Source organism: Centroberyx affinis, unplaced genomic scaffold (assembly GCF_046629955.1).
Source record: "Centroberyx affinis isolate AG114_WGS23_722 - 3 ecotype Tasmania unplaced genomic scaffold, CSIRO-AGI_Caff_v1 ptg000076l_1, whole genome shotgun sequence".
NCBI lineage: Eukaryota > Metazoa > Chordata > Actinopteri > Beryciformes > Berycidae > Centroberyx > Centroberyx affinis.
The window spans coordinates 362,530-650,887 of record NW_027278785.1 but is presented as its reverse complement, the minus strand read 5'-3'; the positions used below and the strand labels follow the sequence as shown (position 1 = coordinate 650,887).

At 43.2% G+C, this 288,358-nt stretch overlaps 16 protein-coding genes across 24 annotated transcripts in view; 7 read left to right on the top strand and 9 right to left on the bottom strand.

The window, feature by feature from the left end:
- Positions 1–3,873: 3,873 nt before the first annotated feature.
- schip1 (schwannomin interacting protein 1) lies at positions 3,874–42,390 on the top strand. Of its 2 annotated transcripts, XM_071521100.1 has the most exons (8): positions 3,874–4,081; positions 7,256–8,038; positions 35,519–35,637; positions 37,144–37,261; positions 38,007–38,204; positions 40,253–40,376; positions 41,224–41,317; positions 41,490–42,390. In XM_071521100.1, exons 1-8 carry the CDS (start codon positions 4,073–4,075, stop codon positions 41,542–41,544), a joined length of 1,500 nt encoding a protein of 499 aa, XP_071377201.1. In that variant the 5' UTR covers positions 3,874–4,072; the 3' UTR covers positions 41,545–42,390. The 2 variants fall into 2 exon arrangements, with proteins under 2 accessions (XP_071377201.1, XP_071377209.1); XM_071521108.1 differs by lacking the exons at positions 3,874–4,081; positions 7,256–8,038 and adding an exon at positions 21,944–22,254.
- A 2,431-nt stretch (positions 42,391–44,821) lies between these two features.
- Positions 44,822–46,775, top strand: il12a (interleukin 12a). Its single transcript, XM_071520993.1, has 7 exons — positions 44,822–44,840; positions 45,050–45,204; positions 45,331–45,423; positions 45,676–45,717; positions 46,000–46,131; positions 46,305–46,346; positions 46,635–46,775. Exons 1-7 carry the CDS (start codon positions 44,822–44,824, stop codon positions 46,773–46,775), a joined length of 624 nt encoding a protein of 207 aa, XP_071377094.1.
- Positions 46,776–47,430: 655 nt separating this feature from the next.
- LOC139645546 (caspase recruitment domain-containing protein 8) lies at positions 47,431–61,067 on the bottom strand. The gene is made up of 17 exons (XM_071521294.1): positions 60,718–61,067; positions 57,517–57,548; positions 54,206–54,238; positions 53,903–53,965; positions 53,781–53,813; positions 53,606–53,641; positions 53,088–53,129; positions 52,924–52,973; positions 52,777–52,829; positions 52,421–52,647; positions 51,641–51,900; positions 50,254–50,379; positions 49,845–49,980; positions 49,665–49,712; positions 49,467–49,538; positions 48,998–49,288; positions 47,431–48,870 (listed from the first exon to the last, which is right to left on the bottom strand). Exons 1-17 carry the CDS (start codon positions 60,765–60,767, stop codon positions 48,842–48,844), a joined length of 1,581 nt encoding a protein of 526 aa, XP_071377395.1. The 5' UTR covers positions 60,768–61,067; the 3' UTR covers positions 47,431–48,841.
- A 19,867-nt stretch (positions 61,068–80,934) lies between these two features.
- On the bottom strand, positions 80,935–118,095 carry ift80 (intraflagellar transport 80 homolog (Chlamydomonas)). 2 transcript variants are annotated; one of them, XM_071521246.1, is made up of 20 exons: positions 117,886–118,095; positions 117,616–117,680; positions 117,088–117,309; positions 114,416–114,526; positions 114,158–114,226; positions 111,140–111,249; positions 109,515–109,604; positions 109,274–109,411; positions 92,078–92,257; positions 90,310–90,428; positions 89,876–89,950; positions 89,072–89,235; positions 88,918–88,982; positions 88,046–88,181; positions 87,523–87,670; positions 84,844–85,015; positions 82,735–82,824; positions 82,186–82,358; positions 81,844–81,967; positions 80,935–81,673 (listed from the first exon to the last, which is right to left on the bottom strand). In XM_071521246.1, exons 2-20 carry the CDS (start codon positions 117,650–117,652, stop codon positions 81,563–81,565), a joined length of 2,334 nt encoding a protein of 777 aa, XP_071377347.1. In that variant the 5' UTR covers positions 117,653–117,680; positions 117,886–118,095; the 3' UTR covers positions 80,935–81,562. The 2 variants fall into 2 exon arrangements, with proteins under 2 accessions (XP_071377347.1, XP_071377336.1); XM_071521235.1 differs by having other exon boundaries at positions 117,616–118,095.
- A 549-nt stretch (positions 118,096–118,644) lies between these two features.
- Positions 118,645–140,108, top strand: smc4 (structural maintenance of chromosomes 4). Of its 3 annotated transcripts, XM_071521120.1 has the most exons (24): positions 118,645–118,812; positions 120,304–120,461; positions 121,431–121,621; positions 122,219–122,410; positions 123,541–123,717; positions 125,967–126,131; positions 127,072–127,199; positions 127,473–127,613; positions 128,199–128,349; positions 130,461–130,625; positions 130,798–131,031; positions 131,977–132,162; positions 132,590–132,751; positions 133,162–133,387; positions 133,573–133,649; positions 133,772–133,924; positions 134,115–134,241; positions 134,539–134,728; positions 135,373–135,517; positions 135,765–135,938; positions 137,855–138,037; positions 138,603–138,835; positions 139,017–139,200; positions 139,779–140,108. In XM_071521120.1, exons 2-24 carry the CDS (start codon positions 120,314–120,316, stop codon positions 139,941–139,943), a joined length of 3,897 nt encoding a protein of 1,298 aa, XP_071377221.1. In that variant the 5' UTR covers positions 118,645–118,812; positions 120,304–120,313; the 3' UTR covers positions 139,944–140,108. The 3 variants fall into 3 exon arrangements, with proteins under 3 accessions (XP_071377221.1, XP_071377228.1, XP_071377237.1); XM_071521127.1 differs by lacking the exon at positions 118,645–118,812 and having other exon boundaries at positions 120,314–120,422; positions 121,422–121,621; XM_071521136.1 differs by lacking the exons at positions 118,645–118,812; positions 120,304–120,461 and adding an exon at positions 120,579–120,730.
- A 534-nt stretch (positions 140,109–140,642) lies between these two features.
- Positions 140,643–146,529, bottom strand: trim59 (tripartite motif containing 59). 2 transcript variants are annotated; one of them, XM_071521314.1, is made up of 5 exons: positions 146,483–146,529; positions 144,498–144,904; positions 144,110–144,331; positions 143,346–143,555; positions 140,643–143,251 (listed from the first exon to the last, which is right to left on the bottom strand). In XM_071521314.1, exons 2-5 carry the CDS (start codon positions 144,750–144,752, stop codon positions 142,637–142,639), a joined length of 1,302 nt encoding a protein of 433 aa, XP_071377415.1. In that variant the 5' UTR covers positions 144,753–144,904; positions 146,483–146,529; the 3' UTR covers positions 140,643–142,636. The 2 variants fall into 2 exon arrangements, with proteins under 2 accessions (XP_071377415.1, XP_071377425.1); XM_071521324.1 differs by lacking the exon at positions 146,483–146,529 and adding an exon at positions 145,011–145,106.
- Positions 146,530–147,305: 776 nt separating this feature from the next.
- kpna4 (karyopherin alpha 4 (importin alpha 3)) lies at positions 147,306–161,864 on the bottom strand. The gene is made up of 17 exons (XM_071521061.1): positions 161,678–161,864; positions 160,112–160,156; positions 159,783–159,877; positions 157,734–157,764; positions 157,461–157,513; positions 156,564–156,659; positions 156,129–156,214; positions 154,047–154,133; positions 153,793–153,962; positions 152,898–152,942; positions 152,557–152,688; positions 152,007–152,135; positions 151,180–151,284; positions 151,015–151,086; positions 150,269–150,431; positions 150,060–150,154; positions 147,306–149,629 (listed from the first exon to the last, which is right to left on the bottom strand). Exons 1-17 carry the CDS (start codon positions 161,744–161,746, stop codon positions 149,534–149,536), a joined length of 1,569 nt encoding a protein of 522 aa, XP_071377162.1. The 5' UTR covers positions 161,747–161,864; the 3' UTR covers positions 147,306–149,533.
- A 456-nt stretch (positions 161,865–162,320) lies between these two features.
- LOC139645394 (ADP-ribosylation factor-like protein 14) lies at positions 162,321–164,151 on the bottom strand. The gene is made up of 2 exons (XM_071521087.1): positions 163,660–164,151; positions 162,321–163,106 (listed from the first exon to the last, which is right to left on the bottom strand). Exons 1-2 carry the CDS (start codon positions 163,972–163,974, stop codon positions 162,801–162,803), a joined length of 621 nt encoding a protein of 206 aa, XP_071377188.1. The 5' UTR covers positions 163,975–164,151; the 3' UTR covers positions 162,321–162,800.
- An 829-nt stretch (positions 164,152–164,980) lies between these two features.
- On the bottom strand, positions 164,981–203,166 carry ppm1lb (protein phosphatase, Mg2+/Mn2+ dependent, 1Lb). Of its 2 annotated transcripts, none has more exons than XM_071521069.1 (4): positions 202,299–203,166; positions 176,660–176,876; positions 170,909–171,070; positions 164,981–167,543 (listed from the first exon to the last, which is right to left on the bottom strand). In XM_071521069.1, the coding sequence occupies exons 1-4, from the start codon at positions 202,695–202,697 to the stop codon at positions 167,203–167,205; spliced, it is 1,119 nt and encodes a 372-aa protein (XP_071377170.1). In that variant the 5' UTR covers positions 202,698–203,166; the 3' UTR covers positions 164,981–167,202. The 2 variants fall into 2 exon arrangements, with proteins under 2 accessions (XP_071377170.1, XP_071377176.1); XM_071521075.1 differs by having other exon boundaries at positions 202,368–203,166.
- A 2,587-nt stretch (positions 203,167–205,753) lies between these two features.
- On the top strand, positions 205,754–217,550 carry nmd3 (NMD3 ribosome export adaptor). The gene is made up of 16 exons (XM_071521282.1): positions 205,754–205,828; positions 206,393–206,480; positions 206,675–206,809; positions 207,005–207,101; positions 207,854–207,934; positions 208,608–208,736; positions 209,703–209,793; positions 210,999–211,077; positions 211,855–211,951; positions 213,107–213,224; positions 214,754–214,899; positions 215,275–215,387; positions 215,514–215,586; positions 215,826–215,932; positions 216,563–216,633; positions 216,908–217,550. Exons 2-16 carry the CDS (start codon positions 206,437–206,439, stop codon positions 217,039–217,041), a joined length of 1,515 nt encoding a protein of 504 aa, XP_071377383.1. The 5' UTR covers positions 205,754–205,828; positions 206,393–206,436; the 3' UTR covers positions 217,042–217,550.
- A 4,481-nt stretch (positions 217,551–222,031) lies between these two features.
- On the top strand, positions 222,032–226,036 carry sptssb (serine palmitoyltransferase, small subunit B). Its single transcript, XM_071521446.1, has 2 exons — positions 222,032–222,098; positions 224,067–226,036. Exon 2 carries the CDS (start codon positions 224,075–224,077, stop codon positions 224,315–224,317), a length of 243 nt encoding a protein of 80 aa, XP_071377547.1. The 5' UTR covers positions 222,032–222,098; positions 224,067–224,074; the 3' UTR covers positions 224,318–226,036.
- Positions 226,037–235,012: 8,976 nt separating this feature from the next.
- otol1b (otolin 1b) lies at positions 235,013–237,041 on the top strand. Its single transcript, XM_071521501.1, has 4 exons — positions 235,013–235,415; positions 235,516–235,605; positions 235,974–236,045; positions 236,143–237,041. Exons 1-4 carry the CDS (start codon positions 235,013–235,015, stop codon positions 237,039–237,041), a joined length of 1,464 nt encoding a protein of 487 aa, XP_071377602.1.
- Positions 237,042–237,911: 870 nt separating this feature from the next.
- LOC139645679 (high affinity immunoglobulin gamma Fc receptor I-like) lies at positions 237,912–240,597 on the bottom strand. 2 transcript variants are annotated; one of them, XM_071521468.1, is made up of 6 exons: positions 240,530–240,597; positions 240,373–240,408; positions 239,737–240,024; positions 239,198–239,470; positions 238,719–238,994; positions 237,912–238,504 (listed from the first exon to the last, which is right to left on the bottom strand). In XM_071521468.1, exons 1-6 carry the CDS (start codon positions 240,561–240,563, stop codon positions 238,185–238,187), a joined length of 1,227 nt encoding a protein of 408 aa, XP_071377569.1. In that variant the 5' UTR covers positions 240,564–240,597; the 3' UTR covers positions 237,912–238,184. The 2 variants fall into 2 exon arrangements, with proteins under 2 accessions (XP_071377569.1, XP_071377577.1); XM_071521476.1 differs by having other exon boundaries at positions 237,912–238,501.
- A 178-nt stretch (positions 240,598–240,775) lies between these two features.
- On the bottom strand, positions 240,776–248,677 carry rabgef1l (RAB guanine nucleotide exchange factor (GEF) 1, like). Its single transcript, XM_071521525.1, has 9 exons — positions 248,543–248,677; positions 247,527–247,729; positions 247,171–247,343; positions 246,106–246,284; positions 245,808–245,889; positions 245,530–245,662; positions 245,295–245,386; positions 244,927–245,183; positions 240,776–244,175 (listed from the first exon to the last, which is right to left on the bottom strand). The coding sequence occupies exons 2-9, from the start codon at positions 247,703–247,705 to the stop codon at positions 243,735–243,737; spliced, it is 1,536 nt and encodes a 511-aa protein (XP_071377626.1). The 5' UTR covers positions 247,706–247,729; positions 248,543–248,677; the 3' UTR covers positions 240,776–243,734.
- A 5,900-nt stretch (positions 248,678–254,577) lies between these two features.
- Positions 254,578–260,449, top strand: LOC139645729 (caspase a-like). The gene is made up of 8 exons (XM_071521536.1): positions 254,578–254,714; positions 255,584–255,871; positions 256,085–256,173; positions 256,557–256,727; positions 256,812–257,046; positions 257,298–257,474; positions 257,634–257,743; positions 257,953–260,449. Exons 1-8 carry the CDS (start codon positions 254,708–254,710, stop codon positions 258,055–258,057), a joined length of 1,182 nt encoding a protein of 393 aa, XP_071377637.1. The 5' UTR covers positions 254,578–254,707; the 3' UTR covers positions 258,058–260,449.
- Positions 260,450–262,033: 1,584 nt separating this feature from the next.
- Positions 262,034–288,358, bottom strand: part of stx1a (syntaxin 1A (brain)) — a 37,790-nt gene continuing 11,465 nt past the window's right edge. The window contains exons 3-9 of one of the 2 annotated variants that reach the window (XM_071521006.1): positions 279,339–279,413; positions 275,751–275,824; positions 275,374–275,482; positions 267,318–267,391; positions 267,049–267,183; positions 264,146–264,256; positions 262,034–262,111 (exon numbers count right to left, since the gene is read on the bottom strand). In XM_071521006.1, coding sequence (XP_071377107.1) covers positions 262,034–262,111; positions 264,146–264,256; positions 267,049–267,183; positions 267,318–267,391; positions 275,374–275,482; positions 275,751–275,824; positions 279,339–279,413 — 656 coding nt within the window. Of the gene's footprint in view, positions 262,112–263,427; positions 263,506–264,145; positions 264,257–267,048; positions 267,184–267,317; positions 267,392–275,373; positions 275,483–275,750; positions 275,825–279,338; positions 279,414–288,358 lie in introns of those variants that run through there. The other variant, XM_071521014.1, reaches the window with a different exon arrangement.

Here is a 288,358-nt window from a genome sequence, read left to right as displayed (position 1 = left end):
CTGGTCTTCAACATATCATGTAAACACAATTGCAAACACAAAGGCACACTGATATGCATAACAGCACACACATCCACACATCATGAATATATGTTCTCACACACAAACCCACATATATAAAGCACACACTCCTCTTTTCTTCCCTTCCTCTTTACTCACACAGTAGGCCTAATCTCAATGGAGTAAATCATCATTGTGTTTGTGAGGGAGATTGATGGCCAGCCTCAATGGTTTGGCCACCCATTCTATTTAGAATAGCAGGTCAGTCTGCCAGTTAAGGGTCAGACCTCTATTGTGGCCATCTGACATCTCTATTCATCATCAAACACAGTCTACATCCTGCCGCCATCGCTGTCTCAGGACATAGGCTGCTTTCATAAGGCTTTAAGGCAGCACTTTGTTTATGTTACAATAAAAATCTGAGAAAATTGTAAAGGTGCACATCTACAAGCGGTAAATGTAAATGTGTATATTTCCCAGTTAATGTGAGTTGAAAATGCTTTTCAAAGTAGAGTGAGGCTCTCTCACAGCCCTGTCACTGCGTTTTGTTGTACCATGTGGCCATATTACTCTCCGGGTTGGCTTCTATAGTAAACTGAGATCTGTAAAGCACGGGAGACTCATTCACGCAACACTACAACATCACAAGGTAAAGTTATCTAGCTTTTACAGCTTAAGTTTTGAAAGTCCTCTGCGGATAAAGATGAACAAGAGGGAGATCTTCACAGAGACACTTGAACTTTCTCTCTCAGACAAAAATGGAAACACTGTGACAGTCATTTACCATTTTTTCCACATTTACCATGACATATGGACCTCAATTTCTCAGAAAATAGCACACATGACTCTTCTCCGCCTCCGAGGCAGTAAATAGTAAGGAGTTTGATTTTCTGTGTAGAAGCAAGAGGGTCATCTAGGTGTTACAAGTGATTAAAGGGATAATTCAAAGTCTGGCGTATTTGGTCAAGTATATAAAGATTTCTTTCATGGCATCCAGGATTGGGTCTTCTTTATCAGAAGAAATATGACATGGAGAGAGACCTGCATGATCAGTCTGTTGTCTGGTCTCAAGAGGCCCCATGTCTCTCATAACCAAGCAGGACATCTCCCAACTGCTGGTCTGGCCTTGTACCACAGTCATGTTTCTGACGCTTCATTTTCTGTCGTCTGGTCCGGCTCGAGTCTTATTTCAAGGTAAGCTCTTTCTCTTTCCCCCGGTCCCCGAATAGAGAGAGAGACAGAGACAGAGGAACAGAGGAGAGAGGGAGAGAGAGAGAGAATCCTCCAAGGTCACTTTCTGTGTCTCTCCGTTAGAGTTGGTGAGTTCCTGACAAGGCAGAGACAGCTTCAATTTCTCACCGACTGTCAGGAGCTCCCTGTTTTTTAAACGCCTGTGAGACAGATATAAGCAGAGGAAGATGTTCCCTGACTTTTCTGTATTATCTGAGGGGCATTCTTTCCTCCTGCCTTATCTCTCTGTCAGTAATGGGCCTTCAGTGATTCCTGCCAGATAGTTTCTGCGGACGGACTGATAGGCAGGCAGATAGAGCAAAGCCTGCCCACATACTGTAGATCTACACTGGGCTGTTTTTCCACATGTTCCTGCCCCGAGGTGATTGGTAAATCCCATTGAATGGCAGTTTGACAGACACTGCGGCTCTGCTCCTTGGCACCGCAGGGCAGAGAGAAAAAAAAACAACAGGGAGGAGTGATTGATCCGAGCTGCCTTAAGTGGAGTTGTGAATGATGCTGAGCGGTGAACTTTCTTTGACCACCTCCCTAAATCAAAAGTACAGTAAAAGTCAGCTTCGTTTCATGGGTGTGAAGGAGACATCGATCAGAGGGCTTTGATGTGACATATCACGGACATCTTCATCTGTTGTTAGACAGCCGCTCTGACACTGAGCTTGTTGCTGCTTTTGTTGTTTTGTGAAACAACTCGGGGAGGGGAGGGATCCCACATCGAAACTGTATACAGTGGCTTTGACTCTAAAAGGAAATGGAAACATCAAAGGAAGCAAATTGTGTGTGTGCGTGCGTGTTTGTGTACGTGCACGTCTAACACATCTAGTGCAGCCTAAACCATATTGGCCTCCTGTTGACAAGTTAATGATAAGTTAATTGCCTGGTGTGCATATTAACTCGTAGTCCTCCCATTCTCTTCCAGATAAAACCCCCAGAAGTGCCTTATCCCCCTGGAGGGCATTCAGTTAACTATACAGTAGTTCACTCCACTCACTTCACTATGACCGATTAATGTTTGGGGAATTTGGGAGGAAAAGAACAGGGGAGGAGTGGAGGAGAAGATAGGGGAGTTGAAAGCAGTAGTGGGGACTGGAGTGGTAGGAAGAGGCTGGGCTCCTGCTGGCTCCTCTTTGGAGAGATCTCCACTAGTAGTGTCCCCTCTGTAGTGTAAGGAGAGGCTCAGTCAGGGGTCTTTGAAGTGCTTCTCTGTTATTACATGGATGGACTCCTTTGTGCTGTTATTATACATTCAGCGCGTCGTATCTGAAGACGGCTCCCATCCTTCAAACAACTACAAATCTAGGCTTCGCACGGCCGGCGGTACACAGCAGAAGTGGTGTGGAACCGCAGTGACTCACTGAGAGAGCAACATCACTGGAGAACGATGCGGCTCTTTTGTGTTTTCAAACGTTTGGCTTGCCACTCAGGAGACACCAATCCAATTCCTAATCGTAACACATGCCATACAAATGGTTTCGAGTGCATTTACTGCTGCCGGATTGATTTATCAATGACATTTAGCGTGATCTCCATGTCTGAATATGTAAATTTCCAGCTGCTACATGTAGAAATGGAATGCGACATGAAGATATCATGTCATGTTTGCGTTAACCCCTCTTCAGCTCTGACACTGCAGCTGCCATCTGCTTGTGTCTGTGTGTGAATGTGTGTGTGTGTGTGTGTGTGTGTGTGTGTGTGTGTGTGTGTGTGTGTGTGTGTATGCCTGCATGTTTGTGCGAGCAACACACAGTTAACTCATATAACTCATATGTCTACTTCAGTGTTTTCATCCAACAAGAGCAGACAGCATTCAAGGAAAAATAAAAATCAAATGACACTATGACTGTCATGGTGTCATGTGGTGCCATCAGACTGGAATAGGACAATAAAGATAGCCTTTACTTGAAATGTGTGAAGCCTTTACCTGAAATGTGTGAAGCCAAGTGACTTGAAATAATAAATATGACAACAGAAGGGCCCTTGAGATCCCCAAGGTTGATGTCGCTTCTTTATGTATTCACATAGTGACAGAAAGCAGCTCTGGAAATACTCAGAATTCAGAACACCAGAGGTATGTTAAATAATTCACCCAGATAGTTTCCTTTCTTTCTCTCTCTCGTTCTCTCAGCTCTGTCCCTCTCTCTCCATCTCTCTCCCCCTCTCTCTCTCTCTCTCTGCCATCCTTTGCAAGGTCAGTGGGTGCAGAAGGTTGGGCTTAGTGTATTTGTCGTCGTCACTTTCTCCTCTCCTCGGAGCTGCAGGCTGCGACAGAGAAAGCCGGTGTAAGAGCCTTCAGAAACCCGGTAGCAGCACGCTTGTTTTGTGCTCAGCTTTAAGGCATGTTTCTGTGTGTAATAGCCGAGTTTGAAGCGAGCCTGGTTGGGTGAGAGCTCTAAAAACGAACGCACGCCCACAGTATAAGGGGACGCACTTAACTCAGAGCCTATTTATTTCCCAGTCGACGTGGGAGCGAGTGAGCGCAGCCAGGCTCGGCTGAACTGTGGCTTGGCGTCTGTGCCGTGGAGGAGAGGAGCGGCGCTGACCTGCAACCGGGGATTTTAAATCATCCACATTGTTGTTGGGTTTTTTTATTTTGTTTAATCTGGACTCAGACTCCGGCTGGCTCCACTGTGGACAGACTACACACACAGAGCGATGACTGTACTGAATAATCCGCCGGCTCTCTGTAATTTCTCCGGGTAGCGGCGAATCCAGCCCCACCAGCCGCCCTTATAATAAAGCTGCTATAAAACACCCAACACCGTCACCGTTGTCTACAACTGGAATTTATACTTTACCATGTCTTGAGACGGGGGGAGCTACAAAGATGATGACAGTGAGTATATCGCTTTGTTTTAATGGCAGTGAATTTGCATAGGCTACTTTTAGCTCGTCTCCTGAGGGGCAGGTTTGATTCATAAAGGCGTGACTTTAATTTTGACGATGTAGCCGATAATAACGTATTGATGGGGTCAGTTTGGTCAGAGCTACAGCTGTGGTTATGGATGGTTGTCATCCGCCGTGTGATAGTGTGATATTGGGCGTTTCTGTCACCGCTGTTGCCGGGGGGATATCGGGTTTCTCCTGTGACTTTTTTGGGAACATTACATCATTTGAGTAGCCCTATGAATGACTCTGCACATCGAGGAAACACCATGCGCCGTATCTTTAGATGTATAAACTGAATGATGTGAATGAATGGTGTGTCATCTGAATAAAATGCCTCCCTAAACTAAGGGGGATGTGATGCCGGTTTACAGATGTAATAATGCAACTGTCATGCCAGCAAAAAAAATGCCACTTTGCGTGCACGGACGATGCATGCAAAGACTGGGCGTATGCGATGTCCCTTGCAAACGGACTAGCCTACAAAACGATCGGAGAGTTGTAAGGACAGTCTTTGACATGAATTAAACGCCTTCAAACACCCGGCTGGCTGCGGGGTGGGGATCTGTGCAGCTGTCAATTTGCATGTATTGTGTTGGCCAAATCCAGCCTGTATGGTCTGCCTGTGCTTTGGTTAATCCCACAGCGGATCAGCTTTACCGCTCCAGCCTGTCGGATCCCATCTTGCGGTGTCTCTCTCTCTCTCTCTCTCTCGCTCTCTCTCTCTCTCTCTCACTTTAAATGATTACATATTTTATCAGATGACCAACGGCATCATGCAATTGAAGTGATAATATTTGGAAACTACGCGTTATGTGGAGGCTACACGAAACCGGCTACCGCTTACTTCTATCAAAGGATCGCTGACCGAGATTTAAAACGCGATTGCCAAGGCTACTTGGTTTCCTACTTGCTGGGGCAGAGAGCCTGCTGGGAAAGGAAAACCCGCCCGGTTCATGCATCCAGTTTGTAATTTTTTTTTTATACCTAAAGAGTGGCCAAACCAAGATGACAAGCCGGTTTACAAATAACGGGGACTGGTGCCAGCGCGTTTGATGAGCACGTCGGTAAGGTTGGCAGAGCAACATTGTAGCAACCCGCTGTATTGGTAAATTGATACATGGTATGATAATACAGGCTTTTTAAATATCTCCTATACCAAGACTCCCATAGGCTTTACATACATCCATGACCTCAATTATATTGCTATACGAATTGCTGAATCTTGGGTCCAAGCTATTTCACAGCATTAGGCCATAGGTCATGTTATGTGCCCTCTGTATCCTCCTGTGACCAAACAGCATACACACAGGGGTTCCCAGACTTTTCATGTCAAGTACCCCAAAATAGATACATGTTAGAAGACTAACAGATTTTGTCCTTATAGGAACCCCATCTGAGGAGATTTTTTTTGTTGTTAGATATTATTTAGTACAGACTCATATAACTGCCTATGCTGTTGATGGGGAGGTAACAGTAAAACATATGAGCAAAATTGTTATCATTATACATTCTGTCATTGGGCTAAGTTCCAGTGAGTGAATTAACTGAAATGAAGCTATTCCTCACTGGAACCCTCTCAGGCATCGCCGGAGGTCCAAGGACCCCAATGACAAACACTATGTTAACAAGCCTGTTCTAATAACAGTTGTATCAATGTATTGACACCTTGCCAGCCACAACTTGTCTATTGAGCTGCCAGTGCTATCGCCGTCCCTTTACCACCAAGGCATAACTCTTCACCTATATTCTCCTGAACCCCGGCCCTGGCCTGTTAACGTTTGGTGGAGAAATGCAAGTTCCTGAGCACAGAGTGGCCCATATATCTCTGCACAGCATCAGCAAGTTGTACAGCGAGTCTCAAAGGAGTTGAGTCACATTGAATTACCCAACATAGATATATTTTGCTCTGTCCTTTGACGTCAACAACCAGTGTCTGCACAGGTGTGGTGTAGCAGTCAGAACTCAGGAGGGCTTGCTATAAGTGTGTAACACATTATTATTAGAATGACATTCATCACATTGTGATTGTGAATATAGCATAAGTGTCACCTACACAACTTCTGTAGCGTTGACATTGCTCACAAACAGTTGTATTGTTATTATAAGTCCTTGTGGTCTTAATCACTAATCAGCGATCTTCATTAGTATTTTCTTTTTTGGAACAACTCATAATGTGGGTCACGTAGGAATGTGTCGTTAATTTCTCTTTGCCCTAAGAGAAATTTGCTGCTCCTAGCTTTTCATTAACTTTTAAAAGTGATGTGAGGCACTATGTTAATGCGCTCCTGTGGAAAAAAAGACTGATAACTCTGGAAGCGAGGGCTCAGGTCAGGTGGAGATTTGTGGAGGGTTGTAAACAGCACAGACATTTTCATTAGCTGCAAACTAATCAGTCAGCCGGTGATTGGAGCTGTGCAGGAACAACACAGTCAAGGTTAGACAACAACTCGGGACTCATCCGTCCAAGTCGCAGCCAGGTCTGTTGTGTAGTGACATGTCGGTGTCAGTCACTCCCAGCCAAGACAACACCCTGTTTTGTACCTGTGGTGCGCTACACATGTGGCGGTGGGCGGTGGGATATTATTCTGACACATCCAAATACTCCGCCCTCACTGTGTATGTTAAGTGTTGCACAAGCCCACACACACACACACATTCACCAATACAGAGCAATGTAGAAGACAGGGAAAGGCATGAGATGATAAAGGGCTTGGGAGGAGAAGGAATGGAGATGATGGGTTCGCATGAGGTACCCAGACTGGGAGGCTTTGGAGGAGCACAAGTGGAATGAATTGGTATTGCAGAGGACTTAGAAAGAAGGCATGTCAGAGAGAGACTAAGACAATAGCAGCAAAAGCTGCACAGTAAGGAAGTTCCTGCGGGACAGGAAGTGCTTTGTGGTCGCTGGTCTCAAACCACAATACTGGTGTGAGTAATCAGTAGTCTGCACACTTCCCTAAATTCTCTTTTTGTCTCCTCTCTTCCCCCCTTCTCCTCTCTCCTTCCCTCTCTCTCTGTCCCACATATGTCTCTTTCAAACTCTTCTTTCCCTGTCTGTGTTCCTCTCTCCTGTCCTCTCCCTCCATCTGTCTCTCTCTTTCCCTCTGTCACTTTTCTGCAGGATTACCGGGAGGATGGCATGGACCTGGGGAGCGATGCATCCAGCCGCTCCAGCTCAGAGTCCAACTCCAACAAGGTTACACCTTGCTCCCCTTCTCTTGACCTGGCCACTTTGGAGTCCTACAAGTCCTCCCCCTCCCTAGACCTGGTCACCTTGGAGGACTACGAGGAGGACGAGGACTACCAAGAGTATAAGAAGAAGGTGATAGAGGAGTGGGAGAGTGAGTATGGCGAGGACTACACCTCTCCGCAGCTTCCTGGCCAGGAGGAAGGTGGAGGAGGAGGGGTGGTGGGGGTCGGGGGGCTCGGCGGAGGGTACCGGAAGACAGTGAACAGCCGCAGCCTCGCCGAAGAATTCCAGGATGTGAAGACCGTCCCGCCCCTCCCTGCCCCCGGCGGGCGCACCGCCACCTCGGCCGCAGCCGTCCCTGAGGAACTGAAACAGAACGGCAACCTGATCCTGCCCAGGAGCAGCCAGCTCCACTCCCCAGGAGCATCACAGGGCGGCACAGGGACTCCCAAGCCCAGCCGCCGCAGCTCCAGCCAGGGCAGGGGGAGCCGTGGCACTGGGGGTGGTGGTGGAGGTGGAGGAGGAGGCAGCGGAGGGACTGGGGGACGGATGGGGGGGTACAGAGAGGAGGAGTGTGTAGAGGAGGAGCCTCTGCCCACCATGGACTGGGCGGCCCTGGAGAGACACCTGGCTGGGCTGCAGTGCAAAGAGCAGGAGAACCAGAACCTCAACCAGAACCAGAACCACAGCATGGGCAAGACCAACTATACCTCAGTGAGTGTTCAAGGATATTATGTAGTGTTTCTGTATGGTCCTGTGGGTCTGTGAGTGTCTGAGTGCTTAAGCATTTTAGCTTTTCTGTTATGTGTGTCAGAGGTTATCTCACTTGTCTCTCAGTTACATTTTTCTGCCTTTTCCCATGTTTCGGTGGGGTTGCGTCATGCTCTAATCCGTGTCAGATGGACCCTGGAAATATGTGGGTAGGTTAGCTGGAGTAAGGCAGGGATTCAAGGATTAGTGGGCTAATGTAGCGCTAAGCTATGTGACCCAACTGTAAACCTGACCATCATGGAAGTCTGGGCTGCACAGCTGGAGGGAAGGGGAGGCTGCAGGGGGCGGCGCTGAAACAGGGATGCTTTGTTGTGGAGGAAGAGCCACTTCTCTGACTGCAGTGAGATGCAAAACGATACCAGTAGGGACCTTACTGATCCAAAGAATCACTGTAGGACCAACTGTGTAGGAGATCTGAAAACTGAGCTTAGTTTCTTTGAGGAGCGTAGGTATGTCTTTGTGTTAAAGTTAAAGATAGCCTCAGCACCACATTTGTTATTAAGTGATGACTGGGGACAGAAAAATGCCATAGCAAAGACCTGTTGCTGACCTTAGACATTTATCTGTAAAAACCATACCATACTAAAAAATCTGGCAACATTGTTTGTAGTGGGCATGTGGTGTTTCCACCAGGAGAGGGCAGTGTTGCATCGTCATTCATCCCAGAGCAGCAGGCCCTTTCGTGCCATGCTGGCAGCCCGGCACTGAGACTATGATTCACTTGTTTTCTCATGACATCATTCAGTCTAAGTGTTTATACCAGTCACTGTTTTATGGTTTATTGTTAGCCTGTGGGGTTCAAAAGGGTGTAACTATAGAAGTGTTTAGGGAGGAGCAGGAGAAAATTGTTAACTGCAACCACTATTTTATTACAGCAGCTAAGCTCTTATGGCACTGAGTGAAACTGAGTGAGGGGGAATGTGTGTTTGAAAGAGGGGAATTGGTGATGTCTCTTTTGGCATGCTAACGCCAAGACCTTTTCCTCAGTGCACACAGACAATGGCTGCTGCCAGTGCCATTGTGTGTGCGTGTGTGTGTGTGTGTGTGTGTGTGTGTGTGTGTGTGTGTGTGCGTGTGCGTGTGCGTGTGTGTGTGTCTTTGTCTGTCCTGGAGGCCCCCTCTATCTCCCTAAGGCATGTCTGGAATGCAGTGGGAGAGGTGGGGGATGAGAGGAAGGAAAGAGGGAGGAGGAGGAGAGGGCAGGAAGATGGTATCTTTGGGACCAAGCAGCACAGGGCCACATGGGTCATGTGTTTGTGTCAATATTCATTACCTGCTGTCCATTTGAAACGGGAAGGTCACCTCCTGGTATGCTGTAGTCTGGGGGAAGTCTGGTCTCTCTGTGTCTGTCTGTCCTCTCTCTCTCCCCTCCCTCCCTAGGCAGCGGTCTGTGATAAAATTGGCCTGGGTGGAGGAAAATCGGTTGAAAGAGATGGTGTTTTTCAGTGAGACGGGGCCTCAATCTCCACATGCAGTCACTATCTTCGTACGACACGCGTGCACACACACAAACACACAACCTCCACACGCAATCAACACAGACACTTCCTTGTTCACCCCTGACACCTCATATACACGTACGTGGCGGTAGACTATGCCTGGTATCCCAGATAGAGAGAGACAAGTCCGGATGGTGATAGCATACCACAGCTTCCGACTGTCCTTCCTATTACGAGGAAAAACCAGGCCGCAGAATTCGATGGTCCCGCGTAGATAAGAAATTGGAATTAGCCATGTAATCCCAGCTGAGCGGGGAGCAGAAGAGATACCAGAGAGAAGAAGACGGGAGGTTTGACACAAGCTCATATCCTGGACAATTCCACAGTTGCAATCATTGAAGCGCTGCTACTGCTACCTCTGTAGACAAATCCCCGTCATATGGGTCAGGTCTCATGCATTTCAACCGATAAATAATTGAACTTCTGATTCCTTCCTAATTTGACCTACTATACAGAATGTGTTGTCTATTCATCTCTAAGCCTCTCCATATGAGAGGAAAATGCCAGTATTGACCCTCTGCTTACCTGTTAATACAGCAGTGGTAGAATGAGAATTGAGCAACTGAGACACTTCCAGTCTCTTTCTGTGTGAGGGAGTGACTGCTCAATTTCTTAATTCTTCTATCTGCAGGCCCTAGCAGATACTCTGAAGGGAGGGGGACAGGGGCTTTTAAAATGTTGTTAAATATTTAGACATCCACTCAGGCGAGACCCACTAGCCAGACTGTGTGTGTGTGTGTTGGGGAGAGAGAGAGAGTGTGTGTGTGCCTGTGTGGAGGGGTCTATCAGTCTGGGATGTGGCTGGGGTCCTCTGAGAGAGAGATATTCATGCTTCAGTAGAGCTTCAAAAACATCTGTGCTTTCAGAAAGTCGGGACAGCGTAGCTCCCTGATGATATTCTGTACTGGCTGCTAACTGACTGGAGACTGAGCTGGCCAGCCACTAGCCAGCCACTGGCAGGTACACCACACACACACACACACACACACACACACACACACAGACACACACACACACAGTCAGCTAAAACAGTGACACACCAAACACACACATCTCACACCAGACAGGATACACACACACACACACACACACACACACACACACACAATCACTAAAGGTGAGACCTCTTCCTGCTTACCGGCCATCCTGTCAACATCTCCATGGCGACGGTCTCTTTGGCGCTGTCTGGTTTGGTTGTGGTGATTAATGTGCCGAGCAGGATGCAGTGGGGAAGAATAACAGTACAGGGTATCTGTGGGTCCCTGAAAAGTCTGAAAAATTCTTAAAATAAAATAAATTTAAGGCTTTAAAACATTTTAAAGCCTTAAATTTATTTTATTTTAAGAATTTTTCAAACACACTTACTAGAGATATTATTTTTTTCACTATGCAACAATTTTAATTAATGTAGAACAGGGTTAGTAGTACAATATGAAAAACTATTTAAGCTTAAACACAAATTAACTTCATGTCCCATAACAATTCATTTTCTGAGTCCTTTTCCTTAAACTTCCCATTTATATTTTTTTAAATTGTCCTTAAATTCAACTTTAGGTACCGTTACAAAGGTCTTAGAAAGTGTTACATTTGGCTTTCTGAATCCTATCTGACATGTCCGTAATTTGTAAAGTAAAAATTCCACCGCAAATTACCTACCATATTTCGCCAAACACGGAGGTCATGTGATAATATTAGTCCCGTGTGAATCGGCATCTCGGTGATTTGGGGTCGTATTTTTTTTCCAGGTTTTTTGTTTTCTCCGCGCCTTTTTTCTGCCTCTTTTCCGGTTGAGAATTATGGAGGCTGCGTTGGCAATTATAAATGAAAGTTTTGACAGCATTTTGGGTGCAAATTCAGGAGGCTCATCTCGCTACACAGCATGGAGACCCATTCTCCAGCACATCGGAATGAATTGTAAATAAATGGCAATATTAATGGCCAAATGGAAATCTGCCTATGTCCTCCATCAGCCATCCGAAAATAATAATTATAATGAAATGAATCTACTCTGAAGCAAATTTATCTTTCTTTATCTGTCCATTGTTCACACTAAATCTTCCATCGTTTCTCAAACAAACAGAAGCACATGGCTAATTATTATGCAGAATGACGTCATCGGACCTTCCCGGGTGCAAGGAGGAAGCTGGCTGTCGGACCTCGAGGTCGGATATTTACTCTAACAATCCCTCCCTGGTTGGAATTATGCAGCGTTCCATGCAGCAGTGATATTAAGATGGTAGATAGATTGGTAGATAGATTGTCGTTCAGGAAGCGGATGTTACACAGAACCTTGACATCATATCTGGGGGATAATGTCAGTAAATTCGAGTAAAATACAGACTTCACTTAAACAGACGTGGGGGGGTAATTTCTAAATCACATGAGGTCCCCAGATAATACTAGTCCCATGCAAATAGGGCTAAATACACACACAAAGCACACACACACACAGACACACACACACAGGTAGAGAGAGGGAGTGACAGGCTGAAACACAGAGACCCAAGCCCTGACCTGCAGAGCTGTTTTCTTTCAGGTGAACAATGAAAATTATCTTCTTGTTTGGAGACTAAAAGCTTCAGTTATCCAGCATGTTGTTTTATTACCAGCCCAGTTGAACCAGTCATATTGGGGCAGGTGTGTTTAGTTAGGGAGAAGTAGGGGCGTGGTTTCTGGCTTCTGTGATCTCAACGTCCGCCCGCAGGCTGTGGGTTTTCAGAGTTGGGAGAGGCAGGGTGGGGGGTGGGGTTTCAGGAGGATTCATCAGGATGAGGGGCATGGTGACCTGTTCCTAATTTGTTTCTAATGACCTCTGGAGGCGCGTGGCGGAGAGTGGCCCACAGGGAGCTCCAGTAAACTAGAGGGAACGCTCCTGCTAACCCTCCTTTCAGCTCCGCACCCCTGAAAGGTAAACAATAATATTATGCTTCCTAGCTGGCCTTGAGGTAGAAGAGGCAGCAAGGGGGTCGGCTCATATGTATTGCCATCCTCACGCAGTACCTATACTTTATGTAAAGTGCATACTGGAAAAGTATTAAATCCATGCCTGCAGGCTCCTTTTTTTTTTCAGTCTCACGGTGCACACACCCAGATGTACACACACAATTTATAAACACCCTGTGGGCAAACGCTGTGTGCTTGGTAGATATGCTGAGACCTGCAGCACCACTCCTCTTTTAGAAGTGTGGAGATGAGCTTTCTCTCTCTCACTCTCTCTCTCTCTCTCTTTCTCACACACACATGCATACCTACATATATACATATAGATAATATACACATAGGGATGCTGCTTATCATTCCAGACCATTTACTGCACAACTGTATATTTGCATATGAAACAACAAGGAATAGTTTCATGCCAGCTATAGCAGGTACACTCAAAATACCATCACACTGTTAGTTCAGGTAACGCAGGGACTGACTGATGCCTCATGACATCTGTGAAATCCAAACTATACTGTGCATTCAAATCTACAATGCAAACATTCAGCCAGTCACCCCTAAGCACTGAAACACCCCACCAACGCTTACATGTTCTCTGTATACATGAACAAACACAACCCACACACACATCCTGCATCTGTGCATGTTGCTTATGCAACAGTGATTGCCACTGTAGAAGTCCAACCACCTTGCATCTAAATAAATTAACACTGCAGGATAGTCCTCAAACATCATCATTTCAGATTTATTTATTTTTTTCATTGCAGCTTCAAAACCCATCAGAATCCATCTCAACAAATAAAGAATTGCATAACAGAGGAACCCCCTCAAAAGCAAAAATAGTCAATATTAATACTGGACGTAGTTAAAGGCAATAATTTTACACCCCTATTCATTTTCACATTAAACCGAAAGGGGGCAGGATCTGGAATCCCTAATTTTGGCTGAAAAATTATGTCACACTTGAGAGGACAATTTGCCAAAGAATTTCACTTGGGGTGTCCGTCTGCCTTGTAAAAAGTTAAGACAACTTCTAAATGTTTTATCTCTGTGTTATGAGCATAGATTTGACTATTTAGCGTTGTCCTTTGCCTATCAGCTGCTGTGGCAAGTAACAGGTGGATGAGCAGCACTTCCTAGGAGAGCATTGCTCAGGCTCACCATATAAACGATAAAAAAGGACAAGAGCCAAAGCAAAGTGTAGAAATGTGGAACACACTGCCCCAGATAAGCACTCAAGGGCTGTGGAAAATAAAAGGATGAGAAAGGAGCAGAGAAAGGTTAGAGAAAAGAGCGCGGGTAGAGAGAGGAAAGAGGATATAAGCCTTTCTCTCTCTCTCTCTCTCTCTCTCTCTCTCTCCTCTCTTTCTCTCTCTCTCTCTCCAGTCTGTGCTCTATGATTATGTGTGAGTTCAGCTGCTGAACTCTGCTCGCCACCCTCCACTAACAACCTAACTACTACCTTCGCACAGTACTTACCCGGTGCCACATAGATGGAGAGAGGGGGAGGGAGGAAATTGTAGGGTTTGAAAAGTCCGAGGAGTAGTTATTGTGCATATAAGTAGGCAAAACATTGAGAGTAAAATAGTCACACTAGAGCTAAGTCTGGAACGGGTGGAAGACAATGATTGCTAGAGTCAGAAAAAGAAGTTGCGGTGGAGGAGGAGGGAGTCGAGGGGTCAGGGTTACGGTTTGATGGAGTAGGGTGGAGAGCCAAGGAGGGAGGTTGGAAAAGTAGATAACAGTCAACGTATATATGGGCAGAAAGAGGGCCAGTATGGGAGGAGGGTAGGGCGGTAGAAGAAGGCTACAGAGAGGGGGGCAGGGCTTTAGCCAGGTGTGGAGAACTGGCTGAGGCTCGGGTGTCTGGTTCAGCCCCCTAGGCTCCACAACTGCGTGTGTGTGTGTGTGTGTGTTTGTGTGTGTGTGTGTGTGTGTGTGTGTGTGTGTGTGTGTGTGTGTGTGTGTGTGTGAGTACCAGCTGAAACACGCCCGGCCCTCTGCACACCGCAGCTCACGCGCTCTCCTTACACACTCTCAACAGCGCAGACCGTGCCGCCTCTGCTTCAAAGCCGGGCAGTTTTCTCTCCGCTGTTGGTCCACACACACACACATACACACACACATACACACACTTGCCTCACTACATCAAAGGATATCTTTTTCTTCTCATGGTCTTCTGACAGTCTGCCGGTGTCGGTGGATGTTTTTTTTCCCCCCGTTTCTGTTTTATCAGTGGAGTATTTTTTTTTTTATCTCAGCTTAACCTTGGATTCCTCACAGCAAGTTGGGCACTTAACTCAGGTAAAGGAGAATTTGACCTCTTGTAAAGTTTGCAAAAGTATGCTTTCTCTTTCTCAGACCTTTGTGCCACATGAGTAGGTTTTATTTCATTATGTGATTTGGCCGTAGTTAACCTGAAAAGAAACTCAAATGTAAGTTAAGACCCAAAGTAAGATGAAATGTTCAACGCAAACCTAAACCTGTAATTATACCTCGAGGCAGTACATTCCACTGCTGTGATATGCTGTCTGCGAGTGAGTGAGTGTGTATGCATCAGAAAAGTAAAATACGTAGAGAATAGAAAAGTAGAAAGTCAGCTGCATATGTCTGTCTGTGGACTTCATTTTCCTCAGGACTGTGTGCTATGTGGCCTCTTAACAAAGAGCAGGTGCTTGCTGGTGTGTGGAGGAGTCTGACCATGTGCTGGCTGCTACCTGCTAGCACTCTCTTTTCTCTCTTTCTGGCAAAGAAAGAATATCATCAGGAATACAGCGCACATGCATTTGAATCATATTTTAGATAAGCAAAGTTGTGTGCTTTACACCTGTTTTAAATGTTGTTCCGTTTGTGCTTGAGGTGCAGTGAAACTATTGGTAAGGCGTATGGTTGTTGTTGTTGTATGTATGTTCAATAGCTAAAGAGCCCAGTTCAATGCACTTCAGTGCATTTCAGCTGGGGTTGAACAAGTCAAATCAGTGTGACAGTGTTGTGTGGTCTGCAATAGCATGTTTTGTCTGGAGGGGGTACACACACACACACATTTATGCAATGTAGCTTGACCTGCTGGCAAGTACATATAAACATTCTGCTTGAAGACACACACGCTCTTGACCAGATGTTACACTGTACAATGGAACAAACTATAACCAGTAGAAACACAAATGCAGGGTCATCAAGTTTAAGTTAGAGTGGCTAGACAGGGGTGGTACAGGAACACACACTCAGAGCTGCTCTCAATTGGTGTTGAAGTGCAGTTTTATCAGTTCCTTGATAACCTCACCTCGCCTTTGCAGATAAACAAATACAAAAATACACCCGTGCATACAACCCTATTTGTACTGATGTCCAGTAATGACACTGGTAATGACACTGTAGATGTGGGTGAATTGACTCGGACCGACTACCTTCCCATCTGGCAACTTGAGGTGAGAGGTCACAGTGCATTCCATGTGCACCAGCCGTGACCCTGGGAGGCACACAGCGTCCTGTGTGAGTGATGATCCAGCGTGATGTCATCAAGGCAAGCCAGCTGCATTGTGGGGAAGATAGAGGCGCTGCTGTGATTGGAGATAAAACAGCAGTGTTTATGGTGGAAAGGAACAGCCTTCAGTTACACATTCCACCACTGTTTCTCAGGGTGATCACCCACACCCAGGGTGATCACACACACACACACACACACACACACACCCATCCACTGATTCATCCACCCTGAGTCACGGAGCTCTGAGAGAGCTGGGTACAGAGTCAAACTCCTGCAGATTACTTGCTGTAATACCTACCAGCAGTGTAATGTGTACTCTCTAGCATGTGTAATGTGCTGTCTGGCATGGCAAGTCTGCCAAGGCTGGTGCCAAGTCTCAGCCTCACTTTACTACACTTGCAGTCTCCACCTTGTTCCCCCTCTCTCTTCTCCTCCCATTCCCTCTTTCTTTCCTCCTTGCGTGCCCTCTCTTCCAGACACCCCCTGTCTCCCACTCCTGTTCCCACTCCTGTTCCCTGCTAATTGTCTTCTTCCTCAAGCTGTCAGGAAGCATTATAGCCCAATGTTCTCACACAGCCAAAATACAGCAGGAGACCATTTTCTCCCCTTCGCCTGGCTCCCCCTCTCCGCCCTAAGGAAACCATGAAAGGGGGGAGCAGACTGTGAGTGGCAGAGCGTGCTGTGGAGGAAATGGGGATTTATGTAGCTGTGAGGAGACGGCCTCTAATGTTATAGCTCCGTGTCAGTCCGCATATACTGCACAGTCACTGCAGAGCATAGCTGGCGCACACACACACACACACACACACACACACAGGCTAGCTTTATAACAAGAAGGGGATTGAAGGAGATGAAAAAACAAGGTTTATTGCAAGAGAGCAACAAAAAGAGAGAGGGAGAGCTAGAAGTAGAGAGAGAGAGGCTTTATGTTTTCCAAGCAGTGAAGGATTTTAAACTCCTATCCGTCACCTCTCCTGTCTCCTGTCGGATGAATAAAGGGTTGAGTCAGACACACACACAGTGGCCCATGTTTGTGTTGTGTGTGTGTCTGTGTGTACTTGTGTGCATGCGTGTGTGTTCATTTGGGTGGAGCTGCACAGGGCGGGTGAAATATTGTGCTTCTCTGTGCTCGATTACAGAGCATGTGTTTGGATGTGTGTGAGAGGGAGAGAGGTGGGTTGTGGACTGGGTCTGTTCATACCAGGCTAAAAATACAGGGCATGTTCAAAGCACATGTACAAACACACACACACGCACACAGAAACACTAACAAACTAAGTTTATTTTTTCTCCCTGTTTCTCACTCTCTCTCATCTAATCTGTTATTCTATCCACTGTGTATTTGTGGTTGTGTGTGTGTGAGAGAGAGAGAGAGAGAGAGAGGAAGGAAGAGAGAGAGACTTCGTGCCAGGTCATGCAGAGAGCTTCATCTGTTGCTGTAGAGGAGATCAGAGGAGAGAGCAGCCACTCTCATCTCCTCCCATACCCATAAAACCAAAATACCCATTAGATTAAAGTCAGCTCTCCACTGCATTCTCATTTAATATGATTTTCTTCTTGATTCCCCTTATTTTCCAGGGTCATCTAGACAACATGAACATACAAAAATTGTATCATGCCCTTTTCTGTCCTGTATGGTTTGATTTGATTTTGGCTCCAAAGTGATAGCAAATCTGGTCCTCATGAATCCCATTTGGCCAACCATGTAACCGTAGTCATCATCCAATGACTAAATCATCCTCAACTTGTTATTGATGATGACTCTCAACCCCTATTTCATAACGGATTGTGTCCTATCACTTGCATAATTGGTCGTCATTTAGTTATTTAAATTCATTATATTTCCGGTGTGACGCAATTTAAAAATGTGAAACAAGCACATATTAATATAGCCTGGTCACAGCATGCTCCATCTTTCTGCCACCAACAGTAGATATTCACTGCACACAGTCCTCATTAGAACAACCACTGGTGGCTGATCAAGAGTGAGCACATGCACAAACACACACACACACACACACACACACACACACACACACACACACACACATACACACACTCCTTGGCCTTCCACATCAGTTCCTCCCTGTCAGAGAGAGCTCATTACCGCCAGAATCTGGCCCTCACACTGAGCCAACCTGCTTTGCTATGCAGTGTTTTTACACTGGCACAAAATGTCAGCTCACTAAAAGCATCTGCGCTCCCCTTATCATGCTGAGAGAGAGAGAGAGGGAGAGAGGCAGAAAGAGAGAGGGAAGTGAAGGAGAAAGATGGAGAAAAGCGGTGAAAAGAAAGCAAATGTTGTTAGAGTGAAAGGCAAGAGAGAAATAAGTAGAGCGGGTGGGGGGGGGGGTGTAGATGGCAGGGAGGTTTAAAAGAGAGAGGGCAAGCTGTTTGTCAAAGAGAGGGAGGAAGCTTCACAGCGTGACTGAGTTGCATGTATTTTCCATTAGCTGTATGGAGTGTTATGGCGCATTATTTACCACCTATCACTTCAAGCTCTCTCTCCATCCCTCTGTTTGCAGTTGAACCAACAACTATGTAGCTCGCTCCGTGATCAGGGACTCATGATTAAGTATTCATTATTTCTGTTTGCATCTATAAATATATCCGCACAGCAGAGTTAAATGCACAGAGCGTCACATGAATGATGTTTTGATGTGCAGGATAAGAGGAGGATGAGAGGAGAGGAGCCGCTCCAGTACTCTTTGTACAATACATCACACCCACACAGCGAGAGTGATACACATCACAGCAATCTCTCCGACTCTGTACAGGCAGAAATTATATACTACTGTGTAAATACAGCATGAAAACTTGCATACAGCACATTCAAATACCTCTGCTTCTTCTCATATATAATTTGTTTTCCCAACATACTTTCACCCTCAAACAGTCACTATTTGCAGAAACATGGCCAGTATTATCTTCCCTTCGTTCAACTCTCAGATTTACACAACTCAGCTCAGAGGAAGATCTCATAATGTGACCAGAGTGTGGGAGTCTAGACTGTGGTCTGCCTGTCTGTCTGTCTGCCTGTCTTTCTTTCTGCCTGTCTGTCTGTCTGCCTGTTTGTCTCTCCAGTTGATAATCTTTGTCCTGAATCTAATCTGTGCTGATTTGGGCCGCTGATTCCTACCGTTAGATAATCACAGTGGCGAGGTTTTTGTTGTCTGTGTCTGATGTTTTTTTATGTGGAAGAACAAAGAACGTTTGAGATGAATCATTTTTTGGATGAAAGAAAGAATGTTTTCTCATAGAATGATTGCTATGCTAGGTGGCTGGTGCTGAAAGATATTGACCAAAAATCTAATTCAGATTATTTGACAGAATATTGCAATTGTGATTCATATCATCACAAATTGTACTTGTCATAGATTTTATAGAACTTTAAAATTGTTTAAAGAAAAGTGATTTTGTTAAAAAAAAAAGTAGATGTCAGTGTGCAGGATTTACTGAGTTTGAGTATGATGAAAGGTTTCCACCAATATTGTACTTGATTTATGGACTAAAGATTACCTACAGCACTAAAACACCTTGTTCAGAAATCCATTTTATTGTGATTTAGATTTTTTTAAATTATTAATTGTTTAGCTCTAGTTGGAGCACATAACATCATTTGAGCATCAGGGGTTACAACATGCTGTACACTGTGCTCTCTGGGTGTCAGATAGTGTTTTCTATTTTAGTGCAGACAAAGAAGTGCAGTCTCGGCGTCCACCTGTGCCATGAGTCAGATTGTAACCTTGACAACCGTGTGAAGGTCAGCGGGGAGTGGAAGTGTCTTCTAACTGACTGCTGCCATGGCGATGGAGGAGAGAAGGGGGTTGCTGGGGCTTCTCATATCAAAGCGTGGCGCACGGATTTTGTACATCAAAGTTTCTCTGCTCCTGTGTGTGTGTGTGTGTGTGTGTGTGTGTGTGTGTGTGTGTGTGTGTGCACTTGCCTGGGTTAATGCATGCATTAGAGGGAGAAAGTCAGTGATGCATTAGTATTCAATAAGCAAGAAGCATCAGACTTCAGGGTCTTTGAAGCTGTGAAAACCTTAATGCTGGGACCAGGAGGTGTGAACATCGACTAAATACTACAGCGTATTGGTTTCACTTTTGATCTGGTCAACTCATGAAGCCTACAGAACCACTGAGAGAAATCCAGTTTGACTCTACTGTATAGATAACACTATAGTTTATTTTCCTCCAAGATCCAACAGCCTCTATATCAAATTACTGTTCTCCATGTACATCCACATCCAAAGTGCTGGTCAACAGGCTGATTCAGATGTGGTTGAACAGTGCAGTCCAGCAAATGTCCGTAGGTAATTTATTCTCATATTTAGTCTTAAAAACTTATTTGTGAAAATGTGATAATTCTACTTGTTTCCAGTGCAGTTTCACTTTTTCTGGTATCAAGAAAATGACACGTGATTCAAGGAAATTGTTGCAATAAGTTGATTTACCTCATTGGCAGATTTTTTGTTTGTTAATAATAAGATTTTAAGACTCAATACTATATTAAATGACTTGGATATGGATATTTTTGCTGTGTAACTTCACCGTCCCCCCCCCCCCCCCCCCCCCCCCCCCCTTACTGCCTGTAAATTCAGTTTCCCTAGGTATCTCCCAAGGTAAGAAAAACAACTTTATCTGTATCGTAGGTCAATGCCATGCACATGTTATTAGATTCAAGGTTAGTGTCACGGAATAGGCACCGGTCCAGTCTGGCCCCACGGGCACGAAGCCGGAGGCCAGACCAAAGCCAGCCATGTGCAAACCTGAGCAGAGAGATCACAACAGTGAGCTCATCGATCCACTTCCAGGTCATTAAATCCAAGAGTGGGCTTATCGGGAAAAGCAGCGTCACCCAACGGAGATCAATAGCAGATAGAGAGATCTGACCAGAGAGGAGGGATGGGTTGAAAGGAGGTGTGTGGACCTCACCAGAAAGGACAAAAATAAAAGCTGAAACAGCTGCATGATTTAATTGTAACAGGATGTCACATTCTCCACATTCTTGTGCAAAGCTGTTCCAGAGCTGATAGTGCAGCAAAACAGAGACTTGTCTGAATGCAGTAGATGTTGGATAAAAACCAAACGAGCTATGGTCTGCAGACATGTCAGACGTTACGATGCATTAAGGATGTTTACATCTCTATGAGCTCAAAAATGACGGACAGATCAGGGAACAAAGACATAAAGAGGTGGGCGGATGGCAGGATGGAGGGAGGGATGGAGAGGTGGAAAGGGGAGAGATTATCCTGGTAGGGTGGCCCGCCTGTGGATTATAGACCGGCCATCTGCCACTATGGGATTATAATCCTACAGAGAGACAGGCACAGAAAGAGGGGAGCTGGACATGCCATGTAATGCCCACACATACTTTTACACAATGAGGCCAGTAATGCTTTGGATAAAAGAAATAATCAAATAAAATGTGGTTTTAAATGTAAAGACACAAAGCTCTACCTGTCTAGGCCACAGGCAAAAAAATGACAGCAAATGATCTTTTTATATTAAGTAAGAGTTACTGCAGAATGGAACAGTGTGACTAGGGATAGAGTTTGAAAAAGACGAGAGTCACTGCTCTGCCCTTTTCTCGTCCCCACTGTGTCTCTCTCTCTCTCTCTCTCTCTCTCTCTCTGGCATGACTCTACCTCAGTGCTCTTGCTCTGTGAAACAGCAGATTCCCCCCAACACACTGTCCTTTCTCCCTGTTGGCCAATTCTGCCTGCGCTCAGCCCACCAGCCCCTCCCCCTTTTCCATCGGAGCCAGACAGAGAGAGAGAGGCGGCCCGGGAATGTGCTCTCCCTTTCACTGGTTCCCCCCTCCCTCTCCCTCCCTCTCTCTCTCTCTCTCATTCTCACACCCCTCCTCCGGTCTCTCACTCCCCTCCCTCTCTCGGCTTTGGGGAAGAAGCAATCAGACCCTGCCCGATCTCTCTGACAAACAGACAAACCGAAAGACAAGCAGAAAAGAGAGAGATAGAAAGAGGAGGGTAAAGACAGAACTGACTGGCAAGGTAGAGAGAAGCGGCAGCAGTGTTGATCGATCGGGTCGGATCGAGGACTGGGCGGGATCTGGACCCCTCCTCTCCTCTCCTGTCCTCCCTGGGAATACCGCTGCAGGGTGGGAATCCTATCCCACTCCGTCTCTCTCTCCCGTTCCTCCAGCTGAGCCAGCTCCGCTCTAGGATGCTGTGAAGGATGGTCCACCAGGAAAACTGTTCTTACCAGGTAACACAGAGCTCCCAGGGCTAGATTACATGCACACACTGTGTACCAGTGTAATTGCCAATTTGAGTAAATATTGTGATATGGATTAATGGTGTAGTGGTTCCAAGCAGATGTTGATTTTGGCTTTAGCTTCACACGCTTCAGCGGATGTGTGTATCTTGTGTTTAATCCGTTCACTCACAATTTTCTTTATCATAAAGCTTTGAATGTCATATTGAAACTAGGGCATTGTTGCATGGTGCAAGACTTGTGTGTCATCGCTGACAGACCTGTGTAGGAGTATTGATGTGTCTTTTCTGATACGTGATTGTGTTGTGAATCTGATGGCTGGCCGGTTGCTAAGAGAGCACTTGACTCAGGGGAATAATGTCCTACCTCCTCCCCTCCACCGTCCCCTCGGCCCAGCCTCATCAATCCATGTCAAGGAGGGACGAGGTGTGTCTGTGTGCTTGGATGTAATTGTAAGTTTATGTTGTCATGATTGAACTGTGTGTGTGTGTGTTTGTTCTGTGCTGTGAGTATGTGTGTAATGAAACAGAATTTAAATGTAAATGTTAGCTGGGAGCGGTGTGCGTGTGTGTGTGTGTATGAGAGAGAGTGAGTGTGTGTTTCTGGTAGGACGTGACAGAAGTGTCCCAGTTTATTTAATGAGGAATGGGAGGAATGGAGCAGTTGTGATTAAAGGAGAGCAGTGCATCCCAGCTTCACATACGCTCTTCTCTAACCAGCACTGCTTGGGAGGAAAGTCTGCAATGCAGTGAAGATAGAGAGTGGGGAAGAGCAGAGAGGAAGATGAAAGGCAAAAGAGATGAGTTGAAGCTAGAGGAGGGAGGTTTTGAAGGGGAGAGATGGAGTGTTTTTGACAGACAGGGGGAGGCAGGTGTAGAACCAAGGGGTGATGTGTGTTGAGGATGCGGGAAAAGCTACAGAGCAAGTGATGAGAAAGAAAGAGAAAACACAGTATATGGTTCTAAGGAGATGGGTGGGCCTTGTGAGTGTAGTGTAGGTGGTTTATGACCATGCACCATGAAATTCAGAAGTCCAAATACTGTCCTCCAACCATGAGGGCATCCGTCCACTTGGGTTTTAATGGAAGAGTATAGTAGTCCTGCTGAAGGACTTCAGGTTGAATGCTAACACTTGCCATTGCTTACCCTACCAGCATTATCAGTGTTTATTAAAGCTGATCCCTTGTCAGTTCAGTATACATCCTTTTAATGCTTGAGATTAAGCCTGGTAAGGGGTAAGCAGCCCTCAGATCTCTGGTTAGGGATGTTTGCTATTGAAAATCAGCAAACAGACTCACATCATCTAACGTGACATATGTTATAATCTCACATGGGGTGTACATATTTCTGTGTGTGTGTGTGTGTGTGTGTGTGTGTGTGTGTGCATTTGAGTATATGTGGGTGAGGGAATAGTTGTGCCATGGGATAAAGATTTCCTGCCATGTTTACTGGTAGATGAAAGCTAGATGGAGCGATAAAAAGACGGCAGGATAGAGAGGATCAGCAGAAGAAGAACAGAGAAAAGCGAAGCCAAGGGGCGAGCGGAGAGACGGCAGATGAAAGACGGAGATGAAACAGTAACAGGAGAAATATAGACAACACAGGCAGGAGGGAGAGGTTAAAAGAGCTTTCTGAGGCAATGGGTTGAGATGATACATGACAACCAATAGGGAGAATGAAAAAGAAATATACATCAGTTACATCTAGAGAGAGTAAATAGAGGGGGATGTAGAAAAAAAGTTGAGTGAAAGGGGGGGGTGCAGTAATATACGGTGAGAAAGCGGGAACGCAAGGAACCTATAAGCAGATAGGGGAAAGAGAGATAGAGCGAATAAGAGAAAGAATGAGAGAGCGGTGAGCGGAACAGAGGGTTCAGGCTCTGATAACAGCGACTCTCTAGAGGCCCCTCAATTAGACTGGTAACCTGGCAACCGGCGGGCAGACAGCGCCCCTCACACACACACACACACACACACACACACACACACACACACAACACACTGAGGGATGGAAAGGGGGGAAAGAGATCAGGGGAAAGAATGGAGGAATAGAGGAGACACGATAGATGAGAGGGAAGGAATAAGAGGTTTAAAAGGGTAATGAAATAGACATGGGGCAAATGGATAAAGGGAAAAAGAGGGAGGTAGAGAGACGGGGTGGAGGAGGGGTAGGCAGTGTGTTGTCCCCATATCTCTCTACGTCTCCCGGGACAGTCTGTGTCTTGGGGCAGTCTCTGTTTTGATGTCAGTGTTGTTGTTTTCCTCTGCTTGAATTAAGGTGTGGCCTTCATCTCCCTCTCTTTGGGCTGTTGATGTGTAATGTTGCTGGAGGCCAGTTGGAAGAGGAGAGAAGAGAGAGAAGAGGGAAAGGAACGGAAACAGGGAAACAACAACCATCCTTCTCTGTTGTTCTTTTACCTAATAACCTCTGCCTCCACTCAGTGTCAAAAACCATTAGCCAATTAGGTCACAGGCTGACCCTGGGATAACCAATAAGGTGACCATTTGACCCACAGTCAACCAATAAGAGCCATCAATTTTGTCCCTGTTGGGAACTGTAGATAGATAATATAGGATAAGATAAGATTGCATCTTGGGAAAATTCGGGATAATAATACACACCTCCATAAAAAGGAGAAAAAAAATTGTCTGATCATTACATCAAATTAACAAGAAGTACCAGTCAGTCTACTACAGTAATCTCCCTCATTTTAATACCGCACGTAATTTCAAGGTAGTGAGCTTAAACCGTGCTGTTTTTCAATGTATTTCTTTAGACGCCCAGGTCTCAGTGTGTCATCCTGTTCCCAGATTCTCTTGTAAATCTATAAATCTGGTGTGTCTGTGTTGCTGTCGGCAGCAGCAGTACCAGCAGGGTGAAGGGTGATGGTGAGATTTATTTGCTTGGCCGTGCTGTGTCATCCTGGGCCTTAGGAATACTGTCAGCTTGCCAAGGCCCCGGGAGCTCTGATTGAATCATGTTGTATAGTATGTGTGTGTGTGTGTGTGTGTGTGAGAGAGAGAGAGAGAGAGAGAGAATATGTGTGCTTGTGTGTCTGCAAGTGAATGTATGTTATGCATATGTGTCTACAAGTGCATGCAATATTTCAAGCTGGAATGGCAGAGAGAGCTCCACTATTATGCCAGTGTAACAGTATCTGTGGTGTGGCCGGATGAATTATTAATAAGGAGTAGCAGTACAGTAGAGTAGCAGTCGAGTAGATACCACTATGTAGAGAGGAACATTTCCTGCATCAGATGGATAAAGAACAGCGTCTATTACCCACGCACACACACGCTCACACAGATAAAAGTATGTCATCACACATTTCTGTGTCACATAAGTATAATTTGCCAAAACTTCAGCCTCTCTCAAACATGGCCTCTATGATGCAACTCTGTGTGTGTGTGTGCATGTGTGTTGAGTTAGAGGACTTCCCAATGGGCCACCCCATGCTCCTTTCACAGCCCAATTTGTTTGGAACACAGAGCATTGCCATGGAGAAATTCTTGCCACGTTGCTATGGCAGCAGCCCCCGTTCTTTTCCTCCTCTTCCCAAAATAAGAACAGATCAGAGTCTTCAGTGTTCCTTTCATGTGTGTCAGTAACTGTGCTGTGGTGTGGTAATGTCACATACGCACATGCATGTGCACCACATGAATGTGCCCGTTTGCGCAAACACGCAAACACAAAGAGCCAAACTAATAAAAACAAGCACATACTCACAAATGTAGGTGCATTCATTTCAAACATATGCACACTCACTCATACACACACTGTGCCATTGGACTTGGATTCCAGGCTTACAGGAGGTGCCAGGAACCCTCTCTCCCACAGTCACCCTCTGTTCACTTGGAACAATAGGCCGTTCTCTCTCTCTCTCTCTCTCTCTCTCTCTCTCTCTCTCTCTCTCTCAGCTGACCCAACAGTTAAGCTACTGCCTACATCAGAGACATTAACCTGTGTGTATTGTGTGTGTGTGTGTGTGTGTGTGTGTGTGTGTGTGTGTGTGTGTGTGTGTGTGTGTGTGTGTGTGTGTGCCTACATCTGAAACATTCATTTGAAATTATCCTCCACAAAGAAGACTTTGCCCTTGAACTGTGATTAAAGCAATGGTTGTGTGCACATTTATATCGATGTGTGTGTGTGTGTTTATGGATTCCCCTTGCCTGCTCCTCTTCCAGTTACGATCCTTCCCAGGTTATAGCCCCCCCCCCAATCCCCTGTCCTGTTTGAATCAGCAGTGACTTCACCTCCAGTATGAAGTCAGCCTCAGTAATGAACCAGAGAACCAGAGGGGCCGACTCTGCCCCGCCCTTTAGCCCCAAACAGGCCTCTCTCTCTGGGTACGTACGACCCACACCAGGGGTTGTGTGTGCGGATGTTTGCGTGTTTAGATCTATTGATGTGAGTGTGTGTGTGTCTGTGTGTGTGTGATGCCTGTATTGTCCCCAGCAGCAGTCCAGTGTGGGTGGATTCAGGAGACAGCCAGATAATTCATTCTGCTCTACCCATAATCCTTAGGGATCAACACTGAATCAAACCCACTTCCTATTTTCGCATTCAGCTCCTCTGTGTGTTTGTGTGTGTGTGTGTGTGTGTGTGTGTGTGTAAGAGAGAGAGAGAGAGAGAGAGAGAGAGGCTTGCATGTTCAGATGTGCTTTGATGTTATCATGCAGTTGCATTATTCCACAAGTGTTTGCATCTCAAAGTTCTTCAAAGGGAGTTCACACTGTTTAATGCTGCCACGCTGAAGCTCATATTGTTAGTCTACTCTTCTCTCTCACTCTCTCTCAGCAGAGGAATAGATGAGTGTGACTCATCTATTCCTCATTCATCAATATCACTCTGTATTCTCTGCCCTCTCCTCTTTCTACCTTCATCTCTCTGGTACTCCATTTGTCCTTGGCTGGCTATTTTATTTCTTATCTGATATCCCTTTCTTCCCGTTATATCGCCGACTCTTGAGTATGATTCATCCTCTGAATCAGTCCACAGGTGAACGTATACTTCAAAGGGAGAAAAAACAAGACAAAACTGATGCTAAAGCTCAATTTACACCAGTTTAGAAGGCCAAGGAAAAAGACCTATGTATTTCTCTGAGGCTTACTAAGAGCACCATCTTTTCAGTTCAGTATGAATTTACTTCCACTAACAGGTCAAATTTCATTCATACTATGTTCCACCTCCACCCACACACACACACCTACACTACCACCATATTATAGACAACAATCAATATATATATATAATTGATACAGTAATGAAGTAGAAAAATACCACAACATTGATAATAAATAACTTTTGCAGTTGCTGTTATCAGAGCCTGAACCCTCTGTTCCGCTCACCGCTCTCTCATTCTTTCTCTTATTCGCTCTATCTCTCTTTCCCCTATAACTCAAGCAGAAATAAACTTTACATAGATATTCACTGCCAATTACTGCTTGTATAACTATATACATTAATATGCATATGTTCAAACCCATAGCACCATCCTGAAAATGTATGTGAACCCCTATTTTGGTGTATATGGTAATGGTTTTACAGTTCTGAGCTATGTCTACCATTTTCCTATATAAATGACCAGTTGATGGTGTGTGTGTGCGTGCGTGCGTGCGTGCGTGCGTGCGTGCGTGCGTGCGTGCGTGCGTGCGTGCGTGCGTGCGTGTGTGTGAGAAGCAATGTTACTCTGCAGCCATATGTGGATATCATTTTCTGTCTGGGCGGCTATGACAAATACATGAGTCATGGGTCGATAACGTCTCGCAAAGATGAGATCATTACACACCGTGGAGAGCTCAGATTGAAAATGTAACTTACTAATACAAGGCACATGAAATTTGTGTGTAGGTGGATATGTGTGTGTGAGCGAGTGTGTGTGTGTGTGTATGTTTGTGTGCCAGACTAACCATTGTGCTCTGTCAGGGTTTATTTAGCTGGCCAGGCCAGGGGGCTGCTGGCTGTGAAGTCCAGACAGGACACTATTTTTACCTTAGCAGGAAGGGAGCACACTACCCCCTCTGTTACATACAAACTCATACTTTCACATTCATTCTCCTTCAAATATGCAGGCTAATCTACACTTTCACGTCATTCTCTCTTTCACACACAATACACACATGAGAGAGATGCAAGCTGTTGTAGGTAAGAGGTTTGAGGACTTAGGAAGCTTCAAAAGGAAAATTTCAAGGAGGACCCATAGATGAGAGAGAGGGTGAAATAAAGATAGACAGCGAGCAATAGAGTCCAGGAGATATGCCAAGAGGCTCAGGAGACATTTAAACACACACACACACACACACACATGCGCCAGCACAACAGCACACACACACTCACAAGTACACTGGCCCACACACTATGACTGACCCATGGCTGAGGTGTCTCTTTCCAAACTGGTTGAGAGCAGCTGCTGTCCTCACGTCAGGGTGTGAAAACGGAAAAAACACCAGAGAAGCGCACGCTCTCTCTCTCTCCCCCTCTCTCTCTCTCTCTCTCACACTCTCTCTCTCTCTCTCGCTCTCCCTGGCTCTGAGAGGCCGCCCTGGCCAGAGGGTGGAAGGTAGGGAGGGTCTAAAGGGGCCTTACCTCCGACCATTGTGCTTTCACAGTCCTGCGGGAGAGGCAGAAAGTGTAGGAGAGAGACAGTGTTAGTCATAGCGCACTGCTGGGAGGCAGAGAGGCTAGAAAGAGAGACAGTGTCACAACATGTAGGAGAGAGAGAGGCGTAGACTTTATGTTATCGTCTCTGACCATGACTGGATGAGTTGGCTGTGAATCTGATGCGTACTGAATGGACTCCAACCTCAGGAGTCGGACTGGACTAACTCACTAACTGAGGAGTAGGGAGGAAAAGAGTAGGAAGAGAGGGAGGGAGGGAGGGAGGGAGGGATGAGGGAGGCGCTGGATAGCATGGACTGTGGTGGAATGGATGATGTCATCAGGCAAGCCTCCGGCCTCTACGTCACAGATGACTACAAAGAGGTAAAGGACAGTGTGTGTGTGTGTGTGTGTGTGTGTGTGTGTGTTTGTGTGTGTTTGTATGTGTGTGCTACCATGCTTGGAACCCCCGCTTGGCTTACGTATATTTAAAATGGAAAGATTGTGTAAGAAGTGAGAGGGAGGTGGAATATTTTAGGTGAAACATCACACTGCGTTTGCTTCGATGGTATGCTGTACTGATGAGTGTTCGCACACACACACACACACCCATTTACACTTAGTACTGCTCCATAGTGCATGCCCCTAATATGGCTTTATTTGGGTGTGTTTGTAGCTATGTGTCCCAACCTAGGGATCGTGACTGACGTAGTGCTTGGAGTGGGTATTAAAATGCTTAGATATTCGGGGCAATGACATAATGGGCAAGTGGGATTTTTCCATTCAGTCCAAACCACATCCCTCCTCTGAATATTTGCCCACAAATTCATAGTGAGGCATTCTCTCGTGCTTACACATGCATACAGCACAGGGAAACAGAGGGAAAGAAAGCTTGAATGTCACTCGGAGACCCATTGTCCTGTCCAAACCCACTTCATGCTCCTCACCTCTCCTCCCTCCCTTTGTCTTTCTCTCCCCCTCCGGTTTTCCCTTTTCCCACCATCACCCTCCCCCTCTTCTTTCTATCGCCGACCCCCCCACCCCACCCTACCCCACCCCAACCTACCCCACCCCAACCCGCCACCCCTTGCTGAGTCGGTCTCTCTCCAGGCTGAGTGACAGGAGCAGCCCTGCATTGACCTGTGGTTGAACTATATGAGGGGTCAGAGGTCAAGTCCCTTATCTGGGATGGAATGTAGCACTGCCTAGACAGCCAGGTCTCAGATAGCACACTGAGAGAAGAGGGCTGTCAAACACACACACACACACAATTTTAGCCTTCACAGACTTGACGTGAACTAGGTGCGTGTGTGTACACTGTAAGTTGATATACTAACACTATAGGCTACATTTATGGAAAAAAAGCCTACCAGGACATCCACCTGCATGAAAGAATGTAGACCGAAAAACTATTCAGCACAGTCAAAACATACACACACTCACACACATCCACACACAGAGAGAAGACACAGTGACCTTGTTTCTCTGTTAGTGAAGCTATGAGCTCAGCAGCAGTTCTCAGTCACGGCTGGAAAACACATCAGAGTGAAGCTGTCCTCTGTTTGGACTTCCAACACCACACACAGATGGCAGGTCAGCACACATGCATGCACACACACACACACACACACAAACACACTTATAGCCATACTTATAAACACCTCTCTGAACACTTTTGTGTAACAGTCTGAACCTTATTCAGCTGCACTACAATGCCATGCTTTTCAGTGAAAAACACTGAAATAGACACATACCGTGCGCTCACGAGACCCGGTGTGTGTGTGTGTGTGTGTGTGTCTGTGTGTGTGTGCGTGTGAACAGTAGGTTCTTGTCTCCAACCGGGGAGTGAGGTCTCCACTACCAACCCCTCCTGTCGGCCAGTGAAAAGCCTCCATTGTGCAGAATGAGGGAGAGCTGTGAGGGAGGAATGGAGGGAAACGGGAGAGAGGGGAAAGAAATATTGGTAGATGAAGGGGGCGATATTTTTGAAAGGACAGTCTACTCCCCTAAGCATATGCTTTCTTTATTTAGAGACAGTAGGAAGGCAAAAATGGAAGGGGGGGGGGTTAGCAGGCCCTAGCAGGATTCAGTCTCAGACCAGCAGGGATACATGTCTTATGTCTCACTATGCCATTTCTGGGTGCATAGAGCCAGCAATTTGAGGGAGAGAGAAGGAAGATGCCCTTTCAAAGCACAGATTATTAAATTCATCTCCCTTTTCAATTATAGATTTCCAGGGAAAATGTGAAGACTCAAAACAAGCACCCTGCCCTCCGTCCCCGTTGCTAAATCACCCTCTAGGCATGTGGATGAATGGGTGTAGTGCAGAGTAGAGGAGAGAAGAAAATGTCTTTATCAATGAGGGGTTTTCAGCTGCGGAAATTGCTTGGTGAATTTGAGGAAAAACACAAATTAGCCCAATTGTGTTTCTCCCAATCTAATTTGGACAGTGACAGCAATGGTGCTCAAGGCCAGGAAATGAAGGCGCTGGTTAGGACTGTCACTCACTCACTCACACACACACACACACACACACACACACGCAAAAAGCTCAAAGCGATCTGGGATGTGAAGAGCAGCCACAATGATGTAGAATGGTTTAAGGATTGTTTGTTTGGGGAGGAAGGAGACAGACAGACTCCCTGAGACCAATGTTTAATGACAGAGGCAGGGAGGTTTAAGAGAGGACTTAGAAAGTAGAAAAAGAGGATAAAGAACAAAACAATTAAAGAGATAGAGGGATAGAAGTGTATAGGTGATAAGAGAGATCTGTAGGAAAGGAAGAGAGGTAGCAGGGGATATTTACTGTCCATTCACAGCTCCAGCTCTATGTGGTGTATTCGACACCTCCTTGAGTGGTTTATGGGACTGCCATGATGAGATTTCTACTGTTTGTGCTTCAACCACACACAGCCCAAACACCTAATCACACACACACACACACACACACATAACACAAACATGCTGTATAACAGATAATGTTTATACAAGACAGGAAGTTGTCTTGACAGGCAGGTGTGAGATGTAGAGGTGTCTTGGTTGATACCTTGCTGATGATCCAAGGGCAGGTTTGTGATACTCCTGAAGCCAGAGTTTTGACTCGTAGCAGTTTAAGAGTTACTCTACTATGTTGTGTAGGAGTTGTGATTTCAGCTATGTAATTCGATCATGATGCACCGGTCAGGTTTTCTGGGGCCGATTCCAGCCGATCACCAATCTAATTGTCAATTGAAATGATGCATTTTACTCAGACTTTCTAACAATGGCAAACCATGTAAATGTGCACAGCAAGCATAAAAGATAAAATTCAAGTACTGTTTTTAACTGTTTTTAGCTGGCCTATCAATGTGTAAATCATAGGTTTTATCCAAACATAGTTATTATATGTTATTTTGTGCTTGATGACTGGGTGATTACCCGCCTATTGCCACTGGCAGCACATGAAAAGTTTTTCATTTCAAGTCATTGCGGCAGCATAGGCTCTGCCTTCTGTCCAATATATTAAACTGTTTCTAGTCTATGATTATAGGCTTTGACATTCAAAACACAACATCAGAAATTAACTGTCAATGCCAAATACATGGCATGCCTATGCTACTAACGTTCTGCTGAATGCTGCAAATTGGCTCATACGTTTTATGGTGTACATCCGGCCGCTTTCCTAATCCAGCAGTTTGATTTAGTTATTTATTTTGTGATTGAGCAGTTGAAACACCGCCCAAATCATGTTTATTTGGACGATATTACGCAAAGGTTGAAACAAGCCTTCCACAGTCAGCACACAACCCTCCGGAGAAAAAGTGTGTGTGGTCTCTTGTTAGGAAAGTGTTTTGTAACTGAGTAGTAAAGCTCAGTTAGGGATGTTGATGTGGATCATGGGTTACTCAGTATTCTAATGCAAAATCTCCTCTGGGCCTTTCTAAAGTTGAACTATTTCAAACCACCTGCACTTCAGGCTGCCCCCACCTTCTGTTTTACCGCCCTGACCACACATGAGGGGAACAAACAGTTAACAATGCCCAGTCAACCACCAGCCCCTTGCTGGTCAGACTGGGAGCAGCCACTCAGTGCAGTAACTTGACTGGCAGTGTGTCAGTTGTGTTGTGGTCAGGTTTGTATGAATGATGTGCATGCACATAAATGTGTATGAGCGGGCTGCGCTCCACAACACAGGCTGCTGTTGAGCCTGTGGAGCAATGAATTGGAACTCTCAAGTGTGTTCAACTTGACTCCCCAGGCTCTCTTGTCAAACACACACACACACTCACACACAAACACACACACACACACAATGGAGCAGTGCCAATCCCACCCCTCTACATGCCAGTGTGTGTGCTGGCAGTGCCAAGTGCGTCTTGCGGGCTCTTGTGTGGAGTGGGATTATGGTAATTTGTCCTTGGTGAAGGCACTCTCACCAAAGCCAGCACGCAATCGTCAGGAGAGACAGGCAGAGAGAGGAACGGAGGGAGCGAGGGAGTTGAGATGGAGAGAGAAAATGAGTGGGAGAGAGCTGAAGGTGTAATGAAGAGACTGGGGGAGGTAAGAATGGAATGAGCTGGAGAGAGGTAGGATGTGTGGAGAATGAGCGAGAGCTGAGGCAGACAGAGGGAGGTGGAGGTGGAAAGAGATGACTGGAATTGGGGATAATGAGAGAGAGAGAGAGCAAGGAAAAGGGTTGGTGAGGCTGAATCAGGTGAATAAAGAAAAGATGAGGATGTGAGGAAGGGAGGTAGATGAGAATGGGGGGGGGGGGGGGAGTACATGAAAAGACAGGGTTAAGTGGAAGAGAGCGATAACAGGAGGGAGAGGTCCAGAAAGGAAGGGATTGAGGTTACACTCCAGCTCAAGGCCATCAGCATCTCTTTCCCTCTCATCACCTTCTCTCCCAAGCTCTCGCTCTCTTTCTGAAAACCTCCTCCTCTCCCCCCTCTTTTCTAAACCTTTACTCTCCCCCTCTCCTTCAGTCTGAAAGGCCTGCCATTTTCTTTTCTGTGTGTGAGAGAAGGGGAGGAGCACTCCAGCATTAGGCTGGCTGACTGTGTGTGTGACAGACTGAAAGCCTATTGTGTTCTTCTCTCAGCGGGACAGAGAGAGGGTCAATATTTCCCCCAAACATCCTCTCAAAGACCCCCTATCCATGGAAAGGCTTTCCTAAGCCACAACGACTGAAGGCCTAGGCCTATAGAGAGCACACTACAAAAATATAGCCTTCCATGTTTGTGTGTGACAGTAGTACGTGTGAGAAGTGCTTCAGGACAAGAGAGCAATTTAACTCTTCTATCTTTTTGATGAGAGCAAATGTGTGTGTGTCTGTGTGTGTTTGCCAGATGTGTGTGTGGAGGCCTGTGTGACGCTCATTAGTTACGTGCACCTCAGTGGGATGTGTTTACCTGCTCTCGGCCCAGACGAGGCGTCCTGTGGGGATGAGTGTGTGTGAACGTGTGAAGCGCTGCCAAGGCTGGAGCAGCGCTGAGTTAGGAATTCTGGATTAGGGACAGGCCAAGTGAGTGCTACAGCACTGGAAAACTGGAATACTGGGATTCTTAAAGATTTAGACATGTATGAAACAGGTGTTAGAGGGTTTTTTCCCTTTGGATTTTGCCATAAATATACTACATGCTCATTCCTATAGGAGTAGGCTTACTCTGTGTGTGTGTGCGTGTGTGTGTGTGTGTGTGCGTGTGTTTGAGGTACTGGAGCTCTCTCTGGTTGTTCACAGTAGTAGAACAGTAGCACCACCTCCTGGTGAATGTTGGCATTGTCAACATGCTACTTCAATATTTCACACTCTTTCTTTTCAGTCCATGAGCTGACTCCACACTTTGTGTTCGCGCTCGTTAAGATGACACTGAACCTCTTACTGCAAATTAAGCCGCTGCTGCTGCTATTAATACACTTGTGCCCATTATTAGGAGCGCCAGAATATACCACAGTGGTGGAAAGGGTCCTTGAATGTCCTACTCAAGTAGAAGTGCTGTTACATTGCTGGTATTTGAAGTAGAAGTAAATGTACTGGTGAAACAATCTACTTAAGTGAAAGTAAAAAGTAGCTAATTTAAAATGTACTCAGAGTGACTGAGTTACTTTTTAGAAAAGAGAACACTGTTACATGTGATTTTTCCCATGCAATTCTAAAAGGCAGAGAGAGAGAAGGCAGAGAGAGTTCAAACTCGATTCTTTTTAATTAGAAAATTAAATTACAAAATAAAGTGCATAAACAAAATGCACTTTTTCTCGCTGTGAATGGCTCCACAATTGGCCAATTTACGATGACCCAGTGTCTGATGCTTATGGAGAGCTGAGAAAAATTTGTACTCTGTAATGGATATGATTTAAAAGTGGAGCTAAGTACAATACTTTAGTAAAAACATACATGAAAAGTAGAAAAGAAAATGAAAAGGATGTAAAAGTCAAAAAAGTACAAGTACGCAAAAAGGATACTCAATTACAGTAATGTGAGTAAATGTAATTAGTTACTTCAACCCTGTTATACTTACATATCTATCAAGTACAGAAGGCACTGAATCCATACCAGCTCGAGGGTTGTTGCTCTGCCCTGACCTCTGACCTCCCTCTGACGGGGACAAATTGCTCTTTCAGGAATCAAGTCCAAAAGATAATGGAAAGTGTAACCTTAACTTGTTTGTCTTCTGTTGCAGGCCCAAAAGAATGAGAGGGAGTCTATTAGGCAGAAGCTGGCCCTGGGCAGTTTCTTTGACGATGGGCCGGGCATCTATACCAGCTGCAGCAAGAGTGGCAAGCCAAGCCTGTCCTCACGGTAAGACCTGGCCTCCATTACATTACCACTTCCTTCCTAAACAAACGTGCGAGTGGCTACTGACAAACACACGGCTTTGATTTCCTTCTTGTAACTTCACCAGTTGTTGAAGAAGCAAGCAACACACAGTTCAGTTTGTGCTGTTGTTGCTGTTAAATCTGTGTTTACTGGGTTTCCTACATACAATGAAAGCAGTAATTAAAATTCAAAAGAACATGTATATTAGTTATACGCAAAAACTAAGATAAAAATGAAAGGGAGTAAAGCTCACAGCACTCTGTTTAGATCCATGTCTGCTGTAATGTTTACCTGTGAAGAATAACGTCACCTCAGAAAGTGATGGACAGAGAGGAAGAGAGAATGACAGGAAGGCAGAGAGGATTTGTGCAGGGTGGATGGGCAAGGCTTCATAATCAGCCCATGTGGGTCTCACTTCCCAAAAGGCACAGACACACACACACACACACACGCACATTACTGTACCTTACTGGAACTAGTTCTAAAAACACTCCAGTGCTCTTTGTATTCCTGTGATCTGAATCATGTGCATTTCTTAATGTTTTAGCAACAGGTTGATGACTGACTTGTGATGATAAATACCACATTGACCATTAAGGGGAAATTGTCAGATGACAAGTGCATGGTATACTTGTCGGGGGAGGCTAGTCATAAACCTATGATCCTACCTACCTATATGTTTGAGCTGCAATCCTCATGCTATGTCAGCTGCTTGTCGTCAAGAAAAGTTTGTGAACACTTTAGCAGCTCCCACGATCTGGATACAGGGCGCTGTTTGATGCTACCTCTCCTGAAAAAAAAACAATCGACCACTCAGGTCTGATTCAGTCAGGACTGATTGGATCTATGCTGTGTAATCGATCACCTCTGTTTGTAATTACTGCATTGAATAAGCAGAATATTGATCCACAGTGGGTTGGATCCACATCTAGCAGTATTCTGCTCCTCTGTGTCCCAAAACACCCCCCCTCCGTCCCAGGCAGATTGGATCAGACCTACCAGAGGCATCCTCCTGGATCGATCCATATTGAAGGCAAAAGGGGAGATGATTAGAAACACAAGCCCTCATTAAATCTATCCTAGGCCAGTGCTATGCTCTGGAGAAAGCTGGAGGTGGGGTCAGGACGCTGGATGTGTCTGAAGATTTTCCTTTTGCTTTGGCGTCTCTGTAACACATGGTATAGTAAACATATAGTACATACACACACACATACTATTTGCTGGGCACAGCACTCTATATGCATTATCAAGGCAAAGCACTCTGTTGAACTCTTCCCAGGTCATTTGTATTAGCAGCAGTGGTTGGCTCTGGTCCTAGTCAATTACTGCAGAAACAGCTAATGGTGAACTAACTTGACTCTATCCGCATTTATGCTAATACTAACTCTCTGTTTCCGTCTCTCTCTCTCTCTCTCTCTCTCTCTCTCTCTTTCTCTCTCTCTCCCTCTGTCTCTCTCCCTCTGTCTCTCTCTCTCTCTCTATTCCCAGGCTGCAGAGCGGGATGAACCTACAGATCTGTTTTGTCAATGACAGCGGCAGCGACAAGGACAGCGATGCAGACGACAGCAAGACAGAGACCAGTCTGGACACACCTCTGTCTCCCATGGTATACACATGACTGACACACACACGTGTTCACACACAAACTCACACACAGTGGCATTTTCTCCAAGAATGCAGGAAGGAAAGAAAGAGACCTTAAGCCTGGAAATGGTATACAGGATTCACAGAATATGAATGAGTCAAAGTGTAAATTAAGTTGAGTTAAATGAGAAATGTGTGTGAGATCAAGATTGTGATAGAGAGAGAACAAGAAAGAAAGCGAGAGAATGGGGGGAGATATTCATTATGATTCAGAGAGATAGCTGTCGGTTAGTGGGTGTATGAAACTCTTTGCTCACGTTTTCTGGCCCGTTAACCAATCCACTGGCAGCAAATGAGAGGTGAATTGGAATACGCTCGCTATGGCTACGGATGACTGGCCACATTAACCTCCTGTCAGCCCGAGACACATTTAACAGAAAGAGGGAGAGAGAGAGAGTTATCATCCCTTTACATGTTTATCCTTGCTCTCCTCGGGTCCCGGTCTATGTAGGATGACGCTCCAGTCAGTGTATAAAATCAACATGTGAAAATACCAAGACCACGTTGACATTAATCTTCTGACTTTGGTCTTTCTTATCCTTCCCTCCTTTACCTCTGCTTCCACCTCCCTTTATTAAACCCCTCTCTCCTCTTCTGTGTTTCTCCCTCATTTCCTGTGCTGCTCACTCTCTCCATCACATATCATCCCCCCCTCCCCCACCCCCCCTTGTCCTTTCTCCCTCCATCCCACCACCACCTCCCTGCAGTCCAAGCAGAGTTCGTCCTACTCGGACAGGGACACCACAGAGGAGGACTCGGAGTCTCTGGAGGACATGGACTTCCTGAGTCGACAGAAGAAGCTGCAGGCGGAGGCCAAGCTGGCGCTGGCTATGGCCAAGCCCATGGCCAAGATGCAGGTGGAGGTGGAGAAACAGAATCGCAAGAAGTCTCCAGTGGCCGACCTGGTCAGTACCAGAGCTCTACTGCTGCCTTTGCACTGTCAGATTGTTTAAATGGAAAATTTTAAATTGTTTAAATGGAAAAGAACAGGAGCAGACTATAAGATGACTTAGCAAGTCCTATGGATGTTGTGATGATGTCACAGGTGCCACTCCCTATCCTCCTCCCTCCCCTCTCTTCCTCTACGCCCATTAGGAGGAAGGAAGGCGGTGACGACCGTGTTCATCATTATTTCATCCATTTTTATCTGCCTCACTGCCTCTTCAACAGCATACACACACACACACAGCCTTACAGACTTAATACACAGACTTATACACACTATATCTCCACCTGGACTGGCAGGCAGAACCGTTTACTTATTCAGAGCAGAGAGGGGGAGGCTCGGCCAGGCCCATCTATAATTCATATGTTGGAAAGCATTGACTTAGGTGTTTAGGGATGTAGCAGTGCTCAGCAGTCAGAAGACATCACTATCACATCAGGACACAACACAAGGCCAAGATTAAGATTGCATTAAGACAAGGGCGGCCCAGACTGTCCATAACACCAGAGATCTATTAAACTGTATTCCTCCCTCAAACAATCATTCTACCATTACGGCATTGCCAGTTAGTTTAATTCAGTTGCAAGTAAATTGGACTGTCCTACCAGTTTGTCAAGGGCAAAGATTGGGAATTTGGCCAGCACACTAAGCCTGTTATATGCCTGCGAGTGTGTATGCTTTCCTAAGTCTGTACGAACAGAATCAATGAGGGAGATGTGTGTGTGTGTGTGTGTGTGTGTGAGATAGAAAGAGAGAGAGACAGAGAGAGAGAAGGTCAGAGAGAGAGAGATGTGGTGAGAGGGTGAGAAATGTGGAATCACATGAGCTACACACTCTTAATTCAGAGAGGAGTGTACTTCCTCATTCTAATCATATGTTGAGTCATTAACCAATACTGGCACTGAATGCCTGGAGGGTAGTTTGTGTTCTAACCAGGTCGATGGTATGATCAATCTGCCACAGAAACTCAAGGCAGTCAGCAGACCAGCCTGTTGAGTCAGGACTAACACCAACCTTAGCTCTCTCATCGCCCACGCACATTGCTTTGGTCATTTTGTCTCTCTGTGTCACACTCACCCGTCACTGTCTTCTGTGCCTGCTGAAACTGTGACACATGACAGAGTGGAATCTCTATAGCACAGTTGCCTCACTGCCAATGCGAAAGTGAAATAGTGGTGAGAAACTAAGCGAGAGAACCAGCCAGGCACCCACACACACACTCTTAACGCATACAGTGGCACACACACACACGTTTTCTCACCTACGGTTTGTCAAGACATGGGATGGAAGATGGAGGGAGCGAGAAAATGGGTGTTAGAAGGAAAGAGAAAGAATGAAGACTGGATGGATTTTCAAGGAGCGTGGGAGGGGTGGAGGAAGGAAAAAGTCTGGTAAACAAAGAGCACATTCTTTGTCATTGTGTGTGCCTGAAAAAGCCCACGATGCTTTGTGATTCTCTGTGATTCTCTGTGTTGCTTCACTCTGGGTTGACATCAGACCATAGAGCAACTGTTGGATGGAGAACGCGCACACACACACGGCAGAAGCAAGGGAGAAATACAAATTCAATTTGAAAAACATTGCAATGTATGTACAGGGATCACATAAACCGCAAACACACTAAACAAAGGCTAGAATATTAAAAGAAAAGTTAAAAGTGCTGCTTGGAATCATATTTGTTTGTGGCAAAGAAACTTTGCTTTTTCGGATAGATTCAAACTCTGGAACAATATGAGTTTGGTCCTTTGTGGCCAAAAATCTGGGGAACTCCATTACAGTATAATGTACACTGTTCACATGGTTCGGCTCGCGCCGGACCATGTGAACAGTGTACATTATACAGTGAATGCACACAGTGGGCACTCAGGCAAAGGAGTGGCAATACTGACCTCTGCTGGAGAGTTTAAACTTCACACTGTCACCAGGTTTGTCAATTGTTCATTGTATAAAACATCATGTCTATCGCTGTATGTTTAAGTACCTGTGTCTCTGTGTGTTTACTGGCAGCTTCCTCATATGCCTCACATCAGTGAGTGTCTAATGAAGAGAAGCCTGAAGCCCACAGACTTGAGAGACATGACCCTGGGACAGCTCCAGGTCATAGTCAACGACCTGCACTCCCAGATTGAGAGTGAGTTGAACACACACACACACGCACACACGCACACAGACATACACACACTTACACAGTCACTGACCTATACTTTCAGTCGCAGAAATGAGCAAGAGCCTAAATGGGGGAAAAACACTCACACATGCTAACCCCTACTCTTTGCAGTGGATGTGAAAGTACTTCTTTGTGTGAAAGTCTATTCATAGAACTATAACAGTTAACAGCTTCCCCAGAGCTTTTACTGTTACTGCTCTGCACAGATCATTGATCCTGGTACTGGGGGATGAACAATTTCACATCAGTGCTCCAAAATCCCCATGACTCCAGAATAACAACCTGCAAAACAGACTTTCCCTTCAAAATCTCACTAGCTGATGTTTCATATTCTCTGGCATAGCTAACGAATAGGACCAATAGTTGGAACTTGTGCCAATACACCACCACTGACAGTATTTTCTTCCTACATGTGTGATGTGAAAACAAGCACATCAATGCTGTGTTGTCCTATTGATAAAAATGTTTTTTTTTAATGGCAGCATATCATACTTTTATAACAATCCTCAAACTAAGAGTGTGAGATTTGGTCATTTTAAGCTATCAAATATTGGGCTTTCACGTTTTATTGACTTAAAGTAATGTCCATCAGTGGGGGTCACAATAGAATACATGTTATGGCCGACCATGGTCATCAAGACATCTAGAGTATTAACATACTGTATTTATGATGTTGAAAAACTACTTATAGACACCTTCCCTCATGGTCTTTCTCTAATTTCCAATTCTTTCCAAGCTCAAACATAGTGTTAACCTCTCTCTAGCCTGACATTGTTCTCATATCATTCCCTCACTGTCCTCTGTCCTCCAGGTCTGAATGAGGAGCTAGTACAGCTGCTGCTGATCCGGGATGAACTACACATGGAGCAAGACGCCATGCTGGTTGACATAGAAGACCTCACCAGGTAAGGAAGGACTTACTCTCTGTCTCTCTGCCTCGGACGTTATTCTTTCCCTCATCTGGTATACTGTACTTTTTCCCAGATATTTTCCACATGAAATAAAGAGCCCCGCTGTAAAGAACAGCTGTACGTCTCTCACACCAGTCTCACCGGCTGTTCTCTCTCTCTTCCTCAGGCATGCTGAGAGCCAGCAGAAACATATGGCCGCCGAGAAGACCCCATCCAAATGAGATGCTCTGCCCCGCACCGCTCCACCCAGCCCACCCTGCCCAAGCCAAACTAAGCCCCTGCTCCACCCTTGTCCAAACCAGACTCCCCCCTCCACCTCTCCACCCAAATCCTGCCCGCTTGTCCCATGTTTTTTGCTCCTTGCTGCGTCCCCCTGTCCCCTTGTCTACCCTCCTGTCCAACCTACTGATTCCAGTGGTGGCAGCAGCACAGAAGAAGGCCACCCCCCCCCCCCCACCACCACCACCCCTTTTCATTTGCTTCTGTGGTTTATCCCAGTGCTAAGGACGGAGGAGCACTTCCTGCTTCCTGGGAGAAGAGGAAACTGATTGTGTGTTGTCATGGATACTGTCCCCAGCTTCCTGTGCAGTGATCGGCCTTGCTTCGCTACTGTTTCTTTTTAACTTTCTACATTCGCCACTAAATTATAACTGTCAAATGCAAAAATTGTGGGAAAAAATAAAATAATAGTGAAAAATTTAGTAGAAAGTCAGTCATGAGAAAAAAAGAAACATTGTATAAAAAAACTATGAAAAACTAACTTCTTCAGACCATTTTAAGTTGGACGGTAATTTTCAAGTATTTCAAAGTCAACCTCTTTTTATTCTGCACAAATGGTAGTTTTCAACTGAGAAATGTTTATTTGAAGGTGCTAAAAGAGTGTAAAGGAAACATGCCTGCCTTGTAGTGGAGTCGTAGCTTTTGGTAATACGTTCACTCTAATTGCTCTTCAACATTTTGTGAATGTTGATTTTCTGACACGAGTCATTTTAAATGAATAAGTGTGTTAATATCGTTTTCATCCTATTGTATTCAGAAACTTTATTTGAGGGAAGAAATGTTTATGTACAGATATGTAAAATAAAGAATAAACTTTGTTTCATATATCGTTTGGTTTGTTGTGCAGTTTGTTCAGTCTGTACGGTTGGTATTGGTGCAGAGAGACTACGTATGAATACAAGTGTGCCCACAGAGACAAGGTTAGCCTTTCAAATGAACTTCCTTTTTCTGATGAACTGATGACCTGATGATTCTCTAACCAAACTCACTAAACTAACTCAAAATATGAAACATTATTGTGTATGACTCACCTCTCTTTCACTCCTTGCCTCATCCCCTCTCATCGAGGTTGGCAGAGCAGCGCAAGAAAGACTTTAATGCTGTAATGGGAACTTCACATTAATTAGGGCACCCCCTTTCAAATGAGCATTAGAAACTCCTTTTAATGTGAAAAGTGACAACATGGGGCCTCCCCCTTCACTAATGAGTAAGTACCATCATAGGTAAATGTATAATGAATGGTCACTTGGTGATTGTGCTTTGTAATAGCTCTACATGGACAGAAATGATAATGTTGATTCTGTATGACTGAAAGGTTTTGTGATGAATGAATGATGTTGTTTTTCAAGAAATATACAATAGGCAAACTAGAAGAAGTCTCTCTGGGCGGGTCAGTTATCAGAACAGTTATTTACGGACTGATTGTGTGTTTCGCACTTTGGCCGCTCTGTGGTGAAGCCAGGACAGGAAACTCCTCTCAACCGCTTGCTCACCGCTGCAGTATCAGGTGGTGCACTTCCTTTCAAAAGGGAGCTGAGCACAACAAAGGGAATGTATGTTTTTTTCCCCCCTGAAAACAGAGACTGGAAGGTGTAGGGAGAGAGTGAATCCATGCTGTACGCTTTGATTTAATTTGCAAATCCTACATAGTTCATGCATGAACACATGCCTGCATTACATGACATAGCCTAATTCTCCTGGCATGGGATTGTGCTGGGAAACATTTGATCACTAACGCAGGTTGTTCACCTCAACCAAGAAAACGGACCAAAGTGTGTCCACAGACAGTCAAGCGGTTAAGTCCTCGCCTCTGGAAGCACTTGTGTACCCCTACTGTCCTGGGATCTTTCCTGCATCTGCCTCACTGTCTAAATAAAAGAAAAAATATACCAACAATGAGCAGACTACCCGCTTTTCTTTTAAAAAGGAACAAAAGTGCATGTTGTGTCCCAATTCAAACAATGTCAACATTGTTGAGGCTTCTGTCATTCTGGCACAGTTCTACCAATACATTAATTCCTAAAACTGACCAAGGATCCTGTTATGCAAATTTGTAAGCAAGATAGGTAATATTTGAGTATGATGGTGTTGGTTCTCATAGATGCTCTTTCAAAGCAAAGACCATTATCAAGTAGTATTACATGTCAAGACCCCTCCCCTCCCTGTGTTGGGGTATCCTGTATGGTCACTACAACTACACAGGAATTTTGGAAATTTGAAACGAAAAATCACCTTAACATTCCTATAGGGACTTGGTGTGTGTGTGTGTGTGTGTGTGTGTGTGTGTGTGTGTGTGTGTGTGTGTGTGTGCGTGTGTGTGTGTGTGGTGCTCAATAGTAAGATTACAGTGACCTTAACGTACTTCATGGATTTTTTTTTATCTCCTATGGCAATTGTTCTCAAAGTGGCGTCTGCAGTAAAATGTAGTAAAATGAGGTAGGCCTATAGTTTGATTTCACTATAATCCAGTTCACTAGAAATTGTCCCAATTAGACAATGTGTAAGAATGACTATTCTAATTATAGGTTTCACTCTCACCATTACTCTCTCCTCACATAGGCTACTGTATTGTAGACATTACGTTTGAGGTCTAACTGTATCACTGTGATAGGATATTCCCACAATATTCCATTTGGACTTTTGCTATGACATTTGTATAGTACCTTTCTAAAATTCAATGTTTTTTTCTTTAGGGCAAAGGCAGAAGAAAAGGAGGAAATCTAAACGCTTGGTATACAACCCTGTGCAACTAGACAAATAATGATCTATTCATTCCCTACAGTACTGCGTTAAGGATTATGGGAATGGGGATAATACCGCCATTTTTACGACTGAAAACTGAAACTGGTATTGAGCAAATGCAATTCAAAACAATAAAAGCATGCAAAACCGCAGCTTATCTGAAACCGTTTCGCCATTACATCACATTCTAAGTTCACTTCTTTCTTTCCCGTAGACTATAGTTGCTTTCTCTCAAGATATGAAACAAACATAATGACTTCCTTTTTTCACTTAGACGGCCAAGGTAGGACGAGGAAATTACGTATCTGTGACGTTTTGGTTTCCTTTTCACTCACAGTGTTGATGGACGCTCCTGTAGCTCCCGAGGGAATCCCCTACTGGACGAGCAGCGCCTATAAATAACATCAGATAAGAAGGCAGCATCATACTGCTACGGATTTACCGGGCTCAGTCAGAGATCTCTATCTAATCAGAAAGATGGCAAACTTTAATTTGTGTAAGTCAATACCGGGCCGAATGACACAAATTACTATCCTAGAGATTAGATAGCCTACCACAGCTTTTCTCATCAATATTGCAAGATTATCTGATGATTTCTGGCTATTCGTTCAAATAACCAGAAATACAATATTGTGTTTTATCATGCTGGTTTTGGATGTTGGATACCCATAATGTGTTGATTGTTATTATTCTCCTGCCGTGCAGACTTCACCAGCTGTGCGCTGCTGCTCGCTGTGTGCTGGCGCGCATCCACAGGCATCCCGGTGCCCACTCCGCTCAGCCTGAGCGCGGAGAAGTGCGCGCTCTGCTCGACGCTGTCCAAGGCGCTGCTGCAAAACATCACACAGCTCCTGAACAATGTGAGTACAATTTCCATGCAACACGCTGATGTGGAGTTAGTACACTGGATTCATTCTCTCTCTCTCACACAATACAAACACATTTTATTTTTTCTAAACAATTCTTACTCTTATTTTGTATTGCAGGAGGAACTGTTTCATGGCGTCAGGTGTCCTGATCAAACTGTGGTGAATAATAAAGCTGAGACGGCGCTGACCTGCGCACCCATTCTGACACAGGTTATTAATGTATTCTTGATTCAAAGTATGAATGATCAAATTATATTAAAAAGTGATTTTATATCAGAAAAGGTTTGATTTTATCAAAATCCCAGGGTTAGGTTTCCCTAAAGTGTCTTGGAGGCAAATTCATCTTTGATCTGTCCACTTGAAATGGAACAAGATGTTAGTGCAACGATGCTTTAGGAGACCTGACTAGACCAATAAAATAAGTTGGTCTACAAATTCCTTACCTACTTTTTTACCTTCTAGATTTCAAGTTGCACTGCACAAAATATTTCACCCTTCAGTGAGGTAAGCTTTTGTTAAAATGTCCTTTGTAAATGCTTTTTAGGCGTATCAGACATATATATGAAATATAGATTATATCATAGATTAGGCAACCATCCATCCATATCTATTTTATTGAATTAAATAAAGCTTTACTTAAGATTTATTGTTGATTTACTGTTGATTTAACTAAAACATTTTACACTACATACCCATTCATTCACTCACTGTGTTGGCAATTGGTAAAGTTGTTTTTTTAATGCAGACAGATGATTGACAGCACATTTCTCTTGTTTGTCCCCACAGAGTAAATGTCTGGAAAAAATCATGAAGGACCTGGCATACTATGCTGCTGTTATTCAGTCCTACCAACTAATAACTGCAACAGAAGCAGCACTACTTGACCCAACACTGGAAATTATACAGAGACTGCTGGAGGTATGTTTGTGTGTGTGTGTGTGTGTGTGTGTGTGTGTGTGTGTGTGTGTGGGAGGAGTGAAAAATACACAGAGAGAAACAGAGACAGAATCAAAGACAGAAACAGTGAGAGAGAATCTCCTGGGAAATAACATTTTCAAGTTGCCTCACTAAATCTTCCTTGGTTTACACAGAAGTGCTTCCTGATGCCAGCTGGAGAGCGAGAGTCTTCAGAGGTATTTTTATTTATATTATTTCTATTCCTTCTTTTTGTTTGTTCCCTATTTACTCCTTACCACTGAGTTTTAAGTTAAACTAGAAAAGTGAGATCAAAATCAAAATAAGTGCAATTATCTAATAAAGAAATCCTTGTAATTTGGCGATATTGCTTGCCAGTAGTATCTGCTGATCAGAGCCTTGTCTGTGTCCTCCCAGACACACAGGCTCACTCGGGGTAGCATGCTTCTGAAGCTGCCAGTTCATCCATCTAAATCCATGTTGTGTCTCTCCCTGTTGTCCTCTAGGAGAACGTCTCCCAGATGTGGGGAAACGAATCCTATAACAACAGGCTGGAAATGTGTAAGGTGATGAAGGGCTTCCATATCCGGACTATCACCATCAACAGAGCGATGGGCTACATCTCCTCAGGAGACCACAGGCAGTAAGCAGCTAACATCATCATCATCATCATCATCATCATCACCACCACCATCATCATCAACATAATCATCACCACCATCATCATTATCTGAATGTCTTTAATCATCACAACTAAACAAGCTATCACTTTCCTAGTCATTCACTACCATGATTTACAACTGTTAACCAAGTAGTGCTCTGCACTGGACATGCAGCATGAGTATGCTGCTTGTATGGTTAGTGCTCAGGCATAAGCTAGCTGGTTAGATCCCAGCGTATTGGCTCTGAGAGCTGAATGACACTTATGTTAATGTTAAGATCATCAGTAGGGGCCATGTTGCCCAATATAAATACTTATGTATGAATGTATTCCAATATTTTGGGAAAATGTATCTATTTATTTGGTGTTTGAGATATATTTATTCTATTTATTTATTTGATGGCCTATGATGTTATTTATTATTGAGTATTTATAATAAAGTATTTATTGCTATCTTGTGTTGAAGTGGAAGTGATTCTCAATGAATAGCAATGAGAATGCAAATGGAAACTGATAATTCCTATGTAACTGAGATAAAATGAGATTAACTACAGATAACATGGAATTAAAATGTACTCTGGTGACTGCAAGAAATGAAGGAAAAAAAAAAACATGCAGGAAATCTTTCTTTAAAAAGGGATATTTTATTCAGTCAAGATTTGCATCTTTACCATTATACCCAGAGTCCTTGGAGGGACCCAAACCTGATAATATATCAAACAAGTGCAACGAGGAAAGATTGGAATGTTTATGGTAAATTGTTTAGGGAAAAATCATCTTCTCTGAATGTAAACATTATTGCATTTAAGTTTTCTATTCTCATGGATGATCCTAAACCTCTCAACATTTCAGATCACTTATTGTCATTTCTCCTAGAAAAAAAAACCTTTCTCTGTGAAAATCAAAAGTTGAACTACACTACCATTTAAATGACAGGCATGTTCATTTTTCAAGACTTCGGTTCTTCAAAGTGTAACAGCTATAAAACAAATTACTCCTGAAAGAAATGTAAATGTTGCCAGCTACTTGCTGCCCCTGAAACAGATAGAATATTTAAATTCAGTCCTGAATTAAAATGTGCATGATTCTTTTTTTTTCTTTTTTGAACAGTGCATACTTTTTTGGACAATTAGTCTTAGTCAGTCTTAGTTCACAAACACAAGATGCTTCCCAATCTTAGGAGGGCAGGAATGGATTCATAATTCAAGCTAAACAAAGTAAACATATCAAGCTCTTCTGAGATAACTCCAACCAGTTTTACAGGTTCAGTGTTGTCAAATAAACCATATAAACAAACAACATACTGTATATACTGTACATTATAAAAGAAATCATAGGTTTAAAAAAGTAGTAAAAAAAAATGTACACAGTAGAAAACAAACGTATGTACAAATGTACAAAAGACATGTACAGACATGTAAGATCCAAAATATCCAATCCATTATGCTTTGGTCAATCATGCAAGTAAGTGGTAATGCCTAATTCTTTACAAAAAGTACCACTTGCATAACAGGTCAAAGTGAAACAAGATACAAAACATAGTTGGCATTTTTCCCCATGTACGTATGCAGTCTTAACACTGCAGCACTTACTGTACATTTACCTCTAGAACTGGCTACATAATTAGCTACCAAATATCCCAATGACCTCTACATGTTGGTCATTCCTGCTCCTGATAATGCCTAGTGTCCCTTTCTAGGTACAGAGAGGTACCTCTTAGGGTACAGCTTGCTGATCCTGCATTCATTACAGGACCAAAGGACCACTTCTGAACGTAATATGAAAAATGCCCATTCAAGGTTAAGACAGTGGACCTTTTTCTGAAATGCAGGGTTGCTAAAACCCATCAATCAATAGAACGCCCAGAAAATATTCAAATGAGAAACATTAAGGAGAAGATGGGGCCTCATGGGGCCTGCCCATGTCCAGACTCATCAGGAAACATTTCACAAGCAGAGATTCAGTGATTGAGGACCAGTGGTCAACCTGCCATGCTGTGTTTCTGTTTTTCTTCTTGATGATTGAGCAACAGACATCCAGGTCATACCCATCTCATTTAGCCGATCTGTTGTCCATCATGTCTGGGAACAGAGACAACAGGGACAAGAAACAATTACTTGTTTGAGCCACAATGTGTGTGTTTATGGGGGTTTATCATTATCATGTATTAGACTGTGTTTATATCAGTGTATATCTGCAATGTGTCACCTTTCAGTGTCTGATGGACCTCGTTTGGCAGGTCTTCCAGATCCTCCAGACTCTTCCACAGGTGGGACACAGTGGCCTCCCCTGGCTGTCTTCTGCTCTTCCACTCCACCAGCATCTTCAGCTTCTGCATGGTCACGTCCTTCTCTGCTGCCTGGATGTCCTCCAGCTCCCTGGAGCTCAGGTCTAGATAGATGGCCACCTGCTTCCACTCCCTCCCCAGCCGCTTGGCCACCAGCAAGAGCTGCTTCTCTGAGATGTCCTGGACCTGGGACAGGACTGCTTTCACTCCGTCTGGAAAAGACACACAAAACACACAGGTAGTTTATTTCACTTCTCCAATTTCTTGACAGAGACATACATCTGGACGTAGAGCCAAGTTTAGCTGTGTTTAGCTGTTTTCTGTTTAACTTGATTGGAACGAAACAAAGGTGTAATCAAAAGTCGTAATAATAAAGAAGTGAAAGGTCACCTGACTCGTCCTGCCATCGAGGTCTTTTATTGGCCAGTTCTTCCTCTGATGCACTGCTGCTCCTCTTTCTGCCTATGAGAGAGATGGAAGTGTCTGTCAATCAAGCTGTAGCACTACAATGCTGAAAAGCCTGCTGTGATGTGAAAAACAAAACTGAGTTCAAACTTAGGGATACTACAAGAAAATCATTAAGCTTACTGTCTGTCCTTTTCCTTGGCTTTTCTACTGTGTTGTCCACACAGTCACCTGAGAGGAGGCAAAACATAGGCATCATCACACTGTAGTACTCCTCCAATTACACACGTGCACATAAGCTCAAATACAAAAAAAAAAAACACCTGGACAAACAGGAATGTAGGACACTGTGCACATAGGTACCTTCTCTAATGGTGGCAGACCATACAGTCTGGTCTGAGTCAGTCTCTATGAGAGACAATTTGAAGGGAGGAGGCTGCTCAAAGAATGCTTCAAAGTAGCCTTTCAGCTTGGTCACTGCAAGGGTAAATGGCAAGTCCTGCACAGAGACATATACATAAATATAATATCAATTTAATTGTGTAATGCACACATAACAAATGCAAACTACATATTAATTCCTTTGCATGCGGCAATCACAACAAAAAGGCCTATGTTGTGATTGCTGCATGCAAAGGAATTAACATGCAAACTACATATTAATTCCTTTGCATGTGGCAATCACAACATAGGCCTTTTTGTTGCAGAATACATAAAGTTGCAATATACACGTTAATGGTTAATACACACATGCATGCACACAAGCACACACCTCAGGGTTGATCTCTCCTTCTGGCTCGCTCATGAGACGGTAACGCCTCTCATCCAGCTTACAGGTGGGTGGCTTCTCTATCTTCATGTAACGCCTCTTAGAGCTGCGCACCTCCTTGCCGATATCCTAACACACACAAGGTCAGGTCACGGTGAAGCAGCAAAAGAGAGGCAGACAGAGGACGTGAGAGTTGAGTCAGTTCCTTGTTCCTTCCGATGAGCGGGTTGAAAGGTTATTAATACCCAATACGAACAATTTTTTCCATGATCAGAGGGGGAAGACCGAAAGCATCGGAGCTCCTCATTGGTCAGTTTAGCGGGTGCTGGTCAGAGCAACGTATACACTCTGCCCATTCTACTGACCACCAACACCACGACTAATAGACAGATTACAACACTCACCAGATGGAAAAACACACAACACTGAGTTTTAGGAAGTGATCTATGACCGTATCGTTTTTGTGGTTTACTATCGATGTAGTATTATATTCAGAAACACATTCTCACGCAAACACAAACACACTTCCTGAGTGACTTTTACTCTACCGCGTGACGGGAAGACGGGGCTTTATTACCACACAACAAGCGCGTTAGGTCAGGCAAAACACAAATCATGCCGTCAGCTGATTGGCTATGATATGTCTTCATAAATCTGACAGCTCACAGCCACACACTGCTGATCATTCATACCACTGCTGCTGTTGACCCAAGTTGATGCAAAAACTCCCTCCACCACCCCAACCTCCTCCTGCTATTGTCTGTACACAGGACACTTGTGCAAGCTATCTCTGAATTAGGTCTGGTTTTGTGTTGGTTTTCATATTATTGAATGATATAGGCCTATGTCTACTATGCCTTGGGGGGTTTATTGTGCTCCCTGCAGAATCTCTTGCATGCTGCTTGCATTCATCTGATTAGAATCCTCAAGAGCAGAGACTTTTCCACCAAATACAACAGTATCACCATTTGTTGCTATAAATGGTCCAGTCTCTTTTGACATAAGTCTGACTGAACTTATAGTAATACACACACCAATGGCATCAGTTATACTTGCCATTGTTTTCTCCTCCATTCAGGGCACAGTTTAAATATGCAATAAGTATGATTTTTACTGTCCCATGGCACAAAAATACCATACCATAATACATCTGCAGGGTTTTGATAGGGATGTAGATCTGAGCTTACTGGCTATCAAAACTCAATTTGACAAAGCAGTATTATTATTATTATTATCATTATTATTATTATACTTTACGTTGTGATATACAGTATATTAGGTCTTCACTTCTGTTGGACCTCTGTTGAAAATGTAATCTTTTTATATCAGTTACAGGCTACTGAAAGCTGTGCCAGGGACCTGCTGACCCCCCACCCTCCCCCTCCCTCACCTTGATGTCAGAGGAGTTGTTGGTGGCCAGATAGATGCGGAAGCTGTAGTTGTTGTTGGTGGTGTCGATGCCCAGCTCCTTGTAGACCAGCACCACCCCATGGTGCTCCACAGACTGGCTGGTCTGGACGATGGGACCAACTGGGGACAAGGACGATACATTCCACTTCACATGGCTGCCTGAGTGGTCCACCGTTGGCTCAATGACTGGACGGTTGTCCTTAATGTGCAGGACACTGAATGTCATCTCATTTTCTGGGTCTGTGTGAAGACATGCAGGCGGGAGAAGGGAAGGTTTGATGTTTGGTGTGGAACAGCTTTAAACTGTGTATCCAATTTGAAAAAAATGTTACTTGATTATTCAGTCAATACTTCAAAAACCAGAGCTGATTCTACTTGTTAAAGATAACTTGTGAGCCTTAAGATGACTAATAACTTTATCATAAATACATAAATGTGCTTTACTTTTGATGCCAGTGATAATTTTTCAAGTGTACTTGAATGTGTACGTAAAAACGCAAATATGTCTGTATTTTGGAATGAAAGTCTTGAATTCATGACAATTTTGTGGGTAAATTTGGATGATAAGGTGGGTAAAGATAACAGCCTCCCAGTCTGACAACTTTGTTGGAAATGCCTGGCATTCATAGCACTGCACTGTATGAGCCAGGAAGTGACTGCAGGAGGCCGCCATCTTAATTTACCTTTTCCATTGTCATACAACTGTGAAAATACAGCTTTCTGCTCCACCATCCAACCCAGAGCGAGTCTACGTTCTCACCAGCCAGACACAGGGAGTGGGGGAACTGAATGGACTTCAGGACCGACGCATCCTTGTTGACCGTGTCCACGTTGAAGATGGGTCCAGCAAACTTCCAGGAATCCCGGAGGAACATGCCGAACTTGGACCAGGACAGGACGGAGTAACGTACCAGAACCTGCTCTGATACTTCAAACACCAGGCCTGTGACCGAACACTCATATGTCCCCTCTCCTTCCAGCTGTACCCTAACACACACACACACACACACACACACACACACAATCAATGATACATAAAGAGTCCGTATGAATGAGACCAGACCAGATCAATGGGCAGATGGAGAGCGGCTGCAGAGACAAGTTGTCGATACTCACTGTAAGCGTCCCTTTGAGATCCTCCTGGGGGTAACCTGCTCGTTGCCATGGCTCTGTCAGACAAACCAACACCGCCTCTCATTTAGAATCTGTTAGAAGAATATCTGGTTCGGGCAAATCCAAGATATCTGGTTTGCTCAAACTCACCTGTTGGATGGCTTTGCATTTTTCACAGCATAATTTGAAGTGCATCTCATCTGTCAGGACGCATGTAACAAGAAATAGGTTGTTAGTTACAAGAAAACTGACTGCAGGTCATGCTGTAACCTCAGTTAAGACTTGTTTGTTAATCTTTGGATAACAGATAGTACCTTTCCCATTAAAAACCTCTGCTTCAGGTCCAGGCGTTGGCTCTGGATGGTAAAACAAGAGAAGTCCATCATTATCATATGAAAGGGGCTGAAATCCTGCGTAAAGCCCCTGGCAGACCGAGCAATTTTGTCCGGCTTTGGTTCTGATTTTACCATCCTGGACAAAGTTTTCACATCAGATTCTAAGCTCCAAAAAAGCTCTGGTAGTGTCAGAAATGTTGTGGCATAATCATGCACTGTGGATGGTGTTATAACATGGTTATGTATTCCACTTAGTGACCAAGAAGAACATGTATGACAACAAGCTGACGCAGGAGTCCAGATGTAAACAACAAAAACATGTCGATTTTGAAAAAAAAAGGCCAGTCTTAAAGTCTGGCAACGCTGATATCAAGATTTGTACTTGATTCGTTTTGCACAAGCTGACATGCAATAAATGCAAAAGACTTGAGGGAGTCAAGATGAGGCATTCAGAGTTTGTTCAGACATGATTTTGTTTCATGCTTTGTTTCTCTCACCATTATTAGAATCCACAGCATCAAGTTCCTCAACGTCTGCAAAGAACATTAAGGAGATAAAGTGAAACCTTTTCTAACACTGTGCGCTCTTTATCTCACAATATCCCTGCATTTCCAGGCGCACACAGAGACTCAGAGCTCAACTATGAATTGATTACGGGATGTTAGTTCCTACCTCCCTCTCCTCCATTCTTCTCAGTGCAGCCTTCTGTGGAAAGACAAAAGAAGAGGGGAGGGTTAGGAACAGAGACATGGAGGTATGCAGTGTGGAAGAGCGGCATAATAGGTCTGTCTCACCAGAATCCTCGTCCTCCTCTTCGTCGTCCTCTTCCTCTGAGCTCTCCTCTGTGCCCGCGTTCTCTGTTAGATAAATCCATATGAGAGGGATGCATGAGAGATTTGAAAACTTTCTGCTGAATTTGAATGTTAGAAGAGAAGGGATTCGGGTGTAGTGCGCTGGATACAAAATTTAATTTGCATATAAGTTGAACATAAGAAATGAAATGTCAGAAGAAGTGAGCTTTTCAGCAGATGTCTTAACATGTGTCTTAAGTTTGCGAACGAGTTATCAGGAATGACCAACTGATTTATTACACCCACCTGAGCCACTACTGTCACTTTCAGTCAGATTACCTGTAACAACACAAGGTTAACCAATTAGTAATTGTGTTGAGGTTAATGCTGAGGGGTCTGTAGCGACTGATAATAACTAGAAACACTGCTGGATAGTGTAATAACTTGCCAAAATGTAATAAAATGTCCCTCTAAATCGGTCATAAACGTGATAAAACCTGTTGCAAAATCTTTGTCGCCTTTGCCATGCATGCACTAAATAACTCCCCCCTCTATAGATTTACTGTTGGAAATGTGTGGAAATGTCTGTATGTTTATTTTATGTTTGTATTTCTGGGGTCTCTGTATATATGGAATATTGTCTTATATTGTATATTGTCTTAAATGTACATGTATTCGTTGCACATGACTGTGGAGACAATTTCCTCTTGAGGACAATAAACTACGTACCTAATATACTACTACTACTATTACTTCAAAAGGGTGTAACATGTTTATGACTAATGATGTAATCATATTGACTAACGTGAGTTATTGCAGTTGTCTTATTCTTACAACTTATTACATTATTAGTCAGTATTATTTTTATATCAGTTAAAATGTTACACCCATTATGAGGTAATATTTGCCAGTTATATGATGACATTTTCTGGAAATTTGTGACTTTAAAAGGTTGAATTACACTTTCAACCGATTAAGAGGGACATTTACATTACATTTTTACAGTTATCACATATGTGGCAGTTACTGCCTTATCAGTTTCCACAGGGGCAACTCTCAACTTTAGTTCCTCTTTCCATCTTTTCCCTTTATCCCCTAAAAACCACAGCCGATAAAGGACAGGCCCTCTGCAGTAAACAGAACCACACAGCACACAAAAACCTGTAAACGTTGTATTTATCATCATTCACTCATTGCAACCGAACATATTACTGGATGGTGATGAAGGGAGAGTAACATGCACATAGGAAATATTTATGCTGCGCTTTTTTACTTTCGGACTAACCAAGTTCTATTTGCGAGCAGAGAAAACCTCAAGTGAAACTACATAGAAATGCCCTTTCAACTCATCTGTCCATTATACTTTTCACTCACCCTATTTACTTCAACTTTTCCTTTCCATATCTGAACTTACCTATACTGCACTGTCCTTTAAAAAGGTACAGCCCCAGCGACAAAAAGTCCAACTCTTTACCTTCTGTTTCTGAGAATGTGTATCCAGTATATGAAATTAGCGTACTGTGTTTGTGCACATTTAGTAAAAAAAATATGCTTCTTCATATTAGTCATCAAAAACACCCTCAGCACCTCAGCTTTTACATTTACCTCCCTCATTCCTTTGCATCTGAACTGAGGCACCCTGTAAAGAAGCCTCTGATAAGCGCCATGCATTAACAGTCTATATAGATGGATCCAGGGGAGCCGCTATCCCTTTCTGCCCGGCAGCAGTGAGCGTCCGTGGACCAGGCCATCTGGCAGAGTGCCTGGCTGGCTAATGGATGGAGCCCATCCTCTCTGGGCCACAGAGTTTTATCTCAGACTAACAAGCAGACACTGCCATCTCTGCTCCACTCACAGTACCTCCCTCATCAATCTCTCTCCTCCACTTCTCTCCATCTGTCTGCTTCACCTCTCTCCCCATTCTCTCTCCCCCATTCCTCTCCCCTTGTCCTCATATGCCTCCTACGGCCTATCTCTCTCCCTGCTGCTGCCTCATCTAAGCCAGCAGGCATCCCTCTCCACTCCAGCACAGCCTCTTCCCTTAATCAGACTGACAAACAAGGTGGAGAACTAACACACACACACACACACACACAGACACACACACACACACACAGACACAGACACAGACACACAGACACACACACACACTCTACAGCTTCAATGCTTTAAATCTTTTCACAGGTGTTGCCTGCCATCTGCTGGTCTAAAAAAAAAAAACAGCAAAAAAACTGCATAACTCTTGCCCTTTAAGGCAAATGATAAGAAAAGTAGAGGCTCAGAACGGTAAAGAGAGACAAAGAGAGAGAGAGCGGAAAGGAGAGGAAGGAGGGAAATAATAAAAAAGAAGGAAAACGAAAGTGACGAATAATAGTTGGGGATGCACACATTAGAGAAAACGAATATCGAAAGGCCAGAAATGTAGGGGTATATTTTGACTCCAACCTGACCTTTGAGGAGCAGGTGAAGAGGGTAACGCAGTCCTGTTTCGTTCAACTGAGGAATATATCCAAAATCAAACCATTCTTATCTTCTACTGACCTAGAGAAGGTCATTCATGCTTTCATCTTCACCCGACTTGACTACTGCAACTCCCTCTACTCCTCCCTCAGTCAAAAGTCCCTCTCACGCCTCCGGCTCCTACAGAATGCAGCTGCCAGGGTTTTTTTTCCCTCCACTAGATGCCTGTCTTTTTTTTAGAATTGATTTCAAGATTGTTCTGATCACTTTTAAAACTTGCCTAGGCCTGGAAAATCTGTTAACCCCATATGAGCCAGGGCTCAGCCTGAGATGGTCAGGCTGTTAATTAGTCTTGACCAGTGATTCTCAACCTTTTTCATATCAAACACATTTGGGCCACGGACCCCCATTTGATAAGATTTTGTCTCTCAAACTCAAATCTGAGAATATTTGTATTGTTAGACATGATTTTGTCCAGAATTCTATGACTATCTGTATTGTAGACAGCGAGATAACAGTGAACCTATGATCAAAATAGTCTTCTTCTATATTCTCTAATTCTCTAAGTTTAACAATTCAACAATTTGCTGGGGACCCCCTGGAACTCTCTCAAGGACCCCTGGTGGTCCCCGGACCCCACGTTGAGAACCACTGGTCTAGACTGGAAACTAAAGGTGACCGGGCATTTGCCATTAGAGCTCCTACACTGTGGAACAGCCTGCCAGAGGAAATTAGGCTTGCAAAGTCTGTGTCTTCTTTCAAATCACTTCTCAAGACACACTTTCACAGACTGGCCTTTATGTAACTGTTTTATCCTGTTTTTAAATCTTGTGTTTTTGCCCTGTGCTTTCGATTATTGTCTATCTTTTGAGCTACTGTCTGTCTTCTGTATTACTGTCTGTCTGTCTTTGAGTTGTTTCTCTTGTTTTCTGTAAAGCACTTTGTAAACTCTGTTTTTAGAAAGGCGCTATACAAATAAAGTTTATTATTATTAATATTAAGGTGCTGGAGGAGTCATCATTGTAATCATTGTGTAAAAACACTGGCAACATTTTAGCAACATGTAGCCCTACTTCTGCTCTGTGAGAAAGTGAAAAGAGAGCGAGCAACAGAGAGTGAAAGGGGAGGGAGGGAGAGAGAAATGGGTTTGTGTTTACCTTTTCTGTCAGGAGCAGGGATATCTCCATCTCTGTGGGGTAGAAAAGATAACATTGAAATAACTTTTAATTATATGGGTTTCACCATGAAATCGGGCAAGACCTTGAGGGGATAAGAGGACCGCTTTTGGAACAAGTTAAGAGGGAAGAAGGCGTGGGGCTTGTCAAATTGTGCAGCTGTACCATCTGTATCAATGGTAGTACACCACTTCCGCTTTCGCAAAGGAGTGCACACACACACACACACACACACACACACACAGTTTAGAGAAGCACAAAAACAGGAAGCGTGTGCATGCTGCCAACATCTCACATTCTTATATTTCTAACACCAACCCATCCTGCAGTGAGGAAGCCTCACCTTCCCTCCAACCTCCAGTCTGACCCACTTTCAGGCTGCTGTGTGATGGATGGGAAGCCGGCCATGGAAAGGTACTGGGTGGATACTCTTGCCATTAAACAAAACTCCTGACATTCATAGGGGGACTGCTGTATCAATGCCCTTCCTGCTGATCTACTTCCTTAACTGTCACTGCGCATCGATTTCAGTGCCCTCCAGCATCAGTAATAACTGCATTACAATTATAATGCAATTGTATACCAGCCAAAAGTTTGGACACCCAATTGAATGTACTAGGTTTTTCACTATCTTAAAGCCATTTTGATCTAAAGGCTTATGCTTAAATGCTTGAAATTTGTTTTTTAGACAAATATAAATAGTGAAGTTGATGCCTATGTATGAATTTCTTTCCGAAGCGTTTGCCTTTCCATCAAGGAAAAGGGCAGCTACTTTAAAGAATCTAAAATATAAGATAGTTTTGATTTGTTTAACACTTTTTTGTGTTATTTCATAGTTTTGATGTCTTTACTATCATTCTAAAATGTGGAAAATAGCAAAAATAAAGAAAATTGCATGTGTCCAAACTTTTTACTGGTAGTGTATATATGTTTGAAGTAATTCAGCGTGATTATTTAGCTCTCTGAATCTGTTGGTGTGTGGAAATGAGGATCGTAAACAAACAATGAACAAAATCCAAGTGCAAATGTGCCATCCACATGTTGCATCTGAGCAGAGGGCTGGTGCAACCTGTTGACACAGCCTGAGCTCCAACAAGTGGCAACAGGTCTGAGGTCTGCCCAGAGCCAGAGGGAATAGAGTGTGCCGTCACACAGCCAACCGCACAAGAAGAACAGGTTCACCACCAAGCATGCGTGGAAAAGTAGGTCACGTCTCTCCCTGTGTCTGTGGGCTTTTCCTCTTTCACTCTCTCAGTCGTAAAAATACAAAGAGCTGGGTGATCAAAAAGCAAAGTTGTGCGTGTGGAGATAAGGAATATTACGACTGATCAAATATTACCCGAATATTTGGCCTCTGTTAATCATGATAAGCCAGAGCGCTTTCCTATTGTTTTCAAACATCTGCACCGGAAATACTGTTTATACTCTTCAAGGTCATGTCACTCTCAGCTCGGCCAGACAGACATAATCACAACAAAGCTGTGGCTTATTAGTTGCCGTGGTAATCGTTATCTTTAAGCAAACTTTGTCTCCCATCCTTGAGTCCATCCCTCAAATGTTTTCTGACGTGCCGTGCGGTGAACACACTCTCTGCATGAGTTCTCACGCTCTCTCGGTCTCGACCTCTCTCTCTCTCTCTCTCTCTCTCTCTCTGTTTGGTTCTCACTTCCTGCTACAAAACACGGCTCTCAGCTCGTCTCTGGTTGAAAGATAAAAGCCACAACATTTATGTTTCCAACAACTTTGCATAAACACAGTGAACAGAGAAAACATGTGAGTGCAGATAAATTATTGTCAGTTGGAAAGCACAGTCTTTAGTTTAAAACAAGACTGTATTACAGTGCAAAAAAAAAAAAAAACGAACCTTTGATACTTTCACTCATTAATACTATGACAATAGATTGTAAAAAAGACTATGACTCACTGCTTTCATTGGTGTTTATAGTGATAGTGATAGTCATAGACTGCCTTTATTAAAGATATGTTTCCGTAAGCTGTTGGTGCTCTACTACTCTGTTAACCAAACACAGTCTTTTCATCAAACGTAAATACACAGACACAGTTCAGCACACAGTGCCACTATGGACACGGTACATTTAATTCTAATTTCACTGTGTATCATTGCAGGATGTAGTATCATGGCATAATACCCCGTGTGTTTTGTTCATTTGGGGACTTTTCCCAGCCCTCATCACTTGGTGAATGACATCCAGGCAACAACAAAGCAGCATTCCCAAAGGACACTGAGTCACCAACATCACCTCCCCTGCCCGGTCTGCCTGCCTGTGGTTCACAGCACAGCAGATAGGCCTAATTAATATTGTATAACTAACTATTCAGAAGGACCTGAAAAACAGCTACCTTTTGTGTGCAGATTTCAGCTCAATCTATATGAATACTGTAGATTGTATTGTGGCTAGACACTGATAAATAATTGCATGTGTCATGGCTTCATATCATCATCATCCCTAACGAAAAACTGAAATATAGGAAGTTATAGTGGGTCTGTTGTTTATAGTGACCTGATTGTACTTGGTCAACTTTCTCTCCTGTGGTATCATCTATAGGGACTGATAGTGTGTCTGTGGTACTCAATGGTGAGCTTATAGGTAATTTCTTGATCCTTTTATCCATTTATTCCCATTGGGACTTTTGCTGTGATATTTCTATTTTATCCTTCAGGAATTTATTATAGGTTTACTGTAGTCCTTTATCGTGAGTGATTAGCTTTGTCATTATCAAACGGGTAGCCTACTTACTTGTAATACAGTCTCCAAATAGACAATAATAGATAGTAGTGACACAGTGAGTCATCACTATGCAACAACACAGCAGCGTGCAGCGGAAAGAAGCCCCAATGAGCAACAAAGAGATAATGGCGCCCTTCTTCCTTCCACTTTAGATCTGTGTTCAATTAAAGATAATTGCACCGAGGGAGCAATTATTTCTATTATAGGCTTGTTTGTTTTCCTCAACATGCAAAACCAGATTAACGCTTAGCCGATGGTGACAGAGATACCACATCCTGTGTTGAGGAAAAAGCCATTTTAGCGTTGCATCCAGAGCGGGCAATTATGTGTTGTCCACACTATAAAGGCAAATATATCTGTATAAACCTAGAAATTAAACACATGCTCAACGTGCCTGTATTTCTCATAGTAATTGCACAAAGCTTATATTTACCCTTCCTCCAGATGACAAGCTGCTCCACAGCTCGCCATCTCCACCACCATCCTCTCGTCGGTCACACACTCCGCTGTACTTTCTGTTTCTCCACCGTGAAGCTACGGACTGCAGATGCACCTGGTGAGAGGTTATTTGAGCCTAGCATCGGCTTTCGGCGTCTCCTTTGTCCACGGACACTTAAAAGCACTAAGTAAATACTGCCGCAGTGAGTCCTCGTGGTTTAATAACTTGGACCCACTTGGCCATTCGGGCTAAGCATCCCTTCTTCAGCACAATAAAACGCTTTAGTTTAACAGAAAAACATTACATAGCTTCCAAACCCCCCAAAAAATAGTCAACAACCGCTTTTGCAGTCTAAATGTGGTGTTACTGTTTACCATCAGAAATCCTACACTTGTGTGGGTGCATAAAAAATCGCAGATCTTACAATCATTCTTCCCAATAATGAGCCTATTGCTTGCAAAGGAGAACTGTAAAGATCAGCGTTAGTGCGCAGTTGCGGCGCAATGCATAAAAGCGACCCAACGAGCCCTGGTGGTGGGCGGGGATGCATCATCCCGCCTTTAGTGCGTAAGGTCACATTGATAATTCACATCAGGGGTTTCCATACGTCTTAACACCAGGGAGTCCCGGTTTGATATATACGTCAGGCTGGGGAGCCGCACTGAGTGGGTGTTTGTTGGCAAACATTATATAAGGCAGAAATGCATGTCTGGCCTGTGGCTGGTGGATTGATAAAAGTGGAGAGAGTGAAACCTATTATCAGAATACACATTTTCATACATTCTGTCATTATGTCTGTCATCCCGAAATGAAACTATTCCATCTTTTGCTGGGCACTCCCTGTAACTCTGTCAAGGACCCCTGGGGGGCCCCGGACCCTACTTTAGGAACCTTTTCTACTGCTTGGCTTCACACACACACACCCAAAGATTTCTCCTAAAAGATAATTATTCCAATGGAGTAAAATGTAAATAGGAAGAGAATGGTGTATGATAGTATTATGCAATAGTAAACTCCTACTATCACATATGTAATACTATCATGCAAGCTTTGTACATAGGCCAAATACATCGTCTGTATTAATTGGAGAGAAAATTTTAAATTGCACATTTTCTCTAAATACACACAGAAACAGTGCAGCCACAATCCCACAGTGCAACTAGGTCACTTTGAGCGGGAAAACGTGCACATCAGATTACAAGGCTGCACTACAGCCAAGACACCAGCAGATGTCACATTAGACAACAGAAAGAAGTAGAGAAGTAGACTACCATGCCTCACTAGATTTCTCTTCTTGCACCGGAAGACACACAAACACTTCTCCACCTCTCAAACACGAATTGTGTTATTTGACATAATGAAGACAGATCAGAATATCAAAATACCACATGGTGAATAGTGAAATGTGTAAGGAACCAGCCAATATCCATCTTTCTTTTTAACAATTGCATAAGCTCGCTCAGAGAGAAGAGAGAGCAAGAGAAGGAAGGAGAGCTCTCTGTGAGTGTGTGTGATGTCCAGAGGGACAAATGAGTGAAGGATCAAGGGCTTTCCTATTGATCTTCCACTCATTGATCCTTTTCCTTTTTCCTCTCTCCATCCATCCGTCTCTCGTGGAAATATATGTTGTAGTTTGCTAGGTTATAGAGTTTGCAATATAGTACGTAGGATGTGTGTCTGTGTGTGTGTGTGTGTGTGTGTGTGTGTGTGTGTGTGTGTGTGTGTGTGTGTGGAGGGGGGAGGGTGAGAGAGATGCAGAAGACTTCAGAGAAATGATCCAAGTCTCAGAGTCTAAAGGGAGAGATCAGCTCCTCGGAACAGGGAGAGACGACACAACATCAGGCTGAGAGGCAAGACTGATACCCCAGGAAATGAGAGGAGATAAACTGAGAGGAGTGGACGAGAGGAAAAGAGAGACGAGGACATGGCTGGATGGGAAAGGTCAGGAGGAGAAGAGACGGAGGGGAGGAGAGGAGGAGAGGAAATCAGAGAAAAGAATAGAAGAAAGAAAGGGGGAGAAAGGGGGGAAGGAAGGAGGGGAGGACAAAGGCCTTTCGCTTGTGCTTTCATGCTGTAGCTGCACTTAGTACAATATGGAATCATGTGATATCTTGATTGTATTGTAACCCTCAAAAGGTCGGACAAAAAGCAGGTCTCAGATTTTTTTTTAAAAAAGGGTCTTTACAAAGGTCTTCCTCAAAAGCAACTACTAATATCATCTTGGCCTGGGCTGTGGCCCAAACAGCCTTCCTTTGTGTGTGTGTATGGCGGTGTAGAGTATGACAGGGCTTTTTTAGAGATGGACCAACCTGTTTGGAAACGGTGATGTCACCTGCCCTAGAGGGTTAATATGAGCCCTCATTGTACAGAGTCATTATCCATCTCACACACACACACACACACACACACACACATACACACACACACACACACATGCACGCACGCACACACATACACACTCACAATCACACATAAGGATACAGATCCTCATGCAGGAAACGCACACACAGCACACATCCATGTTCACACACAGGCATTCTCTTTATAACATACACACATGCAAGCATTTGTGCACCTATATGCACGCACACACACACACACACACACACACATGCAGATGCATAAAAGGTATCCTCTTACTCTGGAGATGAGGAACGCCATATCCTTTCAATTTCAATGGGCCATTTTGCCATCCAGGCTGAGTTATCGCTGGAACGATCCATAGTAACAAAAGAGCCTTGCCTGTTGCAGCCTTGCATAAAGAAGCCAGATAGAGGTGAACAGGGACAAAGAGCAACACCTTTACATAGAGAAAATGGGAGAGGGTCTGGAGATGGTCCAGCCATGGAAGACTTTAGAGGCAACCTCATTCAATCACTTACAATGGTATAATGTATAATGCATGGGCCTAAGACTTACCGGTTCTCTAAGATTCTTTACTGTGCAATCAATAGGATGACCCCTCTATATGAAAGTATAAAAGCCTGGAATACAGCAGAGCAGTGTTGTAATACTCAGACAGACCCAGGGCTTGGAATCAACAATACGTAACTTTATTTGGACTTAATAGCAGATTACTTCTTGGACTTGGCTTCAAACGTTGATGACTTGTGACTGAACTTGTGACTTCACCCCCGTTCCCTATGATTTCATTACCATTATCTGCACAGGGGCTATATTCACTTGTTTTAGTTCTTTATTTTAATTATTATTTATACATTTTGTTGTTTTTCTACTGTTCACCTCTGTGTTGAGTTTTGATGTTGTTTTCTGTTGTCATGTATTTTTCTTTTCCTTTTGGGTTGAGATGTTTTTATGAGCCCCTTGGGGTTTCTTCGCCTCGCCCACACAGTTTGTATTTCTTTTGTTCTTCGTTCTTTTCCAGTGCGTTATATGTGCAAATAAACTAAAGCTAAACCTAAAAATATGCCAAACAAGCTGTTTTTGCACAACAGTAACAATAGAGTTTGCTCTGGTACCTGGAAATCTTTGACAGAATGACACTCTATGCTGTATTTTCAACCCTTGGCCTAAAGCGGGAAATGAGATTAAAAAAAAAAAAAAAAAAAAAAAAAAGCAAATTAAAGGGCCTTGCAGTGTAGCATTACAGATAAGTACAATAGAGGAAATGAAACAATGAGTGAAGAGAACTAGTATCTTCCTTTAAAACACACACAGTTTAAGTCTTACAGTATATCACAGTGGTTAAATCTTTTATGTGCAGAGATGCTTGCATGGGTTCTTTGTGGAAGACACCAGAGTGAGTCCCAAGATCATCTTTAAGTTACATTTCATGTCAACTTTGTGTTTATCAAGCTGACTTGTCTGTTCCTGGAGTCACTGGTATGTGGATCTGACACCTACACAGATTTAACCAAAGAGGCATCTGGACTCTGGCAGTGTTCCCCCTCCCACCAGAAGGGACTGGCTTTAATTGATGTGCATTTTCACATATTAACAGATTTCCTGTCTCTTGACATCCATAAAACTGGATGGAGGGATGGAAGAAGGAAGAAACAGAGGGATGGAGGCCATAATTTAGGCAAGAGGGGGGGAAAAAGAGAGGCTTGTGTCAGCGCGGTCTCCGGGGAACTTGGATGCGAGTTCATGAGTTTGCCCCTCTCCCTCTCTTCCTGCTTCAAAGTACACATTCGTTTACACCCTCCTGTCTCTTACACAAGCTCCCCACTTATTGTTCTATATTATACTGTGAGTAAGCCTGTCAGCGTTTCTGTATAATGTGTGTTGTGTCATGACCTCCCTCTCTCTCTCACTGTTGCTGATTCCTTATTTCTGAGCCCTCGGGGAACTCTGTGCATTCACACGGGCCACAGAGGGATGAGTCCGGGGACGCGACGTGGGCGTTTAGTAGGAGAGACACGACTGAAGGCCGCAGTCTAGTCACCTTTGGAGGCACAGACCCCCCCCCCTCCGTGAGTGAGTCAGTGCAGTAGTGCGGAGGCAGGGGGTCAAAAATCCCCCTGCCCTCCGCCTCCAGTCTCAAAACACGTGGGAACGGGAAAACTTTATCCTATATTTAACCTCCAGGTGTCTGTGTGGTGTCCATGTGTGTGTGTGAGTCTACCCCAGGAACTGAGTCATCTGCAGCTGGATGTTGGTAGACGGGTTATCTTATAGGGGTAAACGAGGGTGTCTCTGTCCTTGGGGTTGGTTGGGGGCTTTCAGCGCTCCAGGAAAAGCTGTGTCTGCCCCCCCGACTCATCCCCCTCTGATGAGAATTTTCCCTATTAAATCTGTCTGAGATTGCGTGTGTGTATGTGTGTGTGTGTGTGTGTGTGTGTGTGTTAACTCGAAATGCAGAGTATAAAAGATGGTGAAAAAGACAGGACTTGGGAGGATAAAAAGTATACTATTGGATTAGACCTGGAGATGCACAATTAACTGCAACAAAATGTAACAAGGTGACTGGAGAAGTGAAATTTTGTCCTATCATTGTGTAATAACACTAAGAACAACACTGTGTGCCTCTGATCCTTCTGTTCTGTCAAATAGATATCACAAAGTTTAAACCAACAGAAAAACAGCATCCTCTTTGGTAAGAATAGAATCTCCTTTCTTTAATAGTTGATTTCTTGCTATGTGGGGGAACTGCGTCGCATTTGCAAATAGGCACTAGATTATTACTGAGCCACAAATTGTGAGAATACAATGTTTGTCCATTGTGAATTTTATGACATGAAAAATGCTGCATTACTGTATTGATCTCAGATGCCAAATGTGAACGAGAGAAAATGTACCTCACTATGTAATTTTATTATTGTTTTTTTAATTTATATCCCTCATTGTTGTTTGTCTAGTTGTAGGTACATGCTGTGGAGTTTGAAAATTCTATAAAAATATAAATCATAAAAAAATACTTGATTTCTTATACAGAGAGTAACATCAGCAGGCTCAGTATTACAGTGATCATTTCTGGGGCAATATAGAGGGACAGTATTCCCAACAGCCATCAAAGAAAGACGCAGTGATTAGTGTAACAGGCCAGGTATGGAAGGGAGGGAACACTGGCTGGGTGGCGGGTGTTTCAACCCGGACCTAATTGAATGGGGGACCAAATTAGCCAAATTGCTGACAGCTGGGTCTAATTAGGGGGGAGTTGGTACTGTGGGGCTGGCCTGTCTCCTGTTTTAAGAACAGTTGCGGAGAGGCTAGAGACCTGTCGGGAGGAAGACACTGACACAGATCCGGGTTGGGAAGGGACCGAACGACAACGACTTCGACGAGGCGGTAGGAGAGACGGAGTCGTGGAGTGGAGCAGCCGGCGTTGACGGCGTACTCTAGCCAGCCCCGACCACACCGCCTGGAGCGTCGAAGAGCCACGTCGGGATCGAGGGAGGGAAGCCACAAGACTGGTCATATCTGAGGGGAGGCCTTGTTGGATTTGTAGAGGGGTGAAGTCACGACTCACCCCTCTTTCAGACAAGTACCCTCACATCTCTGAACGTTATTGTCCCCTCAGCATGTAGCCGATGGGCTGGACGGCCTAACAGACAGACTCTTTTAACATTGTACCTTTAAAACCTTCGGATTTTAGTTAGGCTATTGGTGTTATGTATGTATCTTGGCCCAAATCCAGTCGACACCCTAATTACCTAGGCATCTGAGTGTCCACCATTGTAGGCGGCGATCCAGACTGTAAATTGCGTGCCGTGTGGCGTGTATGATTTGAACTAATTCTAAATACCCAAGAGGTTCCTAATCAGGTGTGGGGTTGTAGTGGAGCACTGGAGTTTGTTGTGTATCCTTGGTTTGCTACTAACGACAGACTGATCGACTCCCGACCTAGCTGCGGGCTGAATTTGATGTTTCCAAACTCCACCCAGAAGGCCTGGTGTGAGGGATGTCTCCCGCATGGTGAAGTCTCCCTTGTTCCTAGTTTCTCCGGAGGGACTCGAGCCTACAGCGTTGGGCCTCAAGGAGTGGACAGACCCTACTAAGGAGGAGGGACGGCTTACCTGCTGATGGATTCTGGGCTGGGGTTTTTAAATATCTTTTTTTAATTGTAATAAAGTACTGTGAGCATCCTAACTCCTGTGTCGTGTTGGATGGTTCAGGTTGGCTCCCCACTAGTATAGCAGATATATTGTAGGAACTACCGTTCGGCCACAGGCTACATTTGGCGTTGTCGGCAGGATTTTTAATACTTGGGTTGAGCCTCCTTAACCGTCCGATATGCTGGGAGAAGGGTTGCAGGGCGTAGGGCAACCAGTGATGATGATGCCTTTTGTTATGGGGGCCCCATGGGTCCCAAAATTTAGTGGGGTTCAGTCAAGTGTTAATTTAGGAGAGTGGAAATCTCAGATTATGTCGATGCTAAGTATGCAGGGCCTTAGTTACTATATAAACTATGTACTATGTAAACTATATGGTGATACAACCCCGGCAGCAGTGTTACGATCTAAACTGTTTAATTCTAGACAACAACCCAACCAGCCAATTAGGTAATTTTCCCTCCAGATGCGTGAACTATTCCTTAGGCTTAAACGGAAAGATGACACAGGCCTAGAGGAGAGTGACATACTGCTTAGAGATCAGTTTATCATGGGTCTACGAGATGGCCCAATCAGGCAAGCCTTAAAACAACAGGTGAGGAAAGACCCCCGCCTTTCCTTCAGCTATGTCCAAGATGAGGCTTTAGCATTAGAATCAGAAACAAATGACCACTGGGGGCAGGCTACATGCCAGGCTGTTAACACAGGAACTCCACCTCCGTCATGTTCTACAGCAGATTGGAAACACGAGCTGCGTAGGGAGTTGATGAAGGAGGTGGAGGATCAGGTGACTAAAATGACCAGAACTCTTTTAGAGGAGCTACGACAAGGAACAACCTCCCCTAGAAGGGATAACTTCCATGGCAGACAGAGATCTTATTCCGATAGCAGGAGACCAAACCCACGACAGAAACCTTTGTTGCAGGCATCCAAACTAAGGTGGGATTCCGAGGGAAGACCGATATGTGTTTCCTGTAATGAAGTCGGCCATATTGGTCACCACTGCCCATTGAAGCAGACCACCCAGCAGGATTTTTAAGCTGCCCGGCCGCTACGGGTCAAGTAGCTGGGACCCCCCCCCCAAGTGACCCCCAAATCCCTGTACGATCAGCATTGGTAGGGGAGTGCCCAGTAGTAAAAGTAAACGTGGACAATATTGAGATTGAATGCTTGGCAGACACTGGTTCTCAAGTCACCATGTTTAGTGAAAGCCTGTGTAAAGAACTGTTTTGCAGTAAGCCAGTTGGAAGTAAAGAAGATAGTCCATGGCTATCCCTAAGGGGGGCTAATGGCTTGGCTATCCCCTACATCGGGTATATAGTTGCTGATTTCCAAGTGGGGGGGCTCGAGGTACCTGCTCGGGGGGTTGTAGTAGTAAAAGATGGGTGCTTGAAGACTAACAGGGCCCTCGTAGGGATGAATGTTCTCTCAGCCCTATCGAAAGAACTGTCTTATCGAAATGCTTCCCCCTCAGACTCTCCAGTGCACCCTTTGGGCAAAGAATGGGACGCTATACTTGCAGATTGCCAACGGATTCAAGCAGCCGACTCCAAACGTGACTGGGCGGGGACTGCCCGGGTTGCCTGCCGCTATGCTGTAACTGTGCCCGCAGAGAGTGAGGCCCTGGTGTGGGCTAAAGTGTCTCAATCTGCAGCAAGACAAGACGACACCGTGCTGGTGGAGCCGCAAGGAGACCTAGGGGTCGAGGTGGCGAGGGTGCTAGCCAGAATGCAGCGAGGCTGCATACCGGTAAGAGTGCGGAACATGAACCCTCACCCAGTAACTTTATACCAGTGGCAGAAGTTGGCCACGGTTACCTCCATAAGGATGTGGCCCTGATGATAAGGATGTGGCCCTGATGGAGGTGAGCCCTGGAGTGATTGAAGTAAATGTTGTACAAACAGGGCTGGGCTCAGGTCCTCCAGGGGAGGAGTTGTCCAAACATGTGTCTTTGCAGGGAGACGACTTGACTGAAGACCAGCAGAAGCAGCTCCAACAACTCCTGGGCAAGTAGCAACACTTATTCTCTGCTCATGATGAAGACTATGGGTGTACTGAGGCCGTGAAACACCAGATCCCTACAGGAACAGCTGCCCCCATTCGAGACCGACATCGACCAGTCCCCCCAAGCCTCTATCAGGAAATCAGAGGCCTACTTAAAGGTATGTTGGAGGCTGGAGTGATTCAGGAATGTTGTAGTCCGTGGGCAGCCCCTATTGTTCTAGTCCAGAAGAAGGGTTCCGGGGCTTGGTGGTTTTGTGTGGACTATAGAAAGTTGAACAGTGTCACCACCAAGGATGCCTTCCCCCTCCCATGTATTGAGGACTCCCTGACAAGCCTGACCCAAGCTCAGTGATACTCCACTTTAGACCTTGCTAGTGGATACTGGCAGGTCAAAGTGGATGATCAAGATCGAGCAAAAACGGCGTTTACCACCCCTAGACTTATGCAGAGGTGTATGGGAAACCAGTTGGCAGATTCAGCTTTGGTTTACCTCGATGATGTAATACTGTATTCTGTAAACTTTGAATCTCACTTACAGCACTTAGAAACTGCTTTCCAGTCCCTGCACCAGTATGGCCTAAAGCTTCACCCTGAGAAATGCCACCTTTTTCAGCGAGAGGTGAAATTCCTTGGCCACATCGTCAGCGGTAAGGGGGTGTCTCCAGACCCAGGAAAAGTGGCAGCCGTCCAGGATTGGGAGGCTCCAACCACCCTGAGGCAAGTAAAGGCTTTCCTGGGGTTCGTAGGAGAAGATTTATTAAAGATTTTTCCAAGGTGGCCAGACCTTTAAACGAACTGCTGAAAGGCACAGGCCGGTCACGAGGGCGTGGCTCGCCCCCTGTCGCCTGGTCCCTTCAGTGTGAAACAGCATTCCAACAGCTGAAACAGGAACTGCTCCAAGCACCTATTTTAGCATATGCAGATTTCTCACAACCTTTTGTGGTCTACTGTGATGCAAGTAATGCTGGCCTAGGGGCTATCTTATCCCAGCGGCAGAAAGATGGCATGGAACGAGTGATAGCCTATGCTAGCCGGAGCCTGAACCCTGCAGAGCGAAATGACGCCAATTATAGCTCCTTCAAATTAGCTATGAAGTGGGCCATAGTTGAGAAGTTTAAAGACTATTTGTGGGGGGCAAAAATTACAGTGATCACAGATAACAATCCACTGGTACACCTGAACACGGCCAAACTGGGTGCAGTGGGACAGCGGTAGGTGGCCCAATTAGCCAATTTCGACATCGAAATCAAACACAGACCAGGCCGAAATCATACTAATGCTGATGTTCTGTCCAGGCTCCCTTCATGTTCTGTTTCCCCGGACACCAAGATGGACACACTGCAGGTGGACAGCTGTGTGGTTACAATTGTAGAGGCCCCAGGGACAATTGACATGGCAGTGCCAGCAGCGTGGGGGTGGAATCCTTCCAGGTGGCAGAGACTACAAATGGAAGACGCCACCCTGTAGACGGTAAAAGGATACCTGGTGGGCAGAGGGCTTCCTAGGGCTCCAGAAAGGAATAAACAGACTAGCCAGGTACCGAAGCTGCTTAGCCAGTGGCCCCGCCTACAGTTGAAAGATGGTGTCATTTGTCGGGAAATGATTGACCCTGTAACCCATGAGACTGTGTTGCAGATTGTCGTCCCACAGCATCACAGACACGCCCTTTGGGAGACATATCATGCTCAAACAGGACATCAAGGTTTGGAAAAGTCATTGTCACTGTTGCGCAGGAACTTCTATTGGCCTGGGATGGCAATCGAAGTCCAGTCCATGCTCCAAACCTGCCCTTGTTGTAATATGCACAAGTCTAAGCCAGATCGTCGAGCCCCCCTCGTTTCCATTCTGCCCAATGCCCCCCTTGAAATCTTGGCTATAGACTTCTTGACATTAAGTAGGCCTACAGACCGTTACCAAAACATCCTTGTAATGACAGATTTGTTCACCAAATTTGCCTGGGCCGTCCCTACCCCTGACCAAACTGCACTGACAACAGCCCGCTCTTTGGAATACAGTTATACAGCCATTTGGCTGCCCAGAAACCTTACATTCGGATCAAGGCCCCTCGTTCGAATCAAAGCTTATTCAGGAACTGTGCCAAGTGTATGGGTGTCGTAAGAGTCACACAACTCCCTACCACCCTATGGGAAATGGGACATGTGAGAGGTGGAACTCGACCCTTCTAAATCTGTTGGGGACCCTAGAGGTAGAGCAACAAGATAGATGGGTAGAATACCTCCCAACCCTGGTGCATGCCTATAATAATAGTGTCCATAGCACCACCGGCTATGCCCCTACTTATCTCATGTTTGGGAGACATACACGTCTCCCTGTAGATATGATTATGGAAGTGACAAACCCTAGCCAACCTACGACGTCATCAGAGTGGGTCACCAAACACTACGAGCAGATGTCCTATGCGTATGGTAAGGCTCGTGGGAATATGGGTAAAGCAGCAGCCAGGAATAAACACCGGTATGACAGGACAGCCCGTGACATACCACTATTACCAGGGGAGAGGGTCCTTGTGTGGGACAATAGGAGGCAAGCCAAAGGGAAGCTCAGCGATCGCTGGGAGGAGCAGCCGTACGTGGTGGTGGGACGCCTTAGACCCAGTCTACCTGTCTACAAACTATTGTTGGATGGTTCGGGTTGGCTCCCCACTAGTATAGCAGATATATTGTAGGAACTACCGTTCGGCCACGGGCTACATTAGTATGCATTCAAATCTGTCCTGGCAACATGATGCTCCCATGTGAATAGAAACCAACAACGCTGAGTCAAATCACTGAGTGCTTTTGCCCATCAGAGTAGTCTAAATGTTACCCAGCATATCATGGCCTAAGATCATCAGCTAAGGGCAAACTTATACTCACTCCCTGTTATTCACTGTACTGTCAAAACATCCCAGCTCAGCACAAAACCTCCCAACTCATCAGGCTTATTGAGAGGACTGGGAGGGATTCCCTTGAGATAGAAAAGTGATTTTACCCTTCTCTCTTCTGCAAGGATTTTTTGGCCTCTCAGAGCGGGTTTTAGTCTTTCTCCTCAAAGGAAGTCTGGATCCTGATTCATGTCCAGGCCAAGAAATACACAACGCTGGGAGAACAAGCCACATAAAGGTAACAGGCGCACACTTTCTTTCAAACACATTTGCTCGTGACCACATCCACCAACACTCATCCAGTTTAGTTCTGTGGATAAGCACATACAAAGTACATACTATGCACTTGCAATGTTGTGAATTCAAGTCCATCCCATGACCGGTATGTCACATGTCATCCCCTCTTTTTTCCAGTCCCTCTCCACTACATACTGTCCAGTAAAGCAAAAATGGGGGGGGGGGGAAATGCTTTAAACTTCACAAACACACCCACACAAATGCACTAAAACATAAATATAGTTGCCCCATACATAAAAGTATGTGTACCCCCACTCCACACACACACACAATCCCATACACTTAGAAGATCTCTGAGCCAGCAGAGCGATAAGATTAGGGGAAGTACGTGGGTGTGAAATAGCTGTGGTGTGGGACTTTCTGGATTCACACAATCTACCCTGACTGCAGGTCCTGCTTTTTATTAGAGTCCAAGCTGATGGGAATACACAGACGCTGATGACACCCACGCACATATCCTGCAATTCTGGGCTTAATACTGCACAGATACAGTACTTACACACACAGAGAAAATACATTAAACAAGCCAGCATGAGGCTCATTCTATGTGCTGTGCAGACATTCACACAGGCACACACCCACACCCATACTTATACATGCTTAAACATAAAGAGATATTTTACAAATGTCTTCACAGACACACACTGGGACACTATATATTCAATTCATGACACTATAGCACCTCTTGAAAAATCTGATCCAAGATCCCTTCCCCTTTTCCACAGAAAGTCTGAATTTACAGAGGATTTAGCTGGTCCCAGGTCAGTAACCCTGAGCTTGTGACTTCTGCTCTGGTGCAAACAAAGAGAAACCCAGAGCCATCAGTGGATCCATTAACAAAGCCCAGGGCCTGACAAGGCTTTCTTTGTTTCATAATTAATGCAAACGTGATAACCGTGACATTGAACATTGGGCGGTCCGTACATCAACGTCTCTGACACATGGATATGAACGCTGCCATTCATCATTACGCGGGGCTAATGGACCCCATAAGGCTGAATTATTAAGCACAACACAAGAGGCCCTTGTGCTAGATTAATGGAAGCATACGGAGCAGTATGTTTATTACAGTGATATAGTCAGCGTGTTATTGCTTTAATTGTTAGCCAGACAGGAGGCTACAACTTTATGTTTTCATTCCAGCTAATGCATCAAGAGCACAGCCCTCTCTGTGTAACTGGTGTTAACAGATTTGTTGTGCTGGTCAACCTTGATTCTCTCTGTAGCCGTATCGCCTCTTTACTGGTTCACTTGCATCTCAACTCTCTCTCTCGTTCTACATCTGTCTATCAGCCCGCCTCGATCTCCATCAAGGACTCACAAATCTCATAATCTCTATTAGATCATGGAAACTCCACTTTCAGTAAATATACTAGTACGCAGTATTAGAAGAAAAAAAAAGCAGAACACTTGTCCTTTTCTATTTCCTGCGGGATGTAGTTGGTCTCCAATTAGTGTGATGTGTTTGCTGAAAGCTCCTTCTAGATGGAGGGAGAAAAAGAAAGAGAGGGAGGGAGAGAGATAAAAAGAGAATTTATTCAATCAATCTTGCTCACCCAAGACCAGCACTTTGTGGTGGATTTCAGGGAAAGAGGGGAAAAAGGAGGCAGGAAGTGGTGGGATGGCACAGACTTGAGGAGGAGACACAGTCCGAGAGAAAAGACAAACAAGAGAAACAGAGGAAAGGAAGGGAATATATTTTAATAAGTTGTTTCTGGATTCCTGTGATCAGTGAAAAACACAAAGACTTCAAAAATGATACATTCATGCATGATTGCGTGTAATCTAAAGAGGAATCAAGTAAATCATGCTGATTGGTTAAAATACACTGTTTTCATAAGTACTCTATTTCCAGTCATGTCTTAGATTTGGACTACAAGGCCAAGAGTTCTCCAGCTTTTTCTATGCTGCGGAGATAGTATTTTTCTAGTGTGGAGACTCTGTAGAAAGCTGTGATCATTAATCATAGTCATACATCAGTCAATAACATAGCCTATTCTAGTAGAATAACTAGAAATACTGGGAAATCCCTCGAAATAATGGACTCTAAGGGTCTCTGGACCCACTTTCAGAACCACTGTCCCAGGCTATTGATTGTGTGTTTGTTTATTTGGTTAAAGCAGTATGCCCTGCGATCACATTTCCCTAATAGAGGCAGATTACAGGCAGAAATATGATGCTGCATAAATTAGGCTGCATGATGCTACCCTTCTACTGAATTTCACATCATAATGCTCCGGTAATTGGATTTGGTACATTGTGCATTAGGCCTTGTTTAGGAAAGGAACGAATACAGACTGGCTATTAGTGACAAAGAGTAACGTGAAAACAGAGGAGGGAAAAATGTTCCGTGTTTAAAGGGATTCTCCACATGATTTACATCATGAAGACTTGACAACAGATTGTCTAGGCTATATCTCATCACCAAGATCCTCTTTATTTAAGATAAAGTAGCAGGCTGCAGTGCCTTCTATTCTATCATAAATATCATAAATCCTATTCACTGGGGAAGAGAGAGCCATAATCCTTTCAGATCCAATAAGGACATAAGGCTTGGGAAGTGACCTTAGCCAACCTATACATGGTAGATAATGATTTATGCAGTCATTGATTCACTACAATGCAACAAATTACACAGACTGATTTACTTCATTCATTCATTCATATACAGTATTTCCATAACAGCTTACAGAGCCGTCTGTCATTCTTGGAGGCTATCCAATGGGACATCTTTAGAGTAAATTAACACATTGGGCGCAGAGACTATCATTTAAGATGGAGATTAAGTTTTATGGTTATGTTCTTCAATGCTGCAGACACATGGTTCTCCGGGGTGATGCTGCACTAATGTGAATCTAGACACTCTTCTAATGGGGGGCCATTACAACCCACATTGCAAGAACTATTCATTTTTTATGAGAGGGGTAGATCTGTTGGCGCCTTATATCGGGGCCATCACCCTTACGAGTTGCATCTGGTGCTGTTACCATGCAAGGTTCACTGAGGCTACATGTTTTAAGGATAGTTCAGTCCTGTGAGGCAGTGGTTCCCAAAGCAGGGTCTGGGGACCTCTGGGGGTCCTTGAGAGGGTTCCAGGGCCCCCCGAAGTGAGGACTAGTTTATTTTCACTGTTATTTCACAGCCAAGACGTTTGTGACATTTGATTGCACAAGGATGACCACAGGTTTCACTCTCTCTACTGTGGTTATCACCCCATCTATAGCATAGACATGTATATAATTCTCTACTACATCATATGAAAATCTTTTCAGATGGGGTACCATGTGGGAAAGTCTTATTAGATGGGGGTCTGCAGTCTAAAGTGTATTTGTTTAGTTGGTGCTTGATATGAAAAAAGTTTGGGAACCTCTGCAGGACAGTTCAGGTAAGGTCAGTGTCAACCAATAATCACCAATTTGAGGGTTGCACTGGGCAATGGGCATACTAGGGAAATGAAAAAAAATATCTTCTTGTAATAATGATGTAAGATTATTCATGATGGACAGCGTGCGAGGGGGCTTCTCCTCCACTCGCACAGCAGACAGGTCGTCCTCAGTGAGCAGCCCGGCGGGGGGGCACCTGCTGTCCCGCTCCGCGCTGCAGTGCCTGGGAGAGCGGAGGAGAGCACAGGATTAGTGCACAGCTGGAAAAAGGCAGACCTGTAACACCTGAACGGACTTTATCATTACAACAATAGGGTTGCACGCACGGAGGACGCATACACACACACAAACACGCACACATACACACACACGCACAGTACCATCCATCCCCGTAGATCCAGAGATGATGCCCCGTCTACCGGGCGGCGGCAGGAGGACGTGCACGACCACTGGCACCTTTTTGTCGGCATGTCTGATCTCCGCCTGTCAAGCTCTCCGGAGCTGCGGGGAGGTCCAGTGCAGCGACGGCCAGCAGTGCTGCCCGCCCGTCGTCACCGGCAACGGCAGCGCCAGCTCCACGGTGCGCTGCTGCAAGCTCCCCATTCACATATTCTTCGACAACGTTGGCTGGGTGACGCGAAAGCTGTCGGGCATCCTGATCCTGTTGCTGCTCTTTGCCATGGGCTACTTCATCCAGCGGATCATCTGCCCGCGGCCCCGCCGGCACCCGCACCACGACCGACCCGAGGAGCCCTCCCTCTTTCACGGGAACACATCCGCGTCCCAGGACTCCCTGCTGGACCGGTACCCCGAGTACAGCCTCGGGGACTTCGCCTCTCCGAGCCTGCCAGCCTACGACGAGGTGAAATATTTGCCCACGTATGAGGAGAGCATGCAGGAGATGCACAGAGACCGGTCGGATGATAACTTGCTGTCGGAAAACGAGAGGAGCGGTCCCGGCAGAGCGAGGGCAGCGGGACCGAGACCCGCAGAGCAGAGACGGGATGTCCTGGAGGTGTCAGGACAGCAAGACAGCCCAAGGACATCTCGGAACTCTGTCTGACGGAACATAAAAAATTGGCACAGCTACAGAGACAATAGGCTATTCTTATTTTAATATCAGCAGGGTAATTATCTTGCAGAGTATAAACTCAAGTGCAATTATAATGCTGAATGTTTAGAATAAAGGAGGAGACTGAGAAAATGTGCGTGTTTTGTAAGATTAGAGGGGATTATTCGCCTTTTGTATGCAAATGACCGCTTGGGTTGAATAAAGGAGATAATAAAGTAAGAGAAGGCTGCTGAAATTGACGCTCTTTGTGTCTGAGACAGCTAATTTGGCTCCGGTACAATCGCATTATGTTTTACTTCAGCGCCTCAATTTTAAGTGGCACCGTGAGACAGTTTCCCTTCTCCCAATTGCTCATGTCCTTTTCTTAGTCTTGATGCTAAATCTCGGGACAGGGATAGTCTGCCGGGCCTGAAAGACCCTTTATTCTTTTAAAAAATTCTATTCTATATCGAATTTGCATCCAATCATAGAGGAAAATTGTTTACCTACATTGTTTTTCTCTGTAGCCTTTAATGTGAACTGGAAAAGCAACTATTTAATAGTCTCAGGGATGTTGGGGTGAATACAAATTTCAGTATTTTCCGTGGCACATATTTTTATCGGCAAGTTTGATCAGTAAATTAATTTACCCAATATAGGTTATGAGCATGAAAGCAATATTCCCTCTCTCTCTCTTTCTCTGTCTCTCTCACACACACATACACACACACTCTTCCCTGAGAGCTGAAAGATGAGCGTGTTTTAATCAGTGACCTGAGCCATGTCTGATAGGCCTATACTCCAAAAGCTGAGGCCTCACCAAGGAAATACCACTTTTAAAATGCTCTTAAAATCCTAGGGGCCTTTCTGCCTGAGGCCACATATATCAGTGTCTCCCAGGCTCCGGATTCAAGAAGACAAGGGCAGAGATTACAGCTGGCATACTGATATGGTGTAAGCTGCCAAGAAACAAAGTTGTATTCTGATGATCGAAAGCATGTCAGACAAGATCACAACCGCCGCCCCGAGCCGCATTAATGCTCCACAGCACAGACCAGACAAAAAAAAAGACAAGGGGACAACTGACAGGAAACAAGGATGAGACAGACATAGCAGGCTCAGACAGTGGGCTCACAGTAGACAGTAATTTCTTTGGCATTCTGGCAGACTAGAAGCCTGGAGATGCAGACTGAGAAACAGACACATACACCAGTGAATATCTGGATCTATTGTATTAGTAATGTTTCTAATCAGTGTTTACCTGTTCCTTCTTGATGTCTATTTCTGACTAATGTGGCTAGGAAGGAGACAAGTAGCAGCTTTTTCACTGCTAAGTGCCAAAAACCAAATTGACCCCTATACACACTTAATTGCAATAGGCTTAGTGGCTTGTTTACCTGGACTGACGCTAATGGCATTAATTGTCATTGTCTATTAAATGTCTCACAATGCTACAATATGGAAAAGGCTCAATTCGGTATTAGGCACCCCTTTACTTTGACGTTAATTGGGTGTGTGGTAAACAGTCACACTTGCCACATCCTCTCTCCAGCCCAGACCCGCAGAAGAAATGTTACCGTATCATTACTCCCAGGCCAACTGAGAAGCAGACAAGTCCATTACAGGGAGAATATCTATCCAGCAGAACAAACAAATCTATCTACCCAGGGCAAGCAAATAGACTCATTTATTTACCTGATTCTGAATGGGACAGTGCATTCTTTGGAAATGTCCTGCTTTAATCACCTATCCTTTCTTCGCTGATTCTGCTATAATCCATAATGTCTGTACAGGTCTAAACTAATTACCCCCCCCCCCCCTCCTCACCCCCACCCCGCACCCCAGGCCCACCCCGCACCCCAGGCCCACCACATCAGATGAACTAAACTGATTTATCTGAAGAGCTTCAAAGTGGTCATCAGCCATTAGAGAAAACAATGGACTCTCGTTATGGCATTGGATTACCAGGCAGAGTAAGTGTAAGTGAGTAACCATCACTTTGTCAACTACTTTGCTATTAAACAAAGAGCAAAGAGAGCTACATTAACCCACATGGAGAACTTCTGATATTGAAGTAGCTGTATCCACAAAACTGCATACGACCTTACAAAGGGTGACCTAGAGTTTTTCTACTGCTACAAACAGCGAAAGTCTGTCTGAGTGTGATTGTAGTGGCTTGTGTAATCCAATACTGCGAGGCCATGATGGCAGAGTCAATACTGAACACCACTGATGGCTTTCCTTTCGAGAGGGGAAATTTGTGGGTGGGTGGAGTTTGCACTTAAAAGCATTAAATTCTATGCTTAAAACCCACTGATGGGTATATGGGTTGGAGCATATGACACCAAGATGCATCACATATTGCCCGTGTTTGAGTGCTGTCCAAACCATAAGAGGTGTGAATGTTGGGTTCCTCTCCCTCTCTTTCTCTCTCTCTCTCTGTCCTTGCAGTTCACCGAGGACTCCCAGCTCCTCTGTCTAAGCTGGAAGAGTGAGTTTGGGCGCCGAGGGCATAACCAGTCTTCTAGAGTTCCCAGCATTAAACTTTAATCAGATGGTGTAAAGCTGGGACATTCGAGGCTTGCAGGAGTCCCTGGTAGGGTATAGGGCAGCGATGTAGTTGTTTCCCCCTTTTCCTCAAATGCACACAAATCCAAACATACACGTGCACAAAGACACATACAGGAAAACACACATACACACAGACAAAAGCACAAGCGCACACACTGATAAACACAGAGACAAAGCACACACACACACACACAAAATGGATTTGGTGTAAGCAACATTAGAATTTGTGCCAATAGTGCGGTTAGTCTATTGCTTACTGGACCAAACAGAAGATAAACTAAGGTCAAATCAATGAGCATTATCCTCCTCATAAATTCCACATTATGTCCAGGAAGTGTATTTTTGGGAGAGCTGCATCAATGCAATATATGAGAACTTGCTGGTCTTTTAATATGGATCTACAGCATTATGCTTTAATAAGTGTATCTATTGGGTATCTTCAGGGTATATGCAGCAGTTTTATTGAATACTTTAACAGTCCATTCATTATCCAACTGTCACCACTGAAAGTCTGAAGTCCCACAACTGATAGCCTAAACACGACTTTTCTATTCTCAGCTTATGACTGAGCTCATAACATCTACTGTTGCTATAAGAATTATTTTCCATCCATTACTCCTCCGCAGGAATCTATAAATATATACCATTACCAATATGATAAAAATCCCAATTACTTTGATGAATTGGGTACAAAATGTGTATTACAATATACAGTATGTATAATATATATAGTGTACAGTCAAAGGGGAAGTGCATACACATTTCATGCACATATCTGTTTCAATGTGAATGTGCAGCCTCTCTCCAGTGGTAATGCATGTGAAACCTGACTCCTCACTGATAAATCTCCTCTTGGATGAATGATGAAGGGGGCACTTTCAGAAGACTATGGTTTATCACACAGTTAGTGAAGAGGCTGAGAAAGAAAGGGGGGGAAATAAAGTTGGGGAGAGAGTCAGAGAGAGAGAGAAAGAGAGAGAGGGAGAGAGAGAATGAACCCATTGATAGATTTTCCTACATCCATTCCGTTCTCTGATGTTTTAGCATCTGTGGCCACTCACAGTTTCAGGGATTAGGCCGATCAGTTTCTACCATATCTGTCCACATCTCTGTGATATGGTCTAGCAGTTGTTCCTGGACAGTCCCGAGACAGATCTTCTCTCTCGTTTGTCCCTCCTGGGCCACTAGAGGAGATGGATAGGCTATAATGGTCCACTGATGTACTGGCCTTCTGCCAACCAGGGGGTGGAGCTGCATGGCAAGCAGTTGGTTTCACACCTCAGCAGAAAAGGAAATACAGGAATAACTCACAGAGAAGCACATAGATATACTGGACGCTCAACCACACAAGCGTGCACAAATACCTTCTATGATCTATGTATCAAACTGACAAAGCAACACACACACATACAGTATAACCGAGCAACAGGAAGGTGCAACAGGAATACCAAAAAGACAGAACGCATAAAGACTAAGGAGATTTGGTTGAATATATATTTACATCTGTTTTATTCATTATAGCGTTTACAGAGAGCAAGGCTTTGGAGTTATACATTGTAAAAATATCTATCCGTACAAAAACAATGCAAACACCTAATTACAAAAGACGAAAAGATGCAAAGATATATATCATGTTCAGTACATGAAACTGACCATGCTGAGCTAATTTTGACCAAATGGCAAAAGAGAATGAACAGCTTTGAACTATGAGACACACTGAATGGTCTGAATGAGAAGCTGATATGACAGAGAGGCCATAACGGTGTTGTCTCAGAGAAATATGGACATTCTTATTGAACTTCCATGAGTCAAATCAGTCTGCGCACACAGTAACAGAATGGCATAAATAATGTTGATGTGCAACTGTGCTATATACATGTGCCATACACAAGACTGTAGTGTAAAACTGCGTAAGACTGTCATACTCCTAATGCCCTTCTAACCTTCATATGTCCAACTTTCCCATTTCTTAATGTATTTTAATGCTTGAACCTAATGGTGGACATTGTCCCTCATATACAGAAAATGTTTCATTACCCTGAGACTGAGCCAAACCACTAAATATCCACCAAATGTCAAAAACACATGGGAATCAATTTCTGCAAAGCTGTCGTTTTAGAGAAGGGTCTCCCGAACATCAGCGTCGTGAGGCCAGGCTGCTCCTGACAGAGGCATTAGCGGCCTTCTCTCTCTCCTTAGACAGCTCCATCTCTATCTTCGCCTGGATTTTCTCCCAATCCACCTCAACCTGAGAGAGAGAGATAGAGAGAGAAAGAGAGAGAGGGATGAGAAGAGATAGGCCAGGGCACTCTTACCTTGATCAGCGTGGGATTAAGTGAGCAAACCAACTGAACTAGTCACACTACACTACACTAAACTCAGATAATACAGTGCAGCAGACAGGTTGCCCTCGCTTACCCCTTCAGCGTACTGCAGGAATCTCTTGTTGGTCTCCTTCCTGCCAAATTTCTGGAGGAACTTCTCTCTGTAGGCCAGCACAGTGTCCACATGGGTCTTGTGTTTCACAGCCAGCTCCAGCGCCCTGGAGACAGTCGACAAGATACTGACTAACACACAATCACATTTTTGGACACACATCCCACCCTGTATGGACAAACATGCCTCACCATAACCCTCGCCCAAACCTTAACCACACGCTAATTTTACACCTAATCCTAAAAAAGGCATCCTCCCCCGGCACTCATATTGTCCTGCTCCTTCCAGCTGTACCATAAAACACACACACACACAGAGTTGTACCTCTCCCAGTTGGAGAGGTCGATGTTGACTTGTATGGCCTGGTAGATGAGGCCAGCCTGTAACAGAGTGGCCTCAGCCTCCTGGGCCTGACCACTAAACAGCAGCATGTGGGCCACAGACGACTCCTTAGATGGCTGCTCCTTTATAAAGTTGATATACTGCACCCTAGGAACCTGGGAGGAGGGAGGGACAGGACAAAGAGAGACGGAGAGAGAGAGAGAGATAGAGGAAGAGGAAAAGCAAGATAAATTGTTGTACAGGAGAGAAACGGTGACAGCGAGAGTCATTGTAATGGCTCCCTTTGACCCAATTTGCTTACAGGGATCATTGAAGTTTAATCTAATTTAACCTAATGTGTCTGTTCACAGGATTTTGAACAGCTGCCTAAACGAGTTCACTGGCTGATACTCTTACCTCTCCATTCCCAGAACATGTGAATAAGGCTACCTGTCTCTATTTTACATCTAGGGCAAAGATCTGAAATTGAATCATTTATCCTATGGAGTCTTTCTGGTGTAAAAAATATTCTGTGGATAATGTTACTCTTACCTCTCCAATGGCAGTATAGGCCACCTCCGCTGTGGTCAACTCCTTGTTGGCCATTGCCATGCCAGCGAGACACGCCCACAGAGACTGGTCCTATGGAGATGGGGAGCAGGAGCAATGAGCAGCTTTAAAGGACAATACAATGTCTCGCCATCCAGCACATTTACCGTAAAACTATTTTATGAAACTGTTGCCCAATTTTTATTAATTTTTTCTTCTTTTCATACATATAACTATTTTCCTGTATATTTATTCCTTTACATTTATTCATTCTCTATTCCTTGCCTTTATGCCTTTTGTAAAGCACTTTGTAAACTCTGAGAAGCATGTGAAAATGTGAATATAAGAGTCTAAAGCTGTTATCAGCAAGACTTCCAATATTATCTGAACATAATTTGTATTTATCAATTTCTTAAATCCTTTATTCAAAAAGGCAAGTCAGCTAAAAATAAATTCTTAAATGGTGACAGCCTCTAATAGGCGAGGGATTAAGGATAGAGGATAGCATGAGGGGAATGGCAGATTCAGTAGCGGCTCCAAATGTGTCACTTGCTATCAAAGGGACGGGGTACTGAGAGGTGTGTGTGCACTATTAAAAGGGACAGGGTGGTCATTACGATGGCGTCTCTAAAGTGACAGGGTCCCCATTACCAGTCTGCTCACATCCAGCATACAGGCCTCATTACAATCACACTGCAGGGCATTCACATGCACACACACAAACTCACACACACACACACACACACACACACACACTCTCACGCACACACAGACACGCACACACAGACACGCACAAAAACAAACATAAACACAGACATTTGTTGTACACAACATCTATGAATGTAAACACATACGTCACCACTTTATTCTGTGCAGCTGCATTCATTAGGAGGAGCCTAAACCACCAGTTGACCAACAGTTGAGCTAACCCCACACTGGAGTCACCGCTCTGTAATCCCCCCTCTAATCACCGTCCATCACTAAGACAAACAGCTCTAATCAGAAACCACTCTGGGCAACAAGCAACAATAACACTGTCATCCTCTGCCTGAGGTCAGAGTGATCCAAAAAATAGATCATGAATCAGAATTTTAGGCTAAATCTTCCTTTGGTTCAAATGTGTATGTACTGCAGCTTATTGGTGTTGCATTATCTGTAGATGTGCACCTATGCTTGACTGTGATTGTGTGTGTGTATTATAATTTTATAAATAGATATATAATATTATATATAGCAACCCCCCTCAGGTGAGGGCTTACTGACAACAACTACAATGATTCTGGGAAAAGCCACAGTGCCACCAAACTCTTACCAGAAGTAGAGGGAGAAGGGGGAAGGGGAGGAGGGGGAGCTCTTAAAACTCTGACTCTCTCTCTTTCTTTCAGTCCCTTCATCCCTCCATTCCCACCCTCCTCTCTCTACTAGCCATCCATCTCTCCAGGGTTGTGGTTATTGCATCATTGCCCATGCAAAGACACACTATAGAGGCTCTCGTTGCATTCTGTGTGTGTGTAGTGTATACACATGTGTGCACTGGGGTGTGTATTTATGAGTGAGGTCTAGGGGGGCTAAATCCGGTAAATGGTGTCACCAGGCTAATTGAGGGCTAATTAAAGCCTGCTGGTCTGGTCCCATAAACCTCTCCACTACCTTCTCTCTTCAGACTCTGTCTCTCTCTCTCTCTCTCTCTCTCATACACGCGCATGCACACACACACACACACACACACACACACACACACACACGCACGCACGCGCGCACGCACACACACCACAGGAGCCTGGACAGCGTCAAAGTCCTACACTGCAGGTTACGTCACACTATCTTGAGGTCAACTATATAAATAAAAATGTCAAATAGACTAAATTCAATAATTGATGCTAATAAATAATGCACACTGGCGTATTCAGGCATTTTGTGTGCCTATAACATGCAGCGACCCACTTCAAATGAGCGTACACACACTCAGAGGAAACACAAGAATGATCTCAGAGGTACAGCTGAGTTCAAATTGATAAATTATTTCTTGCGTGGGAGAATGAATGAACATTTGTTTCAAGATCAGATGAAACATGTATGTTACGTGTTAATCGACATACACTGGTATCTCACCTTGGCGAAGCGGCAGAGACGCAGTGCATCCTCCCAGCGTGCGGAGGTGCTGTATTCGTGGAGCAGGGCTGGGTAGGGAGACACGTTGCTGTAGATCAGTGAACCGTCTCCTTGGCGCACTGTCACCTTGGTGCCCACGTAGCTCAGAATGTGGGGCGCACGGCTGAACTCACTTTGGAGGGGAGACACATGTACACACACACACACACACACACACACACACAAGAGAGTGAGGACAAAGTCACACATACACACAGAATTTAATGTGTAATTTTTCTAAAACATTTTCACTTCATAGTTTTCCATGAACTCATCAACTCATGAACAGTTAGTTGCCAGTTTGGCTGCCCTGAGTGTCCGTACTATCAGGATGGGAAATTATCACCGACCAACAGCCAACTGTAAACTCTGGATGTGGCTAGTAAGCTTGTCTACTTTTCCAAACATTTTGGTAGGCAACCAACCATTTGGAGGTTCTTTTCTATTTTGAAAATCCAGCTGGGTAAGAAGGGGAAGTGGTTGGTGAATTTGGGGTTTTATCAGCCAGGATACAAAGAAGGTTCATTCATTTCCCTGCTTGCATTGTATCTTATGTCAGTTGCTTTCATTCTGAACACCTAGTCTAAAAATAATGCTTCTAATCAATATAAAAACCATGGTGATGTGGACGCTGACATCATTTTTTTTCTATGTCCATAGTTGTAATTTCCAAGAAATAAGCTTGCCTGTTTGCAATTATTGATAGCGAGAGTCTGAAAAAAGTTTTAATGCTGGTGGTAAATCCCTAGTGCAGTTGAGGCAGGAGACTGACTGTTCAATAACCTACATAGGGTAATGCAAAATGTTATAACAAAGTGAAATTGATTTTAACACATGTTAACATTTATGTAGAAGATGATGGATTGCTCTAATAAAGAACACAACAATCAATTCATTGACTGTGTAATTTCTGCCAGTATGTACAGTATATGTATGTGTGCTATGCATGTCAGTAACATGTGTGCTATGCATGTCATACACAGGCTAATTTGTGGTGGCCCACCGATATATTCCCTGAATTGATAAAACATATTGAAAGTACTGCTTTGCACCTTATGTGTGTTCCAACCTGCCCTCCACTACAAATATCTTAAGAACCTATGAGAAACACTTCTATGTACATGTTTCAAATGGATGCTTTTGTATGCATGTGCACATTTTAATAAAAACATGTGCGCAAAGTATAGTCTTTGTATTTGCAGCTTATTGGTTGCTTTCACTTGCGGTTTGGTGTCCCCAATGTATATAAACCACATGATAAGATAAGATGAAACTTTAATGATCCCCATAGAGAAACTGGACCATTGTAGCAGCAAATAGTAATAGGATACAGCAAAGAGAAAAGAAAGAAAAGAAAGAAAAAAGCAAATCGGGATTGTGTAAACATCAAAACAACAAAACTTGAACATGTTAAGTAGAAATGTATACATGAATGCATATATCATGAATGTATGAAAAAAGTATGGAGTACGGCACAGAAAGGGCGTGCAAAGCTGCAGTAGTAGCAGCAGAAAAAAGTATATGTACAATATGAGAATCTACCGAATCCACACAGTGAAATATGTGTAGTATGAAATAAGTGAAAAAATATAAGAGATTTCTATAAGCAATATATTATAAGTAATAGGAATATGAGAATATGAAGAAAAACAATTACTGAATACAGTATTTGCAAAAATGTGCTCGTCTTCACATCAACAGGTCTACAGAGGGTCATCCATATGCACTGAAAAGTGTCTTGGCATGTAGAACTATACACCTTATCAAATACATTCACTGTACAGATCTAGTTACATGTACAGAACGCACAAATTTAGAAATGTACTTTTCTAGCTGTCTAGCTTATCAAAAACTCCAGATGCAAGTACCATATGTACAAAAATGTGACAATGTGCCATGCACATGTGCATTTATGTCTGTTCTCATTATCACTATCATAATCTGAACATATTTGTGGCTGAAAGTCGCATACTTACAGAAAAAGTATCCAGAGACTTGTACTCATATGGACTCATACGCAGAGAATATACAGACAAATGTACAGATCAGAAACTGTGTAACCAAATGTTGTATAGATTAGTTGAGAGCAAAGGAATGCGACGGTAGTCCAAGATGGTTTGTATAGACAGTGCAGGCACTCTGCCTCAGAACCCCCTGAGTTGGCTGAGGCCGTTTGGGCAGGAAGCGTTGCACAGTATGATGGCTGTTGGCACAAAGAGCACCTAAAGCACTCTCTGTTACTTCGGGGGAATGAGCCGGAGGGTGAAGGTGCTTCATAGCACAAAATGCTTACGTGGCTGTATCAAATGCTCACAATACAGGGCGCAAAAAAGCTGCTGCTAAATGGCTATAAGCAAACAGTTTGGAAAAAGCACCTCACATCACCTCCCCACTGAATCACTCTAATTGCTCTCAAAAAATGCCTTCTATCTCACTCCTTAGCACTTATTCTATTTCTTTTCCTAATACTTCTCTCTTCCATGATTGTTGCACTCCTTACTACTGGTTGCTTGCAATTTTGGTGGGCTTGATATCAAAGCTTATTCCAGTGTTGTACTTGTAAGTCACTCTGGTTAAGAGCATCAGCTGAATGCCTAAAATGCCATGTAAAGGTGAGAGCAAAGGACAGTGTGTGTCTACCTGCCATCCTTCATGTACAGTGTCTTGGGCAGCAGTTCCTTGTCAGTGAAGACAGCACTGGGGTAGTACCACACTGTGAATTGGTTGTCTTGGATACCACACAGGATGTTAGCAGTGTCATTCCATGCCATAGTGTGAACCATGGTGCCTACAGGTCAGAACAGACATACAACACACATAAGAATGTCGGCTACACTCGTTAAAAAGAGCTCACTGCGTTAATGCTGTGTTTGTAACATATATAGTGACATATTGTCCCTAACTACACTCACAGATGTGCTGAAAATGACACCTCCTTTTTTTGATTTTCCATTATTGACTTTCTAGCATACTTTATTACACTAGCCAAATATGTGGGAGTCTAAATTTCCCTTTGAATGAATAGGTTTGCATGAAGGTAACAGGCATTCAAATGAATGAATTATAAGATTAATTGCAGTGACACCAATGTCTTAAAAGAGTATAAAAACAAAAGAAAGTCACTGCTCGTCTTGCCAAGCGAACTCCCTCCTCCCTTTCTCACCAATCTTGCAGATTTTGTGTTCTCGTCCAAGACGGCGTACAGAGGTCAAGTAGAGGTCACGGTTCTTGTCTATCAGGGCGATCTTCCTTTCATTGGACGGACCGCACTGGTCCAGAGCGATCTCCACCACCTCCAGCTACATATGAACAAACACACCCAAGCACACGCACACACACACAAGCACAAAGGTGAAAGGGAGCAGAGGAGTGAATGATGGAAGGGAGACAAAAGATCACGAAAAGAAAGGAAAGGGTGTGAGGGGTTAGTGCTGTGACCCAACAGCCTTTTTGCCAAAAGAGAATGTGTGTGTGTGTGTGTGTGTGTGTGTGAGTGAGTATGTTGTGTGTGTGTGTGATGTGTGTGTGTGTGTGTGTGAGTACGTTGTGTGTGTGTGTGAGTACGTTGTGTGTGTGTGTTTGTTGGCCGGAGCCAGCTGGCTCCAGTGCAGTGTCTTGGAGCTGTGGAGTACTGGCAGACAAAGCCATGCTGACAAACAGTAACTGCTGAGCCTGGCTACCTCCACTTCTTCTTTTCCTCGTCCTCCTTCTCTTCTAATTCATTCCTTCTTTTTGTCTCTTTCACTCTTAGTTTTACTCCAAAACCCTTCCCCCATTCTCTTCCTGTCTCTTTATTTTCTCTCCCCCTTCTGGATATGTGTTAGTTTCTTTTTTAGCACAGACACATCCATTCTGAAAAGACTGAGAGACACGCAGTTCTTCACAGACTGGAAAGAAAGAGAGAGAGGGGGAGAGAGAGGGGGTGGAGGAGAAAGAGAGAGAGAGAGACAGAGAGAGAGGGGGTGGAGGAGAAAGAGAGAGAGAGAGAGAGAGAGAAAAAGAGAGAGAGAGCAGCAAGAGAAAACGATTACCCACCTTGTGAGTCAAGGGCTTCCCGTCGCCAAGGGCTTTCCCCGTAAGGGCGTCAAACAAAAAGACGACTGGTGAGGAGAGAGGAAAAGAGAACATAGTAAAAGGCTCATTCCGTGCTATTTATCCCATTATGACCGAAAAAGTTGAGCAGACAGACCCTTCTCATCGCTCTTGTCTCGAATGGCAATGGTGTCATTGCTAAGGGAGACAGCCTGGGCGTTGAGGATGTCGGCTCTCATCCCAGGGAACTTGGGGGAGGAGATCAGTCGACCCTCATAGGAGAACATATACAACCCCGCTCCGTCCACCAGCAGAAACTGTCTGGGAGAGGAAGAGGGAGAGGAGGCGAGGAGAGGTGAGAGGTGGCCAGATGAAGCGGGTGAGAGACAGGAGTGTGTGTGTATGTGTGTGTATACGTATGATTGTATATGTGGGTGGGTGGGGCAGCGTGGAGAGGGGAGCGAGGAGAGAGAAAGGGACAGATGAAATGCCAAGGAGTAAAGGAATGAAGAGAGCAAAAGAGTTAATCAACTGACACGAGTAGGTAATTTGAACATGTAATGTGCATTAACGCAGCGTTGACTTACTCGGTAAGCCTCAACTGTGATTACAGAATGGCCAGTAATCTATTTAGCTTGACGCTGATTGTCAGGGACACTGCACTGGAGTATTGCACAAGACCTACTCCATATCAAGCTAATTTCCCCCTGTGGTTACACTCTCAGCCTTACTGTATGACAGGGTTGGCTAAGCTGGAACACGCTCCTTGTGTGTGTGTTTGTGTGTGTTTGTGTGTGTGTGTGTGTGTGTGTGTGTGTGTGCGTGTGTGTCTGGCTTGCTGCTTGATGAGTGGTCAGTGTGGAGTAATGAAGCATTAGAGAGGCTGATAGATGATCCAACAGCCTGTTCTCCCTCTGCACATAGCCTTTCACTGCACTGCTACTGGAATGGAGAGACTCACTTCTCTGCCTGCAGGATGAGGCTGACCGTTCCCTCCTTCAGATCAAAGATGAGAGGCGTATTCCAGTTCCTAGAGCTGTCACATACAGACACAAATGAACAACACAAACACACATCAAAATTATTGAGACCGCAAACATCTTACACAAAAAGTGTTACATCACATTAAAGTGCTGCGGAGAAAATGGCACACAAAAAAGGCCAAGAATAGACTGAAAGAAAGTTAAAACAAAAGTTAAAAAAAACATGAAGGAAATGCCATTAGGAGGGAAAGGAGAGGAGATAAATCCACAGATAGAGCGGAAAGACTGCAGTGATAGACAGGAACAGATACACACAGGACTGACACAAAGAAAGAGCATCATAGTGATACGATGACAGCGAGGGGAATGGAGGAGAGGAGCGAGGGAAGGGAGGAGGAAGTGGGCTACTGACTTGTAGACGTAGCACTGCAAAGAGGTGGTGACCACCAGGTGACCGTGGGCCAGAGAGGCCTTGATGACCCGATCCCTGAACTCCAACACATCCACTGCGTCGTTCACCACGTTCCTCACCTGAGAAAAAGGGAAACAAGGGGAAGGGAGAGGGACAGATGGGTGCAAGTGAATGGAGTCCTAAAAAGTAACTGAACAGGCGTAAACTTTATACGGTTGAACAAACACTTTACTTTTAAACACACAAACAAAGGGCAGACACTGGCTTCACTAACAGAGGGCTGAACACAGTCACGTACACAGGAGAGAGTATTTATTCTTAATATACACAGGAAACGGTCTACAGTATGCATACGTAGGGCAACTGTGGACAGAGAAAGCTGTTTTCACTGTTTAGAGTGTGTGTGTATGTGTGTGTGTGTACTGGTTGGTACTTCTTTTTTTCACCTGCATAGATAAATACTTCCCCTCCAGCTCTGCCTGTGAATGAATGAAAGGGCCTTTTCCAGCACCAGGTGAAAGGTGGGGTTATTTTTACAGCTTTACAAATCTTCCTCCTCTGCCCCCTCCAGCAAGCCAAATTTACACGCAACGCAACCAGGAATAAAAAACATTTGACCGCAAGGTGGTAAATTTAGCCGGCTGATTCACAAACCATTGGCAGATGTGCACTTTTAAAAAGGACTGCGAGGAGGAGAGGGGGAGGAGAGAAAAAGAAAAAAAAAAGCCTGCGAGGCTGAAAATAAATGGCTGACGACCCAAGTTTGTTTGGTTTACACAAACTGCACTATGGCAAATGTGTGTACATGTGCGTTTGTGCACATGCGTGTGTGTGACCTTGTTTCTGTAGGGGTGTGTGTGTGTATCACTGTGTCTCTCAGAAAGTATATGTGTGTGTGTATATGTACATGTGGGTGTGTTGACCGCGTGTAAACGCTACCTTGTGGTTAGCGTGAGTTTAAACAGTAGAGTGGTGGAGCGAGGGAGGCAGCTAGACAGGCTGGTCATTGTCACTGCAGGGCTGCCTGGCACACTGGGAGGGTCCCACTATAATGTATGGCCGTAAGTAGCCAGGGCCTGGGAACCGTCTGCCTCTCTGCACAGCCTGTTCACTTCACCTCTCCACTGTCTGCCTATAGCATCACAACACTTATTCCCACTCGCTACGCTGGATGATCAACTGAGCCAGGCCCTGGGAATGTTTGCCTGGTCAAGATCAAGCATTTTTGTAAGAGAGACACTGCGTATTTCAGTAGCCTTTGTTTGAAAAAGTGTAAGCACACATGTAACATGTAAAGCAGTATTTCTTAAAATACTCATCAAAACAGATCACAGGCCTGTTGCTATCACATCCACACATAACAGAATTCTATTTTTTGAGGTGACATTTTTTTAGAAGCCCCATAGGAAATTTTTCTCTCACCTGCACAAACTTTAAATTTGTTTCTCTTCTTTCCGTGTTTCTGTCATTGCATTTTATCACTGTGCCTTTATCACTTCAGTTACATGTGTTATCACTCTGCAAATACTACTTAACTGTTACAATTAATAAACGAGTCCCAGGACAAGACTGAATCTTCTCTCCTTGGATCTCTGACTGAAAAACGTTGAACCCCTGTCCAGTATTATGATCCCAGTGTACCCATATGTAAAGTTAAAAAGGAGAAGGGGAAAATGTCTATTATAGGTGGCTCTGTTTTGCGTGCCACTACACTGTAAACACGTCCACATATGAATACGCCTGTGTGTGTGTGTGTGTCGCTCCATACCTGCATGGTCCTCCTCTTGGTAAGGGTGATCACAAAGCTCTTCCACTCCCAGTGCTGCTCCACCACATGGGCAAAGACGACATGCCCATTGCCGCAGGCCCCAGCCAGCTGGGTGCCGTCTGCAGACCAGGCCAAGCTGAACACGCTGCCTGTGTTGGGCTTCTCCAATGCATAGGACCACTGGTGAGAGAGAGAGAGAGAGAGACAGGGGGGAGAACAATATGGTTAATGGCTATGGACATTTATCTACAATCATAAACAATTACCTGGGGGGCGATTGGGGACATAGAAACAATGAGAAGTTGCAAGGAGAGAAGTGGTGAGAGTGAAGAGACTCAGTCATGTATGAGTGAGTGTGTGTGTATGTGTGTGTGTGTGCATGTAATGTAAACTATGCTAGAGAGACAGGGGCCCAGTCAGTCAGTCAGTGAGCTGTGATGAACTGTGAGACACTGAAGGAGCACTGGGCCCTGCCAAGTCCAGCACTCGCGCTCGTAAACATACGCTCTGCTATCCTCATCTATTACATCCAGGGAAGAAGGGAGGAGGAGGAGTGGGGGGGGGGGGGGTACAGGGAGGAGGAGGGTTTACATATGAGCCCCCAAACTTGAGCCAAAAACTGATTACCAAGACCTCTCCTTTTCTTTTTATGAGAAAAGGTTTAGGAGAGGTAGAGAATGAGAGGGAGGGGGGAGAAAGATAGAGAGGCAAAGAGAGAAAAACAGGCACAAAGAAAGAGAGAGAAGAGTTTTTCTCCCTGTGCACTGTGCTGCGTCAGCCAGGCTCCACGCTGTAAATGAGACTCAGTGACGGCCAAAGAAACAGCTGAGAGGCACGCAGTTCTTCACAGCATCTATGACAAAAACACCTCTCCCGTCTTTCTTCTCTCCATCTGCCCCCTTACAGCGTTGCCCTCTTGTCTCACCCAAGCAATCCTCCATTTCTCCCCCAGCTATCCCTTTTCTCTATCTAATCCCTTCTCTTTGTTCTCTTTCCAGTCAATTTTCCTTTCCCCCCCATTGTCCTTCTCTGCTCCCGTCCCCCAAGTCTTGTGCAGAGTATCACAACACAAAGGCTATTCTGTTGTTGAACTTCTGCTTTTTCAAATCCACCCTGTCAAAGAACACATGATTGAGCTGAGATAGTCTGGGTCTAACAGCAGTTGAGGCTTTTTCGAATTGTTGTCTTCCAGGGTGACGGTGTGTGTGTTTGTATGTGTGTTAGAGGCCTGATCACTTGTAAGATTCACACCACAGTTGGCTACACTAGATCAGAGGCACACAGGCTTTATATCCCATAGACTCACTACTTTTCTTTACTTTCTAGTACCCCCACCCTATCCGTCTGCGCCCGACCTCTCATCTCTTTCTCCCTCACCCAAAGCTCATCTTGTTCCCTGCTGTGCACATCAGGCATTCCAGCATGGCCAGTGCTGATTTTTTTTCTTGTAGCCCCTTCCACAACCATCACCACCAGCCTCCCACCGCCCTCCCTGACCTCCCCATCGCCTCGGGTGCAGGTGGCTGGCAGAGCTGAGCTGGGCCAGAGGCTTGTCAGCTGTGATTTGCCACACAAATGCACACACACACACACACACACATACACACACACTGAAACTGCTTATGAAGGGAGAAAAGTGCTAATGTTAGCCTAGCGCTGCCTCCTTGCCTGCTATAGAGAGACAAGTGTGGTGCAGCAGGCCAAGTGCTGCGGTGAAGCTCAGAGAAAAGGCCTCAGTGTGTCCGCTGCCTCAAACACATGCTGCTGCGGGATGTGAGGTGTGGCGTTATTTCCTCTCTGCTGCCTTTGACAGGGCTAGAGGCAACAGTCGGCAGGCTACAGGTTACAGGCCCACTGCTTTGATCTCTCTCTCTCCCTGTCTGTCTGGCTGTCTCTCTCTCTCTCTCTCTCTCACACACACACACCTCTCAGCTGGTGTTGGTCAGCACCCTCCCCACAGTTAATACCATATCAGGACCCAAAATAGTTGCAGGTGAAAAAAATGGGCCCTGTAAAACCAATGTGGACAAGAGATAGCTTGTTAAACTTATATCAAAGGTGGCATTTTCTTTCATTTAATTTCTCTTCCCTCCCATTTCCCTTCCTTTACCTCCAGCCCTCCTCACTCATAAATACTGTGACAGAAATTAGCCTAGGTCTTATATATATGTAAATATATATCTATATATATCTCTATCTATCTATCTATCTATCTATCTATCTATCTATCTATATATCTATATATATATATATATATATATATATATATATATATATATATATATATATGTATGTACACACAGACATACCCCTTCCAAACATGAGCGGGGATGTGCCGTGCTGTGTGGCTGTGCTTAGACAAGCTCCACCACCAAGCCCAGCCTGCACCAGCGTTTACAATAATAAGAGAGCCCATCTATTCTTCAGCTAACATCTTGGGACAGCCCGCTCTGTGTTAGAGCACCCCAGGGGGAGAGGAGGGAGGGATGGAAGAGAGAGGGATAGATGGATGGGGGGGTCAGAGATGTAGCTGAATGTATACACCAGACTGTAATGAAGCAGGACATATGATATCGGCCCAAGGAGCACTTTTGGATTTGTGCTTACCTAATGCTTTTAACACATTGGGCCATTTGACTCCTTCTACAGCCAGCCAACAAGTGAGATTATGTGTGTGTGTGTGTGTGTGTGTGTGTGTGTGTGTGGGTGGGTGGGCGTGTTCATGTGTGTATATGTATATGTACTGTATAAGTCTGTGTGTGTGTATTTCTCTGTGTGTGTAAGAGATAGACAAAGCATGAGCAAGTTAGAGAAAGTGTAAAAAAGTGTGAGAATGGGCGAAAATAAGATAACACATCAGGCTGATTTAACTGTGTGTACACAGGGGGAAATAAATGTGAGCTCACATATCCCTCTTATGAGTGTGCAATGGCTATCTTGAAGGTGTGCGCATGTGTGTGTAAAAGAGGTGAAAATCCTCTGGCTTGTCAGAGTTGTCAGGCAGTGACTGAATATGGGACACTGGGGGGAGTCCTATAGCTCTCCTGAGGAGGACAGACTGGGCCAGGAGAGGCCAGGAGAGGAGAAACCTGGGACACAAAACCTTTTCCAGAGCAGCATTCAGCCAAAAGACATCTCTGTATCGCTCTCTCTCTCCCCCTCGCAGGAGCACTCTCCTCGCTCTACCTGTCTTTCATTTCTCCTTTCTCTCCCTACAGGTGTGGGATTTAGATGTTCTAACAGCGGGCTGCCCAACAAGAAATTGGCCCAGTGTGAGGCTGCCTCAGAAAGCTCTTCACTAAAAAAGATGGAATATACAAATTTAAGACTGACTGGAAGGCCGTGTGCAGCGTGAACTAAAGCAACGCTGGTAGGAAAGAGGTGGAGGGGGTAAGGACTGATGAGGGGAGGATATGAGAGAGATGGAGGAGACAGAAAGGGATTAGAGGAGACAGAGGAAGGGGAGGGGGGCAGGGGGAGGTGAATCAGACAGTGGCAGTAGATTTGCTGACTGGTTTTATTGATGCCAAAAGGGATGAACCTGGCCCTGCTCCAAACACTGGGAACTCTACTGGAGAAGGCTGGAGGGAGACTCAAAATTAGTGCAAAAAAAAGGAGCGGAAGAGAGAGAGAGTAGGGGGGTGACAGGATCAGTGCAGAGGCCGATGAAGATGGGGGGGGGGGGCACTGTGGAAGTGGGGTCTGGCCCTTCGTCTGGCTGGAGCCCACTCTCTCTGGTCACTGAACCCTGTCTGTCCATAATGGGCAGCTTTGTGGCCAGAGGGAAGGTGACAGACATGACGTGTAGTTCTCAGCTGAGCTGAGCTGTGGGGGAGAGAGGGGGAGACCCCTCAAACTCACAATGAGCTCATACACACAGACCAAGCATACACAGCAGCAATGCACGGCTGTGCATGCACGCATGGGTACACACCGAAACACAGACAGAAACACACACATGCCCCACACACACACACTCACACACACACACTCGTGTCAAGGACGTGGCAGAAGACCAAGGCTGGGAGTCTAACACTTGTGATGATCACTCCAAGCACCAAGCAAAACACCCACACATGCATCCTGTGTGTGTTGACATGTGTGTGTTAACGTGACTCAGACACACAGACGTTAGCTGCACATAGGTGGCAAACCCTGGAGTGTTGAATTGGAGAAATGGCCGTGTGGGACGCTGCATTACTACACAACATAATTTGTCAGTGTTGCTCTTCCACCCTTCCCCCTGTTTGGCTGGGGTTTTTATTGTCTGGATCTTTCTTTGTTTCAAGTTTAGACTTAAGCGATGTTCCACAGACCCTGGCTTGCAGCACGCAACTGTAACCGTAGGCACATACAGACATAGTGACTCTTCTGCACACAATGGCACACACGCAAACAGACACATATGCACACACACTCACACACCACAGCCAGTGAAATCTACTAACTTAGAGCCTCTTTAGAACCTCTTTAGGGAGCGTACTTGCCCTTTCCCTCCTCCCTTCCTCCTCCTCACTCTTTCTGCGTTTCTCGACACATGTTTGCCATTAAGACTGGCAGGTGTTGTGGGCCTGCCGCTTCTCTCTATTGTTGCCCTGCAGCCGCAGCCAGCATGGAGAGGCCTGCAAAAAGTTAGCTCAAAGGCAAGTAAGCTCTTACTCTGAGGACCCCCAAAATCCTAACCCGAACTTATAACTGAAAGCGCACTCTCCCTCATACGCTGTACCTGCTCCTCGTTGTATAGGTATAACCAACTGTGTTTCATTTCTTCTATTCTCTCATTCTTTCTTTTTAATATCTCCCCCACAGTTAACTCTAACTATCAAACACCCTCATTTAAACTTGCCCTGGAGAGAGTTATACACAAAGACTTGCCTGGCATATGAAACACTGATTGAAACAACACGCGCGCTACGAGAAAAAGCTGCCACGGACACAAAGAGCTATAGGCAAAAGGGGGAGGAGACGCAGACGGACCGTGGGGCGAGCAGGAAAAGTGTTAGAAAGAAAGACGGAGGAGAAAATGAGAGAGTGTGACTGTGCCAGTGTATGTAAATAATAGATTTGTTTCCCCCTTCCCCCTCTCCGTATCTTCCCTACCTGAAGCAGTGCTGCAGTCTGCATGACCCGGGCTGAGGGGAGTGGGGGAGTGGGTGGAGCTCGGGCCAGGGAAAGGGTTAATGACACATGTTTTGGCTAATGGCTCCCAGTGGAGCTATCTGCTGATTCAGCCCCATTACTTCAGAGGCATTAAATATGTCTGCCCTGACCGCTCTCCGCTCTCTCCAGCCCTGATGCAAGTCAACAACATGCTAATCAGCAGGGTGGCATGGGACTTCCAGACTCCCTACTCCTCTTTGCTCCTCTCAGTCCCCTTCGTCTCCTGTCACTTCTCACCTCTCTCTCTCTCTGTCTCTCTCAGTGCCACTGAATATCTTTTCTCAAGGAAAGACAGAGTGGGTAGAAGGTGGTAAAAAAGTGCAACCATGTGTGACTGTGTAATAAACTGTGTATGACTGTATGGAGATTCTCTTAATTGTAACTTAAAACACACTGTCAGTGGAGCTGGTTCAGAGTTTTGAGAATTAGCAACTGAACCTTGCATTGTGCAGGAACTTATTCATGTCAATATAAGCTACAAATCTATAGGGCAAAATTACAGGTGAGACATAGGTAGCCTGGTAAACAATGGGCTAGCATTGAGGTAGCTGATCGGCCACTAACTGAGAGACGTTACTCTAAATGGCAGATTGGAGATCAGTTTCTATTGTCTATTTGGAACGGAGCAATGAGTTTCATAGCATTCAAGCCATTACTTACTTATTCTACCATCCATCATTGTAGAATGATCTAGTTTGTTTATTCACATATCAGTTATTAAACAAATTAAATTATTTCTGCTAATACTGCTGCTAAAACCAAAAGCTGCCTGGAAAAAACATCTACAAAATCTGACAAACTGGAAAAAAATATGAAACATACAGTGCTGTATTAATAAATCAATACTGGTCAATGTCCTTATTAAATGATCAACAATTATCGGTTGCAAAAATCCCAGAGCATTGGTACACTTTGGATCATTGGGCCAGATTAGATCTGAATCCTACAGTATACTGTAAGCTTTGCACACTGGGTAAAGAAGGGCTATGTTAATCTGTTAGTTTAGCACTGTGCTAACATTAGAGGCTGTGGGAGCCAACCTAGCCCAGGGTTAACAGTCCTGCATAAATCTGAGTGGCTAAGCTGGCAGGCTCTCTGCTAAGCCAGCTGGCTTCAGTTAGCCTGTATGCCTCTGTGCAGGACAGGACCTGGCAGTGCAGGTACAGAGTGTAAATCCCAACACGTAATAAACACAACACAGATGCCTGGGTGTAATGTATACTAGACATACGCGTGCAAGTATCTAGCCATAAACAGATAGAGAGAGTGCATGTATGAGAATGCAGACACAAATCTATAGTCTAAGACAAAGCTCATTCCCCAACCAATTCTGCAAGATGAAGGAGTGTAGGAGAGTGAAACTAAAAACAAAGTGATTTGTTGGGGGGGAGGAGGTGGAGGATTTGGATGAGGGCTCATCAATCTCTCAGCAGATTAGGAGGCCTTGTAAATGTCAGCCTGCAGTGACCCCTCTATGGGGGCTGGGGCTTGCTGTTAGGATAAGGACGGGCTGGGCCTGTGTCCAGGAATGGTCAGGCCTATGTGTGGGAATTGTTTTGGCTGGGAACAGGCTCCTAAGCTGGACTGGTATGATCCAAATCACCACACCTTCTGTAGAGCTGAAACCATACTGTTTGCCATGCTACCTGAATGTACATAGTGATTGAATGCTGAATGGTTATTTGTAGAGTGACATGTACAGTCTACTGTCTATCATCTATGACCTGCAATGTCCCTTTGCTCTGTATTTGAAGTCCTGTATCATGTGACAGTTAATACTGTGTACCTATGTATGTTGTTAGTATGTCTCAGTCCCAATGCCACCAAGATTGTATTCTTCATTTTCAGACACACGCAGAGGGTACAAGTCCAAAAACAGTATCTGACGCTAAATCATTTTTCAAGGGGGATTGGTGAGGTAAAATGTGAAGCCGCTGTTTGGGAGGAAAATGAAGAGCATCTAATGTGCTGTGCTTTATAATAAAGCCTAACCCACTGCATTAAATTACACACTATCAAACAGAACAAGGACTCAGGCCCATAAAAGAGCTGCTTTCAAATGTCCCATGGCACCGCATAGTCTGAGCTTCCTTAATCACACTGAGATTCACACACACACACACATCACCAGGGAAGTGCTGACCAACTTGACACAAAGTTCCGGTCCAAACGCAACTACTACCCAGGAAATAGGCTGTCACCTGAGATGTAGCCTATAAACTCACCCTTTACCCTTTGATGTATTACCTCAGGTAAGTTGATAAAGAAGGAAACAAGCGTAAAGTATACTAGAGTAAAACAGTTAGCCATTACCACAAGTACTCTCTTACATATTGCTCTATTTTCTCTCTGTCTCTGTTTTAGCTTTGTCCTCAAACTGAGGTTTGCAAAGGAGCTGTGTGTGTGTGTGTGTGTGTGTGTGTGTGTGTGCATGTGTATGTGTGTGTATGTATATACACACATCAGGGAGTATAGCCTCTATTACAGCATGCAAGATGAGCCTGGAGTGAAACCTTATTTCCTCGTAGCACTACGCCCTTATGGCCCATGACATATCACATTGTACATTTCAGATTGTTAAAATAAAGTACCCAATACAAGTGAACTCGTCCGCATACAGACACAGTTTCTTCCCTACATGCTGCACAATAAACCATTCTCATTCCCTGTCTCTGCAATAACACACAATAGCTATAGCTATAAGCTTGTTTCTAAACATAGGCCGGTGAAAGGAGCTCTGCAAATCTCTGCATTGCAATACCCAGTTGGCTGGGCTAGATAGATACAGAGCCTGGGCCTGGGGCGAGTGTAGAGTGGCACAAGTTAGAGCTTTGACAGGGAGTAGGGAAATGGAGAGAGAGGGAGGGAGAGAGAGAGAGAGAGAGAGAGAGAGAGAGAGAGAGAGAGAGAGAGAGAGAGAGAGAGAGAGAGAGAGAGAGAGAGAGAGAGAGAGAGAGAGAGAGAGAGAGAGAGAGAGAGAGAGAGAGAAGAGGGCGCAGGAGATAGCAAAAGTGCGCGAGAGCGAACGAGAGAGAGAGAGAGAGAGAGAGGGAGAGAGAGAGAGAGAGAGAGAAAGAGAGTGCGAGAGAAGTAATGATCTACACATGGTTTCATGCTGGAGCCTCAACACAGTAACCATAGACACATGCTGGGGCCTCCTGGGACTCATCAGCAGGACACAGCTGTGAGCTGGCCAGCAGAATTCTATTAGCACCAACCATGCACACATGCGCGCTTGCAAACACACACACACACACACACACAAAATCACTAAGAATTTGGGTATTTGGCTAGGCCTATGCTGTGGCATGCTACACAGGGCACAATACATAAGACCCATTGGACTACAATGGGTCTAGAACACCACTGACAGTAGGTCTAGAACATACCAGACCACTTGACCAGGGACGGCAGATTTAGTTCATCCAAAAGCCTATACATAGGTTGAGGGGGCTGGAAAATTTGGCCATTAAGCCTCCACAATCCTCTGTCTCTAATCTCAGCCCTGGTCCTTACTGTGTGGATTTTGCATGTTCTCCCTGTGTCCACTCCAAAGACATAAAAGTAAATTGGAGACTCTGTGTGAATATGAGTACGAGTGGTCAGTCTAAGTGTTCGCCCTGTGATGGACTGGCTACCTGTCCAGGGTGTTTCCCTGCCTTCCGCCCAATGCATGTTGGGATAGGCTCCAGCCTGACCTGACCCTTAATAGGCACAAGCGGCATGGAGAATGAATGAATCATCTATGGGATTCCACAGTACAGAGGCACACAGTTTATTTTGGACAGCACTGCGGAGCACCCTACTAAACTGTTCTCCGATGGCTTAATGTAATATCTGTTGATAACAGCTGGTTGGATGTCTGAACTTAACAGGTTACTGTAGGTCTAAGCTCCAGCCCAACACCTTGGCTTTCCTTCTATAATGTGAACTATATAGGCACATGAATACAGGTTTCATAGAGCCTAAGCAAACACAGGTATACACATAGCAATGCACACACATTAACATGGACACACACACATGTGATGACAGGCCCATTACTTCTCTGTGTATACAAATTATGCCAAATGGGGGAATCAGTCAATAAATTAGTCATTGTCAAAATGAAGCACTACTCTGATCCACATGGAAGCCAACAGAACAGGGGAGGAACCCTGGGGAGCAGCCAAACATTAACCCTTTCAAATCATCCGTTTCTGGACGTCCATAGCCTCCAGGCCTTAATGAACTTTGGGTTGGCAGTGAAGCTCGTCACCACAAGCTGAGCTGTGATACGCCATTAACACACATGCTCTGCTTTTGTGTATTCAGAAGCTTTGTGTGCATGTGTGTGGTGGTGTTTCATTGTATTTAAATTAGCTAATGCCTATTGAGCTCCCAGTCACCTCCCTGTAAACAGACCTCACCTCCTCTGACCTCCTCCTCAACCAGCTTTCTGTCCCGCTGAAGCCTTTTTGCTTGCTCCCTGCCTTCCTCACTCAGTATCACCCGCACTCCTTACACCATCTCCTCCCTCCTCCCTCTCTCTCTCTCTCTCTCTCTCTCCCTCTCTCTCTGTGAGTGTGACATGTTTGTCTAGTGAGTGGAGGTAGTGATTTAGTGCTGCGGGGAGTGATGACTCTGCCAGAGGGGCTGACAGGGCACTGTCTCACTATCATACACTCACTCCAGCCATGGGGGGAGGGAGGGGTGGAGAAGTAAAAAAAAGAGGCAGAGGGACTCGAGTGGAGAGAGAGAGACTTGAGGGAAACAGAAACCACCGTCTTTTATGGAGAGACCAAACCTCCCAGCCTCACTCCCTGGGCCAACTTTACAGGATATATTGGACAGTTCCACACTACACTTCTCTGCCGTCACCCGACCCCCCCCCCCCACCCCACCCCCTCTCTCTTTTCTCAGCTCTTTTTCATGCTCCCCTCCTTTTTGGTTTCCAACAAGGCAAGCCTTTAGCCGAACTCTGGAGAGGTGTAAAAGTAATACCATGTCAACAAGTGCCTCTTACTCTAACCCACTTTACGCACACAGGCACAGGCGCACACACACACACACACACACACACACACACGTGTATGCACTCACACGCGCATGCACTATAAAAGTGGGGTCAATCATCTGCAAGAAGGACCTTAGCATACACTGTTCCACAGACCGTGCCAGAATAAGTCCAGAAAATAAAGAAAACCAAAACCTGGTCAGCACGAAGGGCCTACAATACAAAGGAGACACCGTTATCATCACATTCTAGTAGGGAACCTTCTGAACTCTTTGGGATGATAGATGAAGCTTGGTGTGTGGATGTGTGTGTACAGCATCCTACACCGTTTCACACTGTTCACACACTGTGGGCTTGGCCTCAACCCGCCTGCCAGCCTCACTGACACGTGTTAAAAGGAGTAAGTAAAAATTGTTCATATGAAAACAAGAGGGAGAAGGTGTGGAAGAAGAGAACTTTGATGGGTGAGAGTGCCCTTTTCAGAACTTACACTCTCTTACTACCACTGCAGCTCACACCGTACAGAGGGTGCAGGCTTACTAAAGGCAGGCAATAGTTTGTAACAGTAAGAGAACAACAGAAAGTAAGGAGGAGAGCAGAGAGCAAGAAATAGCAAGCAAAAGCGCACATCTAGTAGGGCAGGGAGGGGTATAGTGAAAGAGAGAGAGAGAGACAGAGAGACTGCGAGAGAGCGAAAGAGAGAGAGAGAGAGAGAGAGAGAGAGAGAGAGAGAGAGAGAGAGAGAGAGAGAGAGAGACAGAGAGAGAGAGAGAGAGAGAGAGAGAGAGGGAGAGAGGAGTAGCCCTGCCCAGTTGCCTGGGGAGAAAACTGCTCTGCTGCTGACTCAGGACTCTCTTTGTTTGACAATGCTCCCTCACTCTTGCTCTCTCTCTCTCTCTCTCCTCACACACACACTCTTTCCCAAACTTACTTTCTCCATTTTCAGTCACTTAGTCACTATCTATTTCTCATGCGCACATGGTCTTTCTCTCATTAAACTTATGCCGATTCTTTCACTCTCTGACTTACTCTTCGTCATTCTCCCCTCTCTCCTGTGTAAACCCCTCCACATCTGCTGTTTTTCCACCCCCCATCCTCTCTCTCTCTCTCTCTCACTCTCCCACTCCTGCAGCCTTTTCCCTTCCTTTGCAGTGACATTTTTCTCCATCTGCGCCGTACTGTACTAACCGTCCCCTTCTCATGTGATGAAAACAGATAAAGGCGTGCAGCCTAATAAATCTACAATGGTTTCTCTGGCCTTTTCACGCTCCACTAACAGTGGTTCAGGATCAGGACCAGAACTCTCGGACGTTTTATTCCCTTCCAGCAGCGGTAGTTTCCAGATGTTGGCCGGCCAGGGGTTGGCAGCTAACTGCCAGCCCAGGCCTGGGTATAGGCTCCTTAAAGGTAAAGGGGGGAAAAAAAGATAGACTCTTTGGGAAGACAGGAGGAGGCCTGAACTTAGTCTGTTAGGGAGGGAGACGTTGGCATGGCACAGAAGACCAGACACTACTGCTAAGAAAGGAAGAAAGGAAGAAGATTGACCACTGGTAGGCTAATGGACAGTCAGGAGCGATAGTCGCTCCATAAGAGTCAATACTGGTTAGCAGCTATAAGGACAGCAGACAAAGATCCTATAGAGACGGAGCCTGCAAAGGAAGGAGGGAGGGAAGGAGACAGAAAGAGACAGAGAGAGAGAGAGAGAGAGAGAGAGAGAGAGAGAGAGAGAGAGAGAGAGAGAGAGAGAGAGAGAGAGAGAGAGAGAGAGAGAGAGAGAGAGAGAGAGAGAGAGAGAGAGAGAGAGAGAGAGATGGTGATTCCAGCTGGACATGATCCCATTCCCAGAGGAGCGATGCTGAGCAAGGCTCACAAAGACCCTGAGGGAAGCCCCCCCCCCCCCCCCTCCCACAGAAGAGGGAGGTAGGCAGGAGCCAAGTTCAACCTGGAGGGAGGGAGGAAGGAGAGGGAACCAAACTCACCCTGAAGGGAAGAAGCAGAAGTGTGTGTGTGTGTGTGTTGGGGGGGGGGGCACTGATAAGAAGGAGGTAGACCAACACACCCTGACACAGGGAGGAGGGGGCATGTACACCCAAAAGAAGAAAAAGGGAGAGGGACTAATCCTCAACAAGGGAGAAAGCATAAATCCCCCCCCTCAAGAGGGAAAGGGTGCGCACAGACAGAGAGGTAATTAGGAGGAAACTGATGAAGATCAATCACCCACTCAAATACAGCATGGCTGTTAGACCAGAGTACTGGCACAAAGTACTCTAGATGGATGGGACAGATAAGGGGGGAGGCAGCATTTTTCATTCGCCAACATCAGATTCCAGAGTCACAAACCAACACAGTGGAGCTAGGAGAAAATCACAGTCGGAGATGATAAATCATCGATTGCAATGATTGAGGGCCGTTTTGGCTGTTTTGTGAAATAACAGGCAGATTCCACCAGTAGATACCAGTGGTTTTACACGTATTCACAAACCATACTCTTCAGAACAGCACTGCCATTATGAGCTATCAATTTGACAGAGGATTTATGACGACTCATCTCCCAATACTCTGAGAGGGTGACAGATGTTAGCAGAGAAGAGGAATCAGAATTTCCAGTTCCACTGTGGAGGGAAAACTGCACGCACGTACACTCTTACGAGGGAGAAATTTTTGTCTTCATGTCATTACTTATGACAGGGCTGTTTGAGCTGAGGTAAAGTAAATGGGTAAATAGCAGCCTGAGGCTAACATGTAAACATCTGACCATCCTAACAAGGCTGTGGATAAGTATAGCCTTCTACAGAGGAGAGGAGTGGAGAGCAGAGGATGGGAGAGGAGAGGAGCTTTACATTGGTTTATAGCTCGCAGAGTGGAGGGAAGCTGGACTGGGCCAGGGCTAAGCTCAGCCACGTCTTCAGTCAGACCTCAGCCAAAGCAGACCAGGAGAGGCGGGGGAAGCGTCATCATTGAGTTCAATTAGGACTGGGTCTGTCCTGAATGAGCATCAAACCAGGCAGAAGGGTGGAGAAGTGATTAAGGACTATGTCCTTGAACCAGAAAGCCAAGTTTAAGCCCTCATGACACCAAGCATCCGCCCTGCTGAAGTGTCCTTGAGCAAGACACTGAATAGCTATCAGCTCCAGGGGCGCTGCTCTGTAGCTGACCCGACACTAAGCGAAAAGAGAAGTTCCTCTTCGTGGAGTACCACAAACAGAATTGATTAATGTTGTTCAAAGAAAATCTGTGGAACTTATGTTACATTATAGTGATGGGATTTCTCATGCAACCTGAGAAAATGTGAAAAAAAGTCTTAAGATTCACTGTAATGGAATCAAAAACAGCAACACTAAACTGCTGTTACATTTTATGCATGTGAGCACGGATGTACAGTGGGGAGAGAAAAAACAAGCGCATGGGAGAGAAGGGGGAGAAAAGGGGGGAAGAGGGGAAAAAGGGGAGGAGAAAAAGCAAGAGAGCGCTAGCCTGGCACAATGAGTCCCACTTGTTAGCCAGTGACACAGTGTCAGGGATCGTGACAGGGTCCAGACGCTAGACACCAGCTGCAGCGCCTCGTAAATAGACTGCTGTCTCGCAGGCACATTTGCACGGCCATGCTCACACACACACACACACACACACACACACACAGGCATGTGGGCACATGCATACTCTAAGGCAGGCACAGATACAGACACTGACTTATTGTGTCTCCCAAATCTTGTAAAAGGGACAGTGAACCTCTTTGTGTCTTGTATCCTACTATAGCTCCTGTATAGGGAAAAAGTGCCTCCCACACACACCAACTCCAAACTGACCAAATAATTAAACATATATTAATACTAATAATAGCATAATAATCTAATAATAATTAAATGTTGATACATGAGGCGAATAGGAAAAACTAAATGGGTGGACTTGCTGGCCCTGCAAGAGTAGTCCCTAACACTTCTGTGTGTGTACTTGCTTATAAACTTTTGCCTCTATCTAAACTCTGTGTGTGTGTGTGTGTGTGTGTGTGCGTGTGTGTCACACATGCGTTCCCCCTCCCTCCATGGTGATAATGAGGGGGGCAATGCACTACATCTGTCCTGTGGTGTGTGGAGGGAGAAAAGGAGGAGAGGAGGGGAAAAGAAAGGAGGAGGAGGAGGAGACAGTTGAGAGTTTAGGGGGAGAGGAGAGCCGAGCTGGACGGGAGGTGAAGGGGTTAAATGCGCGGGACTGATCCTGCTGAGCCAGCAGCAGTACGTTAAAGTGCAAGGTTTCATTGTAGCAGATACAGAATGAAACTCCTTCCCATTAGTCACGCTAGTAACTGCAAAGACTCTTCGCACTGCTTAACCCTTACTGCACCGCAATCACACCACAGCACCAACACAGGCAGGACATTGTAATTGGTTATTGGCCTCTGTCTGTGTGTGTGTGTGTGTGTGTGTGTGTGTGTGTGTGTGTGTGTGTGTATGTGTGTGTGTGTGTGCGCACAAATGCACAGTGATATTACAGCAATTACAATACAGTGAGTGAGCATATGTTTGCAAATACTACTTTCTCCAATCTTGTGTGAGAGGAGAGAATTCACACATAGAAAGAGAGTTAGATGGAGTGACCTTTGAGAGGGATTTTCTTTCTCTCCACTCCCTTTGTTTCTCTTTTTTCCCCTCCTCTTCTTGAGCAAGCCTCCCACGCCACGCTACAGTATACACTGTCTCTGAGGGCTTAGGGAGGAGAAGGCAAACATACCCTTCCCCCAGTTAGAGCAGGGCAGCACATCATCATCATCATCATCACCACCATCATCACGCCGCCTTAACCACACCACACCACAGCAAAGCAAGTGGTGCAATGACGAACAATGGAACAAACCAACCACGTAAACAAACCCATAACAGAGGGACTTAAGGTGATTCAGGTCATTACAAAAAATAAAGGAGAAAGTTGGATTCAATTATGTCTGCTTTTTGTTTGTGTTTACACCGAGAAAATGGATAAAAGCTGGCTTCATTTGACCGACTCCATTAGTTCACAACTTGTTCTACAATATGGCAATTTTTCAGGCCAAAAGCTACTGTAATCCCTGGTTCGGAAAAACAAAAAGTAAAAATAAATACAAAGGAAAAGTGACCTTCCCTGTACCCCTTTGGACAGTCATACTTTATACATTTATATTAATCCCCCCCCCCGCACACACAGACACCTTACCCTTCTGCAGTAGACATCTGTGTTGGCTCAGTCCTCTCTCCAGCCCATTTGTTTTAGTGCTCCAGAAAAAAAACGCCATTTGATCCTAATTAGATCAAAATGGAGCATGAAATGCCTGGTGATCAGTACAGAAGAGCCCAGCCCTGGCTGTTTGTTTTCATTACAACAGGTTTGATAGAGCAATACACTGACATCTCCACGTAAACTCAACAAGAGCCTTTAACGTCCCATCAGGGCAGAGCAGGGACCCAGCAATATTGTTTCTGGCCAAACGTTCAGCAATAATAAAACAACAATTACCATCCATCATTCTCTCATTTCCCCTCTCATTACAACTCCAGTTACCATCAGCACTAGGTAATAAGAACATGTGGCATGTGGCCTAATGTGGTTTACAGAGACATCTAGAGCAACGTATAGAAGGTCCACGGTCTGTAGTGAACTATACAATATAAACCATACTGCACTGGAATAGTTTACAGTGTACTACAAATATGTTCCTGGCAAATTGCCTTGGCCGACTGTAAAGCGTAGATGTTATATTGGTAGATGAGAATACACAAATAAAAACACACAAAATAGAAACTCATGCTTTGTGGAAAGCACATGGACTCCCAAACTCTATTATGTAGCTGCTGCAAAGCTGTTCAGCGACCATTGCTTAAAATAGAATTCACACTGCTTCTCCAAACTGTCACTTCAGCAGCTAAGAGGAATTCCATAATTATTTTATTTTTACCACGTGATAGTTTTGCGCTTCCATCCACAACACATTCGTATTGATTGGAGGCTCTAGGCCCAAGCAGTGGCAGGTAGTGGCTTGTACCCATTTCACATTGGACTAGTGATGTGGGAAATACACGGGTCGGCCATCAGTGTGAAAGGCTCGACCCTGGTCTATTGACCCTGGAAAATGACACCGATTAAGATCAGGGTTGAGAACCGGTCAAACTCTGCTTCACTTGGTGTGGAAGTACTTAAGCTGTGTCAATCCGTGGCTGCAGTGCCATGTCGTTCGCCATGTTGAACTCAGAATGTAAACACACTTGCTTTTGATGATGTTATAAGGCGACAGTCTGTAAGATATTCCAGTGTATGAGGCTTGAAGTAAATTACCTGTGACACAGGGTAAACCTGGATCAGCATACTTTAATATTCACGGGTTGTGTGTGTGAAAGGGGTATTAGACTGAGGGCTGCTATCTGTGATGATACTTTTCTCAGTAGAAGAGCGGCATTTGGCAGGTGATTGATAAGCTGTTGCTTAATCAATCATATTCTTCCTTTGCTGTTGTGCAACAACTGACCAAACGTTCACCTACCTAGAGCTGGCTCATGCCAGTTTGACTTTTATCATACTGCCTGGTGTTCGAGCGCACACTGCATTTCCCTTTTGCAGAGCTTTTAGGGCTCCGCGTGGCCTAAAGAGAACATATAGTAATTCCCCTAAGCACTGCTCACTGCAAAAAGGATTATGCACAAACAAACCAATGACCCAACAAACTCGCAGAGCCTAGAGGTACTCTTCCCAAGAACCTAAAAACTCAACATTTTATCTCCCAATTATTTTCATTTCAAAGTTTGCAAAATCTTTCAGACTCAGACTCTTCTTTGATCACAACATCCTGTTGTTGTATGCTGTAGTGTTTAGCAGGGAAGGAAGCGCTTCCCCTTCTCAACTGTGAATTGTCAAGGAAATTTTGGAGTTTCAGCAGAAGCTAATTGCTGAAAGCACCTTGTGGTGACAGAATCTTTTAATTAACATTCTGTTGTGAGGGATTACTGTGAGGCTTTAACGGGAGAAAACAACTGAAAAATGCGGGTGCTGACGGGGGTTAAAAGGGCTTTCCTTACCCCAGTCTTGTCACAGAGGCGTAGGGTGTTGAAGGAGCCCATGGCAAACAGCTCTCCGTCCGGAGCCCAGGACAAAGAGGTGACTGGGTAGTCGTGAGACGCCGAGGAGTAAAGCAGACGCCCATAGCTGTCCCACACCTGGGGAGGGAGGTCAGGGGAGAGACAGAAAGGTACAAAAATAAAATAATTCAACACACCTCAACAGGTCCAGAAGTAGGCATATACTCAAACACTGACTCACCTTGTATTTACAGTCTTCTCCACCTGACAGTATGAGGTCATTGACGGAATTCCAGTCCACCTTCAAAATGACCCCATCATGAGCCTTCCACTGGAGAGAGAGAGAGAGAGAGAGCGACAGAGAGAGAGAGATGAGAGATGATGCTTATGCCAATGCTACTGTATATAGTCCATACATAACTTCTCTCCTTTGTCGTGACCACTGTCTTGATCACAGAAGTGGCAGAGAGCTATAATGAATTCCTCCAAGTATTTTATTAGAAGACCACAACAGAGAGAAACTGTCACGATGAGCAAAAAAGACTCCAGATGGAATGGGAGAGCTATACGATGTGCCTGTAATTTAAGCCTGGCATTTATTAAACATTGCTACGCATTCATCAATTGTTTAATATTAACCTTAACAGAGAGAGAGTGAACTCTCTCCATTATTAGTGCTGGTGTTTTAATGGGAATCTGTCTTTGGGTCGTGAGAGGTAAAAAAAAAAAAAGGGTGTGTCCGACTCCTGTCCCTATGGCGACCTCACAAGGCCACGCCCTGGATGCTGGTTCCAATTAGTCCGAGCCATTAGACGACTACATTAACACAGAGCAGAGAGCCTGTCACCAGCCTTAGCTTAGCTACGCTCCTATCTTGTTCCCACTCTCTCTACATGCCTACACTCCTCTATTTTTTGTACCCTTCTTGCTCCCTCCCTGGGCCCAAGGGAAATGTGTGTGTGTGTGTGTGTGTGTGTGTGTGTGTGTCGGGGGTTGCGGAGGTTGTAGTGGGGGGCTCCTCTTCACGAAGCTGTTTCTCAGGGAGAGGTGATGGAGTTGGAGTGTGTGTGTGTGTGTGTGTGTCGTGGGTTGCAGAGGTCACAGAGGTTGTAGTGGGGGCTCCTCCTCACGAAGCTGTTTCTCAGGGAGAGGTGATGGAGTTGGAGTGCATGTGTGTGTGTGTGTGTGTGTGTGTGTGTGTGTGTGTGTGTGTGTGTGCAAGTGTGGTAATAGCTGCGAGGGAGCAAGGGGGTGAGAAGGCGCACATTAAACCCTCCAGTGTTTATTCAAGGTCCCAGGCGCTATTCAGCTCCAAGAAGAACAATAAACAAATGTATACATGAACAAGAAAAATACTAACTGGTGTGCAAGGTCTTCAGTCCCGCACCCTTTCTTAATGCGGAAGCACTCACACACATACGGATCTATTGAGCAGTTTTTCCTTTAATTTAGCCTCTATGTAGCAATGCAGGTTGATGAAGAGCAAGTTTTAATTTACAATGAAGATCTGGCAAGAGGCAATAGGCCTTGAGAGGCCCTGTGGATAGAGCAAATTACAAGCAAAATGAACACACAAGATAAAAAGATAATGAAAGGAGAACACACAGACAACAGAAAACAGTTCATTGGAGAATTAATGGAATAGATGAAAAAAACTGAAAAAAGGGGCTTGGGGAAGCACAAGACAACTGCAAATACAAATGGAGAGGGGACTTCAGGATAGCGGATTTTTGTATTTGTGACAGACACCAGCAAGTACAACTTACCTTGTTTGTCAAAGTCATATCTCAAAACTATGCCTTTTTTTTATCTCTCAAAACAGACAACCACCAAAACACACACACAAACACACACACACTACTGTACCTGTATGACTTTAGCGCTGGGCTGCAGGGGTTTGATGATCAGCTGTCTACCTGATGTGTAGAGGATTCTGTCTGAGTCTGGGCCCCAGGCCACAGAATACACAGGAGACCCTGGAAGACACACACACACACGTACACGTACACACACACACACACGCACACACACAAAGCCAATTATTCTCAATCTAAGATCAACTGGTAGGCTTTAGCAGATCATTTAATTAAATTAGTATATAGTGGTTTGACTCTGGTTTGAGGCCATACTAATCAGAGAAATGTGAATTAATTGTGCGTGTGTGTGTGTGAATTTCTCCCTCTCTGCCACATACACACAGAGAGTTGGTGTGAACAATGGCTTGAGGATACAGCAGCACTAATTTCTCCTCTCAGAAAGTGTCATGTTCCCTTAGAGAACTCACCTCATTCAGCCTATGGAATGGCACTTAGCTTGCAGGCATCCAGCAAACTACCAGCTGAGCAAACCTGCCTAAACTCTATGGGCTAAAGTGTGTGTGTGTGTGTGTGTGTACGTGCGGTAGAGAGAATGTGTGTGTGTGTGTGTGTGTGTGTTGGGTTGAGGGTATGCGTGTGGAGGGGAGGGGGCCTGACATTTAACCCCACTCCAGGTGCATGTGGTTTCTCACAAATGCCAAGAGGTCACATGATCTAAAGCTGACAAAGGCAATGAGAGGGGTTGAGACAAGTTCCTCTCTCCTCCCTCTCACTCACTTCCAACCTCTGCTAAGTTCGCTCTCTCTCTCTTTCTCTCTCTCTCAAAATGGGGCATGGTATTCAAGAACACGACGGCGGCCCGCAGCCATACCTGTGACTCTTCCTGTTGTGTGTGTGCGTGTGTGTATATGCATGTACTTGAGGGCTCTGAAGATAAGCAACACCTGCACTGATCTGAGTCCCATGTGGGGATGATGTGTCCACGCCTGCTCTGTGGCACCGGTACAGTCTCCAGGTGTTCTACAAATGTGTAGGTCTGTTCAGCAGCCCACCACCCAGCAGCTCATTCTCCAAACAGCCAGCTGAGGGAAAATGTTCCTACGTACTGTTGCCGAATTGCTCTTTCCCCTGCCAGGTTTTCCACAGCACCAGTCATTCAGCAGGGGTGTGCCATCTATTTCCCAAGAAGCCAACTTTCACCCCCCTCCCCCATCTTTTTTTTCTGTCCCACTACTGAGAAGAAACATTTACAGCACAATGAATCAATTAATAAGTAAGCCATCTGTAATGCAACTGCTGGACAGAGAAATGTATCATTAGGAGTCTTTTTTTATGGCTTTTAATAAAACTCCACTCCTATAAACCTTTGAAACTTTATGGCGCTTTTAATAAAAAAAATGGAACTGGAGCGGTGACTCTACTTTTGGTTGTATTGAGCAGCATTACATCCTAATAGGCCCAACACACACACACACAGCCAAGGGGAGAGAAAACATTTCCTCCCTCATTGTCATTTTAAATTATCTGGCTTGACTAAAAAGGCAGCCTAAACACAAAGCCGAATCTTTCAGAGTCAGACACACGTACATGTGTGGCACACACTCATGCATGCAACAATCACACACACACTTTCATAAAGAAAACATTATATTATTACAAATGCTGAATGAAAGTCAAAAGAATGAAATCGAACAAAATGTGAGCTGGAAGACCTTATTATGCCTATACTTTTGTTGTTCCAAGTTGCATGCCATCTGGGACCTTGTGTAACAGCAGAGTTACACAGCCCATCTCCAGGGTGGTTATTCTGAGCTTGGCCTCAACCAGGAGCCCAGTGAGGAGGGAAACTTGTGTGTCATGGCACCGTAGGGCTCCCTGAATACACATGAATAAGATTGTAGTCCAGCATGCCTAGTCCTTTTGCCTCTCATCAGGTCTCTAGCTCTTGCTATTTTTCTCACCCCACTCTCTCATTCTGTCCTTTTTATCCAAAGAGGTGCTCTTTCAGCCGGAGGGGCCAAAAATGAAAAATGGTGTGCATGTGTGTGTGAGAGAAAGGGAGAGGGAGGGAGAGAGTGAGAGAGAGAGAGAGAGAGAGAGACAGAGAGAGAGAGAGAGAGAGAGAAAGAGGGAGAGAGGGATAGAGATAGAGAGTGAGAGAAAGAGAGAAAGAAAGAGAGAGAAAAAGAGAGGGGGGGGGAGAGAGAGAGAGAGAGAAAGAGAGAGAGAGAGAGAGAGACTGTAATTGGTGGCTGTGTGTTGCCTTGTGTTTACTAAATGTGTGCCTGCTGGTTGGTCAGAGACTGGCTTCACGTGGCTGCAGCCGGCTTCATGGTTGTGACCTGTTAAAAACTGTCCCCTTCTAAAACTCAGATCAGCTCCTTCTCACACTGTAAATCAAAGCATATGTGAGATCAATATTCATATTTAGAGGGTGACATGGGTAATAAACTTTGTGGCCACTTTGCAGACAGATGTAGGCCTGTTTGTGTGTGTGTGTGCACCTGCAAGTGCATACTTACTAAACCTAATATGTCACTGCTAATCATACAAGTATTAATAATGCAATACTTAATTGATCCTTGCAAGCAATTTCATTTTACGCTTGCCCCCTTGCAGCCCTGGAGCTGTCTTGCTTAAGGACACTTCAGTAGGTCGGATGTCTGTCGACATGGGGACTTGAACCCGGTTCCCGTAGTTGAGGAGTCATCTCCCCAGTCACTACGCCACACTGCCACGCCAAATTACTTATGACACTTGAGCTGAAGATAAGCACGAGTGTACACGAGCACACACCCGCATCTATTACCTCGACCACATATCTAGCACATCAACTGCTGCTCTACTGTATGCAACACCAGCAGCCATTATTGTGTTAATCACACTAGAGGGCAGTGGTTGAGTGCGGAACAAATGAGTAAGCTCTACTTTGTTAATAAATGCTTGGTTTAGTGATCATATATAATTATGGACAGCGGTCCAGAACGTTTGAAAGGAAATAGACACGTATTTAGATTAAATTGAGCCAAGGAGTGAAAGCTACGTTCTTAACAGTCTCTAGCCTTACCTTGGTGGGCTAGTGTTGAGCGCAGCATACCACTTTTGGACCAGATCTTGATCTGCCCATCCTCTCCGGCTAAAAAAGTAAAGCACAAAATGGACTTCAGGTCATAAAGCAATAAATACACATGTCTAATCCACAAAATTCTAAAATTAAATTCAACGTTATGTATAGATTAACATAGAGTAAATGAAGTAGTAAATGAGTAGATGAAGATATACAGAGACTGTGTGTGTGTGTGTGTGTGTGTCCTGTCATCTTTACCTGTGATCAGAGCAGTCCCATCATAGTTCCATCTCCCAGCCAGAACAGCTCCTTTGTGCGCCTCCACACTCTTCTCAATGCGCCCCGTCTTGGAGGCCAGGTGGAACTTCCCTGAACAGCCACAAAAGAAAGCTCGCTATAAGGCAAGCCCATGGTCTAGGCCTAGGTTGCGGTAGTGGGGTGGGGCAGGGTAAGAGTTACGGTCTATCATTGAAGAACAGCAGTGTCTGTTGTAATTCACCAGGTACTAAGTGGATGCCGACTGATATACTGGCAACAGAGACCACACGTTTATTCAGGTCCATAGGTGAAGCAGAGAGGCCAAATATAGACAAAAGGTTTCTACAACATGCAATCCAAAACACTAGTAAGGAGAAAAGTTGTGCTAAAGCTTGAAAAATATCAGAATCTGACACTATAAATAAATGTAAAAGGTTAATAATTATTAATCCCCTAAGGTACAATTACAAAGCCATATTTTCTTCTCCTAGCTAAATTACAAACGTCTTCTAACACAAAGCGGAAGAGTGAAAGCAAACGGCCTTCTGTTGCTTGAATTAAAGCAATTTCCTATCTGCTAGACACGAAGAGCGATCAGGCATGGAGACAGTTATTGAAGACACTAGCCAACCATATACTTTGTGGCAGTGCGTATTAAAAAAATCAAAATGCTCTATGTAATTTCTGGTTGCCTAAAACTTCAAATCAGCATGCTGCTGCTCTTTCCCATTTCTATATTTGGACGTCTCAACAAAAATGAATGTCACCGATCCAGGAAAGCAGGTAGTGAGTACAACAACTATGTCTGGCTGTATTAAAGGACACTTTAGAATGAAAATAGGCTTTTAAAAACATAATTTCTATCACATATGCAGCCATTAAAGACCATAGTAAAACTATCTCCAATGTAAGCAAGCATGTGTTTGTACTTAATCTACCAATCACTCATCTATTGCTTTTGTGTGCTGATTTGTTTGTTTGCTTATTTGCAGGTGTTTGCTTATCAAATTCATATATGCATATTTATGAGTATTTATTTTTTAATTCTATTTAAAGTAATTTAATTTATATTATTATATATAATTTTCTTGTCAATACATCGCTGTAAAATTAGTTGTGATGACACATTCTAAAGCAATCAACAAAAAGAGAGACAGAGAGACGGACTGCTGTTACGAACAGTAGCCCCAATGATATGCTTTATGTCTAGTTTGAACATTTGTAGTTTCATTCCACACAAACTCCCCTCCAGTGGACTGGCAAATTACGTACCATAAGCAGCAGGGGAAATAATTGAATACACCTACACATACATACACCTAAAGCAGCTTAATTAATTAGAGAAAGATAATTTGTATTATTGCATCCAGTTGTTCAATATTTACTTTTGGGAGCAGAGGCAGAAAATAGGACTGAACAGCGTTACACCAAATCTTCTTTTTCACTCTATGTTTCTAATAATAATTAAAAAAAAAAAAAACAGTCAAACTGCATATGTGCTATATGTCTGTCAATACAAGGAACCAAACACAGATTTAATATGCTGGCCCAGAGAAGGGAAGGCCCACTAATCAAGTGAGGTTAGGGAAAGCCACAAAGTTACTATAGATTCCTCCCACCCAATATAACTATACTTCTGTGGTTGATTGCTTTCTGTTTAATGATCTGATATATTTGTAAAAATGTTAAACAACTGGCACAGAAACCAGAAAAACAATTTCCAGTGGATATTGATATCAATAGGAATATTTTTGTGCAATTGCCCTGGTATTGTCTCTCAACAAGAGAAAACAATAATGAATTTTGTAACTACGGCAGAAATAAGGGCGTTTCTGATATTTGTATAACTATAACAAGGCATGAACCAGTAGAAAGTTGCAAAAGTGAATGGTAACAGAGTTTTCACTACTCCCTGGTCTGCCAGGGAAAATTGCTGCTTCAGTTTGTGGGTGTGTTTATGCAACCCTACACTGCCATTAGTGTTGTGACCACACGTCGCCTGCCATCACAGTACATCCACATTCTGTGTGTATATATCTGATATAGGACCAAAAGCCACTACAGGTCATACAGACACACTTTACACAGACTGTGCTACCAAGTGTAATACCACTGTAATAAACTAAGGCAAAACTGAAATCCACTTTTTCTGATTTGATAGCAGATAACACTTAATGAAAGCTAGAGCAGAGACTGAATCATTCTGCACTGTGATGCACGAGTCCTTTTCCTCAAGGTGTTGGGCACCATGAAAATCAACATTATTTATCTCAAGAAGATAGAAGAGATCCTTTTCAGAACAAGATCATTTGAAACAAAGTAAAATTAAAATCTCCTTAGTTGTTGACTCATTCTGCTTATGATCAAGTAAAACAGCGTCCTCCTAATCGTTATCAATACCAGACTGAGGTTCCCAGAATCTGATGGCCTTAAGCAGTTCTTATGTTTTGCTAACATATAGTATTTTCTCCCCTCTATCAACAAAGTGTGTTATTAAACAAATTTGATCTCCTTGTCTAAATATGACTGAATAACAATCATTGATCCTTGTCTTGTAGCTGTTCACTGAGTGAACAAGTTGTGAAACAAAACTATGAACTACTGTAGCCATGAGTGACCACAGAAACCAAGCCCTGCAGCCCACTGGCCAGTTGGTGATTTTGTAGACTTGCCATCAGTGCTGGTGAGGACAAAGATCTCAGCCTGGGTCTGCTTCTTGCCACCCACGGTTTTGGGGAACCAGTGTAGGTCGATGGGGTAGATGTCCTCTTGCAGTTTGACAACCAGACTGGTCTCACTGGTCAGCAGGTTCCACTTGAGGATCTGGTGGTCCTCACTGCATGAGTACAACTCATCTGCTGTGGTCCAGCCCACACAGCTCACAAGTTCCTTATGTGGTCTAGTGTTAAGGAAAACATGGATAAAGGTGACTATATCCCTGGTTATGTGTGTGTGGGTTGTCGCAGTGTCTTCTGCAATGAACATAATATAGTCATTTGAAACATGGATGAACTGATTCCAGTTTATTTATATCTTATCTTATCTTATTTGATGTAGTAAAGGTCAAGCCTAACAATAAAAACTAACCAATCAATACTACTACTACAACAAATAATAATAAAGATTGTGCTACCTACATATTACATATTTGAGCAGTAAAGCTCACAACTAAGGACATAAAGAGAGCATAAAAAGGATATGTTTTGGTTCCTTTAGCAGCGATGTTTTCAATCTCATGGTGGGTGGTTGTTGCTGTTGACGATCCCTGGATGAACATGAAAATAGTCACCTAGTGACAATAACTCTAAGACTGAAGTTCCTTTTGTCAAACGAACATCGCTTAGATAGACAAAAGATAACGATATAGAAGAGTACAAGCATGAAAATGTGAAATGCAGCTCGCAGACTCAGTGGCTGTTGGCATGTTCTGGCTGTTGTGGTGAAATAAGCGTCTGTCGTTGCTACGGTACCTGGCACTCTCTGTTGCTAACGTGTGAGTCCTCAGTTGTCCCCAAGACACACTTGTTGTACTCTGAAGGCTAACGTTAACTTGCTTTTCTGGATAAAACGGACATCGCTCTATCGGTGAAGACTTCAATGCACGGCAACCAGCAGTGCGTGGATGGTTTTTGCTCCATCGAAACAGTGAAAACAGCAAACAGCAAACCTACCCATCAGCCATTTATTGCTAACATTATCTGAGCTAACATTAGCTAACGACAGGAGGGAGCTGTCTTGCTACCTTAGTTGTCGCGAGAGTTGTAGGTCCCACTTCCTTGGCAACGGATATTTTAAATTATTAACAAGTACACATACATCTACGTAACGTTACGTAAGTTATATGTATTGAATGGAACTCATTAAAATCAATACAAAATAACGTTAATCGTTAATCCATTCAGCAATATTTTTTCATGACATGAAACTACTTGTGGGCGGGCCTTAGTTCTACTGTAACTAGGCAACCGTTTGAATACGTAGAAACAACATTCTACTTTGAATATGACAATTATCATCAATATCATTTAACAACTTGACGGAGAAGTATATTTGTAGCTGGATTTTGTCGTAATGTTATTTTGATCGTTGGATTTTATTTTGTATGAAGCGAGACAGATTTGGCATCGTCCCCTTTTTTGAATTTCGTCTTTTTTTCCTCTTGCCCTTTGAACGTTCCATGGTGCCTTGCGTCAGTTTGTAACGAATTTGGTTCGACAGCACAGTTTAGGCGCCATTTACAAGTGAGGATTTTCAAGTCGGGGAACTACTCGAAATGACACGGGGTTGAATTTTGTGGACTTTATTCATCAACGTTTGGATAAACGAAGACTTTATAACAAATCTCGATATAGTGAAGAAATAAAGACTCATCATCGACTGTGCGCTTACTGCGAAAGGTAAATGGAATCATTTTAGCGGACAGTAAGCGTTGGGTTCCGTCTATTTGCTGATAGTCATAGTTCGAAACCAGGATTAACGATAGCTAAATTGAGTTTTAACATTACAGTAGAAAACACATCGTTACTAACTTTACAAACATTTCAACAGAGTGATCGTCAGTTATTTTCTTATATCACACTACACTACACTGTAGCTAAACTACAACACAGCACTTGAAAGCAGAACGTAACTTTTGCCAATTTTCAATAAAAGCTAACGTTAACGTTGCAGCTGGTCACTAAACGTTTAGCTCTTTTAGCTGCCGTGTGCCGTCTGATAATGTTAACGTTACACTTGAATGAAATTAAATGAACTGATATACATTTGGTTAGTTTGGCAAATGTTAGGTTAGCCGTCCAGTTAAAATTCTGATTATGTAAATTGTATCATTACCAATGTTGGGTTACAGTTTCACAACGCAGATACGTTGACTGGCTGGCTAGCTAGCTAGCCATTACGTTACCCCTAGCCTTGCTGCCTTATCTAATGTTGGATACGTACAACAGCTAGCTGGTGACAGTCGATGTAACGTTAGCTAACTACTCCCCGCGAACGGAACCTAGTAACGTAACGCGTCTAAGATAACGTAACTTGTTAACTTACCCGGTTACCAAGCTAGCGTCAATAAGTTACTTGTTTGTCTAACGTAGCGCTGGGCAAATCTACTATTTATTGTAACGTTACAATCGCTACTTGAGTTGGCTTTCTGGTTAGCGAGTTGGGCTCAGAATTAGCCCCGTCTACACCCCGGTCCCCCAACACACATACAAACACACAAGTTGAGAGGAATAAAGTTAGCTGTCAGATTTAGACCTCGCTAAGGCTAACATTATGTCTTTACCACTGGCTTGGCAGCCTGACTAGCTGTGTCTATTCAACACTGGCCATCTAGGCTAGGATAGAACTTCAGCACGGGGAAATATTTTATTTGCATGTTAACTGAAATAGTTTGCCACCTGACGTTACGTTAACCTTATTTTCTCGTTTTTGCTAAAACACCAAGGGCTACCAACCTACCAGCTTTGTGGACTGCAATAGCAAATGCCTCCTTCAAACGCAGCAGGGTACTAAACCGAGTTCGTTATAGAAGTCCATTAATTTTTACCATTATTTGGATTGGAGAAAGTAAATGTTTTACAATCATCGCGTAGATTGGCTACTTCATCATAGCATTTCATCTATCAGACTGAGAACCATTCTTTGATAACTGACTTCGTTCGGGTCATCAATACCTACAATCACGTTGTAACTTTACCTATTATTGTAACCAGTAGCTTATGATGGGGGAGAAAATACGTAAATTGGATGAACGGTAGTGAGATCTGACCAGGGCAATGATTAAAACTTGGCAACAGGGTAGCTCCGTGTGACCGTCTAAAGTGGAGTTGCAAGATTGACAGGCGCAAAAACCACTCATGGATATTCCTTTTTACCAATGACCCCTTCAGACTTCAAATCATGCCATCTAAAACTGCAAAGAGCTCAACTGCCTCCGCCAAGCCAAGAGGGAAAGGGTCGCAGCCTCGGGATGACTCCGAAGACGAGCTGGATGTACCCCCTAAAGAAACCAACTCCAATGGCCAAGAGGAGGCACCGCCGACAACTGGCAAGTAACAAAGGGTGTTTTGGTGTCTGTGAATCTAAATAAGTTGTGTTCACTCAATGGCGATGCGTGTCGTTGATGGAAAGGCTGTATTGGTTTGGGCCAATTGGCACAGCTCGGATAGTTTTTTCTTCCTGAATTCACAACACGTAGTTAGATTGCCTAATATTTTTTTCAAGAGAGCCAGTCATCAATAAATGTCTCTTATGATTTTTGAGATGATTATGATGGCGTCGAGTGTGTTTATGTCCCGGACCTTCTCAACGAACAAGGTAATTTATTTCGGATAATGAAGTGTTTTATGTAGTAGATCAAAAGGGTATTTGACCTCATTTTTTCTGACTTGGAATGAAATAATTTGTCAGCGGAGCTTAATGTGTACATAGGCATTAATTGATGTTTAGCTTCTTTAGAATATGTACTAATGTTTCACTGGGTGTATAGCTGCAAGAAAATTATTTACAAACATCGGCCACATAGCTTGTTTATGCCTACGTGAGCACAATAGATTTCAGTCGTTGTGTCTTGGTGTGATGGCAGCATAACCGGTTATACATTATACTTAATTATCACAAAGCAATAATTGGAGTTGGTGCGTTTTACGTATACGTTGAACATGACTGAAATGCTGAAGTCGATGATCGTAATTTACCGTGTAGTTATTTATCATCGACGGAATGAATGTAGCGCATCTACCCAATGTATCAACGCTCCTCGTGAAGAGCGTTTGTATAATGATATGGGCTCGTTCGAAAACGGCCAAGATCTTTCTTTTTTGTCTGGCTCTTGTTTAAAGAACAAAGAAATAATGCCTGTCAACTTTGTCGGCAGTCGTTGTTCCTCTACCGTGTCCAACTCACTGCCTGTGTTTTGTTTGTTTGTTTTTGCTCCTCCACCCCTCCCCCATACACCACTGTCCCCACCTGAAACGAATCGCACCGAGGAATAAAAGTTATACTTTTTGTGCCACAGATCCGTCTCACGGGGAGGGTGCCGAGGCGGTTGATAATCGAAGTTTGGAGGAGATTCTCGGTAGCATCCCTCCACCCCCGCCCCCAGCAATGACCAATGAACCGGGCGCTCCTCGCTTGATGATAACACATTTAGTTAATCGGAACTTTAAATCTTACGCAGGCGAGCAGATTCTGGGGCCTTTCCACAAGGTACGACAAAACATGGTTACATATATAAGCCCTGCTTGGGAAATCTTCTGTTGATGTGTTTCATTCAGTTTACTGAATTACCCTTATTTGTAGTATTTATAATTTCTGTTTTTTTTTTGTTTTTTTTTGCTTTCATTTTATGCCAGTGTAAACATGTTGCCCTATGTAGTAGTAGACACATTTATAAAATAGCACAATTATTTGTGTCTCTACACATTAACATTTAATGGCTTTTTTTCCCCCTTTTTTTTTCTCCCCAAAGTGAAAAAGTCACACTCCTCCATTTTGATTTAGTGTGTGTGTATCTCACTAGGGGTGGTGATCTAGTCATATACTGACATTTTCCTTCAAGTTTTACTTTCTTTAATCCTTTCCTTCCTAATTTTTTTTTAAAGTTTTCCTCATTGCTTTGCAAATACAGGTGCATGAAAATATAGCCTTAACTACACCCATTCACTCAGTAGACATTCACCATCACTATCTTACTGTGCTAGAGTTTTCCTTTATAGCTTTTGGTATTGTGACATGTATTTGTATGTGGATTCAGTGTATTTTATATTATTGAAAATGTTTTCCCTCTTACACCTTCCTCTCCAGCGCTTCTCCTGCATCATTGGTCCAAATGGGAGTGGGAAGTCCAATGTCATAGATTCGATGCTCTTTGTATTTGGATACAGAGCCCAAAAGATCAGATCGAAAAAGCTCTGTGTGCTGATTCACAGCTCTGATAAACACAAAGATGTGCAAAGCTGCACTGTGGAGGTGCATTTTCAAAAGATTATTGATAAGGTATATCTCTCTTTCTCACACACCACACACACACACACACACACACACACACACACACACACACACACACACACACACTCACTCATACACTCACTCACTCACTTTGGCCTCACCCAAAGTAATCAATATACAACTCAAATTGAAAAGACTGATTATAAGTATTTTCAAGTGTTCAAATATTTTTTGTTATATATATATATATATATATATATTCATTTATTTATTTTTCCTCTACATTCACAAGTTAATGTAGCTGCACTTGTTGATATTATGACACTAATGACTAAAACACAGACTCAGAACAGCCATGAAAGTCAAAACTAACACCCACATATGCCATAGTCAATTCACAATGTTGCTAGAATTAATGCCCTATTTTTTAACAATTTTTGAATGGGCCCTTGACTCACTAGGGTCTACTTTTTTGTTTGTATTGTAAAACGTTAGTCATATGGGTGTTTGTATTAAGAGTTTAAATTAGCCTTTTCCATTAGAACATAAAATACTATGTAAACTGACTATAGATTAAAGCATTACAGTTAAACACGTTTTTATATTTGATCTGCCACAGGGGGTGTGACTAAGGTGATTGTCTACATCAGTGTAGAAGCCATGCTGTTTTACCCATAATTTCAGGGTATATAAAAAATCAAGTTGTTGTTGTAACTGATGCATAGGCCTGTGAACTAAGCCTGCACTACAACATGTCAATTTTCAAATTTAAAAGAATGTTTTGAAGAATTGGTGTACACATCTTAAATTGTGAGGCCTTTCCTTAGAAATTGTAATAGCCACATAACCCCTATTTTGGCATTGCATATACAGTCTGAGTTTATCCAAACGTGTTTCCTTTATTTTGTAAATGTAACAATAAAATACACTCAAACAGTGATATGCTACATCTACATGTCAGTGTAACTGGCCTAGATCTGTTGTGTACTTTTTAATCAAGACCTCAGTCAGTTGTTGTTCTTAATGTGGGATGTTTTTCTTATGTCATATGATCCCTCTCATTGGATTTGTCAATATTACGAGTGTAGGCATTTGATGTGTGGAGCTGCTAGTTTGTCCTGGACTGTTCTGATCTAAGCTGCTCTGTGTGTCTTCTGCCCCTCCCCCCTCTGAGCCAGGAAGGAGATGACTACGAAGTCATCCCCAACAGCAAGTTCTATGTTTCCAGGACTGCCAATAAAGACAACTCCTCAGTCTACCATATCAATGGCAAGAAAGCCACGTTCAAAGATGTGGGGGCTCTACTCCGAAGCCATGGCATTGACTTGGACCACAACAGATTTCTGATCTTACAGGTAATTGTTATATTTTCATTTAATTTCCTCCTCCACTTTTGACTTTGCTTTTTTATCCCTGCTGTGACCATCCCATTCTGTCAAAGCTTTCCTGCTCAGCGTTCTCTGCCCATTTCCCAGCCCTCTTTGAATCAAATGTTTCATGGCTACCTCAAAGCCATGCCTGTCTGTGGGAGTAACCTGTTGCACTGGAATTGGAAAGGAGAGGATGTGCCCTCTGCCAGCCCTTAGACTGCTATAGCAGCGCATCATGGTTTGAAACAATGTGGAAAAGGTGCGAACCATTATTTGCTGCTTTAGAATTTTAAGGAAAAAAAACATTTTTACCCATACACGGACCTGGATGTAGTTGAACAGCTAACTTAGATTTTGCAGTGGGGTGCTTGGTGGTAGGTTTGACCCACCAGTGGGGACAGGTTGGACCTCCTTTCCTCTCCCATGTACCTGCCACGCTTTAGCAGCACGTAAATATTGGCGTGTGAGAATAGACCCCAACCCCAATATTAGCAGTGCTGCTTCAGTGTGGCCGGATCAAACACCCTCCATTATCATGGCTTTAATATTGTTTTACCGTTTCATTTGTTTTTTTCTCCACTTTGAATGTAATGCAATTCTGTATATTTCTTCATTTTATTTATTGTTAGAATTTTTTTTTTTATTCCCTTCTAAATTTAGCATTCTGTTAGATTGAGTTTCAACCAGTTCCCTGGTTACACTGTTACCCTTTTTGATTGTATTAGGCTACCTGTGTGACCTACCCATTATTACTTATTAACTTAAGGCTTATGGGATGATGACTCATCTCAGAGTAGAACCAAATGGCTGATCAAATCTTTGTTGTCCCAAAAAGAGGTTTGTTTTTATTTATTTATTTTTAATAGTATGTGGTGTAGTTAGATGAATACTCAGTTTCTGCCCTGCATTGTGGTTTTGTGGTTGGTCGGTTGATTACATGTGTCCTGCTTGACTTTTTGTGTGTGTGCATGTCCATTCTTACTGTCCTTGGATGTTAGGAGATTTTGAGCTCTGTCTGTGACATGGCTGCAATGACTATGGCAAGAGGCTTTAGCTTGTTCTCCAAGGTCACTTTTCCAGGCCTCTGGCTAAGGGGAAGCTGTCTATTTTGTGCACTGGTCAGAGCAGAGGATGACGTGGGATTTTTTTCCCCCTCTCCTGTACTGGCTTCTCCTTTCTCTCGTAAATAAAAGTAATATGTAGGCTACCCTTTTCTAGACAGAGATGGGACATGGGTGAAGATTTTTACCTTTGCCTGTGCATATGTGGATTTTATGTATTTTAAACTTGACATTTATTATCGTGTAGCAATTTTGTCATTCCCTGCTGATCTATGTCTTAAAAAATAAATTTGAACACCTATTTAAACAAATATTAGCTTTAGAGAGTTGTCCCTAAATTGTGGTCCTGCTATGTATATGTACAATATCAGGGAAGTAACCTGAGATGTGGCTACAAGGAGTCAAAATTTGCATGCTACTGAATGTTTTTGTTTTTCATTCACCCGTTTATTATTTTTATTTATTTTTCTTAATTATTTTTCTTATTATTTTTAACTCATATTCCATAGAAAAAGTTATCTGATTGTGAGTTCAGTCATGGGTAGTGAATGTTGGTGGGGATTGGTAAGAAGAGGGTGCAGTTTTAACAGATGCAATTAATCTGGGTTGAGTTGATATGTGGTTATCACAACATGAATGTTTTTGTTAAGTTTGTTCTTAGGCATATTAAACTTATGTCGCATACTATAATTTCTCATTTGTTTGCCAGATTGAAAAACATGTATTCATATATTGAAGGATGAGGAGTTCTGAAGTATTTTAGTTTAACACCCTCTGTTATTTATGCATTTATTTGTCTGTTTATTTGGCCAATTATTATCCTGCCTTCCTCTGAGTGGTAAATCCACTGTGTACTCAAAGGGCCCTTAATTTTGGTGTGGTGTACAATGACTGCATGGACATCTATTGAGTTGTGTGTGGTAGAGCAGCATTATTGCAAGAGTGTGAGGGACTACTCAATTGACCACATCTCTTAAGTGGGAGTTTTGTTTACATGGTTTTTAATTTAATTAATTTGTTTTTAGAAATTATAAATTGTATGATTTTTTTAATTTTAATTAGACTTTTTAGTGCCATGGCTTCTGTGAATGTTTACACGTGTGTGTGTGTGTGTGTGTGTGTGTGTGTGTCTGTCTGTGTCTGTGTCTCTGTGTTGTTCTGTCCTCCACCCAGGGTGAGGTGGAGCAGATAGCCATGATGAAGCCAAAGGGTCAGACAGAGCATGATGAGGGCATGCTGGAGTACCTGGAGGACATTATCGGCTCCTGCCGCCTCAAGGAGCCCATTCAGACCCTGGGCCGCCGCGTTGAGCTTCTCAACGAGCAGAGGGGAGAGAAGGTGATAGACACACTTTAAATAACCTGTCATGCTCTCTGTGTTGATAACTTGACCAACTACTCTGCCTTTATCCTGTTTCTATCACTTGATGTACTGCCTTACTTGTCTACACTAGAAGTTCGGGTTTGAGAAGGCTTTTGTGTGTGTGTGTGTGTGTGTGTGTGTGTGTTTGGATACTTCAGTATTTAGATTCAGGGGTTTTGATGCATGTATGTAGGATGTAAGATAATACAACTTGATAGAGTTGTTAGTGTGAAATCTACGAGGTAAGTGGTGACTTGGCTGGACCAGCTGCCCCTGACATGACACCTGGCTCTCCATACAAACCAGTGAAAAATCTCCATCCTGCACAGTTTGTGCACACGCACACCACCAAAGATGGCTGTATGCTGACAAATTATCATGATCATCTGTTACTTTACAAAAAAAATTTGAGCAATCGCATTGCAGTCAGCAATTTGTACTACACAAATAAGAACAGGATGCTTGAGTGATATTTTTAGAACCGAATGTATTTGATTATAGCTTTTATCACAAATGTTTATGTTGTGGCATCAGCATGAAGGAGAGGTTAGACTGATGTTTTAACGGCTTTTTTGCTTTTATATTTATATTTTTTATTTTATTTTTATTTTTTTTTACAAGTGGGTTGTAGAGGAAGTTGTTGGTCAGCAGGAACAGATGTTTGATTTGCGAGAGATGTGATGTTTTGCTTGTTTGGTCTGCTCAACCAAATCTTATTTGTCCTTTTGCCGCAAATCTTGTGGATGGCATGCTAACATTTTAGGGAGATGGATAGGAATTTGTCAGTTCCGTCTCAATTACATAAAAGTTTTGTTCTAAACATGCCACTTTTGTGTATAATTTAGTATTCTTAAAAAGTATATTTCAAGCTTGATGTCACTAGAGATTAACTATTAAGTTATTTTCACTGTCCCAGCTGAACCGAGTGAAGCTAGTGGAAAAGGAGAAGAACGCTTTGGAGGGAGAAAAGAACAATGCTGTGGAGTTCCTCACCCTGGAGAATGACATCTTCAAACACAAGAGCCAGCTATGCCAGTATTACGTGTGAGTATACCAAAACCCTCACACTCTTCTGCAACCAGCAAATTAAATGACAATCAATCTATTTCATTAAGTTCCTGTTTGGAATCAACAATGGCATTTGTTACTGTTGGCCTCCCGCAACCATCAGTTGAATTAATGTATATTAGTGTATTTTCAAACATTCAGAGGCAACATCATCCATTTCTGATGGCTGACCCCATAGCTCTTTCTTTTACATATAAAAATGTTACGTTTTATGTCTCATTTGTTTTTGCTGTGTCTCTTTGCCATTAGTCATGATCTGCAAAAGCGTGTGGTGGATAAAGAGGAGGAGAAGCAGAGGATCTTGGAGGACACTAAGGAACTCACAGAGAAAAATGCGAAGATCACTGAGGAGATGGAGAAAATGAACCAAGAGCTTAAAAATGTGGAGAAGTAGGGTCATTTTTTAAATTATTTTAATTGTGTGGTTGTTGTTAGGGCCTCTCTAGCCCTGATAACAAAAATGTTGTTATCAGAGCTAATTCTATTTCTGGTCTGGAAAAGTATAGAAAATGAATTAGATAATTTCCAAGTCTTAAAGTTTGGGAATTGCACAAAATCTGCAATTAGTATGGGGAAAAAATATTGTTTTTCAGTCCCAATAAATATGACTACAAATTTCATGTTGTTGTAGACCCACTATCGTTTCATACTGTATATTGATATCTATTGTTGTAAAGAATAGTCTGTCTGTTATAAGCATACATCATATTTAAAACTGACCAAAATCTCAACAAAAATTATAGAATCTTGAAATGTGTAGTAACCCTGTAGTGAAGACTATGAGAACTTCTCAATGTCTCAATTGCCACTTTTGTGGCAAAAAGTAAAACAGAAAAGCCTATGTGTTTTTTTGTTTTTGTTTATATTTTTACATATAGTTTTTTTCCCTTCTGATTTGCATAGTTTATCTGATATCAGTCTTTCATGGTTGACTTTGAGCGAGTATAGCCAATATATGTGCTGTTCTTCCACCAGGAAACAGAACAAGCTGACCAAGTACATTGAGGCCCAGAAGGAGAAGTTCACCCAGCTGGACCTGCAGGACGTGGAAGTGCGTGAGAAGCTCAAACACTCTAAGAGCAAGACCAAGAAACTGCAGAAGCAGCTGGAGAAGGACAAAGAGAAGGTGTGTTAGCTGTTAAATTGGTGCGTGCCACAATTACGCATGGTTCAATGATTTAAACTGACATAATATTTCTGTTTGCCATTCTGCAGTAGCTGTGATTGTTTCACCCTTAGACAATATATCATTTTGGAAATTCTCGTAGTGTGCAAGGCTTAGGTCTTAGAAAGATACTTCTAATCTGTAAGTCAAGAGAACATAATTGTGGCTAGTTTTTATATAATTTACAGGACATACCCATAAACAAATACAATGTTGCACTGTGAGTCAATACAAGCTAGCACCAGAGGTATGACACTTCAGTTTTATTCTGTTTATTTTGTCTCCTGGCCAAAAAAGAAACATGGGCACTAGAAATACAATTTCCCTTGCTTATAGAAACACAAGGTCTGTTGTTCTGAGGCCTAGAGCAAAGGCATTTCTCCAAGCTTAACAGAATCCTGTATATTTGTAATTGGTGTATTGCATAATTAAACAAATACATTTTTACTTCCATCAGTGTCTCATATTTAGTTTGCAATCAGATTTATTAGCATCACTTGCCGGTCCATTTTGGACCTTCTGAGTCAGTTTGTCTGGTTTTGACAGTTGCTGCGGTACGTACTTTACAGACCCATGTTTTACAGTTGTAAGCATATGAAATGCACTGATTTTACCATAAATGATCAGTATGCTTTATTTTTAACATACAATCAGATTACATGTTGATGTAGTTTAGCCACCATCCGCACTTAAACATTTTCCTATGGTTCACTTTGCCTATGTTGTTTGCTTCTAATTTCAGTGTTATGGGAATTATTTTCCTTCATAATCATGATTCCCACAGTCATGAAACACCTGGAAGTCATGGAATTTGAAAATGTTTTCCAGACCTGGAAAAATTTGGTGATTTGAGACACATCCAAAAAGTTTTGGATATGTCATAGAAATTTGTTCATAATTTTTCCAACTAATCAACTGTTCAAAGTGAACCATGGCTGCTGGTAGAGTTCCCTTTTTGAAGGAATAATAACCCAAATAACAAATTATTTGATTACATAAGTCCCATATGACTTGGTACATTCAAATTGGCTGTCATACATTTGATACATACATTTGTCATACATGTGAACATAGCCACTGACGAATATTGATCTTGGAAATTGTGCCCTATCTCATGGAAAAGTCATGGAATTTGAATTTGAATTTTTTTATTCTTTTTTTTATTCTTATTCTTTGTTAATTTAGGTTATTCACAGGGAGCTAATAAAAACAGTATAAAAATTTAGACATCACATTTCATGGCCAGAAGGGCCATTTCCCTTGCTGGCCACTAGGGGGCTGTGAAGTAACAGGCAAGTTGGAGCAAGTTGATTGTTTGTGTGACTAGCTGCCCATCAATAGCGCTCTCGCTCTGTTTCACTATTATTCATGCTCTTTCTCTCTTAGTCTAAAGTTTCTCTATCTTGTGCGCTCACACACAAACGTAGAATTAAGAGTTGCCTCTTAACTGTAGGTATATCTTCCCATCTCCCTCTCTCCCTGCTCTAAAACCCTAGCTGTTCTGGCCACAGTGGCTGTGCTTTGGCAATGTGTTGGTTAGAGGGGGAGCTGGGCAGAGGCCAGTGCAGTGTTCTGCTGTGTGGTAGTCAACTATGGCCTGGCTTGTGTAACACTCCCAGCAGCCGCATTCACTTTTCACCCGCAGTTAACCCTACAAAACATAGGCTATATACACACACCACTCCTTCTCTTGTCTCAGCCGTGCCAAGCGGCAGACTGTTGTGCCAGTCTTAACCAGGGCTTTCTCAGTCCTGAATGTGTGTTTATAGTTGATTACAGTTGTGTGTTTTGGCCTACTTTTAAAAGTCTAGCACAGTTTGCTTGTAACTGACAAAAAGCTTATTCAATCCATTTATTTCCCCCCCTTTTTTTTCATTGCAATCTTTAACTACTCCATCTTGTCATCCACTAATTTAAGAGGTAGCGAGCTATTATGCTGTGATTTGTAGGAGTGTATTAAAGAGTTATGTCCTCAAGTTGAACCTAGACAGGTGTGGTCGCCGTTGCTTAGAATCCAGACTTGGACACATCTAATCTTTTTTGTACCTCCTCCTGTCTGTCTCGCCTTTCAGCTGGAGGAGGTGCGCAATGTGCCAGCCAACAGTGAAAAGGCCATCTCTGAGGCAACAGCTCGCAAGGAAGAGCTGGAGAAGCAGAAAGTGAAAGAGGAGGAGAAACTTAAGGAAGTGATGGAGAGTCTGAAGGAAGAGACCAGTGGCTTGCAACAGGACAAAGAGGTATGTGTATATCTGGATGTTTGCTGGTTTCATGCTTTGTTTAACCTTGCATGATAAACACTTGGCACCACTTCTGTGAAATACCCATTTCATTTATCATCCTCCTATCTCTCATCAACGCTCCCTCAACCCTCCTTCTCCTCTTCTTGTTCCCCCCCATGTGTTCCTCCAGACCAAAGAGAAGGAGCTGATGGAGCTGAGTAAGGCAGTGAATGAGACTCGCTCGCGAATGGACCTGGCTCAGTCAGAGTTGGACATCTACCTAAGTCGCCACAATACAGCTCTGACTCAGCTCAACACAGCCAAGCAGACACTTCAGACAACTTCTGACACCCTGCGGGAGCGCCGTACCGCCATCAAAGACCTGCAAGTCAAGATACCACATTGTGAACAGGAGCTCAAGAAGGTAAAGCTGGAAGTCAGCTTTATGTTTAGGCGGCATTCACATAGGGCGAGTGGCATCCGTCAAATTCAGAGTATCCATTAAAACCACCTAGGTTGTGTTGTGTGCGTCTGTGGAGCTACATGCACCTTTGGTAATCGTTTTGGCATATAGGCTATTTTGTCTGTGTACAGATTTTAGATCAACACAGTGGAAATACACTGTAGAGTCAGATTTGCACCATATTGTCGTAGAAGTATATATATATGTAAATATATATATATAAATATATATTTACTTACATATATAAATATATATGTAAAATATATATATGTATGTGTGTGTGTATACATACTTGTTGATTAGTACATGTGGTGTAAATTTTAAAAGCAGGACTCATTGTGGGATGATGAACATCTTTTGAAGTATTGCATTCCAAATGAACGTGGGGTCTGCTATTGAATTATCACAAAAATAAATAAGATTAGATGTTTAGTAAATATTTAGGAGAGAGATAGATGGATAGGTCCTATGCTTGTCCAAAGATTGTCCAACAATCACAAGTCACAACACTGACTGAATAATCCTAAACATATCAACGTGACTGCTCTGATGTGTGAGAGAGTGTGTAGAGAGTTAAGATGGACGATATAAAGTCAATCACCGCAGTGCAAAAATACTATACCATCACCAAGGCCCACTATAGCTATATGACCACCAGTGTTGTTTCTACAAAGACAACATTAAAATAGATGAGGCTTGGATGTTGTTGCTTCGGCTGTTGGAGCACAAGGTAAGGCCAGCCTGTATGTGCATTTTCAGGGAGGCTGCTGGACTGCATAGAAATGTGCCTCTGGTCTGAACAGCCCAGCTGTGACTCATGCACGTAAATCCCGCTACGTGTCCGTTCCGTGTCCCATCTGAACCAGGCCTCAGCCTCTCCTATTGCTCCTCCCCTTTTCTCTCCAGGATGAGGCAGAGCTGGAGCAGCTGATGCAGTTGGATAATGAGACCAGGGAAGTGGTGAGGGACATGAGGCAGAAGGTGGAGGAAGCGAAGAGCTCCCTGTCCTCCAACCGCAGCCGAGGCAAGGTCCTGGATGCCCTCATGCATCAGAAGAAGAGTGGCAAAATCCCTGGCATCCTCGGAAGACTGGTGAGAACACTGTTGTGATATACTAATAAATAGGCTTACTCAGCCATAGTATTTCCTTTATAATTTGTTTAGCCATGGTGCCCCCCCACACACATGCAGCTGGAAAATTGACCCTACAGTTAAAGAAATGTAAAAGCAATCAAAATTCATGATTTGGCCTTATTGCTCAGCCTGTCCCCCCCCCAAAACAACAATTCAATTACAAGTACAGCACAGTTTGTCCTTATATCAAGATTTAAAAAATGGTCCCAGGAGCAACTTGGGTCTCAGAACCAAAATTATTATAATTATTAGACATCATCTCCCACATTGTCTAAACATTATACAGGAAACACTGCTCAGCAATATGCCTAATCTGTTATGTGGCTCAGTGTTCAGATTTATTTTACATACTGTTTTCACTTTTTCATTAATTTTATATTTCCAGGGGGACCTGGGAGCCATAGATGAGAAGTATGATGTAGCTATCTCCTCCAGTTGTGGTGCTCTGGACAACATTCTGGTGGATACCATTGACACGGCTCAGAAATGTGTCACCTTCCTCAAAGCACAGAACATCGGGGTTGCTACCTTTATTGGTCTTGACAAGGTAAACATCATTAGACTTGGGAGATAATGTGGTTCAATCAAGAGAGTCTAAACTACTGTGCATTTAGAGAGTGATATCCTGTTCAGAAGTAATGGTTTTGTCTTTTAAAGGTCAGATTGGTTTAGATTTTCTGTGAAATATCCTCAATCCATACTGCAGGCTACACTCTATGTAGCAGAAATTGAGCCAGAACATTGTCTTGACAGACACCTGAAGAGCGTAATAAATTACTTCAGCACTTACACAAATCTTTATAGTTTGCGGCTGGGGTTTCTGGAACACACAGTTTCTTGAACATAGACTCATAGACTTTTTTAATGTTGAGCTACTCATGTTTCCTCTGATGTAATGAAAACATTTCCTCATCTTCCTCTTCTTCATCTTCCTTCTCATTTTCTTACCACACTCAGATGAAGGTGTGGGAGAAGAACATGGCTCCCATTCCCACTCCAGAGAACAGCCCTCGTCTGTTTGACATGGTGCGAGTGAAAGATGAGAGCGTGCGGCCAGCTTTCTACTTTGCCCTGAGGGACACCCTGGTGGCCCAGGACATGGAGCAGGCCACCCGGCTGGCCTTCCAGAAGGACAAGCGCCGGAGAGTGGTCACCCTGCAGGGACAGATCATCGAGATGGCCGGTGGGTAGACTACTCAACATTAACTCACCTGGCTGTTATGTTTTCTCTTAGCTCTTATAGTTATGACTCATTCAGTGAAGTTATCCTATTTTTCTGTTCATATGACATGGTCTGATTACATTTTTTATTTTATTTATTTATTTATCTTTTTTATATGCCCCCATGGTCCTGTGTGTCCCTCATAGGCACCATGACCGGAGGAGGAAGAATAATGAAAGGCAGGATGGGCTCCTCCATTGGCACTGAGGTCTCCCAGGTGGAGGTGAGTGCTGAGTGTGCACGCACACACACACCAGGTCTCTGGTATCAGATAATCACCATCACCATTATTATTTACAGCACATTATGATTTTCATTGTTTGTGCTTTCATATGTTTTCTGTAGCTTGACCGTATGGAGAGCAATTTGACCGAGAAGGTGTTGAAGCTACAGGGCTGCCAGGAGAGAAAGCTGCAGCTGGAGGAGAACGTCCAGCGCCTCCGATCGCAGCTCCGAGACATGAAGAACACTCTGGAAAAATACACCAACAGCATGACTGTACGACATACACACAGGACTTCTTTTCATTCAGTGTTTCTCTCTCACTCATTTGGGTGCATTTATAGGCATGTCTACCAAGCCAGCAATATTATGTGACAATATTAATTCAGTGTAACTTGCAATCTGTAGTTGCCATCTTATCATGTCTGTATGGCTGACTATTTTTCCCTCTCCGTCCTTCCTTCAGAGTCTAGCTGAGCAGGAGGCTCACCTGAAACCCCAGATCAAGGGGCTTGAGGCCAATGTGCTGGCTGCTGCCCCAGACAAGGCCAAACAGAAACAGATGGAGAAGAGCCTGGGGGCCTTCAAGAATGGTAGGGTCGTCTGAACACCCAGAACACTCAACCCCTTGTAAACTACGTACGGTACATGTTATTAAAACATAATTAAACAAACTAGCTCATAGCAATATCGGTTGGTAGTAATATTAATAGGCACCTAGTACTGGGTCAAATCATTGCAGTTTGCCATCTGTCAGTACAAAAATATGTATTGACTAGTGGATACTGAATATATAGCGACAAACATGGAATATTCAACACTAGTATTATCATTCTGTGTCTGCATTCCTTTATTTTCTACTTCATGATTCTACCCCCCTCCTCTCCCAGACTATGAGGCAGCGTCTAGTAAGGCAGGGAAGGTGGAAGCTGAGGTGAAAAGACTCCACAACCTGATTGTCGACATCAACAGCCACAAGCTGAAGGCTCAGCAGGACAAGCTAGACAAGGTCAACAAGGAGCTAGATGACTGCTCCTCCGCCATCACCAAGGCCCAGGTGGCCATAAAGACTGCTGGACGGTGAGGGATTGAACATGTTGGTTGCATCCACATATGTTCACACACTGATACTTGTATGCATTCATTCACAGGTCCAAAATTAACACGCCAACAGCCAGTGAAATTATCTTTGACAGATAAATCAGTAAGGGTCAACCACCACTCTGGCCAGTAACTTTTGGAGACATTTCTCCACAGTCTACACAAAGTGGTATCTAAACTTCTGTTTCACCGCTGCCTGGATGGATAATCAGTGTAACATTATTTGAGAATTAATATCAAATTGTGAAACTATCTTCACTTTAACTGTGTTTGTGTGTGTGTACCTTGTGATTCTATACACAAAATGGAATTGAAAACAGGTTGGGTGACACATTTTTATAAAAAAAAAATGTTAATTTTGTCCACTAAAAATAATTGGACACTGTTTAGGTTTCTGGAGGTGTTGTGATTCCAGTTAAACAAAATAATACCTATAATGGGAGATACACACTTGATAACCATACTCTCACCTACCCCTCATTCCTCTAATATCCACCATGGTTTGCATGTTAAAGGACTTGCAGTTCTGTATGGCAAGCCTCAACTTGGCGACATGATCTTTTCACTGCACACACACCATATCCAGGCTTATTCCTTAATGTCTATTCATCTCCCGTTTTCAGCAACCTGAAGAAGTGTGAGGACAGCATGAATCGTGTGCAGAGTGAGCTGGAGGAGAATGAGAAGTCCATGGCTGACCTAACGGAACAGCTGAAGAAACTGGAAGATGAGGCTGGTGATATCATGAAGGCCTGTCAGGAGGCTGAGGTCAGCACTCAGTTCACTTTACCTTTTACCAAAGTGTTTTCAATTATTTCAATGGTTTATGCTGTCTTGCATTCCAATGGCTTTCATGGTGTTTATATCATTAAATATGGACAACTATGCTCTTGATTTTGATATTTACATTTTTGTCGCTGTGTGGGACCACCACATCTAAATGAATGTGAAGGAAACACTGAAGTAGACTAAGTGTGAGAATCTTTGAGTAGCACCATGTCCTCCTGTCCCCTAGGCGGCGCTGCCTGAGGTGCAGGAGCAGTACCAGGGGGTGGTGAACGAGATAAAGGGCCTGCAGCAGCAGGAGCACACACTGCAGGAGGAGTCCCTTGGCGTACGCCTCCGCATTGAGCAGATAGAGACCACCATCACTGAACACAACAACAAGATCAAACACTGGCAGAAAGAGGTGGGTGGGGAGGAGTGTGTGTATGTGTTTTCACTCAGAAGTTATTGAATTTAAGTATGCTACCCTTACCATGTGGAGAAGTTCAGGTATCTGGTGGTCAATCTCATAATCCTTGTTACCCTCACCAGTTAGGTGTATCGGCTGCAGTAATGCTGGTGTAATATCAGAACATAGTGGTAAAGAGAAGGCTGAGCCTCAAAGCTCACAATTTTACCAGTCGATATTTGTTCTTACCGTCACCTATGGCCATGAAATCTGGGTAGTGACCGAAAGAAAGACACTGTGGAGACAAGCTGCCAAAAGGAGGTTTGAAGGAGGAGGAGTGAGCAGCTCAGCAATCTGGGAGGACCTCTGTGTCAAGCTGCTGCTCCTCCACATAGAGGTGAGAGTTGGGGTGGGTTGGGCAGCTGGTACGGATGCCCCCTGGGCGCCTCCCCTTGGAGGTGTACTGGGCACAACAGAGACCCCGGAGCCGATCCAGGACACGCTGGAAGGAATACAGTCTGGTCTGGTAAACATTAACTACTTCCCTTTAGCTAAAAACAAGAAGGCCTTTTCCAAGACTTGTCTGCAGTATCATCAAGAAATGATCTAGAGCTGCTTCATTGACACTGAATGGAAAACCAAATTTATGGATGAGGGCACAGAAACCTGTAGTACCTGGTGCTGTGGCCCAATTATTTTGTCACAAATAACTGTGATTAACAATTTAATTGTCTTTGTCTTTATGGGTGAGTAATAAACTGAGCACATAAAATTACAAATAAATAGGTCACAATATTAAAAAATTAACAGCGTGCTGATAGGTGAAGCCGTACGTTGTTTTGCAAGGAGATCCATTTTGCTCACTGTGCTACATTGCAGTGATGACATCAGACCAAGGATAAAGAGCATCAGTAAAACAGAACACCATTTGTATGCCTCCGTGCCGCCGACAGCTGTAGCCGGAGGCATTATGTTTTCGGGTTGTCCGTCCGTCCGTCCGATTCTTGTGAACGCGATATCTCAGGAACGCTTTGAGGGAATTTCTTCAAATTTGGCACAAACGTCCACTTGGACTCAAGGATAAACTGATTCGATTTTGGTGGTCAAAGGTCAAGGTCACTGTGACCTCACAAGACGTTTTTGGCCATAACTCATACGCTAATTATGACAAAATTTCACACAAATGTCTAATAGGATAAAATGATGAAGTGATGACATTTTATATCCAAAAGGTCAACTTCACTATGACGTCATAATATTTTGCTTACCACTGTAGCTGAGAAAACGATCTTGGGTCATTCTACAAAAACGGTGGAAGTGCTGTCACTTTTGCAGACACCAAAATCCTTTAAGTTGACCTAATAATCACATTAATTATATATGTTCAATAAATAAAGACTATCCTTGCAATGATAAAACAAAGTTTATTGGCGAAGGCATACAACTGCGAGGCGGTTATTTCTAGTTATAATTGTTTTATTTCACTCCTGTTGAGGTTTCATTATTATCTTTCTTTTGTTTTTGGCTCTGCTTTTGTTCGGCTTTGTTCTACTTGGTTTGACTTAACGGCTTTGAATTGTTTTTTGTTTTATTTTTCTGTCCTGTGCTTTTGCCTGATTTTATTACCTCTGTTTTACTTTCTTGTCTCTATAAAGCACTTTGTAACTTTGATTTGAAAAATGCTATATAAAAAAAGTTAGTTGTTTGATGTTGGTTGAAGTTGGTTCTCTTATGTCTAACTTTGGGAGAGACTTTATTTTTCATACTGAACTGTTCAAGATTTGTTTGTTGTTGTTTTTTTTGTATTTTATTTATTCAGACAGTTGGAAAGTAGAGACAGCAGATAAACTTCTGGTGGGATTGGATCCTCAGCCAGCAGGCGGAGTGCTCCTTGGACCATTATTCATTATCCTTGTCCCTGTGTTCCTCAGGCCACCAAACTGTCCCTTCATGCCTATGACAACAAGCCAGCCGAGGAGCTTCCTGTGCTTACTCCTGCTGACCTTGAGGAAATCGCAGATCCCAATGTCATCACCAAGAAGATCTCCCTGCTGGAGGCCCGCTGTGCTCAGATGAAGCCTAACCTGGGGGCCATCGCTGAGTACAAGAAGAAGGTATGCAAAATATGCACAGGTATTAGTCATCCTAATACCTGTAGAAGGGATTCCCAAACTCCATTATAGGATCCTCCACTGGAGGTATTATTTTACAGGAGACCCACCAAATGTTGGGTTGGATTTGAAAACTTAGTCTTGTATATCAAATATTGAGCAAATTAGGCCATTTTGCTGAAGGACGTTATCACAATATTAGTCAGTGTTCCTTCAGCTATTGGTGTCACTGGTCATTTTAGCGCAGTAGCTGATGCCCCAAAAACCAGCTTGCCCAAATCAGCCCCCATATGTCTGGAATCCCTTGAGTATGGGAAAATACTGTTTCTCAAGTCCTGATAAACATGACTACACGTTTGTATGTAGTTGTAGACCCCATCATTTCACATGTTGTGCTATTTGTTGTGAAGACAAATCTTCACCTATAGTGCTGGGAACTGAAGTCTGGAAGCTGATGATATAATGATACACTACTGACTAAAATCTTCAGATTTTGCAAATACAGAATACATTCAACAGGGGCATTTAAGCGATGATTTCAGCATCTCCCTCTCTCTCTTTCCCACAGGAGGAGCTGTACCTGCAGCGTGTGGCTCAGCTGGATGAGATCACCACAGAGAGGGACAACTTCAAACGTGGCTACGAGGACCTGCGCAAACAGCGCCTCAACGAGTTCATGACTGGATTCAACATCATCACCAACAAGCTGAAGGAAAACTACCAGATGCTCACGCTTGGGGGTGATGCGGAGCTGGAGCTTGTGGACAGTTTAGACCCATTCTCTGAGGGCATCATGTTCAGGTGAGAGACGAGCAAGAACCAACATCAAAGGTCAAAGAGCATCGACACATGTCCTGTTGATTAATGTGGACTCTCGTCTTATTATTTCCTGTATGTTGCTCCGGTCTTTGTTGCCATGTTATCAGTATGTTTGAGCATTGGATATCTGTCGCTCACTCTCTTTCTTCCACTTTCTATCTAGTGTGCGCCCTCCTAAGAAGAGCTGGAAGAAGATCTTTAACCTCTCGGGGGGAGAGAAGACCCTCAGCTCCTTGGCCCTGGTGTTTGCTCTGCACCACTTCAAGCCCACACCGCTCTACTTCATGGATGAGATAGATGCTGCTTTGGACTTCAAGAATGTCTCCATCGTGGCCTGTTACATTTATGTGAGTATTTACATCTGTATATTGGTGATGAGACTCAGTGGATCAGAGGGCTTTGATGCTGCATTTAAGTGTTTGAGGTCATGGATTCAAGCCCCATTTGTTTTAAGTTCAGAGTGTATTTTGGGCAGCAGAGTGGTGTAGCAGATAGGGAAACCACCCTTCAACCTAACAACCCAGGTTCAAGTCCCTGGGGTTCTATGATTTAGTGATTCAGCAGAAAGTAATTAAATAAGAAAATGGCTATAACCTTCTTAAGCTATAACCAGCTATAACCTTTTTAAGAACTGTGGCGAGCCCAGTATCCCTCTGTGTTGTGTAACACAGGATTGACGAAGGAGCTATTAAGGGAAATCACCTGTTTTTGGTTGCTGGGGTCAAAACGAGTACTAAGGCTTTTACTGCTGGCATTCACTCTGCCCATTATGTTTATAGCCTTGTGGATGAAGGCTCACTTGATCCCTTCAGTTTAAAATTTGACAGCGCCTTTTGCAGCAGTAATATGCCACATGATACTCACTTGAGAATAAAATCTCTTCAGCTAAATCATTTTCTTTTTCTCCCACCACTTTTCTGTGCAGGAGCAAACCAAGAACGCTCAGTTCATTATCATCTCCCTGAGGAACAACATGTTTGAGATCGCTGATCGTCTCATTGGCATCTACAAAACGCACAACACCACCAAGAGCGTGGGAATCAACCCTAAGACCATTGTGTTCAAGGAGCATGATGCAGTCAGTGCTTAAACCTATAGAGAACTTCTGTTACACTCATAATTTTCTTTTTACTATCCCTTTCATAGACCATGTAAATAAATGTATGTCTTTTAGATCTTTCGTTTTAATTTTGTCTTCTTCTGCCATGAAATGCTGCTATTCTTTTACTGTCACCATCAATAAAAATTTTCTTAATCTGCTGATCTTTTCTTAGTCTCAGATACTCTCATAACCACTCAGATGTAAATAAGCATAATATAATTTAAATCTGTTCTGAAACCATTTTGGCCAAGTGGTATTCAAGGGTTGTCCTCCACATTTTAGGTCAAATTCTAAACTAATCCGATATCTGTTAAAAAGGTACAACAAACTGATTCCCCGAAACACTGCACATCAGCTTTACTGAATACCAGGAAATGTCTAAATAAATAAAAATCCCAGTGTGATCATACAAGAGGAATAGCAAATGCATTAAGAATTGCTTGTGGCAAATTATGTACACTGCCAATGTTCTGTGAGAGATCGTGGGGGAACTTGGACCCCATACATTTCACACTTCGGAGACAATTGTAGCAAGCACCAGTTAACTAATGAGCCCACTGCAACACTTTCTGAGAACAGTGTGTACGGGAGCTTACTGCACTGCCTCCTCACAACTAATTACTTGTACCCGTGGTACCCCATCTTGCGCTGGCAAGTTGCTCTCCAAAAGTGGCTGTTACACATTGTCCCCACCGTGAATGATAGAAAATATAATAATCCATTAGACTACGTTTATTGTTAGACATTTTTAAAAATACAAAGAAATAAACACTGTAGAAAACGTTTTAAACGGCTACAACAGATCTAGGTAATAGAACATTTCTGTCAAAGGTTTTCAGTCTGCAACTGGTCCTGACAAATTCACTCTTGACAGGCAGTCTTTGATGCACTGCACAAGCACATAAGACCCTATAATGCATCCTACAAATGTACTATTCAACATGTAGGGAGGCGGGGTGGCATACTGAGTAGGGAGGATGTCCATCAGCCAGAGTGCCCAGATTCAAGCCCCAATTTGCAAGTATCTGCCCTGCTGACGTGTCCTTGAACAAGACACTAAATTAATTATTACACTTGTAGGATGCAGAATAACAATGTTGAGTAGACCTTTCCTAAAGGCCATACAGTCTAGCTAAACAATGATTTGGTTTTTGGAGTCACCAAAGTGTTTTCGTAACAAACCCCATATCAGTGCACCATTTGGGAAAATACACAAACTGTCTTAAGCAAGACATATTGGCCCTGGTGGAATTACCAGTCATCTATGATAAAGCTATTAAGTGAAGGTGAGGTAAGGCTTGGCATGATGGTTAAAGGCACAATATGAGAGTTTCTCACTGCCATGTACCAATGCAACATGATCTCTGGAGGCTTTTGGACAGGTACACCATGTGTCTGGTTCCATTCTAGGACTGTATGTCTGCATGTTGCATAAGCAAGTACATCAGGTTCTGTATTCCACATGTCTCAAACTCATTGTCAATACAATATAACAGTTCGCATGTAAAGAGATACACATACATGTAGCTGTCTTGATGTCCTGTGCTCCTTGACAAAACAACAGGAAAGCTATGCAAACATCCCATTGCATGATGTGAGAGATCTTCATTTAGATGGACTTAAAATTCTAATCTTCAATTCCATATTTTTGCCAAACCTCCATCCCTTGACTAGATTTTGATTGGTGTTTCATATGCCGATAGTGGTTGGGCAGTATGACTACACTCCAAAGCTGAACAATATACTTCACAACAACACAAAAAAATATGTGAAAAGACTGGGTCTACAGCTACATAGAATATGTACTCAAATGTGTATCGGGACTAAACAACAGATTTTTTTGTTCCATGTTCCTCTAGATTTTCTGTGAAATTCACAAACTTGGAAATTAGCAAATGTTCCATACTTTCCCAGACCTGCATAGGACCCCTGAAAGCATATGAAGTGAGGCTTAAGGGAAAAATGCACCCTCAGATACTCTTACACCGTTAAGTATCATCAATCTGTGATGTTCAATGCATTCCAGGAGGTATTTTGTGATGAAGTGTTGTAATTTACATTTTTGTTGTATCCACTTTCCCTAAACCTCCCTCATCTACTTCTGCTTCAGTTCGTGATTTCCTACGTTTCTGAGAATGACTTCCGACAATCCCCAGAGAACGTGCCTGAACTCAGCTGGGTTATATGTTTAGGTGGAGAGGCCAATAGTAAAAACGGTAGGATAAGCACAAGAGAGCGAGAGTTTCCAGTTGAGAAACAGCGTGCATTGCAACACGTCTTGTGGCTGCAATGCATTATGGTCTGTTGAGGCTGCTATTGATGGAGAAATCATTATCTATTCCTCTTCTGCAATGATTTTGTCCTTGAATGTCGGTGCAAAATTGTGAGTCTATAGCCCTTGTTCTTTGATACTGAGGGACTGACACGAAAACCTGACGTTCACCACTGATGTTTTAGCTTGTTGAATATTTTTCTCTAATTGTCTACATTTGGCTACATCCACAGGAATAAGAAAAATGCAAAATGGACCAGGGAATGCAGGGTACGTCACCAAAAGCTGTGCTAAAGTGTTTCAGGGTGGATTTTTCCCTTTAACAGATACCAACAGGAATAGGAAAGTGAGGCTTTCTCAACCTGTAAATAACGGCTGAGCGTCTCAGATGGATCTGATTTGGTCTCTTTCAGAAGGAGCTGTAGGTTTTGAAGAAGGCAGCCAGCTGCTGGTAGGCATTTTCTCCCAGTGTGGAAAGGAAAGAGCTCCATCTCTCCACAGTCTCGCCCATCGCCGCGTACGCCGACCCCGCCGTCTCGTAAACAGACGCGGTCAGTTCGCTGCTCAGGCCGTGGACCATCTGGCTGAACTGAGAGAGCAGGGAGAAGCCCAGGGACGCCCCCCCGACGGGGTTTACCCACAGGGCCGCCGCCAGCAGCAGCAGCCCCAGCAGCACCATGGTGGGAGTGGGCTGGAGCTCGCCCCACAGGTCCTGCACCCAGCTGTTGGACGGACCCCGTCCGGCCTCAGTCCCCAAACTGGCCTCCTGACCGCCACACTTGGCACAGCAGCACACCTTGGGTATGGGCGCTTCCTCCAGGCTGCCGATGGTCATGGCGGGCCAGTGCTGCTGGAGGTACTCCGCCGCCCGGGGGGTGATGGAGAGGGCTACGACCGAGGGCAGAGGGGCTTTAATAAAGGCCTCCACCCGCTCTCTGAACAAGTGCAAGTTCTCCAGGAAGACCAGCGGCGAGTCCTCCTCCTCTACAGACGAACCCAAAGACACCAGGTCCAGCTGTTCTTCCTGAAGGGCAACGGAACAGTTATCAGTACTGTGGTTTAAATCAACTTCAACCGCAATATAAACCAGTTACGATCACCTTAACCCTGAGACACACCTGCAGCTCCTTCACCCTGCGGATGAGCGGGTCGTAGGCGCAGGACACCTCTGCACTGGTGGTGTCCAGGGCCTCCAGGTAGGCCTCTCTCTTCTGGGCCAGCAGCTCCTCCAGCGTCTGGAAAAACTGATCGACGGCCAGCCGGTCCTTCCTCACCAGGCCCTCGCAGCGAGCCTTCTCCTGCTCCAGCTGCTCCCCCAGCTCACACACCTGGCAGAGGGAGAGAACAGCAAGGACAGGCAGCAAAATGAAGCAGAATGAACGCTAGTACTAAAATGGAAGACTTTTTTTGCAATATGCATTTACACTACCAGTCAAAAGTTATGAAATAACACAAATGGAATTATGCAGTGACCGAAAAAGTGTTAAACAAATCCAAACTATCTTATATTTTAGATTCTTTCAAGTAGCCGCCCTTTGCCTTGATGGAAAGGCAAAGGCTTTGGAAAAAAATTCATACAGAGGCATCAACGTCACTATTTACATTTGTCTAAAAAATACATTTCAAGCATTTATGCATAAGTCTTTATATCAAAATGGCTTTAATGTAGGCTAATGAAAAACATAGTACATTCAATCAGGTGTGTCCAAACTTTTGACCGGTATAGTGTAAATTATTTAATCTCTTGTTAAACACAGCTTTCAATAGATTAATGACAACGGCAGAAAACAACAAACCAAATGGGCTTTTTGAGAATATGTTTCGAGTGGATTTGCCCCAAATAAAAAAAATAAAAAAATCATCCATACTGAGGATTGCCCACCTGCGCCCATCTCTGGTCAGAGAGTCTGGCCAGCAGCAGCGCCGGCGTCTGTTTTTCCCTGATGAAGGCGGCCTGCAGGTCGTCTATGGGGTGGCCCTGGTGCTGCCCAACAGTCAGACACAGCCCGCAGATCAGCTGCCGGTCCTGGACGCAGTACACGTTCAGCGGCTGCCTGTGGTGCTCCGGACAAGAAGGGGGCCGCGGCTGGCTGTCCCTTTGGTACTGAGGCAGCAGATGGGCAGGCAAACATGTTAACATAAGCACAAACCGAACCAGCAGAACAGTACTAGCAAATGTGAGGTTTCCAAGACGAGTTGGAGCACGCCGAGGAAGTCACACAGGATAAATATTTCAATTAGGAACAAATTAGGAGTAGTTTCTTTCCTACTTTCTCAATGATGGCCCGCAGAGACACGTTGGTGGGCAGGGCGTCGACGCCGGTCGGGGGCAGCTCCACCACGCTGCGACAGTTTGGGCATTTCAGCGGCAGTCGCAGCGGGCGCCAGATGGAGTAGTTGGCAGAAACCTGGAGCACGTTGTCCAGGCAGGTCTTACAGAAGGTGTGCGAGCACGGCAGGACCCGCGGGTCCGAGAACAGGGAGTAGCACACCGAGCACGTCAGGTCCTCCTCTAGGTTATCCATGGTGGAAGAGCGGAGGCCAGGCTCGGGACTGGCGGCTTACAGTGCCCAGAGAGGGGACGATCTGGCGGGACAGCTGGGCGGGTGAGAAGCTACGTGTTGCGCCCGCTCCGACTGTCGGCAAGCCGGCAGCAAAACCCACCGCCTTGCTGCAACTGTGAAGGTGAAGTTTAATTAGGCTACTGAAAACATTTTTGAGGAATAGTCGAGTTAAAGAATATGTTACACATTAAAATGATTCACTAAACATGGGTGGAGTACCTTCGTGGCAATGTGCAAAATCCATTTTCATCATCATACAGTCCATCTGAAGAAGTGCACGCAGAGCCGCAGTGGACTCTCACTTTACTGCTACAAGTTATTTCAGTGATCAGCTGTTTTCTATCCCTCTGTACCAACTGATTTGCTGGAGGGCAAAACAATTGTCACCCCAGTGTGATCCTGGATTATGAGACAGGTCAGCGCTCCAGACTGTGACTCAATCAATATTTGTCATTACACAAGTGTTATGTAATGAGTGCTCCCCTCATTGCCATTGTTAGGAGGATTAGCTGTGAGTGGTTGCCTAACTCAAGTAACCAATCTAACTGCATATGTGAGGAGAGCAGACTGTACTGAAAAACAAAGGAACAGCCAAAAACCGGTAAGCTCCTATTACAGGATCTCAGCTATATCGCTGTTGTGAGTGTATGGGCCCTCTCCTCTAGTTACAGGCAGCTCCACAGCCACAATAGGAGGCCTTATGCCAGCCCCCACCCACGTCCCCACACACAGACACACACACTTTGTTGACAGGACAGGCTGTTCAACTGTGCAACCGTCCCAGAACCTGATCCGACTGTAGCTCCAAACTGTAACCGCACTGGCGCCCAGATTCAAACAGGTAACAGGTCTCGTGATGCAGGTTAATTTAACACGTCAATTAAGCATGTGGGTTAGTTTCATGCAGTGGTAAATAAAGATGGGTAAACTATGACCTCCTGTCGGTGGTCATAAAGCAAACAAAAGCCAATAATACAAATCAATATTTTCAGAAAAGCATTATGACTTGCATCAGTTGGATACTCATCACTATGAATTTTCAACATAAAGATTTATTTCAGCCTAATAAAGGTGTGTAAACTATTCTGTAAATAAAAAGGTGGGTAAACTTGACTTAGGTGGATGTGCCTCCACTACATCCCTGATTTTGTTATAACAACAACAATAACAGCGGAACGACAGCTGCACCATCCGACATTGTCCCACTGTTGTCCATGTTGTGACTGACTGACTGCTCTCTGGACAATGAACACAGGAGACAGCAGCGTCTACTCTTTTCACTGGATGACACGGACAAAACATTCAATTTGTGCAAAATAATTTAGGCGACAGTTCAAATACACAAATGGAGCACATAGATAATCAATAATTAGATGTTGTTTTCCTAAAAGGGTGGGGAATTATACCAACTAGCAGCCCCCAACGCAGGTCCATTACGGCTGTGGCGGCTACTTTCTCAGCCACTTTATCGGGTAAAGAAGCATCTTCTGTGGCTTATTTGAGTCAATTTGGATGCTAAAAACACTACTAAAGATGACATCCAGCCACTAGCTAGAGAGGGCGGAAAAAAAAGTTTCACTGGCCTGGCTTATACAAGCAACATCTGAAGAAAAACTACTGATATGGGTCTTCCTGACTCACAAGGTCAAAAAAGATGTTTATGTGTAAGTGATCTTTAGTTCAAAACTCACCGTCTGCTCGGAGTTCGCAACGTCTGTTCAGGCAGATCTTTCATTTCCTACTCCTCTCGTGCTGCCTTCAAATACTCTCAGTAAGCTCGTACTTCGTAGCGCAGAAAGCGTAAATGTCGACCTGTTGCGCATTCAAAGTGCCTTTGGTCGAAAATAACTAAATTGGGCCCTGGAACAAAAGTTATGACGATGTTTTTTTTTTTTTAGAAACCAAGCCGGAGCGACAGAAAGGAAAAATGTGAATCATCAAGCATGTGATTGATAATTAAATTAATTACACTGCTTGTGTTCCACCTTTTGCTCCTGGAGACACTACTCTTAAACCTCACATCTCGGTAACTCGTATATGATAAAAGTTCCACTTTCCTATATTGACTCCTTTAACTCATTCATTTACACTCCAGTCTTGATTCCGATATTTCCGACAGCATTTGAAGGCAGCATTTGTATTGCGCGCAGTGCGCATGTGGATAGGCGACCTATTCGGCCAATCAGGTTCAGTATTTGCTCGATTTGAATACAAGTTTGCCTCGAGTGAATAACTACAGGAAATTGGACACGAATCAAAACAAAACCTCTCCCTTGAGAGATGAACGTTTGTCTGTAACGGAAAGTTAAAAAAAAAAAAAATGAAATAAATAAGCCGCACGTCGCTGCATCAAAGCGTAATTACAGCACTTCTGTTTCATTCAATTAGTTCTCAAGTTTGTCTTCAAAGGTCTAATGTTGTGATAGCTGTTGCAGGACAACCAGAATGTCTGCCTGGATAAGGGGAATCATTGGGATCAATCAATACACAACAGACCACACATACACAATCCTCTCGATTTGGGTTTCACTATTTATTTTCTCCAAGACAACCTATCTTGTAGCCTATCTCCCAACAGGTTGAGCAAACCACCTTTTTTCTTCCACTTCATAATTTTAGATTTGAAACCACATCTTTGCTAACAAGGAATGCTGCAAAAAATACCCCTATGTTCAACAGAAGGTTATGACCACAAAGTGTAATCCATTACTACAGTGTTTTGAAGTTAACACAAATAAAATGGGAGAGGGTAAGCTCGGACACCTAACTGGTATAAGAGGGAAGGGGAGTGGGGGACTAAGGACTTGCAAGGTACTAAAGGTACAGCAAACTTGTTCATGGGTTTATCTTTTTTTTTTTCTTTTTTTTTTTTAAAGGAGAAACCAGGAAGGACAACTCCAGTCTGACATGTGGGGCAACCTTTACCTTGAGAAAAGGGGGTTAGCAGAGATACATAAGCAGATTCATTACTGCTGCTCCTGAAAAAAAACAAAACATTATTTTCTCAAGTATCCCTAAAATCCCGGATTACTCTAAAAATAAAACAAAGATTGTGGTTGAATGATGCATATTATAGAGGCTGTTGGCAGGTCAAACCTATGAAACCAACCAACACACCTTCAGAAAGACTTCAGGCCTCACTTTGCAGTGCATGTGCAAAACTGTTCTGATTTTTCTGCAAATCGGAAACTAGTAAGGGGGTAAGGGAAGGGGAACATGTAACATTTAAACAGCACAGTTTTACTTAAAAATGAAAATTACACTGTATCCACAGCCTAAGGAAACTAAAATACCCTAAAAAATAACTGTGCTATAGTTTAGTACATGCAAAGGTTATGATTCACAAACCTACGTGAAATGGCCATTGTTCTCATTTCCCCTTGTGATAAGTCAAAGCTATGGCAACAATACTGCAAAGCAGTGATTTTGCTGTAATTGAAGGAAAAATAATGAAATCTCGCTAGGGGAACATTGAAGTCATTTGGTTGATAATAATCATGGTGTCAGAATTTCACAGCATCAAGCCCATGTCTGGTGCGTAGGTTAGGGTTCTGGTGTGAGGGTGGAATATGATCCTCGTCAATCACCTTTACACAAGCAATGAAACTAAAAGCTGAAAATAAAAAATATAATTAAAGGAACACACTGGAGGCAAAAAGAAAAGCCCAAAAGCCACCAAATGCATCTTAATACAATGCACTGCTGCTCCACACCTGCCAATAGCATTGTCCAGTGTCAATTAATACTAACTTAACAATAAATCAAAACAAAAAATAATCCTTGTGATGACGATGACTTTTTTTTTTTTTTTCATATCCAAAGTTCTTCCTTTCAGGGATTTGAGGATCTGCCTCTCGTTCAAAGGCAGAATTTCTTTCCTGCCAATGCGTTTCTCGATTTTGTTTCTCTTCAGTTGTTGTATTTGTATCTTTTTTTTCCGCTCTGCATGCGTTCTCACCCAGTCTCGCACACTCCCAGTCACGCACGCAGCCAAGCACACACCACTCATCCGTCCATTCTCTCGCACATGCGACACGCGCAGCCGGACTCCTGGCCCCGCCCACCAGGGGGAGAGGGAGGTGCCCCATTGGGGCCTCTTGTTGGAGGAGATGAACGTGGCTCCTCAGCACTGAGTCCAGACATTCATACACAATGGGTCCATTCACACACATGTCTGATAGCGTGGCCGATTGGGGGAGGGGCACATTGAGGGTGGCGCCCTCTATGGTCGGAGGACCGCAGAATTGTGATATGGTTCATCTCAGTTCGTAATTACAGTTATTGTTGATTTCTGTTGTATTTTGTTGTCGTGATACTTCAAGATCTCTTGATTTTTGTGGATGTCCTTGGTTCTCCCCGGGCAGACATCGAGTTTTTTTTGTTGTCATTTGAAGTAGTTTTCAGTTTTTAGTAGACAGCTCCAATAACACGGAAGTTATGTCGGCATGTCTCTCAACGCATTCGATGTAGATGTTTTGCTTTTTTGCAACATGTAGCCACTCATTCTCACTCGCACCCACTCGCCATCTCAAACTTCATTTGGGCTGGTTCCCCTGGAATGCCAAATGAAATCCACACATTTTTCTCTCAGATAAGATGCAGCCATGGATCCCACGAGCCAAGCACAATGGATCTAATTTCTCTCACACTCTCGCTCTCTCTCTCGCTCTTTCTCTCCTAATTTTTTATGTTGAACAGAGTGCTGCATCGTGAACAAAACTCCAGAATACCCCAGATGCGTTCTAGAACTGGAATCCCTCGGCTGGCACGTTGGTGGAGTTAAAGCCGTAAGTTCCACCCTGGATGGCCTCCGGGACCAGGCTGGTGTCTTCATCAATCTGCACGACAGACAAGGCAGCACAATGTTAGGCAAGATACAGCAGACATTACAACAGCCACTTTGGTATCTTTGCACTAATATAAGCCCACATCAAGTAGCTAAACTGTATTGGGCCATTAACAGGCAAAAATACAGTATTGATATTGAAGAATTTTCCCAATATGGAAACCTAATATCAAAAGCCACATGTCAGTAATCAAAGTAAATTGATAAAGCGATATGAAAAAAAAAAAATAGACTTTATCTTTTATATTTTTGTCCAATAACCCCAATGTGATATTTTTTTTAATGTAATGTATCATATTGGTACTTGTTACAAGCAAAAACGTAAACATTTCAAAACAGAATCTGTATCAGCCCAGTAAAAATGTTTTCAAGTTTCTCAAAAGCCATTAAATAGCTAAAGTTTGTCTTAAATGGTAACTTACATCATCAGATGAGAAGAACTGATCAATAATTTCATATGCCAGTTTGTAGATGTCTTCATTTTCATGATTCTGCAGCTGCTCCACCTTCTCCAAACCTGAGGAACAAAAACAACATTTAGTATGTGCACCATCCAGGTGCCACATAAATACCAAATGATGACCATAGGTTTTATCATGTTCTTATCTTATGGTATGCAAGTGAAACTCACCCCCACACTCCTCAATGAGGTTAGCAATGGTTTCAGCCTCATCATCGGCCATCTTCAGGATGTTGCTGAGGCCGTCCAGGACTACCTGCACGACCTGGGCATCCTTCACTGTCAGCAGGTTGCAGAATGGTGGGATCACCTGCTTCTCAATCAGATGTGCCACCTAGCAGAAGCATAGAGAATACAGCAGAGATCAATAATCTACCATGTTAATGAAGGACTATAGCGTTCCTACATTTTCCATTTCAAAATGTAAGTTTTCCTGGATCTCATTTTCTTGGCTCCATTTGAAGATTTTGGTCAGCATTCAATATGATATATGCCAATAGAGGTTTGGCAATACAACTGTCAAATAAACCACATCACTCTATAATTGAAGATTATTTATCACCACAGCAAATATGAGAAGACTGTGGTTCTACAAACTACATAAGATGTGAAATAATGTGTATCATGCCTGAACAATAATGTCATAACCTTTCTCTACTCTTTGTGCAATTTCCATATTTCATAACTTGGAAATTATCAACTTCCTTCAACTGCATAAGAGCCCTGTATCTATCTATGTTGCAGCATATAAAGAATAAATTGTGTTAAGTACAGGAAGGACCAGGCGAAAGTGGGTTAAAAAGTTGAAAGTAGAAGCACATGAGGTTGAGGAGGATATGGGAGAGTAGGGGTGTTACAGGAAGGATGGGGAAGGAAAGAAAAGAGGACAGGGAGAGAGTTGTGAGGCAGATTCTTACCTGGTCTTTCCTTCCACTTATTGTCAGGTTGCTGATGGCCCAGGCTGCTTCCTTCTGAGTGCCAAAGTCGCCCTGGGAATACATGCATTCAAAGTTAGTGTTCCACATTTCCCACGGTATTTATACACTCTCTCTACAAAACTTAAAAAGGGGGGAGACACGCACCTTGTCGAGCAGGTGGATGATCATGGGCACTAGCTTGGCATCAATGACAGCCTGCACCTGCTGCTGGTTGCCTGCTGTGATGTTGGACAGGAACCACACTGCCTCCTACAGGACAGAAAGGACAAATACAGGAGTCAGTAACACAGCTTTCAAGAGAAGGGATGGGCAGTCATGTGCCGTGGAGGGACAACCAACAACTACACCAGATTTCACTGATGAGCACACCTTCAGTCAGAGCTGGAATAAAAACCTGTGCACTTTCGGCCCTCCGTGGCACATGATTGGCTGGCCTTGTTCTAGAGAGACAAAGTACTTGGGACTGGTGTGTTTATGTGCCTGAGCTGGATCAGAATCCAGGGGTCTAGCTCTGAGAGTCTGGACCCCTGGTCGAGACAGGGCGCTGTGGGCGGGGCAGGGACGACTTTGAGGCTCTAATCACTGGCCAGGTCACAAAGGGAGGGGCGGGCCTCTTGTTTTAAGTGACCTGCCTCAGATGCACTCCGATATCAGCAGAGACCAGCGGTCTTCAGCGCCCTCTGGCCACCGTCCAGTGGTATCACACATTCAGTCACATGCACACAGACTACCCTCCTCCCCACCATCTGTCCCGCTAACTGCAACTATCGCCAGCCGCTGAAGTCTTCTTTGTCTTCATCATCAGGATTCTCCATGTTGTGAATTCCTACTATTAGCTGTCTGTCCCATCTACAACCATTTACACAGCATTCACACTAGCACCAAGTCTCTGATTTCATCACTTCCAGATAGCACATGCCGCAAATTAAGACCGAGAGACTGTGACTGTGTGTGAAGACAGGATGTGTTACCTTGTTGATTTTCTCCTTGGGGTGTGTGAGGAGGGAAGGGAAGTGGCTGAGGGCGTCACAGTTGAGCACCACCTGGGTCTGTTCATCTGTACCAGTCACTATGTTGCCCACTGCCCTCAGAGCAGCAGTCTGGACAGGGAGGGAAAGGGCAGAATCGTTATACATAAGCACATACCTTTAGCTAAGCAGGTTTCAGAAGTTGCCCTACCCGTCTGTGAAGCCATGTTTCATTCTTAGAGTGCACCCCCATCCCCAACCAATGTTATGATGTGATATGAATAAACTTTCATACAAAGCCAACCTCCTGTCTGTTGTTGGCAGGTTGTTTTGATTGATTTTATGCATTATAATCACAGAGTATGGTGTTGGTTGACTATTTTATAATGGCTGTGTAAAAGAATTTCTACATGTATTATAAACTATAAAAATGAACGTATGAGATTAATGAAATTTGTGCTTTCGTGAAAACCAAATTAAGTTTCTTTTACTTGATCATAAGCATGATGAATCTCCTCTCTACACCGTTTCCTCTCCCTCCTTCACTCCGTACCTGAACTTTGACCTCCTGGTGACTGAGCAGGGGCACCAGGTGAGGGACAATGCCAGAGTCGATGACCATTTGGATCTGCTCGTTTCCAGCGTCCGTCAGGTAGGACAGAGCCCACACTGTGTCCACCAAGATCTGGAGGCAGCAAACAAAGGCCAAAGAATGAATATTTCGTTTCTGCAAAATCTCACTGAACAAATACATCTGAAGCAATGCTATACTAGAGGTGATTTGGTGGGAATATAAAGCACTACTAACAGATACAAAGTAAATATGTGCCTTACTGTATAACCAAAACATCAAAGCCTACTTGAGCAAATCACCAAAAAAAGCTGTGTACTCACACTGACATCAGTGTGGTGGATCAGCACACAGAGAGCTGGCAGGATCTGAGAAAGGAGGATGTGGGAAAGCAATGGAGGGAATCAGTAAGTGGATAAAACGACAATAAAAACACCAACAGGATTCCTACATCTCCCATAAAGGGCTAATCATAGCTTAGACAGCAGGATGGTGCAGCGCTCTGCAATACCTACTACACCTTCAACAATCCTGATCATCAGCGCACTAAATCTGCCCTCATTTTCCCAGCTTAGGTAGACCCCTGATGGGGCAGTAATCCTCTCTGCTGCCCAAACACCAAACGCTAAAAACACATCCCCCCCTCTTACATTTCGGGATAATGAGAGGCACCGAGGCAGAGAGCATTCACTGACGTACAGACAGGCACTCAGAGGAGGCTAGCATACACAGCAGATGAAATTTCTCGTTTCTCACAGTGATATTTTACTCTGGCGTCAGATTTTTTATCAAATCCTGGTTACCTGTAATAATATCACTTGAATACTCTCCTTTTGCATTCATTAGTCATGAAATTGTACTTCTAAAACATGTGAATATGTAGACTGTACAAAATAATAGAATTGTTGGTGTTCTTTGCTATATTTGATATATATTTTTTCCTGTTTGCAGTTATTAATGGAGGATAAAGCTGGTGAATACACATCCCTGACACAGCTAATGCAAGGGTTAACTGTTCATGGAGTCGTGTCGCATTGAGTACGCTGCAAAATTTCTATTACCCAAAAGTAAAATGTTGCCTCTCAAATTTGCAAATACAGACATGAACTTGACAATTCAAAAACATATCTATCTTACTCTTACCCAGCATTCTAGCATGCACACATACTGCTCTCTTATCTCTCTCACACACACACACAGACATAAACACTCTCCTACCTCTTGGATCGTCTCCATGGGTGGCGGGGGGTCCTTGTGGCGGCAGAGATTGACCATAACCCAGGTGACATTGCGGAGGAAGGTGATGGGGATGGAGGGGCTGATGAAGGAGAGCAGGGGCTTGACCACGCCCAGGCTGATCACATAGTCTCTGCACTGAGGGCCATCGCCTGGAGAGAACACACAGAGCGATGACGATGTGGGACTGAAAGAGAATTTATTTATTTCATTTCATTTTATTTATTTATTCTCACCTATGATGTTGCCCAGGGCCCAGACCGCCTGTTCACACACATTCTGATGAGGAGAGTGAAGCAGCCTCAGGAACAGCGGCACAGCATCTATAAGAAGAAGAGTGTTAAATATAAATGAGAAGTATAAGAAGTGTAAACAGATATGTAGGGACATAAAGCCAGAGATACTTCCAAACTCTGCTTGTAAAGTGTCTGTTAGGGCTGCACAATTAATCATAGATAATCATGTATAGTGATTTTATGTTGCCACGATTAATAATCGTGCAGTTCAGTGATGTTGAAGTGTTTGTTATGTTTTCAATCCCCCTGAAAGTGCTGATGTGGTCAAGCTCTTCAATTATGCATGACCAATCAAAACCTTTGAATGCGCAACATGCACCTATGTGACCAAATGAAATTTAAGATGGAGATGCAGACAGCTCTGGTGAAGAAAGAGAGAAACCCTACCTAGACTATCTTTGGAAAAATGTAGCATCAAGCAAATTGGAAAAGAATGGACTGGCCCAACATTGGAGAAGAAAATCCTTCTCCCAAGTCTGAATGTGAAAAAGTTTTAGTTCCTGAAAGTAGCCTTTTATTTATTTTATTAAGTAAAATACAGTGGCACAGTGAATTTTGTAAATAAGGACCACAATACGAGTAAGACAGTAAGGGCGTTTTCACACCTGATAGCTCGCTTCCTTGGTTCGCACCTGATGCGAGAATGATACATTGTTTTGTTTTTCAGCTGGTTCGGTTCGCTTTCACAAAGTCAAAAATTAAATGGTCCAGATAGGGTTGCCAACCCCCCCGGATTAGCCAGCAGACTCCGGTAATTAGCCTCAGTCTCCCGGGATGGAAACAATAAATTCCCAGAGATTTTTTGACAGCTGAAATTATAAGAATGTGTGTGTTGGGTATGTGGTACGTTGGGTGCGTCGTGTGCGTCCACTGCGTCGGATGAAGGTTATTTTCATGACTTTTTGCTGGGCTGTGCTTTTTATATATTTACTGTGTTGGTTTTCTTGGTTGTAGGTTACGTATTTAGCAACTGGCAATGTGTGATGACAGTTAACGGGACATGCACGTTGCACATTTGTCATTGCATAATGATGAGAGGGACACATAGTTTTTGGCATTTGGCATCGCGTAATGGTGACAGCATATGGCACACATGTCAGGAATGACGTAAAGTGCAAATTTCCATAGTAGATAGTAGAACTGATTGATGTTGTGTGTCATTATATGGCAATAACAATGGGGCATCATATTATTATTATTATCTTTATTATTTGTTATTTATTTTGATATTATTATTTTGTTTTTTTGTTGTCTAGAGGAAGACGCTGCAATCAGACAATCTTTTCACAGAAGAAGGCTGGCTCTGATGAGATCCTACCACGACTTGTTGGCATTTGACATACTGGACGAGTGAGGTAAATTGGTCCATTCCAAACTATAGAGCGGACGATTGCAATCATGCAAAAATCCCAAAAAGTTGATCCATGCAAATGCTAGTTTCACCAGTCACCAAAATAGGATGTGACGTTGTTTTTAACCAATAAAATTCAGATTAAATGGTTCGCTTCCTGAGATTGGTTCGAATGGTGTTCTCACCAGAAATGAACCGCTCCACAGTTCACTTGGAAGCGGCCTGAGACCAGCTCTTCGAGGTGGACCAGAGAGCGCTTAATTGGTCCGCACCAGGGTTCGATTAGGTTGTTCACACCACCCCAAACGATCCGAACCAAGGGGGTAAACGCTCCGGGGTTCGATTCAAACGGACTAAACAAGGCTGGTGTGAAAGCACACTATGAGTCAAACCAACACTTTCTAGCTGCTGCTACTTTGAGAAATACTGTACTAAAAAAGTGAAAATATATGTTAAGGTGCAAAGTGCAATAAAAAATTATCATTTTTGCCATAATCGTGCAGCCTAGTGTCTGTGTTACTGACAAATTGCCTTTTGTCATTCTTGTATGCAAACATTAAGCATAAAACTTTCTTTAGGATTCTGACAGTTTGCTGCAATTCCACTATTACAGAATGAACTGGTAATGTTGCAGTATTCACAGTTGTGTGTTGTGGTACATTGGCACTTACTAGACTGGACCACAGCTTGGGTCTGCTCTGAGGTACCCGACGCTATGTTGGTCAGAGCCCAGGCTGCCTCAAACTGAAGAGATGGGCTGGAGAGAGGCGAGAGTGGAGAGACGGATGAAGGCAGCAGAGGCGATAATAGAAGTGATTGTGATTGGGTGAAATACAGTAAAAGAGGATGCTGATGAGTCATATATGTTCTGCCATTCCTGGAAGGTGAAAACTGGAACACATTTGCATAACTGTGCAACACCCTTCAAATGTAGGCTGGGCTAAGCCCTGCTAGCACATTTGCATAACTTTGAAGTATAAGCAAACTCAACATCATATGATGAGGGAAAGGACTAACTTCTATGCTGCTATAATCATTCTCCATGAAGAGGCACAATACACTGCTGTGTTCACACATGCAGATACACACAGCGACAGCCTTCTTACTTGTCATCTCTGTCCAGGCAGTGGACCAGGATGGGAAGGATCCCAGACTTGATCAGGTCATCGATGGGAGGGTTACGGTCACTAGATAACAACTTCCTACAAGAACAAACAGGAAACAAAAAGACCATTACTCACACAGTCACTCTCACATAGCTTCATCGACACATACCAACACAGAGGTTACAATTACACACACAGAAACAGTTGAGGAATTTGAAGTGTCACATCACTGCTGCTGTTATTACACAACAATCTGAGTGACTGCGCCGACAGGAGACATTACCGTGCTTCTGAGCCAAATACCAATTCTATTACACAACATCACCTGCAGGAATGACGGCACCTGCCACAGAAATGGGCCTGTGTCCAGACACAGCTCCTGAGTTGCATTCAGTGATTTCAGAATTTATTAAAACTCCAATATAAATAAAACATATTATATTGTATGCCTTAAGCAAAAATCTTGGTACCTGTACAAGTAATTACATACATTACTTTGTGTTGTACTTGACCTGACCCAACTATAGGAGGCCTGCGCTCTTAAGCTGCAATGTCATTTACAATATTCTGTAATCAAAAGGGGCTGACTGAGTGTAAATTGTGGCTGCCCAACTGAGTGGAAAAACACATTCATTTGTTGAAACTACAATATCGACAACTGCAGTATGCCACAATTTTTAATCAGAGCAGTTTTAGCAGACAGTCTCCTAGACAAAGCATTCTGGTGTAGAGAAGCAGAATCTTTGGCTTCCAAATCCATTTGTGCACCAGATGTGAACCTTCATTGCATTCAACACTCAGTAAACAAAACTTCAACATGAAGAACTGTCAATATCATGTAGTCCTAGTGTAAATTGACATGGCCAGCAGTTGGAGCCCAAGTGTGAGAGTTCCTACCTGGCAGCCTGAACAGCACTCAGCTGGACACCCTGGTTATCACTGGTGGCATTCTACAAATCAGCACAACACACAGTCAGTGAAATCATACATAACATTTACAAAAGTTATAGCTCAGCCTACTTCCTATTTATATCACATTATGGTGTGCTGAGGATACCATGGGATTATCTTGGAAGAAAAGTGTTAAATTCTCATACATAATCAAGGCAATTAATATAACCTGATATACACTGCACTGATGATGGGGAAAAAATCAAATATCCAACTTACTTGTACTATTGCTTCAAGAGAGGTGTTTTTGCTGAAACAGAGGAATTTGGAAATTGATCAGACTAGAAACATTCTTTGTCAAAAACACGTGTAAACTTTAATGTCTAGAGTTAAAAGAAAGAACAAAACTAAACTCTCGACCACTGATTAGGCAAAAACAAACATTGTTCAAAACAGCATTGCCCATCAGACTATCCAGGCTGGATGTCTGTCCCAAACTTGATACACTTGGCAGCACAACCAAGTTCTGTACTGCCTGGCAGTACCAAACGAGGGTGAGCAGACATCTGTCAACCTCTTGCCTGTCGTAACAGAACTCCCATCCCCCAAATTGCTTTTGTATGTGAAGACGACAGAGCAGAGAAGAAATCTCACCAAAGCACAAGTGAGAGCGGATAGAGGAGGCTAGGGATTGAGAAATGCCATCAGGAGGAAGTAGTGACTTACAGTCCCAGACTGAGAATTGACCTGGTGTTGTGGCCCAACTGGATGGGCAGGGCAGCATTCAAAATAATGACAATAATGTCAAGTTCACTTAAGCAGGGCAGATGCTTGACAATAAAGGGGACTGAACACAGGTCCTCCGATTGACTCACTATGCCACCCTGCTGCCCCTGTTAGACTGGGGGGTTGATGGGTGTTGCCTTTGCATGTGGTAGCTAGCAGTTGCAGGGGATCACCTTTGCACCCATGAGTAAAGTTGGTGATGAACTTGCAACAAAGTCAAATTTGCCCAAAATAGAAACAGTCAAACAAATTTGTGTATATTTGCTGCAGCTTTACATTGTTTATTTGCTCTCCATGCCTGTGGAGACACATGAAGATTAAAGAGGTAACCGTAACCTAGGGAAAATAGGAACTAGCGGTGACAAAAACTCAGACAACAACAACAGCTGTGATGAAGGAATGAAAAAGGCAGCTGAGGGAATATGAGGATTTAGGAGCCATTTGATCTGTCAGAAAGGTGCAGATATCCTCTAACAAGCTCAGCAAGCCTGGCCGCAAAAACAACTCAATTTGAAAGAGTTGACCGTGAGGTGGGCATTGAACTAGAAAGGGAAATGGAGACACTTGTCCACAAGGCAATATAACTCAATCGTGATATTTTAGACCAACTGAAGACACACAGTGGGGGTGGTTTGCATTTAGCTTGCCGGTAATACAACAACAAAATCAGCACAAAGCCTGATATTTTTGGCCAATCACTTATGGCTAGTGCTACATTTATATTAAAAAAATACAATGGCCAATTTGAGGGATATTTTCAAAGCAGATGTCGACATTACAAATGATTTGTTGTCCATTGTTAATTTTATCTAATTACTGGTATCAGAACCTAAGCTCCAGTATTAATTATACCCTAATTGAATCATCTCTGGTGCCCACTTGATACCCCAATGACACACAACCCTGTCTTCTAAAATCTAAGAAAGGTTTCCAAGTAAGTGCACGCCACAGACATTACATGATTAGCAACAGCAAAACAGGAAGCTCCATTAGAAATGAATGGGAATATTGTGTCCAAAAAGCCATGAAAACCTTAAAAAAAAAAAATCAAAAAACATCCCTGATAAGGGATACTTACACTGGAGGCACTGTATTGGTAATTGCTCAATCAATAAACAACCAAATTGTTGTAGATATACTGAAAAAATATGGGTCTCTTACTGAAGGAAAAATAAGCCACCAACCACCACACATAAAAACAAACTGCATGTTTGTTCACACTGTTACCCCACCCCACTGGCATTGGGCAAGGACAGCTAAGGAGGCAGCATCACAGGGACAATGTGTCAGCACGTCTAAAATCTCTTGAGTGTTTAACCAATGACACAGTCCTAATGTACAAAACCACTTGTACAAACAGTCACTACAGAACCTATTTTTTATGTCAAGTTGTCAGTCCCACTGCTTCAATAGGGCCTTACAGGAGCCTTCTCACAACGCAAAAACCTAAACATACTGTATGTTGACTGTAAGTTTCTAGCGGAAAGTGACAACAAAAACAGAGACAATTTCTGAGCAAAAGCTGCAAGTGTGAAGCAGAACCATACCGATCTGAAATCTCCATCAGCATCAGAGTCCTCACAGATGTCCTCATGGGGTACATTTCTCCTCTTCAAAAGGTGCTCATCTCTTTTGTTCTGTGGTAGATGGAACAGAAAAGGACACTTTATCCACATTTCCACTCATTAGTCATCATAGCGAGGAGAAATTAGCATTAACAGTGCATGTATTTCATTGATAAAAGAAATGCTTAAAGAATAAAAAAGAAAGCAGTATAAACCAGAGTTGAATTTAGTGGTAACGGTCACAGCAGGCTGAAAGTCATTGGGTATTTGTAGTTGGTAGCACCATATGATGCAAACTTTGATTACCTTGCGGAGTTCCACCACGACCTCGGTCCTCTGTCTTCTCATAGTCTGTGGGCGAGATGGCACATTAATATTGTAGAGACTGGAAGTTTAATCAAACCTGTCTACTCCAGACAGAGTCAGAGTGGCTATAACAGTAAAATGGTGTCCAGTCTGATGTCAGGATCCAGTTTGTGCTACTGGAGCTGTTCAGAAATTCCCATCCAGTCTCACTCATACCTCAGGCCTGAAGTCAACAGCCCACTCACTGCTAATGACAGCACCAAAACAAACTTGACAAGTGTCCTACCCAAAATGCCTCAGTTTAAATACTTTACATGCCATAACAAGACAGCTATCCCCTTATATTCTATGATATACAGCTATCCCCTGTATTATATGATATACTTCTTTAAAAAAATATATACTTGACTGGCACAGTAAGAAAAAAAGACATTCAACGGGTTAAAGGCAAATGTGTGCCTTTAAGGAAAATTGTTTTAATTTAGATGCACAGAGAGAATGGATGTGTGTGGGTTATGTACTGTATGTCTTCATCTTTGACAGACTTGACAGACCACCATGGCGGTGTTAACGTACGTTATCCGTTAGCCGATTACCTACTAAGCTACAGCAAAAAACTAGCTGTTACTTGTCAACCCGAATGTATTGAGAACATCCTGACATCCACGCCATGCAGCTACCTCGCTAGAGAACCAGCCTGAAAACACACATCTCTAGCTAACATGAGTGAAACAGCAGAGGCATGCTGAGTTGACTGTAATCGTGTTGTAACTTATGTATCTAACGTTAGCTAGTGTGGAAGTTAATCTATCAGCCATATGATCCTGTTCACGGTGAAACGTTGGTTCCTTGCACGGGTAGTAAACCGAGGGGTACGATTAAATAAAGCCCATTGGTTAAAAAAAAATACAGGTAGTTGGCTAGCTAACAAGCTAGCTGGTTTCCGCCATTGTTTTTGGTGATAAAGACGGGGGATGGGTGGAACTGCAAGCACCAGCACCAAGCCCTAACCAGCAAGCTTAACGCTAGCTAGCTAGCGAGCAAGCAAGCTAGCGTTAGCCAGCCATCCAATCAAAATAACGTTAATCTGCCGCGGCATTAGCTTGGCAAGTAAGCAAAAATATGTTACACAACTCGAAAGTCAAGTTTATGTACTTTCAGACGTACATTAAACGTTTTCACTAACATACAGTCAGCTAAAGGCCGAACCGGGGTGATATGCTTGAGTTAACGTCAGCTAGCTACCATGTCCCCCATGGGCCCGACTAGCAGCAAGCTAACATGGCACATACAGCGGAGGCGTTGAAAGCTAGCTAGCTTATCTGATTAGTTTTATAACGAAGGCCTTCTCATGCATTATCAAACCCATAAAATTCAAGGGTAATACTCTAGCTAAGGCCCTCGATCTAAAATTCACGATGTGATAAGGCCCTGGCTTGGGCTGGGTGCAAAGTTCCCGATGGTGGAAATTAGAAACGACGTCACAGGGAAGCCAGAAGGCGAAGCGGCTACTGAACGGCGCATAGGAAAAGAGGAGATCCTCGACACGAATCTGGATACTTTTACCTCCAAATCACGACCCTTGTTCTTGAAATTCTTCAGCCGCTGGTTGTCCAGTTTCTCGTTGTCAGCCATGTCAGCAATTTTGGCGACGTTCAATACCTTTTTACTGATGAATTTAGCTAATGAGCTACCCTTTTCTAGTTCCCTTTTCACAGCCCTTTCGTTAGCGGACTATTTTTTGCTGGTCTGTCCGCGGTGCATACTGGGAATGCCGGTGGTGGAAGGGCAGCCTCGCTCTGGCGTAGAGGAAGGGTGGGGAATTCCCCTTTTCTCTCATTGGTTTCTGTACTGTTACATTTAACCATCCATCTGTAGGGCGCGCCATACAACAACGCAGAGGACCATATTTGATTATCATATTCAATATAATTAACGTTCATCTATTTTTTTCTTTACCCCCCCAAACTCAGAACCGCATGATATCCGAACAGTTTTAAAGTCTCTCACTCTCTAGACTTCATTAAAACTGTTTCGGTTCAGACATCTGCAAGTGGAAAAGTGACATAGATGTGAAATGAACGGTAGTCATTTATGTCTTGTTGAAGAAAGTCTTTAAATTTTTATTTTGTTACATGACAATTACATTTATGCATTGCCATTCTAGACAAACACATTAATACATATAAATAGGCTAGAACATGTATGAAAAAGTAAGTAGCAGATAATACACAACCTGGAAATTGCATTTCATCAAGCCACATAAACTAGAGCGAACAATGTTTTTTTTAAGATGTCAGTTTTCCACATTTTGACTATAACATTCAACTGCCCTCTAACACTGTTTTACTAGCTGCTCATGGCAGCTTTCTGAAACACCTGCTGTTTTCTCATTTGCTCAAAACTATCCTGATAATCCAAGATTATACACACCATCCTCAGTTATCACCATGGCCAAGGCACATTTTGTCTCAACCAGGATACAGTAGAGATGCTTTCCACCACAGAGATGTAACACTGTGTTAATGTCATCTGTTTTATTGCTGCCTCCTCTCATCTGGACCACAGAGATGCCACAGCCAGGCCATTTGCTGATGAGTTATACAGGTAGGCTAGAAAGACTCCCACACATGGTATGAATCTATCTTAGAAAGAGATTTTCATCCAACCCATTACGAATCAATACATGTTAACCACAGTGCAAGACTGGTTTCATAGCCATAATAGGGAAGCCCTTGGACTGCAGCTTTTCCTTGATATCCTCTTGAGTCTGTTTCAGTGAAGTCTTCAGCAGATAGACAATCCTCCTGAAACCCTCCTCTAGTCCCATGCCTGTGGAGGCTGAACATGGCTGGACAAACCAGGGCCTGTCCCCACACACTCTTCTCAAGTCCAGTCTCAGGCAGAGCTCTGCTGGGTCCAGAGCTCCAGGCAGGTCCTGTTTGTTGGCTAGGACCACGAGAGGAACTCCTCTGAGACTCCGGTACCTCAGGATCTGCTGGGTGGAGGAAACACAGTAGGACAACTCAAGTCGTCAAGTATACAACTATGGGAAATTCCTAATAGCACATCTTAAACCTGAACATCTTCTTAAATACGATCCAAGGCTCCACTCGAACGTTCATAAAGGTCTGGCAACCATTTCTATCCTATTTTGAGCTTGATTCTCCCACTGTTAATACAATATAATCAATAGCTTCAACCTTTCTCACTTCCTTTTTTTTCCCTGTTAGGGAAATGAGCACAGGTGCTTTTGTATGGATGGGTATAGGTGTTGTTTGTGTGAGTGAGTGCACTTTCTAATGTCTAATATGTCTAATGTCTAATAATCTAATTGCTCTATGGGATGGTTACTTGTGTTTAATCGTTGTAACAGCCATAAAACTTGTTGTAACATCCATAAAACTAAAAAGCCATAAAAGGTCCTGTAATCAGGCCTTTATTGCTTAATATGTTTGTTTTTCTAGACGCTTTTCCATTGCAAATACAAAGTTTATTTGCTAAATATCTTATCAAGAATCAAGTTCAAATGTTCTAGATGACTTTACCTGATGGAGCTCCTTGCGCGCCTCGTCCAGCCGCCTCAGGTCCCAGCTGTCCACCACAAACACCAGTCCAGCGGTGTCAGCGTAGTGGTGCCTCCAGTGGGGCCTCATCTTCTTCTGGCCGCCCACATCCCACACCGTCAGCCCTGGGCCGCTGTGCTGCGTCTCCAGCATCTCCACATTGAAGCCCACCGTTGGCATGGTAACCACGCTCTCGTTGTACTTCAGTTTGTAGAGCAGGGTGGTCTTCCCTGATCCGTCCAGGCCCAGCATCAGCACTTGTGCTTGCTTGTGGGGCTTAGAACCATGAACACCCATGTCTTAAAATACTGATTCTGTTGTCTGAAGAAGTGCCACTTGTGTCTTTATCTAAAGAAGTATATCTTCTTCTTGTTGTATAACTGTGTAAACTAAGCTCTTTGATCCAGTGGCTGCAGCTGTATCATCTGTCTCTGTGCTCTGGGAAGTCTGTGCGCTCAGTGAGTCTTTGCTCTGTGTGTCTGGTCTCTTATGGAAACTGGAAGCTATTCAGAATGCCTTTATGTTACACAGAGGCAGAGAGACCCCTCCCCCGTGTTGTGATGGGATACTTCCCGTCATTAGTTGGCTTTCAGTCAGGCTTTTTATATCCATCTAGTGATGGTGCAAGTTAGAGGAGCATTGAGTTCTCTGGTTACCACAGCACAGTTAATGGAGTCATGTCACACCTGCCCTAGACCGTCACACACACCAGGAACCAGGAAGCCCAAGTTTGGTAGAAGGTGGGGGGTTGTGTTTCTTCCTGGCAGCCTGTCAGCTAGCAATGACATCAAGGGGCAATTTTAGGTCATGGTCAATCTCCCTGGCTGGTGTGCATACATTAGTTTTATCTTTAGACTCACAACATGCTAGAGCTCAGTCACAACTAATGCTCCAGGGACGTAGGCTGAGGACGCAGCTTCCAGGAACCTCTAGGCAAAAATAGTTTTGGGGGATTTGTTAGTCATCTCAAATAGATATACATAGAAACATCTTTTGACTTATTGTGATAGACTGCAGCATAGTATTTAAACATGGTTGTTAAAATCCAGTATGCAGTTAAGATAAGCATGAGAGTAGTGTACTACAGCTACACAGATCCACAGATTGCTGTGAGGAACATCTTCTAATCACCCAGCAGGTGGCACAGACAGACTACAAAAAAGGTTTTCAAAAGATAGGTATCAATCTATAATCTCTCATGAGGATGTTTAATATCTCTAACAATTTCTTGCTCTTCCTTCTCTCTTCAAACAAGGAAAATGGAACATGACAAAGGAAATTATATGATCATTTACCATTTTAATGTTACCTTTTTGATTTACATTTTAAAATTCAAATTTTTTTATTTATTTTTTTTACAATTTATTAAAGTCAACAAAACCAAGTACAAACGCCACATAAACATTCTGTAACATACACTATTCAGGAAGAATGTACAACTGAAAAAGCACATACAAACGATTTTATCTGGCAAACACCTCTGATGATAAACAATCCAGGGACAGGCGCATTGCTTTATTCATTGCTGGATAAACAGTGAAGGGGTGATACTACCATGAGGACAGTATGTACATTCATCTTACAATGTCATGTCTCTCGGAGACATCCTTTTAAAGATGCTAGTCTATTGTGAGTTATCAAGGTATGACATCAAAGTCGTGCGATGTGCATGGCATGTTCAACTGCATTACATTAAGAACCAACAAGTTAGTTTTGGCAGCAGACTTCATAACAGGAAATGAACAGTTTTACAAAAATAAGGCAACAATTACATATTTCATTCAAAGGCTTCTCATTACATTTTGAGTGACAGTTCAGAGAAATAGAAATTCAACTGTACATATACGATGTGTATGTACCAAGCTGTAGGACATTTCTGTTCATTACATTGATAAGACAGTATGTTCTCAGTTCATTCCATCAATATGGACTGTAGCAAATGATATTGTAATCACAGCAGGAAAATGTAATAACTCGTCAAAATGTTATAAAATGTCCCTCTAAATGGGTTGAAAATGCACTAAAACCTGTTAATGTGACAAATTCCCAGATAATGGAATGACATAACTGCCGATTATTACTTCATAATAATATCAACTAATAGTATTGTAGCTTGAGTTATGACATAACTGCCGATCATTACTTTATAATAATATCAACTAATAGTGTTGTAGCTGGAGTTATTACTTTCTTATTCTTGTTCTTGTTGTTACATTATTACTCAATACTATTATTACATCATCAGATAAAATGTTACACCCCTTATGAAGAAATAATCACCAGTTAATATCATAATGTGAATACAGAATGTTATTACATTATGTGGGAATTAACATTAACAGGTTTTATTACATTTTTGATGGACACTTGGATGGACATTTTATTACATTTTGACAAGTTATTACATTATCTGGCAGTTATTACATCATCAGTTGCTACATGGATCCTGATGTTAGAGCTGAACAGAATAACAGAACAGAAACACACTACAGAGACAATCTCAGCTTTACAAAGACAATGTCTTGTCAACAATCAAAACAGACATGAGAATTTATCAGCAGAGAAGCAATCAGAAATCTTTTCAAGGGAATTTATAAGACTGTCAACAACAAAAGAAATAAAAATGGGGCAACTGAAATTAAAATATTGCATTCACTCTCAGATCAAGATTGCCCAGGGTCAGCAAATGTGATATGACAATGTAACTGCTTCTTTTGCTGTACAATTAGAACGATGGTATTTGGACAAGCATAGGCATAATATCATTTGTGTTGTTCATGTATAAAGGGAATAAATTCATAATGATGATTTGCACCGTTGATGTGTTTGATCCAAGGAAAAAAATAACCTCCCAACATACTAAACTATTGTAGTTTTCAGTGCAGTCATTTGGTAGAAGTCAATAGAAGTCTTAGAAGATGTGGAAACCTAGAGTTAGCAAACTCGAAAAATAAACTAAAGTTAGTGGTCACATAGATATTGAGTGAAAGACAACATTTGAAATAATAATATGGTAGTAAAACTCCATGCTGTCTTGTATTCTTAAATTTTCATTTGTCACGATTGGCTAGAGAATGAATTGGTTGTAATTTGAAACTTGTGTGCAAGAGCAACACACAAAGACTCATCTCAGTCTTACTCACACACTCACTGACTCACTCACTCACTGACTCACTCACACATACAAATGTGTGCACACCCCACATTTGCACAAAGCTAAATCTGATTTGTTTATTTGCATAACAGTGACCCAGCTCACACTACGGTGTCTGAAAGATATGGCCAAGCTGAAATGAATAGACATGTTCTTACAAATGTCACTTTCACAACAGTAAAAGTGAGAGAGAGAGGGGGGGGGGGGTGTGTGTGTGCTGAATGGCTAATTTCTGTAAATATCTTTGATAGAAATAGTTCTCACTCCAAAAGTTGCGGGTTCTGTGTTTTATTTTTTCATCTTAAGCCTATCTTACACATACATATATTCAAACATAGTATAGATATGTGGCAGACCAGTGACGGGCGGGTCTACTGCTCGCTGGCCTTGCCTTTAAACTTGACCACCATGACAGTGATGTTGTCAGGGCAACCGCGGTAGAAGGATTGGAGGACGATGCTCTTGGCGCCGAAATGGGGCTCGTCCAGCCGCTCCTTGATGAAGCGGACCGCCTCCTCGTTGCTGAAGGCGTCCCACAGGCCGTCCGATGCCAGGATCATGAACTCCGGCTGCAGCTTGTCCAGGTCAAAGGACATGATGTCGGGATCAGGGATGACCACGTTGAGGTTCTTCAGGGGGTAATCGCCCAGAGAACGGGACATGGCCAGGATGCCCTGAACACGCCAGGAGCCATTGAAACTGATGAAGCCACCTGGAGAGACAGATAGACAAAGCCAGAGAGGGGAATGGTGAGAAAAATATGTGTGTGTGTGTGTGTGTGTGTGTGTGTGTGTTAGTGGAAGACAAAAATAGAGGGCACAATGAGGATAGGACAAAGTCAAGAATAGAGAAGAGGATAGCACAAAGGTGAGAGGAAGAGAAGAGAAACAGATGTTTTTATGTTACTGCCATTAGAGAACAGAGATGAAAGATATTTTTGTTCCCCTGAACCAGCTAGCAGCAGGTCTATTCATCTGCATCAACTATGAGACTATTGATTCACATGAAAGAACAAAAAATACTATGGATCAGTGCCACCAATGTGTTTTCACTCGCCCAATGCCGGTCTGGCTCGGGGAATGAATTGTTTATATTGGATACAGTTCAATTCATGTCACATCCTGCAAGTACAGCTGTGTGTCCTCTGTAATTGCTAGAGCAGATTACGGGCAGGGAGTTTCACTGGAAGTGTCTGTATTGGACGCAGACTTCCATACAAGGCCAAGACACTTTCCTAGGAACCAGGCTCAGCGTGAAGGGAAGATTTCAGCGTTACACATTCAGTTACTCGGGTGAAGCTCGTTGCTATGGGATCATTGTTAGGCAAATGTTATATACACCCAGCAATAAGAAACAAGAGCCACTATGATATATTAAACATAACCAGTTATACTAATAAGGTCATTAATTAAGCTGATTCATGCAGCAAATATTCATATGCCAAAATACTTGTCTACATTGGTGGTATTGATATGGCCAACAATGAAATAATGAAGTGATAAGTCCTCCCAACTGTCAGTGGCAAACAGATAAAGATCAAGGGAATGGATCCCTTGGGTGCCAATATGTCTGATGTGTAGATCCAAAATTCTTCTCTTTTAAGGAGGAAAGCGTTTGTATCCCCCCCTCTGTGAGGGAGTTTTACTTGTTCTATACCCAGTTATTTGAGAGAGGCCTCACTGTGTTGCATTAGGCTGAAGTGAGCAGCTACTGGACTTTCGTAATCACAATTCCTGATTGCACGTCCTGTGTTCTCCGAAATCCTTGTTTTCAACAATCTGCCGAGGCCACATGGGCATTTCATCATATAAATCACATTAATAGTTTTGCAGGAAATTACTCATTTTGTTTTGTTTGTTTTGCCAGTGAGTGGGTGGGTGGGTTAAGTTTTAGTTTTGAATGTGAAGTTACATAGTTTACATAATTTTCAGAGTCAGCTGAGCTCAGAAAGGATTGATCGGGACAGGTGGAGGCAAATCTGCCCTTATCAACTTTTTGATGGTTAGGGGGTGTTTTAAAAATAACACACAGAGGTTTATCCATGGGTGCGTTGCGAGCAAGGTGCATGGCAATTATATGCAAATATTTTCTTATGATGGAAACTACATTGTTCCCCAGTGATGAATATTGGATAGTGCAAGTGACCCTGTTGTCCAAGGTTTTGGTCCTAGTTTAATTGAGACACGATTAGAAGCCTTGGTTCTCCACATCGACTACTTTTATTTTGAAATCATCATCTGAGCTACAAACAGGGTTCAACTGGATCAACTGAGAAATAGGTAGGGTTTTTTCAAGGGTGTGGGATGATATGATTGATCATGAAGTATAGAATTTCTGTCCGTGCTTTTGCAAAACAGGCTTGTTTGAAGCCCATCACTGTCACATGAACGTCCAAAAGTTCATTCTGTGCGAGTCAAAGCCATATTGAATTTCAGTTGACCATTCTTAATTTGTCCTCTGTTGATGTCCATGTGAAGAAACATTAATACATGGACAAGGTGTGTGTGTGTGTGTGATGTCCTGCTCCAAAAGTCCAACATAATGCGAGGCAAAGCTGGGTCACATTTCAGATTCCATGCTCGCACTGGAAACCTGAAGATGAAAGTCATTACCAAAAAGGAAGTAATTAGTTGTCAGAGCAATCTCAATGAGGTCTAAAATGCTGCGAGTGCTTGGAAAACACTGAAAGAAGTGGTCAACAAATGCAGAGATATTTTCACTCAATGAACCAATGGCAGCTACAATAGATCTGCGATGGTGGATGTCTTTTATTGAAGACTCCATTTAATATTTCTTACACCCTGTAGAATATACTGAGGTGCCTCCATTTGATTTTCTTGTGGCTCTATGATGGTCTTACCTGATGTTTATCATGAGTATTTCTATAGATTATTTAATAGTTAATTCTTGGTATATGTATATAAAGGATTTTTTTTAAACATATTTTCTACAGTGTTTAGGCTATACGTTATTAATTCAGATGTCGATTGTTCTGTCACATTTTGTATGAAATTTTTAATATTTTTTTTTAACTATTCACACAAGCTGGTCATGCAATACTGTAATGGGCATGATGGGTATTTAAGATGGTGTTTATGTATGTTTTGGTTTGAGTTTACAGCTCGAAACATCACTTCATCGGTGCATAGACGGCATTGAAGGGAGCCTATATTATTTGCTCTTGTTGATTTAATCCTTAAAAGGGACGTGAGTGCCCCCATGATACCATGGCATTAATATGAACTCTGTATCTTAAAGAATTAAGGAGATATAGTAGTTTCAAGAAAATCAGTTTATCCTCAGTAATATGCAAATTTATGCTCCAAAGGCGCTCCAAAATCTGTTCAGATCATCTACTCTATAGGGGGAACCTTTGGTGTGAGTATGAAGTGAGTATGAATGTGAGTTCCTATCATGTACTGTTCATGAGTTATGTTCACAAGAATGTCTCTACACAGAGACAGACACACAGATGCCACCATAACAACATAATGTCCTGCACCATGTACCATGGTAGCAGCACATAAACACGAGTTTCAATCAGTATGCTAGTAGTATAGACATGTAGGTGGCACTAAGTAATTAAAACCAATGGCAGAAAAGGTCAGTATCTGTGATCCCATAGTTGTGAGCCTGTTACACAAACAAGTAGACAACAATTCAGTGTGATCAAAAACTGAAGGGTTTTTCAGTACCCAAATGGACCATTAGATGGAGATGATGGGCTATCCTGACTACTGACCATACTGACTAATCTGGCAAACAGCCGTCAATCTCTTCAACACAACGGAGAATATGCAGATAGGGTAGGAGGTAAATTTTGCCTATAAATACATCTTAAATACTTTGTACTGTCTGAGTGCAATTGACAACTCAATCTGCTACTAAAGTAGCATGTTATCAATTACTGGATTATGCTGTTAAAGTAAAGGATGTTGGTTAGCTTTGATGATAACAAGACAATTTATTTGATGTTCTCATGACAATAATCTGAGTTTGGAAGCATCTCAAGTTTTAACTAAAGCCTGCTTCAGCTGCTCAGAATCAGATGAGAACTGGAAGGCAACTGATGCTCACCAGCCTTCTTGATCCTCTTGCGTTCTTTGAGCTGGTAAGGTTTGTGGTCATGTGATAGAGGAATGGCGTTGCCATCTTTATCACAAAGAACTCCACGTGAGTCTCCAACATTGGCCACTGTCAGCTCCTTATCAGACAGCAGGGCCACCAGACATGTAGTACCTGAAACAGAAAGGGCGGACAGGAAAGAGGGATAAAGAGAGATGGAGAGGGGGAGGATGGGAGAGAAAGCAGGGAAGAGAGAATCTAAGACATATCCTCATAACAACCTTAATCCAAAACCAAAACAATACTACGTGAGAGGATAAAACTCACCCCTGTATATGTGCATTTACTCACACTTACAGACTCCTCCAACACACACAGACTTGCACACTGCCCTCCTTGCACTAATACGGCACAATCTAAACACATGCAGCTGCAAACAATGCACAACCCTTTGAAACAGTACTTCAGTAAGTTGTCTTCCTTCTACCACTCTCTGAAATGCTTTCATTTCGTCTCCTTCCTTTCTTTGTTTAGCTTCCCAGCCAGGCAGAACAGAGTCTGGACTGAGATTCTGAGGTCTATTGTGTGAGATCCAAAGCCTGTAGAGAGAGTACAGATCTGCCTGTTTGGCCATCTGCTCACACAGAGCGAAGACAAAACTGGAGAGAGGGGAACAGAGGAGAGAAAAGATGAGAAAGTAGGGGGTCCTACCGTACTGGACCACCCTGAGAGAGAGAAAGACAGAAAAATGGGACAGTATAGTCACACTCTGAGGATTACAGAGTAAACTATTAAAAAACTTGAACACTGATTGGATGCCCGCTATTGTGATATTGGCTTGTGTTCCCGACCGTGGAGTCAGTGGAAACTCTAAAACAAAGGTAGTGAAGGCTGGTTTAAGTGCCATCGTATGAATCTGAATGACCTATTAACTTTTGAGACTTTCCTCAAGTTCTACAACTCAGTGTTAGGTTTGCACTGACTGACAGTCGAGCTGGTTTGTGTAGCAGGCACTCCCAAGGGCTTTGAGCAAAATGAAACAAATCCATCTCCCCAGTGAAGGGTTCTCCCTTCCACTTCAATCACCCAGAGACTAAACATACAGAGGCACCCAGAGCTGATTGAGACATAATGTGTGAGGAGCGAAGCGGGGGAGAGAGGCAGCAGAGGATGCATATGGAATGAAGAGTAAGAGCAGAGGAGGGGTGGAGAGCAAGCAGAAGAGGAGGGAGAGAGAGGGAAAGAGAGATGAGGAAAGAGCGAGAAAAGAGATTACTTCTCAGCAGGACAATGATTTTATTATTCCCATTTATAGCTTTGGGTGAGAAGAAAAATTACAAACAGAAAAATGTGCAAAAAAGGAGCAGGCAGAAAAAAACTAGAAAAACAAGAAAGAGTACCAGCTGGAAAGGAGGCTGTGAAGAATGAAGTGAATATTGATGCCACTTGTAAATTACTTCATAAATCGTTCTCACATTCTGTGAAAAGTCTATTTCTATTAGTTTCATCACTGTATGCGTCCCTAATCGTGCTGCTCATGCCTATAGCTGCCCCTGCACTCTGCTATGCTGTCCAGCTAATTATCCATATCTGGTTCCCATGGTAATAGAGATAATGTACTGAGGTGCCTTGCTAGCACACCCTTCCCCAATTAGCCTAGCCCAGCCAAGCGCACGTTCCTCATTCCCTATTAAAATGGCATCCTAGCCCACATGCTAGTCATGCTAATTGGCTTAGCTTGACCCTGCACACCTCCACCACTCCAATTAGATTAATATCTCAGCTCCAGTTACAGTAGTTCCTAACTCCAATTAGCATCACTGCACAGATTCACTCTCCTCGAGTTAGAAAAGACTCTGCATCCACATGTTGCTCCTGTCAATAAGTCCAGAGAGGATGCATGTGCATTGCACCCAACTACATCATATGGCCTTATGCTCTCAACCAAGCTGCATGATGTTATGGTGAAGAAAAGCGAGGGCAAGACTGTCATAACCCTGTTCCTCCTGGCTCATTGGTTTCAAAGCCTTTCTTATCTTATCATATCTTATCTTCAGTTTATTTAACAGGGACCACTTACAATAAAAGCATAAACCTCTATAAAGTCTGATGCATTGTACAGAGATATAGCTAAACAGCTCATTTTCATCCCCAGTCCCTGTGCAGGTGAACAAAAGTAGAGCATATATTCACAACAACAAATCTTCAAAAAATAGGATGAAATATACATAAACTACAACAAACATTACATAAAATTACAAGACAGTGTATATAACCCCCCCCCCCCCCAAGAGCTGCCATCCTATCCCACCAGGCCTCCTTGGACTCACCGCCAGCACAATCTAACAATCCTTGGACTCCTTCTCACCACCCAGCAGAACTAGCTGCAAAGTAACCTTATGACTGTTAATGTTCAAAACAATGCTATTTATTAGTAGTAGTATCTACATAATTTTACACTACTTTACAATGTGGAAAGCTTCAGGAAATATGTCTACTTTCTGTAATGCACATTGTTTATTCCATGCATTCCATTCTATCCTGCATAACCACCTCATGGTACACTGGACTAAGGCACTACTTGACTGTGTGCAAACGTGTGTGTGTCCTGAAACACATGTCACAGCTGCATAAAGGTTAACAGAATACCACACCACGTTAAGAAGACGGTTTCCATAATAGAGTCTCAGCTTCTGGGCATTCCATCAAAGTCCCATCTCTCTTATCTTTCTTTCGAGCGCTTTTGTTCGCTGATAAACAATGAAGGGATGAACAGACAGGGGGATAAATCTGATACGCTGTTGTCCTGGGGACTGTGAGCTGAATTGAGAGTGCATCTCTCTATTTTCCCTGTCTCTCCCTCTCTGCCAGCTTAATTTAGGCCCTGATTACAACAAAAGCGAGGAGCTGTGCGCCCTAAATGATGCGATTGTTGAATCAGATACAGGGACAAGAATCCAGAACAATTACGTGATCAACTGATCCCCCTGAGACTCTGACTAGGCTGATGGAAAAAAAAAACTGCACAGCACATTCAATCCCTGGCTGTCCAATGCGTGGGACTAGACAACACAAGAGCTTTTTTCATGTAATGTACCTTGACGGTAAGATTATCTGTAAGCTCAGTCTCAGTCCTTCTTACCACGCTGTCCAAACAAAGGATGAGAGAAATATGGAGGGATAATGAAAAGATGCGGGCAGAGAGCAACGGTAAGAATCTCTGGAGTCTGGATGCAACAGGTCACGTAGCTTAAGAAGAGAGCATGAGGGAGAGGCGACGAGGAGAGGAGATTTGCTCAGCGGTCGGTTCGAGAGCGACGCGGATCAGACAGCTTGATGCTTATCAGCGGCATTGGGGGCGGCAGTAAAGGGGGAGGAGGATAAGGATGAAAGAGGATGAAGAGGTCAAGAGCGGGTGAGCACAACAAAAGGTAACGCAGCTTCTCGTGCTTCACATCAACCTTTTTCTGGGGGCTAATAGTCATCTGTCACCTCCGGCCTGGGCGCTCCAAGTCTGGAGATTTTGATTCTCCTCTAGCAATTAGTGTATCATATGACCCCATCATTCTCTGGAGAATGTGGATCTCTTAGCTCAGCTGCAGCAGGGCCTCTCAATGCTTCTTTCATACACACGGCTCCCTCGCTAACTTACATGCGAGTCACATGTGAGATAACTGAGCCGCCTGCGTATGACGTGTTCTCATCCAGGCTGTTCGCTGTTCAGACTTTTAATTCGACATAAGCTTCCACATCCTCTTTTCCCTGTTTTTTTCTTCTTCTTCTTCTTCTTCTTCTTCTTCTTCTTCTTCAGGAATCACTGTGCATTTACGTCTGTTCCAACAGTTACGACATGACCCTGCACATTTTCATCATCCCTTCCACCTCTCCCTTCTTCGCTCTTGCCTCCCACTCAGAAGACAGAGTTAGTCTAATCAGGGGCACCAGGAAAGAGAGGGAGACATTCCCACAGGAACGTCGCATTCCTGCGATTGCAGCGTGTGATGACAGTCCATGTAATCGTCTTATCATCAATATTTCAACTCTTCTTCGCCTGCTTTCTGAATAAACCAATACATCCGCTGTAGGAAAAGCAAATTCACCATCTCTCTCACATACACTCTCTGCCTCCTCTCTTTTCTTGCTCCTGTGTTTTCTCCCTCCACTCTTGTAGGTGTTAAATCAATGGAGGTGGAGGAGAAGCCGGGTGAAACTCTAACTCTGCAGCACATCTCTCTCTCTCCGTTACTCCATCTCTACTATTTTAAAAAAACGATCATCAATAATGTTATCGATGGAACTGATTTATGAAAAACTGATCTTGATGCCAAAAATCACTCTGTTACAATGATTTTTTTAAATGATTTTCTACGCTATATCAAAAGCAAGAACCATACATTATCCAAAGTATATAGTTATATTTAGTTATAATATAAACTCAAAGAACATCTTCATGAATGAAGCACAATGTCTCATTGTCTCTACATTGTATGTTTCTGTGTTTCTCTTCCTCCTCTCCCCCACAGCTCGTCTCTTTCCACTCTTACCTCACCATTTGTTTTTGTTTTTTTCACCTTGATTTATCCATGGAAAGTTGACTGAACACGCAGCTTCAAATTCACACAGCCGCACACATTCACACCGGTCTTCTACTGCTTAGAAAAGCCGCAGCTCCATTAGAGCGGTTGGGGATTAAGTGCCGTGCTCAAAGGCACTTAAGGCCTCGACAGCAGTTGCTGAGGGAGTGGAGAGTGTTACTCATTCACTTTCCCCACCCACAATTTCCCAGCCGGTCTGGGGACTCAAACGGGCAACTTTCCAGTCACAAGTCCACTTCTCTAAACGCAAGGCTACTGCAGCCTCCTGTTTCGGTCTCTATCCTTTTTCCTCTCCTCATTCTCCTCGCCCTTTGATTCTCTCACTCTCTGTTTGTCCCTCTCCTGTCTTTCCTCATCCTTTGTCCCAGGCCAAACCTTTTCTTTTATTGTGGTCCCTTATCCTTTCTTATAGATCTCTATTCTCTTTCTACTGTATAGCTCTTATTGCATAATAAAATGTCCTCCTTCCCTCCACTCCGACCCCTCTCCTACCTCTTCCCATCCATCACTCTCTGTTCCCTCACTCCGCCCTCCCTACATCCCTCCAGAGATAATTACTACAAGCCTTGTGAAGATCAGCCTGTATTTAAACAGCTGAATAAGCATGGCCTGGGGCTGCTGACAGACGCTATTCAACAACAGTCAAGTGAAACAGTAGAGTAGAAAATAATACTTTGCATGCAGCATCATAGGGGACCTTGAAGAAAAAACAAGCATCACTGTTTGACCAATAGTATGACAATGCACCAGTACTGGACTTCTTCCTTATAGCAGCTCATGTAATGAGCAACATTCACTGGCAAAATACATCTGTGATTTGTCATGGAAAGGGTAAGGGGGGGGAGAAGAGGGGCTACATGGTTTTGTGGTCACACATTCAGCAGATATATACACACATTTAGACCATAACTAATGACTGAACCACTGTAGAGTCTAAACAGATACCACAACGTTTTGAGGGAAAAATCCCCAAAAGCTGTCATACATGCAAGCACAGGCGTCTGCATGCATGTGTGCATGTATACACCACGACTCCAAGTATATAGTTAGGTGTACATGTTTATGACAGTTGGGGGGATTTTTTTCTAAATGTCATGGTGTATGACACACAAACACACAAACATATACATACACACACGCACACACATACACACACATAAACACGCACCTGCTTCATTGTAGGTAGCGGAGAGCTTGTCCAGCATTTCTCGGTCCAAGGTGAGGATCTGCTGCTCCAGGATGGAAGGATAAGACAAGCCACTCGTCTCCTTTTTCTCATCCTTCTCCTTGTCTTTTTCTTTTTCTCTCTCTTTCTCTCGTTCGTAGGTCAGTAGCTGCTGGCGGAGAGCCTCAGGCAGGTGGGCCTTGGCAAAGTCAGCAGCCGCCTGATAATGGAGAACAGAGGGAGGCAGAGGGAGAATTACATGGTTGGAGATAATTTTTATCAAAAACACTTGAATGCAACCAAACACATTCTGGTCTACAGATTCATGAGTGTTTTTTTTTATTTTTTAATTGATCATGTTTAATTAGCGGTATAATTCATATGATGCTGATATCATCATATCCAAGAGGATGGGGCCTGGACATTGGGGGTTTACTGAAAGACTGACAAACAATAACAAGGTTGAAAAGGATGCTCTTCTCTGTGGGATGCACTGAAGCCAGAGCCACTCTGTTGACAGCTGCATTATTTAAAAAAAAATAAACAGCAGGAGGTGGCCTGCTCTAAAAATCCTGGACTGTGGCTATTTAGAATGTAGGCCTCAACAAAAACAAATTCAATGTTTTATGAAAAAAAAAAAAAAAAAAAAAAAACACACATTGGTAGATCATTGATTTATTCAAAAGTAGTGCCTATTTTTTATTATTTTGCAGAGTGTTTTCTACACATGTACATGCTCACACTGTATGTGGAGAGTGGAGTGGACAGTGGGCTACAGTAGCAGTAACCTGCTTGTCCTCTCTGCCTTGCTGAAACACAGATAAATCACAGATAAACAAACAGAGATAAGGAAAGGAAAAGTGCATCGCCAGTCAAATGCACACAAACACGCACACACACACACAGACACACACACACACACACCCCACTGTGGGATAGAGCTGAGCTAGAGAAACTGTATCCTCTCCCCTATCCATTCTACCCTAAGGATAACACCATCCACTAAACCTCTTTTCACAGATTCACGCTGCCTTTCCAGAGCAATAACACCTCCTTCGTTCCCCTCTCCTGACTCAGGGCCAGGCGGGGAAGACACACCAGTCCAAGGTCGTGAAGTTCAAAATGTTCCAAGCATAAATGTCAGATAATATACTGCTGACACTCCGCTCATCTACAGCATCCCAGATTCATTGTATCTCAAATTTCTTAAATCTTTTTCACTTGCAGAAAGTCTGAAGCGCCGGTGGAATGAGAATGTAGGATGAGGCAATCAAGGCTGCAGAACAGAAACAGATTGTAATTTCTTGGCGCAGAATAATAATGATGAGGTCACAGGACAGAGACCCATATATGACCCCTATATCTCAAGTGCTCATACAATGTACTCATTTAGCTCTCTCTCTCTCATGGGCTTTCTCTCCTATCTTTACCTCCCTCTCTTCCTCCCTCCATCCATATCTCATTCTACTCTGGGAAATTACTTCCAAGGACTTTGATAACCCTTTTCCCTTGTTCTCCCTCTCTCTCTATTCACATGAAAACACACACTTCTGCTCCTCCACAGTCACATCTCGACAGCGCCCTTGCTGCCTTCCTCTACAACCTCCGTTGCTCTTCCCATCTCTTCTTCTCTGACCCCCAAACATTTCCATTGTTTCTCTCTTTGGTGCATTCACTCTCATTTCTCCATTTCCCACAATCCCTCCTCTCTCCTCTCTGCTTCCGCAGCGATGTTCAGGCCCTAAGGCTAGCATGCCTTGACTATGGCTTTCTCTTGCTTCTCTCATTCTTTTTTATTCTTTCATGCTCTCTCTTTCTCATTCTCCCACACTCTACGTCTTTCTCTCGTTCCTCCATCTCAGTCTGAAGGCATATCGAACATCGTCCCAGACATTCCTTCACCATGCAGTTACCACGCAGGGTGCAGGAGTCATAAACTGAGTTCAGAGGTTATAAATAAGAGTGGGAAGTCTTTTGTCTGCCTGGGTTTTACTGCAACCATTACTGAACAGTTTAATAGTCTGTGCATCAGTCCTTTACAAAGCACCCGGGCACAAAGCCTGTTTTTCCCAGCCCAGCTATACACCTCCTGACTATTTGTCTGTCTGTGCGTTCACATGTATGTGTCTGTTTGTGTAGGAGAGAGCGTGATTGCATGTGTGTGTCATTATATACACGATTAAAAATAGGCCTAATTGCTATACATCAGATGTTAGTGTATGCAAGGATAAGCCTGGGGAAAGCAGACAGTGTGACTGAGTGGGAAATGGAGGGTAAGTCTTGGTTATCTGACCATCTAACCTGCCGGCTCACCAGATCAACACATCAGACACCTGGCTGCAACATCAGCATCTGCACCAGCTGCAGCTTAGAGGATGAAAGGAGGGAAGGGCGGATGAGGGAGGGATAGAGGGATGGACAGGGATGAAGACTGTGTGTGGGAGAGAGGGATGAAGACAGGATGGCAAGGATCAAAGATAGGGAGACGGGGGGGGCAAACGGTGGGTGAGATTAACGGATGGCATGGGAGCACAAAGGAGGAATGCAGCAAGGGAAGAAAGGATGAGAGGGCAGAGCCAGAGTAAATGGGCTGTACAGGGTTGGCTAAGGCAATCCTCTATGGGAGAATTAGAATGGTTGAAAGAGACAGAGAGAGGGGTCAAAGTGAGAGGAGTTTATGTAATCGCTTTCTTTACTGCTGAATGCACAACGATGGACAAAGTAAAACTGAGCAGAAAGTGGAAAGAGGGGTGGAGAGGTGATCAAGGAGTTTTTATGGTCATGGGGAAAGAGATATGAGAGTGAGGAAAGAGGAAAGAGATATGAGTGTGTTTGTGAGAGAAAAGAGTTTCAATATCTTGAAAAAAGGCAGGATGAAGCAATCCACTAGTATCCACTTGAATCAAGTGTCAACTAGAACATGGCACTTGATGCAAGAAAATTCTTGGAACAAGTTGATCTTCAAGGAAAACAAGCGGAAATATCTCACCCCACTGACAGATTTATTCCACTCGCTGCAAGAAAAATACGATTTTAACAGCTAATACTGGATAAATGACTTTTAAGATGGATATTTTTTTCGCAGTGCAGACAAACAATTTCTTTAACTCCCAATACAGCAGAGTGCAATCAGTCATGGGTGTGTAGAGTGTCACATTGGGCTCTCCTTCACAGCAGACTTCACATGAAGCACACACGCAAGCACAAACAAGTGTTTGCATGCACAGACACGCATGCACGCACACATACACACACACACACAACACACACACTTATCCTTTCTCAACAGGGCCACCTACAACATTTCACCCTTTGCATCATCCATCCTGTTCCCTAAACACTCCCTGTTAACTCCTAACTCTAAGCCAATCAGATGCTCAGTCCAACAGAAATAGTCAGGCCTTTTAACAGTTCCATCCATCACACTCCCAGGCCGGTAGAAATAAGGAAAGTCATCCGAGTTTTCCTTTAGAATCACCCTGAGGGAGTTTCATAAGTGAAGTAGAAAAATCTCTTTCTGCGGTCTCTCTGACAGATCAAGCAGGCAGACGGAGAGAAGAGGAAGAAAGGAAGAGGGGGAGAGACCGAGGAGGAGTGTAAGAACCGTTCATTAGCATCACTCAGGAACATCATTAAAAGAGAGGGGGAGACAGACAGAGAGACCGTCTCTCTCCGGTTTAAAGACAGAGGCTGGAGAGAGTGACAGAGAACCATCAAAGGAATAAAAAGCAGAGAAAGCAGAGGAGACACTAGACTGGAGAAGAGGGAGTCTGGGAAAAGAGCATTTCAAAATATTTCCCTTTGTTGTTTTGTTTCCCAATTTGTGCAGAATCATCCTTCAGTAGCGCTTCATTACAATTGCAAAATTCATCCCCAAGGAGGCCGTGCTTGTCATTCTACTTTATTCTACATAATATGCATTGAGTGTGAAATGCAGTGTTCCTATGCGCTTATTGCTATAGCCTAGGTAGTAGAAAGGATACTTTATAAATGAAATAAAATAAAATAAAATAGGATAAAATATTAATACATGATGGGGAGACAAGATAAGAAGGCTTGTGATTTGCAGAAGGAAAATACGGAGCTATATCGAACTTCAATATGTCACAATACAAAAATGTGACAATATGTATCGTGGAGCAGAAAAATTAATCACGATATCAAATCCATTTTATTCTGCATAGTAATCACAAATGAGATGGCTTGCCCATCTCAATTTCACAAACTCTCCATCCAGATTATATTATTTGCACTTTGTAATGACATTTTTAAATTGTTGTTTACATTCCAGCAAGCAAATGCCATCGCTAGAAAGATTTGTGTCTCAGAAATAAACATAATTCTGCACCGTCATACTTTGTTGTCATTAAACTTTTATTTATTGCATCATATCGTGGTTGTATTGAATTGTGAACCCCATATTGCATGTCGTCCCTTCCATAGGTTTCAGTGAGCTATAGGCCCCGTCTCTATCAGAAGGCATGTGGGCCGTCCGCTGCAGAGACGTAGCATGTTTCTCCTCAGACTGACATTGCAGAGCTCTGTCTGTCTATGGGGCTGTGGAGAACACTAGCAGGGAGCCCTAATTTCATTATCTCACACCTGAGCTATGTGTCAAGGCCGTGCCAAGTGCAGGTCGTGGGTGGGTGTGAGAAAGCCTGTGTGTGTGTGTTGGGGCTGTAAAGGGTTGTCACATAATCAAAAATAGAAACCCTCTTCCTGCGTCCTTAGTGGAATGTGAATTAAGGCAGGCAACCAACAAAGGGGTTAAGGACACTGAGTTGCACATAAACACATAAGCACACACACACACAAATGATCTGGAAACCTTATTTTTTCTACATTGTAAAACATCATCTTAAACCGATAACCGATATTTTGTTTAGTCTTGAGATCTTATTTTTCTTTAAATGATGGGAAAAAATCTGCCAAGTGTCATTTTCTTGATACAAGCGGATCTGCCTTATGCTGCATTGTTTCAAAATACTGACACATTTCTAGAATATTCCTGAAAAAGACTGCATTGGAAACCCACTGGTTGATTTTTTTTTCACTTGCTTTGAGAAAAATAAGATTTTAAGACTGAATAGGAGACTAAATAACGTGTTCAGATGGATATTATTTTATTGTTTACCATATAACGAGACATCCCGTGCAGTTTGAGGCTGCAGCCAGATTGGAGCTGTTTGTGTGGCCTTGAAAGCATCCCTCTTGCACCCAAACTCCCAGATTTTACCCAGGCATCCCAAAACTATTTCACTTTCCCAACCATTAAATCTCACCCTAAACCACAACAAACACTAAAAGTACAGACAGGCTTTGGGGTTGGTGGGTTGGGGTGGGAGGGACGGGAGGGGGGGTGGCACTGTGAACTTCAAATCTACTTTAGCTGCCAAACACACACACCATGCAAACACACACACTCCACTATAAATATCAGTCAAAAAAACATTCATATTCAAAAATAAACCACTCCAAGCAACATTCATATTCAAATACAACAGTCATCTCTCAGAGGGTACGGACATCATTGGGGATGTAATGGCCAGCAGTGTGCTGTGTGGCTGACAGTGTCAGAGGATAGAAACGATTTCACTGTAAAGTGAATGAGGATTTGAGACGCGAAAGGCAGCGCTATGAAAGTGGATCGGGACTGGAAAGTTGAATAGAAGTCCATTAAAAGTGGCAGGAAATGCTTCAGTGCCTTCAGCCTGAGAGAAGGCTAGACATGAAATACTGCCTCCTGGTTAAATTTGGACCCAGTTCTCTCTCTCTCTCTTTTCACTCTCTTTCTCTCTCTCTCCCTGTGTGAAAGAATTGTAAGATTTGTATGTATGAACATCTGTCACAGGTAACCATGGCTACAATGGTCAAAGCCCCTGATTGGCTGAACATCTGTCCCACCTCACCAGATGTCTCATTACAAGTCCCCTCAACCTTCTGGTAAAATTCGAAGACCTGCCCCCGGGGACAACAGACCACAGGTTGTTGGCTCATTCAATTGCCAATAAAGCAGATTTTACCGCAAAGGTGACCGTCTGCACCTCCAAATCTACTCAAAACATAGACAAACCCGCACACACACACACACACACACACACACACACACACAAACAGAGAGAGACTTTGCCCCTCCTTGCTCATAAAGTGAAGGGAACTATTACCGAGGTGATTCGCATTCAGCCAGTGAACAGGCTCAAAGCTATCAGTCTGTATGACTGCCTCTGCTCTCTCAGTACCAGCCACACACACACACACACACACACACACACACACACACACATAACTTATAGAAAGATCACACCTTGTGTCCTTGCAGGGACAGCAGGGTCCATTAGAGGAGGTGAGAACTCATATTAAACCTAAACAGTCCATTAGAAGGAGGCGGGCTGGTTGATCCATAGCTTCCTATAGCCTAACCTCGTAGTAATAGCACCCTGTCAGTGTCTTTGTCCTGGACACCGACTCAATAATAGACTGATGTTTAGTTTATAGAAAGGAGGCTCCGCATCATTTCCAAGGCTCTGTAATGCCAAAACATGACTCATATTACTGCAGAACCATGCCGGGATTTCAGGTGCCTGTATGTGTGAGTAACAGTGTTTTCGCTCTACATTCATCTAACAGTGGAGGTCCACAGCAGCAGCGAAACTGCTGCCGCTTGCGAGAGGGAGCGAAAAAGGACCACGGGAAATGTTAAGTGGAAAAGTGTGGAGGTGCTGATATGCACACATCTATGGCATGGCGGTAAATATGATTTAGACTGCCATCTCTCAATGTCCTTCCAACTCATCCACTCACGGACAAACACTCTCTCACACACACACACTCCACACACACACAAACAGAGCTGCCACAGCGTAAATGTGGCACCCATGAAATGTAATGCCAGTCGTTAAGTACTACAGCCCTGTAATTTCTTGGGTAATAATCCATACGGGTCTGAGTGCTAAGTACCGGTATTGCAGAGACATAGCGTAGCGGTGTGTGCGCATGTGTGTATGCATGCCAACGTTCACGCGTGTGTGTGTGTGTGTAACAGAGAGATACACAAAAACAGTTATTACTTTGGCATGGGTGCTTTCAAGCCTGTCCCAGAGAGCAGAGGGGCGGCAATTAGATTAACTCTAACTGGCATAAATCAGCATGGGCCATAAACACGACGGTGAGGGAAAAGAGAGTGATGGAGGTCAAAAAAAAAAATTAAATGAGGAAGAAAGAAGGAGAGAACGGAGGTGATAAAACCATTTTAGATGTGCAGTCAGGTGAAAGAAAATGAGGGAAATGAGAAAAAAAGAGAGAATGAGGGTTGGGAGCGGAGAACGGCTTCCAACTGAGAGCAGGTTCCAAATTTCTTAGAGCTGTGGGAGTGACTGAAACCACTCCGCACGCACGCACGCACGCACGCACACACGCACACACACACACACACCCCTTTTGATTCTACTTTGTGATACCTAAGAGCTTAATTCAAATACGATTGTCATACGGCTGCTTTGAGCAGCATAATGCAGGATTTTTTTTTTTTTTTGCAAAGCATGAATGCTTTCATCACTTCCATCTTGAGGGAATTAATGACAACAGATGGTGCAAAAATAGATGGAACCACAGCTGACCACAACAAGGACTCCGAAGTTTAGTTTTATGAGTGTGTGGACAACATTTGAAGGGTTACATTCCAAAAACAGCAAGATTTGTAGACGGCAATCCTTTAGTAAGTGTATGTGGTGCTTTTTTCAAACGGTGGATTCGTCATTTTGGAAGGAAACTCTTTCTTTCTAAGTGCGGAAATGGATAAAGAAGGTTTACTGCAAGGGAAGCAACACCTCAGCCGTGATGAAGCATATGTTTCAGCACGGTGTTACTGTGAGAGGGCGATGTTTTCGTGTTGCGGTCCAGATACCCCCTCATCCTCCACCTACAGGAAGCCTATTATTACCAACAGCCTTGACACATAGTGGATAATCCCACGCCTTTACTATTGCTGCAAGTAAACAGATGGTAATTCTGAATAAATATTACACATTCCTCCTACATAACCAAGCAGCGATGACTTCTCACAGTCCCCCTCTTCCACATCTCCCTAGGAAAGTAGTTGTACCTCCATCTTTTAGGTAGCTAAAATGCATTATTGATATCTTGTTTTGTGATATGCAAGCCAATGCAATATTTGCAGATTTTAACTTAGCTTGATAGCCTTGGTATTATGTGAACACAGCAGCATCAGAAGTAGTTCTCATTATAACCGACTTACTGTGTACTGCACTTATGTATTATGAATACAACGTATGAAATACTGATTATATTTCACAAGGAACATTTAATTTCTTCAAAAAAGTACCATGATGTCAAGAATCAATATGGATTCAAATCGACAAGCAGAAACAAAATTGATCAAATCTGAAAAATTCCCAACCCTAGAGGGAGAACAGAGCCAAAGTTTGATGCTTATCGTACAGAATTATGGTAGGAAGCAGACTGAATTATTGCACAATTGCAATTTTTCTAAATGAACAGATGTAAGGATAGAACGATGACTGTTTCTGTTCAGAGCCCAGAGGGTTTGGCTAAGCACTTCTCAGATATCCATCAGCTCACAGATGTCCTTGTACTGAGGACAGAGCCAGCACTATTAAAAGTTTCAGAAATACAGTTATACGTGACATTAGGTTTATTCAGACACCTCAAGGCCAAACATGTATATACATCTGAAGCTAGATACTGAAATGCACTGATCTATAGCTGAAGAGAAGAGAAGAGAAGAGAAGAGAAGAGAAGAGAAGAATGAGACACTAATCAAATATAGATGCATGGTGTCTCCATAGGCTTGTCCTTTGGCATCTATTAGAAATTCACTTGTCCTTCAGACCCCAACACCTACCTCTGGTCTATTTATATATACACCTCTGCGCAATTTCTGTGTGTGTGTGTGTGTGTGTGTGTGTGTGTGTGTGAGTGTGTGTGTGAGTGTGTACAGGTTTGCATGGGGGTGGAGTACATTTGACATTTACTTGTCTCCAATCTCCCTTTTGCTCTGCAGGAAAGTAAAGAAAAAAAAAACCTGGGAGAGAAGTTTATTTATATTATATTAATCTGTAGCAAGACCTCGCACATGCAGAGTATAAGTTCTAATAAAGTCTATTTTCTTCAGTTTTCTCTCTATCGCTGCTGTTATTGCCTCTACGTTTTCTTACTATGTTCCAGTCCTCTGCTTATAGAAAATCACTTTGTTGTGCAATGTTTTTAAACGTTCTCTGCAAATCAAGTTCAGATGATTAATGTCTATGGACCCCTGGTGCATCCTCATGTGGAGCCAAGAGGTCTTGAACATCAGCAGAGAAAAATGTTTGTTTGTTTGGGATATTGCTATGCACAAATTGCAGAAGGAGTAAATAAATACTTGCCATTTACATAAAAGTTAAAGTACATTGTTAAATTATGGTAAATATACAATTAAAAAGAGTAAGAGTAAGAATATATAAAACAGCATTAGCAAACTTCTGCTGATTTCTGCTGATGTCCTCTGACTGTATCTGGCCAACAGCAGTAATCTGAACCAGAGTCCATCCACATTTTCCATTCCATTCCGGTCTGGTCTGGTCCGATCTAATCCATCCTGTTCCCGACCCGACCTCATTCAGGACATGACGGACCAGCTAGTCACCCAACTCTACAGCTGGAAGATATTCAACACCTGATCTGGTTATTTATAAGCTCTAAACATACGGCACGTATAACAGTGGTATTTTACAGTCTTTGATATTTGACTTCTGTGATATATACAGACAGAGAGATAGAGAGAGAGAGAGAGAGAGAGAGAGAGAGAGAGAGAGAGAGAGAGAGAGTTTATTTTTTATTTTAAACAGGTGCTTTGAACAGACAGAAGGATGTGACCTACTGAAGGAGGTTGGGTTGTAAAGAAAGCAGCAAAAAGTTTCAAAAACAAGAGTGAGCGTTCCTTTCCCCGTTTTGAATGTGGGGCACAAAGAGCCTAGAGGAGAAGAGCTAAGTAAATGTCAGCTACGCCTCTTTTTCTCTCTGACACACACACACACACACACACAGAGAGGAAGGAAGGAATCTATCTCAATCTTACACCCTCCCAATTGCCTATACACACTCCAGGGCCTATTAATCTCCCTCTGCGCCCACACACAGACACAGACACATATCACATATAGACACACACACACACACACACACACACACACACGCCTTGGCATATGCAAGCGTTCCTATTTGTATTCTTGCGATCTGGAGCCTGCGTTCTCTGGCAGACACTGATACATCAATTGCATGAATATTCATATTCTAGTCAGGGTGGCAAGCTTCAACCTCCCCACCCCTCACCCCCCACCCCCTTCCTCCCACACACACACACACACACACACACACACAACACTCACTCATTCCTCACACAATGGTCATGATTTATGCAATCCTAAATGATGGTGATCTTTCACACACACATGTACAGTATCTGAAAACAGAAACTGAGAGAGATGTCACAGCATGGTCCTTCATCATAATAAGCTAATGAACCATGTTAGTGTCTTTGGCTGGCTCACACCATGTGCACACACACACACACACACACACACACTGTATACACACACACACACACACAAAATGAATGTCTAAGGCGAACTGCATCTTAGTCTCTCCTGCCGAGATTTAAACCCCTTATCAATCATTTCCTGGTTGATTAATTAGTATGCCGGATCTCCTGTTAGATTAATCACATCTGTCGGAAAGCCTGTTTATGTCTGAGCAGCCAAAGATGCTTCACTGAGGAGGCCAAAAACTGTGCGCGCACTCACGCACACACAAACACACACACACACACACAATATGCACAAGCAGTATCAGTCCTCAGATGCTCTTTTTCAAACTATACAGCCATCAGTGACATTAGTTGCAATCCAGTCTGATTTGAAGCAAAAAGTATTAACAAGACAACCGTAAATAAACACTAGAACACACACACACACACACAGGACACGCACACACACACACAGCGCACACTACAGTATTTAAGAGACCACAGCTTAATCTAAAAATATCCCCACAGAAGCTTTTCTGAAATTACCATAGTTTGACATTTATTTTGGGGTCGATGCTGTCAGCTTCATCAGAATGGGACGAGGATTCTCCCTTTTAATTTGTTGTTGGTAGGAAGCTGCTCTACTGAGGTGCTGGTGGTGGGGAGAAAACTCCAGAGCCTGTCATACTGAACCCATCATCTCCCCTCACCAAGTTTCTATCCTACCTCCTCATTGTGTAGGAAACGGCTCATTGCTCACTCGCTCCCTCTCTCTCTCTCTTTCTCTCTCACACACACACACATACACGCGCACACACACTCACGCAGCAGCCATACAGCGCCTCTGATCTGAAATATCAATTTGCACTTCTCTCCACTTCACTGCAAGTACAATGCATGTCCACACCGCAATATCACATATCACTCACTCTCGCTGAACCCCTCTCCTCCCTTTTTTCCAATCTTGCTCTCTTCAGCTTTGATTAAAGGGGTGATTATGTGTGTGACATTCATAATGCAGAATCTGAACTTAAAACTCTTCATTTCTTTTTATTTAGTCCCTCCCTCCCCCTCTCTTTCTCTCTTCAGGTGGATACCGTCCCTGCTCTTATCAAAGAAGGAAAAGCATGGTAAGCATGGTAAGAAAATGAAAGCGAAATAAAAAAGAGAGGGAGTAAAGTGCCTGTGTTCCCTTCTTGGTGGTTGGTGCAGTTAGATCTGCAGAGGGTGGAGGAAAACACAAAGATTTAGAGAGATGAAAGGAGCGAATGTAAGATAACAGAATTCCCAGTGTAAATACCAAAGCAGTGGTTTGAGAAGAAAGCAAAGCAAGTTTTCTGTTTACAGATTACCACCTGTGTATGCGTGTGTTTTATCAGACGGCGATGCCTTCGCTGTGAGCCAGAGGGAAAAGGCGAGATAGGAAGGAAGGAAGGAGGGAAGGACAGAGTTGTTTACCTATTGAAGAAAACACACACTGCCGCACTGTTCCTCCAGCTCCTCCTTTCCCCCTCCTCGGCCTCTTCCTGCCAGCAGCGAACGCCTTCCAATACCAATCCAAGTAGGCATCCGACAATAAATTGTGATACAGAATTGTGATATAAGTAGGTCGCAATATGCATCAAGGAGCTGAAAACTGTCCTGTGATATCATATAATATATCTGAATAACTACACCTGGGTAACAAAACTCCTACATCAATGTCACAATTTCATATCCAAGCAGAAAGTCATTGTTTGCCTTATCTGAACCTAAACATGTTCCACTGTACTGGCAATTTTTAACAATATTTGTGTCATTTTCTAATATTGCGGCACTATTGCATCATAAATTCAGCATCACATTCGATCACCAAAAAAACCCATCACATAACATTGTTACATGTATTAATACAGATGCCTGACGAGACTATTGAAATGCAGCTTGAGTCATTAGAGTAGTTGTCATTCTGAAAGACTCTTGCCACCACAAGGCACATAGCAGCGCGCGCCGCCAAGTGCTGCTTCCACCGTCCTGAATCGACTCCTTCCTGGACACCATTCATCCCTTCCTGTGTCCATCCATTCATGATCACTCTCATCTCCATACAGCTGGGCTTCCTTGGCAGAACTCGTCCAATTAAACAGCATAACACATGTGAAAATTAACCCACCATTGGGCACGAGGTGGGAAGTAACCATCCAATATTTCACGAGCCCATGCACCTAATTTCCATATATATATATATACAGCATGTTGAGCAGTAGGCGGCGGCCCTATAATTGGGGCAGCCATAAATAAAGGAGAGAACGAAGCCTGGATTTCTGCTGATTTGTTTGCAGGAGATGCATGTGTGAATAAATTGATGGCTTTTCATTTTAATAATGCAGCACTCTGCTGGTGTCATCTATATTACTCCCTCCCTCCCTCTCACACTCATACATACTCCTGCACCTGCTCACAACCGAACACAACCACACCTCCTTTCACTTCTCATCACTTCTCTCTATTACGGTTGTGCCCCTCTCTCTCTTATCCCTATGCTTCCATCTATATTCTCCTCTCCTTTCTTAACCCCCCCACCCCACCCCTCCCTCCTCTCGCTATCACTCTGGAGACGGATGTTGCATTTATCACGTTAATTACAAACTGCCTGCCTCCTCTCTCTCCGATTAGTGACAGAGGAAAAACAACAGCACTACTGAAGACAGCCACAAAGCCAACAAGTGCTTCATCAAGGCATTCATGGATGCGCGTATGTGTACACACACACAGACACACACACACACACACACACACACACCAAGTTGGTCCTAACCCCTAATACCCTCTTGCTGATCATTCAGTGTATGAAAGGCTGAAAATTTGGCTCTCCCACTCTGGCTCTAATACAACACAGGCCTTCTGGCTTCCACCCCACTCTGCATTCCCATACATCAATGAGAAGGAAAAACACACAGCGATCAATGCAACACCTGTGTGTGTCTATGTGTGTGTGTGTGTGTGCATCATAGTGCAAAACTAAACTGCACTAGCTTTTAAACATACAGACATCTATGAAAATCAATATTCATCTACTCCATGCTCTGCTGCTGCTCTTGTAAGGCATGCCGATGAAAATGAAGTCTGTTTGTGTTTGTGTGCACGTCACCATGTGGGGAATGTAGACCTCTATCAATCAGAACATTGATTGGATTCAATGGGCTCTGGATGCGTGGAGACATGTTAAGCAAGGATGAGGACAAGGCTTTGCATGACAGAGCTGTGAACAATGAATGTGGCAACACAATAGAATAGGGCTGGATGTTGTGAGTAGGAGTAAACCAAATAGAAGCAGCGACTTTAGGTGTGTGATTCATGCCAGATACAATGACAGAGACAGGTAGATGCTGCACCACATCAGTCTGTGTGACAGGCTTAGGCTTGTAGGAGGCCAAGCCATCCCACACTCTGGCAGAGAACAACCTGGCTGAGAGTAAAGGATATCTCTAAGAAATGAGAATCTGATAGGATCACCTCCCCATCTTCTAACCACAGTCTTCTTCATTAGGTAGAAAAAAAAATCAAGGCACTGAACATAAATGAGCTGCTGTCCGGGAGCAACTTCACTTAGTTCTCATTGGCTCAGAGACCCAATGTGGTTCGTTTCCACAAGTCAAGTTGATTTAAATGGTAAATAGTGATAATGACAGGCGAAGTGATGATGACACATGCTGCTCCATGATGGCTCAAATCTAATCCACAGCCAATTTTCCATACGCCATAATGAGGACAGGATGTGTAGCCAAAGACCAACCCAGCATCCCAGTTTCCAAAGCAGGCTCAATCCCAAATGGAGCCCATTACGGCTCAAAACTACACCGTGGGCACTTGGGCTGGCCACGTCCAATAAGCTTTATGTGGACAGCATCCAACTTTTCTGCTTTCAATATGGCCCAGCTAATGAATTGAATCTTCGTTCATATGCTGAATAAGCTGGGCGCATATAAGGAATCATTCTGGATCAAAAATGCTTTTAATCATTTGTGTTCACTTTTGGTTTGTGAGTTCCTGACGGCTTGGACACATTTGTTTTGGTGGCTGCCTGGCGAGGGAGGGCTGCGGGCGCGGCGGCAGAGCCAGCAGGCTGCGGGCCACGGGGCCCCGAGGCAGCCCAGTTTCCACAGCAGGTGCAGCAGCATCACCGACCAGACCGACTCCACTTTGGCCTGCTCACCGTTTCCAGCCTTAGACACCACTGCCCCCCATGGGAACGCCTGCTAAGAATAGAAACAAGCATGAGCCTCTCTCTTTCTCTCTGTCTCCCTGTATGTGTGTGTGTGTATGTGTGTATGGACTACGCTCATACATCAGGCTGCCTTTGCAGTGTATGCCAGCTCAGATCAGATGAGGACTCCCTTAGGCACAGGAACCTACTAGTGTTAGACTCACCATTGGTGTCCTGGAACTGGCATGTCTGCACAAACTGGCAGTCACTCAGGCATACACACTAACAGCACTTCTGACAGCATACATGCATCTATAGAGCCCAAAAAGAGGATAACTCGTTGAGACTCTGTGTGCAATCTGTGCCAGTTTGTAAGAACCAGGAGGAGACTCTCTAAAATGATAAGACAGTGAGAGTAGTTTGTGCAGAGTGTTCACCCTGTGTGTTGTCTTCAAAAGACATGATGACAGTACGTGTGTATGTGTGTGCACGTGTGTGTGTGTGTGTGTGTGTGTGTGTGTGTTATAAGAAAAAGATGTGGACTCCCCTCAGGACTGGAGGCAGCAGACTCTTTAATATTTCAGAGCAGTGATAAATAAGTCAGACAGACTGCAGAGAGATAAGGTGACTCTGCGGGGAGGAGAGGGGAGGGGGCAGGTAGAGTGGGGGGGGGGATAGAGGAGGAAAAAAGAAGCGGGGGGGAAGTGGAGATAGAGTGGCAGAAAGTGAAAGGTGGACAGAGATACACAGTAAAAGTGCAAAAGGTCAAAGAAGACATGAAGAGAAGGAATGGGGAAAACAAAAAAACCCTCCTCCTACTATAACATGTAGCACGGCCAAATCCAGGCACCTCCAGCAAAAAGAGGAATATCCGCTTTAGAATCCAGGCCTAGCAAACTCAGAGAGGAAGGCACTGACAAAGTGAGCTTACTGTAAACACTCCACCATACAACCAGGAATAGTAGGAAGTAATGCACAATGAGGGTATCAAAACCTTAAATCTCCTCTCGCTGTCTTCTGCTCAACTCCACATTCTTGTTGTGTTGTTGTTTGAATCAGAGGTTTGATCCATCGGAGGAATCTCTGTCCTTCATAGTGCTTACTTCCTCTCCCTCACTCTCTCTCTCTCTCTCTCTCACACACACACTCAGACACAGACACACACACACACACACACACAATCTCCAATTGCACTCCCTTGGCAATAGTATCCTGGAGACACTCAAGGTGAATGACAGATTTTGATTTCTGGGGACGAAAGAGATTGGGGGGATGAGAGTGAGAGAAAGGAGAAAGATAAGTAGGTAAGGCTGGGAGGGGGGGGGTAAAGAGGTAGGAACTGGTAGGAGGGAAAGAGAGAGAGAAACAGAGAGAAAACAGAGACAGTTACTGTAGGAAAAGGTCAACAGACACAGAGAGCAGTGTGTGAGAGAGAGAGAAAAGATGAAAAACAGAGAAGAAAGAGGTGGAAAAGTATGTCATGCTTTCTGGGAGCACTGTCCCATGTTACCATGGCCTTCAGTCTGAGAGACTTATGATCAAAGACGAAAAAACTTCCTCTGACACTTCATACACAATCTGACTCACAGCTTGTTGTACACTGTACAGTTATGTTGAGCCTGTATCTGTCAACTCCACATTTCACAGGCACATACTCCAAGCCTCTAAATCTAAGCAAACTTTGCTCTGGTGCTTTCTGATTAACAGGCATAATGCTGCAGGCCTGAAATACAACATCTTGAGGCTATAGGCTATAGGCAAGGCCTCGCCTCTCTACAATATCCGTGATTTCATCCCCATCTCTTCTGAAAGTAATAACTTCCTCCCCGCCTCTTCTCCTCCTCCTAACAGCAGCTTTAAGCTTCCTCTTCCACTGCCTTGCTGTAAGCCTATGCAAGCCTATAGCATCTCTCCTTTCCCTGCCTCTTCGTCAATCCCTCTAGCCTCGCCTCTCCTGAAGAGCAGCTCTAAGCCTAGCATCTCTCTTCCTCTTCCCCTCCATCCTCCTCCCTCCTCCCTCTACGCAGGGCAGTTCTCATCCACACCTCCATCTTTCTCTCCTCTCGCCCCCAATAAAGCATCTGCACTGCTGGATAAGCTCATTAAACAACTCAGCCAGAGGGCAACATACAGACTCCTCTGGACAACAAGCACACGCAGGTACTGGATGTGTAACACACACACACACACACACACACACACACACACACACACACACCACACACACACCACACACACACCACACACACACCACACACACACCACACACACACCACACACACACACACACACACACACACACACACTCACACTCCAGAGAGAGGGGATATTTGAAAATATGGATAAATAAAGAGTCAAACAAGGTAAGAAGAGTGAATTGGATAAACAAACATACAGGCCAGTGGAAGAGAAGGATGATGGAAAAAGGAACAGCAGAATCCATGGAGAGAGGGGAGATGTGAACGTATAGTCCCAATCTCCCCAGTGGGATTAGTGTAAATCTAATCTGCCGCGCTGTCTCTTCGACTCCTTTTAGCCTCAGCTTAGAGACGCTCTCAGGAGGAGAGCAGGGTTCCTAAGAGCCTTGAGCTGTTAGCATTAGCCAACACCACCATAAGCTTCCTCTACACCACACTAATCAATTACCGGCCTGCTTATCCACCCATAAAACTTCCTATCCAGTCCCAGCCATCACCGGCCCATGACCCAGAGCACCACAGCACACACATAAACACACAGACACACACACACACACTGCAAGACCTATTTACCAATACACAGGATCTGACGTAGCTATCCGCTGTCCTATTTTTGGGATTGCACCTATGTAGAAACCTAGCTTGGATGTTAGAGGAAAACGGTGGGTGAGAGCATTTACGTCACTTATCGAGCGGGAACAACCCATCACAGATTAGTTGAATGAGGCCAATGACACCTCCAGAAGCCTCAACATTAAGACTGGCGGCCAGTAGATAACCTATCTCTGACTGGGACAAGGCTAAGTGCAGGGTTTACATTCAACTTGCCTTTTGTGGCCTTCAGCCCATCTGATGACATAGTTTAGGATTACCCACAAAAGGTCGGACAAATCCAGACAGAATCCACTTTAAATACCATTGGGAGATTAAGTTTACTTACTTTTATGAAGACGTAGGGCTCCGCTTCAATCTCTGTGAAAATAATTCACCATCCTCCCTCTTTTCTCTCTCTCTCTGCTTCCCTCCTCTCCCTCCCTCCCTCTTCACCTGTTTACTCCTTAAGACTCACAGCTTTATCTAACCAACACCCAGAAGGCTGTTCACCACAAGGCCTCACCAGTATTAGATGGCCCCTGCTCCACCCCTCTCACTAAACACCCTGAAAAAGAAAGAGGGAACCAAAGAGAAAAACAAGGGAGTGAAAAAAAAAAAGACTCTTAGGGTCATAAATCTCAAAGGGGCCATAATCAGAAGTACATGGCGAAGATCCAGCAGGATTGCGAGTGCCTGGCACACACACATACACAAACACACACACCATACAGATAAATATACTTCTCCTGCCTGAAAATAAATGCAAAACACACACACACACACACACTTGTAAAACCCCTCTCCCTCTCAATTTAAAATCACAACCACAGATTAATGACATGCTATGGAGTCTGATCCTCTCTCCTTATCCAGTGAGCCTTCATTACAGTGTAAATTAAAGGCAACCTGGCTCAGGCTGGCTTGTGTTTGAGGGTTTGTAGCTCATAGTTCCTGCAGCGAATAGAAACCATCTGCTAATATCAGACATTCATATCAGCGGCATTCCTCCTGTCTGGGTGGATCGATGTCTGGCAGGCTGTATCACACACGTGTCCAACAGGCAGACTTGCTCCAGTGTACAAACATCCAACATACACACACAAACATGTGGGCACAGGCACTGTGCAATCAAAGTAAGGTACAAATGAAAACACATACTACAAATAAAAAACCAAAACATAAAATGAATTGTTTTTATCTGACAGGCCTCATATATTCAAAATGATCTGATGCAACCCATGGGCAGATTTATTGATAAGTGACACAGCGCCAGGCTCAAACACAACCAGGAGGCCTGCTTTTCATTTACCAGAATGCACCTGCCCTGCCCACAGGACCATCTGGCCAGTGAGAAGAGAGGAATAGCAGCAACTGTGAGTGTTACAAAATCACTGACAAGTCTCTTGCACGCACACAGACACACACACACACCAGTGTCACTAACTCTAAACAGCTGCGACTTGCTACCCTCCCTCAGCCAACATTCTTCTCCTGCCTGCCCCACTGCCAAGACAGCAAGTGGGCAAACTTCAACTGACTCATCCATTTTCTCTCCATCAGTTGCATACAGACAAACAAATGCGCTGGCACTCAGATGTACACCTAGACTCCCACACTCAGCCTCATATTGCATTAATGACGCTGAAAAAACACACACAAGCATACTTTCATTTCCCTAGTTCTGTACAACTGCCCTGTATGTAAAGAATGTGTGTAGATTAGACCAAGCAGCCCAGTCAAGTCCAGTCATGTGATTAGATTTAGAGACTACTAATCAGCTGTAGAACAAACACAGACTACAGACTTGAGACTACACAGACAAACAGCTTTACTTTGTATGGACAAATACAGTATTACTGTAGGCAAGCATTACGTATTCAGAAACCATCAATAAAAGGATCGACTTGTAGCTTTGCAAGGTCTACAATCCCATCTTAAATCTAGACTTCCTACACAACAGGCATGCTCGGCATTTAAAATAGGGAAAACATCACATGGGCTATGTTAGCGCGCGCTCACACACACACACACACGCCATATTGAGTGTCAGCATGCAAGCAGCTGAGGCCAGTGTGCACACAGTGGGGGGCCTAGACTAGGGGGCACCAGGAATCACTAAGGAGACGTGGCCTCAGAGATAGAGTCATTTTGCCCCATTCATTCACTGCCAAGCTCATTAAGAGAGAGGAGACAGAAAGAGAGAAAGAGAAAGGAGAGCGGGGAGGGAGGGGGGTTGACAACCGAACACAACAGCTCCAACACCTCACCCGCCCTTCGACCCCTTGTCAGCCCAAACTGGCTCCGCTGGGTGAAGAGTGGGTGAGGTGGAGGAGGACAAAGAGGAAGCTAAACACCATGAAGTTTGAACTTCACAAACAACTCTCAAGAAAAGACCCCAGACTCCTCACACCCATTGTGTGTGTGTGTGTGTGTGTGTGTGTGTTAATGCTCACCTTGTGCCTTCCTTCTGCTGGCAGGTGGGTGTATATTTAGTCAGGGGGTTTAGCAGAAGTGTTTGACAGAGGGGATGTTGAATTATTGAACAGTCAGTGCCAGTGGGGAAGGACAACACACTGGGGCTGAAGCAGGCGCTCTTATCAGGCGATACATGCTGTCTGCAAACACACACTCACACACATTCCTGTCACTCACACACCTATCACGCAATCCAGTGCAAAAAAACACCCACACATGGAAGTGCATGATCATTATGAATCTATTAAATGCTGTAACTTTTATGGCGAGGTGATGCATCAAGATGTCCACGCACAGGCAAAAAATATCATTACAGTCGGTGGGTTTCAGAAAGAGCCTAGCATTTATTTTATGGAAAAGTATATTGGTGGAAAAAAAAAAGAGATTACAGATGTTTACTCCAGGGCTAAACATTTAGGTTGCCTGACAGGCAGCAGCCCATTCATCCATTTATTCAGCAGGACTATTTGCCGTGTTCCACTCCATGACTCCACTCCTCAGACGCTCCCTGACAGTCCTCTGGCTACAAGGAAAACAAACATCACCACCGGGGACAAATTACCGAAAGGTCAGAAGACTTTTCTGCAGAGCCTCCAGCTCTCTGGTCTCTGCTCTGCTGCACAAGTATTTTCTGGCCGAATATCACCTCTCATGTGCACTCCACTTTCCATTTCACTTGACATCAAGGAAGGGCTGAAATGTTAAGCATCAGCCTTCGCCACAAGTGACAGAAGTGGGTCCAGGAAGATAAAAATAATGTGAGAATTTATTGATCCTCGTTGGATAAATTCCTCTTTTCGCTGCCTGGCCCTCCACATGGAGGTTGAAGTGCAGGATGAGCTACAGAGTAGCACCCCTAAAGCTGGGAGGAATTCAGCTTTTGCTTGTTTTTGCGAGCCCTGCTGTTGTTGCTTGAGCCGGCTGGTTGCAGGACGATCTCCCTACTCACTACACCACCCTGCTGCTCAGATTTGCCACATGTCATAGTTTATAGATAGCAATGAGCTGGCGGGTAAAAGCAGGTTCGCAGCGGGACTTGCGTGATAACACAGACCTCCCATTTGATTTTCCTCCACGGTTTCCAATATAGTTCTTTATAATTTTGTTAGTAAATGTCATTTAACCTGAAATGTGTGCATGTTAGTCTATCTGACAAAGTCCCTGAGGGCCGTGATTGAAGACGTGACGAGAAATGGTGTGAAGCAGGTGTCTGGTCCTGATAGGCCTGTGGCATTTCACAGTCTCTCAGTGTTGTCCTCTTTCCCTGGAAGACAAGATAACACCAAACTGCCCTTCTCATCTCTGTGTGAATCCTCAATGTCCATGACGGAGAAGCTGTGCGCCTTCTTGCATGTGTATGTGAGCATGTGTGTACACACACACACACACCTGCATGGTGATGTACAAACAAGCAGAAATTTATAGACTCAGGCACATATTGCCGTCTTTTGTTTTTACAAACTCTTTCTCTTCATTTGCTCTCTCTCTAATCCTCTAATGCCAACAGTGCAATTAGTCACATGCCGGCTCTTTCTTTCATCTCTCCAGTGTGAGTGGGCTCAGGAGGGATTCAAGCTGCTCAGTGTCTAAACCAGACATATGCCCCACACACACACACACACACACACACACAAACAAAAAAACAACAAAGATGACTACATTAACCTCCCATGCTTCTGGAGTTATACACACACAAAAACAAAGATGATAACATTAACCCCCCATGCTTGTGGACACATATACCTAAAATGCACTTTACTAAAAAATCCCTTTATTGTGGGGTTGCAAGGAAGGTGAACTAAAAACAAGCCAAGATATGAATAAAAACAGAGACGATCCCTCTGTGATCTCCCCTCTGTTTTTAGTGTTTCTGACATCTTTACTCATCGTTCTCCCATCAGCTCCTTCAGAGCAGTAGACCATGTCTCTCAGAGCACACTCACACATAAACACCATTGATTGAAACTACATGATAGAACGAGCAGTGATAAAAATGAAAAACAGCAGCACAAAAGGTAAAAGGATGGCAAAAACTTCACTATTACTGCTTTTATCCACAGAGCTATTCACAGAAAGAGAAAAATAACACCCACGCTCAAGTTAAAGAGGCTTGTAGTAAATGTCTTCTCTATATTCTACAGTGGAGGTAATTGTGCAGTGCCTGAAGCCACAACCTGACAGTGAGTCGGGGAGGAGGAGAGCATGGCTGGCTCTCTGTGGTGAATGCCAATAAGGAACAAATGGCTCACGTTACCATTATATGGATGGGGAAAAAGCCCAGGGTTAACTCTTACATGGAGGTAATTACTATATGTCAGCTAAAAATCCATCTCCGTTTAACAGATAAATCCCCTCACTGAGCCAACATCTAATATGACTGAGACCGCCAATGGATATATACACATTAAACACTGATTTTAAACACCTTGAAAATTGAATGTGTGCTGGTGTGTGTGTGTGTGTGTGTATGTGTGTGTGTGTGTGTGTGTGTGTGGGGGGAAGGGGGGGGGGGGGGGGGGGGTAGTGTGCAGAGCGATAGAGAAAGGGAGTGAGAGATTTCCAGATGTTATCTAGGCCTGACTGGCGATTCATGTGGCAATAAACTGATTGGTGTTAGAGTAGTGATAAGGTCGAGCTTTCTTAGTAACGCACTCCTCTTTCTTGACCTCCTGTCCTCTGTCCCGCCCGCACCGCAACCTCGCTATAGATCAACACCATCTAGACTCTGCAGCTTTGTGGTGAAAGCGCAACTGCCCCATAACACATATTTAAAGGTGCATTAGGTCTGATTTTTACTGTCCCATAGAACAAAATAACTACATCTGCGGGGATTTGATACGGTTGTTGATCAATACCAGTAACTTGACGATTACATTGCCAGGCACGGAGATTTCTGGCTTTTAAAACTCACTCTCCAGCACGTACTCTCTGTTTTGGAATCCCCCCCCGTCCCACAAGAGCTACTCATTCTCAAGCCACAACAAAAGCAAAAGATAAAGCAGTACTATTTTGCATGGTGACATATTACCTCTTCATTTGATGTTTCTGATGGATCTTGGCTCTAATTAGCTAGCATACTCACTATATTGTGAATAGGGCTGGGCGATGTGGTTGAAAGCAATATCGCCCAGCCCTAAATGTGAAAATGAACTTTTACATTTATGTCCATTACAGGCTACTGTAAGCTGGGACCGAGATCTGTTGTTGCAAATCCTTGGTCGCCAGATACAGGTTGATAAAAGTCATAAATTAGGCTACCTAATGCTCTATTAACCTATCAACTGTGTGTGTGTAGTTTGGAGGTGTGTGAGTGTAAAGTGTGTGTGGAGGGAAAGGATGTGGCTGACACCTCACTAACTAGCCAGCTGAGGCAGCTAGTATTTCTGGTGTTGCCCCGGGCCACAGAGCATCTCTCTGCTTTATTCACTGCCCTCTGGCTGAAAAAAAATGAATCTAAATTCGCTAAGCAGAGGAAGTGTTTGTGAAAGCTGCTGTCTGGCAAGCATTTCACACACTTCAAAAGAGGGCGTGGGAACGAGAACAGACCAAATTGTTGCCCATGGACATGCTATGAAAAAAGCCTCTCGCCTACATGGGCAAATCTCAACATCCTCTTTCTCATCTCGCTCTTACTCACTCTCTCACTATTGACGCTCTCCCACACTCTCGTCCTGATTCTCACTCTTTCTCTCCCTCACATACGCAAACACACGTCTCCTATTCACTGTTTAGCTCTGCCTGTCTCTTAACCACTTGTGTGGTAGCTGCAGCAGGGCTCACAGGTTAGAACCGTCTCCTTCACGGGGGGAAGGAACACATACAGGCCGCCGGGAAAAAAACAATCCAATGACCACTTTTGGTCAAAAACTGCAGCAGTCAGCGTTACGGCCTACAATTTAATTTCCCCTAAAAGAACAGCTAGCCTATCCTCCATCTCTATGGCTGCCTATTTTTAGAATGTTATCGTTCAGCCTCAATCAGACCATAGCAGTCAAACTCAGACTGAAGAGAGTCGCTGTGAGGCCTGAACAGTAGAGAGCTCCTTACCAAGTGTAGTGTTTAATGTGAAGGCTGAAATACTGAGAGAGGGAACGGGGAGATGAATAAAGAGGGGGAGAAGAGAAGAGAAGAGAAGAGAAGAGAAGAGAAGAGAAGAGAAGAGAAGAGAAGAGAAGAGAAGAGAAGAGGGAATGAGAGAGGTGAGGAGAAGGAGCAGAGAAGAGCGAGGCAGTGAGGGATGGAGGAGAGCGGGATAGCCCTGTCAGTTAGAGTTTGTCCGCAGGTTATATTTTTGTGTGTGTGACTCCATAGCATCAATACTGTGCTGTCAGCTGAGGCCACAGCTGCAGCCCTGAGAAACAATGTCAGTGTTCAAGCAGACCAGGACTTCATGATCAATCAGTGTTGTTATGTTGTCCCCATCTAACCGAGGTGTCATCTCGTACGTGAATGCTTACACACACAAGCAATCCCTCTGACACACACACACACACACACACACACAGACAAACACACACACTTCTTTGTCCCTTTAACTGACATCTTTTTCTTGAGAGTCTTCATTGTGTTGCGTTTCTATGGCAAGCTGTTCCCTCGACACACTGAATGCACAGCCACGTGAATGTGTTTCTCGAGTCAGACGTCAACATTCGTTAGCACCAGAGAAGCAGGGAGACATGGGAGATTTGCTTGTAGTCAGCAAGTGCTGACTGGGGGCGGAGAGTGACCAGCAGATCACTGATCAATAACCCACTTCATTTCTGCGCCTCTCATATGATTGAGCCCAGCTGTACACCTCTGAAGTACGAGTTCATCCTCTCCCCCCCCCCCCCCCCCAACTATAATCGTGTTAGACCGCGGGGCCTGCGCTGTCTGCATCCTAATAAATCCTGTTATGGCCAAAAACATGTCCGTCATGAGAGATGGATATTTTGAGCATGATTTCAGTCTGTAAATAGACAAATTGCAGCTGCCTTGCCTGTTTGGAAATTCCTAGTGAGACTTGTGTGTGTATGTGTGTGAGTGTGTGCAGGGGTGTAGCTAGGAATTATGGGTCCTGTGCACAGGAGGTGACACTTGGGCCCCCCCTTCACTTTCCTCTTGCCCCCCACACCACCATTACTCCATCTGTGACAAACATCTGTGGCTACACATCCACAACTCAAACGCACCTCCACGTGTTAATTTACCAATCAATTATCAGACACGTCCCTAATTGAAGTTATGGGTTTTGATAGCATTAACTGGATGTGAAAATCTGTTCAAAATCTGCCTTCGGGGGACAATTTTGTTTCAGTCTGCACAGGAAAAACCTAGCCACATTTTTTATTCCAGCTTGCTCCAGTCTGAGATAACACAACAGCATTTTTTTCAAAGTTTTATTTGTTGGCAGCTTTGTAGATTTCAACCAAGCCCCGATTCAAAACCAGGGCAGTGGGGGAATAAAGGTATTAAACATTTATAAATATGAGCTTTAATCCACTTTAGGGGCCCTCCCTCAGCTTAGGGCACTACTCCCCCTACTAGGGCGCCCCAGGGTGTTTGTGTGAGGGAGAGAGTGAGAGTGGGGATGACTGTGAGGGAGACACACACACACACACAAATGAACCCTTGCATCACTTCACTTTACTTTTCATCACACCTTACCTCTCCCCCATGGCCATCGAAAATCCCAAATATAGACGGGTGGCTCTTGTTGACGACGTCGGTGAGGACCTCGAACCTGTCCTCCATGTGGTCCCGCCGGCCTTGGATGGAGTACACGGCTACGTTGTTGCTCTTGAACTCCCAGGTCTTGGAGAACTCCGCGTCCAGGACGTCCAGCCCCCCGAACCGGTCATTCTGCATGATCTCCGCCACTTTCCCCTTGACCATCTTGACCGCATCCCGGCTGGACTTGACGATGGTCTTCACCTCGTCCGTGTGGAAGAAGTAACTCCACAGAGCCAGGCTGATGCACAGCAGGAACAAGGTCTCCGGTCTGAGCAGAAAATAACGCATGATCCGACCTAACAGAGACAGCAGTGTCATTGTATCCTCTATCATTTATTACAGGCAGGAAATCGCGGCAGGTTGTTTCTCGTTCGCCCCCGCAGATCTCAGTCCATCGTCGTTGGCGTGAGTGGGTCGGCGGCGGCGAAATAAGCACATTTACCCGGGCGCTTCACGCCAGGAAACATTAAGACTACACTGACTTAAGAGGAGGCCAATTCACTGCATCTTTGGCCGGGGTTCACCAGGCGGCAGAGATGGCTGAGGTATCCGTGCACACACCGCTGCTCCGGCCGGTTCCCTCTAGCGTGAAGCCCCGCAGTGAACCAGCGGTTGTCCCCTGTCCATCTGATGCGGTTAAGGAACAACTGCCACCCCGGAGAGAAAACGGTCGCCGCCGCTCCGGACTTAAAAATAAGCCTGTGCGCTGACCAGAATCGACCCGTGGGCAGAACCTCTTCTTGGTCAGCCCTACTACTCTTCCCAGTCCTGAAAATAGCGGTCTATATGAAGCCGTGCACACATTCCCAGCTGCCACACTGGCAGCGGCTCGCTCCTGCTGGTTGAGAAAACGTTGGTGCTGCCTTCAGGTGCGCCTCGTAAGCGCCTTCGTCTTGGCTGGAGTTCGTAAATACCAACTTCTCGACGCATTCAGGTGATTTTGTTCGGGAAAAATAACAAAACTGACCGTGTGACAAAAGTTTTCTTTTGTTGTTGTTGTTGTTTTAGAAATCATTGTTTTCTAAATCAAGTGGCACATAGTTAGGCTACTTATTGCTGTAATGGCACAGTAAAGAGAGGAACATGCATATCAGGGAAGTTTTATTCAATTGTTAAAACAAAAATCTGCAACAGCTTAAAGACTGAAAATATAAGCGTGCAACAATGCAAATTATTTAAAATCACAATGAACCTGCATTTTAAGAGCATCTTGCTTAGCCTATGATATCGGGGCGGGACATAGCTAAAGCGGGGAGGGAGTATTCAAAAGTGTAAACCAATGGGATATCAGTTAGGGAGGGAAAGGCAGTTATATTTATTAGGAAGGCGGAATTGTTCAAAAATCTGTGATGGGTTTTATTGGTTGGAATTTGGTATTTCACCTCTTGGTATGCAATGAAGTCACCACAGATTTTTTTGTTTTCAATAAAGTAAAAGTAATGAGATTTTGATATATGAAAATACAAGAAAATATTTTTGTCTTTTTTTTGCATAAATTGTCAAATAGGTGTATGGTATGATAAAAGGTGAAAAAGTCCTTTTTCATTTCAGTGTGACTTTAAATAAAATGCCAAACAACATTATACATTAATAAAATACAACACTTTTACCATTACTATTTGACACGACTTCCATGCTTACCGCCACATAAACGTCACATCTCGGCAACTTGGCTATTATTTAATATTCTCATGTTTCCAATCGTTGCCAATTTACCACTTCGGCGCTCAAATCAAGATTGTGATATTGCCGACAGCACCTGAAGGCAACATAAGGACAGCACCTCACCACATGTGAGAACAGAAACCAGTGGCACGCTGGATTTATAAATGCCAAACCGCAGAGTCCTGACTTTGACAAGTGTATAATAAGAATAATAATCAAAGTCCAATTCCGAGAAAGCGTACATAATCAGACAATTGAGCAAAAGTGAATAAAAATTGGTGTAAGCTTTGACACTACTGACACTAGCCTATGTGACAGTTCTGCATGAGCCTAAAGGAATTTTGAGGCTGTAAAAGTTTGTTTAGGTATTTCCATTTATGAGACCTATATTTTGAATCGAGAAGGGCCATGGAAGTTCAAACACCGCAGGCTGTTTTACTTCACCAAGTTAAAAAACAAGTTTCCTGAAGTAAATATACCCAGTTTAGTCAAATAAGTTCCAGATCGTTTCGTTACTAACACTACTAGCTTACTATACTACTACTAGGCCTACCACTAGCCTACTACTACTAGTACTACTATACAACTAATATCAACAACAACAATAATATAGACTAGTATAATAACAATAATAATGATAATAAGTATTATTATTATTATTATTATTATTATTATTGTTATTATTATTGTTATTATTATTGTTATTATTATTATTATATCAGGCAGTGTGTTGTTTGGTGTATGAATATTTTTCCATGCACATGGAATCCACCTATTTGTCACTGTCCTGGTTAAGGTCTTAATCAGGATATTCACAAATATTTCTGTATACATGAACAAGAATATCTCCAATATTAGCGTGGAGATAGAATTTTGTCAGATCGCAAAAACCAACAGTGAACTGATAATGTGTTTCTCATCTCAAAACCGAGGCTCATATAAATACACCTGTGCTGCCATATTCAATGCTGATATGAGGTCATCCAGGTATGATATTTACTTAATAATTGTGGCAACACCCTAACCCTAACCCAACCCAGAACTGGACCATTTAAGTATCCCAAATCATAGGCTATTGATTTATTCACATGCATGTAAATGGGCTGATTGTCATTATTTTCTCTGCTATTGTTGTTGTTGACTATGATGATTATATGGATTAAGGTGGAGGAAGACAGCTGTAAGAAAACAAACCCCCAATATATTTTTTATTTTTCTCATATATGTTCCTCATATCTGTTCATCTTGCTGGCCTAGCCTTGACTAGCTACTGCATAGTCATGGATGGTCCTGTAAATTATGTAAAACCTGTATGACCTCCACATTATAGCCCTATTGCAACTGGGAGGGTAGAAGTCCATAATAAACTATATTTCAGAGTTCAAACAAGGGTCAAGTATGTTCAGTATGCCATTCTTTAGTCTCTTGCTATGTCATTTGTCAAATTTACTCTTCTTTGGTAAGCCCAGACCAATGTGTACAGTATGATAAAAAAAAAAAAAAAAGTCTTATCTGCCTTTTTATTCTGGTTTCTGATTATAAACATCTCTATTTATACTGTTGCTCAGTCCTATGGATAATTTACCAGAAGGATGGGAGGCCAAAAATAAGTCAGATATAATTCAATACATGTCTTTATTGGATTTTATTTGTTTTTGAAGCAACTTTATTCAGGCAAAGGAAGACAGCCTCCAGGTCCTTCAGGCCCACTGACGTCATCAGGCCGTTCTCGGTTCCACGGTGGGGAAAACGTGGAGCGGTTCAACAACGTGTTGTGGATCTGAGATCAGTCAACTTTAGTAAGTTTTACGGCTTCTCGTTTGTTCGAAATGAAACTATCGAAAAATTTTTGCTTGACATTTTCTGCTCATGTCTGCATAGATGTCACTGAAACACAAACAACAGAACTATCCGGCTTAGCCTTGAATGCTAACTGTCTGATATCCATAGCATATAGCATATAGCATATAGCCATGGCAGTATACTGACGTTAGCTGTCAGCGTTTACAGTGCGTGACTACCTTGCCGAAAGTATTTCTCCATCTATACAATTGTCTAGCTGTCTATAGCCAACTATCTAGCTGTTTAGCTGGTCCATTATTAAACTATCGTTAACTTTAGCGACCTAATCGTTGCTGTCAACTGTTGTACTGCTAACAACATGTAGATTTCGGTCGCTATGTGTACACTTAACTCGAAGAACTCGTGAGACAAATTAATTTGAATTCACCTACTGATACGATTGTAAAGTTGTTGACACTACTAGGTAACCATTAGCCACCCCACATCCTAGTACTAGCTGCTATTATAGCTGTCCTTGGGCTTTGACGAGACTAAATCTGTGTTTGTTTTTCTGTCTTCAGAGATCTTGCTCACTGAGATACACAGATCTATAAAGTTGACGAGAATGGAGTACATGCAGGCTCCTGCCACAAGTAGCCAGGGGAATATGTAAGTACTAAGAATTTATTTATATACTCAAATGTGTTGTTTACGTCTTATTGACACATGTATCAAAGATATTTCTGTCACATATTTGTATACAATGGTCACAAAAACATATGTGCTAGACAATGAATCTAGATATACGAAATACCAATCCAACCATTCATTTTTACTATTTTCACTGCTCTCCCCCTCTCCAGCCTGTGCTGTACCTGTGGCATCCCGATCCCTCCCAACCCGGCCAACATGTGTGTGTCCTGCCTGCGCACCCAGGTGGACATCTCCGAGGGAATCCCCAAGCAGGTCACGGTGCACTTCTGCAAGCAGTGTGAACGGTTTGTTCCAAGTCTGTTTGTAATTACGCATTATTTTACAGTGCGATATATCGATTACTTTGCTGTTGCTCCCTGGAAAACATTTACCACGATACACAAAGTAACTCCAGCAATTACTCTATTGACTTTAGATTTTATTGAAAATGTATAAGTTGAGGCGGTGTGTTGAAGGCACATTTTTCCTCCTCTGCTCAGGTATTTACAGCCTCCGGCCACCTGGGTGCAGTGCGCTCTGGAGTCCAGGGAGCTGCTGGCCCTTTGCCTGAAAAAGCTTAAGGGCTCCATGACCAAAGTAAGCATTCCTGATTCTTACCGCACCACAGCACACACGATTGCCTACTTGCATTTTATTTACACTCAGATAAAATGCATAAGACAACATTATTTGCCATGTTCCTTGTTCTGATCACATCGTTCTGTTAGTGCATCTTTTCTTCTGCCCATATGTTCACTAGGAGGGAAATCTGTTCCACCTGTACCCTTCTAATCTATGATTTTGATTCCAGTCTTATAGTACTCAATGTACTTACTTCAGGCCCATCTTGGAATTTCCCAGATATATCTTCATCATGAATTTGTGTACCTGAAAAACACCTTGGATACTTTGTGAATAATAGTAATACATTTCAATATCTCTCAGTTTTGATTATACTTTGGGGGATGTGTTAGAGAGTTAGAAAAAAGGAGGGAGTTTTACATATATCCAACTGTTTAGTGAGTGATGGAGTTGCAAGTATATGGTATGCGCCATAGCCCCCCCACCAACACCACCAGTGCTAACAGGACAGCAAGAATATCGCCACTTTGTAGTACCACCTAATCCCGGATCTTGTGTTTCCCTGTTCCATCAAGGTGTCAAGATGACAGTGGCATTGCCTGCCCCTTACATTACAATTCAAATGTGATCCATCATCACCAGTAACCCTAGTTCTTTGACCAGTCCACATTAGTTCAGTGGTGATTTAGGTCGAGGAGAAGTGCTTGTGAACATGTGAGCGGGGCTCTTGCCACTACATGCATTCACCATGACCTCTCTCCTCACAGGTGCGTCTAATTGATGCTGGCTTCCTGTGGACAGAGCCACACTCCAAAAGGATTAAGATGAAACTGACCATACAGAAAGAGGTAAGGAAACAGAGTAGAGGTGATAGGCATGAGAGAGTGACATTCAGCCGAAGGGATTAAAACTGATTAGGAACCTGAGATAGGCAAGTTGCTTGTTGTCCAAAAGTTGTCTTGGGTTTTTTTTTTCCAGGTGGCAGTGAATGGATGATCGCCTCAGTTTGCGTTTGCGTTGTTCACCCTCTTTTGAAAAATATTGTAATATTTTGAGCTTTTTGGTAAACAACAACGTCAGGGCTTAACACATGCACCCGATTACCACAGATGACACACAGTTTCACTTGAAGATAATTATTTACACAACAGCGTTTTAGAAAACTCTCAAGTAAAAAAACATTTAGTTGTGTGTTCTGGTCTTAGTTATCTGATTGTTTGAGACAAGTGAGTGTTGCCAGTGGCTGTCATCTCATCTCCCTGACCTTTAGTGAGAACCTGAGCCCCGCGCCTCTCAGGACCAGGTCTTTTGTTTGTGCCAGAGGAGGGTCTGTGTAACACCGTCTCTAGAGCCCACTTGTCAGATATTCTCTTCATGGCACAGAAATGGCAGCAGCAAAACCAAAAGTTCTCCTCCCAAAAGACTTGGTTAGAAAAGTACTTTGAGTACAGGATTTGGCCGCTGTTTGCGGTGCAGACAGAGCACATGATGTAGCTTGCTGGTGTCTTTCTCTCACTCCAGGTGATGAATGGCGCAATCCTGCAGCAGGTGTTTGTGGTCGAGTTTGTCGTCCAGTCCCAGATGTGTGACGACTGCCACCGTGTGGAAGCCAAGGACTTCTGGAAGGCTGTGGTGCAAGTTAGGCAGAAGGTCAGTGTCAGTGGTCTTAGGAAATATCATGTAAATAAATATTTTTCCTAGTTTTGGATTTCTCCTGTTTTAGTTTACCTGGACTGGACTCAGCTTCTCACCATTTTAACACATTTTTACATCCACCTGTAATCACACAATGTTTAATATCCATGCTTATATTAAGAATAGATTGTTTTTATCAATATGCATCGTTGTATGAAGTAATTACTGTTAAGTTGAAATACTAATAGTGGTTTTGTTTTGGCAAACCTGCCTAAAACTGGTTGTCTAGGTAGCAAAAGGGCCCAAAAAGTTTACACCTCCGAAACAAATTAGAGTAAATGATACACTAGGGCTAGAAGGCTTTGGCAATGTATAGCAAACATTTCAGACAGGTTTTTGCAAATATTTTTTGGGTCCTACACCCCTTAAATCTGACCCCATATTTCACACTGGCTTGCTCCCCTCAGCTTCCACATTAAGATGCTTTCTTTAGATGTTTCCATGTTACAGTTTACTCACATACCAAATCTTTTACTTTTTGCCCTCACAATTCTGTTATTCTGTGTTTATGTCTGACCTCAATTTTTAAACATGAACCTTTATCCTTTGTTTTTCTATAAAACAAGCGAAGAGCCCTGGATATTCCGATATGTCATATTCACAGTGAATATGACACTAAAGTCATAGTGTTGCACTTCTATCCATTTATAACTATTGTGTGAAGGTAAACCAAACTTAGCTGCACTGGTAGAGAGGCAGTAGAGCAGAGACTTCTATTGAATGGAGGACTGGTTTCATCAGGACTGGTCTTCTAAGAGGTCACAAAGGCCACAGCAGGCTTTGACAGAGAAAGATTGTGCAGACGCTAAGCCGTTTATCCAAGTTTCAAACCAATACATTTTGGAAATCACAACAGGAGAGGTGTTTGTGTAAGAGTCTCTATATATTGGTGACGCTGAAAAAAATGTGTTTCTTTGACAGACTTCTCACAAAAAGACGTTCTACTATCTAGAACAGCTGATCCTCAAGCACAAACTCCACCAGAATGCCCTCAACATCAAGGAAATCCATGGTAGGTCAATAACACATAGTTTTATATATTTTATATTGTTACATACACTACAAGTCAAAAGTTTGGACACACCTGTTTGAATGTATGATGTTTTTCATTATCTTAAAGCCATTTTGATCTAAAGGCTTATGCTTAAATACTTGAAATTTGTTTTTTAGTCATATATAAATAGTGAAGTTGATGCCTATGTATGAATTTCTTTCCAAAGCCTTTGCCTTTCCATCAAGGCAAAGGGCGGCTTCTTTAAAGAATCTAAAATATAAGATAGTTTTGATTTGTTCAACACTTTTTTGGTCACTGCATAATTCCATTTGTGTTATTTAATAGTTTTTATGTCTTTACTATTATTCTAAAATGTGAATAATAGTAAAAATAAAGAAAAATGTGTGTGTCCAAACGTGACTGTTACTGTTACATAAAAGTATGCAGAGAGGGGCCTACTACTTTCCACGGGGTCTCATTCTGAATTGCACTGAAAAGGGGGAAACTTGTCTCATTCATCGCCAGTGTAACTAATGTGGATTAGAAATAAGCGGAACGTAATGATGTGTCGAGTGTTAATTACCTCTTCCCGTAACGGGCAGCAAACCATGAATGCATATCACTGGCGCCAATCAGTTCCCTAATACAGCTGTCCTTGTGTGGGCTTCAGAAGGGCATGCGATGTGGATCTAATCAGCATGCTGTAATCAGACCAGGCATTCCATACAAGATGCCAGTAATGCAAGCTTGCTCCATGCCCTGTTTACAGATGCAAATTTCTACATCACACACACACACACACACCCAGGCATCCACACACTCAGGCACACATGCTATGGATTGAGTGATGGCTCAGCACCGGCACTCTGTGCTCTTGGACTGGGTTGTAAAGGCGAGTTTGGCCCGACAGTTTAATTTAAATTATCTCCATATCTCGGCACAAGTTAAAAGCTTTATGGAGGCTTCGACATGTGGCTGCCATATTTTCTCCCATCCTCATCTGCTCTGCTGCGTGTGTGTGTGTGTGTGTATATATATATATATATATATATATATATATATATATATATATATATATATATATATATATATATATATATATATATATGTGTGTGTAGTGTTTGCATGCGTATGTGTTCTTCAGTGGTGGCGACCTGTGAATTATGCCTGTGATGAATTTATTGGTGGAGGGTTTGATCGTATTCCTCTTCTCTCTCTCTCAGAGGGGATTGATTTCTACTACGGCTCCAAGCAGCATGCTCAGAAGATGGTCGACTTCCTCCAGTGCACCGTGCCCTGCAGGTGAGAGATGCCGGAGTCTGGGCCAATGAACTAATTGTCCACATGAAACACAGTAATAGGATCACATTCCACTTTTATTTAGATGCTGATCTTAACCTTCAAAGAGAAGATTCAAGCTGAGGGCTGCTTACAATCAATAGCTATGTTTCCATCCAACTCTCAAGCATATTTTGAGGGAATGTTGGTAATGTTGCAAAAAAAGAATGTGCAAATAAGTCCGTTACCACTGGCTGGGCTGAACAAAGAACAGAACTAGTCAGAAAACACTTTCACAAGAACAATGGAGCTATTCTCACGCAATGTCATCATGTGATAGGTGTGTTTGCATCTTATCACATCATTTATTTTTTGACAAAAAACCTTCCGCTACAAGCAAGTATAAAAACATTTTTGCAAATTTAATTTTCATAATTTTCATTCATAATTTGCCATTTCCATTCAGCCTTCCTACTTCAATACATTATAATCTGTATAAAAATAGTTGAATGGAAAACCAGCGAATGTGATCAGGTGCTGTTAGTGGATGTTCGGAGCCCTGACATTACTTAAAGTAGCCTTGATGCTGAGATGACCTTCAACACTTGGGATGAGCTAGACCACACAATACACTAGTCATTTGCATGTGTGGAACATCTTATTGCACACAGGCACTGTGGCTTACAGTCGGTTGTTTTGTTCGTATGATTTGTCCATCATCTGGGACTGTTTGTACTTGGCTCTGTCTCTTTTTCAATTGAATTCTGTCTGTGATGATAATAAAGTCTTTCCCTTTTAAAGGTCAAAGACATCCCAGCGCCTCATCTCCCATGACATCCACTCAAACACGTTCAACTATAAGAGCACCTTCTCTATGGAGATTGTTCCTGTCTGCAAGGTATAAAGCACTGTGTTCTGTTGTCAGTTTGAGTCAGACCTTCTTTCCGAATGATCTACTCCTGTATCCGAGACACACCCGTATCTCGTCTTTGTTTCAGACAAGCCAGAATGGTCATATTCCCATATCCCATCACTACTGAAGCCTCTACTTTGTTGGTTTAGGAAATATGTTGTCTTAGAAATTTGTCTTACATTCTGCTGACATGCAGATGGAAATCTGAGCCTGGCCAAGAATCTTTCATGTTGGATCTGCCTTTGTCAGTGAAAGCTGATCATAAGCTAGACCCATTCAACAGCAAGAGAGAATTAATATGCCCCGACATGAAAACTAAGTTGGGTAGGGACATTTTTGGCAGGTGTGTTTCTTTTTTTCAATGGATTCTAAATCCTATTTGACATGTAGTTCTAGTTCTGTATTTTAAACAACGATGCAGAGTAGATTTAAGCTTTGGTCATTTGACATGTGCTGACTGCAAATTCTTTAGAACTGTCACTATGTTTTTATAGCAATCCTCCAATCTTTAATATTATATAAGATGTGATAATACTCTTAAAAAAAATCGTAATTTGAAAAGTTGGTTAAAGGTCATAGTGAAAGTGTTAATATTCTGATAATTTGTATATCACGTTATTGAATATGCCATAGTCCATCTGAGTCTGTCAGTCTGTCATTTATATACTTGGTTTGCTATTTTGTTCACATCCAGCCTCTGTAGTTGTCTCAGCAATGGACAGCTTGTCAGAAAATCACATGAAAACAACACAAAATGCCTCATGATGGCAGCAGAAAGAGGATTATAGGGGAAAGGGACACTGACATAATAATCAGAGTATTTGTGATTACATGAAAACAGGGATATGTATAGGACATTACTTTTTCCTACACATAACATCTTAATGAGATTGTTATGTACGTACTGTTGAGACCAGAGTCCAAAGCTTACCTTTCCATGTTATTCTTAAATTAGTGTAGAAAGGTGTAATCCAGAGATAAACTCCTAATCTCTGCTGTATGATCTCTAGGCTTTCTTTGGAAAACAATCAAGACTTGTAGGAAACGATGTGGACTTCCATAGCAAGTCCAAAGTCTTTGTTTTTTTTTCTCTGTGACCTCACTTTGACCACTGTATATTTTGTTGTGTCTGGTTGCCAGGACAATGTAGTGTGCCTTTCACCGCGGCTGGCCCAGAGCCTGGGGAACATGGGTCAGGTGTGTGTGTGCACTCGTGTCACCAGCACCATCCACCTCATCGACCCCAACACACTACAGAGTGAGTATTCTTTCTACAGGTGTACTGCTGTATTTTCCACCGGTAGACTCATCCAGTTGTACTCAAACAGCTGCAGTGTAGCGTGCCTGGGTATCGTCGGCTCACTGTGTGTTAGAATTTGAATCACTAAAACCCAGAGTACTGATGTCCTCATTCATTCAGTAATGTGTGCCCCGTGTGCACCTACTGTATTGCGTAAGAATTTATATATAACAGGCCAGGGGTTCCCAAACCCTCTCCTGCCAGGAACCCTCCCCTGAGGAATTTGCCCCATGATTTAGCACAGTGTGAACTTCGCAACGTTTAATACGATAGGTAGGGAGATAACTGTGGGGAGTGTCAAATCCATGATCAAACTAGTTGATCAAGTTCTTATATATTGTGCTCTTATATATTGTGATCCAATTGTTCTAACTTCATAGTAAACATTATCAAAGTTAAATTAAACAACTCATTTTGTTGGGGTCAGTTATAGGCTGTGCGTACGTGTGCGTTTGTGAGTGTTTGTTTATGTAAAAAAGCATCAAAAATATCTTATTTGTGTTGGTGATTTAACTGAGACTGGTGGAATGTGCCTAGGTATAACCTTTCCATGCTGCACTAAACTGACCCTAGTCTGCTGACCACATGTTCATCACAGCCGTCTAACTCAACAACTTCCCTCTGCTCCCAATCACGGCGTTCCACATAAGACACACACACACACACACACACACACAAACCATATTTTCAGTTTACATTATGCATGCTCACATAGCCAAGTCACACATTTGGAGGGATGTGTAATCAATACGAGGATGGTGACAATTAGTGATGATGCGTTTCCTCCGTTTCTGGTTTAATCACTGATTATATGAGAGATTCAGGCGCTCCTCCTCAACAGAATTCTGACATTTTGAAAGGCAGCGCACACGTTTTTAATTACTGTTCAAAGATCCAGGCTATTTTTGCTGCAGAAAGTTTTTGAGCCGGCTGAGCAGCAGAGACAGCCTCTAGGCAGAGCAGCATCGGCCAGAACTGGGCTGTAGTCGACAATTAAGTGCACTACTCGAAATATATGCATGTTTCTGTCTGCCTGTTTGGTTTATTTGTAATATGGACAGATAGAAACACATTGACAATCAGATGTATTATATCACATTGATTCTAGCTAATTTCTATCTTCCATCCCTAGATGTCTTTTTGTTATAGAAACTTTATAGAATTTTAAAGTGGGTTTTTAAGAAATATAGATGAAGAATTAGATTTAAAATACTCTAATGCATCCAGATTGGCACATTTCTAATACACATTTCTAATACAAACCTGTCTATGAAATGATAGTTGATAAAATGGACGTGATTTATCTCATCTTGCAAGGTAAATGTTGACTTTTGAGGTTTAACTGTCTGGCAAGTAAAGTCTCAGTGACTTCAAATATTTGAAACTCTATTAATTTCACTCACTCCTGTTGGCTGCCTGTCTTATCAGACTAGGAATGTAAAGCAGTCTGTCAATAATAAATACATTAATAATCTCTGACCCACTAGTTGCTGAGGTGGATGGGGGCACGTACTGGCGCAACCCCTTCAGCAGTCTCTGTAACCCACGGCAACTGGAGGAGTTTATTGTTATGGATATTGACATCATCCGTGACCAGAAGCTGGGTGCTGGAGCTGGCCTGAGGTCCAGTAAGGTGAGGGTGTGTGTATGTGCGCATGTGTTGTGTTGTAGGCAGTGCCGTTGCACAATAGATTGCATTATGGAGGAACATTGCTCTTCTCTGGGAAGCAAAATCAATAGTGGACCATTACATTATCCCCGAACCTGCATGTGGGATTCAAGCCAAAAAACAAAAACACGCAGGAGTGTTTGTGTAAATGGCGCAGGGAATGAGGTTTGCACGGATACTGTTCCCTCTCCCCTGTCTGTCAGAGTGTTGGATTACTATCAATGCTACTTTTCTGTTGGGATGAATTGGAGGAACGGAACAAGAATAATATTGTTAGAATGGCTTGAGACTAAATTTAGTCTCCCTCTGTGTGTGTGTGTGTTTGTGTGTGTGTTACAGCACACCCTGGCTGAGCTGTGGGTTCAGAAGACATCAGAGATGGATACCAGTCAGCAGTATCACTGCCGTACATTCCTGGGCCACCTGCTTAACATAGGAGACCTGGTGCAGGGGTAGGTGTGGAGGGCTATATAGAGGGGTGCTGGGAAGTCCAGATGTTGGTCGGGTGATTACAATAAAGACCAATGGGCCGCTGTGATTTTGCACATGTAATAGCACATTTACTTCTCACCCTACAGCTTTGACTTTGCCAATTCCAACATCAACGATGAGTACCTGAATAAGATGAATCCTCACCATCTGCCTGATGTGGTAAGACTGAACTCCACTTTACTAACATCCTCAGTGAACAAACCTGATTTTCAGAGGGGACCTCAGTAACCACTACAGAGTTGGTTGACACTGACCTCTAGTGGCAACATACAGTATTGACTATATATTTGATCTTATTCTTTGAAAAATATGACATCCCCTGATCACATAGGAAAAAATAGGTATCTTGATATCTTGTAGTATTTGCACAACAACATTGTGGATCCTGAACCTCTCAGGTTCTGATCAAGAAGAGCTACGACCGCAGCAAGAGGGTGAAGCGCAGGAACTGGAAACTGAGGGAGATGGCCCGAGACAGAGAGGGCATGGACACAGATGATGAGAGGTAGGAGAGTGATGCCGGCTGTTCTAAAAGTTCTTGAAGTGTCTCAATTCAGGCTTCAAAAATGTGACCACTCAATACCATGAAAATCGCCCACACCCCTTTTTAATGATGAAATACTTGGAAACCCCTGGCATTTCACTTATTTGAATAATTTATTCATGTTGAAATCATTTCAAAATTCCCACAAGTGCGCTGGCTTTGTTGATATTGATATTGTATTCTCAAAACACAACAGTGTTTTAGTCTAATTTTGTCTTTTCACAACAATTGTAGATATGATTGTATTGTAGATGAAAATGCCAAATACTATTTGAGTAACAGTGTTTGAAAGTCATTACATCTTTAGGAACTGTTGTAATAGTGATAATGATCATTTATATGAAGCAAGAAAAAAAGCAAAAACAAGCTTGGGCCCTCCTGAAGGGAAATGAGTATTAGGCAGTAGAAAGTAACTAGTATTGGTCATAAACCTTTTCTGTCAGTAATAGTATGACAGCCTGTAGAAATACGGAACGGTATACTTATTATATGCTCCACTGTAATTGTGACTGTCATGCTTCCATTTTCTATTAAAACTCTACTGTATGTTATTAACATGGGCATGCTGTCCACTTGCTTTCCTGTTCTCAGACAATACCAGGACTTCCTGGAGGACCTGGAGGAGGATGAGGCTCTGAGGAAGAATGTTAACATCTATAGAGGTGAGCACCTGGACACAGCAGATGCTAGAGCTTTTTATGACTCACAGTCTCTATAATAGCAGCTTGGACTCTACTGTTGACACACTTAGGTTTGCATTGTTGCAAATTAAATTGGCAGGCTATGGCTCATTTTTTTTTGTTAAGGGCTGTTAAACAGTTTGTGTTAGATTTACACTCGGGTATATCTGTGTATCCTTTTATACCTGTAGTGTCACAGTTTATTATGGATGAGGTATTGGATAGTTAATGAATAAAGCATCATTTTGACTTTCAGATGCATCAAAGATCCCAGTAGAGAGTGACACTGATGAGGAGGGAGCACCGCGTATTTCCCTGATGGAGATGCTGGAGGACCTCAGCCTATCAGATGCCACTGGAGGAGAGGGTGCCGACATGATGACAGACTAGCCTGTTGTGATTCTGTTTGTATGACATTGACAGCTGATCTGTCAAATGTGGCTCCTGCTGACATCATTATAATGACTGATCAGTCCAGTCAGACTTGACATTTGTGATCTGAGAGGAGATTGAAGACTGACTCAACTATTCACAGATGGTTTCATATTGCACCAATCACAGTCCCTCGAACTGTGATGTTGTTACTCGTTCCAGTTAAAACCCAATAAGTGTGGGTTTTAACATCACCATTTGATAAATATCCTGTCCTTACAGTGACAAGTAAGTTTCCACTGAGAAACGTGACTTTCACTTCTGCTTACTGGTCACTAACCTAGGCCACCCAGTCTTTATGCATTTTTTTAATCTCTCTATACTGGGCATGCAATAATAAGATCTTCAACTATTTCTTCTGTAGTACTCATTTCCCCTTCTCCATGTGAGTAGAAATTTGAAGTGATGTGGAAATGGAGTGCCAAAAATTCACTATATCAAATAAATATTTGCCCTAATGCAGACTTGTCACATATATATTCTATCTTAGAGTTATGGATGGAAAGAAATGCAGTATTACCAAAATACAGTCAGAAGAATTTCGGTGTTACACTTGTTCAACCTAAAAGGTTTAATATCAAAGAAAGCGATTCACTTTAAAAAAAGAATTAAACAAAATTACTAGTTTTTTTTTTCTCTGCTAGAGGTTTCCACTAGAGGGAGTTTTGGACCATTTATGACCAGGGAAGTAATGCATCCAAAAAGATACACATGCCATGAGCTCAGCCCAGCTGGTTACCTTGGTATCATCTGGCATTGGAAATATTCAAATGCTCAGCTGCACCAGCCAGATAATGTGCTGTCCATGGTCTGATACAGAGTGATGCTCTGAAGATACAAATTCGAATTAAGACTGTTCTCTGAATAACAGTCAATCAAATTTGTTTCCATAGTGTGTTCTTGTATCTGGAGCAACTGATTTGAGCAATGGCTGCTGAAGGACAGCCCCTCACCTCCACCCTCACCACACACACACACACACACACACACACACACACACACACACACACACACACACACACACACACACACACACTCTACCACCACCACCACCACCAAGTGGCGCACCTCTTGTATGTGTTTCATGAACGCTGCCTCCAAGGTCTCCAATCTGCATTTGGCTTCCTGAATCAACAAACAAAATTAAGAGAAAGATTCCCTTCCTGGACAAACTCGAGACGCCTCTCAAAGGGCCAAACTTTGCAACAGGCATGAAAAAAGAAATGACCCAACAAGGCTGTCAAATTTATGGATAGGGAAGTAAGATGTATACAGTGTAGCCAGGGGCTAGACCTAACTGAGCTCTAAATGTGATCAGTAATTCTGTATCTAACTGGTAACCAGTGGCGAGATGCTAATATTGGGGATATTTGGTCTCTTCATTTGGTTAAGAGTTAAAATTGTAGCTGATGCATTCTGACAACAGGCTGGAGACTTGAGTGACTTGATTTAGGCAGGAATAAAGGGAGTTGCAGTAGTTTAAACAGGAAGGAGATAGAAAACGGATGTCCCCTAGATCTTTAAAGGAAAAAAACAAATGTATTTTTGATACGTTTCTCAATTTACTCTCTCTCCTAAGGTAAGGTGATGCCTACCGTGGTAAAACAGTTGCCTTTTATAAAAGGAGCTTTAGATAAGAGAGTTAGGATTTGAATGAAAGGGATAGCGATTACACAATTTCCTGTATCTGCTGTTTAAAAGGAGGCAATTTGTTACTTTTAGAGGTGTTGTTTCTGTGCTATATAGTGATCTAAAACCTGATTGGAAATTCTCAAAAATATTGTTAAAAAAAAAAAGTAAAATACTTTTTCTAAATTTTTTATTAAAACAGTAATTCAAGGATAGGTCTGTACTTAAAGGTTGAGGTGTCTAGGCTTGGTTTGTTCAGGAGTGGTTGAGTCTAAATTACTGGTCAGAGAGCTATAATAAAGAACTAGGACTTACATTATCAAAGACATCTTTCAGAAACTTTAGGGGAATAATATCAGATGTGAACAGATAAAGCACCTCATGCAGGAAACGGTTTCCTTTGAAAACAATAGGGACATCATTTCAAAATGTCTTAAAACAGCATAATTTTTTGATAAATGGAATAAGGTACAGTTAGGAGAGGAGGTCTTAATGGGCCCTGATGGTGTTTTTGGGAAGGAATAAACCATGGAATTTGCAGTCAAGTTTATTCATATAGCCCTTTGTCACAAGCATGTCTCAGAGGACTTTACAGAGAGTGTGTCTAGCTAGGTCAAACTAAACACAATCAATGGTGAACAAAGTTATGTAAGACAAACATAGCAAAAAAACCCCACAGTTAGTCAAGAGCAGATTTAGCAAGACAAACAATCTACCTATTCTACATAGCCTAACCTACCCGGCACCCCAGCCTTAGACCCTAAATGCACACAAGGAAAAACTCCCAAGAAAAACCTTAGTAGGAAAACTTGGAAGAAACCTTGGGCGGGCTGAGGCAAATAGGGATTCGCCCCCCCCCCCCCCGGGGACGGCTTATCGTGCAATAGGTGCACTTAATTTCTTCCCTTGTAGGCCATTTCTTCCCTTGTAGGCCAAGCTTAACCCTAATTTGTGTTTGGTAATCTTTTCCTACTCACAATTTGTAACATAACAGGACCTTAAAGGCACACCAACCGTCTTGGGGTTTATTATGCTGATGGGCAGAACTACTGACAGGAAGCTATAGGTGATGTAGGACACTGGAGGAATGTCTGTGGCACCAGGTGCATCAGCATGTGACAGGTCTCAAAGCAGGTGGAGGCGGAGGAGAGAGGCTGAGTCTTGTTTTTCGCAAACTTGAGCTGGTTGTTGGCGGTAATCAGATCCACTTGGGAAAGTAAATGAAGTGAATCACTGCGTGGGAGGGGGGAATGCAACAATGTGAACTGAGTGTGTAGGGGTGGTGGGGGTCTTGCTTTTCTCTGATCAGTCTCCCCTTGACCTCCTTTTCTCACCATCCTTGCATGTGCACACACACTGACCTTAATTGTGACCCATATGCTCGCTGCTTAGCCCCCTACCACCTTTTTCCCCCCAGCCATTTCTCATTACAGGCTCACATTCCAAGTGTGACATAATATATGGTATGCCATTCAAACTTTAAATGTCAACAATGTCTGATCTTAAGGGCTCAGCCGGCTGGTTTAAGTCTCTGGCCTAGATGCTGAATCACCTAGATGCCCAGAGGACGGGTTCATGTCAGGTCACTTCATGCAGCAGAATCAAGCAAGCGATGGCTCTCTTCCTCTGCACACACACACACACGGTCTTTCCTAGGTGGGAGAGTCTCTTGTGGATGGCTAGACGATATCTACATGGTGAAATGTGCGCTCGTGCAGTGTGTCTGGCATTTGCAACGAGTCCTCATCCATCCACGTCGCGCCGAGCGTTTAACGCTAATACAATCGCGCTGACACGGTGTGTGTACTCATCCGTGAGCTCTGTGCCACGGCGGCACTGTGTTTACACATCAATAATGCATAGTGTTGTCAAGTGTAAGAATTCAGCAGGTCAGCAAACACTGGGCAGATAGGAGCGGAGATTTCCATAATGTTTGTCTGACTGACTGTCCCCAAACATAGCGCCACCTACCGAGTCTACTGGAATTCAGGTGAACTGCGTATTTGGATATTGGCGTTTCTTTCTTCATAAATTAATGCTTTTCTGAAATCTGCCTTTGTTTACCTTTATTTTACCACTAGCCTACATCATGGCCTAGTCCCGATACGTGCCCTTTTCTCTTAATGTAGGAGAGTGTAGCCTACCCATATGAAGTTCTCCCTAATACAAATAGAGAGAAGACGTAGCCTACTGTTGGGGTTATGGCAGCCCGTGCTTAATGCGATGGACAGGCTACAGATCCAGCACCTGTGCAGTCAGCCAGGTGCGTCATCATTACACTGAACCTAAGCTATGGCAAAGTCCTTGCATCTAGTAATAGCCTATCATTTGCCACCAAAACTTCGAAACACGCTTATCGACTACATTTTTGGGGATAAAATGGAACAAAGACTGTTTGACAAGATTATATTTTCTCGTGATAAATTAGGCTATTAGACGTCGGTCACCAAACTATTTTGCACAGAGGGAACACTGGTCCTATGCTCCCCTGATGTGATCTTACATGCACTGAGTGTACAAAATATTAAAGGGGCATTTAGGAAGTAGAGGTGAATCCAGGTAAAAGCCATCATCTTTTATTGATTCCCCTTATTCAGTTTAGACCAGGAGGGGATAAAGAGAAGCAGACGAGTTGGAGAGCTTTGAGTCAATTGAGATGTGGATTGTGCAAAAGGAGCCGCAACTCAATATCAGGAAGATGTCCCTAATACTTTGTACATTCAGTATATGCCTTTTAAAATGGATTTCTGACCATTTTTGTTTGATCTTTCTCCATTACAGTAATTAAAAACTACAACATCTAATATGGACTCACTTAGCCTACGGTGTGGTGAGTCCCAGTGCCATATCCATATCCATTTGACGCCCATACAGTTACGGGTTGTTTTTTTTCTCCATCCTGTGCAGCAGAGCAGCGCTGCTGCTGAGCGCCTACGTCAGAGGTTGTACTGCGGCGCAGTGCCGGGCTGCAGCATGGTGGGACAGATGCGCAGGAGGATGCGACACGGGCGGAAAAAAGTTTGAAGATGCTGCACATAGCACCGGTCTTTAGATGGCGGAACTATAGCTGCATCCTACAAATTGATGCCTAGTTTGTTTCTAATGCGAGGACTGTTTCCCTTCGGCTGCACAAACACATGCGTTAGTGTCCGGTCACTCCACCTGCATGTCTGAACCAGGTGAGTGTAAACACGAGTAGTGGGTGTGGTGTCATTCTGATAGTGTGTATGACCTACTACATATAGGCCACTGGCGAACTGGTAAGGCAGCTTTTCGTTTACACAAAGCAACGGAGCAGCAGTGGGACGCGGGCTGCTGTAGCGCGTCCCGCAATTATCTCAACCATTAGTAGCCAATATCCAGGGGATCTCGAATCGGCTGCTGAGGTGAGTCAACATATTGATTCTATTATGTAGGCTGCATTACACACTACAGTAGACTGGGATTACCTTAGGTACATGAGAGATGGTCTATTCCCTCTGTATGACTTCTATTTATTAAAAAATAACAACACTGGGACAGTGCTGAAATATCTCATTGCTATTATGGTCTTATTATGCCATCAGGAAGCACAACTTTTGCTGAGGTGTTCACATTGTGCCATTTTGAGAGATAAATTTCCTAAGTGGGCTATTTGTAGCCGATTTAGTCAATTTATTCCATTTCCAAGAGGATGCCATCATAACGGGTGAACCTTAAAGGGACATAATTGGGTCTGTCATTATTATAGAAAGCTGTGGTGCTTTCTCATAACAGCATAACAACACCCCCGCAGTAGTCTTGTGGGAGTCCACATCTCTTAGACAGCATCCTGTATTTAATAAGGAGCTTCCTTGCTTCCCCTACTTCCCCTAGTTCCTCTGCTTCCAAAGTATATTCTAGAAGTGTGCGTCAGGTGAGTTTACCCGCACTTGTAGCGCACCTGTTGACCCCGCCCCCCCCGGCAGCAGGATCTGTTGTGCCTGTGGCGGTGTTAAACCTCAGTTCAAACAGACACATTATTTGTTGTGTGATAATTTAAAATCAGTTAAATTTTCTCTATTATTAAACTAAGTAGAAACACCACAAGCAACCTATACAAACGGAATTAACAAAGATTTGTGTGTGTGTGTGTGTGTGTGTGTGTGTGTGTGTGTCTGTGCACATACATGTTCAGGTGCCTGTGTTGGCCTGTACATATTGTTTAACATATTGTTACTCAAACTGTGTGCGTGTGTGTTCCATATGTGTGAGAGAATATGTGTGTGTGCGTCAAGTGTGGGAATACGTGTGCCAAGAAAATGAGTAAGGAAGATTTCACGTCATCTGGTCCAAGTGGGGCCCCAGGGTCTAATTTCATCAGTGTTTCTCTACCCACCAAACCGGCTCCTGTGAGCCCCTGAGCCACCACAGGAGCTGGTTGATTGCCCCCTCAGGATCCTGACTTGGGCTTAGAGGGGCTTGGTCGCTGCTCCTAATTCCCCTTCATGCCTCCTCATCAATAAACACAGAACCACAACTACTGCAGTTTTTTCAAGGAGTGTTTTCCATTGTAGAAGTTACAAAGTGATCCCCGGGGTAAACACAGCTGTGTAGGGCACAACAGAGACGGCCGTTTTCATAGTAATAAGAGAATCAGCATTCATGATTATTCATTGCATTGTGGGGGAAAAAATACCAAACATCAAAATACACACTTTGATCTTTTTGTATGGTCGATTTAAAAAATAAATCAATGTCGTGATGCTATTGCAACATAATGGGAGCATTATTATAGTGATTTTCCATCCGTGACTGGTACATTTTTCAGAAAAGAAAGTAAACACAGGTGGAATGCTCACCTTTCATTTATTAAGCGTCCTTCCTTATTATTACTATTGTATATGCTTCCTAAAATACCGGTTATTGTTGTTACTGTAGGTCAGACTTTTTAAGCCTGTGGCAAAACATTGAATTGTGTTTTTTATCCAAGTCACAGTCAGATTGATTTACTGAGTAGTCCAGAGGTAGAAGCTTCCAGGATTGTTGTTTTTCACCCCGTGTCTTCTGTGCAGCTCATGTGCGTCTTGTGGCTTGTTTGTGCTTTCGTCCCATCATGTGACATCACCATGCCCCCGACGCTCCGTACGCCTCCTCCATTTTGACGTTACCTTTCTTACCATTTCATTTAATTCTTTGTATCCGCTCGCTTTCATTCCCCTCTCTCCATCCCTCAACCTCACCACCGTTTCTTCATCCTCCTTCCACCCCTCTCTCTCTCTCTCTCTCTCTCTCTCTCTCTCTTTCTCTCTCCTTCACCCCATCCCTTTCTTATGGCCTGGCTCTCATGACCCCCCCTTCATCCCCCATCCTCTTCCTCCCGCCCCTCCCTCCAGCCTACAGGATGAACTTTAAGAACTTGAGGGAGTACCTGGCCTGGCTGTACTACCAGTACCTGCTCATCACTGGCATCTATGTCCTGGAACCCTGGGAGAAGTCCATCTTCAACTCCATCCTCTTCTCCGCCATCGCCATGGTGATCTACACCTCATATGTCTTTGTGCCTATCCACGTGCGCCTGGCGCTGGAGTTTTTCTCCGGGATCTTTGGTGGCCAGCCTGAGAGCGCCATGGCACTCATGAACTAAAAGGGAGAGAGAGTATGGATGGATGGAGGAGAGGGAGAGAGAGAGGTAGAGACTGGGTGGACCAGCATGAGTCCCCCGAAATCAATTACTAACCTGACTCCTTAGCTCACTGACCACCCTGAGCCCTACCACTCCTCTTAACACCATGCTCATCATCCTCTCACCCCGCCCCGAGCCGCTGTGCTCTATCGACCCAGCCGAACAAGGCTGAATCCAGGAAGATCTTGTGGAATATTCTGGAAATCAGAGCCTTGCTATCTTCTTTACATCCTAAACCCTCTGGCCTTACCCCATGGTATTAGACACACTAATGGATATTACTTTCACACCCTCACTGTGAAACGTCTTGTGGAATGTTGTTTGTCCTATTTCTGTTTTTTATTTTTATTCCCATGTGTCCTGTGTGAGTGCATCTGGGTTTTGCATGATAGGGTAACACGTGGGTGGTAGATTTGCATGCTTGTCAAAATATTGGTATTTTCCCACTACTACACCTCCTTCCCTCCATCACACCTTTTGTGTGAGAGTCTATATGTATGAATGTGTGTATGTATGAGTGTGTGTGTGTGTGTTTATCTGCCTAATCTGTAATGCCATTTTTCACTGATTGTTAATTGCTCTCCTGATAAAGAAGGAGACAATCTGGTCCCAACATTATGACATGTACTCAACATTACTGGTTGATTTATGGTTTTGTATCAGAACCACCATCACCTTTTGTTTAATTACCTTGATGCACAGTAATGCTAACCGGCAGGGCACATTGCACATTTCATGAACTCATCATGTAGCTAATCTTTGAAGAGAAAGAGAAGAATCTGGAGAAAAGCCCCAGCTATGCAATGAATCCAAAAGCGTTAAGATCAGGGAACTGTTACACAGTTGTGGAAAGTTTGTCCCCTGCCTGCATTTATCAAATTATTGGTCAAAGTGAGTAATAAACTGTAACAATTGCCGAGCCCTCTCTTTATCTCCAGTGTTTTAACTGTTGGTATGTTGGGAAGGTGTGCTCAACGTTAAGCATGAGCAAATATTGATACAACACTCCTTTGTATTTTAGGCTTGGCTTTGTTAATGACAGGGCTTTGCTTGATCAACAGCCTCTTAACTCAAAAAGGAACTGTTTGGAATTGCATGCAAAACGCAGAGTCACTTCAGTCAAATTGGCCTGAATGAAAAGCAAAGTCTTTGACTGGCCAACCAAAACACTCTCTTCCTTACCTATAGTTTAACTGTAGAGAATGAACTGGAGAGAACAAGGTACACTGTATCTGGTAGTTGTGATGAGCATTTCATTTAGTTGTGTGTTTGAGATTATCTTTGATTTATCTGCTTTGGGTTAAGGGCTTGCTGATTACAGTCTGTACATGATCTATACGTTAACTTTATTTATATGGAGTTATATATTTATATACACTGGTAAAGCTTGGCTGGTTACAATGTCAATTACCAAACTTGTTTGATTATTTATATCTATGTTCTCTTGTGGCCATAAACAATACAGAATTTATTCTTTATTTTTCTCCAACTGAAAGTGCTTTTATATCATTCCAGTTTGTGTCATTTCATTTCAGTTTTGTTAAATTGCTGCAGTAGTCCCAGACATTTCCTGTACGGAGAATGAAGAGCTCTCTGAGAGACTTTTAGACAGTTAGATGTCTGTGCTTCCTTGGTCACCAATATGTATGTTTTATTTACATATGATAGCAACCCATCACTGCAATGTTCAGAAAATAAAGACATTTAAAAAATACCTGGACAGTTGTTTGCTTGTTTTTGCTCATCCAGGTTTGCTACTTGCTTGATATGAGTGTCTGTGCATACTGACAGTGGGGAATATGTATTCATGCAATCCCTCCAGCTCAGGAGCACATCAATTCAGGGACACCTCACATGCTGCACAGCATCTGTCAGTGAAGCAGAGCGGTTGTCATGAGCAGAAAGGACAAACAAAACAAAAGCCTGGGTAGCACATTCCTGACACAATGGACTGTACCACATATATTGCATTCACACAATAAGAGGCAGAGCCACCAAACCGGTTCTCCCTGAGACAGTGTAGGAATGAGTGCCCACAGGCTTAGCTTTCCCCACCTGCAGATACCAGGCAGCCTATTGTCCGCGTCTAGGAAGCTCCTTTTACCTGGAGGCTGCACACTGTTCTGCCAGTGGAGCATCTATTTTTCCGCAGGCCTCCACCCTCTCTGCTGCTACAGGAGCGATAAGACATTTGAACCCATGTACAGGCTGAGAAAAGAAACCCGCTACGTTGGGTTAACTGGTGGAACAGCGTCTAAATGATGCTAAAATGATAACAGAGGAAAAAAAGGGTGTGGCATAGCACTGATATGAATAGTTTTGCAGGTTAATCATATTCCCTGTGATATAATTCATAGGGAGGGCGGATGAGGGAATAGGAAACTTTTGTGGTTATCAGTTGGGCTGCAATAGAGGGCCTGGCTTATGACTTGTAACTGGACACCGCCATCTTGGTCTTTCCAGGATGTTGGAAGACAATAGCCACTTCAACACTCAATTCTCAACTTGCACACCAAAGTTCATCCAAAAATATTACTAGAGTATCTCCTCTCCTCTCCTCTCCTCTCCTCTCCTCTCCTCTCCTCTCCTAGTTTCTCCTTTCCTCTCCTCTCCTCTCCTCTCCTCTCCTAGTTTCTCCTTTCCTCTCCTCTCCTCTCCTCTCCTCTCCTCTCCTCTCTTTGTTTCTCCTCTCTTCTTCTGGAACTAGCTCCTGTAAAATTATTATTATTTTGTCACAGTGCACTTCAGACACAGTGCTAGTTGTGTTTGGAATCGTTAAGCTTTTCTCAGGGTCTTTGAAGCGCTGTCCTCTGTTTACAGTTCACATGTTAATTTGTGTCCCATGAAGGAAGAGGGCAGAGGTTATCTCCATAATGACAAGGTGTAAACAAAGCTATCTCCCGACTCAAAATGCTCTCAGCAGGCCCAGAGACTCAGCGGGTATTGTTTTCTGTTGTTTTTAGGTCTGGCTTGTCGCCGTTTCTCTAACAGAAAAGTCGGGAACTCCTAGCGACTGTCGGGTACACAGACAGAAAGGTACATGACACCAAGAAAAACACACACGTGCACAACAGCACCGCCACTACCACTACGATCAGGTTTCAGTTTACAAGGAAACCCCAGAAAGTATTCAAATATTAATATCATTGTGAACATGCGATAACACCTTCCACTTTGGCTCAAGTCACAGCAAAGTGAACCCTGCATGTATACTGTATCACTCATTCTCTTCTCGCACAGCTTTAATTCTACAACCACACAACCTCCAGCAATAGGTGCTATTGTTCAGCTCAACCAGCCTACAGGTGTGTGGCATTTCAAAGATTATCTCCATGGTAATGAGCTAAGACTATTGTTCAGCCACAAAGTGTGACATACAGGGACAACAAAAGACACATGTGGACACACACGCACATACACTTGATATTGCAGATTACAGCCTGTGCATGATCTACAAGTTAACTTTATTTAAATGGAGTTATATAATTTGAGGGGTTTCATTCCAAAACGCTATACATTTTGGAAGAACTTTGCTACCTGAAGTTCATCAGGCAGTTATTCTGTCAGCAAAAAAATAACTGTGTTATAAGTAAATGTCTTAAGATTACTCCTAACTTCAACACTAACCTATGATGTGCTTAACTTTCATGCCAACAGTCAATATGGGAGAATGGGTGTAATTTGTTTTTAATGGTGGATATCTCATTTTAGAACCAAACTCTTTATTTATATACACTGGAAAAGCTTGGCTGGTCACAATGTCAATTACCAAAATTTGTTTGTTCATTATATCTATGTTCCCTTGTGGCCATAAAAACTACAGAATTTGCTCTTTATTTTACTCCAACTTAAAGTGCTATTATATCATTCCAGTTTGTGTCATTTCATTTCAGTTTTGTTAAATTGTTGCAGTAGTCCCAGACATTTCTTGTACGGAGAGTGAAGAGCTCTCTGAGAGGCTTTAAGGCAGTCTGTGCTTCCTTGGTGACCAATACTGCAATGTTCAGAAAATAAAGACATTTTTAAACACCTGCTATGACAGCTATGTTCTTGTTTTTGCTCATCTATGTTTGTGCTTGAGATAAGTGTATGTGCATACTGACAGTAGGAAATATGTATTCACACACACCCGCACACACACTTGGTATTTGATATTCATATGATATTAATCATGTTTTTCAGGGCCATGTTTCGTATACTTAAACATCCTGTTCACGTGCAGCGATCACACTAAGCAGAAATGGCGAATGTCTTCTTATCACGGGATAGCATCTAAGCGTTGAGCATTGGAGCAGGGAAGCCCTGGGGTAATGCAAACACACATTTACACACACACACACACACACACACACACACACACGCACACACAAATGCACATACACAAATACTCATACATGCACATACCTACACACATCCTGGTCAACTCTCTCATTAAGTCAAATCAGCACCTTAGGAAATTCCATGTTGATTTCTTCAGTGCAAAAATGTATTATGCCAGGAAGAACGAGGAATAATCTGTTTCAATTATCCACTAGAGTCTCTGACTCTTGATCAGACAAGAATTAACCTCAAAAATCTGTTTATTTAAAAAGATTCTAGATGTTTGTACTGATGGAAAAAAATGTCTTGACCCCAACCCTAAGCGTTTTTCCGACAGTATGAGTCAATCTTGTGATTTATTGTTAAAAAGATTGTTTCATAGTGATTGTTCAGTTTCAGTTCATTTTTGAAAAGGCGTACCATCAGACACAAACAATAAAACAAACACAGACAGTAGGCTACAAGACACCAACCCACCATTAAAATGTCATTTAACAGGTTTGTTTTGAGGGAAGATTGTTTGCAGTGCTGGACCGCAGGACAGACGGACTGTGTGTGTGTGTGTGTGTGTGTGTGTGTGTGTGTGTGTGTGTGTGTGTGTGTGTGTGTGTGTGTGTGTGTGTGTGTGTGTGTGTGGTCGGTCAGTCTGTTTGTGGGAAGTGAGCTCATGTTTTTCAGCTGAGATTGTGAATAGAAACTCATGTGGAGCCATAGGTCTATGAAAAATTCCACCACACCTTGAACCAAAACAATTTTACATTTATCCCATATCATCCTCAAATGAATGGCTGCAGAGTGGATGACTGGCAAGATCACAGTAAGTCACAGTTGTATGTGTTGTTGAAAAACATTGAGGGAGGAGGCTCTGTTGAATGTACACTCTTCTAACAGTATTTTTCTCTGATTGATTCAGATGTGAACATGAAGAGATAATTTAATATCTATGAAACATAGAGGATCCACTCTGTAAGTGTTGTCATTTTGTCAGCCAATTACTATACCCACTAACCTTTTAAAAATACCATAATTTAATTTTCTGCCATCAATCAGTACTTTTCTCAACTGGTGGATTTCTAATTTTGAAATGAAACTCTTAATATACTGAAGACAGCAAAGGCTCTAAACATACTGTAGGCAAATCAACCATTGACCAACAGATGAACATAGATTAGGTAAAATGAAACTTTAATGATCCATGTGGTGTAATTAGGTAACATAATTTGGGAACATAATCACACCCACAACAGACATCAGGTAAATGAGGATGGATTATGATGGCTTGAGGATGCAAATTATGCTGCATTATACTGAGTATGCCTTCTCTATGGCAACATCATTCAGGTAGTTGGATTTCTTTCTAGACTGAAATCTCTGCAATCATGTCTGGTTTGTGCTGTGGCATGTGGAGTGATTGTGTAATAATTCCCATCCTTTGTTGATCAAAGACAGAGGAGGAATTCATGCGAATCATTGGGCTTCACACCTCAAGAAATGGCTCCCAGTTCTGTATCTGTGTTATACATCAGTCAATATGAGCCAGGGAGTGGCTGGTCTGATAAAACTCTGAGCCCAGCAAGGCATGAAACCACAGCTGGAGCCAAACCCTGACACATTTGATGTACTTTCACTAATATGAAAGTGTGTTGCACAACCTGTGGCTCTTAGTAAGAGTTGCAAGGGATCAGTACTAATGTAGCTAAAGAAACAGACAGAAGTGCTTTGTTTCTCAATGAGGTGGTATAACTACACATGAGTGCATGGTCAACACCATCATTTGGATATTGTAAACCGTGGCCTACTGTATGGCATAGTTTGTTATAATACATATCCGTTATACATATATTCCTGCTGTAATTAAGCTACATTAAATGTATTCTTGTTAATGTCTAACCAAATATGTGGTATCTTAACAAGTGCACTAAATATTTCATGTTCAGTGACTGTAACGAGCCCTATGGCTTGTTTTTAGACACAAGTCTGCCACCAAGTGGTCAAGGAAAGAAACTCTTGTTATCGTCTGCTCATTGCAGTACAGTCAGTGGTGATCATTTGATTCTCAGCACAGTTAAAATGCTGCCTTTTCAATGGTCACAAGTCCAGTTTAGAGTGTTCTTTGACACCAATAATCATGATTCAAGGTGGATCACCCTGCATGACATGCTGCTCATCATACATCGTACATGTAAGCTGGTGTGAAAGAATGTTTGACAGAATACCAAGAATTTTAGGGAGACATGCAGGGGAGGGAGGTAGGACAGAGAGAGAGAGAGAGAGAGAGAGAGGGAGAGAGAGAGAGAGAGAGAGAGAGAGAGAGAGAGAGAGAGAGAGAGAGAAAGAGATTTGTAATTTGTTTTCCAGAGGACACTAAACCTGTCCTATCTTCGCAGGGTCATGGACTCTGTTAGGAAAGCTACTCCTGATCTCTGTGTAAAGGAAATGTGAAGAGGAGCTTTGATTGAAGAGGTTGAGAGGTGTAGGTAGATGTAGGCAGGGTGCCATTTGGGAGGGTTCACCTATTCACTCAGAGTGAATAGGTGGACAATGAGGTACAAGGGAAGGGAAGGTTAGGTAAAGGTAGAAAAGGTAGAAAAACACAGGGTTTGTGGAGTTGGAGGAGCAGGTAGGAAAGGTAAATAAGAAGGGGGGTGGGGGGTGGGGGTGGAACCCAAGGTGAAAGAGTTCAGATATAGGCCATCCAACCATGACCCACATCTATGATTACCCCCTCATTCTCTGTATGTCGTCCCTTCTCTTGGGACTCAACTCATGTGAGCATAGCGGCACTCCTCCCCATCTCTTTGTGTTCCAGGAGCTTAACGGACCCTGTTTGCTTTCTGAAAGGCCACAGATACTGGCATCCTCACACTCCTTCCCTTTCCTTTTCCCCTTTCCTCTGTCCAACTACCAACTTTAACCAACTTACTGTACAAAAACACACACCAGTCGGTGTCTACGTGGAGTCTAGTTCTGTATCTGATCACTTTTGATTTACCTCAAGTGTATAATCCTCCTACAAATAAATGCATGTGAATTTCACAGTATGTGCAAGTGCTTTGCTTCTGTACGAAACACCATTGTGCTTACTGAATCAATGGACGCATATGTAGACAGCACAACTTGGAGTGCATTTGAAAAAACTCCCTAACTAGCTTGTCGGGGAAAAGTGTGGCAGGAGAGAGTCCTTTTGTGTTCTGTCCTACTACATGAGATGTGCCTTCACTGCCAGACGTTCCCCTGCCAAAGTCATTAGCAGCTAATTCGGGGGGATCTAGATTTCCTTTGATAAGATCCCACAGTAAAGAACAAGAAACAGTCTATGGCCTTGTTAGTGGTTAGAGTAACAGGGGAGTAATCATACAGAGAGTGGCTGGTTACTGTGTTGGTTACTAAGCAAGGCAAAAGTCTCTCTCTCTCTCTCTCTCTCTCTCTCTCTCTCTCTCTCTCTCTCTCTCTCTCTTTCTCACACACACACACACACTCTATACACATTCATTGCAACTTCAAGATCTCCTTTACATGAGCAGGGTTAATGTAAGGGAATACACCTCCATCCATCCAAGTCATCTTTGGTCCTCTCTTTGCTCTGCTGCACCTGTTGAGTAAGTTAACTCTTCGCGGTGCGTTCTCCTTATCCCGTGCTCTATACAGTGTGTGTGTGATGGAAAGTGAGGGCAGGGCCGGTGCCAGTGTTAAATGAATGGACAGGTGAGCGGCGCCTGGGTCCTCTGTGACCAGGCTGGCACTGTAAGCTGACCGCCGCTGTTGTGTGTGGTCTGAATGGCGCTGTGAGACGGCGGGGTTGAGGTCGGGCACAGAGAACCTCAGAGGAGCCCCACTCTCTCAGGACCCAGCTGCATATCTTACTCTCCATCTCTATTTGTCCTTTATGGAAGCTGTCTGCAGGGGCGAGCCAGGGACACTTCACTTGAGCTGCTGGGAAGGAGGGAGAAGGAGAGGATGTAAATGGAGGTGAGGAGATAAAGTGGCAGGAAAAGGTATGGAAAAGTGCGGGTGGGGAGAGAAGATCGGTGTGGTAACAGTGAACAAGAAGTGAGAGGGGAAAGTGGTTAAAATAAAGAAAACAACGCTGCATAACACTGTCATATTCATGTATCCCTGTCACAGTTCTCCATATTATGAACACACGTCCCTCCCATATTTAGTGTCTAACCCTGGCTCTCTTCTCATCCCTCCATCCCACTTTCACCTCTCTCTGTTTCCCTATTTCATTTCCCTTCTTCCTGCTCATTCAAAGCTGGACATAGATCCCTCTGAGGACTTGAGGTCTTTGACAACTGAGGCATGTCATCTGGTGTAGCACTGCTCAAACATTCACTCTCATGGGCAAGTCTCAGTTATGACTTGACGACTACCAGTAAATTACTTTTCCTTCAAAACCTGCTGCTATCTTGCTACACCACAAGAATGAATCATTGTCCTGCCCCACAGTATGAATCATGGTTAGAAAATCTGCTGTCTCTCGGGCTCATGCGTGGAAAGTCGGTCACAGTGATCAGGCAGGCATTTCAACTGCACTAAAGTTAAGAGAGATAAGCTGGTTCCTTTGACAACAGCTCAGGTTTAGCAACTGTTGAGTGAGGAGATTATCAGTGCTCTTTAGGCTAAAGCTTTCTCCTGGATGTTCACCAAGCAGATTGTAATGATAGAGTTCCCTGTGCTGTGCTCCAGTTTACAGTTCTAGTCATAATGAAGTAGTTTCAAATGAACTGTTGAACAAATTCACAAGAGCATTAATCTGGTAAGATCGCAAATATTGGCCTGTATAGTCTTTATCCATCGGTGTGTCATCTTCCACCTGGTGCTGTATAAGAAACCTGTAAAAATGGTTTGAGATTTAAAAAAAAGAAAAAGAAAAAAAAAAAAGTGTGCAGCTCCCTCCGCTTGTAGCTATGCGCAGAGTTGAAGTGTTGTTCAAAATGACACTAGATAAAGGACTGTTGTGGTGCTTTGGCCTCTCACAGAACCCTCTTAGCTTGGCTCCAGTCCCACCGTAAGAGCAGGGTAGCAGGGTAGTAGGTTGGATTTTGGAGGAATGCCTCCCATATCGGGTGACCCGTTGCCCCACGGCCTTTGCTCCTTGCCCAGCCCACATTGAGGGAGTGCTCCTGGCGGGCGCTGTATCCCGTGTCACAAAAGCACCTTTCTACACAACAGGGGTACAGAGAATGGGCCACAGCACAGTGGTTCTGCTTGGGTCGGCTCCAGCCTGCCGTAGTTGGATTTCAGACCTCCCCCTGTGCTTCCAGCAAACACCCTCATTGGTGGGGATGTTCTTTCGGCCAAGCCTGGCAGAGATATCACCTGGAGCTCTTGGTGCCGTCTCTAAGCCACTGCTAGAGAGGAGGATAAATGACAAGACCACGTATGCATGACAGGGTAAGTCTTACCGACAGTATTTATATGGTGTATCCTGCTTTACACTGCCTGAAGAAGACCTGTCTAGGTTGAAACACGTTGTGTGTAAGTTGGTACCTGAATGCTTTGTGGTATTTTGTTCTTGACTTCGGAGGATGTGCCACCTCTGTTCATTTTTGACATGTGGACACAATTACTTCTATTAAAGTGATTTTTTTTTTTTTGCATGCAAAAGGAAGCCCTTCCCCTGTTCTTTCTTTTTTCTTCTATGGTGTATCCTGCTCAGAAAGTTGCATGACAGCATGACAGGTAAAGACATTCATTAAAACCATTAGTGTATATGTAATGATTGGCATATATAATTTAGAGAGGGTACAACTCAGCAGTTCTCAGTCATGTGCCATCGTGACTCAAGAGTCTGCAGGTTTTCATTCCAAACACTTAAAGCAGCTGATTTCACCGATTACTTCCTCTTCTTGAAGTAATCTGCGAAATCAGGCTGCTGTAGTGCTTGGTTTAATGAAAACCTGCAGACTCTTGGGTCATGATGGCACTCGACTGACAACCACTGGTAAAGCTCACGATTGAGATTTGCAACATAGGAAAATTACAAGTGGGTTTTGCAAGAGAGAAAATAACATCAGAGGTAGTAGAAGTAAGAAGATGAGTAGAAATGAGAGAAGAGGAGAGAGGAAAGGAGAGAGGAAATATTTCTATTCAGTGCCGATATTATGTGAGTGAGATAAAATACTAGGAGTTATCTGTTAGGACAATTTAAAATAAACATCCTGTATATATAAGCCAAAGGCATAATGAACTGCTAACCAGCATGTGATATTTTTGTAAACCACTTGTCAGACCCTAAAGAGTCTAAGTGTGAAGGATAATGATGTTAACACATGGACAAATGGTACGAATGTGTGTTGTGTGCACTCCTCTGTTCTCAGATCCCAGTCAACCATGAGGATTATCTCCTGTCACCCAGCCCTACTTGCTGTAGTTGTGGTAGCACTCACTGTGGCTTCCTACTCTGAAGCTAAGACCACGCAGAAACCCAAGTACCAGTACACCAAGAAGCCCGTCCCTCAGGTCACCATGCACAGCGCTCTGACCACCAGCATGCCCAAGACGCTAAAGATCGTGGAGAGCACCAAGCCTGCGGAGCCCTACCCGCTGGCCACCACCGAGAAGACCACCTACCCAAGTCACGTGTTCCCCGAGCACTACACCGACAGCACCGGGCCCCCTGGTGCCGGCCATGAGAACTACACCCTGGACTACAACGAGTGCTACTTCAACTTCTGTGAGTGCTGCCCACCTGAGAGAGGCCCCAGGGGGCCGAAGGGAGACAGAGGACTGGCAGGTATAAGACTGGCTGAATGAGAGCTGATAAAGTGCAATGAAGAAAAAAATGTTTTGTTTTTAGCATTTTAACCTAACTTCTCCTTTTTTTCCTCTTTTAGGAGCACCGGGCTTCAAAGGCGAACCTGGACCCAGTGGTTTAGCTGGACCACAGGGTCTGAAGGGTGCTATGGGTTCAAAAGGAGACAAGGGTGAATATAATATGATTAAATGCACTTTCAACATTGATGATTACAAAATATTTTATGAGGATATATTTCATAGTATCAGAACTGCATTTCACAGCCATGAAATATGACAGCCAATCTCTATTAATATCATTCTATTAGAGGGCCTTTGAAACATAAATACAACATTATTCCATATAATATTATTATTAATGTTATTATAATTATAATTATTATTATTAGTAGTAGTAGCAGCAGGATAAGAAATATTAGTATCAGCATATTACTATTAGAAGTATTCATACCATTATTGATGTTATTAATATTCATATATTGATGTTATTGTTGGTCATTCTCAGTTGAATAGTTGTGTTATTATATCAATTTTTTAGGAGACAAAGGTGATCGAGGAAACAGTGGGATGGCTGGGACACCAGGAACTCTAGGGAAACCAGGAGAGAAAGGTACAGAGACACTGTAACGAGTTCAGGTGATTGTTTCATTGTTCTTCATAGACTTCAACAATTAACTCAGACTGACACAGCGTCCCTCACTCTGCAGGTGATGTTGGCCCCAAAGGTGAGAAAGGTGAAGTAGGATTGCACGGTGTCAAAGGTGACGGTGGTGAGAAAGGTGAACGTGGCCAGAATGGGACTGCCGGTGAGAGAGGAGAACCAGGAAAAGAAGGGCCAACTGGACTGCCAGGACTGGCTGGGGAGCAAGGTCTGAAGGGAGATAAGGGGGATAAAGGGGAGTGTGGCACATTGGGAGAGAGAGGACACAAAGGTGAGCGTGGGGACTCTGGTCCTCCTGGTATCCCAGGAGGAATGGGCCTTCCTGGAATGAACGGCAAGTATGGCCCCCAAGGTCCTGCAGGTGTTCGGGGGGATCCAGGACCTCCTGGACCACAAGGGGAGCCCGGGGTGAGAGGGCCGCAGGGACCGCAGGGGATAAGAGGGATCTATGGGCCAAAAGGGGACAGAGGTTACCACGGGATGAGAGGGGAACGGGGCCCTCGAGGCATCAAAGGAGCCAGGGGGGCAGGGATCCCGCAGAAACGCTCAGCCTTCAGCGTAGGCATCACTCCCAGCAAATCTTTCCCTCCCACCGGCTTCCCCATCCGCTTCGACAAGGTCTTCTACAACGACGACAACCACTACAACATCTCTGCCCACAGCTTCACGTGCGTTCACGCCGGGGTTTACGTCTTCTCCTTCCACATCACTGTGCGCAATCGGCCTCTGCGTGCCACCCTGGTGGTGAATGGGACGCGGCGCGTACGGACGCGGGACTCCCTGATTGGCCAAGATATCGACCAGGCGTCCACTCTGGTGCTGCTGCGGCTGGCGGTGGGCGACCAGGTGTGGCTGGAGACGCTGAGAGACTGGAATGGGGCTTATGCCAGCAGTGAGGACGACAGCATCTTCTCTGGATTCCTGCTATACTCAGACAAGGCCTGACGCTCACCGGCGCTATCGAGGCTCTCTTCACCCACTGTACTGTTCCAACTCGCCCATATCCATGAAAAGGCCAAGTACTGGTGCTGCCAAACTATACTCAGTTCTCCTGAAATTACTTCCAACTACTCTACTGTGCACTTCACTGCACTATACTAGACTGGGAATTCAAGAACTGGCAATGTCTCGATCAGAGGGAACCATGTTTATTGTACTTTCACCTGACTATCTTCTTATTTTACCTCTCACCACCTCCAAACCTGTTGTTACTGCACAGCCTTCTTCTGAGTACTTCTCAACTTTTTCTCTTTCCAACCCTGAACCCTGAAGTATTTATTGATCCAAATAAACAATAAACAGTCTAAACTGAATTATGCCCTCGTGTAAACACCATGACTTCATGTAACCCTGTAGTCTTTCTGTTGTAACTCAGTCACTCCCTCATTACATGTTGTTCCTGTTTCCATCTTCTTACCACATCGCTGTGTTATTTCTCTCCCACACTCTGACCATTATTACTTCCTTTCCAACTACATTGGATACACCGATGCCATATCTGTATTTATCTGCAGAAAACGAGAAATAAAGAGATATATGATGTGTGTCTCATAAAGTATATAGAGAATATCACTGTGACCTATTTCTGTACAATTACTCTTACTGTAAATCTGGCAAGACTTGTAGAATGACCTTGCCTTTCTGCAATGTTAAATGATGCAAAGCACTGGAGTAGTATGATATCCATTGTCTCATATTATACCAATATTGCTAATATGTAAGCAGTATTTCTGTATAATAGGGTTGTTACAAGAGATTGTGTCTACACTGAAAATAAAATCCAGTAGAACATATAATTCTTGAAACACTTTATTTGTTTTAAACAAAATTGTATTAGTCATGATCTCAAATACTACTAATCCAATTAAGTTTGTACAATCAAGTTAATAAAGTTGACACTTGGTAAGCTGTAAAATATGAATATTACATCATCATAGTTATGATTCTCAATCATATAAAAGCCTGCAATGGCAGCACAGTGGCCCTGAATGATTAAAGATCCAGTAAGTAAAGATTTAGAATTTACACATTATTATCCAGCAATTGGATCATTCATTTCTGAAATGTTCTGTAATTTACAATAACTTGTCACTCGAGTTGTTCCAGTGCATCAGGAAAGTCCCCAGACATATCAACAAGATCTGGGGGGACAGTTTGGTTACTGGTCTTGGGCATCACATCAGGTAGCTGGGGTTTAGCTGCTGGGTGTATTGGCTTCAGAGGAGCATCTGTGGGCTGGGGGGTCTCCTCTTCGAGCTGAGGGTAAGTAGGAGCTGCAGTGGGCTGGCGAGGGAAGAGCCAGGCTTCTCTGGGCTCAACCGCAGTGGGCGGGGTGAGGGCAGGGGCTGCTTTTGGGGGAGCGAAAGGCTTTGGGACTTTGGGAGGAAGAATCCTCTGCTCTGTTCCTACTGGGTCAGAGACAAGTTCACCTCAGAATGGTGCATGAGTTTAAGAGTCACATGAAACAATAACTGCCTCACTAGCCATGCTCTGTGTTTCACATTTCAAGACAATTCAGGAGTGAATTATGAAGGGAAGAAAAAGCTAACAGATTAGGATTCAAATATAATTTAGGAAACTTTTTGAGGAAAAGCAGGTTACATTTACTTTAATGTTAAGTACCTGTCACTTTTCCAAAGTTTTTGGTCTCACTCCACCTCATTAGGTCTAACGCGGGCACCCTGGCCTTGCAGCTGTACTGGCCTGGGGTCCGCTTGACCACTTCATTGTTCTCAGAGGATGCTGTTGTCAGCCTGTTGCCATTCTTGTAGAAGTAGAAATGTATCGGAGGAGCAGGAGCGTGGGCGTTGTACTGGAGATGGCAGATGAGCCTCATCATATTTGCTGGAATCAGGGGATCTCTGGTCACCACCTCCAAAACCGGCTGTGTCAGAATCTCTGAGATAGGGCCAGAGAAGAGGAAACATTGCTAACATATTGGAATAGTTTGAAATAATTGCTGAGAGAGAAAGATACTGACAATTTGTTAGGCTGACACAAATCTTTCCATAACAGTCACTGATCCTATTTAACATCTGATCTGTACTCACACACAATACTTTTTGGTGACAATAAAACTAAAACCAGGCACATGAGCTCACCTGAGATAGACACCTGAGTGGGCACCGACACTACAGAGTGCGAACGTCTTCGTATGTCCCAGGTTGCCCTACATGTATATAGCCCTCGGTCCCTGAGGTTGACGTTGGACAGGTGGACATGTGGGTTGGAGCCAGTTTGTCTCATAACTTCAACACCGTCTCTGTACAGAATGACCTCTTCAAGGTTAGGGTTGCCACGGACACGACAGGTCACCTTCAAGGTCTCTCCAACCAGGGTGGGATGGGGTGGGACCTGCAGGATAGCCCACCCTCCTGAGCGGGGAGAGAAGAAAGTTACCTCTCAATATCATTCTGTGGTCATTACCGCATTGAGGATCGTACTGATAAAATACAGCAATGCCTGTGTGTTTGAGATCTATTTTGACACAAACACTGGTAAATTTGCCTTGTTTTCTACTCTCCCTTCAAAGAAACCCACAAGAAGCACCATGCAGCACTTAAAAGTAGCTAGTAGAGGAGGGGGGGCTGATATGGGGACCAAAGGAGATCTCTACAGATACTGCTAAACCAGAGCTTACCATCCACGTCTATCTCCACAGGCACGCTTTGGAGTGTGTGTATGGGTCCCACGACTGTCTCCCTCATCCCCTGGCAGGAATACTTCCCGCTCTGCTTCACATTGGCATCCCACAGGATGAACTCATCCGACTCTCGGAGCTGCTCGGCTCCCTTGAACCACAGGTGCCTCCAGGTGGACTTCACGTCCTCAGGGATGCTGCATCTCAGACGGATGCTCTCCCCGGAGAAGATCCTGGAGTCCCCCACCACCTGCTCGATCACGGCTTGGTATGGGGCCACAGAGAGAACTGCAGAAATACATGGGTGTCTGTTTTTTAGTGGAGATTATCCCAAACGAATGTCCAAATTGTTTAACATACAGGCACTAGGTGAAGCAGCTGCTGGTTGGACAGAAAATGTTGATTTTGTCTCATTGCGTACATTATTTCTACAAGCAATGCTAGTGTTAGGCAAACTGACTTCCCAATTTGCAAGGGCACACATTACCAAAATGCCAACGGTTCTTTGGCAACATAAGGTAACATAATGATATTGATGACATATTCTTACAAAGCTTAACATTACGTTATATGAGATTGTCCCACCTAAATACCTTTTATATTTCAATTCTGCTTATAAGAATAGTCGGTACGTACCATCGGAAACAACAATCTGTGGTAGTGTTGAAACAACTGAAATTGGAAAATATTCAAGGATAAAACAAATTATGGTAGATTAACATTATTATCAAACACACTGAATGGTAAATTTGTAAATTTGTGAGATATTGCAAATGAGCTGAGAAAAACTCACCAAGGAGGGAAAGGAGTGTGTCCATTCTGAGCATTCTGTTTCTAATAGATTGGGGCTTAAGTCTTTTATTTCTGATTACAAGGGAAGTGAAAATGATGGTTTCTCAGGGTTTTTACCGATCAAACAGGATATCCTCTTATCTAGAAATAAGTTCCTCTCTTTCATTTCTGGCACAGTTAACTTAACATTTGCAACACATATTCTTTATTTAAAAGACATAACAAAATTATCAAGAATGGGGGGTATTATCGCACATCACTGGGGGCCGGGTCTTTTATGGTTCAAACATATTAAGTCATAGTTAAGGTGGTTATCCTAAAGTTTCATGATCAGTCTACTCCCTAGGAATACATTTTTTTTTTTTTTTTTTTACAAACGATATCTTTTTCAAATCTTAAATATTTCAATTCCACAGCTCCATTTGAGGTATACCTCTCGAGTTCCATTTCTGGATAACGCCTTTATAACCAGTGAAAAAATAAAGAGAAGTAAGAGTAAACAGAAAGTTCATGTTATTCTTAAAACTGATGGGAAAAATACTGGTTACACCACATCCTTCTTAGAATTTGGGTAGAAATAATATAATGCAAACGTGGGCAGAATGATGAAGCAAATTACAAAACAGGGGAAAGGATGACTAATATGATAAACAGATGACTTAAAGTTCCTCTACATTGAAGGGTTCTGGTGAGGAATGGTATGGGGACATTTCTGGTATTGAATCAATCCAGTCATCCCTAAGAGGGCAGTTGTCCTGTATGTTTTCCAGGTTTAATTGAAGTGATATTTTACTTTGGAGAACCATAGCATATTTAATGCAAATTCTTTGCTGCCCAAATAATCAATAGTCACTGACAACATTTAGGCTTTTTTTTCTGAATTCTGGCAAACATTGGAAACACATGAGATTACTTAATGAAGTCACAAACACAAAAATATTAGCTGTTACACTGATTTATTTAAAGTAAGAGCTTTTGGACTGCGTTTTCTAAACAGAAGAATGGGAGCACCATCACTTCAGTATTTATACTGGGGGAAACTATTGTTGGTGGTTAATGAAGTCATGAGTCAGAGTTTTTTTTTTTTTTTGTTAAAACTAATCCTGTCTGAAGATATCCCGATCTCTTAACTTATATGGTATGTTTGGAAATGCGCAATTTAAAAAAAAAAAAATCAGCCTGTTATTGAGTCTTAAGGTTCTGTTTTATCCAAACTTGCATAACTCAGTCTACAGACACAGCGAACAGGAACTGCAGAAAAAATCCATGCCTTTTGAATTTTTATTATAATTACTCATTAACACAAGCCCATGGATGCTAATAAAACAACACTGCCCCAATAAGTTACATTTAAATAAAAGACAGTATTGAGTTACTTACTCCCTTGTGATACAATAACAAACCTATAAGGTTACAAAGATGTTTGTTTTACTTCCAAAATACCTGATAAATGGCTTCTGCATACAGTGCAATACGCAGTTATTCAAGCTATTATTTAAATTTGTATTAAAAGCCTTTTGTCAAACTAAAATTGGATAGCAACTGCACGCTGACTACATTATTGCAAATGTGAACTATTAATGTATAGCAAAAAAAGGACAATTTTAGTTAACAAGCATGGGGGGAAAAAGACGTGCTCTTCAAATTTCTCAAAAGTACCACTCTTCCAAATATGTCACATAGTCTCCCAAACATTCTGCTTAAAACAGGATAGCCAAAGATAAAGACACAGCTGAAATGCAGTATGTCTGTATTGGCAACAATCCACAAAACTGTTTTCACCAATGAATTCAAGTTTGCATCCTTTCCAACATTACAGTTTAGGCAATTACTTCCTTCATTAAACACACTTCTGAGTTAAGGTCATTAAAATCAAGCTAAAGAAAAGTGCTGTACTTAGATTCATTTAAATCAAAAGGGTAATATTGATTATTCTGCACTGGTTAACCAGTAAGCTTTAGGAGTGATTTCATATGCAGTGATGAAGGGGAATAGCATCATCTTCGTCTTCTTACCCACTGATCCAACAGCTGACAGAGCAAGAAAAAAACATTAATCTGTAAATAGATTATAATGGGGTAGACCTATGACATCCTCCTTATAAGACAAATAAATTAAGAGAAAAAAGGAAAACGACATTAATTTCTATCCAATCATTAGAATTAATGCAACATGTCTGTAGTCAGGACATCTAAGATCTGTATACAATGTTCTTTGACATGGATAGTACTGTAAATATTACAGGAATAATGTCTCCTATTGCATCCAGAAGAATTCATTCACCTGCCACTCCATAGAAAAATAAAATCAATTCTGTAAATCCAGCTTATGACTGGAGTGAGAGGTCTGGCAGGAAAACAAGAATATTTACACACAACTCATGGAATCTCTGCTGCAATAATGTTAACCGAACATGTCCGTGCAAGTGAACCCACATGCACCCACATGCACACACACAAACTCACACATCATCACTGTCGAGTGAAAGCTTGTAACTCCAATATTGGGGATTTTCATGTTTTAACTTCATTTGAAGGATTGAAAGTTCTCAGGATGATTAATTTCTACAACCCTTGGGCTGATCAAACCCTTTCAAAACCCTCATTTGATGAACTCTAAAATGCATGGTTGTCAAGCTTTTTATTTGTTCTTGAAAAGCTGACATTTTAGAGACACAAAGTTTTCACCTGACAGCAGCGATATGCTCACCTGCACCCACATCTTCCACACACTTTCTCTTGCTTTCCTGAAATTTCACACCTTACTATGCAGGACAGAGGAATAGATAGTAGATAAGAGTACAAATCACTAACATGAGCTGGAGGGGTATTTCCTCAAGATTTCCGAGAATTCAGATTGCCTCATCATTTCCTTTGCCAAAAAAAAAAAAAGATCTTTCTTCGCTGACTGGCGAGAAATACTGCGCCTGAAATGTCCTGAATGATGATAGAAACATGTTTAAAATCACATCCAACCATTTATACCATCAGTATAAATGAGAGAACAATGACAAATGAGAATAAGTACTGAGGTACTGAGGATGCCATTTTGGGTGACCTACACCTAAACGTCTGGAGTGGAAGGAGGGCTGTCAGAGGACTGCTGTATGTGCATACGGACAGGAAGGTTTAACAGCAGGGGAAAGGGGGAGGAGTAAAGCATCCAGAGGGGTATAAGGGTTGAACTCTTCGCCCAGTTCAAACACATCACCCAGCAAACACCTGCGGTTGGAGTGGTGGGGGCAGGAGGTCATTCTCAACATTATCAGAGTCAATTGCTGATGATGCCGCAGGAGTGCCGGTAGCCGTGGTCGTGGCGGGGGTTTGCGTCTCCAGCGGAAACCTCTCCAGAACGTCCTGCACCTTGTGCTCCACTCCGTCCGTCCAGTCGATCAGGTCGCTCTCCAGCTGGCGAGCTTCCTCCATGACCCGCTCCTGCCTTACCCCCAGCCCTGTTAGCAGGTCCAGCCGTTTGTGGACCTGATTGAGGGCTGCGCTGCCTGATGAGGTGGGGGAGGACGAGGATGAAGCTCCAGAGGCCTGGGGCCGCTGGGGGGACCCCTGGCCAGACATGTAGAGCTCAAACTCCTCAGAGCTCAGGTTCAGAGACTGGCCGTCCAGCTTCTCTATGAAGGCCACCGCACAGCACTGGGGAGAGGCCAAGGAGGGGGTCATTAAAGGAAAATTCCCTTGCAGACTCTTACACTGTTACACATCATCAATCTGTGATGTTCAATGCATTCCACAGGTTATGTTGTGATGAAGTGTTGTAATTGAAACTTTCTGTGTGTACCCACTTTCCCTCAACCTGCTACATCTAATGACTTTCGACAACCAACTGAAAATGTGCCTGAACATTGCAGCTGTGGGATTTATGTGTAGGAGGAGAGAGCAATAGCGTTGCGGAGTGAGAAATTGGTATCTTTGCCTCTTCTATGATGGATTTCTCCCTGTATAACATGTGAAAGAAGCCCTTGCATTTTGATACTGAGGAACTGACCCTAAAACTTGACTTTTGCTCCTATTAAACTCGATTGTAGCTACACTACAAATATCTCGATGTGATGTCACATTGGCTTTGTGTGGCCAATTATCCATTGGATTAATAAAAATACGACACCAAACAACAAAACGGATCCAGAAATGCAACGCACATCACCAATAGTTGTTGTTTTTTCAGACAGTGTTTAAGTGTTTTAGGGTGGATTTTTTTCCTTTAAGGTTGCTCAGAACGTGTCTTCTTTATAATGTACTTGTGCATCAACAGTCAGACATAGATATGTATTTGAGCATGTGCATACACACACACACACACACACCACCTGTACAAGCGCGCATAACCACAGACAGACACAGATAAGACACACATACGCATACACACACACACTCACTGCCTCACCAGATTAGTGAAGTAGTAGCCATCTTCTCCGGTCATGAGCCTGCTGGGGTTGCAGAAGCGGGTGATGTACTGGATATTGGACTGCAGTCGCGGCGGGTTTGCCTTCAGCACAATGTAGATGAGTGTGGGGAGGAAGTCGTCTGCAGAAGCCGCCTCTCTCTTGGTGGCTTTGATGGCGTTGAAGATGTGCTTGCTGCAGCGGGTGATGCACCCCAGCTTGTCCTTGGGCACACGCTTTGAGTCCATCTCGATCACATCTGGAATGACGCAGAGATTTGCAGTAATCTTATTGCATCTCTCTGCCACCAGGATGATAGGGGGATGTCCTTCCTTTGAGTTTTTAAAAAATAATCCAGTATGAGACTCACCTGTGATGGCTTTGACTACACTGTCAGACACCTCAGGGATCTCCTCATCCACAGGAACACACAGCATCTCAATGGTGACCCAATGCAAGGACCTATAACAGGACATAACCAGGATCACAATCTGTCTAACCCTCAGATCCAGTCAGTCCATTTATTTGTAGTAGTGTTTCTCGTACTCGACCAGTAGATATGAATGTAGCTTGCATTATCATCATCAAAACTTTTGTACACGTACCTGATTCTCTTCTGAATGGCCAGGTCCTTCTTCTCATCATCTGTGGTTTCGGGACAGAAGACTTCCTCGTACAGACGAGTCATCATGTACTTCTCTACTTCATCCATAACACTCTCTACACGATCTGATGAACCTGGGGTCAACACACACATGCACAAACAGCAAATGCATTATATTGTATAACTCTGTCCTCCTCTTGTTAGTGAACTGACATTCAGTCTCTGCTTATCATAGACAATAATGTATGACTCTACATGATTGTAACAGGAAGGCAATACCTTTGAAATGGGTGTGGAGGCGGTCTGAGAGGTTCTGGTAGAAGTCCTGAACACACTCCGACAGCTCATCAGCACCCAGGTCCTGGAGAAATGGGTAAAAAAAAAATCAGCTCAGACTTACTTTAAAACCCACTGAGCTGTCAGGCTTTGGCTAAATAAAATGATCATGATAAATGTGTTTATTGGAGCAAAAATACGGCAGTCTTTTAAACAAGAACAATATCAGGACTTGGCTCCTACAAGATCAATTCACCCACAAACATATGTCAGACACTGTAGGTAATCCACTGTAGCTCACCCTCTTGTAGACCATGCTCTCAGTGAAGGCCCGGCACTGTTTGAAGATCTCCCTGCCAGGCTTCAGAGGTTTGAGGAAGTCGATGAACTCTCGTGTGGCGTGGTCGGAGTCCGAACTGGGCTGCCGGCTCGCAGAGGAGCTGGGGCTGGGGCTGGACTGACTCTCAAAAAGAGCAGCATCTGGGAGAAGACCGTTGATATTATTTTAATTGAAAGATAACACATGCAGAATTTTCTCCAAATATGTCCTTGTCAAATAATCGTGGTCATGACCATCTACACTGCAATCTATATATTTTTTGTGGGTAATCAAGCCACAAAACTAGCAAAGTGTTTGAAATGAAAGCACAAAGCAGATCATTGGGGCTACTGTTTGTAAAAGTTTTTTTGGCAGAAATAAAATGGGTCATTATAACTAATTCCTCAAAAATATATATAGCAAGAAAACCTTTCATTCAATATTTCAGTAGTAAGCCAACATTAAGCCAAAAGAATGATAATTAAAGAATAGCAACTGACAGCGGATAATGACACATTTACTTCTAAACTTAAGGTTTGTGGTGGAAGCTTTCTACATGCTTTCAAGTGCTCCATTTGAGATGATTGACAACTTAGGAGGGACTCTCACATTTTAACCAGATTTAACCCCAATTTGCTCTTCCCATGGGAAGTCTAAAGGTCAGAGAGAAAGTCCCAAATAGTTTTTTCTCAGAACCGCAGACCTACACACCCACACCCACACAAACACACTCTGTTTCTCAGGGAAAAAACAGCAGTGTAAGTGCTGACACAAGAATGACAGTGCCTCCCCAATATGCATTATCAGATGCCATATACTAGACGTCAAAATGTGTCTTAACTCAAGTAATTTAAAGTCAGAAATTAGTATATTGATGAGTGTGATAAATAACACAAGGGATTGATGAAGCAAGATTACTGTCAGAGAGCATTTCTTAAAGTTTTCTAAAAAATCACAAAACAAATCCAATCTCACAAAACACTATCTACAATGGAGAATAAATAACTCAAGCATCTCTTGCAGCCAAATATGGGCAATATTATGTACCTTTTTTGGGTGGTGTTTTTGTGGAAGGACTAAAAAACTTTGTGACTGTATTGACTTTGCTGGACTTTTCCTTGGTTTTTCTTTCCTCAAACTTGTTGAAGGGTGTAATGGCAGGCTGGGGCTGTGCCCTCTGGTGTCTGCTTGCATATGCTTCCTCTTCCTCTCTCTGCAGTCTGGGAGGGAAAAGACAGTAAGTCAGTAAGACTATTGCGGCTTGAGCGATGGACAGGCGGACATACAGGCAAGCAAACAAAATGAAAACAAGCAGACAGGAGGTAAGACAGCAAGAGACACAGCATTGGCCATATCCAAACAATAGTACAGAGATACATGATATGATAGAGAGAAAGACAAACCTCTCTGCAAGTGCCCAGTCGTCTTGGATCTGTTTCTGTTTGTCTCGTTGATTTTCCTCTCGCCAGCACTTTGAGCACAGGCCATGCCAGGCTGTGTTGCCATAAAAACCACATCCTTTGCTGCACAGCAGTTCTGACTGGTCCAGATGGATGCCACGGCGTTCCGACCGCTGGCTCATCTTCCCTCTCTCCAGGTAGAAACACTGCTGGGAATATCAGAAGACAGGGGGTTGGAAAACCAAAATAATGATGACGGTAAGAAGCGCGGTGATTAAAAATTTGATTAGACTTTTGCGTTATCGTTTGTACCAGGACATGTCATTCTAAAATAAATTAATCCACTTGAAATTACCATTCAGATTAAACTAACATTCACATCTTGGCTGTAGCGTTAATTCGTAAACGTTAACTTGAATGGCTAAAGTCAATAGAACTGAAGCATTTTGGCAAGGCTACATATCCTTCGGACCTAATTTGTCGTACATTAGCTTATTGCTTGATGGTTCAAACAGTTTAAACAAGTCCCTGGCGAGTCTGATGCCGAACTCATTCAGTGCGTTATTTCAATTAATTTATTGGGGCCTATACATCTGGTGAAAGTCCACCTGTGCTAGATAACACTGATTTAGGTTAAGTGCAGTCTCCAACTCTGACCTAGCGACTAGCTAACATTGGTTAGCGTTAACGTTAGCTAACGTTGACTTAGGTTAGCTAACAGTAGTAATGACTTGATAAACTCTATAACATCTTCTCAATTAACTTTATTCGGACGTTAGAATTACTCCCTGTCCTTTCGAAACGATGGATGTTCTAGGTTCGCGTTGCAAATTTTGCTTCATACAGAAGAATATTGGCGAAGTCAACAAGCTAGCTATAACTAACCATATCTCCCACCCGATTCCAGTCTACTTTAGCTTAGTCTTTAACTACATTAGCTACGTACCTAGCTAACCTAAATCGATGGTAATGTTAATGTCGATGTTCTACATTCGCTGTGTAAACCTTATTTCACATACAATCTCATTCGCAGTGTCAACAAGCTATCAGGTAATGTTATCTTCGCTCCAGCTCCAGTGTACTGTGGGTTGATGTTTACGTTAGCTTCGTCTCACAGCCATTTTGTCTGTCCGTCTGTGTTGTTGTTTCTTCTTCTCTTACTTTTTGGGTTTCTCACAAATCAAGTAAACGGCTGTATCGCCACCTACCACATCGGAGTGTGAACAGCGACATCGTAATATTTGGATATGCTACAAATAACGACGTTAAAACTCGTTCCCACCACTCTATATTACTCTCTACGCTCTATATATTTTATTTCATTTACTTATGTGTATGTTTTTGTGTCTGTTCTTAAGAGCTGCACTGAGGCAAATGCCTATCAACTGTGTTGACATGGCAATAAAGTATTGAATAAACGTATATTGCATTGGGCCAGCAATAGGTCTGTAATATCCATATAGGATATTATGTAGCCTAGGTGTATATAGGTTAAATAATATCCTATATGGACTCTACGAATATCACAGCAAAACTATAAACTATAGTTTTAGTCCTACTAAAATGTACTGTTGCATGCATAGGCGGATTATGAGACAAAGCCGGGCCCCTGGGTACAGATACCTACAAAGCCCCCCACCCCCACCTCCCGCGCTACCACAACAGGACATTTTTGCAACAAGTAGAGGCACGTATACGCAGAGGCAATCGCACAATATCACCTGAATCTCAACTCAGGATTTACACAGTCAAAGCCAACAGCATGTTATAAAAACACTTATCTGAATATAATTTTGCAATACGTTTAAGTCAATTCTAACAACTGAATGCCCTCATTGCGTGTATAATATTGCTATGCCTATTATCGTTTTTTGTTATTGCACTTATGGGAGAGAAAACAATTACAAAGGAAATACAAGTTGCACATATTATTCTAGGCCTAAAAAACATATTTGAAAGTGCAAAATGCCTTTGATTGCCTGCAATGTCCCAAAATCTACTGTATGGCCACACAGTAGCTGCCTGGTAGGCTATATGAGTCAGTGGGCCCTACTGACAGATCAGGAGTGGAAAACAGCATTTTTGGGTCTTCATAAACCATGACTTTACATTACGAGGACAATGATGCAGAGCTTTACTGCTAAAGCACTATAGATAAACTGAGGGGAACACTCACTGTGACAGAGCCATGTTGACACCTTCAAAACAAATGTTTAGGTTATTATAGGGCGAATTATAAATGATAAGCCCTTTGACTGCAGGGCAGTAAATGTAAAGTTAGTGGCCGCATCATCATGTATCAGGCTCTGGCTTAGGGGCCCCCTGAGCTCTTGGGCCCCTGGGCCTGTGCCCGGTTGACCCGTTCAGTAATCCATCCATGGTTGCATGGTCCTTTTTAATAAGGGTAGATATTATTTGATTTCTTCTTTTACCTCAGTAATAAATTGTAGTAAATTGTGCCATGGATAATAATAGCCTATATAATTACATATATACATCATTTTTAGAGAGATTGTTGCAACTGATAATGTAATAACGGATAATATAACAACTTGTCAAAATGTCCCGCTGGATAACATCATTAGAAGATGAACTGGCGATTATTAGGATCAAGGGGTTTATCATATTTTTTATCTGATGGTGTCATAAGAATATGGACATAGTAGGCTATAACCCATACGAATAAAAAGAATATTCTTTTACATTATTACATTATCTAGCAATTTACTAAATTAACAGGTTTCATTACACCTGACCCATTTACAGGAACATTTTTATTACATTTTGACAGGTTATTATTACATGATTAGTTATCGCATTATCACATTGATACTGTAGGCTACACATATCACAGCAAAGATATAAGTGCTATTATAATGCGTTTCATTAGGGATGGGTAGTGGCTTGTGCTGTCCATAAGCCAATGATAGTTGTTTTTCATTTCCAGTGACAATCAGATTGGCTATTAGCCCATCACATTCATTAGGGGTTTTTCACCAGTTTAATCACCTGTCAGGGGAAATACACATGGGGCCAGAAGACGCGTGACTCATTGTATTGCGATCAAAGGTAACTGTACAGGGAAGCTCTGCACACAAAAATATTTGACGTTGTAGGCCAACGCAAATGTTTTCCCTTTTGTTCGGAGCCATTAAACATGACTCGCTTAGGTATACAGCAATAATGGAAAAAATCCTGTATGTTCGATCTAGGCTAATCTTAAAATGTGGTTTAGCAAAAACTGTCATTTATAAGAATTCAGCACTGGGAAGTAAGACCGAATCAGCACTGAATTTCGTTTTTGAGCTGTAGCCTAAACATGTTTATGGCTTCTTTATTGCGAATATCATTAATCTTGTACACATTTGTCATATAAAGTTCTGCATCTGCTTCTAGAGGCAGAAAATTATCGTTGCACTGCTCTCCATGGGCTGAAACTTTCAGCCGTGTTGCATATCTCGCCACACCTCAATCAGATCAGTGCCAAGGCAGGCATTTCAATGGAAGTAGCCTAGGTTCTTTAGTATTTCGCCTTTGTGAGAACTGTTACCACCCCCACTCACTGACACTCCTCCTGTTCACTCTACACACTTTTTCTGCATCCTTCAAAACTGTAGGCTATCTTACAATAGGCACAGACTGACTGAAAACTGAAAAAGAGGCCAGATTTCGATCCCATCTCAATAGGCTTGTAAGGAATGGCAGGTAATTGTAATTAATGATTTACAGTCTATATAGCTTAAGCCATGTAGCTGCAGGCGGCAGTAGCCTACCATGCAGGCGATCACCTGTTTATAGATAATTAAGTAATAGGCCTGTATGCAGGCTGCAGTGTTGATGCAGAAGACAATGTTACAATTTACACCCAGTTTTACAGCAAATGTACACCAAAGAAACTTGTTGATGTCATGTAACAAATTATTTTCTGTAAGGCATGTTGGTTTTACTTTTACTGTGAACAATCAAGAGATTGTTCATGATCTGGTGGCACACTACCAACATGTCAAGTCAGCCCAGTATGAGCCAAAAACTTCTCTCTTCATTTAGATATATTGTCTGAAGGTTTAAGATCAAAAGTTATACTATGATGTAAAATTGCTATTTTCAGTTAACTTTCATCACAATATTATAGAAATATATATACTTTTTTAACGCCTTACTCACCTGTGATGCCTTCCCCGGAACCACCTTGACACACTAAACTGGTTCGGTCTGTCTAGGCACAAAATGATCTGATAGGATCTAATCAAGTGGTGAGTAATCTAATTTTGATGCCTCTTTCTCTAGCTACGAAGCTTGCCAGCGTTCGCAGTGCGTTTGTGGACAAGGTATCAACCGCAACTCTTAAGGCTCTCCTGGATGGGCTTTTAGAGGATAATGTCTTGAATGATGGGGAGAAAGATTCAATAATTGAGGAGAACACTGCCAGAGCAGACAGGGCGCGCTGTCTCATAGACATAGTGAAGAAGAAAGGAGACAACGCCAGCGGGATGATGATCGCTCACCTGAAGACCAAAGACCCTACACTTCACTCCGAACTGGGTCTGTGTTAGTGACACCAGGCCACAGATGCCTGCGCTCCACACCCAAGGAGGCTCACCAGATGACTGTTAAGTCAGTCACTCACCTTCCACCCTGTGAGACCCTGAACCCATCTCCATGACGTCAGTCCTACTATATATCACAGGAGTCTTGACCAGCATGCACCACTTTACAACTCACACCACAGATAACTTGGATAGAAGTAAGAAGGCAGAAGAGCCTAGAGCTCAACCCTTGTCACCACCCCTCCCACCTCACTTATAAAACATGGATCAACCTGTTATTCTTGGATTTCCGTGGCCCTGCCGGACACACAGCACCCCATCAAAGAAATCAACAAAACTTAACCATTGGATTTCCATGGCAACCGGACAGCCATGGTGAGAGACCAAAGACAAAAGCAACATTTTTCAGATTTTCACCATAGCCAAGTCCAAAGGACTTGCCTGCTCACTGGTGATCAACAAAAGACAAACCAACTCAACATTAAAGAATCTTTTTGAGCAACATTTGAGACAATGCTCTTCCAAACCTGCAACTGAATTCAGCAATTGAACTGCAACACAAGCGGGGCCACATTGCCCAGGCGGACTAAGAATTCTAATTAGAATAAGCATTACCTAAACCTTAAGTGCTCACATTGGAAAATAACCGCTACTAAAACATCATTCAGAATATTGACCTCTCTACAGAGTTAGGCCTAAAGGCCTCTCCTCCCTGTGGCCTCCAGGAGCCATGTGACTCTTCAGCTCCATCTCTCTCCTCTCACTTAGTTCCACTTTGTTCTGTCTCAGATCATTTGCCAACTTCCATAATTTCATGAGGCATTATTTTCCCTCTTTCTATATTGTTAGTTGTTGTCTGTGTGTGTAGTTGTACCTAATAAATGTGTGTGTGAAAGACTTCTGTTTGCCGTTCCTTGTGCAATTCAAGTCTCTCGCTTTTGAGCTCATATCTTCAGAATAAGAGCAGTGTGCTATCATGTGAGATCACTAAATATTACACCTTTATTTATAAGTCGTTTTCCAGGAATTCCTGGGTGGTGCCCGATGAGTTTTCAAATATTAATTATGGTTAAGACCCATAATGATCATTAATATTCATAGATAGAACATACCTGTCACATTGTTGCCTGGGCAACCTGCTCAGACAGGTGAGTTGACATCTTTCAGTCACTGCCCTCACTACTGTTGAGCTCTCTGGAGGTGTTGTGGGCCTAATTCAATGAAACATCTGTACTGGTAGGTGCCCACTTGATAACCCCAACCATGCACCCATCCTTGCCCTCCCAGCTGTCCTCCAAGCAAGGCTTCTACATAGCTGCTCAAATAGCACAAGGGATAGTTACATATAGGATCCTGTGTTTTGGTAAAAAGTCTCCCTTTTTGTTAGTTGGTACTGTTCCACTTATTGCCCTTTTTACTAAAATGGCTTCAAGTATCATCCAATAGTCTATAAATTAATTTGTTAAAGGGACACTTTGAATTTTGACGTTTTATACATTGTCAGAGATTTTTTTCTTTTACTGCTGAAGTTGAAGTTGAGACCAAAGTATAAAACCAAAGCAAGGAAGACAGGTTTGACAGGATTTCCTGTGTTATCAGGGTGCAAAAGTAATGTTACCAAGTTTTTTTCATTGTCTTTTTAAATTTGTGATATTGAGTAGGCTACATTAAATAAAGTATTTAATAAAATTCACAACCATTTTGTCTGTGTGGTTTCTCTTCTCTGAGTTTTTGGGTGTTTTAGAAAGAAAGTTGAATTGAGGTTTAAAGCCACCTACCATATTGGAGTAGCCTACTTAATGTATTCTACACTGCCTAGTGCGTTTGTAAAGTTAAACCAATAATACATCTTACATTTTAAATTGTAATCATACGAATCTTCTACAAATAACAACATTAAAGGTTGTTCCCACCCCTTTATAAAACTGCTTTTTGGAATTTCTCTGTCCTCTGGTAGCCTATCACTGTAATAGCCTACTCAAATGGGATATTACATATAATACACGATTTGAGTTTTATAGTGATAGTTGTGTCCTATTCCAATTTATTGTAGGATTAGTCAGTGTGACTTTGCAGAGCGTTTCTAAAGTGCAGTGCATGTGTTGCCCCTGTTTGCTCAATGTGTTGTCTGTTCAGGTTGCAGCGCGCTGGGCTCTCTATGGGAAGTAAGAGCGAATCAACTCATCACTGAATCTCGTTTTTGAGCTGTAAGCATGGCTATATGGCTTCTTTGTTGTGAATAGCATGAATCCTGTACATAATTTCCACATTATTCCTATAAAGTCCTGCATCTGCTTCTAGAGGCAGAAAACCGTTGTTGCACTGCAGAGCATGGGCTGAAACTTTCAGCCGTGTTGCATTTCGGGCCGCACCTCAATCCCATCAGTGCCAAGGCCCAAGGCAGAATTTCCATGGAATAGGCTCTCATTTAGTATTACGCCATTTCCAGCTTCTACGGGTTTGGTAACCACCCACTCACTCACTGACACGCCCCCTGTTAACTTTTTCCGCATTCTTCAAAACTGTAGTACAGGCAGTCTGACGGAAAACTCTGACTGTTTACGCACTCTTTCATTAAAAGAGCCCCGACTTTGATCCCATCCTTCACACGATTCAGTGATAATAGGCTTATAAGGAATGGCAGGTAAGATCTGTGTTATTAATGATTTACAGTCTATAGGCTACGCACGTAACGTATATCTGCAGCCGATCACCTGCTTATAGATATTTAAGTTGTAGGACTATATGTTCTGCAGTTTTGATGCAGAAGACAATATTACAGTTTACACTTAACGTGCAACAAACTTTCACCAAAGAAACCTGTTGCTGTCAGTGGTCTGCATGTTACAAACTGTTGGTTTCACTTTCACCGCGCTCGCTCGGCGGTCATGTCGGCCTCATTTCCCACTGTTTCGATGTAAAGAAAAGAAAATCATATACAAAAAGCCTATGATACACTAGGCCTATACGTTTTGTTTCAAAAGATCAATTCACAAGTTGGCATCATATATAGTCATCGACCACAAGCAAAATGAACATGTGGGTTTAAACGCCAACTTATATATATTTTTAGGATCAAGAGGTTTTTCATGATCAGGTAGAACACTATCAGGTCTACGGAAGAGGATTAGGGCCACATGTGAAAAATGTATTTGAGTTCTGAGTTTAAAGTCAGAATTCTGAGATTAAAGTCAGAATTCTGAGTTTAAAGTCAGAATTCAGACTTTTTTCTCAGAACTCAAATACATTTTTCACATGTGGCCCTAATCCTCTTCCGTACAGGTCAGCCCAGTATAAGACAAAAACCTTTATCTTTTTTTAGAGATATGGTCTGAATCAAAAGTCATACTATGATTTCAAATTGTTATAAATGTTTTTGTTTTTATTTTTATTTTCAGTGAAGTTTCATCATAATAGTAGGAAAACATTGTTTTTAAATGCCTTATTGTCTTGTGATGCCTACCACCTTGACAGGCTAAACTGGTTTTGGTCATGTCATTTTTCTTTCTCTAGATAAGGAGCTTGCCAGAGTTCGCGGTGCGCTTGTGGAAAAGATTACAACCCCAGTTCTTAAGTTTCTCCTGGATGACCTTTTAGAGGATGGAGTCTTGAATGATGGGGAGAAAGAATCAATACTTGAGGAAAACGGTGCCAGAACAGACCGGGTACGCAGTCTCATAGACATGGTGAAGAAGAAAGGAGAGAAAGCCATCAGGAAGATGATCGTTCACCTGAAGATCAGAGACCCTGAACTTCACTCCAGCCTGGGTCTGTCCGCTGGGGAAGCTCAGGCTCCGGCAGGTGAGTTGGCATCTTTCAGTAACGCTGGCCACTGCCGTCGTTGTGCTTGTCGGAGCTAGTCAGAGTTTTATCCTTCTTTTATTGAAGTGCGTTACACAAATCCTCCAACTTTGACATCATCATACCCAAAGTTGTGAAGTGTAGTAGCCTACACAAATCAACAGAGTTTTGGACTGTAAACATGGCAGTGACCCTCTTCTTTGCTGTTCCCAGCTGACGGCCCTTTTCCCGTGCAGAGTCTGACAATGGCCCCCTTCCTCATCCCCGGTCTTAATACCGCCAACACAGAGAGGGACAACGATGTAAGCCGTTCATAATCATACAATTCTAAAAGCCATATCACATATCTGATATGGTCAATTCACTGCCAGTTCTACCCTTAGCCATTACTATACATAATGTAATTAATGTAAAATACTGTAGTTTCACTACAAGAGGACAATTAGGTTGGTGGTTGTTCTCTTAAATTAAGCTAAGTGTAATATCTTCAAATCATATCATTTCTTAAATTGTAATTTTATAGATGCATGTACAATGTATGTTACATAATGTTTCCTGTGAGATTTTTAATTTTTGAGTCTCAGACAACGCTGAATTCAGGTCTGTGAAGTTGGTCAGTTAGGTTCTTTTAACCATGTTGTTTAATCATCCTAATGTGCTGCCTTTATATAATTTGTTCTGTTAGATTTACCCTGTGAAGTCCACGAGGAGTCGCCTGGCCCTGCTAATCACCAATAAGGTTTTTACTGATGTGACAAAGAATAGGAATGGAGCTGAGAAAGACGAACAGAACATGGAGAAGCTGCTCACAGAGCTGGGATACACAGTGGTGAAACACAGCAACCTCAGTGCACAGGTACTGCTTCACAAGGGAACAGAAAAAGTAGTTGATTGAGCGATACAGTAACTGGTGTCTGACTGACTTATCGTGTTCTCACAGGAGATCGACACAGCTGTGAGGAACTTCTCTCAACATCCGGGCCTCCACGAGGCAGACAGTGTGTTTGTGATCATCATGTCTCACGGGAAAATGGGAGCCATCCTCGGCGTCCACTGGAGGGAGGACCGACCCGACGAGTTCCCCATCGACAATATCTACAAACACTTGAGCACACAGAATTGTCCTGCTCTGCTGAACAAACCCAAGGTCATCATCATCCAGGCCTGCAGAGGAGGTGATCTTCTCATCTTCGTCATGGAAACACCAACATACTGCAGTTAAAACCCAGATTAGCATAACTGTTAAAATCATTACAGAGGCATTTTAATATGAACAGCTATCGTAATCTATGAGATGCGTAATAGTTTGCTTGTGTCTAAAGCTTTATTCTACCTGTTTAGTAACATAGCATTCTTTTTGTATAACTCAAGTCTAGTTTGTTATTGTGCACACACTGATATTCAAGGTATGCCATGTATGTTTCAGAAAGGGACGGAGCTGTGATGGTTAGTGATGGGCTTGGTGGCAATGATGATATGACACCAGATGCTTGGTCCCAGCCCGGTCCCCTCCCATCTGCTGATGTAGACGACATGGAGGAAGATGCTTTGAGGATGGCACACAGAGAAAAAGACTTCATCTCCCTTCTGTCCTCCACTCCTGGTCAGTCCAGGTCGTGTTTGCTAGTTTAGTTTTGCCAGTTGTTTAAAACATTTCAATTGTAAACTTTTCATAGAAGTTGATAGGTAACAGCCAAGACTAGTTACCCTAAACAATCAAGATCAATTAATATATTTTCCATTTTTGTATTTTATCCTGCAGATACTGTCTCATATAGACAACCAATGCATGGGTCTTTTCTTGTCCAGTACATTGTTGAGGTATTCAGAGGCTATTGGCGACAGGATCACATTGAGGAACTGTTCAGGAAAGTAAGTTTTGTGACTGGAAACTGTTTCCTTGGTATGAAATTTGCAAAGATATGACACTTTGACTAAAAACTGACCACTCATCATTGGTGCAGCAATTGTGTAACACACACACAGTGGGACTGTACTAAATAATCAGTATTGAAGGATGTTTTATTTGTTTCATTACGCTAAACCTAACTAACTTTCTTTCTGTCTCTTCACACACACAGGTGATGAACCGCTTTGAAGATTTTCCCTCTCCCACCAAAAGACAGATGCCAACCAAAGACAGATGCACTTTAACAAAACTCTTCTACCTCTTCCCACGCCACTGAGACACTACGCATTATTGAGTAATGCACATTTCCATTCCACTATGCCGTTATGCTTTATGGGTTGCTAATAGGTAAATAGATATTTAGAAACAATATGTCAGTAATTGTTGCATTTTTCTTTATTGTTATGAATCAGACAATGTGGAAATCTTTTAATTAGTGGTTATGGAATAGAGAGATGAATTTTGCAGTAATTTTGTAGTCCTTGATTCAACAAGTAGCCTACTCATATGGTCATCATGCAACTTGCTAATTGTTTTCCTATGAGGAAATGAACAGGCTCGCACCTTTATGATCTCCTGCCACCAAAACTACTACTGCACATTTAAATCTATGCAATTAATGTTATAGTATATTTTTAACTGGCGTAGTATATAATCAATTTGACTTAAACTGTCAGACAACCTTCTTTAAATGAGTTGATGGAATATGTGACACCTTGGCAACATGTATAATTGTGCAATGACTGATGTTTAAATGAGACCCTTAAAATTTAGATCACTCCAGACAACACTGTCTTTAAGCTAGATACAGTACCCTTCATTAATTATTGGCCCCCTTCGTAAAGATGAGCCAATTTTCTTTTTTTTACATTTTTCATCACTTAAAAAAGTGGGGCTCCCAATTATGAACACAGTTGCAAGGCTTATTAAACAGACACCAGTTGGGCTGCGATGCATGGAAAACCATCCCATGGCTAAGACGGGCATTATATATCTTGTGATGGTAAACTATGGTAGCAGAAATGGGTAGTCATCCACCGTTCTCAGCTCCTGGTATAACTGTATTACATAATTAAGCTTACTGTAACAGTTCAGTTGCCAAACTACTGTTTCAAGTCAGCAAGATCAGCCGTCCTTTTAGCCTGTGGATGTTAATATGATTTGTTTTCTGAACTGCTGAGCCCTCAATTTGTTAGTTGTGATGTTCAACTTATTTTTTACTTATATGGCTTCATGTAGCATCCAATAGTCTATAGATGAATCTGTTAAAGGGACACGTGGACTGTGATGTTTTATACTTTTATAATTTGTCAGAGAATGTTTTGATCTTCTGCTGTAGGTAGCCATATCATTCATTAACACATCTGTACATTTAAATTCCATCATTATGTACCTTGTCCAGTGGCAAATGAAGTTGAAAGTAGAGACCAAAATAAGACTTTTTTTTAAACGTTGCCTTTTCAATTTATGATGTTAAGTACATTAAATAAACTATTTTATTTCAATTAAAATTGTCCTCTCAAAATTATTTGATGTAATTAAGCTTTACAACACCACAGCTTGAGAACTACTGCTTTTATACACTCACGTTACAAATTCAGCCTGTGCTTCACCCACAACTTGGAATGCAGTTTGCCCCACTATGAACTTTATCTAGTAAATAAGTAAAGGGTAGTTGAGCCAATAGAGCCATTCTCAATCCAAAATGTTTCAAAAAGAGCACTTTAAGTGGGAATGATCAATTCTGATTACTACATGGGGATCCATATGAACATTTGAGATGCATGTATTTAGCATTGTTGGCAAGATAAATTGAAATAATCTCCATTAATGTTAAGCCCACCAAAAGCCTGGAACATGTTTTAACCTGCACAACACTGACTTCACCATATAATATAGTCAGTGTTGTAGTAGTGCTCAAATCCTAGAGGCCCAGTTTCGATGACTTGTGACTTGACTCAGACTTGAATACTGATGACTCAGACTTGTGAACGTGGGACTTGATTACCTTAGGCATAGGCTACACATCTTTTCAGCGTTATCCTAAAATGTACCTGATCATCTAGTTGGTTAACAGTTTAGGCCAGCATATAGACATAGGCTACGAAAATGTATCTTAACACAACCACTGACAGGATGATGTCAGTTGTGATAGATGAAGATGGCTCCACCGTGTATTGTTAGCTTGTTAGCTTCACTTGCATGTACTTTACATTAACTGGAACAAAAAGTAGTGCCAAATGTAACATATGTAAAAGGACAATCGAGGAAAAGACTCTTCTAGCATGGATTACTTGAACTCAAACTGGTTACTCGGACTCGAGACTCGACTCGCACACAACCTCGGTGACTCAGACTTGGATTTGAACACTGAGGACTTGGGACTCTGTTTGGACTCCAGGTTTGGTGACTCGAATACAACACTGGTTAGAGTATACCATTCTTGAGTCACTGTGATATTTATTAGTGTATGGCATGGCTATGACACTTGGTAGCCAAAATATTATTATGGTATTATTATGGTATTATTTATATAACCTATTTGCTGCTACCTGCCCATTTGCTCTATTGTTGTATATTTGTATGTTTTAATGGCGTGTTGTGCTATGCGTAATGTATGTACTCTTGTTGTACTTTGGGAGAAGCCAAAGACAAATTTCCACTGAGGTGGACAATAAAGTCAATCAAATCAAATCAAATCAAATCAAATCAAATCAAATAACCAGACTTCTATCAGGTTCTAGTGTTCCTGGAGGAGAGAAACATTCTGTCTTAGTGCCATTCAATTATGGAAAGCCAAGCACAAAATTGGTGTTTGATTTTCAGACAAACTTTACTTGAAAAAAACAAAACAAAACAAACACTCAAAGTAAACAAAAAGAACCATGTCATCACAATACAACACAAAGGCAACAAGTTGAGTAGGCAACATGGTAACATGGTTGTAGTCTGTGCATGTTTGATGTGCCGCCAGATTCTGAAAACCGATACGAGAGTCTTTTACAGGGCTACTTTGAGCTCATGCTGATGTTTGCGATGATTGAACAAGTTTATTCATAAACAAACGAAACAGAATAGAGTAGCATGACAGAGGGATACACTCTGTTTTAAAGCTTACCATAGGGTTTTAAAAAAGACAAAATAACAAGGGTTTGTCACTTAACAGACCAGAATTATCAAACCAACCAGACTTGACTCCATGTTGACAGCTTATTAGATTTGAACATATTGGCAGTGTTAAAGAGCTTTATATCTGTGAAGGAATGTACACTTTATACAGAACAAGGACACAGGTGGCTAGTAACAAGCACTCATTTGCTCATCGCATGACGCTCAGCACATCCAAACGCGCAGATACAAATAAACACACACACACACTCTTTTTTCACATGTACGCATGCACTCACACAACGTTCAGAGATGCTGTACAGCTGGTAAGGCCAGATCAAATACAGTAGCATTGCTTCCATGGGCAACAAGGTATGACTTCATCACTTAGGCAGAAAAGTTTGGCAGTGTGATGATTCCACAAGCAAATAATCCCACATCAGTACAGTTGTCTTCTTTCCCGTTTGCTATAGAATACAGAACACCACTTTACCATGAACTAAACCATGCAGGGGTTTGAGGGGAGGTAGAGGACATCAGAGAGGGAAAGTTGAGTGTGATTACCCAAAAAAAGAGACTAGAAAAGATCAATAAACAGATGCTTCAACAGAGGTCTATAGATAACCGTGGCTTTGAAAACACTGCAGATTAGTGGCCTGTCACTTTGCCTATACAACACAAAATAGACATTATAACTGAATAAATGGCAGATTTGGAAGTCGGAATGTGTTAGTATAGTGTTACATATCATTAAGTAACTTTTTCATTCAAGAATTCACTTTTGGAAACATCTTCAAACATCTTTTGACAACACTCAACACTCAGATAAACATTTTGCAGCACCACACATTTACAAAATAGGAACTCATGCGAAAACACCTCTGGCCCTGTACACTGCGTGTCAATTGTATCATACAGTATGCAACGCACCTTGTGCTAGACATGTTATAGATTGCATTCATGAAAACTGGAATTGGAAAATCTGTATGTCTTTTGTTTTTGCTCTTTTCTCGAATAGAGGCGTGTTGTATCAAGGTGTGTGTGTGTGTGTGTGTGTGTGTGTGTGTGTGGGTGTGTGTCTGTCTGTCTGTCTGTCTGTCTGTGTGTGTGTGTGTGGGGAGGGGGGGTTATTGGGTTGCTGGGGTTCAGGCCAGCGTCCCCCCAACAACGGAAGCAATAACAATTCCCAGCACCACACAGCATATTATAATCATAATTTTCTTCTGCATGTATGAAAAGAATAGAAAACAGTCATCCAAGGCCGCAAATGGGGAGTAGAAGAAAACATGTTAGAAATATCAGTTGTATTTTGTCTAATTTATGTCACAGTACTTACAGCAAACTTGTGCATTAGAACAAAATGCAGTTTAAAGAAAGACATTTGGATTTTAATATATCTGATGATGTTACTGGAGTGTGATTGTGGTTTATAAGTATCTGCATGTCTTCTGGTCAGCATACTTTTAAAACCAGACTCCCTTTGCCCCTGCGTTTTGTTCATGCCAAACTAAACAACAGATATTCACATATGCCACAAACATAAAAATTTGCCTCTTCAAATATAGTTCTCATATTTGAAGTGAGCTTCACTTTTGAAGAACATGTCCTCTTTTGAGCATCCATTCCTCCACAAGTTCATGAACAGTCAGCCTTCAATGTTTGATGCCCCTGGAATCAACAGTCACCACCAATTACTAACGATAATTACAAACAGGCAAAGATACTTTTTGAAAACTGATCATGACTAAGAGAAGAGTTGTAAGGCTGCTCATCATCACATTCACATACTAGAGTTATATGGGTGGCTGATTGTTCACAAACCTACTGTGTTGAGGAATGTGTGCTGAAAAATGAAAATGTTCTTTGACAATCTGACTTAAAACACTCTGTGCACACTTTTTTGTTGTGTGTGTGTTAATGTGTTAGCCAGTCTGCTAGTTATCTGCAGCTTTATATACAGTATATATGCAGTAAACATGCAAGGCTCTCCAACAGACTGCAGAACATGCACATGACAAAGCTTTGTAAATCATGACAACCATCACAAACACACACAGGGAATGAATCTCCATAAACAAGCACAAATAGCAGAGAAGTTCCTCAAGGTGCGTGACTGTTCAATCCAGAATAGAATAGTTGCATATAAACATTGATGAATTACAACAGACAAAAATACCAAATACCAGTGACCCTCTCATTAAGTCAAATATTTCAGTGCAGAGAGGCACTGTGAGCTGTTTCGTGTTCAGACTGATCAGTTCAGTCGGGTTCCCAGCTCAAGGAAACAGAGCTGACCTCCAGCACTGCTCAGCAGCAGTTATTGACTGCGCATTATGGAAACCTGTATACATTTTAACAGCTCAGCAGGGGAGAGGAGGTCAGTCTGGCAGTCATATCCTCTGTGAGGCTGGCTGGGAGAGAACCTTAATGGGACCAGTAAACCCACTTAAGGCCTTGAACCGAGGGCTAAGAGGGGCACAGCGCCTCTGGCCCTGTCTGCTGCTCTAAGCTACGAGGTCTGTGGGGATTTCTGAGGTTTCTAACTGAGTCCAGCTGCGAGGGAAATAATGAGGATGGTCAGACATACTGCAATACAAACTCCTATCAGGATCATCTTCTGTATAGGGGACATGGACAGGGAGAGAAAGAGAGCGAGGAGTTAGATGATGATTCAGTGAATGCGGCAGAGAATGAATGAGTAGAAAGAAAAAGAAAGAAAGAAAGAAAGAAAGAAAGAAAGAAAGAAAAAGAAAATTGGCCATTACACACTCTATGAATATAAGATTGAATTTGCTCAAGGTCAATGGGGAAATAATCGAGTAGATGACATCCAATCCGTTCTGGTAAATTTGGATGAAGCGATGAGTGAAATTCCCACACCTGTGAGCGGCAGTATGAATATTAACCAAGAGGTGGCAGAGTTGTTCCTCCGATTACACTGTATCTGCCTTAACTGGTGGTGTAGGTTGTGAAGTGAAGAGGGAAATCATCAATTTCAGAAGGAGAACAGTTTCAGAAGTCCCACAGCAGACTGCAGATATGCTGCTGACTACATTATAAACTCCAGCGTATGTAACATGAGCTCACAAGACACATGCGCAATACAACAACGACAGGTGAGCATGCAGACACAATAAGTCATTGTATAGCTACAATATATGCATGCCATGCTTCTGAAGTTGTCTTTCACTTCCAGGGAATGTGAGAGCATATATGTGCACATGCATCGGTTTGCACATTTTGCACATGTGACTCACCCTCCGGGCTTTACTCTGGTATTTAACCGCCTTCTTAGTGTCTGACACGGCCCTCTCCACATAGTCTACTGAGTGCTCCACATTGTACTCTATGCGGTCTATCATTTCCCCCTAGGAGAGGTTGGTCATGGAGGAGGTGGGGTACAGAAAGAGGACAGAGGAAGAGAGGGGTGTAGCAGGGAGGGAGGGGTGTAGCAGGGAGGGAGGGGTGTAGAGAGGAGAGGGAGAAGGAGGTAGGCAATTGGACGGAGGTCAGGGACAGGGGAGCGGAGGAACGGTGGGGGATAACGGGTGAGAGGAAGGGAAGCAAAAAGGGGGCAGAAAGGGGAAGAGAAAAAAAGAGAGAAAGAGCAACGTGAGAGCTGGTTCGTAGACTGTGTGCATCTTGCATCTCACCCGCCTGCTGGTCTTCGTAATCTTTTTGCATTTAGAGAAGCTCTCCTTCGCCTGCTCCACGTATTCCTGGGCCTGCAGGACGCTTTGCTCGATGTTGTTCACCAGCTCCCCCTGCGTGGAGAGAAGGAAGCAGTCACTGTGGGGAACGCTGCCTGGAATCACATTCAGTAGCATCTTTTAAATCATTCCTTGAAACACATTTTTATAGATACCTTTAAGTAATAGTTTACAGAATTTGCTGGACCTTTTATCTGTATGTTGTGTTGTTTTGTGTTTTCTTTCATTTAATTCCTTTTTCTCTGTTTATTTAAATTAATTGAGTTTTGTAGTTAGCTGTTGAGCCCTTTGTAAACTCTCTCTTTCAAAAAAAGTGCTATACAGTGCTTTTTATTCTAAGGGCATGTTAGAGGAACTGTAAAACGTGTGGCATATTGTGAAAGCTTTGAAAAAGGGTATCATTTGATCTTTTTTCCTTCCTCTCTATACTCCTATACCCATCCACATCTTCCTTCCTACTGACAACTTATTGTATTAACACAGCAGGAGTGCTTAGCTGTGTCTTAATCAGCATTCAAGCCACAAACAAGCCCTACTATTGCACATTTAGTAATACACCTGAGTTTGTTAACAGGAGCCAGCAAATTTGCATGAGTTAAAACTGTTCCATAACTTCATGCATGCACTGCAACAATGAATTCCCAAAGTACAAAAAAAGGAATTACAAGCAAATTACCTTGCCATATTAGAAGGGGGGCGTTGTTCTCTGTTCTCTAGAACTTAGTCAGTAGTGTTGTGGAAGAGAAAAATGGATGAAAAAGAACAGAGAGGAAGAAGAGGAGAGACGGAGAGTCGGGGACAGAGAGAGCAGAGCTGAGATAGAAATAGATATAGTCATATAGAAGTATAGTCCAGAATGATGTAGTTCTCACAGTTAATTAAGGAAGCGTTAGTTTGATTAATTATATACATTCATTAAAGGCATTCACATATGCATGACAAGGGAATACAAGAGTACACACACACACACACACACACACACACACACACACACACACAAAATAGTACTGGAATATCAGACATCTATACAATTACCACTTCTAAATTCAATTCTCATTATAAAGGGAAGCCCACTATTGCATTGTGCTGTCACTGTAATACATATCGCCTACATGCTACAATTTACTTGTATATTCACATTCAGCATACTTTCTTATTCATTTATTCTCTCACATACACTCAGATTCCCTTTTAGAGTCCTTTGCATAATTCAGACCCAATATTTCTGATGAGAGAGACAATTCATCTCTCTGGGGGTTCAGCCCACACAGTCATGCAGTCAGGCCTCCATATTTACCTGTAGTTCTACACTTTACAGGCAACTCTTACAGTTGATGATAATCTCTGTGGATTTTCATAGCGACTAATTAACTACATGTAATCAGCACACAGCTTGAAATAAAAATCTCAACATTGTGTGCCAATGTCCAGCATGTTAACCCTCTGGATGATGCAACTTCTCCTGGCAAATCCCACAGTGCATCGCGCACCATGCAACATCTCTTGTTAATAAAACAGAGACACTCCGGTTCCATTGGAACAGAGTGAAGTTTCTAACACAAATTTACTGACAGGATCAGATATGAAGAGAAGATCAAAGTGTAAAACTAGAAGGGACTTGTTAGAGTGCAAACCTCCTCCAATGCTGAACAATTCTCCAACTAGCAAAGCTGCAGCCTCTGTAACGGTTTATGTTTGTTTATCATTTATCTTCCATGTTTGATGTTTTGATGAAATAGCAAGTGAATGCATTGCTGTTGAGCAGCCAATTTGGACGCCCAGATGTCAGACCTTCTGACCAGCACATGAACACAGCATAATAGTTATGGCTAAAAAATGATCCAATGGCAGGAATCCCAGATCCGATCATTATCAAAATCTAATCAAGTGATTCTAGGGCAAATTTAATCCAAATCCATTTGTTACTTTCAGAAATATCTTGCTAACAAACAAACAGACATAACCTCCTTCCAACTTCGCTAGAAGAGACAATAATTGTCAGTCACATTACACTAATAAACCCTATAGCTTATATGCAAATTAAAAGGCTACAGCAAATTGTTGTCTGAGAAGAAGAGATGTTATTTTCATTAGGAGAAGTAGCTAATGCAGCACACTAGCAGGCTTAGCTGGTTAATTATGTCACCGTTGTGAACAGAATGGGTTACTGAACCTCTGCCTTGGCCAGAACACCCAGAATGCACTTTAAAAGCTCTGAGAAGAAAAAACTTGAATAGAAACTGGAATTTGAACTGTGCTGATTGTCCTGATGATTCAGTTTTGTGCCAGAGTGCATGCTTGAATTTGGAGTGCCAACCCATAAATGCATTTGGCATTTGCATGCTTTGCACAAAGGAAGGGCTGTAAAATGGCACATGTTCTGCATGTGTCTGGTTGAACCCCAAACCCTACAGCTGTGGGTACCAGGAGGGAGGAGCCTTGGTTCTCACCTGGCTCTCCACTAGCATGGCCATGTCCATGAACATGTCATGAAGCTCTCTGATACTGTTTTCCAGCTTGATGATCTCATTGTGCCGTGTCTCAATCTCGTTCATAGCTTGCTGGGTGATGTTGTCCATGATGATCTGAGAAGGTACAGCAGAAGGGAGAGGGAGGAAAAAGGACAAAGGAGAAAGAAATGGGCAGAGATAGAGGAGGAGTATTAGATTAAAAACATTGTTTGTGCGTGCATTCATGTTGCATTTGCTATATCACTTACCCCCGAGGTAAAGATAGCTGGGTTGTCACTCTCCAACATGCTCTCCAGCTCCTCATTTGTTGTGTTTCTTCCGGCTAAAAGTACAAACACACAAAGTCAGAAACATCTCTTGAATAAGTGCACTCATGGTCTTTGTCATAGGAGTTTTACCCTGAGAGTGACTATTAGGTTTACGCTCAGGCATTATGTAGTGTAGGTGCCATGCTATTTAAAAGGTTCCTCAAACAACATCTGATAGGGGTAAGACTATATTAGGAAGCACTGATAAAACTCTGTGAATAATAATAGCCATGCCTTCTCCTTCATGTCTGTCTGAGGATTAATTAAAGGATGGTGAGAGCTATGAGCCTCTCCCTCTTTTCCACATGCTCATTTTCTCTCTATCCATCTGTCTCAACCTTCACCTAGATTTTAACCTCTTTATCCCTCTGTCTCTTTAAACATTTACCAATACACAGGAGGTGATGGAAAAAAATCCCTGGTGCCATAATTCAAAGCAGACATCCATACTGAAGTCCAATTCAAATGCTAAAAGAATGATGCATGAACCCATAAATGGTTACCGTAGTAGAGGTTATCAGGCTACGCCACCTGCCACCTGATCTAAATGTTACAGAGTGTGTGAGAATAGGTGTGTCATTGTGGTTACCAAGTGGGCAAGTGTCCCTCCACCACAAATGTTTTGTTGAGTTAGGCCCACCACACAGGGCTCAATCCGCTCTCAACACCACATACAACACATATAGTCACCTACACTGTCCTGTCACAATTTAGGCTTATACCTAGTTCACAATATTAGCCAATGAACTTCTAAACTCGCTATTGGTCTCAACAATGGTCAGAAATCATATTGTATCTGGCCCCGCCCCTCCCAATAGACCAGTCAAGTGTGAAATAATTTTCCTGCCCAAATAAGGGATTCTGGATCTTGCCCTATGTCAGGCTAACATAAAAATGAAAAGGACCCCAAACCCCTAACTTTACTATTTTGCTTTTGAGGTTTCCTTTAAAATGTATTTCTTTAAAGTCACAATGAAAAAAGCAAAAATTGCTCACGATAACCTAGCTTAGCATTCCCGTATTTGTCCCTGACATCGTCTCTTTCAGCATGTGTATGACACAAGTGTCACTTTCACTGCATGCATTCTCTACTAGTTTGCTAGCAGTGGGTGAGATGGCAGTATATCTATTGCTATGTATTCTATTTTTGAACAGTCCACACCTCTGCCCCTTCAATTTAATCCTCTAGTGTAGCTATCTTAAGCCTGAACATAAAGGACAGGTAGTGTCATGCACCTACACACTGACTGAGATTATCACATCATAGGCTGCAATAAATCTAATTTGGCTTGCCTCCATACCTCACAGCTCCCTCCAGCCAAGTTTCTTCCTCTCTACACTTTCCTGCTGATGTGTTTGCTTCACAACCGTCTTTATTTTCCCTGACGGAGTTGCCCTACTTCACAAAGGTTGTCCTATGCCGAGCCCTGAGCCTCCCCGCGCTTGCTGCAACATCCCTATGTATGAGTGCTGACTGCGCCTGCTGAACTGCTTCTCTTGGGTTCCATTTCCGCCCCGCTGATACAGTAAGTCTCCTAACAGTTAGATCTTTAGACTCTGTCAGCATCATCTCCAATCTTTCCTTTGCACATTTTAGGTCCTCTGCTAGACTAGATATAGGTAGTTCCACAATCCCTTACCCTGACAGATAAGCCAACCAGTGTCTCTAACTTCTCTACCGTTGATATAGGTATTTGATATATTGATGATGAAGATGTTTTATAGGCCTACATATAAACACCCAGCAAGAAGAACAGTCTGAGAGTGATTTGCAAGTACTAGTCACCAGCATGTCTAGGACCAGGAGGTATGACTGAGAGACATATTGAGTGTGAGAAAGAAAGAGCAAGAGAGAGAAAGAGAGAGATAGTGCAAATGTTACAAGACTTCACCAGTAAGGTGCAGCCAGTTCATCTGACAGAAACAAATCAATGTAGAGGGCTTTCAGGTGATGTAACGCACCTTCCAGCAGCCATAGTGGAGGTCCACAGCTCTTAGCAACAACGACTGAAAACAGCTGATTGCATTTCTAAACTTATGACCTGGCCATCTATAATGGAATAGACATGGTTGATTTCTGCCCTGTTTTTGACTGGGCACTGATGATACATCTTATGCGTTTAGATAATGTCATCTAACCAACATAGAATCTGGATAGGTAACCATTACTGTCTTGTTGTTAACACATCTGATTAGCATAATAGAATAGTGGTTAGTAGTTGCATGTTAACATAAACGTTACTAGATTTGCTAAATTTGATTGCTGCCTTGTAAGGTAGATGAAAAAGAACAAAAAAAAAAAGAACTGTCTGGGAAAGAACTGTCTGGGTTTGCTGAGCTGACAAGCTCAGCAAACAAGTTGTAGTGTTTTGGAGTAAAGGCTAGGGCTAAAGACAGTTCAGTTTACTGTGTCACACTAACCGAAATTTGGGAACATATCACAACATATCAGACCGTTCACTTTTACTTATAACGTCACTGAATGGACCTACACCCACACCGTGACTATCTTTTCCACATATCTCTCTCTATTCTCTCTCACACAGCCAATTCTCCCATGGTTCCTCCATGGTGGCACCAGCTGTAGCTGCTAGGGGATTTGTGACGCAACTGAAGCCACTATTCATGACCTAATCAGAATGTGAGTGCGTGTGTGTGTGTTTGTGTGTGTGTGTGTGTGTGTGTGTGTGTGTGTGTGTGTGTGTGTGTGTGTGTGTGCTGTGTTTATCTGTGCAGAGAGGTCTATGGGTTGGTGTGGGGGCTCAGTGGCCGAGCAGGTAGGGTGATGGTGAGTGATGATGGTTGGGAGTCAGGGTCAATGATTGCCTTCATGGACAGAATACTGATGCAGCTCCTGTCTGATATTTACTGGTATGTGAATGTGTGCGCATGTGTCCGTGTGTGTGTGTTTCAGAGCCCCCATTTGCCCATTTTCCTTTACTGTACATATAATGGGATTATCATGCCTAATCCAATCTTCATATCCATAGCAAATGGTTCATTTTCATTTAGTTGTGATTTAATGGTCCCACAGAAACAATCTGCTAGTGCTCACCAATGACATGTTGCACTCAGACAAAGGAGAGGGTGAAGAAAGGACACTTAGATGAGTGAGAGACCACCTCTATTGCCTCTATCGCCCACCGCACCACATGTTGATCCATCCCCTTTTCTCTCTCTCTCTCTGATAATAAATAATCTCTCTCTCATAATGCACAAAACTCAAGCTTTATAGATAGGGTCAGAGTTAGCATTGAAGGGAGAGAAGAGAGACCAAATGTCATGGATAATTACGAAGAAAAACAATTGAAGCACTCTGCCTTGTTTCCCTTCCTACACACACACACACAAACACACACACACACACACACACAAACACACCCGCAGGCTGGCACATCCCTACTCTCCTCCTCATTGGCTTCTTTAAAGCCCCGACAGGCACTGAGGGAGGCTCTTATTTGTTGCCATGGAGACCCAAACCCTGAGAAACCTAATACGAATCCAAGAAGTCTCACTTCACCCATAGCATTTATGGGCTATTAAATCATTCATGCTATGTTGCTACCAGTAACACTATTATTTCATTTCCATTGTTATGTAACACAAATGAAGTGAGACCCTCAAGGCACAGAGTGAGAAGGCAGACCACACAAGAGTTCAAACATGGAGAGCAAAACAAGCCTGAGTGATTTTCATGCTTGGATGCATTGCAATTCACCTGCACAGGAATGAGAATAAGCAAGTATGAATGCTTATATGAACTGCTTATATGCTTTTACATTCTGTTTATGAGTGAATACCCAGGTTAGTAGCAAAGCAAAATGTGTATTTATTTGTGTATCTCTGTATATGTGTTTGTGATTCACTTGCACAGGAATGAGAAGCATGAGCGTGTTTTGCCTTTTCACTTTGCTTTTCATTTTTGTGTTTTTTCATATTTGTTATATGTATGTAAAGGTGTAGATCTCAATCTTTTTTTTCCATTGTTGTGTGTGCATCTCTATCAGCATAAAGAGCGTCCACCATCCCTAGCTGAGCTTACCTGTCTACTGATTGGTTCTGAAAAGCAGATGCAAACAATCATGTGATACTGTGCATTCTGAATCGATGCTAAAGTAAAATGTTAGAAAATGCCCCTGCACTGGCTTGGAATATGACAGTATTGTTAAAGTGGAGTGTTTGAGTCTTAATTGGTAATGCAAAAATATTCAAATAGAGGTGTGGTGCGTTGGTCCACTGAGAGAGGAGGCCACATTAGTTAAGCTTCATTAAGCTGCTTCAAGAGCTATGAGGAAGTGGAGCTTTAAATTAAAGTCTCTTGGGACATAGTGGGCTAGATGATAGATGGCTCACTAGCTAACAAGTCCTGTGCTTTAAAATATTATACAGGTCTGGCTGTTTTAGTATAATTATTGACTGAAGCTATGGACTAGAAGAGACTTAAGTCAATTATTGGCGATAATGGCTGCATCAAGGATTAACTCACATAATTAAGTATAATTAAGTATATTAACACAAATTAATGCACAAAGTTGCTAAGTAACATGAACATACACATCTTGCACTGAAGCTTAAATGCCACCCAAATGCCACAGAAGCATGAAATATCCCACAAGAAAAAAATCTATTAAGGATAGAAAGTCAATATAGTGTCAAGCTCTTGTAGAGTATAATACAGTATTATACAGTATAATATAGTATCCAGCTCTTACTGTGTAGTATATAATACAGAATAATATAATATCCAGCTGTTACGGCTCTGTACTCCCTGCTCATTTACTTAAAGGCCAGAACAGAAAGAAATTGTGGGGGAGAAGCTCATCAACTGGCAACAGTGTTGTTTTTTTTTCTTTGAATAGCTGAGTACTTAGAGCAGCTCAGTATGGAAATACGTTATTGCAAGGAAATCAGGGCAGCCATTCGTTTGGGGAATAAAGCCAGGGATGCAAATTATCCAATCTGTGATACTATACAATCTGTAGAAATAGAAAGCTTGCCTGGATATGTCAAAGGTGTGTCAGTGCCTAGCGTCAATGTGGATGATCTTTCGTTCTCCAGCAAATTGGTTGAATGCTCAGTATGTTTTACTGCTGGCAATTTGTTCATCCATTTTATTCAGACAGTAGGAATCCTAAAGAGGCAAAGGTGTAGAAAGAGGCTTTGATGTTGGTTGAACCAAACAAACGGGGGATGGTGGGCACTGTGGCACCAATAGACATGAAAGAAGAAGAAAGAAGAAATGTTGTTGTCTGGAAAATGACAGCTAATGACATGTTTGTCTGCTGCTTGCCTGTTTCTCCTATCTCTGTATCAAGCAGGTTTGTGTAGAGGTGAAGAAGTTTGAGAGGAACACATCAATACTCAGTCTGACAGACCAGACTCTGTCTACCTCTGTGTGTGACACACTCCTATTGATTCACTCTTTGACTAGTCAAAGAGTGAGTTGCACAACAGAAACACAGCTCCCTTGCTGTATTACCTTGAAGAAATTAAATTATGTAAAAAACAAAACAAAACAAAACATATAAGCAATGTAATCTGAAGGGAGAAGCTTGTGAGCTTGGTTTCCTCAAAACAAAAAAATGCAGCCCTTCTTTTTCTCAGACATACTCTTTCCTCTCCTCTATCCTTTCCTTCCATCCCTCTACTCTCCCTCTCTCTCTAATCCCCTCCCTGATGACAGGTGATATCGCTCAGGCCCTCCTGTGAGTCCACCAGCTGACAAATCAAATCCAAATGGATCTGGAGGAGCTTTAGGAAAACGTGAGTCAGGTGAGCAGGTTTTTTATTAGGCCCATGCCCATTACGTTACTACTGTTGTCCTCTTGGCTGGACGACATTAGTATAGTTATATTGGGCTGGATATGGTTGGCATAGCTGGGTTGGGCTGGGCTGGCCTCACATATACAGACCTGGCTGCACGAGTCCACTCTAGGAAACTGACAGATGGCCAGAGGAAATTCAGTCTATGCCAAGACATAATCACCCCTGCTGCTCTGCTATTACCACTGAATGAGCCATAGAGTGTTTTACATGTGCGGTTGTGGGTGCGTGTGTCTGTGTGTGTGTTTGTGTATAAGGTGACGCTATCGCCATGCCTGTTAGGGGCAGCTGGCACTGTGCATCCTGCCAGGCAGTCAGACAGTCATCCATATAGGTAGCTGCAGGCTGGCAGCGGCTCTGTCAGTGTCCGGTCCAGCCGCCTAGGGCCGGGAGATAATACCTGACAAACCATATTAATGAAATGAGAGGAGCTTGGATCCGAGCTGGAGCAACCTGGCATGTGCATGCGTACACAGATACCCCCCTTTTACACACACACACACACACACACACACACACACACACACACACACACACACACACACACACACACACACACTTGCACAGAGCTAATGTGCAAATATGTAAAATTCCAAAAGTGATTTTGCACTGTCTTGTGCAAATATAATGGTTCAGTAACTGAGTGTTGGTGTTGGGTGATGTATGTGTTTTGAAGAGTGTTTTCACTGAAAATGGCTGTGAGAGTGGTTGTTTTGCTACATTACACCAGCCAAATGCCTGTAGAATAAAATATGGATGAATTAAACTGATATTCCACAATAAAGGATCTTTTGTTGAGCACTCATACCTCCACATGAGAGCATAAACAGTGAAGCCTTTTGTCCAAATTTCATTATTTATAATTGCAAACAGATAGTGAGTACCTTGGATACAGAAAAAAAATGTCATTGTACTTTGTGTATAGTAGTACTAGTACTATTAGTAGATCTTCTCACATATTAACAAAGACCCATTAGGCCTGGTAATGCTTTTGCAAAAATGGAAGATTCTGATCTAAATGGCAGGTGCACAATCATTTTTAACATTTAAAATATGTAGGGAACTGGGGCAAACTGCATTTTAAGCCTAATTAATATGTATTTTGGGGTATGTCTGTGGAAAGTGTGAAAATGGGAAAGGGGGCCAATCAAATGATGCCCTCCATATTATTTCAGAATTAGGAAAGCTCTATTTTGTGCAATAGCAGGGAGGCTAGAGGGTCGTTTCTCAGCCGGACGACCCGGGTTCAAACCCTGTGTTGGCAAGCATCCGCCCTGCTCAAGTGTGCTTGAGCAAATCACTGAATCCTTACCAGCTCTAAGGGGGCTATTCTGTAGCCAAATTAGCCTGTTGTTGTGTGCTGCATGCTCAGCATTGCATTGCATGGAGGAATGCCTATGATGAGAATGGACAGGGGGATGAGGGAGAGAGAGGTAATGAAGATGAAGAGGATGATGTCCAGACTGGGGATGAAAGACATGCAACTGAAGGTGTGATTAAGATTTGTTTCTTCTGACCACTGTTTTGACAATGACCTAAAATAGAAAAAAATGACAAAAGAAATAAACAAAGACTTTTCTCTACCAATGCAGAAATGACCAAATAAAATGCCTTAATTGACTTTCTTTGTGTGATGGGTATAGGTGAATAACCTGCACTCTTCTTTTTTGTGTGTGGTAATGATTTGCGCTCCTCGTAGTGCATCCAGGCCATAGTATCGGGCAGACCCATCTCCTATAAGGCTAAAAAAGTTTGTGCTTTTGATTAGTGATGGCAACCAGTGATTCGTAACTGTGATGCAACTCAGGTGGAATAGCAATACACCTGTTTTCAATATCAAAGGAATTGTTGGAGAAAGCGTCTCCATCACAGGCCCGGGCCTGAGACGCTTTTGTGTCAATTAGTGACTTCGCTGCAAGTGGAAACACCTTGAAGTTGGTATATGAAATCAAATGGTATGCGCAAGTGTGCTCATGCATCTCTAATGGAAATAGAAAAAAAATCTTGACAACTGTACAATACCCTGTACTTGGGTATTGTATATGGTGTAAATATACTTAGTGCATAGTGTAGGCCTACCAAATACTATATAACTGTAATGAGATACAGATGTGTTAAATCCATGCAGTGTTCAGTCAGTATGAGGAGGGTTCAGTCTCCCAGGTCTACTCACTGATCTCCAGCTGTCTCTGGATGCGTCCCTTGCAGCGCTCCCTGTAGTCCGACTGGGTGGTGTTGTACTCTGACATCACCTCCACAAACTTGCGGGAGAGTGTGGAGTGCTGGAGAGAGAGAGAGAGAGAGAGAGAGAGAGAGAGAGAGAGAGAGAGAGAGAGAGAGAGAGAGAGAGAGAGAGAGCAAGGAATAACACAACAACTCACTTTGGTGTTCTTGCTGGACGCCACCGGTAGACACTAATCTAAATGATAAATGAACAGGAGCTTAGCAGGTACAAAAATAGGCTGACAGTGATAAAGACCAAGAGAAGACAGTCGCTCTCCTCTCCTCTCCACTCTACTTGACTCCACTGCTTCCCTGCTCCACCTGTACCTGTGTTTTGCGTATCCTCAGGTCAGCTGATGACCTATTCTGCCCTTCCTCCTGCTCAATGGTTTGCTGGATACCTGGAGGGATACACAAAAATACTCAATCAATCACCAGGTCAAAGCTCACCTTGAAAAATTCAGACCAAGCAAAATATGGAACATTTAGAGTGGTTAGAACAAAACAAAAATCATTCCTAATGCTACGCTTGAAATCAATCAGACCTGTTCTATATAACATTACAATTATTGTCAGACTGGTGAACATTATATTATGCTGAAAGTGCTGTAAGTGTAAAGAGCTGTTTCTCTCCTCCATGCACATCCACACCGATCACACGTGACAGAAAGTCACTCAGAAGAGAAACGCAATAATGGAATGTTATATAGCAGCTTAAGGAAAAGAAAGCCTGACTAGATAGCGCTTAAATAGGAATTTTACAGATCAAGGTATAAATTATCGGGATGGCTCTCCTCTTTCATTCCTCTTAAGAGGATTTCTGAGAATGGAACAGCAGCTTTTGCCTGTAATGAGCACTTTCCTGACTGCTCCTTCACGCTCACACCTCTAGAAGCCATTGTAGAGGAGCTGCTGCCAAGCATAATGACATAAATTAAAGACACCGTCAAAGAGAGGCCATTTAAAGCACTCTGAATTACACAGTGACGTCAGGACCTGCTCATTCACATTCTCATTTATATTAATCTTCCATTTAAATTGGGATTGGGATCCGTCTTACTGAATATGATAGTGGGTTTCCAACGAGAAGGATGAAAGATAAAGCTGGGGTGGGATGCACCAGCTCCAACACTCTCAGGGATTTGTAAGACCTACAATCCTGTGGCTACTATTATGTTCACTTCCCCATTTACGCAAACAGTCGGTGAGTCACATGGCTGTGACTCAGTATTCAAAGCAAGCAGACAGGGTCAAGAGGTTCAGTTAGTGTTCAACTAAACATTAGAATTGGTAAGACATGCAATCTATGTGACTTTGAATGTAGTAGTGTGATGGTTGGTGCCAGACGCACTGGTTCCAGCACCTCAGAAATAGTTTAGCAGCGTCAATTCATTGATCCATGGTGTAAATGGAGATCGGTGTTGGTGGTGTAATGGTGTAGGGAATATCTGGCACACATTAGTACCAATTGAGCATTGTTTGCACACCACAGTGTTCCTAAATATTATTGATGATCAGGTGCATGCCACAGTCTACCCTTGTTCAAATGGATACTTCCTGCAGGATAATGTCACAAAGCACACATCGTCTCTAGATTGTTCCAGGAACATGACAGTGGCTTTAGTTTACTCTAATGGCCAGCACAGTTCCCAGGTCTCAACCCAATAGAGCACTTTTGTGCTGAGGTGGAATGGGATGTTTGTAGCATGAATGTGCTGCTGAATACTTTGCAGGAACTATGAGCCAGCATGGACCAAGATCCATGTGGCACCATAAAGCTGGCCACTGCTTTGGAAAGATTGTTTTGGTTGGTGGTGCATATTGATGATTAGCGCACAAGGGCCTAAAGGATTAATCTCACTTGGTGGTATTGGATCTAGATGTGGGAGTTTAGCAGGTCATGTATTGGCCATGTAATGACTTCCCACCATCAACAACATTCACATGCAGGCACACACACCCCTCTTTTTGTTCTCTTCTTTTAAATAAGGGACAGAGAAATCTTTGGCGCACCTCAAAAATGGTCTTGATGACAGGTGCTTAGGAGAAGCAAGGCAGGTCGTAATAAATACAAAAGACACTCACATAATGTCTCCAAAAATCTAAATTTTATCCGGCAGTTTCTGTCTAGAACCTCCATCAGGCATCTAAAGATCTACATCTGCCCAGATCTACATCTAAATTGTCCCTCCTCTATTTATTAAGCAAAAGAAGAATAATGTTGATGTTCTTTCTCAGAGACCTATCCCAGGGCATTGTTAGACAGCAATGAGGTCACTCGCTGACCAACTAGACACACACACACACACACACACACACACAGTAGGCGCACATTACTACACAAAGGTATCCTGTGGCAACAACTGATGTGAACTGGAGTGACACTGTTAGAAGCCTGTGATGCAGAGCCTGTCCCGCCTGATAGCACTTCCAAGTGTGTATATCTGTGTACATGTATGTGCACATGAGGCTGTGTATCTGTGTGTGGGTGTGTGTGTGCATTGTGTGTGTGTACATGTTATGTATCTGTAGGCAGACAGGGGGATGGATAGGGGCTATTATCTCCTTGCTGACTGTATTGGAGCTGGGTTCTACTTTCCTAGAGGAACTAGAGATATATATTTTTTAACTCTGGCCCCTATTGTTTAACACCTGAGCCTGGGAGTGAGGCACAGGGGAGTCAATAGGAGTTGTATATAGCGGGGAATAATCAGTGTAGTGCGCCAGTGTAGGCAAGAGGTGGGCACAGGAGTTGTGATGCCATAGGATTTCAGGCAGGACTTATGCATACGAGACGGATCTTCATACACTGAAGCACAGGAACCATGCTGCAAGAGAGAAATGAGAAAGCAGCAAGCAGGAGAAATAAAAGAAAATGACAGCAGTGAATACAAGAAAGTGGAAAAGAGTAAGAGTGAAGTCATGTTTTATTTAGTGGGTAAGATAGTGTAATAAAGTGTACAAGCAAAGCAGAAAGAGGGAGGGGGGGATATGGAGAAACGAGAGTACAAGACAAATATGCATGCACTTACATCAATGCACACACACATATGTATAAATGAACAATTTTGTTGGTGCTCATATAGCACATGTTGGTGATGTGATCCATTACCATTCTCAGTAACACATCCATGATGCCTGCACACAGTATGCTAGCGTGAGTGTGTTTGAGTGCACAAATGCAAGTGTGAATAAAACTCTGTGTGCGCATGAATCACAGCCACCACCTCTGGAGCGAGTGACACTAATCACTGCTCCCACTAGAGCAGAGAATCCACCAGTGTAAATTGGGTTGGCTGTTACCTACCAAACGCTGTGCAGTTCATTTACACACTCTCTCACTCTCTCTCTCTCTTTTTCTCTCTCCTGTCCTGAGAAACCAAGCTGACCATCACCTAGAAGACTACACTCCCTAGTTACGGATACAGTCTTACCAAAATAGCTTTGTTGAAACTCCCTCATTCTGCAGCTGAATGAACACGAATAGCTAAAGATTCATTTGACTACATTGGTGATGATAAGGTAACTGGGAGAAGAGAAGAGAGGAGAGGAGAGGAGAGGAGAGGAAGAGAGTGGAGGGGAGGGGAGCGGAGAGGAGAAGAGAAGAGAAGAGAAGAGAAGAGAAGAGAAGAGAGGAGAGGAAGAGAGTGGAGGGGAGGGGAGCGGAGAGGAGAGGAGAGGAGAGGAAGAGAGTGGAGGGGAGGGGAGCGGAGAGTGGAGGGGAGGGGAGCGGAGAGGAGAGGAGAAGAGAAGAGAAGAGAAGAGGAGAGGAGAGGAGAGGAGAGGAGAGGAGAGGAGAGGAGAGGAGAGGAGAGGAGAGGAGAGGAGAGGAGAGGAGAGGAGAGGAGAGAAGAGAAGAGAAGAGAAGAGAAGAGAAGAGAAGAGAAGAGAAGAGAAGAGAAGAGGAGTACTCACTCTTTAACTTGGAGCGCACTTTGTTGGCCAACTTCTTGATGTCTGCCATAAGATCCTCCAGCTCAGCCTTAGTTTCTGGGGAAGAAGAAAAGAGGAGGAGAGGTAGTAGAGTTTGATGAAAGAGAAGAGAAGACAAGAGAAGACAAGACAAGACAAGAGAAGACAAGAGAAGAGAAGAGAAGAGAAGAGAAGAGAAGACAAATGGGGTGATTAGTGCGCTTGTGTGAAAATGCACTCACACACACCATCCCACACACACTTTTATACACTAACTCACCCACACACACGCACACACACACACACACCCGTGTGCCAGCCAGTTTCACAGAGACAGAATCAATACTGACACACAAGGAATGACTCTAAGTGGCACTCCCAACAGGGACAAACAATTCATCAGCTTCACTCCACACCCTTCACATCCCTCTGCAGTCCACTGGTTTCTTCCCACCCTGCCATATATATTCACACACACACACACACACACACACACACACAGTATACATGTAGACACACACTTTTTAAACGCCACATAGTGAAGGTGTGGGGCAGATAACACTTTTTGTTTTTGTTATTGTATTAGTCTGAGCATACAGTAGCTTGATGCTGTAATGCATCAGGTGAGGGGAAAACTCAGTCTGCTAACATGAGAGTGAGAAGGAGCTTGTTGCTTCTTAGATGCACATGTGAAGCTCGCTTTCCCTCGAGGAAAGAACCGAAGGAAACCTCAAATACACTCACTCACACTCACCACTCACAGCACTTTATTAGTGAAATCCCAGGAGATCAGCAGTTTCAGAAATACTCAAATCAGCACGTCTGGCACCAACAACCATGCCACGGTCAAAGTCACTGAGATCACATTTTTTCCCCATTCTGATGTTTTGATGTGAACATGAACTAAAGCTGCTGACCTGTATCTGCATGATCTTATGCATTGCACTGCTGCCACATGATTGGCTGAATGGATAATTGCATGAATAAGCAGGTGTACAGGTGTTCCTATTAAAGTGCTCGGTGAGTGTAAACAAGGGGCTTTGAGCAAAACAGCAACATACACACTCACAGAAACAAATACACTGCTCATATATTCATAGTATGATGTCACATGCATTTCCTACCAGTACACTTGATCACCTGTTAATTTATTGCAATCATCTGTTATTTTCCTACCAAGATGGCCATGTGGTGATGTAACAGAATACTATGAATAGACAAACACCCACACCCTCACACATGAAACACACGTGCGTACACCCTGACGCGCGCATATTATGCACACACGCTGACACATAAACATTCAACGCCACACACATACACACATGTATGCGCACAAGCACACAATGCAGTATCTGATGCATACAGACACAGATGCACGCGTGCGCATGTACAGACACACACATACAGTAGAAGAGGAGTTTTTCTCATCAGTGTGATGTTTAAAAGGCAGCAGCACTGTGTCTTCAGCAGGGGAAGGATGGTGTGATTGTCAGGATGCTGCGTATGACAAGCTGAAGCACAGAGGAATCTCTCTATTCCTTTTTATCTCTTTCCCATTCTGTCGCTCATTAGACTACAGCTAAACCAGTAGTTCCATACTCATATTTCATACACAGGTTATTATACACAGAAGACTGCACTGATAAAAAACATTAAAATACTTCTATCTAATGTTATGGGTCCAGTGAATTAGCTGTATGAAAATAAATCAACTAGTTTCAACATTATTACTGCTTCATTTGTTGAAAGAAAATCTTGTAAAGCATTGATTGAGTTTAGTAATTCTCACACATCAATTTGAAATGGCTTGGTTACTTTGTGGCCTAATTACTAACAACCTAACTTTCAAGAGGTGTTCATTTGCAGCCCAGCTGGCTATTGAAATATGAAATCCACTTAATTTTGAAATGATCATTGCAACAGCTGAAAAAATAATCTGTAACAATTTTATATACTATTTGGTGATGTATATTTGTGAGTGATGTAGACACACATCAATACATAAATCGGAACAGATGAAAATAGATTATCTACACTTTCCCCATAGTACATTGTGCTTTATCTTAATTACTACAAACCATTTTCCTCTTTGTTTTCATTACCTCAAAATAAGCAAAATGAGACAAACAAGACAGAATGAGCCGGTGTGTGCTATTTAATGGCACATGCTATTTTACAGAAGAGGATTAGGGCCACATGTGAAAATTTTATGTCAGTTCTGAGATTATTCTCAGAATTCTGACTTTAAACTCAGAACTCGGCCCTAATCCTCTTCTGCACTATTTCTAGTGTATGTGTTTGAAGAAAAATAAACAGTAATACAGTCTTTGATGAGATTGGCATCCATGTTAACCCTGATGAGTGCATACATTTTCAGCATGGATGGTTCCCCTAACCTTGACAGTGTGCCATGTTCAAATCACTGAGCCACAGGACCAGTCATTGAGTTAGAGCTCTGTGGAAAACTCCATAGCATTCGATCAATGAGCCACTGTAGTTATTAAGTTAGTTATTAACTTTTCAATGCTCATCTATTATTTTTATGGACAATTCACACCAGACAGGAGAAATAATGTAGCATGTGAAAATATTAAGCATAAGATTTGATGCAGTTTTATGGCCACTGCAATGAAATAATACATCAAATCAACTACACAAGTTCCTACTTAGTCATTCATTCATTTAATTAAAACTGCTGCTGATTTACAGTTCGCAGTATCAGTTTCACATCATTAGAGAGCTGCAGGTCCCCTCTGATGATGTGATGATATCCATATTAGATAAACAAACAGACATAAACAAAATCATTTCAATAAAACAAACACACTATTTTCTATATACTTTGCTGACAAGAGAAAGAATATAATATCTACACATTACACTTAATGTTTAGTCTTTATGTGTGTTGCAAAGATAACCCCCATTACATGGTAGGTTAAGTGAATTTTATTTCTGTGTTGGTTCATCTAGGGAATTCAAGAGAGAGGAGAGAGAAAGACAGCGTTGAGAGAGAGAGGAAGAAGAGGCAGGAAGGAAGGAAGGAAGGAAGGAAGGAGAAAAAAATCTGATGCATGCAGAATGGCACTCATATATACACTCATATATACACACTCTCTCAGACACATTACCCTAGGGTATTAATTGCCTTTTTTAGCACATCCCAAAGTGAGAAAGTAATTTATCATCTTAATGCCATAAGAGAACTAAATCTCCATGTGTTAACAAGCCCAGGCAAGCCAGCAGACATAAAAGATGGTCCTTAGAAGTTACTCCACTCGAAACTATTCAATCAAACCTGCCCTCCAGATTGCCTGCAGTGCTTCTTTATAATGAGTTTATTTCTGCATGCTATTTGCTTCATTAAGACTGCAGAAATCACAGAGAGGAAAAAGAGTAGAGGAGCAGCCCTGTTGAACCCAAGCCCACAGGAAACATCCTCATTCAATTACAGCCAGCTAGTCTATTGAGAATATGATTACATTATCTCAGGAAGACTTCAATCACTGGTAGATGTGATTAATAAAACACAATATTTGCACATATTGCGAAAAGAGCACATTTAAAAACTGTGTGATGCCCATATGTTCCACAGTGGCACAGCAAATCTAAACTGTGAATGATCATCCTGGCAGTTTGAACAATCAGAAGAACTTGATGATTAAAAACAGCAGTAAGCTGAAACCTCATAAACACAAATAGACAATAAGAAGTGGAGGGCCTACCATGATGGTAAGAATTGCTCATTTTATTCATTCTAAATTAAATTCATCAGATGAATTCCAATCACCAGCTTATCCCAAACACTGGCTGGGGTAAATCTTCTGGTCAGCTTGTATGATAAAGTAAAATTATGTGGGCTCAGTGGAGACGGTAAACCTATTAAACACTGATCAGCAAAGCAGAGTAAGCTTTTAATCTGCTTAACAGACATATTTCCATATCAACCAACATCAGTCTGGTGTAAATACAGCTCAGCAGGACAAAGTCATAGACCATGGTACATGCAGGGCTATAACAGATAACGTCAGACTCATTTATAGAAAGAAAGGATATAATTTTATGTCCAACTGACAACAGTTCAAAAGACAAAGGCTGAGTCTGACTTCAAGATGGCAGGGGAGAGTGCAGATGTTCTCACTCTGGGTAACCATCATACAGTACTATGTCACTTGGCAAAGGAAGGCTGTTGAAGGCAAGCACATGTGTGCAGCTGAGTTGGCGACAGAAATGAAATAATGTGGGAAAATGATGAGTCTTCTAACCAAGCTCTTGGAAGAAATCTGGAGCAGCCAATCGAATCAGAACAACTACAGAGGAAATGAACAATAATGAAACCAAGATAAGGTTTGAAACACTGAGATATCAAATTCTGATGAATATTAATACGATGATTGCTTTTTTTGAAACAAACACTCTGAGCACTATTACTGTAACATTAGTATACACTTGTATACATTTGTGTCTCTTTTCTGTCTATAATGTTGGTGCTAGTGGCAATATGTATGCGGTATATTTTTCAAGGTCAGAGAAATAGTGGAGTTCAACTGATGTGGTGGGCTGAGGCCCTTGGGGTAGAATGAATAAGCAGTGCTGTATATATGTGTGTGTGTGTGTGTGTGTGTGTGTGTACAGGGATAGAAAAGTTACTTCATAAATATAATCATTTACGTAGATCGCCTGCTTAAAACAGTAATCAGTAATGTAATAGTATGCCAAATCAGTAGTGTAATCTGATTACTTTCAGTCTGAATGAGTGTAACTGTATGAATGTGTTGCTGAAAAGGAGCAGTTGCACTCAGCAAACATTCTCTGGATAAATAAAGGTTAAAAAATGAGATACTTTTAGATTACAATGGATTATGATGGATCACAGTTACATTTTTGTACCCAGATTCCAACAAGCCTGTGTGTGTGTGTGTGTGTGTGTGCATGCACATGGCAACAGGCAACGACTTCAGAAACTCAGAGGGGTGTAAGGTTATACAAAAGTATTTCTCTCATTTCTCTGTAGCCATAGCAACCTCTATAACCTGGTCAATGAGGTCAATTGCACCAGCATTACAGAGATAATATCATAAAATAGAGCTTAGTGTCAGGCCGGGCACAGAGTGTGTGTATGTGTATTCAACAGTTAGATTAGATTTCCCCTTTAGTCCAACCTGCTCAATCGAGTGTCTATTCACCATCATTACTGCCTGTCTGGGAAGAGGAAGAGTGGAGACACTGATGAATAAGTAGAGGGAGAAGTGAGAGGGAGGCAAATTAGAGGGCAATACTAAGGAGTCAATTGAGCTGTGACTTCACAGTGGAGTCACACTCCATTCCTCTCCCAGACATTCTCAAATGGAATCTTCAGGTCACGCTTGTTGCCATCATTAAGACTGTGTTGCTATGGCGATGTGTGTGCTTGGTCCTCTCACCAGCTTCAGATTGTTTCAAAGTGGCAGAGGGAAAGAGAGGGGAATAGAGCAGGGGAGATGCAGCACAGCGGGAAGAAATGGATGAAATTTGGAGGCAAGAATACAGCGGGAAAGGAGAGGAAGAACGACAACTGTTTAATCCAATGTAATGCATATGACCATTTCCACAGTTAATGTCTATTGATCAGGATGGCACTCCCATCAGGGATATGAGGAGGAGAGCATATTACTGTGATGAAAGGAAAAACAAATTCTTGGAGGTCCTGGGTAATTCTCTTCCAAACTGTCACTGTTACAGCTAGCAGTATTTATCCAGTCATATTGTGTTCATTCAGGCATAAGAATACCACCCAGGTTTCATCTCGACTGTTGCGATCAGCAGCCTGCCTCTCACACTGATAAAACAGGGCCTGTCACTATATCAACACAGTGTGTGTGTGTGTGTGTGTGCGCGCGCGCGCAATGATGTCACAGTGCGATGACACCAACAAGACCCTGAGCCAATTCTCTTTCCTCCATTCCAATACAGGGTCAACTGCTGCCATTTCAATCTCTAACTTTTCAGCCTTTTATCTTTTTCTTCCTCCATATCTTCCTCCTAACATCTTTGCAATACTCTCTCTCTCTCTCCCCCTTGCTCTCTCTGTAAATATATTAACAGTGCTTTGTGTGTTTGCTCCTCTTATTGATCGTCTAGAGTCCAGGTGTCTGCTCTTTTCGGACAGACAGACTCTGAGCTTATCCCACAAACGCCCGCATCACTAACTTAATTATGGTATGCACTCATGTAATGACAAACTGACAACACAGATAAAGACTAACTACTTAAAGATACTAGAGAGCAACGAGATCAGAGATAACATACAGTACTTCAGGAAAAATCGGACTGAAGGAAAACACCAAAGTCTTGCTCATCTTTAACATTTCCCTGCTACAGTACTTCTGACCTACCTAGCACAGCATGACCCACTGCCATATTCTGCAGAAAATCCATACATGCAGCTATGCTACAGTGAATAATATCAATACTATTTAAAATCCTGACATTGCTGTGTATCATTAACTGTGTAGTTTCTCTGCAGATTATGGCACAGATGTGGGAGTTGCCTTGATCTGGTCTCTGCTAACAACCCCCTTCCCTCTCTCTTATCTCCCTCTCCTATAACATCTTTCAAAACAGCAAAGGGGGCGAATAGACAACACTAGCATGGCAGTTTAATTCTCACTTTAAAACTTCCCCCAGCCTCCCAACACTTGACATTTCAATCTTGACCGGAGCAACTATCGCCCCACACCTCTCCCTGAACCCCGGTCCGAGAGCCAAGCAGACAGAAGGCAGTTAAACTGATTTATTCCTGTGTGAATGAGTTATCCTACTAGCCTTGACCTCTGGTGTACGTGTGTGTGCGTGTGTGTGTGCCTGTGTGTGTGTGTGTGTGTGTGTGCGTGTGTGTGCCTGAGTGCATGTATGAGAACATCCAAGCCAGCTGGGTCACAGACTCATTAGCCCCGGGTATGACCATCCACATCAGATTAACTTCACTTGAAGAGGGATATTATTATTCCACTGTATGAAGCTATGTCTTCAATGGCCATAACACTACATCAACTCAGACAATATGACAGACAGGGTGATATAAGAGAGAGAGACAGAGAGAGAGATGAGGGAGACAGAGAAAGATATGACAAAGAAAGATGTGAGAAGGAACAAAAGGAAAGGAGAGAAGAGAGTGAACCTGCAATTGTTTTGGATTTTGGTTGAGGATGGAAGAGCTTTGTGCAATAGCACTCTGAGGGTGGGAGAGCACTCAGCCAAAAACTGACACTAGAAATAGTAACACTCACAGGCTGCAATTAAAACAAGCATCTCCACTTTAAAGTTCTGGGGAGATAAAGGGCTGTGAACTGAGGCCATTTAAGAGGCAGAGGGAAGACACTCCTCAGGAACTGGAGGCTGAGATGTCGGAGAGAGCAAACACTAAGTGGGCGGAAAAATAGTATCAGTGTGAAGGAGTGGATTCTCAGGATGTAATTAAACTTGAAGTCTAACTACATTTTGCAGTAGCTTGGTGGTAGTTCAGCCGGTGGCATGATTGTGTCTAAACATTGGTGGAGACCAACTGAAGGCCGGGGGGCTGGGGGCTCCCCCAGAAAGTTTTACTAATTTTAAATGCATTTCCTGCAATTCTACAGACTTTGGCATCACTGTTGAGCTTTCTTGCATACAGTAAAAGAGACTAAATCACCTTCACCAAAAAAGGAAAATGCTAAGTGACAAACTATTGATATATGTAGACACGACAACCTCTTCCTCCAACCTCTCCTGGGTGTGTGTTACGCGCTGCAAGCATCCAAACTGCTTATAAGGATTGCGCAAGGGAGGAGAGAGTGTGAAGGCCGTGGAAAAAGGAGACTTACGGGGAATTCTTCACACAAATATTGTGATTATTTCCTATCAGACATTGTTGGACAAAATGGACTACTTGGACAGCTTAACTCTATTCATATACATTTATTATTTTTTATTTATTTTCTGAACTCAGCCACACAATTTCTCTAATTTTTCTGAGTTGTTAGCCACTTTCATCAGCTGGACCGGCTGGAGGCTTGGTGGCGTGTGTATGCTTCAAGGCTGTTAAGACAACATTTAGGCATATATCACACACACACACACACACCTGAAGCATGTGACATCCAATTGCACATAGATTTTGACTTATTTTACATATATTAGACTTGAAAAGTTTGACTTGTAAATGTATCCATCTACAGGCCTACTCCAAATAGAAATAAAGTTCTAATCCAAACTCATTTTTGGCATTCAATCGGCAGCTTGGCCTGCTGTTTCTCCTCCACCAATCAGAACATGGCTTTGGTTCACCATTCTAATGGATTATGACATCATTGGATGGAGCTGGACTCTGCTCTACCAACCAGAGCCTGTCTCAGCTGCACTGATGACATCACAATCAGAATTCTGACGTGTTTCGTCACAGCAGCTCAGGGCATAAAAGGCCACGCTGGAGATCTTCAATTCATACCTTACCACACGCTGTGTGGTAAGGTATGAACTCCCCTGAGCGCTGGTACAGCTGATACTTGGAGGCAAGTATCACAGGTCCCCCTGTGACCTACCTGAAGAGTAGCTTCACCAGCTACTTTTCCTGAATTTCCCCAAGGGGATTGATAAAGTGATCTTATGAAGATCTGAAGAAGATCTGAAGAAGATCTGAAGATCTTATCTTATCTTATCTTATCTTATCTTATAGGGCTTTAGGCCCTTGTCAAAGTCCACAGTAAGAGCTTTACCAGGGGTAAAGGGGATGGGTGCTGCCGCTGCTGCTCCTGCTGCTGCACCAGGATACTGTGCATCGGCCATAAAGGATTTAGCAAAAGTACAAGAGTACAGAGAATATCACCAGTAGATCCTGGACCTTCGATTGGATGGTGAACGAGTCAAGGCTTATTTCAGGCTTCCAGGCTATGTGACATGCGGTGCGCTTGCGGAGTTCCAAAAAGTTGAGATATTTTTATCTCAGGACACCATGGTCTCACCTGAAAAAAAGACGCCTCGCAATGTGTGCGCACTGCGACCGCTCC

Bases quoted from the DNA above. Each gene is read 5' to 3' on its own strand.
- schip1 (XM_071521100.1), top strand. The intron at 8,039-35,518 runs GTGAGTGTTCAA...CTTCTGTTGCAG, and splicing joins GCAAGACCAACTATACCTCA to GCCCAAAAGAATGAGAGGGA. The intron at 35,638-37,143 runs GTAAGACCTGGC...CTCTATTCCCAG, and splicing joins AAGCCAAGCCTGTCCTCACG to GCTGCAGAGCGGGATGAACC.
- il12a (XM_071520993.1), top strand. The intron at 45,205-45,330 runs GTGAGTACAATT...TTTGTATTGCAG, and splicing joins TCACACAGCTCCTGAACAAT to GAGGAACTGTTTCATGGCGT. The intron at 45,424-45,675 runs GTTATTAATGTA...TTTACCTTCTAG, and splicing joins GCGCACCCATTCTGACACAG to ATTTCAAGTTGCACTGCACA.
- LOC139645546 (XM_071521294.1), bottom strand. From the start codon at position 60,767: ATGGTGGTGGAGATGGCGAGCTGTGGAGCAGCTTGTCATCTGGAGGAA. The intron at 57,549-60,717 runs GTAAATATAAGC...TCTACCCCACAG, and splicing joins GCTTGTCATCTGGAGGAAGG to AGATGGAGATATCCCTGCTC. The intron at 52,648-52,776 runs GTGAGTATCGAC...TGTGTGTGTTAG, and splicing joins ATCTCAAAGGGACGCTTACA to GGTACAGCTGGAAGGAGAGG.
- ift80 (XM_071521235.1), bottom strand. From the start codon at position 117,652: ATGAGATTGAAAACATCGCTGCTAAAGGAACCAAAAC. The intron at 109,412-109,514 runs GTGAGTCAGTGT...CTCCCTCCCCAG, and splicing joins GAGAAGACTGTAAATACAAG to GTGTGGGACAGCTATGGGCG. The intron at 81,968-82,185 runs GTACAACTCTGT...GACTGTCTCCAG, and splicing joins GACCTCTCCAACTGGGAGAG to GGCGCTGGAGCTGGCTGTGA.
- smc4 (XM_071521120.1), top strand. From the start codon at position 120,314: ATGCCATCTAAAACTGCAAAGAGCTCAACTGCCTCCGCCAAGCCAAGA. The intron at 122,411-123,540 runs GTATATCTCTCT...CCTCTGAGCCAG, and splicing joins TTCAAAAGATTATTGATAAG to GAAGGAGATGACTACGAAGT. The intron at 132,752-133,161 runs GTAAACATCATT...TACCACACTCAG, and splicing joins CCTTTATTGGTCTTGACAAG to ATGAAGGTGTGGGAGAAGAA.
- trim59 (XM_071521314.1), bottom strand. From the start codon at position 144,752: ATGGATAACCTAGAGGAGGACCTGACGTGCTCGGTGTGCTACTCCCTG. The intron at 143,556-144,109 runs GTGGGCAATCCT...TCCCTCTGCCAG, and splicing joins CTGACCAGAGATGGGCGCAG to GTGTGTGAGCTGGGGGAGCA. The intron at 143,252-143,345 runs GTGTGTCTCAGG...GTTGCCCTTCAG, and splicing joins GCAGGGTGAAGGAGCTGCAG to GAAGAACAGCTGGACCTGGT.
- kpna4 (XM_071521061.1), bottom strand. From the start codon at position 161,746: ATGGCTGACAACGAGAAACTGGACAACCAGCGGCTGAAGAATTTCAAG. The intron at 153,963-154,046 runs GTGAGAATAAAT...TGTTCTCTCCAG, and splicing joins GGCCCTGGGCAACATCATAG to GCGATGGCCCTCAGTGCAGA. The intron at 150,155-150,268 runs GTGAGTTTCACT...TTTGTTCCTCAG, and splicing joins CCTCATTGAGGAGTGTGGGG to GTTTGGAGAAGGTGGAGCAG.
- LOC139645394 (XM_071521087.1), bottom strand. From the start codon at position 163,974: ATGGGTGTTCATGGTTCTAAGCCCCACAAGCAAGCACAAGTGCTGATG. The intron at 163,107-163,659 runs GTAAAGTCATCT...TCCACCCAGCAG, and splicing joins CGCGCAAGGAGCTCCATCAG to ATCCTGAGGTACCGGAGTCT.
- ppm1lb (XM_071521069.1), bottom strand. From the start codon at position 202,697: ATGATAGAGGATACAATGACACTGCTGTCTCTGTTAGGTCGGATCATG. The intron at 171,071-176,659 runs GTGCGTGTTTAT...TTTCTGTTTCAG, and splicing joins CGCTACCTACAATGAAGCAG to GTACTACATGTCTGGTGGCC. The intron at 167,544-170,908 runs GTGAGCATCAGT...CTGTCTCTCCAG, and splicing joins CAAGAGGATCAAGAAGGCTG to GTGGCTTCATCAGTTTCAAT.
- nmd3 (XM_071521282.1), top strand. From the start codon at position 206,437: ATGGAGTACATGCAGGCTCCTGCCACAAGTAGCCAGGGGAATAT. The intron at 207,935-208,607 runs GTAAGGAAACAG...CTCTCACTCCAG, and splicing joins AACTGACCATACAGAAAGAG to GTGATGAATGGCGCAATCCT. The intron at 213,225-214,753 runs GTGAGTATTCTT...CTGACCCACTAG, and splicing joins CGACCCCAACACACTACAGA to TTGCTGAGGTGGATGGGGGC.
- sptssb (XM_071521446.1), top strand. From the start codon at position 224,075: ATGAACTTTAAGAACTTGAGGGAGTACCTGGCCTGGCTGTACTACCAG.
- otol1b (XM_071521501.1), top strand. From the start codon at position 235,013: ATGAGGATTATCTCCTGTCACCCAGCCCTACTTGCTGTAGTTGTGGTA. The intron at 235,416-235,515 runs GTATAAGACTGG...TTCCTCTTTTAG, and splicing joins GGGAGACAGAGGACTGGCAG to GAGCACCGGGCTTCAAAGGC. The intron at 236,046-236,142 runs GTACAGAGACAC...CTCACTCTGCAG, and splicing joins AGGGAAACCAGGAGAGAAAG to GTGATGTTGGCCCCAAAGGT.
- LOC139645679 (XM_071521468.1), bottom strand. From the start codon at position 240,563: ATGCTCAGAATGGACACACTCCTTTCCCTCCTTG. The intron at 240,025-240,372 runs GTACGTACCGAC...GTATTTCTGCAG, and splicing joins ACAGATTGTTGTTTCCGATG to TTCTCTCTGTGGCCCCATAC. The intron at 238,995-239,197 runs GTGAGCTCATGT...GCCCTATCTCAG, and splicing joins CACTCAGGTGTCTATCTCAG to AGATTCTGACACAGCCGGTT.
- rabgef1l (XM_071521525.1), bottom strand. From the start codon at position 247,705: ATGAGCCAGCGGTCGGAACGCCGTGGCATCCATCTGGACCAGTCAGAA. The intron at 247,344-247,526 runs GTTTGTCTTTCT...TTTCCCTCCCAG, and splicing joins GACTGGGCACTTGCAGAGAG to ACTGCAGAGAGAGGAAGAGG. The intron at 245,387-245,529 runs GTACGTGTACAA...GTCCTGTTATAG, and splicing joins GCCATTCAGAAGAGAATCAG to GTCCTTGCATTGGGTCACCA.
- LOC139645729 (XM_071521536.1), top strand. The intron at 257,047-257,297 runs GTGATCTTCTCA...TGTATGTTTCAG, and splicing joins CATCCAGGCCTGCAGAGGAG to AAAGGGACGGAGCTGTGATG. The intron at 257,475-257,633 runs GTCAGTCCAGGT...TTTATCCTGCAG, and splicing joins CCTTCTGTCCTCCACTCCTG to ATACTGTCTCATATAGACAA.